Source organism: Pararge aegeria, chromosome 12 (assembly GCF_905163445.1).
Source record: "Pararge aegeria chromosome 12, ilParAegt1.1, whole genome shotgun sequence".
Lineage (NCBI taxonomy): Eukaryota > Metazoa > Arthropoda > Insecta > Lepidoptera > Nymphalidae > Pararge > Pararge aegeria.
The window spans coordinates 8860382-9148739 of record NC_053191.1 but is presented as its reverse complement, the minus strand read 5'-3'; the positions used below and the strand labels follow the sequence as shown (position 1 = coordinate 9148739).

The 288358-nt window shown below is 35.2% G+C and overlaps 12 protein-coding genes across 22 annotated transcripts; 6 read left to right on the top strand and 6 right to left on the bottom strand.

Moving 5' to 3' along the window:
• Nucleotides 1-17670: 17670 nt before the first annotated feature.
• On the top strand, nt 17671-23271 carry LOC120628151 (protein D1-like). 2 transcript variants are annotated; one of them, XM_039896382.1, is made up of 6 exons: nt 17671-17748; nt 19568-19714; nt 20279-20399; nt 20775-20979; nt 21390-21504; nt 22287-23271. In XM_039896382.1, the coding sequence occupies exons 2-6, from the start codon at nt 19574-19576 to the stop codon at nt 22329-22331; spliced, it is 627 nt and encodes a 208-aa protein (XP_039752316.1). In that variant the 5' UTR covers nt 17671-17748; nt 19568-19573; the 3' UTR covers nt 22332-23271. The 2 variants fall into 2 exon arrangements, with proteins under 2 accessions (XP_039752316.1, XP_039752315.1); XM_039896381.1 differs by lacking the exon at nt 17671-17748 and adding an exon at nt 18937-18993.
• A 495-nt stretch (nt 23272-23766) lies between these two features.
• LOC120628124 (protein D3-like) lies at nt 23767-30518 on the bottom strand. Its single transcript, XM_039896348.1, has 5 exons — nt 30435-30518; nt 29565-29647; nt 26825-26948; nt 25177-25390; nt 23767-23985 (listed from the first exon to the last, which is right to left on the bottom strand). Exons 1-5 carry the CDS (start codon nt 30508-30510, stop codon nt 23847-23849), a joined length of 636 nt encoding a protein of 211 aa, XP_039752282.1. The 5' UTR covers nt 30511-30518; the 3' UTR covers nt 23767-23846.
• Nucleotides 30519-36020: 5502 nt separating this feature from the next.
• LOC120628395 lies at nt 36021-118324 on the bottom strand. Its single transcript, XM_039896749.1, has 3 exons — nt 118030-118324; nt 47706-48658; nt 36021-37091 (listed from the first exon to the last, which is right to left on the bottom strand). Exons 2-3 carry the CDS (start codon nt 48649-48651, stop codon nt 36496-36498), a joined length of 1542 nt encoding a protein of 513 aa, XP_039752683.1. The 5' UTR covers nt 48652-48658; nt 118030-118324; the 3' UTR covers nt 36021-36495.
• Nucleotides 118325-122435: 4111 nt separating this feature from the next.
• Nucleotides 122436-124092, bottom strand: LOC120628043 (mediator of RNA polymerase II transcription subunit 21). The gene is made up of 3 exons (XM_039896229.1): nt 123896-124092; nt 123451-123729; nt 122436-122975 (listed from the first exon to the last, which is right to left on the bottom strand). Exons 1-3 carry the CDS (start codon nt 123935-123937, stop codon nt 122850-122852), a joined length of 447 nt encoding a protein of 148 aa, XP_039752163.1. The 5' UTR covers nt 123938-124092; the 3' UTR covers nt 122436-122849.
• Nucleotides 124093-126849: 2757 nt separating this feature from the next.
• Nucleotides 126850-128792, bottom strand: LOC120628042 (solute carrier family 35 member G1). The gene is made up of 2 exons (XM_039896228.1): nt 128626-128792; nt 126850-128530 (listed from the first exon to the last, which is right to left on the bottom strand). Exon 2 carries the CDS (start codon nt 128522-128524, stop codon nt 127487-127489), a length of 1038 nt encoding a protein of 345 aa, XP_039752162.1. The 5' UTR covers nt 128525-128530; nt 128626-128792; the 3' UTR covers nt 126850-127486.
• Nucleotides 128793-130090: 1298 nt separating this feature from the next.
• On the top strand, nt 130091-143341 carry LOC120628079 (zinc finger protein 852-like). Of its 2 annotated transcripts, none has more exons than XM_039896289.1 (14): nt 130091-130488; nt 132026-132178; nt 132797-132967; nt 133183-133434; nt 133835-134110; nt 135492-135681; nt 136108-136285; nt 137147-137340; nt 138046-138392; nt 139397-139621; nt 140457-140528; nt 140789-140851; nt 141821-141904; nt 142786-143341. In XM_039896289.1, exons 1-14 carry the CDS (start codon nt 130357-130359, stop codon nt 142912-142914), a joined length of 2466 nt encoding a protein of 821 aa, XP_039752223.1. In that variant the 5' UTR covers nt 130091-130356; the 3' UTR covers nt 142915-143341. The 2 variants fall into 2 exon arrangements, with proteins under 2 accessions (XP_039752223.1, XP_039752222.1); XM_039896288.1 differs by having other exon boundaries at nt 140786-140851.
• A 2280-nt stretch (nt 143342-145621) lies between these two features.
• LOC120628033 (cyclin-dependent kinase 1) lies at nt 145622-151892 on the bottom strand. Its single transcript, XM_039896221.1, has 7 exons — nt 151489-151892; nt 150271-150415; nt 149831-149965; nt 148985-149094; nt 148157-148270; nt 147659-147761; nt 145622-147172 (listed from the first exon to the last, which is right to left on the bottom strand). Exons 1-7 carry the CDS (start codon nt 151635-151637, stop codon nt 147020-147022), a joined length of 909 nt encoding a protein of 302 aa, XP_039752155.1. The 5' UTR covers nt 151638-151892; the 3' UTR covers nt 145622-147019.
• Nucleotides 151893-156335: 4443 nt separating this feature from the next.
• On the top strand, nt 156336-171511 carry LOC120627914. The gene is made up of 15 exons (XM_039896040.1): nt 156336-156453; nt 157631-157869; nt 158586-162173; nt 163233-163303; nt 163849-163976; nt 164803-164848; nt 165703-165841; nt 166003-166159; nt 167112-167272; nt 167439-167562; nt 168307-168420; nt 169288-169435; nt 170323-170402; nt 170858-171147; nt 171385-171511. Exons 1-15 carry the CDS (start codon nt 156406-156408, stop codon nt 171482-171484), a joined length of 5433 nt encoding a protein of 1810 aa, XP_039751974.1. The 5' UTR covers nt 156336-156405; the 3' UTR covers nt 171485-171511.
• Nucleotides 171512-171565: 54 nt separating this feature from the next.
• Nucleotides 171566-179847, top strand: LOC120628140 (CCR4-NOT transcription complex subunit 10). The gene is made up of 2 exons (XM_039896366.1): nt 171566-172466; nt 177994-179847. The coding sequence occupies exon 2, from the start codon at nt 178007-178009 to the stop codon at nt 179708-179710; it is 1704 nt and encodes a 567-aa protein (XP_039752300.1). The 5' UTR covers nt 171566-172466; nt 177994-178006; the 3' UTR covers nt 179711-179847.
• A 1021-nt stretch (nt 179848-180868) lies between these two features.
• On the top strand, nt 180869-187260 carry LOC120627912 (WSCD family member AAEL009094; the record flags this gene model as incomplete). Its single annotated transcript, XM_039896037.1, has 6 exons — nt 180869-181139; nt 181885-182060; nt 184395-184482; nt 184656-184825; nt 185171-185353; nt 186958-187260. Coding segments are annotated over 6 exons (957 nt in total), but the record flags the coding sequence as incomplete, so codon positions are not given.
• Nucleotides 187261-194625: 7365 nt separating this feature from the next.
• LOC120628378 (myotubularin-related protein 3) lies at nt 194626-271594 on the bottom strand. Of its 7 annotated transcripts, none has more exons than XM_039896718.1 (21): nt 249855-250054; nt 241060-241424; nt 230060-230233; nt 223396-223571; nt 218923-219118; nt 214430-214569; nt 213219-213396; nt 212243-212439; nt 211126-211318; nt 209938-210123; nt 208023-208193; nt 206544-206679; nt 205050-205152; nt 204160-204310; nt 203368-203634; nt 202313-202619; nt 201480-201650; nt 200842-201056; nt 200219-200317; nt 199631-199845; nt 194626-198852 (listed from the first exon to the last, which is right to left on the bottom strand). In XM_039896718.1, the coding sequence occupies exons 2-21, from the start codon at nt 241201-241203 to the stop codon at nt 198753-198755; spliced, it is 3519 nt and encodes a 1172-aa protein (XP_039752652.1). In that variant the 5' UTR covers nt 241204-241424; nt 249855-250054; the 3' UTR covers nt 194626-198752. The 7 variants fall into 7 exon arrangements, with proteins under 7 accessions (XP_039752652.1, XP_039752649.1, XP_039752655.1 ...); XM_039896715.1 differs by having other exon boundaries at nt 249874-250054; XM_039896721.1 differs by having other exon boundaries at nt 201480-201647; nt 249874-250054.
• Nucleotides 271595-272161: 567 nt separating this feature from the next.
• On the top strand, nt 272162-288119 carry LOC120628045 (phosphorylase b kinase gamma catalytic chain, liver/testis isoform). Of its 3 annotated transcripts, XM_039896233.1 has the most exons (12): nt 272162-272511; nt 273274-273449; nt 274016-274148; nt 275553-275704; nt 277056-277146; nt 277980-278009; nt 278717-278823; nt 279575-279672; nt 283215-283298; nt 285269-285430; nt 286341-286529; nt 287893-288119. In XM_039896233.1, exons 1-11 carry the CDS (start codon nt 272420-272422, stop codon nt 286473-286475), a joined length of 1260 nt encoding a protein of 419 aa, XP_039752167.1. In that variant the 5' UTR covers nt 272162-272419; the 3' UTR covers nt 286476-286529; nt 287893-288119. The 3 variants fall into 3 exon arrangements, with proteins under 3 accessions (XP_039752167.1, XP_039752168.1, XP_039752169.1); XM_039896234.1 differs by lacking the exon at nt 283215-283298; XM_039896235.1 differs by lacking the exon at nt 272162-272511 and having other exon boundaries at nt 273352-273453.
• Nucleotides 288120-288358: the final 239 nt, after the last annotated feature.

Genomic DNA, 288358 nt, shown 5'->3' with positions numbered 1-288358 from the left:
AGTAATAGAATTTGTGTCGCAAGCCAGAATAAAATGCACCATTTGGCTCCTCGGCTCCCTTATCTAAAATATCCAAAATATTGCGACGGGTATCAGGATCAGCATACCACACTAGTATCATAATGTACGATAGTGCAAATTTGGTGGATTTATAATAAGTATAAACATTCATGCTGAAACCCAATTAAACATAGAATAAAAAATAAAGTCGCGCCATAACTTTCACTACTATACCCACTTAATAACTTTATATTTCAGTTTTATTCTCAGTCGTCCAAACTTCTCTTTGGAAAAATTCGCTATGGAGCATCATTTAAATGGCCCGATAGCCGGCAACTTTATGGAACTATCGTACTTGGAGTTTGTTCCTCAGGTAAGTAATAGCTCAATTTAGTTTTCCCCTTAGTAGTCCCTGACCTTTAGCTCTGATGATCGATCGATTGCTATGCCTTGTTTGCAACGGGACGTGACGTCACACAGCTTGTGCAAGTAGAATGCCCCAGTCAGTAACTTGCTTGCTTGCTTGGTGTTTATGTTAAGGGTTGTTACTTACAACGTCGTAAGAGCCTCCCACCAAACCAGACCAGAGAAAAAGGAGCCACCTGCCGTGGTCAAAAATAGGACCTCGCATTTATAAGACCACTGCGTCACGAATGCTTCAAACCCACATTTTCTATAAGCCGACATTTCACAACAATAACCCTAAGAGCGACGTCTCGGAAAATGAGTATTATATTTACATGATAATAAACGACACCATGAGGTATCTTTGCATCGTTCGAGTCCATGTAGGACAGAATTGTGTAGAAAATGCACCCTTACTTATATCAAAATACCCACTAACGCAATGTCATGAACATGAATTTAATTATTTAACCACTTTATAAAATTACCGTAACAATGATTATTATATTTACTTTACATTTTTATTCAGAAGTATAGTAACACATTTTTTCCAAACTTCCTAACAACCTTCATTACATGTAAACCAATATTATGTGACAAAATGAAATATATGAGGCGACGCGTTGTACTATGACCAGAAATACTTTTGAAATCGACAGTATATTGGATAGAAGCAGGCGTTACTGTGGGAAATCCATAATATATTATGAAAATTAAGCTTAATTTTCATAATCGACAGTATTATGATTTCTCAAGTAAACTATTTGCCATTGCATTTAGTGAAAGGTTGTAAAATAATTGATTACACTACCACCCATTTTTGTTTTACTGCTATTAGTGTTGCCCAAATTCAGTCTTGGTCTTGCAGTCTTGGTCTTGTTCTTGCGTTTTTGCAAGACCAAGACCAAGAACAAGACCGCGTATTTTTAGCAAGACCAAGACCAAGACTGACCGTGCAAGACTTGAGCAAGAACAAGACATAGCCTGCAAGACTCTTGCGTCTTGCAGCTAGGACTTAGCGCTATTTCACGGAGTAGTTAGGTGTAACAGTTCGGTGTATAGGTAGGTAGGTACGCTTAGGAATTCTATGAGACGCAAAAAACTATATCAAAGAATATGAAAAACTGGACCTATGCGCATTACGACTAATACCATAAACATAGCGAATAAAAAAATATCTATTAAAATCAAACTGAGTGCATGCATAGTTATGTTTTAACCATCGGCACTTTGATAATGCGGCATCAAAGGTTTTGTACTTACTTCTCAAAGAAATTTGCCGCTTTTCGGAAGTACATGGTTATGATACACGCGCCGGCGGCTTCTTTTGAAATCTAAAACAATCGTTGCCGCCGCGCCGAAATCATAACATTTGACACTATTCATGCAAAATAATTTCGAATTTTAAGAGTACCTACAGGTGTTCCAAAGAATAAATAAGTTTCAGAGTGCTTAGAATGAAAATGAATACATTATACTGATCACGCAAGTAGTATTATGATTAGGATAAAATGGTGAGGATAGGTAGTAGATGTCATAATAATTCATTCTAGTAAGTAATTATAATATTGATTACTTATATGGTATTAAACTAATTACTTAGGTACTATTATTGTACATTTAGTCATTATATTTCTTAAGTTTTTACAAGTTGTTTTAGCAAATGTAAGCTTATAAATCATAAATGTTTATTAAGAAACAGTTACTTCCATGGAAAACGACATATAGGTCAGTTGATTTTTCGAATTTCTTATCAAATCTTCAGTTATTTATTAATCTGCTTGATCTTTACTATGGCTATGTTAATTCAAGCTCACAATGTTCCAATTCTAATACGTTTTTCTAAGATTTAAAGTAAACTTTAATAAATAGTAATAGACTAATAGGTAATTGCAAGACTTGCAAGACTCTTGCTGCAAGACCAAGACCAAGACCAAGACTGGGAGCGCAAGACCAAGACCAAGACCAAGACCAGGTGTATTGGCGCAAGACCAAGACCAAGACTGGCTAAGTCTCGTCTTGTTCTTGCATTTGGGCAACACTAACTGCTATAGTGTGAATAGCGATACTACCGAAAAAAAATTAGATACAGATGAACTTCGTTTTATGTTAGGCTTGATTTTGTTTATTCATTAATAATAATGAAATCATCCCATTACCGGCCCATTACTGAGCACAGGTCTCCTCCCACAATGAGAAGGGTTTAAGCCGTAGTTCACTACGCTGGCCCAGTGCGGTTTGGCGGGCTTAACACGCCTTTGAGAACATTATGGAGAACTCTAAGGTATGGAAGTTTCCTCACGATGTTTTTTTTCACCGTTGATTGATAACACTTTGAGTTTCGACTTTGACTTGAATCGTCAAAACCTTTATAGATTTACCTATGTTGAAGTTGTACTGAAATAACTATAAATTCTAAATTTCCTGCAATAACGGTAGTATTATTTCATTTACAGGTTGCTACGACAGCTTATTATCTCCTGAAAGCCGTCTTAGGTGCTCTAGGATAAGACTGAAACCGGTGTTGTTATATGGAATTTCAATAGGGAAATGGTCGTTGTAATTTTATAACGAAATGTGTATTAATACGAATAATTAACATACTATTTATCATAGTAATATATTAAGATGATTGTAATGCAAGTAGCATTCCGTAGAACTATTATATTTCGTGGTCGCGGTTTCGTGGTGGTGATGCCACCAATTTTTTCTGTCCCGGTGCCCAAAATGATCGCCGAATGTGGGCAAAATTATTTTGGGGTCCGCTTTGCCTCTCTTATTAAATTTAAGGAAATATTAAAAAATAAAACGCTATGAATTATATGTTCGAGTTTTATTAAAGTATTTGTGGAGCTCATTAAAAAAATAGCTAGAAGAGATGTAGGTTCCTTTTTGAGAACTTTAAGTTTTTATTTGGATTTACAAATGTCGATGAACTTTCTAAGTTCCCATTTTTTTAAATTAAGGCTTTTCTATACGACATCGGAACTTTAGATCGCTTGCGGCATGTCCTTTCCGTAAGAGTGGAAAAGGTCACGGCAAAAGTCTTCCACCAGACTAGACCCGAGAAAAATCAGAAATTACAAATTTCCAATTTGCCCCTGCTGGGAATAGAACCGCGCAGGGACCGCTGGCTGCACCAGGGAGGTCGTCAAAACAGATTGCAATCGATTGCTGCGTTTTTATGCGCTTAACGCATATCTACTGCAAATTTCAGTTGTAACATCGGTGTTAGGTGACAGACGACATTAAGCGCGTCGCAGGTAGGCGCTGGACCCAAGAGGCACAAAGCCGTGGAATTTAGAACTCCCTACAGAAGACCTATATCCAGCGGTGGACGTCTATCGGTTTAAATGATGAAAATGAGCAGTGTTAGACCTCTTGAGTGAATGTTTTCGCAAAATAAAAAGAGGATATTCAGATCTCGTGGACTGACAGCGTCGTCGCTGTCATCTGAATATCCTCTTTTTACGTTTTCGTTTCCTTGATAACCATAATCCGTATAGTGTACCGACGACGGTACACTATACGGATTATGGTTATCAAGGAAACGCTATATTATACTGTGTACTTATGTACACGCGTTAGAAGATATTCCTTTGGAGTAACGAGATAAAAATTTAATATCTTCATTTTTCGCCTTATTCTGTGTTTGGAGAAAAAGGTATTTCATACATTGAAAGTTTTATTATACTATCTAGTTAAATAAAGTTTATTTAAATATCACCAAAATATTTTTACATAATCACTGACGTAGGTCGGTGTACATAATTAAAGAAATGGACATAATAAACATAATTAAATTTGGAATACTTATAGACTCATTATAGGACAACCAAGTTTTCCTCGACGTTAAAATTTGAGATTTTTGCAAAATTGAATCAATTAAATCATGAAGAAGCCAACTGTCAAACTTTATAGCTTAAAGTTAGCTATAAAGTGGTCGACTTTTTCTGACGCTGAGCGGGCGCATCGTAAAAATTACCTCTCACAATTTTTCCCTAACGCGCAAAAAGAAGTATTAACTGTTTCTGTTCTCGTCCGTTAATTTAAAGGTCATAGAAACCTTTTACCCGGGCATAAATATTGTATGCTTCTATTGAGAAATTGCCTGAGCTGACCTTCCCAGCAGTGACAATGCAGTTCTCTTGTACCCCACGTCCCCGTCAACAGAGACACTGGAATTTGAATATAATTGATCAAAAAATAATCCGCGAATACATCTTCACAGCTCAGACTTTTATCAAAAACATAATCAAAACTACGAGATTTATGGATTCAGATTGAGAAAACAATACTAGAATACAGAATGACTGAAAGCTGAAGCCGCTGATATTGTATTTGATGCAAAAGATATAGGTGGTGGAAAAAAGAAAGGGGGGGGGGGGGGGGGTTTAAAAGAAAAAAAGAGTATAAGAGTATAAGTAAAACAAACATGTTTATTTTTTATTTATGTTGGCTTTTTATTAGTGATCCATGTTAGCACCTTTTATTTGCCTATCTATTCACTAGCTTGTGGTAAAACTGTAATTTGTGGTTATACTTTAATTGTCAATTCTGGTACATTAAAGATTTTTTGCAAATTTTCATTGGGGAAGCTTGAGAATAGATAGATAGAGAACTCAAAACTCATTTCTCTATTCCCTTATATTACACCGTAAAAGCCTTCGCGCCTTTTTCCGTGATTAATATTTTGTTAATATTTACGCTTTTGGTCTGTTGTACACAATTGAAATTTTCCAGTCTGTTCGAGCATTACGCGGAAATTACTGAATAAAAATAAAATACAAAAATCTTTATTAGTGAAATTCGGTACTAGAGTAAAACCTAAACTAGAAAAATAAATGCTGTTGAACAAAATATCATTACGTAAGTAAGTAAATATCAATGAAACTTGTAGTGACGTTATAGCTGTTATCGAAAAAGCCTGAAACTAAACTGAATTATTACATCACAATATATTTAATTACTCCTCCTAATTTTAAAATAATTTGAACAAGAAAAATAGTTAAACTAAAAAATCTACTTCTGTAATAAATGTTTCTGAAACTACTAAAAAGCTGTATAAATAAAGCTTAAATACTGAGCGCAACAAATTACAACTAGCTTCCAGTCGCAACTACTACCAACTTCGGTAGATAAAACATGGGTGTACCTACCCGTTATAGTGAATATATCTGCGTAACCCTTTCGAGAGTACTGGCGTGATGTTATGTTGTGTGATTGCATAAGCAATGCGTATTTTTGCGTTAGCAGCAATCGTGGTTGATTTGCTGTAATTTTTGGAAGAGTTTCATTGTCAGTCTCGAAAACTCTTCATAAGATCTATGTGAAATTAAAATGAGACGATTTTGAAATAAACCCCTTTCGAACAAAAAAGCATTTGTGAAATCGTCTATATATGCCAGAGATATCCGGATCATTTAAAAAATGAAAATTGCATCCGAATTGATAACCACCTCCTTTATGAAGGAAGTGGGTTAAAAACGTCACTTTTTATTAACCTCTGACGCCGAGGTTGCAAGTGCTTTTGAAAATTTTTTCCAGAGTGTTCCCATGTTGTTGACAGATCCTATAAATTCCTCACCCACAGCATCTCAGACCTCAATAATTGACAACGTTAAAGAGTGCAACATTTTTTTTGAATTCGTTTACATATATCTGCATCCGATATTATAAAAAATTTTAAGATGTTAAAATTGAAAAAAAACTGGTGATTTATGGGTTAATCATCGCTATTTATAGTTAACTTTAAGAACATGCGGGTGTCAAGTGATGTAATGTAATGTTAAGTAGGCATGACGTAAAATAGTTTCTATATTTGCTCAGATGATATTTGTCTCTTGACGGTTACAGCTAACATGAATTTTCTGTTCGGGCCCTGTCCTTGAATGAATTGGAAACGACATTGCAAAAACTTATTTTTTTTTGTTTTATAAATGAGCTTATTGTTGTAATTGCAATGATTTTATTTACCAATTATATAGGTTCATATATTTTTTTTAAACTTCTATTAACCGTACAAATAAAATTCACAAATGATTGTGAAATGAAGCCCGGTTGTTTCCCGTACATCTAGAAAGTTTAAGGCAATGCTATTGTACTAAATTCGAGTTAACTGACCTACAATTTTACATCATTTAAATCCGAAAATTGAAATCGTAGCGCGCAAAATGTACGAAGTTAAGTTCTATCGTTTCAAATAAAAAACCCAGGAAGTTTTGCAGCAATGTGGTTAAAACAATGTTCTTCTTTTTTAAGTCGAGCTTATCGTGTTATTTTTAAAATTGCTTTTTAAGAACATACAATTGCGTTCCATTTTTAAAGGAGCATCTCAAAACGAAAGTATTTAATCACCTTTATTAATAACATTCATAAATCAGCATTATAATATTGACATTATTTGTATGCAAACAACTTCATTTCATAAGACAATTGTACAAACAAGGAAGCAAATATATATAAGTGGGCTAGTATCTAACACAGTCCACAAGTTAATTCTATTTCCATCACTGAAAAAGAGGTAAGTAGAATAAAGTTTCATTAATTTGTGATTTAGTACCCAGTTAGCCTAATTCAACTATTAACAAGATATTTAGGGACTTCTGAGATAGAATTCCGGGTCGGACCAATATAATTGTAACGTAGCTCACATTTCTGGTAAGATCAGTATCAGGCAGTATTCTAAATGGGTGCTTCAAACAAACTTTTGGGAATTCACTTAATTCAAAGAAATTAGCAGCAGGTGACCATAGTTGCTTTTCTGATATGGGTTTGAAAAATCGTCAGGAATTTAGAGTTACTTTTATAATAAAGTAGCTTTCAGTGATACATTTCTTATAAATTCTCTCTACCTCTACCAATCTTAAAATATTATCTCTAGTGGATCGCTGAGAGTCTTGCGATGTGAGCATTTAAAGCGTAGGGTAGTCCAAGGAAGAGAAAGAGTGAAGGGGGATAAAAAAAGCCACACAGTAAGAAACATGAAAATCGGTCACATCGTTAAGCAGGCGAAGAATTACGAGCACATTACAACGGCCGACCAGAATACAGTTGTCGCCACCCCTCTTCTTCCTACGAGTTTCGTACGAGGTGACTAGGAAATATAACGGAAAACGGGCAGCAGCGGCCTCTGTGCCAACACCCTGTTGATCATGGGCAAACCCTCCCGTTGGGACAAGCCTTTAGTCCAGTAGTGGAGAATTACAGGATACATGTATAGCTATAAACATATTATCAAAACACATACTTGATGAAAAGGCTCCCTTGGCTCCCTACTTTGCCAACTTAAGCCAACTCTTTTGCTTTATGATATTACTTCGTGGCAAGTACCTATTTACTATATAGATACTCATGCCGTGTGGCTAAATTTCTGAACTACGAGTATAAGCTAACTACGAACGTTGTGCTTGTTACAGTTTAACATGTTTTTTTTAATTTGCTTGACGGTTCTGCAACTACTTAAGAGTTCCTATGCGGATACTCCAGACCAATCCAGGGTTGCCCAGTCTTTCAAGAATCATCCTATAGTGCCTAAAATTGTACTGAATCCTCCTTCAGCTTTTATTTCGGTGAGTGACATAAAACTTAAATTATGGGCGTAAAGTAGACGATTCCATAAATCCATCCACCTGATTCTATATAACACACTTACTTTAATATGTTATGTAAAAGATAGTTATATAATTTCAATATATTATCAATTTGTATTTATATATTATAACTTCTTAACTGCTTTATTTGTGTAACGATGTATTTTGATACTATTACCTAACGATGATATTATCGCTACTTGTAGTTTAACTTAACTATCTCGCTGCTTTCATTACAAAGTATAAGTTAGAAGTTTCCGGAGGATGATTTTTAACACTCAATAAATTAAAAGCGGTTTACGTTTCAACTTTGCAATATAAAATTTTAATATCTTAAGTTAAGTATTTACCACCATGTGACAGGTCGTGGCAATATGGAATGTAAGAATAAATTAAACTAATAACGTCCCAATAGTATGCAGTGTTTTTCACCTGACAGTGCCTTTTAAATTGACGTTTCAAAAGTGCTTATAAAGTAGGCCTACTTGAAATAAATGAATTTGAATTTGAATTTTTGGCCGGAGATATTTTTCTCCCCGAAGAAAAGGACAAAATGTTACCTCCTCCCACAGTTTTATCAACTCTCCGAGCATTAAAGCGAGGAATAAATAAATAAATAAATTGGCGCGCGTGTGGAAATAATATCCAAATAATACTCGTATAAACCGCACCGGTAATACAGCGTTGGTCGACCCCCATTGAGGTTTACTGACGACATCAAAAAATCGCTGGGGTCCGCTGGATCGTGGATTTTGAAACGCCCTACAAAAGACGTATGCCTATCGGTTGAAGTGATGATGAATAATAAAGGGGGGTAAACTTCTCTTATTCTGATGCCGAGCTTTGGCACGTGAACACGTAACCTTATCCCTTGGCAAGATACAATATGGGGGACACAGTTACACGTAATGTTCCAATGCAATGGAGTAACAGAATAACACAGCACCTCTCAGGCAGGGAGCGATGCTGAGGCTTCTCAGCATCGCTCCCTGGAGTATTCGGCGACCTGGGAGGCCAGCTAAGCTTCTGGAGTGAGCTTGGCTGGCTGGAATGTTGCAGCGGGGATCCGCACCAGCGCGGCGGCTACAGGTACAAAGAACGCTTACGACCAAGTTGCCAACCAAGTACGGAGAGATGCTCGGAAAGTAAATTTTTAAATTTTTATCTTCAGCTATGCTAGCCTTGCAGAAAAATTACCCAATCGAATTGAGAATCTCCTCCTTTCAAAAAAAATACTGCATAATTATTAAAACTTTATGCTACGTTTATTTGTAAGGCATGTCTTAAAACTACCTCAATGTGGGTTGGATCCAATTAACCCCTACGGAAAAACGACGGGGTCTTATAAGTTTTACGTGTCTGTGTGTGTGTGACTGTTTATGGCATCGTAGCTCCCGAACGGATGAACCGATTTTGATATTGCTTTTTTTTATTTGAAAGGTTAATTAGTCAGGAGTTTTCTTAGTTACGTCGTAGCTTATAAATTAAAAAAAAAAAAAAAAATGTTACATGAAAATCTAAAATGGTCGCGGCCACAAAATGGTGAATTACGTTTTTTTTACGACTCCTGCGAAAGATTGACTGGTACAGTAGTAACGTGTAAACTAGTTTTTTATAATTCTGCCTGTATGTATTTTTATGTGTTGGACAATAAAAGTGTATTCATCCATTCAAGTGTGTTCATTCATTAATTCATTGTAAGTTTAACTACTTACAATATGTGACAGTAATTTTACAAAAATGTGTGAGACTTCAACAAAGTGTAAGTTCAGTTTGAAGTTGTAAAACTGAATTTTATCAAATTCTTTCGCAGGTGGCTTACCTGGATGTAACAATCGATCTAGGAACTGTAGTTTTTCCAGTGCAGACACTGGGACAACCGCAAAATGTGTCTTATGAAGCAGACCCTGAAAAGCTTTACACATTTGTGTTTATCGGTAAATTGATTTCCATCAATAGTAACTAGATTAAGGCAGTCGTCAAAAAGTGTTCCTGAAACACACATAATATTATAATATTTTGTCTGCCGAACACTTTAGAATTTATATTGGACTGCACATTGTTTTTTTTACGTTTGTATTCTGCAATAAGTTAAGCCTTTGTCAATATAAACTGGTCGCAAGTTAATGATAGTAACGGGCTGTACTGTACGAAGATATGTTAAACACAAACCCCTAATCAGTGTCTACGCGACATCGTACCAGAACACTAAATCGCTTAGCGGCACATCTATGTCGGTAGGGTGGTAAACAGCACAGAGAAAATTCAAAAATTATTAATAAATTCCAAATTTCAAACCCCGCTTGGGATTGATCCCGGGAACCTCCACATATTATAAGACGCTCACCGCTGTGCCACAGAGGTCATAATCCAAAAAACCTACAATTAATTATTTAATTTCTTTTGACTAATTTTCGACAACACACTGGTCTTATATTCTTAAAGTCACATGGTTTACTAATACATATTAACCTTCTTTTTAACATATTTTATTCTAAATTGGCGGGGCTCTGACTGACTCTTCATATATTGAGTAGAAATTAGGTCACTCTCCACCATAATGACCTATTGCGGATTGGTAGACTTCACACTCCTTGAAAACTTTATGGAGTTCTCTTAGGCATGCATGTTTCCTCACGATGTTCAAAGCCAAAGCAAGCGATATTTAATTCTGAAAACGCACATAAGTTAGAAAAGTTAGAGGTGCGTATCCGACTCGGCTCGGCTATCAGTGATTCTTGGAATTCAACTTCATCAATAGGCTATAACAGTTGACTGCCGGACTGAACTTCTCCAACCAATGGAAGGATTTGCCCATAATATTGAATCAAGAACTTACAGAAACCTCATTCAGCCATTATTGTATGCAGCGCATCGTTTCCAAAAGCAGTCAAAACGACCCGCGCACGTCTCACTTTACACCCGCGGAATGGTGTTCAATGAACAATGAATCATTGTAAAGTCAGTCAGTCAGTTGAACAATGAATCAGTGTTGTTCATTGTAAAGTCAACATCTCCTGAGGATGCTCCGGTTTCGGAGCGAAACGTGCGTATAGGGTACATAACTAAAGATCTGTTTGGTGTGGAGAATAAGGATTGAAGAAATTATAAATTACACCATGCAGATTCTCCTGCTTTTCGCGGAGTATAGCAAATTAAGCTTAATTTTCATAATATGCCTTTGATTATCATGAATAAAAAAAACGTTTCTTACAGGACCAGACTTGCCACCCTCTGTTGTGGTACCTTTAACGCAGCTTGTCCATTGGCTTGTTGTGAATGTTCCGGGTAATGAAATTGCCAAGGGATGTGAGATGGCCCCTTATTTCCCACCCACACCCTACCCTGATGGTTTTCCTTACATTTTCCTTTTATACGAGCAAAACGAGGCGTTGAATACAACACAAATTCCAAATATGAGGTAAGTAATGATTTAACTCAAAGCTAAAGGAAATAAAATTATTGTTAGAAAATAAATATAAATTAAAAATGTAAAGAATATATAAAAATTTAATTCAATATCAATTTGAGAAGGGGTTAGGGCCGTAGTCCACCACGCTGGCCCATTTCGGATTGGAGTTCACCAAACCACACTGGGCCAGCGTGGTGGACTATGGCCTTAACGGTTTAACCCCTTCCCATTGTGGGAGGAGACCGTTGCCCCGTAGTAGACCGGTAATGGGTTGATACGACGATGATAATGATGAAACTTGATTATTGGCTTATAGTTAAGTATAGGGACGGAGAGTAACTAAGTATACTTTTTATCCCCTGAAATCAAACGGTTCCCAAGGTATATGTATGAAACCGAAATAAACGCGGACGAAGAACGCGTGCAATAGCTTGTTTTTAATAAATTCTCTATTAATACCTGCTTTTGAACATACAGAAACCACACGACTAAAATTGAAGTATCAGAAACCACTCCACTTTAGTAGTGTTTCACCAACAGGCGGTTAGTAATTTAATTCTATTCAGCAGTTAACAGCAATTATTTTACCTCTAATGTACTAAGCTTTTACCATTAAATGGGGAAATGGGAAAAAGTTGGTTAGCTAGCAACATTACGCATGTGTACAGTGAGCACAATGTTTTTGGACACAATGCACTGCAATTTTGTGTTAACAACAACCATAGTTTCGCCATAATTTTCTTAACCTTTTAAACTTTTATTTTAGTTCAATTCTCAGTCGTCCAAACTTCTCTGTCGACAAATTCGCTACAGAGCATAATCTAAAAGGCCCAATTGCCGGCAACTTCATGCACGAATCGTACTTGGAGGCTGTTTCACAGGTGAGAGTTCTCTTTATTTATCTGCTTAATACTCCTGACCTTTGCCTCGGTGAATCTCTAATCGGTGTGAGTACCTAAACCTAACTAAATCGCTTATTGGCACTTCTTTTCAAAAAAAAAAGTTACTAGCTACGGTCAAATTCTCCAACAATACCAGACCAAAGAAAATTCAGAGATTATAAATTTCCAATTGCCACTGCAAGTACGTTCTAATTTTCTTCTATTAACGGTTGTGTTATTTTATTTACAGGTAGCGAAGACTGTTTCTAATACCGTGGATTCTGTCCTAAATATTCTAGGATAACACAATATTGATTTTGTTATATTGAAGTACGGGATAGGAAGTGTACATAAATACTTAATATTGAAATATGTATTAATGATGATAATGAAACTATTATTATTGTAAATTGTAATGTATTCAGATTGTCTACATGTAGTTAGGGGAAGATGGGGTCAAATTATCCTCCTAGGGGCCCTAAGAGGAAACCATTTAAAACTGCGTGTACCTAACGTGCATTCCGTACCTACAATTTGTTTATTTCGTGGTCGTGGTTCTCTATTGCGCCACAATAAGTAAGCATTACATTTCCTGCAGTAATGTATTTTTCCTATCAAATATTTTTGTACAGGCCGCAAGGGTTCTGATGCGGATCGTTTTGTACACCTCGTTGACCAAATTGCTTCTGGGTGTTTGTTTTTCCTCCCTGATATTGAAAATTAAACAATATACATTATTTATGAGAGTTTTATTAAATTTCTAAGAAGTAAATTAAAAACCGCTAGAACAAAGAGTCTTCTAGGATTCGGGCTCCCAGCACACAGCTAGAATTAAAATCGAAGAATTATTAAACTCTTACAATTTGGTATTTTCGATTTCTTCGATCAATCGAAAATAATCATCCCGGGGACCTGCTAGGAACAGTTTCACCTTACCTAGTATATTTATCATCCCCTGTCATAAATGACAGCTAATAATTTAATATACAATATGATGTTAGGAAAAATTATGTTCAGAGTATACTAAGGAACTACTGAGCCCTACATCTGACCAATTTTTAATAATTATATTTGCTTTAAATAACAGTTTGATAATTATTATTTTTTTACATCGAATCCAGAATTGTCTAGTTTAGACGCGGCAAACTTTCAAACATCTCATCTAATTTTGTTTCACCACTTTATTGTCAATTTAGATGCGACGTTGACAAAAGACTGGCGATAGCAGGAAGATCTAAATCAAAGTAATCTTAATGACAAGACACTTATTAAATTTTTTATGTAATTGTAACTATCTTTCTTTAATTTCTAGAAAAATCTTACTCATCATCACCTCTAATCTCATTCGCAATAAAGCCAAATTTATCATTATAATTAATCGGTTAATTAATTTTGGTTCAAGACTTGCATAATTATGTACCTTAAAATAACATTTATCACTACTTAATTAGATCGGAATAACTACAAAAATTATCCAATTAGAAGTAAAAAAAAAAGAGTTCCAATCTAAACCATGTCTTTAATAGATGTCTCTCAGAGGCATATATTACGACCTTTTATATTCCTCGTTTACATTCATAAAATTCCTTACCTTATTATAATTTTATGGTCAAAATATATTCTAATTTTATGATGATTGTATTAGTTTTGATTGAATATGATACAATTTTAACGAATTCTGTTGTTCGTTTTCCCACTTTTTACAAAATTGCTAACACTCTGTAAATCTCGACCTGTTACAATAAATCCACTTTCTGTATTTAGTTTTATGGTGAATGTAAGTGGAGCTAGGAAACCTACATACCCATAATCTACATCTATTATGAAGTATGAACCACGAAGTTGCACTTGGCCAACGTGGTGGACAACGGCCTTAACCGGAGAAGATCTTTGCCTTGTAGTTGGCCGATACAAATGATGATGATCTTATATTCTTAAAAATGTATTTTTTTTTGGTTTTGTAAAAAGTTTTATATTTGTACCTTTGTGTTTTTATGACTAACTATTAAGTTTGTATCGTTATCATTACTTGATTAGACGAGAATGACTACATAAAGTACCCAATTAAAAGTAACAAATTCTTGCCTATTTCTTATCATGCGATAAACTTTTCTAGGCTAGCTAACGTCTGCATATCATCAAAATTGCCTAGTACGATGAAGCCCCGCGCACTGAGGGTTCTGTACTACCATATACATATAACGATTAAGGTATTCGGCGAATAACTTTTTATCTTGTGCGTGCAATTCTATAAATGACAAATATACTGAGGTGAACATTTTCTACGTCAAAATTAGCACTTTTGGCACGCTAAGCGATTAATTGTTCGTGTGCGATGTCGCGTATAAACCAATAGCACCAATAAACAGATTAGCCCGCTACCATCTAAGACTGCATCATCACTTGCCATCAGGTGAGATTACAGACAAGTGCTTAGTTAATGAGGAATAAAAAAAAATTTAAAAACCACCACGCTGATCTAATGCTGGTTGGCAGGCTGTAAACTATTTTTTTAAATTATTTATGATAAATGAAAATAGTTATTAACTTTAGTATGAAGAAATAAAGAACCTTCCACTTGCCATGGTAACATTTTTAATGATTTTCCGATTGCTTGTGGTCGTTTTGTGTCATTATCGTGTTTCTTGGTGAACAATTAAGTACACATTATTATTCTTTTCTTTTCTTCTTGACTTCAATATAACAAAATTTTAATTGGCGCGGTTGTCTTTCGGAAAAACGTTATGTAGGTTAAATACTTAATAAACTAGAGATACTTAAAGGTTACCTTCGGATTCAAGTGAGATAAAAACGAAGTAACTAAATCAGCCACGACCTACTCAAAGATCCATGGTGCGCAACGTAGAAAGATAAAGTATAGTATTAAATAAGTACGTTTTAGCTCTAGAACTGGTGGCAAAATAAATAAAACCACTAATTCAAAACCACTATCATCATTTAGAAACATACAATAACAATGACCCTCTGTCTTGTAGAGCACCTCAAGCCATCGGTCCTAGTTATAATGGCTTAAATGTGAGCCCGCCAGCTCGCATTGGAGCGGCGTGGTGAGTCTGTACTCTAAAACCCTCACGCGTTAAGAGAAGAATAAGACTTTAATAGGCAAGGGATACTGATGATAGACCTTATAAGCTTTACACTAAATTTCCCATCAATTCCATCACATCAGATTTTTTTTCGAGTACTAGTTGGCTCTTGAGTGCACTCTCACCTGGTGAGACATGATGCAGCCTAAAATGGTAACGGGCTAACCTGTTAAGAGGTACCTATGTCAGTTATAAAGTCAAAGTCAAAGTCAAATATTTCTTTATTCAAATAGGCACATAGATGGCACTTTTGATGCGTACATTACATGTAAAATATGACATAGGAGTGAGTTGATGGCGATAAATAAATTCGTCAACTTAAAACTAAAGCTGTGATGGTTCCAAACGCGCCCTGGTCTAAGAAGAAGCCCACAACAAACTTAGCCGGATGTTATTTTTTTTTGTTAGCACCATCTCACATTGTCCTTTAAAAACTATTAAAGAAGCAAGAAGAGATTAGAATTATATTAAATCTATACCTAATTGGTTTCTACGCGACATTATACCGGAACGCTAAATCGCTTAGCGACATTACTTTATCGATAGGGTTATAAGAAGCCACCTACCTATATAGGTATGTTTATATCATGGTATGTATACCTAAACATACGCTGACGTTGCCACCGTCTCTTTAGCTATTTATATCTTTGTTTTAAATTAAACAAATATTAACCTACCTAAAAATTTGTACTATTTCATAACAACCACAAACAAAGAATCTAATATATTATTGGGCTTGTACCGCTTATGAATGAATTGAGTTTTATCGGTGTTAAGGAGAACGTTCTTCTAAGGTAATTAAATATGTACCTAGTTATTATTCGCAACTATCAAAAGTCTATGTAATCCATCGAATAAATCTATATTCATTTAATTAAAAATAATTTAAAAAAAAATCTTTATTGCTCTTGATATTTATTGAGGACACTTATAGAGTATAGGTACTTACATAACGCATTAACTTTAATTGATTTACTTTTTAAGGACAACCAACATCCATACTCTAATTTTCGATATACTCGGTTACATATTTAATGGTTAACTTATTATATAGGTCATGCATTTTTTATACATTTCTGTCAATATAAATCAATTCAATTAACATGCCATTCAAATGACAAATAATATTTAGGTACATTATTCATTAAAATATTAATCAGTCATCTAAGTGTCCATAACACTACTTACGCTCACTTTGGGGCTAGATGGCGATGTGTGTATTGTCGTAGTATATTTATTTATTTATTATTAATAAAAAAAAAACGTTATTATTACTTACAAAAAAATCCCGGGAAAATTTCCTGCAGGATTTGTAAAAAACTGCAATTGACTCGGACGAAGTCGCGGCCAACAGCTAGTATTAAATACCATTATCTACACAATTTTTATAAAATTTGGAAAGATAAGAAATATTTATCTTCTTTAACAAACAAAATTATTAACTATCTTTTTATTAATTATCTTTTTTCGGTAACAAAAAACAACAGACATAAGAAATATTTATGTCTGTTGTTTTTTGTTGTTAGCAATCCTATATCACCTGCCCCTCCAATAACTACAGAACTACCTAATCACGATGCCTTTTATATTATGACGTTCAGTACTTAAATTATGAGTTTTTTATAGTGTTCAAAGCAATATTTTATTTATAACTATGGGTACGGTTGCGCTTGACTAATGACTTCGTCTACGCAAATAAAATAAAGGTATGCAATATTTTCTGGTTAGTAGATTCTGTTCACCCAAATTTTTCCTTACGTTTCTAGCAGTAACTCATACCGAATCCATATTAATAGCTAAATTCCAAAAATAAATGCTTAAATAGGCTCTCTATACATATTGGATGTCGTCCGGCCTTGCTACTTTAGGGACATACCCAATTTGCTTATTTAGGGATGGATATCTCGAATGTTTATAGTCCTCTCTCTACCTTCCGGCAAAGCATTTACTCCACACAGTCAGAAAAACAAATAGGCCGACGGACATGAAAACAGATATACAAATATTTAAAAAAATGTTGGGTTAAATAACCTTATGAGTTTAATTAGAGGCTAGTTATTCACAGACAGATTCTTATTTTTTTTTTTAATTAGTACCTAAATTGTGTTTAACTAATCAGAGCGTGCTCTCTATTAAAAAGTTCCGTTCAGTTATACGTTTTTAGTCACGATTGTTGATTACTAAGAATATAGATACGGGTTAGTGTTGTAGGCGAAAACTGAAACATCTGTTAACCTAAGTTCGCCTAGGCAATTTGTATTATAGAACTTAAGCTAAACACTGATTAGTTAAAGGCATTACTCATTATCGACTCAACAATCTCGACTCGACTCCAATTAAAGCATTGATATGTGAGTTTATAGTATTTTGTCATTGTGCCACATAAGGTTGGAGTGTATGAAGGATTAGCAAACAATTGACCATGTTATGATATTAAGTAGTGCCAATTCTGTATACAATTCCACAAAATAAACTATATTGACAGATCTTTAACTACTGCTTCGACTTTTTCAAGAGTGCTGCGAGAAACAAGACCATCCATTGTTAGTTAATTCATTGTTTTAAGGCTTCTAAGTTAACCTTACTAAAAACTAGCACTATTTTCATTTTTTCTTCGTTTAGATCTGACAAATTAGTTTTTAGTTTACTGATATACAAACCTGATACTGATACTGAGGTTTGTATATCAGTAAACTACTAAGTTTATGTATTAGAAATCTAGCTATTGATGGTCAAGTTAATTGTTTGGAGTACGTGACCCGCTTGCATTTATTCGTCTTCGAGTTTAGTCGCTAGATTTTGTTGCATACGCATCTGACATCTGCCGTTCCATAATTTACAATTTTAATGATTTCAAGTGCTTTACTATCGTTCTTTGAGTTCATCATATATCTAAACATCATCACAGATTCCCTTAAAATCATAATTGGGACCAATATGGCGTGATAAATTAAAGAAAAACATTAAAAGTTGCTTAGATTTGGCGTAATAGAGTTAGCAACAGCTGAAACCGAATGGCGAAACTTAAGTAGTAAATAACGGGCGAGGCATCTAGCATAGCCGATGGACGTTGGGATCCCAAGATGCTGGAGTGGCAACCCCGCACTGGAAAGTTCATTGTTCGTAGACCCTCCACTAAATACATAGACGTCATCAAGGAAGTCGCTGGAAGTCGCTAGCACCGTGGAGTGTGGAAGTGCTCACAAAAGATCAGAAAATAGCTGGACCGATTCGTTAGAAAATGTGGAAAATCAATTTAAAAAAATTATTTACTAAACTACTAGCCTCAGGTTATCCCGAATGACATTGTATGTGTTGCCCGTTTTTTAGATCTGAAAAATACTAGCGGGCTAACTTGTTAGGGAGTATGGTAGTCATAACCCCTAATAGGTTTCTACGCGACATCTCACCGGAACACTACATTAAGAAACACTACATTTAGAAACACCAAACAGAGTCATCTTTTCGGTTTTTTCCTACTACATTGGAAATAAGTGTAAATATAATAAAGTTTTACGATTTTTTTAAAACTTGACAGTGGCAACGCACGCGCAATTTTCTTAGAAATTAAAGCAGACTGTTGGGTGGAAAATTAGGTACGTAGGTTACTTACTAATACCTATTTGCATACTCTGCTAGGAGATTTAATTTTACAACTATTTATTTCTTAAAAAAAAATAACTATTGTAAATTACATAAGAATAACAATCACTACCAACTCTAACGTGCCGGGCCTTTGATTTTAGTGGGCGGTAATGGTTTAATGGAATAATGGAGAAATCCTTAAAACTAAATATAATAAATAAATAAATATACTACGCCGATAAACAAATCGCCGTCTAGCCCCAAAGTAAGCGTATCTTGTTTTATGGGTACTAAGATGACAGATGAACTGTATCTGACGTTCAAACCATCCGGCTAACTTAGGTTACCTTAACTTTCAAATGCCAAGTGTGAGATGTTCTACCTACGAGTACTTATTCGATCTCGTGAGTGTTCTAGTGACAGTACGGTTTCCCAGGACTGTAACTAGATGGCGCTCCTTCTATACCATATAAGTCGCAGATAACTTTCAAGTGATCGAATAGGTAAATGTAGTTATAAAATCTGACACAAGGCATTTGAAAGTTAAGTTAAATTAGTTCGTTCAATGAAATATACTTGTTACAGCGCAAAATGTTTGTTTTTATTTGCCTTACGATTCTGCAACTGATAACGGGTTACGTAGCGGCTCCTGAGTCCATGGTTGCCCAGGCATTCCAGAATGACAAAATAGTGTCTAAAGTTGTACTTAATCCACCGTCGGAACTTATTTCGGTGAGTAGGTATTTGTAATATAATCTTATTATTATATTTTCTGTCTCCTCTATTAAAGACGAGAGAGCTGAGAACAGATTCACGAGTAGGTATACCAATACAAAAGTTAGTGATTACACTCACTGGGCCGTAGACAAGCTCGGGGTTGATACAAGCCTAACTAAGCAATTTTAGGTCTTATTTTTGACTCCGTGATCATAAGTCGATCTTGAGAGTAAACGTGAGTGTGTGTGTGTGTGTGTGTGTGTGTGTGTGTGTGTGTGTGGGTGTGTGTGTGTGTGTGTCTGCGGCCTCGTAGGGCTCGAACGGATAAACCGATTTTGTTTTTGTTTTTTTGTATCAACGAAGATGTCGGGAGTGTTCTTAACTATGTTTAATGGAAATCGGTCAAGATGGCCTCCACCCACACAATTGCAGATTTTTTTTTTATAACTCTCTCGTTATTAATAACAAATGAAAGTGGTGAATACTATGACAAATTTCAGATCCAAGATGGCCGCCAACAGAAAATGGTGAATTATTCGCCATTTTCTGTTGGTGTTCTAATTTTAAATTTGATTGCAGGTGACCTACCCAGGCGTATCGATATATCTAGGAACGACAGTGCAACCATTGCAGACTCTGGCGCAACCGGTGGTTTCGTATGAAGGAGATGATAATGAGCTTTACACGCTTATGTTTTTCGGTAAATAAAAGTTTGTAAACGCTTGTAACTGAATTGCCAGCTCATCTATGTTTAAAGGAAGGGATGCATTCTAAAAATTAAAAGCGTACGATTTATGAACTTCAGACTAATGAAACTCATTTTATAACAGTTAAGTAGTTAAAAAACTGTTTTTAAATTCTTCCTGTTTATTAAGGTATATTTTGTTTGTTTGTTTGTCACTTAAGCTCAGCTTATAGCAGCTTAAATGATTAAAGACAAATCATCAAGAAAGCACATTAATTTAACGGGCAATTTTCCTACTTGTGATTTTTGTTTTTTATTTTTTACTTGTATTTTGTATAATATATATTAACTTATTTATTGGTCAATAAAACTGAGATTTGTCTTCAATAGGACCAGACCTGCCACCCTCCGTTAATGTTCCCTTAACACAGTTCCTCCATTGGCTTGTCGTAAATATTCCCGGTCGTGACATCAGCAAGGGAGATACGATTTCATCATATTTCCCTCCCACGCCCTACCCCGGCGGATTCCCATATATTTTTATTCTCTACAAGCAAGATGGGATGTTAAACACAACTGAAATTCCAGATATGAGGTTCGTAAAAACTATTTTTTACAATTAATCACTATTTACTTAGGCAATAAATTAACTAACAAATGTATGCCCTAACACAAGAACTCGTATTTTAAATTTTCTATTCGTTAATCTTGTACTTATTGTTGTTATTTGTTTTACTTATGTGTGTGTGCGAACGTGTCTATAATTATTTTAATAGCTGGCTAGGCTAATCTTCCTTTTGTTGCCTTTGAAATCCGTGACCCCGAATTTGACCTTTAATGGAACTACAGCCGAGCGTATTATTTATTTCTGGTTGTCACCGTACTTCTTTATATCCTTCTTAAGATTTTGTAAAAAGTAGTGCCAATAAGTTTTCATCTAGGATTATATAAGTGAGTCACTAGAACGTATTAAATAAATATTCATTTATGTATTTCCTATTGCAGTTTTATTCTCCGTCGTCCGAATTTCTCTCCCATGGAATTCGCTGAGAAGTATAACCTAAACGGTCCAATAGCCGGCAATTTTATGCACGAATCATATTTGTCGGTTATTCCTGAGGTAAGTTTAATACACTTTCCATAATATAAGCGGTTAGTATAACACCTTTTTGATGATGAAGAGCAACTGCTGAGTTTCTTGCCGGCTTCTCCTCGGTAGAATCTGCCCTCCAAACCGGTGGTAGAGTCCCTACAAACAGGCAGACTTGACGTTTCAAAACTGCTTATATTATGCCTACTTGAAATAAATGAATTTTGAATTTTGATGGGGAACATTCTGGTAAAGAGATCGAGTAATGTAAGAAAATTATTATTATACCCATTTGAAACTACCCGGACTACCTACCAACTAACATGCTTCAAAGCACATAAAAAAAATATAATAGTATAATAAAAATATAATAGGAAGTCCACGATATAAAATTAATTCGATGGTCTAGCCGTAACTAATTTGATGAAATACCTAATGTGGCGATTGGCGCAGTAGGCAGCGACTCTGCTTTCTGAGTAGGTAGGACCCTGACTAGGCTGTAGGGTTCGATTCCCACAACTGGAAAATTAATTTGTGTGATGAACATGTCCGTGTGTTCTTTGTATATTATAAGTATTTATGTGTATTGTTCATAAAAATATTCATCAGTCATCTTAGTACCCACAACACAAGCTACGCTTACTTCGGGGCTAGATGTGTGTATGTCGTAGTATTTGTATTTATTTATTTAATTTATTAAAAAAATATCATTTGGAAAAACTATGTGTTGAGCTGAGCATTTTAAAGCTTCATGCCTCTCCCATACATCATCTGCGTCCATCCAATTCATAATATTGCACATATTTTTACAGGTACTGCAGACGTTTTATAACATTCTGGGAAATGCCTTTGGCTAAGCGGCCGTTGCTGATGCCTGCCTACCGAATTACATTACCACAGAGTTAAGAACAATCAGAAACCGCACACGACTAATATTGAAGCATCAAAAACGACTCCACTTAAGTAGTTTTTCACGAACCGCCTGTTCGCCTGTTAATCACTCCGTTCCATTGAGCAGTTTACATTAATTATTTCAACAGTAATGTTCTAAACGTTTACCATAAAATGGGGAAAACGGGAAAAAATGTGAGCTAGCTACATTTCGCGGACGTGAAGTGGGACGTGCGCGCGGCATTTAGGTACATTGTTTCTGGCGCATTGCACTGCATGCAATAATGCCTGAACGAGGATTCTGTATTTTCTTAATTTAGTGTATCTATATATAACATAAATAAAGCATTTTTGTTTTCTTTTATCGAAATGCCACTTTGCAGATGCTGGTTTTCAATCACTCTTGCCTTTCCATGCCCTGCCTTCGTCATATGCTATGTGTTAGTAACTTAAACTTAGCAAAGTCATAAAAGCTACCTACGCTCTATACATACGAGTAGATCTCAGGCTTATTGTTCATTGATTGAATCATTGATTTTATGTGTACAAAGAACACAAACAAATAGCTAAAGATGTACAAACAAGTAGCTAACGATGCAGTGGATACCTTTATTTATAATAAAGGATATACGTTAAACTCATTTGCGGTGCATAAGTTTGCCGCACTTTATTCACTGGTTTTGCAGCCGTGCGAATACGTACGAACAAGTACAAAGATCTCAGAAACAGGTTGCGAATAGTCGTACGTAAACACGCGTAAAATCCCGACGCCGAAGTCGATTTTGTCTTGTTGGGGAATTTGTTAGGGCATACTGTAAATATATGTTGGAATATGAATTAATTTGGTTGGTGGAAAGTAGCAAGGAGCCGCTAGACCCAAGCGTGGACTTTATATTATGTTTTATATAGGCACGGTAGGTAGGTACCTAATTTAATTTATTTTATTTTTAATTACCTTAATATAGAAGTTTTGTGTTTAAAAATTGTTTTATTTCACTTGCCTTATTAACAGCCATACATCATCATGATATAAGAAGCAAAATAAGAAGAAGTTTATAGAAGCACATTTGCTCTAAAATTACCTTCAGGTATGGATTTCATTATTTTAAGTATGAAGAAAGATTTAAATTTTTTTTGTTCTTAATTCCCAGGACAAGGATTCTTTGAAAAACCAATGGAAAATTCCACTGATTTGCTATTTTTAACAAAAAAAAGTCTTATAATTGGACATGTGAGTTTTTTGGTTTGTGTCGCTTTAACTACTCAACCGATCGTTATGAAATTTTGTATAGGAAGCGGTACCGAAAAAACACAGCGTACTGAGAAATAGTACCTTCTTTTAGAAAAGGAAAATTAAAATTGATTGTTAACAATGCTAGTGAATAATGGATATAATTTATAAATACTTTATTATATTATCATATATACCTAATGGTATGAATACACATCGGAGAGCAAGAAAAAATATACAAAATACATATTTAAACTCCTAAACTCTTGTACAATTTAGGTACATAGTCGTCGAACTGTGCACGGTAGAAGTTTCCAGCAACTGGTGCTCCCAGATTGTACTTCTCAGCGAACTTCTTCGTAGAGAAGGCAGCACGACCATCAATAGACCTGATAACAGAAGAATACTTGCAAATATCTTAAGTGAGCTATGCTAGGAGTAGGTATCTACGTGATAAAATGGCAGATAGGAGGGGGGCGGGGTGCAAGTCCTGCCATCAGACAGAAGTCCGAAGGGATTTATTTTCCTTCGCGATAAAAAAAACAGAAATAAACAGCGCAGTAGACCTGTACCAGGGTTACCAATATACAAGGCTCAACGTGACGCAAAGCTAAAAATAATATAAAATTCATTTATTTCTAGTTTCCTAAGTACTATTAAATAATATAAGCAGCCAAGTCAGTCTTGCGACTAGTGACTCTACCATCGATTAGGAAGGCAGGTTCTACAGACAAGAAGCCGGCACGGAACTCAGTAGTTGATCTTTTTCAACATCAGAATTTTTACAATTATTATTCTATATCTTACGAGAGATGAAAGCGATCCGGCAGGGTTATTACGTATCTCGCAACAGGTTTGCGACAATCTTGCAATCACTGCTGTCAAACGTATCTTTTGTTTATTTATTGTATGGAAAAGTGACGTTTGACAGCAGTGATTGCAAGATTTACGCCTGTCGCAAACCTGTTGCGAGATACGTAATCACCCTGACGTATGCTTTGCAAGTGCTAGCAACCTTGTCATCATCAAACATCACAAGTGGTAAACTAATTTCCACGCACTTTGTTCATTTTGCATTCAGTGCGACACATGACATCAGTCTTTAAAATTACAGATGTATTATCTGCAAACACTACAATGTCACAAGTGCCATTGACATGGTGTAGCAGATCATTTAGAAACTAACACTTTGACTACCTAACTGGCTCAACGTAGAGCGCCGTTTTAAATTCGTGATCCCAGGTACGATTCCGGGTGGGGGCAATTTAGGGATTTATACTTACAGAATTTTCTCGCAGTTACCACTTTACAAAAACGTGCCGCTTAGTGATTTAGCGTTCCGGTACGTTGTTGCATGGAAACCGATAAAGCGTATAGCTGCAATACTCGCTAACAGATTAGCCCACTACCATCTTGGACTGCAACATCAATTGCCACGGATGGTGAGATGGCGATCAGGGGCTGACTAGTAATGAAATTAAAAAAAAATCTACATAAAACATCTATGTAAGCTCTTAGCGGATATATGTTTTAGTAGTTATGTTGAACTATTGGAGCTTGAAGACGCTCCTATAACTTACTTGTTATCCAGTTTCTTTTCATCGAAGACCAGTTTTTTCGGTTGCTTGAACAGTATATAAACGTAGCGGTGGATGCCAGTGCCTTCTGGGGGACCTGAGCCGATGTAACCGGAGAGGACATCGCCTTTTGTCACGTCATTGCCTGGGATGTTGACCACGAGCCAGTGGTGCCATTCACGGTATACTAGCTCGGGACCGTCATAGTTGTCTGGATCTTAAATAAAAATATTATTTTAAAGAAAATGGCACCTCAAATTTATAATAAACGGCCGCCATCCGACCGAAGTTTGGACATTTTAACTTTTAAATAAAATAAAGGAGCTATTGTTAAAAAAACGATAGGTACTAGAATATTATGGACTACTAGTTTCTGCCCGCGACTGACGCTCGTTAACAATTTTTTGAGGGGACACGGGAACTTTTTGAGAGATTGGTATAGAAAGTACATGGCCTTTTCCATAGCACAGGTGTCTGGCCGCGGCTTAGCTCGTAAACAATTTTCAATTTTCCCTCGGGAACTCCTTAAGGAATCGGAATGTAAGGTTTCATCCAAATCTGTCCAGCTATTTTCCGTGATTGAGTAACAAACATCCACACTTTCAAATTTATAATATCAGTAGGATTTATCATTTATCAGACAAGTTTAAGTAGTATGCATGAAGGTAGTCATATAATATTAAAAATTAGAAAATAATAGAAAATGGATTTTGGAACTTCTGTAATTGATTTAATTGTTAACATTGTTACTATTTCATTGATAGATATTATTATTGTATATGAATTAGATTCAGAATAACAATTAATTTTGCATGGAAGACTCCGTGGCAGATTGTTGTACTACTACTATTTATAACACCAATTTTAACCTTATCAATCTGTGCAAATAAATTATTTGAATTGAATATTTTTGAACTGCTTTAGATATCTTGAACACTTTTCGGGTGAACAAATCGTCGCCGAACGCTTTCCATGTGTATAGATATTTTTGGGTATAAAAAGCGTGAAACTCGTGGTATCGCATTGTTTTTTAACGAAGAAACCGACTTAACTAAACTTTTAATAGTCTTTTGTAATCAAGATTGAATACTATGTGCTAAAATTAGCTTTTAGTCGCGAAAAAGTATGCAAAAACTAATAACTTTGATAGAAAATGTGGGTGTATTGTGTACCCCGATATGTACACAATACACCCACAACTGTGTAACCCTTTACAGTGTACAGACGAGATGTTTTGTGATGGTGTAAACAATGCATATTTGTGCAATAGCAGCAACCGCGGTCGTTTTGAAGAGCCCTGTTATCTTTCTCCGAAACGCATCATAAGGTCTATACTTATAAAATTTAAATAGGACCGTTTCGGAATAAACCGTCTTCGACAGAGATATGCTTTAAAACCGAATTGATAACCTCCTCCTCTTTGGAGTCGACTAAAAACAGTAATTCTACTTATTATTTTTGTCATAACTCATAGCTAATATTAGGAACTGTACGCCTGAATGAATTTCAATAATAAGATCCCCATTGCCAAAGCGATCCTACAGCTAACATTTTTTCTCGCAGCCATGTTCGCAATTTTCCAAATCAGGTGTTTCTAGTGGGCCAAAAAAAAGCACATTGGATATCATAAATATATAACTGAACCACTTACCAGTGAAGATAAGCGTATAGAATGAATCGGGGTCAGCTGGATAAGATACCGTCGGTTGATCTTTGACTTGCGTCGGTGTTAGTTCGTTACCGAGTTCTGCTTTAGAACCACTCGGGTAGCTTAGCTGAAAAATATTATGAAAATACATTCATCATCATCATCATCATCATGTCAACCAATCGACGTCCACTGCTGGACATAGGTCTTTTGTAGGGAGTTCCAAATTACACGGCTCTGTGCCGCTTGGATCCAGCGGCTTCCAGCGACGCGCTTAATGTCGTCTGTCCACCTCGTTGGGGGCCGACCTACGCTGCGAAAATATATTATATGTACCTAATACTATCAATCATCAGCCACAGGCCTCTCATATGAGAGGCGGTTTTAGGGTATATATCCACCACGCTGCTTCATTGGGAATTGGTGGGCTTTAACGACTGCAGTCACAAGTTAGTGATAATAACCGATACCGACGGCTTAACGTGCTCCGGTACCGGCAGCTTAACGTGCTCTCCGAGGCACGAGGGTCGAGACTGCCAATTTCCTAACTCCGGGCTCGTAACGAAAATTCTTAAACAAAAAAAAACATAATATCTACCTATCAAATATTGCCCAGTTTCTCAGTATAATTGCGAAAATGGATGTGCGAAATGCTATAAGCTTACCCGCCAAAGCCTCGTGCAACGAAAGCTCCGGTGAGTAGACACCATCAATTAAACGAAATTACAATTAAATTGTGCCATAAAACCCGTGTATATTACAAAGTAGCCTATAAATGTCACTCTTCTAAATAACCTATAGTGTAGTTAAAATAGAGTTTAATAAGGGCCAGCCCATTATAAACTCCATGAAAAAAATAAGGTCAGTCTTTTGCTCTGTCGCTGCATGAAAGAAGGACAATAACAAACACCTATAGAAATCTTAGTAACAATACACTAGAAATGCCCTTTAGCACTTTAAATATGTACAACCATATTTTACAGGTTCCCAACAGTCGTAAAACTGCGCGTAGCGCACGCGCCGGATGTCATACATTTATATTTTTTACAGCGCCGTAAACTTGTTGTTTTAAAGCGTAGCGCAATATAGTTTAAAATTACAATAGATTCGGTAACTATAACAAATGTTTTAGTAAAATTCGAGTGCTCTCAGTCTCGTTCGCGGTCAGGCGTACACAACATTTCTAGTGTCTTATTACTAAGATTTTATGCAGACACCCTTTTAAACAAACCCTTTGTCATATTAGTACGGAATGAGCTAAATGATATAACTATTATGAATTTTCGAAGCTATACAAACTGTAATCTTATCGAAATTTTGCATCACAATCGGTAACAAAATGCTGTAAGTAGGTATTTAGATTTCATATTTCAGTTTCTACGGAAAATTATTGTTTTTCCGTAGTACTTACTTATCGATTGATCTCTATCTGTATCGTAGATCAAATTGTCAGCAGATCACGAAATGGGTTCGATTGCCGGGATGGCCATTGGGTGTTTCTAATGCGAAGTTCTAGTAACAACACATTTTTAAATTCGCATGCCTCGAAGACTAAGTTAAACTGTCATTCCCAATTATTATCACTCACATCGATCAATCATCACGGTAAAACCCGCTAATAACCCGAAAAAACTTGGGTATAAGCTGTTAGTAGCTCTTTCTTTTGAGAATAGCATGTGCGCAGCACTGCGACATCAATAATCTGAGGACGATGATAGTGATTTTAGCTACAGGAAAGTAAAAAAAACTAAAGCTATATAACAAAATTTACCCGATTTTGGTTTTTAGCGTAGTACGTAACAAATCGAAACTAACGACATACCATATAAGTCATATTTTGATAGTAGATATACTAAATATTTACCTTATGTTTAAACAGTAAATTTCGTCATAATAGTGCTAACTCTTTGCGACGCAAATATTCTATTTCTGATGTCTGTAAGATCAATATCATGTGCCAAATTTGCACCAATGTAAGTACCTACTGCACTCACCGCGTACCTACTATTTTTTTAAAGAAGGCGGAATTTTCGTCTACGTGATGGTGACCGGATCATTTATTATTTTAACCCTAATTACGCTTCGGATTTTTTAATTTTTATTATTGCTCTACAAGTTAGCTGTTGATTGCAATCTCACCTAGTTGTAATTGTGTAATTATGCAGTCTAAGATGGTATCGGTCTAACCAGGAAGGGTAAATCAGTTATATTAAATCCATAGATTTAATCAACTATAAATAAGAATAACAATACAGTTTGACGGCTCTCTCAAAAAAAGGTTTAACGCGCGTGAATAATTAAAATTAAATAAAAAAATGAATTACTAAATACTCAGTATTTTCTTTTCATAATATCATACACATACCTATATTGGTATTTTTTATTGTATCCCAAAATTGCAAAAAAAAACGAAGAAAAATATGTATCATTTTCATCGAGAAAATTTTACGAAATCCTGTAAAGCGGCACCTTCCGAATTATTTCAGAGTTTAGTCAGAAATATGGTCAGATATAAAAAACATATCTCTTGCTTTTATATAAAAGATTAAGTGCTGTATTTAAAATTATACCAAACCATTTCTTGCAATCGAGTATTAGTGAAGCTTTTTGGGTGGTACCCTGTAATCCGTAAAAACTAGCCTTAAACATGCATAAACGTGTAGTATTTTACTAACATGCCGGTGATACTTACCTAATACGAAAGCAAAGGCAATCAATCTTTAATCTTAGCATGTTACTTTACCTGTATGGTATCCTTAGGCGCAGTATCAACAACATCGGGTACAATTTTACTGGACTTGAAGGCACTTGTGGCGGACATGTTGGCTGTAACAATTTATTATTTATAACTATTGGATAAACGACGTTGTCCCAAGTAGATAAATTCAGATTTTAACTTCCCTTTTCTTTGGAGTTAGTTAACTAATCACACCCACTCACATTGAAGCAGTTTGGCAGCTTTAAGTTCTTTATATAGTCTGCCAAGTTGTGCACAGTGACGTATTTTAAAATTCAGTTCCTTTACCGGTAAGATTAGAAAAATTAAATTCATGGAAAATGTGAAAAATAATCCAACAGTTTCTCGATTTTAATGATGATGATGAAACAACGTTTTTCAATACAAGAAGTGCAGGCCAATTCGTCCGCTGTTCTATTCGCATTTACGCATCGCCATTTCTCCACTAAGTTTATGCGTAGAGAGGTTATAACATAATCATGCTTTAGCTCTATGCCCTAGGCATTTTCCTAGGATAAAAAGTACATTCACTCAGGTTCTGTTAGCGCCGCCGCGCCGCCCCGCATCCTACCGCCCAGAGCAATGGCTCTAGAGTAAACACACCCATGGTTGTAGGTGGTTTTGTATGTCAACTATTGGATAACCGATTGGAATATTTTAATAGTAGGTTTGAAACCTTAAAACCGACTTCGCGTAAATTTAATTTGAATAGCGTAAAGCTAACGTTAAGGCTCAAATAAATAAACGAAAGTTAATAACTTAACATTTAAATATGGAAATTATAGGTAAAAGGAACCTAACATAACGTACCTAAGTATTTTGTTTTTTTTTTTACTAAAATAAAATTAAATATCTTGAAACAAGATAAAACCTTACCTTGGCAATGAGACGTGTGTATACGAATGATTAACAACAACGTATGGCCGATAAGTAATATGTAGGTACTGACCATTCGCAAAACTGCAACAAAAAACAAAACGTCGTTTGTACCTACTACACCGATAAGGATAGGTAATCTTTTCATTGTTTTCTGCAGATAACCTGTTATATAACGTTGCGAACAATTTGTGATAAAATATCATGTTACCCATTCATTTATTTATGTTATGCGGTCAGGAATCAGTTTTAAATATTTGCATGCACGCAAACGTATAGTTCACTCGATGGTCTACAATGGAAACACTAACGTCATATTATATACGCATATTAACTACGTATACGTACGTATAATGCCCATATGTTTATTGCTTTGAAGAAACAATTCAAACTTCATTGATTTCATGAAAATCTACTTCATGGGCTCTTTTGTATAGTAAAATCTGTCCGTTCGTAGTGACTCTACCACCGTTTCAGAAGGCAACATTTAACAATTTTTATTACATATTTATCAATATTCTGAAATATAAAAGTGAAGCAGACTCCTTCCAAGCAACCCTGTCATTAAGAAGGTTACCATCAATACTAACCCGTTACCGGCCTACTACAGGGCACGGGTCTCCTCCCAAATTGAGAAGGGTCTAGGCCGTAGTCCACCTGGCTGACCAGGTACAGTAAACTTCACATACCTTTGCGAACATAATGGAGAACTCTCAGGCATGTCCGTGTTTTCCTTCGCCGGTTCAAGCAATTCGTATTGCACGCCTCATAAGCGAAGCGTAGAGGTGATTATAATTTGATAATATTTTTTTATTCCATCTGTCTTTGACTGACTAAATAATAAAAATTAAAAATTAAAAAAAAAAAATTAAAAATTTAAAAAAAAAAACAGATGAATTGGAGCCTTTGCCATTGGAGCGGAGGGAAAAGTTTAGGGTACTCTTTTTAGTGAAAGACGAGATTGTGAGGATTTTCCAATTTTTTTTAATTCCTTAAATTAAAAACGTACATAAATCCTAAAAGGTACGTTCGGGGGATTAGGCTCGGTCCCCCCATAAGCAAAACCGAAGCTCTAACCAAAACATTATGACTGCTACAAAAAGTCATGAATATAAAATTATCTTGCTAAAATAAATGAGTTAGGACACATTGATGAAGTTAATGTATAGGTAGGACTACATCGGCCAAAGGAATTAATTTCTAAAATCATTTAATTGATCTGGTGCCAGACCACTCCACCACTCCATCGATTTTCCGCGAATTAATATATATAGCGCTTTAATTCATGTGTGTCATGAAATAGAGAAAAAAAAGTGAATTATAATAAATAAAATAAGAAGAGACTTTCTCTTTGGTGTGTGTTTTATTTTATACTATTTTTAAAAGTCATTGGTGCCATTTCTGATGTGCACTAATCTCTAAGCTAAAGTAAAACTTGTTTAAAAGTAAAATCCTATTTATTATACATATCCTTTCACTGTGATTCCTATTTCCTTTCTTTTCGGGAAATTTACTTTAGTTAGGGAAAGGTTCTTTATGGTAATATATATATTTTTTAATATAGGTATGTAGTGTATGTAGTATTATTAACGCAAGAATTCCTTTCAAAATATTAACCTGGTTAATATATTAGTGTAGATTTGGGAATACTTAATTAAATATAAAAAAATATTTCAAGACAAACAATTTTATTAATTTTTAAAACAAGCATATTGAAAACAACAACAAAATTATATTATTACGTATTAAGTATATACACCTAAGCTACGAAATCTATTCTAGGTTTTACACAAAATATCAGTGTTTATTTTTATATTTAGAAGTCTCAGAAGTATGCTATGTATATATATAAAACTAAATTTATATACAAATTCAATTTCATTACGAATTAAATTTTTATTTTATTCGTTAATCTAAACTAACTATCTTTTGTCTGTTCTGTGTCCATGCCCGTTGCCTTCTGGGTTACTATAGTAAAGCCAGTGTCCCAAATATGGGGCTAAGGGTGCATTGGATTTTATAATATACAAACCAGTGCACATAAAATTAATCTTATAATGCATTGATGCCTAACGCTCGAAATTATTAATCAATCCAATCTAAAATCTTCAGATAACAGATTAAGTAGTGCTATCCTTTTCTTACTCTTCCCTGTGAATAAGGAAAGAAATACTAAATTCAATCTGTCATTTGAAGATTTTGGATTAGACAGATTAAATAACATCTGGCGTAAAAGATGTTTTAAGTACAAGTACAAAATATGGACATGTTCATCACACATCTTCTTTTTTATTTCATTTGACTCTAAGTTAGCCCTTAATTGCAACCTCATCTGACTTTTGATAAGTATTGATGGAGTCTAAGATTTTAACGGGCTAACAGGTAAGGCGTATGCAGTTATATTTACGCGCGGCATCGTACTGTCAAAAATGCCGCTTGATGGCATGTTTTTTGCGACAGTCTTCGATCAGAACAGAGCAGAGAAAATTCTGAAATTATAAATTCCCAAATGGCCTCTAATGGGGAACCTTCCCGTTTATTATACCAACGGCGCTCTCCGCTGTGGTGGTGAGGTCGACATAAATCTTCTTGGATAAGCGACTAGGTAGGTCTATTTGCAACCCCTGTGTCACTATGACATCTATTTTCGTACAATATCTTTAGGTGCCATCTTCAAATTGAAGTTCGGAGATTAGAAAATCGTACAATGATGTACCATCGTCTTGAGTTACGAATAGGTATGTCGTAGTACAATAACTGCAACTGTCTAATTTGTTGTACATTTCTCGACGAACGCAATTTGAGTAATACTTCGTTTAATTAGTAATCAACATACACAAATTTAGTAACACACACACACACATATACCTACACCTACATACACATTCCGACCATATTCCTGGCCTGGTGTAATTTTAGGTTCCATAAGAATTTTATAGTCTATTTATAGCCAGGTATATAAGAGGCCTCAGATACTTAAAGTGACATGTTATGTGTTGAACTGTATAAATTATGGGCCTATGTTCACATTGTATACTAATGTATCCAAAAACATTATAATAATATTAAACGACTAGGAACCTGGTCTTTAAAAATACACAATTATTACTTTTGAAATTCCTCACATTAACGACTATTTAAAACATATATGAGAATTTAAAAAATCAACTTGCAATCGAGTAATAATAATAGTTAGATCTTAGAAATTAAAACTCCCTGTGCTACAAAAAAACTTATTAAACAAAAATAGAAGAAGTTCGTATTGTGGAATTACGAATTTATTTAAATAATAATACGAAATTAATACATTTATTAATGTTAATCCAAATTATAAGAGAGGTTTCTAGATTAAGTATATGGATAACCTTTTATAAATAGGCGTTATTATTCTATGGTTACACATTTAGTGTCGATCTTTACATGAAAGACAGCTGTTTTTTCTTACGAACTCTGCCAAAATAAATATTCGAGTTTTACAATAATATGTGCATATTATAAAAGATCGGCCCTTAGGTAACTCTTAATATAAGTGGGGCAATGTATAAACAAATATAAAATAAAAATTAGCCAAATTGATATTAAATAATTTTTTTTTATTTCCTATGTAATAAAATAAATATTTATTATTCTATTCAAATCCACCTGAAACTGACCGACAGCAATCTACATATATAAGATTGGTGGCAGTTTAACTTGCAGTCCAATCTTTGGGGCGTTTATATTAATGAGAAATAAGTAGGTGTAATCATCAAAATAAAATCTTCTGAAGTTTTGACCGCGTAACCAGGGTCCTTGATGGCGCGTATTGTAATTTTTTACCCCATTTGATTTCTCGTAAAGAATATCTGACTGGGCAATGTCGTGCAGTGCAGTTCATCTTAAAACCGGATCCGGATATTTATAAATTTATCCGATCCGATATCCTTATGCGTATCATAATCACATACCTCTGTGAAAGGGTTATGATACGCAGGCATGATACGTGGTCTCGATAGACAGCGGCGCTCTAATACGATGCGCTGTACATCTTGAAGTCTAGCCGGTTTTTGGTAAATAATCAAAGGAGAGCCAATGGCACAAATCTGCAAAGAAAAGAAGAAGAAGAGAAAAGAGAAAAAAAGGTCTTTTTTTATTTCTCTACAATAGAAGTCCGCCAAGTGGCCGCGCAGCTACTCAGTTTTTAGGAATTTATTGCTAAAATTTTATATGCGTGAAGACTCTACGAGGCAACGTCAGTCAGGACAAAAGTAATGTCGTGCTCTAAATTGGAGTGGAACACTTATTGCACTGACTTGCGCAGTTCCGCTTTAGTAATGTTCCGTCACTACCTCAGAATGGCGAAAAATTACCTTAATATTTGTATTAACTCGTTCACACTTCGTATTGTTGGCTATTGCCAAACGATCCTCATTGTTTGCTATAACGTAGTTATATTATAAACATATGTTCGCAAGTTCTATCAGTCTTCCCAATATCGTTCGGTAGGTACCATGTTATACCGAAAACTCCGAACTAAAATCACTTCTTGATGGATATCCCGAATGTTCGAACACAGATAAAGCTGGTTATCTGTGTTCAAACATCCGGTATAAATACATTTATTTAGTGTTCAATCGAGATTATATTTTGTTTTTATGAAAAATATTAAAGTAATCTAAAATTACTTTAAGTATACAAAATATTTTAATATCTACTAATACCTGAATGAAATGCTTGCAAATCTTATCTATACTAAATTGGATCGTTTTTTTTAAATATACATTCCTCCGCTGATTAAAAGATAGCTAAACGTTATTAACAGCAAATTTAGATTTTCAGAAGAAAACTGTTCTTTCACAAAGATGTTTGTTTTTTTGTATGGAGCCTGGATTTTTGATATTTTCGCCAAATAGCGGCCATGCAATAAACCTGATTGAATCAATAGGGCACTAATGTGATATGAATTTACAGAATCACATATACAGGGTTGTAGCTCGTATCATTAAAACTAACAACTTTTATTCTACGATTTTTCTAAATTCAGTATTAATATATTTCATACAAAAAAATTAATAAAACATGTTATTACTGCAAAGTGACATTACACTGTAAAACCAAATAGTAGTAGTCGGGTCAGTGACCGCACAATAGAGTTGTGGTTAGCCAATGTTGCCGATTTTACATTACAGAGTAGTAACAAGTAGAGTATCTAAATAAATATTGAATATCTAATATTTCACAAACTATCGAGTAAAAAAAAATCGTAGAACAAAGTTTGTTAGTTTAAGTATATAGAACTACAGGCCAAAAGCTTTCTGGTATTTTTTTTAACCCTTTCTACAAAACACTTAATCTAATAATATTAAAGAATGCCGTATCTTTTGGCAATTTATACCCTCCGACTGTGATTAGAGAATAGTTAGAGAAATGCGAGTAAGAATCCCGCTGGTTCTGTACCTAATTTAAATATGTTATATATTTATCTATGCATTATTGAAATAATGTGTTAAGGTAATGTTAAAACTTAAAGAAAAACAAAAAAAAATTTACAAGATATTTTAAATAAACACTATATTGGCTAAAGGCACATAAATTAATTAAGAAAATATTATTTTTACTATCCTTAAATACCTTAAATAAACCTTTATAAGGCACGTATACAAATAAGAGAACAATTAATAACGAACAGACAGTAAGCAAACAAAAATATTATTTAAGAATTGTATTAGGATTTTCGGAGGAAGAATGCAAAAGTGTCAAAACACTGTTCCTTACATAGCATATGCACACCTCTCCAAAGCCATACCTTAGTTTCTTGAAAATACTTAAGTATGTATGTTATTAAATATTAACACAATCCCGGCCCAGTTTCCCAAAATCAAAGTTTTTTATTTAAATAATTTTAATGATTTTTAAATTTAATTCTACGTCTTATTTAACATCTTATTTGTTGAATATAAAATTGAAAAGGTGTAGTAGATAATATTATATGATGATTACATAAACATTCGATAGGTATAGTAATTATTTTGATATAATCATAGGTAAACTCATAATTTCAAAAAAACTACTGATTATGAATCTAAACCACTTGAACCGTGGCGAAGGCACTAAACGTAACTTTCTTTGGTGGTTCAGCACTGCATGTCCTCACAACAGATCTTTTTGATCCGTCGTGCACATTCACCTTCAATACTGGTTTTAAATTAGCTACGTCACCATGGGATTGTGCTTTGAACCTGCCAATAGTATTGCCATTACTTAAATCTCTTAATTTATTCGTCAAACCTGTTATTCTATTGGAGATATTTGTATAATTAGCTTTCTTGTCATGCTGCTTTTTGGGTTCACTAAGTTTCATGGGGATTTCTAAGTTTTGTAGCGAAGCATACTTTCTATGGTCTGTGCTTAGGTTTCTTTTGATGTCTGTATTGGGACGAGGTAATCTTGGTGGTCTTTGGAGGAAGTTGTTTGGTCTGAAGGGCAACGGTGTAAGTTTTGGCTTCGTTTCACTTGTCAGGCGGTAGTATTGCGGCGCTGGTTCGAGTCTTTGGGGTTTTTTCAGCGTAAGCGCCATCGCTATTTTAGTTGGACGCGCGAGGCTATCAAAGGCTCTGGTTGAGAACTGTGACCGACTGTTTCCCCATTCTTCTCTGTCCGATTCGTAGCCGCTGTTTACTGAAAATAAGAAAATAAAGATATTAAAGATTTGGAAAACCAAACATAAAGTTATGCTGTGGATAAGCCGCCGGGAAAAATATTGAAATAATATATATGTAACGATCTTTAAATAACTATTTGGAGTATTCTATTTTCGAACATGGATTCAACCACTGATTTTGAAATTTAGCGCTATCCCTGTATTAAATTTCAAATGGAAATTCGGCATTCAGGCATTAGCAATAAATAAATCAAAATAAACAACGTACACTCCGGAGATCAATGGAATTAGCTTTAACCAAAGTATTATAATTTAATCTTTTGTTTTTCCTTCCTACACTGTATACACTTTCATCTTGTTTGTGTAGTTGTAAGCTAGTTTAACGGTATTTATTGCATGCGGTGTTTACCTGTAAGTAGATTTACATTTTGTCTTCATAAAGTATAAGCTAGTTTAAATTGTTTTTTTTGAAATGTAAAGCTCTTGGTAAACCAAATAAAGAAAAAAAAAATACACTCTTTATTTTATTATTATTAATAATAATGTTTATTAAGTAAGCAAAACTAGTATGACTTTTACAGACAAAAATATGTAAACATAGACGAAATATACAGAGTGAATTCAAATCCTCTTCCTTTTTCGATTTGATTGATAAATAAAACAACTTTCATTTATTCAACCTTTAAGTATAAAATTTTACGAGTTTTATATCACTTTAAAATGCAACCGAAGCCCAATGCAAGTAAGTTACATCAGATGTCAAGCCATCTTGTTAAGTCGGTCCACGGAGTCTTCCGTGCTCCTGTGCATACAAATCGGCAATTTAGCAAATAAGTATTTATCTGACCTAGAAGTTCGTGCAAGGCTATTTTTGCAGGAAAATGTCAGAACCTTCAATACAGGTCAGAATTGTTTTGGCTATTTGTTAGGATATCTATCTATTCACATGTCTAGATGTTCTTATTTAAGCCTATATTAATAGTATGGTACCGCTGGACCCAGGCGGCACAGGACCGTGATATTTGGCTTCCTACAAAAGATCTATGTCACGCAAAGGAAGTTCATTGGTTGACGTAATTATGATGGCTTTAGCCCGCGAATTCGATTGCGTCGAATAACTACTCGTGTAAGGTTTTCTAGTTATCCGGGATAACTAGAAAACCTATGGGTTAAACTATGGGTTAGGTATGTTATTTATCTCATTGTAACGATAAAGGAATAACAAACATCCACACATAAAAAAAATCTCCAAATTTTATACTAAAAGGCATAATCCGCTAATGTCATTTGGAAAAGTTAAAAATGTTTATACGGAGGTTATCACGATGCTTAAATTGCTTAATATTTATGCAAGACACTTGGACCTTTCGGCGAAATGGCGAGGTTAAGTTCAAAATTTTGCCAGTCTTCGTTTAGCCGATGGCGCTATTTTCAGGGTCAACGTAGCATGTTTTTAGCGCAATATTCATTAAATACTTGTAACCACACTATCCTTGGCAGTTTCTACAGGATGAAGCGAACTTTCTGACTAAAATAATATTAACAAACAGAATTACTTTGTAATTTAAGTCTGAACTTGCGTTTGAAACCAGGCCCATGGTTATCAGAAATAAAAACGATTACATGTTTCTTGTGAACCAAAAGCATGAAAAGTTAATATTATATTAACTAAGGCTATACTATTCGGCTATATATATAAGGTCTTTATGTATTTTTAAGGTTGGTATTCAAGAAGATAAGAAAACCAAATAATTGGTATTTTTTATATTGTAAATGAGTGAGAAATGTCTAGGCCGTAGTGCACGACGCTGGCCCAGTGCGGATTGGTGGACTCCACACGCCTTTGAGAACACTATAGAGAATTTAGGCATGCGGGTTTCCTCACTATGTTTCCCTTGACCTTTGAAGCAAGTGGTATATATTTTTTAATTGCTTAAAACGCTAACTAATAGTTTGTGGCGTGGCCTGAGAATTAGGATTCAAACTAACTCGGCCCCCCAAAAGTGAAGCTGAAGGCATAATCACTATTATCATGCTTCACATTTCGTATTTAATTCGTATAAAAAAAAATTATATACGTAATAAATAATACACCTTACAATATTGTAACGTTCATTGACACAGATAATCATGATTGCTCACTATATTACTACAGGAAGCGTAGTAAGATAGCTGTAACTGCAAAGTGAACTGCGCGGGAATAGAACCCGCCCTTCATGCTTGGATTGTGTCACAGATATCTTGTTTCCCGCTGAGGTCATGAGGGTTTGTATTACAGTAATGATATGCGTGCAGTTGAACACCAGCTGGTTAATATAACATGCACTATAAACGATCGCTGGTGTGCTAATTTTTACCCGATACGAAATTTACGAAAATTCTCTCAACTCTCTCGCACCAACTACTTAAGTATATTTTAGTCAATGACGGTTGTTTCTATTTATATTTTTTTTTAATTTTCAATTGTAAAATTATAAAAGAATAACAAAAAACACTATTACAAATTTATAAAAAAAAAATCACCGCTTGCGTGGCTTTTGAGTACGCAAGCAACCGAATGACGAGAAAAATTAATGAAGGTTTATTATTATAATTATTATTGATAAAGACATAATATAAGCGGTGATAGTCCAGAGCCAGAGTTCGGGGGGCCGGGTTCGAACCCCGGGAAATTAAATTATTTTCTAAGTTTTCACTCGCTTCAACGCTACATGCTTGAGAGTTCTCCATAATGTTCTCGAAAGGCGAGTAAAGTCGCACTGGACCTTGGTAGACTACGGACTAAGCCCTTCTCATTCTGAGAAGACCGATTCTGAAAATAATGAAATGATTCTGAAAATGATGATAAGAGCGTTATTAAAAAAAACGAACTAATGTAATCAAAAATAATGATGCTACCCATATCAAGAGCTGTTAAAGGTGTTTAGATTCGTACAGCTTGCACAATTTATGACTGTCCTAGTTGCGGTACCTATTATTATATATATTCTGTGTTAGGTACGAGGATCATAAAGTTGGATAGTTATAGGCTTTTGTGTTCTACTCATAAACAGCACTATTTCATAGCACCGTTACCTCTATTGGAACATACATATAATGGAATAGCTGTTGCCCACGGGTCAGACCGCCTTTTTTTTTGGTTTAAGAAAAATGCCGCGAGGACCTTATGTTTTGCCCGGAAAAAGTGTAGCATATGTGTTAATCCAGGGTAAAATTTGTCCCCATTCCAAATTTCACTTGGTTTCTGCGCGAAAGAGTAACAAAGATTCATCCATCCATCCTTACAACTATCGCATATATAATATTGCTTTGGTTTGATGATGTATTCATTGATTTGATTTAATTGTCTCTGGAAATGATAATATGGTGTTTTTAGTAATTCAAATTTTAGCTTTACAGCTACAACATAAGGGCTCCTCTAGGGAACGATGCAGCCGGCATAAGACTAAAAGAATTAAACCTTTATTATTTTATACATCAAAGGAATTCCCTCCCCCTTTTTATATAAGAGATATAAGAGGCTGAATGCTGGCTGCTGATTGAGCGTTAGATTTTGGGGGATTATTCGGCTTTCATCTATGTATTCCAATGATACATTTTATTTGCATTTTTGTGTTAAATGTCGTCAATCAATAGGCAGGATAAATAATTTTAAAAACTGTCCGATCATGTTCAGAATTATCTACTATATCCAAACAATATCTTATTTTTACAGACTGCAACTGAAAGTTATTTTCAAAAACAATATTTCCCGTGAAAACATCTCCCGGTGTCATGGCCGCATGTTATAACAAAAAACAGCAAGCAACTGATAATTTGAAATTACAAAATACTTGATATACGCAGAGGTTTTCGAAGTTCAAGCAGTAAAATTATGTTTATAAAGACGTGTTAATTTGGAATTCGGCGTTTCATCTGTCATGGCTCTAGATTATGCAGTTTTATTTCATGTAAATAAATACCAATCTCACTTCGAATATAAATAAAAATACGTTTTTCATAATACACGAATCATATATCATTAGATAAATACCATATTTGAGAGATTCTTTGTTACTGCCATCATGACTATGGAGACAAAAAATTACCGACTTTGTGATACAACTAAAAAGCAATAAATAAATATTTTCTACATTTTTAAGTCGGTGCCAAGTAAAATATAGAAAGTTACTATGTATAGATCATATACTTCGTATTCCTTTTTATATAGTAGCCAGGAAAATACCACTAATTTAAACCTCTTCCTTTTTTTTAAGTTGGTTAACGAGGTGACAGCAGGCTTTCCCTAAGAACGATTAATACAGCCTTTGCAGTTGTAATAATAGCGGTCAGTGTTAATAATGGTATTCGTTGAAGGTTGTCCTGCGATGGAGCCATCAAATGAACACAGTATGCTAATTAGTCTGGCAAGCTCTCGAGACAAATTGATTTTAGATCGCATCTCAAACACATGTGACCCGGCGGAGTCAAACATTCTGTGTTTATTTAAATAATTTGTGTATGGATCGTGCGAGTATTACCCAACTAGAGGCCCTCCGAGGTTTCTAGGACGTACGTGATGATGAGATAAATAACAAAGGGGAAGGCCTAAACTTGCGAAAAAATTCGAGATGATTATAGAGGATTTATTAAATGCAAAATAAACCCACTTTAAAATAACTTTGTGTGCAATGTACACTTAAGAAATAAAATATTTTAGTTGTACTGTTAGTGCAAAAAAGGAGCGTAATACCTTTTTATTAAAACTTATAAGCCATGCGGGCATCTTACTCATAGGCGTAAACTCCCCTCCCGCAACGGCGCGATTACGCGATACTTTTATTTTACACTGTCTCGGAAATCACTTATCCAAAAATAAAAAGCGTGTAAAAACGAACTATAAAAGGCAAGGTAAATAGAAAGTTTTTTTTAAAGCAGGCAGCAGCTCCGTAGCATAAATTCCAATATTTCAGTATGAAATCTTATTTAAATGAAGAAAATAAAGTTACCAGATAAAAATGCTTCAGTATGAGTAAAAGAATTTTTAAAATCGGATATGTAATTTTGGAGATAATCTATTGCTTACAAACTAACAAAAATATAAATCTTTTGTCTTTATTACTATTATTATTAAAGAAGAGAAATTACAAAACAGCATTCATTGAACATCATTTTTTAAAGTCCTTATGTTTTAACCATTATTTACCTGTCCTCTGGAAATGTAGCACAGTTTATCAAACAGCTAAGTTAAATTGGTCGCGGTGCTCAAGTGAAGGTCGCGAATGCAATCACTTTCGCAAAGGTTGTTCACCGCTCCTGCACCAAAACAGTGACATCCTTCGCTACATCTGACGAAATACCTTTTTACGTTTTACATTCGGCGTAGTTAAATTTTAAAAATTACCCACACTGAGTCAAAGCTCGCGCAATTTTTTTTACAATTCCGATTTGCATTTTCAAATTTGCGCCTTAAAAAAAACTGGTTTGATATAAATTTCACGGGGTACTTTGCAGATGTGCAAACTGAAGCTTTATCCAAATTCTGTCATTAACTCTCGTTTGATTACGTTAAAATACTCCTAACACAGCCCCTCCATTGCAGGCTGAGTGAGCCTTCATATGCACCAGATAACCCATCAAATTCTAAGCAAGATGGAACTGTGTTGTTAGACCAAACTATAAATGTTGTTCTGCGACATTATTGTTGCAGTAGATTGATATTTTACCAATCTAAATTAATTTTATTGTTCTTAGCTATTTCTGATTGTACCGTTTTGATCCTCAAGGAATCTTTTTATTTTGCTTGAAGAAAGGGCTACCTATTTCGCTTATTACCTCTAATTATATTTGATACTGTTCCAATGCTCTTTAGCAGAAGGTAATATTATTGTTGGCTAAAATAAATATAAAATGAAAGTGAATCTTAACACATTCATATTATCTCTTTTAAATACTACTGGTGATTAACTGTCTATACTATTAATAAATATTTAATGAATCAATGTCACGTGGTAAAAAGTGATTTGAAACGTGAAATTTTATCAAAACAATTTCACAATCAACCTAGATAAATTACTGATAAAATATTGTTAGGACATCGATACTAAATATAAACAAAATATAAGTGCAAATATCAAACGATTTCACCAGTCGTACTTTGTATCAAACACTGCAATGATTACTAGGAGTTTTATTCTATTAAAGCTATTTGTATTGGCATTACCAGTAATCAGATGTGCGCGAATACTGGTATACGTTGCCACGCCATCAATAAGCCACCAAGTTGTATTTCGTCCCCTAACACAAGCTTTGGCTGCTCGAGGTCACGAAGTCTACGTTATTACTCCTAATCCCGTATTCTCAAAAGAAAAAACTCCAGCGAACCTGACAGAAATTGATGTCCATAACGTATCATACCAAAATTGGGAAGAATTATTTGTCTACCACAAAGGAGTCAAAGAAGATATCGTGCATGAAGTGATATTAATGTTTAAAATATTTGCATTAACCGTCGATGCACAGCTGTCAACACCTGGTGTTCAAGAGATTTTGAGTAAACACAAAAACTTTTTCGATATAATAATGCTTGAATCTTGTCATCGCCCACTCCTAGGCCTAGTTCATAAATTTGATGCACCAGTTATTTTGATTAGTTCTTGGGGAGCAGTTTCAGCTCAATACGACGCTTTAGGAGCACCAGTGCATCCACTGCTCTATCCAACAGCTGGAATGCAAAAATTATACAATCTTTCTCTACTTGAAAAGGGTTTAGAAGTTTTAAAGAGCATAATCTTAAATTATTTAGTTTCAAGTACAGAAGACTTTGATTTAGAAATAATTAGGAAACATTTTGGTGGCGATGTACCCGGTTTTGGGATATTAGCAAAAAGAATTGACATGATGTTTCTTAACGAACATACGATTTGGGCAGATAATCGTCCCGTTCCACCTAATATTATTTATATCGGGGGCATACATAAGACACAGCAAAAAGATCTATCTTGGGTAAGTGAAAATGTATTGAGTACATTTTTAATAACAAGTGTTTATATTTATATTTTCAATATAAAATTGTATTTTAAAACTCCTAATTAATAAAACTTATAAATAAGCCTGATTTTTTATAAACAGGATCTAGAAAAGATTTTAAATTCATCGCAGAATGGTGTTATATATGTGAGCTTCGGCACCAACGTTAAACTATCACAGCTTCCTACTGAAAAAATTAATCTTATGGCAAAAGTTTTCGCTCAACTTCCTTATGATATTTTATGGAAATATGATAAAGATGTTCTTCCAACCCAGACGAATAACATTAAACTATCTAATTGGTTTCCTCAAGCGGATCTTTTGAGTAAGTAATTATTTAAAATTTATTCTTTAGTAAAGACTCTTTGATAGTTTTGTTTTTAAACGGTTTTATTATATCATCGGCATCATTACGTGTTCTTTATTAATCGAATAAATAAGTATGTTGTGAAAATAACACGATTAACATGATGAAAACGATTATTCTGCTTATTTCAGAACATCCAAATATCAAACTATTTATAACTCAAGGGGGTTTACAATCCACTGATGAAGCTATTGATGCTGCGGTACCTTTAATTGGTATTCCATTGTCGGGTGACCAATGGTATAATGTACAAAAGTATGTCCGTCATGGGATAGGCTCGCAGCTGGATATGACGACTTTGACTGAGAAAGAATTTAAAGAAACCATTGAAAGAGTTATTCAAAACAAAAGGTAAGACATTTTATTCTACTTATTTTAAATACTATGTCCTACTAGTCAAAGTATGTTTTTATAAGAATGTTGTTATAACCTTTATATGCGTCGCTAGAATTCCAACTTTAAGTACCAAAATAATCAATATTTGTACAGTGGTTGATCTGAACATAGTAAACAAACTTAACGTTAATGTTATAGATTTTTTTTTTTTGTTAAAGTATGAAAATCAACGTTTTAAGACTTAAGGCACTCATGAGAGAAAATCCGATATCCCCTTTGGATCGTGCGATATGGTGGACGGAGCACATCATAAAGCATGGAGGAAGTCATCTCCGAACCCCCGCTACTAACATATCTTGGAGTGAATACTATGAAGTGAAATTAGTGCTTGCAGCATTCAGTCTTTCTATTATAATCTTAGGACTACTGGGTTTAATCGTGAAATCAGTTTTTAAATCTATATTCAACTTGTATAAAATTAACATAAAGTTAAAGGGACATTAGGACTCTATAATCAAGCTGTACTAGGCTATTGAAGTTAGGAAATTTGTTAAAGTGTGGTTATGCAAGAACTAAAATGATTGCATTCATTAATGCATTGCAATGCATACACCAATGTTTGCAAGGTTCATGAGCTGTGCAAGAGAGTTTTAAACACCGCTGTTAAATATAGGGTTCTTCTCTGAAAATTAAGTAAATTTAGTTTATTTAATACAAACTATACGAAGTATGGGGAAATGTACGTAACTTAAAATTATAGACCATGCATTTTATTAGATTATCTTGCGTTCAAATTCTTCTATTTTGTTGTTGGTTAGTAGATTATAATGTAATAATTTAAGTATGTGCGTGTATCTGCGATTGATAAATAAAAATCGAAATTAATTTAAATTCCAAACTTCATATAGGCCTAGGTACTTATGATATGTTCATACCATTTGACTATAATAAATAACCATAATATGTTTCCATTATTAAGAGGTGATAGTGTTCACTAATCGTTCGTTAACTTGAAACTAAAGGAGTGTTCAGAACGCTCCTCTTGCGAACAAGCATAGGAGGCAACGGATCGGTTGAGAACGACCCTTCATAGGATAATAGGGTGCAGGCGCCACGCTCAAGAACGCGGACTTCAGACGTATGGTGATGTATGCGGGGAATCTTCCATCCGTTGGAGATAAGTCGGGTCCGAAGGCGAACCCAGTGTTCCATTTTGATATGGGAGGCCAATGTCCCAGACGAGGGTCTGCTACGACGGGGGCCCCTAACTGGTACGCAGATGCGTGCCAAAAGTTCCCGTGGCCCAGCCACGAGCTGACTGGTTAAAACGCCGTGGGGTTCTAGTCGGTTCGAAATAACGATCGTGACTCCTTTGGACGTGTCCATGAGAAATTAAGAATTAAAAAAAAAAATAACATTTTCAAATATCGTGCCTGTTGAGACCATTATGGAGAATTTTCAGGCATGCAGAATTCTTAACAATGTTTTCCTTCGCCGTTTAAATCAAGTGATATTTAAATTGCTTAAATTAAAAACGCACAAAACTCAGAAAAGTCAGTGGTGTATGCCGAGGCTCGAACATAGTCTCTACGAAAGGAAAGCCGATGCCTTAACCACTAGGCTATCGCTTACTCTCATTCGCTTTAATCTCGTGTAATTAAACACTATTTGGACTTTCAAAACTCTTCATTAAAGTTATTGTAGGTTAATACATTGATACCTATGCATAATAAGTATCAATGTATTATATTATTTATTTGTGGTTTATTTAATGTTTTCTTCGTATGTGTTTATTATGTTTCCAAATGGATATTTTTCTTTTTTCTTTTTTGTTTTACATATCTCAAAATCTTAGGTCTCTTTCTTTTTGCCATCTCCACCTTCTGGTCTACGCACAATAATTGAAACCCTATATAGTTCGCCTATTTAGTTGCATATTACTTTTTAACTGTGCAATAAATTATTAAAACAAACAAACAAACTTTCTTTCTTTTTTATTTCTTGATCATCATTAATCTATACCTACTCGATTATTTATAATTAAATAGTCATTCTTAGTTAATTCAAGTATCTATGAAATAAGATTAAGGTGAAAGAATTAAATAATTTGGACTACTTATTTATCTAATAATTTTGCAACATCAATGGATCTCTTAGATCACAGTTACCCAATTTGCTTAAAAAAAATATTAAAATTATAAATGAAAACATTTAGTATATGAAAAGTTCCGCAATTATTAGAAAATAATAAAAAAATCTTTTTCCACGCTGTGCAGCTATATAGACTTATAATTTCAATAATTTTATGTTTTATAAGAATTAAGACTACAAGTCCTATTGTAAATTGTTTAAGTTGCCTAATAAAACAAATAAAAAATAAACTATTACAAGTTGTAGGTATTTATTACATTATTAAGTCTGTAAAACCCTATTGTGGTTGCGTTTACTTTTCTTCCGCCTAGTTGCGGCAAACTCCGTAACCCATGATTACATCAATTACCATCAATTATGCGATATTTATTTTAACTGCTCTCTTTGAAGGTAAAGAAACATTACTTTATTGTTTCCTGTCTAAGGTAAATCTATCCGTTCCATAATGAGTTCTTCCAGGAATTCGTACTTAAGGTATTGGACTTTATAATGCCTTCCTTTATTCCTGGATCCAGTTCTCGTATGCGTATATACTCGTTATTTATAAATCAAATTAATAAATTATCAAAGTTCAAGTTTATGAAGGTTTTATACCGGATGATGCTTTAACAAATTGCACGTTATTTAACGCCTTGTATAACTAACTTTGCAAATAAATTGTTTCCTTATTACCGACATCGCACCTTACAATATTACATAAGTTTTAATAAGGCCCAGGGTATCAAAATTCCCTTCTTTTACTATCTTAGAATAAAGTAAAATTCCTTACCTTTATTGCTGATCGTCCACAAGTTGCTGTTCGGACTTCCTTTTTTAGATTTACTGTCTTTAAACATGAGGATATCGGGTATTTTGTTCTGCTTATTTTCCTTTGGTATCACGTCTGGTGATCTCTCAACATTAACCCTCACAAACTCTCCTTTGAGAACTTTAGGAGTTTCTTTATTAATTGGTAATAAAGGTGGTGGAGGGGCTTTAGCTTTCTTGTGGAATAGTCGCTTCTTTTCAGGTTTACTCGGTATTTCTATATCTGTGTAAATAACACTATCTATTTCTCCTGCCTCTCGTTCATTTCTAAGCCCCATCAGACTCAACGGTTGATCGAAGCGCGATCCTTTTTGGTGTACAGATATATGAGTTATCCCATCGCTATCAATTGTTTGCATCAGATCAAAATCGGAACGCGTCTTATCGTAATGATTATAATCATCAACACTATTTATTCGGTACGAGTCAGTGTTTTTCTTTTTAGAAAACAGTGTATCGTTACTAGAGTAATTTGTCGCGTTTCTCGTTAATCTATTTCTCATTTTGAAATATTTATACGTGAAATATATTCTCTTAAAATCCTGCTCGTTTTTAAATCTCAGAGCAATCGCTTCTTTGTTTGGGCTCTTAGTAATGTAGAAGACTAGTATGTTTTCACAATTTGGATAGTTATCAATATTAGCACAGTCGACTATATCGTCTATTGAAATATTTTCGTGCCTGCCAATCTTCGTATCTTTAAGCTTTTGCGTATCATCTTCATTGCTTTCTTCTTTAGTTATTAACTGTAGTTGGTCTTTGTCGTTGAACCCAACGATGACGTTGAAATTGTAAATAGTAGTCTTGCTAACACTTCCTACGTCCACTTGCTGATTGGAGTTGTGGAGTTTCTGTCTTAAAACTATTGATGCTAAACCTCCACTTCGGCTTCCTTTTCTTACAGTCATTATAGACCTGTAAAAGAGAAAAATGATGTTTAATAATCAGTGTGTAAGCATTGACCAAACCGCACTGGGCCAGCGTGGCGGACTACGACCTTAACCCTTCCTCATTGTGGAAGGAGATAAGTGCCCTGTAGTGGGCCGGTAATGGGTCGATATGATGATGATAATGAAGCGCTGACCACATCAGGTCGATTGTAGACTCAAAAACGGATACAAGTAACAACTTTAATGGAATAAAATGGTATAGAACCCATGTTAATATACATTCTACTTAGTTCAAATTTTGTGTGGCAGAAGCCGAGAATAAAAGCTAGTAAATTAAATATCTAGTAATTTTATCTGTAAGAACGCAGAAACCGCAAAAAAGGCAGCCTTGTCGTTATATTATAAAAATGCGCCAGGGCTCGGATTTTACTGACGCTATTGAGGTCATTTAATTCTTACTTATTCTTAAAACCGATGATATCAAGCAGACGGCAGGCATACTATGGTCAAGGAAAGCTCGGAACCGGCACACATGGAAACACCTGCAGGGGGCCTATGCGTCAGGAGACGCGCTGATTACTATTTAGTTAATAGTGCGAGATATTAGTGTTAATAATTTAAATTTACATACTGTACATCAGCAATAAAGGCTTCATTTATTTTATTTATTTATTATGTATTTTTATTCTTAAAACTACAAAAGTCTCGTTTACAACAGTACTAATACGATGAATTTGGCTTTGCAAGAAAAACTTTGACCTTAGTTCAATACCAAAAAGAATCTTCAAGCCCACATAATTTAGGAACTGATAGCCTTTGGGGAACCGAGTTACAACCTCGGCACGCACATCTAACTATGCGTTATGTGCATTTTTAATTAAAAAAATGCGTTAAAGGTAAAGGAGGAAACCTGATATTTTTCAAGGGCGTTTGAAGTCTACCAATGGGCCAGAGTGGTGGACTACGGCCACTACAGGACACGGGTCTCCCCTCTAATTATGAGCGGAGACCCGTGCCCTATAGTGGGCCGGTATGGGTTGATGGTGATGAAGTGCTGCAATGACTGTAAATTATTTTCTAAGGCAGAGCATGGACTTATAAGGGGAAACTTAATTACACACGAAAAAGGGAATTTTCTGACAACGAAGTTTCAGGCAACCACAAAACTATACGAGTTTATACCAAAAGTCGGTATGCATTAAATTCGTATTTCATAGAATCAGTAAAAGCATGTACGTATCGGGATATCTATTAAAATTATTTAAATTACAGAGTTCGCTGTTCTCTTAACTTAATAAATTGCCATTTTATCGATTCTCAACGGTAACTTGTTAATAATTTATAATCGCCTGCATTCATGAGACTCACTTTCCCCCTATCTAATGCTTGCGACTATACTTCACCGCTTAATTTATACGTAGAATAGATCAAGAATATTAACATTTTCCACGTTTTAAAGCTAATATTATAGTCTTAGTTTAGACTAAGCTTCCATATTAAGTTCTCTTGAAAATTCAAGCTAGTTGGTAAATGTATCATATTTTGAGGATAGCTAAGGATAAAAATAAAAAAATGGCTGTTACCGCTACATGCAACAGAAAGAAACAGCATAATATGCTCCTAAATATTAATTAATCTGTTGTTTTTCACAGTGCAAAACAGATATCATGTTGTTGACCTTGACCATATTCTTGACTAAATGGTTGACTCATTAAACAATTCACTAAAATTTTACACAAAATTTTTTTTCGCTTCTTATTTATACTCCAGTTTACTCAAAATCGGTCGGTTAAAATACTCAAATAAAACCATAAAGTTTTATTTATGATGACCTCGATGATTGCAAGAATGCAACAAATTAGCAAAAAAATACTTAAAAATCGGGAAATCAAATCGGGTCATATCACGATATAAATGTAATGTTTGCGGTCATTGACTCCATTTGGCACCACCTCTACCTATAACATGACCTAAGAGAAATAGCACACCCCACAAAGACGTACCTACCTACCTACTATTTATTGATAACGTAGTCATTAAACTGATCGTTATAAAATTCGTTAGATTACTCGTTACAAGCAAAATTAATCAATTAAATAAAACTTTATTGAACACAACATATTCGTTCAGCTTTCTCTTCTACAGTATCTAACTGGCAACCTGGAGCCCACCGCCAGGGTTTTTTAATTTTCATTGCACTACAAGTTAGCCCTTGACGACAATCTCTACTGGTCAAGTAAAAAAACGTGACAGCAGAGTTACGTGAGTTTTTCAATTCACACCAACAGCCCTTTAACGTAAAGATTACGTAAAGATTTATCAGAAAAATTACGCTCTCTAACAGATTTTGATTGTTTAGCCTTAAGTAATTAGATTTAGTTTCAAAAATAAGCCTTAAAACGCGATTTCTAAGTAGATGCAGTAGAAAACATAAGCACATATAGATAGAAAGCATAAGTATTAATAGAAAACTAAATTGTGAGCCGTGAGACTGTAATGAAAAGAATATAAACTTCCCGGCAATGTTTTGTTTATCGTCAACTAAGTACTTTTTATTAGCGCTTGTTTCAAGTTAAAAGAGTCAGCAGTTAATACTGGTTAAAGAAAACGCGGGAAGAAATTTCAACAAAAATTAGTTTTTAGTAGGTAGATACGTAAATAATATAGCAGATGAATTGAGAGTATGAAAATTTACATGATGTCATCTCCCAAAAATATGATTGGTTTATTTCTACATGTCTCCAATCCTATATTTTTTACATCTGAGGAAAACAATGATATTCGGCTAGCGGGCTATATTCTATCAATATTTCTTACAGAGAGAGAGTCTTATTGGTTCTGTGAACTTTATTGAGCTTTCTAGCCAGAACTCATAAATTATTAAATACACAAAATATAGTTTCCCAGAAAGGCATAAAGCCAAATAATTTAATTAATTATTACGCTTCTATCTGTTTTCTTTGTAAAAAAATGGTTGTCTGTAAAGTCGGCTTACTGACGATACTTGAACGTGACAACATCGTAAGAAAATACTGATGGTTGCATTTTTCAAAAGAAAATTTTAATTTTATTAGTTTGATAGATATTATCGTTGCTATAAAGAATTGACACCACATTCACTTTTCACTGCACTTCATCCTTGCCGAAAACATGTAAATGTATTATTGTTTAGAAGCTGTCCACGCGGTGTCGCTTACTCAAGTAGGAGAGAGACAGATTCCGAACGCGGAGGCCGACTGTGCCTCTTTGTCGCTCGTTCCACGCTCTCGCTTGCACTTCAAGCCTTGGATGGGACGCCTCAGAGCGAGGTAACGCCGCATACGTCATGTTTTTTCGTGCGTGCAGCCGGCTCCATCGAATTAAAAGTCAAAAAGTTTCTATTCAAGGAACTAATAAAGTAACTAAACAAGGAACTAAGTAAGTATACAAGTTCGCTAAAAATTTTATTTAAAAAATAACTAACAAGAAAATCATGATTTATTCGATTTCCGCTCTGCGTATTTGATTTAGACCATTCCGGATGTAATTGTTCGATTAATAAAATAAAAACCATCAACATAATATCTAGTGCATTTCCGAGTGCGTAAACTGGGTGAGGTGAACATAGGGTGTCCATATGTGCCTTAAATTAGGAGACCGTCTGTTATAATCTTACTTATAATCATTTAAAAGTTTGTTTTTTTTGCTGATACTTTTTTAAGCCACACAAATTGAACCTTTAAATAAATGAAAATAAAGGTTTAATTTATACTAAAAAAAAAAAAACTTTTAAAACTATATAACCTACTTTTAGCAATTTATTTTAAAAGAATACTGATTAACAACTAAACTTCATCGCGTTGCCTTTACTTCAAAAGACGATTCTGAAGTCTACGCAGTTGAAGATGACTCGAACTACGAATCAAAAGAAACTCTTTCACGCCACACAAGATATAATAATGATTGTTAAATTATACAATGTAGAACTGCCTTCAGTTCTGGTCTCGGTAGAGTTAAAGTGGTTATAAAATAAGTACCTAAGTCATGAAAAAAGCAATTTTTAATTTTAAAAATAAGGTCCAATTCAATAATTGCGTTCAAATACAGTATCTGCTTTGTATTTCCGTGTCTAATAGTATGTATATCTAACTATCTGTTATTTATTAAATAAGTAAGCTTAGGGAAATAATCTCTCTCTACACAAATGGCTTATCCTTTCCTTAACCGAAGTTTATGCGAGAGCGGATTTCTTAATAGGTACACTAATTCGTCATAGGTTTTAGGAATTATTCATCAAGTGTTTGTTTGCCTTTATGATTTTAAAACTTTATTGCGGAATCTGTAAATAAAGAAAGGAATCCGGGAAAACCAGGACGTGTGGCAACTTACTCGGTATGACTATGAGTCACATTATTGAGCTCCAAGTAAATTAATATACTTTTTTCATTAATAGTGTAGGTATGTGCTAACAACTTTCGCTCTTGCATGAATCTTCAGTATGTAATAGCATCACACTATTATATAATTAAACAGCTACCATCTGCGTCAAAGAAAGTTTGAAAATGCTTAAATAGTTGGTTCCATACGAATGCATATACTGCTCATAATTATATAACCAAAGTTATATTAAAAGAGATACTTTTGTATAGAAGGTTCCTGATGTAAATAAGTAAAGTTATGACTGATCACACTAAAGGCCACGTTTTTTTATATAATATAGACTAACGCTTAGCAGTTATCTCATACGATGCAACTGATAATGCAGTCCAATAAGGAATGTCCTTGCTTTGAGTATGCTTATTCGCTCTTTGTTTGAAGGTATTCATAATATTCTACGTGTAACGGAATTACGAAATACTGTAAAAGGGTGCATAAGTATATTTCATAAGGAATATCCCTGTAAAAATATTAAATCAAAAAATGCATATTTATTTTTCCATACAAACGAATTCAAAGTATTCTAAGTGTTTACTTATGACAACCCTATTCAAGACAGAAGACCAACACGCGCATAGCACCTACGCTACGCGACGCGTACCTAATCAAGTGACTCCTTTGATTTTATTATTTATGTGATGTTAGGGCTGAATCTGAATTCTCTCCGTAAAATCTATGGCAGTGGTTTACACAAAAACTATTGGCGTTTCAGTTTCTCAGATAAGTCTCAGACAAAGTAAATAATCTACCTATAAAGCCTGTGAAGTATGATTTCGGTTTTCATTTACACGTTGTATATGAAGGGGTAAAAGGAAACCTAAAGGGCAAATTAGGTTCTCGAGACAGTGCTAGAAGTAAGTTTCGAGTTTAATAGCGTGATAGTCCTTACAATAACTCAGGGTTCTATAGGTCTTAGACGCTGGAAAAACTAGATCGAGTAATTTATTGAGCGATCTTTATAAGTGGAGGGATCACAGGTTCGATCCCCGGCGGGCAAAATTTAGGCATTTATAAGTTCTGACTCTGGGCTGCTATGGTGGGAGGCTCTGTAGTAATTTACCACCGTATCGAGAAAAACATGACACCCCACAATATCATTTTCCGGTACAATGCGTAAAAACAGTTTAGGGTTATGGGTTTAATTTATAACAGTTACGGTTGAGCCCGCTACGAACTTAGACTGCATCTTCACTTACCACCAGTAGAAATTGCAGTCAAGGTTTTTGTGTTCTAGTGGAAAAACAAAATCAAAATCAATTCATCGGTTCGCGACCTGCGATGCCACAGACACACACACACACACACACACACACACACACACACACACACACACACACACACAACCTTATAACAACTCGTTGTTTTTTAGGTTAAGTTATGACAACGTTCCAAATTTTAAATTCGCCAGTAATAATAATTTGACACTCGATTTTTATAATGTGTGGCATTTATAACCGAATTGCTTTGAACTTGCTTCAATCGACAGCTCCCGACAGAATAACCGGATCATGGGGTGAACGTTCTGTGCCTATTATTTATTCTGTGGTAAAATCTACAGCAGAACTAAGGAGAGAGAAATGGTATAATTGACTTTTGAGCTTTAAACACTGAGTACATTCGTACACACAAGTAAAAACAATTGTCTCAACGAGTTATCATCAGTACAATCACTGGTTCTCAAAGACATTCAGTCTACATCACAATAGTTTTTCACATAATTATACTCTAGTTTATGCACTCTTAAATCTTTAAATAGAAAGGGGACATCACGATAATTACATATGTGACATTTCTAAAAGATTTATACCTATTATGTCGTAACTTAGAGAGGTCTGTTTTATTTTGGTGCAAAGGTATGAAAAATTCAGACACCGAAAACTTTTGTTTCATTACTTGTGATCTGGATCATTAATATCATTATCGTTCTGTAACATAAGAGCGGCAGTTTAAGGTTAAGTTACCCTCCACGCAGTGACGTAACAATAAATTGGAAATGCGCGCAAAATGCATGGGGCTCCGAGACATGAATACCGCGAGCTAGAGGCTAGAGGGTGGATCTTAACATTTCGTTATTGTTATATGATGCGATAGCCCAGTTGGACTTTGACTTTACATTCGGGGGGCCGAGTTCGAATCCCAGCACGCACATCTTACTTTTTTTTAGTTATGTGCGTTAAAATGAATTCAAATATTACTTGCTTCAACGGTGAAGGAAAGCATCGTGAGCAAACCTGGATGCCTAAGTTCTCCATATTGTTCTCAAAGCTGTGTTTAGTCCACCAATCCGCACTGGGCCAGCGTTGTGGACTACGGCCTTAACCCCTTCTCAGTGTGGGGGAACACCCGTGCCCTGTAGTAGGCCGGAACTGGGTCGATGTGATGATGATATGGACTTGTGTAAGGCATCTACATGTATCCAAAAAGCTATGTTTTGTCCGACTAGTAGGTATGCTTCATCATCATCAAGACGTCAACCAATAGAAGCTACAGCTGTACATAGTAGGTACATAAATAGGTATTTTGCAAGGAGTTCCAAATACCACAGTCTAGTGCCGCTCATTAGATATAGTATTTCCACCTTATCGGAGGTCTACCAACGGTGCGTTCACCGGTGCAAGGTCGTCATTCCAGCACCTTGGGAAGTTGGGACCCCAACGTCCATCGGTTCTCTAAGCTATGTGCTCCGCCAATTGCCGCTTCAGCTTCGCAACACATAAGCTATGTAGGTTCTTTTACGGATCTCCACCTCGTGATTTGATTACATTTTTGTATGCTAAGTTCGGTATGATTTGGGCTTCTATTGAAATATTTTTAATTAATCGTAACAAGTAGGTATGTCAATAACTTCCTCTTAATAAGAAATTGCATCCGGCTAAATTAATAGAAATGTTTTTAATTAGTTTTATGTTACCTGAAATTCTTTTACCTATCTATACTGATAAAGCTGGAGGGTTCGTTTTTATGTTTGTTTGAGCGCGCTAATCTATGGAACTACAGGCCGATTAAAACTTTATGTCGTCGTGGAATTTAACTGCGAGAGTAGCTTCGCGCTTATTGTACCACCCCGTTGATTGGCTAATAACGAATATTGAATTCTGCGCATCGAAACGCACGAAATATAAGAATTCATAAAGTTTGAATCGTAATCTACCAGTCGGGAATTTTTTTTTTATTTGATAGCTCTAGGAAGGCAAGAGGCCGGGGCGAAGTAGTGGTCGGGTATATTGTGTTAGTTAGGAACAATATACCCCGACAAATTTGGAACAATATTTTAATATTTGGAAACCTATAAGAAATTAGACGTGAAATAAGTCGCATGGGACTGCTAGTTTCACTAATAAAACACTTGGGTAGCTTTAAAAATGTTTCTAATTTTTCAATTTTGAAAGGAAACGACTGCATAAAAACCAGTATTTACTGACATATAAATAGCTAGTAGGTCAATGGCGAAACGAAAGTGGAAGTTGGCTGTTTTGTTCTTGCAGATCACTTCCGAGTTTGTACATACACAGAAAGGCTACAAACATATAAGCCGAAACACCTTGGCATCCGTCACATATGTCTTTATATGGACTCTGTAGGTCTACCTTGGATTTATTATGTTTTATTTATAAACAGTGATATGATCTTGTTATGATCTAAGACCCGTGTCACATGAAAATATGTCTGATGACTAATAAGGCACGTATACCGAGATTCCATGTTAGTTGACAGACAGACATGGAGTAAGTACATGGAGCTGAGCTTTCATCTAAAATCTGCGTTTGCCTATTTTCAACCGAAACTTGTTACTTCTTTAGTATAAACTTATAGGTGGCTCTTAGCTGAGGGGGCCCGCCGAAAGCATTTCCCATATATATTAGGTACGAGATTCGTCTCAGAACGAAAAGGGTGTAGTCCACTTCACGCATGTATGAGAACATTACTTCAGGCATGCAGGTTTTAATTGCTTCAAATACTAAATCCTTAAAGCTAAAAGAATCCTTAACGTAAAAACATTTAAAGCTTGGCTATGAATGTTTTACTTTAAGTTTTTTTTTGAATTAGCCTTTTAAATTTTTCCTAAGAAAAAATGAGTTATAAAAATTCTTTTTTTATATTCTTTACTTGTTTATCGGTAATATTCGTATCTGTCCCAAAAGTGAGTGTGGTAGGTATTTATTGGAACCCGTTCAGATTTACCAATAAAACTATAAAATTTGTTTGTTGAAAGCCAATTTAGAAATTTTTACCGAACACGAACATAAACAAAATCCAAAGATTTACGTGTAAATAAATGCGACAAATATATGGTATCTCCTAAAGATAGTAATTTTATCTAAACATGCACGCATACGGCAATAAAAGTATGTCGTAGACATCGTGCTGTTCAGATCGCGCATTATTAAATAGACGCTAGACATATATATATTAACGAACGTCTAATTAACGGCTAGACTTTATCAGTTCTTTTTGTATTGCAAATTAATTGTTACTAGTATTCCCGCAATGGTCAAAATTCGACCATAATTGATAATGATTAAGGTTCTATTGGCAAAGACTATACTTCTATAATCGTAAATTTCGCCAAGGCTCTGACACACGATGTTAATTCGCCTATTTTTTTGAAACAAATTATAATCCAAGAAATTATTTAAAAAGAGTACGCAAACATCCGTGTGTGTGTGTCAAATACATGGTAGTGTGTGTAATGTTTATTTTATTGATTTTAATGTATTTATTATGCATAATTTAAATTTAAAAAAGCTATTAGCATTCTGTACTTCGTGTTAACTAAAAGTGTTAACTTAAAGGAAATTTCATACTCCTCCGTCACCGCAATTTTCGTAAAAAGGGTTACAAAGTTTTGGTTTCATTAATTAATCGAAGTCAAGAGATAAAGGAGAATGGGTATCAGAATCCGCCGAACGCAGCGTGGTGATTATGGGCAAACCGTTTGGAAAGGCCTTTAGTCTAGCATTGGAGTATTATAGGCTATACCTAATTCATGATTGATGCAGCTTTTTTACTCCTCTTGCACCCAAAGGGGCATTGCACGTTATTTTGACCATATTAATTTAATTGTTGCAAGGAAATGTGTGAGAAATTGGGTTATGGAAGATTAAAAACGACTCGATGGATAGAACTGAATTTAATATTATCCAAAAATATTATTATTATTTTATTATATTTAGCAAGGTAGGTAATACGTCTATCACCTAGCAAACTGTGAACAACAATGAATGAGATGGCGCTGGTACATTACTTTTATAACATGTAACATTCAAAGTACCTTCTCAAATATAATCATAAATGAAGATTAGTTTTTGTATTTATTTGTAACATAAACCAACAAAATGGACCCATATATTTTTGGAATTAATACGTTTTATTGAAAGCAGTTTAAAACGAATCAACTAAAGTAAGCGATTTCAATAGGACAGTGGGGATTAAGCAGCTTTTTGAAATTTTACAATCGTCAGGATTGTAAACTTTCCTCCCATAATACTAACTACTAACAAATAGTAACAAACCTGTCCACCAATCCGCACTGGACCGGCGTGGTGGATTACGGCCTAAACCCTTTATTGTGGTAGTAGATCCGTGCCGTGTTTAGAGTTGATATGATGACTAGTAAACCAATCAAAATTAACGTAGGAAAAAACGTTGAACACATAACTGATACACCATCATTATAAAAACTAAGAATGCACATCAAATCAAGATATAAAGTTTTGACCAAGACGATTGAAATACTCAAATATAACTTAACATAACGTTTCCAGTTGTATAGAACAATTTACTTTAGCCAACTCTTTATTTGCTTTTAAAGAAACTAATTGCTCTCAGATAATACAAAGTAATGGGCGAATCTTGAATCTTAACTTTCACGACTATCTCTGGGACTTTGGGTATAATATGTGAATATACACACAATACACATTGTGTAACTGCAAACTTACATTTGCTGCTAGGTGTAACCGTAATATACTCTATCTAGTATACATAAGAGAATAGTAGAAGTATTTTCTTTGATATAATGTCGTCGGGACACGATGGCTAGCAAGAGAAATTACGTGTTTTATTACAACAGATAAAGACGTATTCAGTTTGGATTTCAAAATTGTAAACTGGTATAATAACACACACGAAAATGTTTAAATTCTCGTTTTTATGTTTTTACTTTTATGTGTAGTAATAGAATCAGAGTATCGTTGCGGAACATATTATATGTTTTCGAAACTTGTATAGTCCATTATAAGTAATAAAATCAAGTGGTAATAAAATCACTTAAAGCATAGAATGGATTCGTAGGGTTTAATCTAAGAAGATAAATTTCAAAATGATAGAATTAATAAATCGAAGTTAGTACTTTGATATTTCGGTTTCGGAAACGGGAGGCAAACATATTATAATTAAAGACTACATTATGCAAAGCAAACTATAGTTCAGAGTTCACTGTTAAAATTTATAGGTACCTACGCAAATATCATAACACAAGAAAGGTTTTATGCCCTATTTAGTCCACCTCGCTGGTAAAGTGTGAATTGTTAGACCCACACACCTTTGATATCGTTATGGAAAACTCTCAGGCATGCACGTTTCTTCGCGTTGATTTCCTTTATCATTATTTTAATATATAAATTAAAAACGCACATAACTCCGAAAAGTTACAGGTGCGTCCCTCCCTCGGCCCTCTGGAAGTGAGGCCAACCTTCAGACTATATATTTTTTTGCAAATATAAATGCTCCAGGCAAATAAGCAAGCAGTAGACAAACGACAATACAGAAGACCTAGACATTAAATAATAAAATTAATGTGAGCATTTCACCTTTGCTCTGTCCGGCATAATTTTGTGATATCGTGATTAACAGATACAATAATTTACCGTTTATAAATACCTAGACTCCTTATGAATATTTATATAACAAGTGTTTGCCGTACATCCTGAAGATCAAGGTCAATGACATGCAATCATATGCGTATTTTAGTGACATTTGATTTCCAGTTGTTTGTCAAATATTGCGAAAATAATGCAGAGCACTATCTCACTATCCTCATGGCTGTGAACAGTTTAAGAACTTACTTGGTAGCTTAACAAACCTCTGATAAATCACTGACCTGTCCCAAGGTGAAAGAAATTTGGAGCGGGGAAAAACCTATGTAAAAGTAGCAGAAGATAAATATAAAACAGTGAGCGTTTACGAGTCAACAATGGAGACCAGAGTTTCAAACTGGATCTCTAAATGCCACACATGCGGACGTCAAAAACCACTTATGGTTGTCACGGCAACGGACGTTGGAGTTAGTTATTATTAGCAAGTAGCCCGCTACAGCCCACGGGTATGCTTCATATTTCATTAATGGTACATACTCGTAGCACGAAAAAACACTCCGAATATTTTTTTTCTTCTTTGATAAGTGATGAGACGCGACGTGCAAATTTAGAAACTGCCCACGATTTGTTTGTTTATTGTGTCGTTAACTTTATGTGACAATTCAGATATTCTATGGGATTTCTCATTTTAATGGTCTCTCAGTAGAGAGTAAGACTAGTCTAGTAAGACAATCATCATCATCGACATACCAGCCGTGGGTTATTTATGGTTAAGCCCAAATACGGGAAATAAGGCTTCAGCACACCAATGCTGCTTGCTTTGGGGCAGAAGAATTCTATGAAGCAAATACATTAAGTAGTTTTTTTTTTTAATTCTGATTACATAAGACTCAATCTAAAGGTCTCTACATTAGGATACTATTGTGCGGTGTCGTGAGACTCGAATAATCAGCCAATTCTATGGAACTTGTTGACATTTTATTTCAAGCAGATTTAAATACACTGCATGTAACATACGTATATTATACTGTTTATTCTGACGTGATTATGAAGATCACGAAGTTACCGTCGTGCATGTCCATACAGTTATCGACTACTATTACTTTCTAGAACAAGTAAAAGTATCCATATGTCGCTACAATGAGCAACGCTCAGTATATTAAACAGACGTGAGCAATTGAGCATATCTTAATTTAATAAACAAATTCAGTGGGAACTCTTATAAACTACTTCTATATAGATACTAAATAATAAAAATAATAATAATAATAATAATTGAGGTAACAAGCAAATGGTACCACCCGATAGTAGGTGGACAGCTCATCTATGAACAGGCCGAGCCATCTTTCTGTTCCATGTTTTTTCCTTTTACGCCTTTGATTGCCTGGAAGAAATCGCTATGTAGCGATAAGGCCACCAAATTGTACCTACTCTCTTGCTTTATATTTATATCTCTGTAACTACTTTTTATTTCTTGGATTTTTCTGTAAGGTAAAGTTTTATATAATTAAGTACTCATAGATAGGGAAACTATTATTTTATGAAAGAACTAGCGGTTGGCCGCTTTGTAACTACATTTTGTTTGGCTTCTAGAATTCGCGTGATGATAAATTGGGCTATACCTACCAACATTTTTTTTTACTTTTAAGCAAAACAACTCTTTGGCTTCATATTATTATTAATTATCGGCAATGATAACAACGAAACTATTAAATCTAGATGTGGATGAGCAACCAAAACTGCAAATTCCATATATGCAATTGCGCGCTGTTGATGTGTGTCCTACGTATAAGAAATAAATACGAAATACATCTAAAACATTTTCCATTCAGTACGGCGCAATTTATCTTCTTCTATTAATTCAGGCATAGGAAAACAATTAGAATGTGGTTAACGGGGGCATTGGCATAGAGGTTTTGCAGGACATTTGATGAACTTGACCGTTTAACATCGTTCTGACTGGAGCGATGCCAATCTTTAATGACTCGACGTCTTAGGACTTAGTCCTTTCACCTTGACTTCTACTTAAGTTTTTGCATTAGGGTCCTGTTTCATTAACTCCTAATAAACTTTCACTGGTGGCATCATATGACCAGTGGCGTGCATAGAGGGTATGCAAAGGGGACGCATTGTTATTTTAGGTATTGAAAATCTGTAAAGATCTAAACTTTATCCATATCGCTCGCGGACAGTTCAGAACGTAATAACAAAAAACTAATTTCAGAATAAATATTTTGTATGTAGTTTTTTCCAGCAATTCTCCAAAATAGCCGGAGCAATTTTGACGGGACTTTTACAGGTACGTAGAGAATTATACAAGGAAGGGTAGGAAATCTACGAAAAGAGGAAAGGACTCTCGCTCATCTTGTACTAATCGAATAAATCTACAAAAGCGATAAGGACGCCTTTTGTATTTTACTTCCGTCTTTGTATGTCTATTGTTCTATTATTTTCCTAACTTCATAGTGGTGTACAAATAGTTAAATAAAAATTAAAAATAAAAAGGGTTGTTAAAAGACAGTCACTGAGTCCCGTGTTGTTTAAAAATAACAAAACCTTCAGACTTAAAGAAGTAAAAATTAATAGGTTATAAAAATTATTATGGGTCAACCTAATACAAATTGCAAGCCGTTGGGCTCATTTACAATATAGGCTCACTTATATTACGATGAACACGCCTTGTGGACACTCAATATGTTTACCTAGGTACATCTAAAAACGTGTGATGAATTCTAAAGCTCTTTACATAGTTAAGAAAGGTCAACTAAAGCCTTATCCGTAATATCGTGTTACTTCCATGTTAGATCCTAGATAATCGAGAAAGTCTGAGAGGGGAGCAACGAGCTTCATTTATCAAGTTGTACTCCCACGCTGCTTAAATATTATTCTAGGTCGTACTTCAACTCCAAGCTTCGATTTTTTAGTACTTGACGGCTTGTTGGATTTTGTCCTTTTTTTACATTCAAGAGGCCTAGGTACTAGAAATAAATTTAGAAATTAGATTACTAACTAACATTAATATTTATAAAAAATATAACCACTTTATGTTTTACTTTCACTTATGGGCATGGTACCCAAAATGCTGGCGTATTGCCCCTTTTAATTGCTAGAGTTAGTCGTTGGGCTAAATGAACGCCAAATATTTTTTAGTTATCTGAGACTGTTAGGTTTCTATACTTTTTTAAATTATATTATTGGCCATTAACCCTTTACCAAGCTGGCATTCGTTTCCAAAGAGTTGATTAGTTATTACAACTTTATTACTTAAACTTTCTTTCTCTTTCTTTTTGTAGTCTTATCTGTTAAAAATATTACCGGTCAAGGTGATATAGGTAAGCCATTCTGCATATTTTTATAACAGAGCAAATAGCTTACCTACTGTAGGTACACCTATTTATTTTTCAAAGTAACGGCCATGTTTAAAAACGAATATCCTACATACTAAATATAAAGAAAAAAATATTTGTAGGATTTAGTATCCTACAAATATTTTTTTTCTTTATATATGTTTTTTACAGCTTACCTACCTTTGCTGTTAAAACTAAATATCTAATTCTGTTTGCAAAGAACAATAATTGGTCTGATTGGTAACGTAGGTTTTGCTTACTAAGAATACTTATTAGTGATTGTAGCCTTGTTCTAATACCAGTCTGGTACTAAAATCTAACTTAAATCAGTGCCAATTGCGAATGCCAATTTCGAATGAAAAATAAGAAAAAAGTATTATTGGGAATCTGAATATGAGGCTTGGTGGGATTGCAATTTAGTGCTACTAAAATGTTTATTTATTTTATTTATTTATACACTTTATTTGTAAACCACAAATAGTAAAAAAAAAAAAAACAATGGACACAACAAAAATAAACTTAAAAAGTAGGATACCAAAATGTGGGTTTATTAGGTTTTTTTTTTAATAAACTGTAATACAAATGATACAGTGAAAGAATTCCGGTTAACCAAAGGACGCTAAAATATAATCTCGTTCAATCTGCTTGAGCCAGTGGTGTTAAATTAACTATAAAACTGATAAGATCCATAAAAAAAAATATTTTTATTGCACTCTGAGAGAACTCAAAAATATAGCGATTTGGATGTTATCATATACACTATAGTTATATATATTATTAAAATTTACATAACATGCTGCATTGTCGTATTAGGATAACTTTTTCCTGTAATGACAAAAATGTAAGATGGGAATAAATAAATAAATAAATAATAAATGAAATAACGATGCGAAAGAACTCCAATAAGCGGCTGGCCTAAATAAGCGACAAGGAAATAGCAGCAGTGCTACTCGTATCTCCGTCTCATAATGGCATATTGTACACCGATATTACGGTCCACTGTCGGGTGAAGAAACGCCTTTTCCGCCTAAATCGTTTTCCAGGGACATCTAACGGAAAATCGGCGTTGAATGCGTGGAGAATACAGGAAATGTCAAAGCATACGCAAATTGATGCATGCATATCACCTGTGTGGTCCGTTCCCACCGGTACACGCAGAGTGGGGTTTTTGCTAGCTTTCGATGGCACATTACCTTATGTAATGCCTTGGTTAATATTTCACGCGTAATATCTACGAGGCGGAAAGACGTTGGTCGTTGACCTTTAATAGTTGGCGGAGTTAGGGTTAGTAAATAAATAAATAAATATACTACGACCATACACACGGTTGTTCTAAACTTCGATACTTCGATTGCCTATCTACATATAGGCAGGCCGTTTAACCAATTTTTAGTACCAGAATGAAAAAATAATAAATAAATACACTACGCATTGCACACATCGCCATCTAGCCTGTGTTATGGGAACTAAGGTGAATGTTGAATATTTTTATGAATAATTAACATAAATACTTATAATATACAGATAAACATCTAAACACTGAAAAACATTCATGTTCTTCACACAAACATTTTCCAGTTGTGGGAATCGAACCCACGGCCTTGGACTCAGAAAGCAGGGTCGCTGACCACTGCGCCACTCGGCCGGCAATTAATGAAAAATTAATATAATAACTTCTATTGCACACCACATAAATGATATAAAACAGAAAAGGAAAAATAAAACAACGTTATAAATTCGGCGGCCTTATCGTAGCGATCTCTTCCAGGCAACCAATAGCTTTAAAATACTAATAAATATTATTAATATTTTCAAAGTGTATGTTTACGACCCATATCAAGAACACAATTGGATTCGGGACTGCGACTTATCTGACCGGAAATAGAATTTGTCTGATCGTTATTAGTGGCTATATATGTAGGTAGCTACTTATTTAGTAATCGTTAATGGAATACACAAAACTAATATTCAACAATACTCGCGATAAAATACTATAATCTTAATTACAGTTTTGTATAAATATACCTTAATATACAAAACTGTAATTTAAATTTCTTTGTCGAAAGGCCTCTCGCAAGGGGTGTGTTTGCTTACAATCATCCCTCTAGGTAGACTTGTTTGTGATCGCAGTAAATGGAAGTGGTATCACAGAGAACACTGTATTCTCTGTTAGATATAGTCTCTGTATTGTCCTGTATAACACCCGTAAGAAGAGGAGAAATTGAAATTACAAACTTAGGACTACAACGTAAAAAATAGAATCAAAATTTTAAAACATTCTAAAAAACTGTGACATTTTCACTCATCTCAAAGTTAATTTTGACAATTTTAATGAATATATAGCTAATCTAATCTTTTGAAAGCTTCGATTACACCATTTATTATACGAGTCAAATTTCACCTTTCAATACTAACTAATTTTCTTTGTAGTGGGTTACAGAACAATGGCGATGATACGCAGCAAAAAAAACTTCATTGTTTAGGATTACCAGCATTTGAATAATTATTTATTGATAGCGTTCCGAGACCAGCAAGTTGGTCAAGGTATCCATTGATGCTATTCTTCATATTTAGGGTTCAGCAAGAATTCCTCGGCATGAAACCAAAAAAATAGATTGAATTATACTTGTAGTAAAGTATTTTAAAACAGGACTACACTGCGAAACTTTCCAATTCTTCAACATTTCAAATTTGTTATTTCGATGTCTGATATAGGTGCAGAAAATTTTAAGTCTGCTGTATATATAGTATCTATAGTATATAGTGTATACTATAGTAAATACTATAGTATAGAAATTAAACTCGCCAGGCTTAGTCGTGTGTTAAAATTCTTATTGTAAATCTATATATATATAAAAGAAAGTCGTGTTAGTTACACTACTTATAACTCAAGAACGGCTGTACCGATATGGCTGAAAATTTGTAGGTGGGTAGCTTAGAGCCAGGGGGCGGACATAGGATACTGTTTATCCCGTTCGACAGCGTTCCCGTCTGAGTTGACATAAAAAGTGAGTTACACCATTTATAACTCAAGAACGGCTGGACGAATTTTTATGATATTTGATTTTTTGGATTCCTCTTAGACCGGAATAGGATAATAAATATTAAAATAATAACATTCATCAAAAAAATATGATGCGCGGTACGAAGTTCGCCGGGACAGCTAGTTCTAAATAAAAAAAAGTTTTATTTTGTATATTTGTTACCCGATTACTCCGCCAGCTATACACCGATTTTGATGATTTTTTTTTTGTTTGGTATGTCATATCTCAGAGGCAGTCCAGCTACTTTAGTTTGGTGAAGATCCATTGGCGGATTAAAATATTATGGGGGTACGTGGGCCCCCACCCAAAAAAGAACGAAAAAAAAAACTTAAAAATGTTGCAGAAAATATTTATTTCTTGCTTTTTTGTAAATTCTTTATTTAAAAATAGATTGTAAGTGGAAACCCATCGCATATAAACAGAGCAAAACTTCTCAAGGCATGCAATGAATACGTCCTGCAACGTGCCGCCCCTTATCAATCACCCCGAGGCGTAGGTGTTCAGCCTCATGTGCCTATAAACCCTTCAAACACAAACCAACATTGCAACAATGCTACTTGGCGGCAGAAATAAGCAAGGTGGTAGTACCTACTTCCCCGGATGAGCTCTGACACTAAAAGCTATACTAATGATAATAATAAAGGCCAGTGCCTTTCCTGCCATATGACTCGCCATACATTGGTGGGTCAAAACCAAACTGGGAATGCGGTGAATAGGCATCTAAATCCCGAATCCTGCCTAGAGTTTCATCGAGGGGCACACAGGGTTTTTATATCCCAGCACCACAAAACCACTCCGTTTCCACTAACCGAATCGCGTCAAGCATTTTCTCTGTTTAAATAAATAAGACGTCAATGGCCCATGGTAATAAAACTTGGTATAGGTTACCTTCTCAAAACCATTGAACCTATTGGTGATGCACAATGCGTCAATTCTCAAGGTTAAAATGACAACGAACAATCATTTTGCCTTCGTGTATACATTATAATTCGTCACGAAGGTCACATAAAGGTGCAAAGTGTTGTGAACATAAGCGATATCACACCAATTGGAAAAAAAACATTTATAGTAGAAGAAACTTTTTTTCTAATAACAGGATTTTTATGTTTTGCAGGTATAATATTAACTACTTATTGCTTGAATTTTTGATAACTTTGAATTTTGAAATTCGATATCTTAAATATTGTGCTGACTGGACTGTGAATTTCCAGTGGCGTGCATATGGATATGAGGATATGTACAGGGTATGCACTAAGCGAGCAAATAATAAAAAACTAAAAAATCCAGTACAAGTTATAAAAAACTTAAGGATCGGCATTTTAAAAATTATAAAATGCATATATATAAGTTTTTAATAACTCGTACTCGAGATTTTCTTGATTTTATATTATCTGCATACGCCACTGGGAGTTTCAATATCTCGAAAATTCAAAAATCTTATTAAATAGAATTGGTACACTTAACTTTTTTTGTACCTAATCCTCTACAAGTAACGACTTGATTACAATCTTACCAGGGTAGCAGTCTAAGGTGGTAGTGGCATAATCTTTTAAGGGTATACCAGTGGCCTGAATAGAGCGTATGCACAGGGTATGCAGATGATCTAAAATAAAGAAAATCTCCAGTACGAGTTATAAATACTAACTTAAGAGTAGAATTTTAATAACTCTTGCAATGTCTATCTTTAAGTTTTTTTTATAACTCGTACTGGAGATTTTCTTCATTTTATATCATCTGCATACCTTGTCCCTTCTCTCTATGCACGCCACTGTATAATACTTATATACACCGATACACCGACGGTTTCTACACGGCATCGTACCGGAACACTAAAACTAATAAAACCACGAAAACGCTCTACGCCACGGCAAATTTTTTTCGGTAGCGTGGTAAAAAGCAACGACCGAAGCCTCCCATCAGGCAAACTTGCCTCGCTGTTTGGTGATTAGCATTTATGACTATGAAACGCGAGATTATTGGCTTTTCTGCCAATTCTTAGTTCCCAGCAACAGCTCGGAACTAAGAACTGATTTTTCCAACTGGCTCCCAGTGCCTCAGAGAGCACGTCCCGTTATCGGAACTCCTTACCTTTTTGAAAACTCTCTTATAATTAACATAAAAATAAATAAAAAACACGTTGATTTGATGACCTTTTTTTGTAAGTCGGTCAAATATCGCCTACGTTGTGTTATGTCACTAAAAGTGTAACAAAACCTGCTCAAATATTTTTAAAAAAGCATTTTAATTTGGTACAATAATGCAAAGCATACAAACGTGTGAATTTCCTATTGTTTCAAATAGGAATGCGCTAAGAGTTCAGTGAAGTTACATAAAGCAGGCTGCGATTTAATACTTATTTTAAGAAAGCACGAAATCGAACAGTCAAAACTATTGCTGAAATTACCGTTGTACTGGCGTTGTCAGATGCACACAAATCCCTAAACTAAATTGACAAGTCTGAAAGTAGTTCTACCTATCCCTTTCTACGGGAAGCTTTTAAAAAAGGACAGCTGTAATCTAAGACCTGTCAATTAAGTTTAGTATAGAAATTGGTATACCTACAAAGATTTCCCCTACTCTACCCGAGGATGTCATACCAGGCGACTATGAATATAACGGAGATGGAGCAGCAGTGTAGTCTGTGCTACTACTAACATCTACTGCGATCATCAAACCGTCTGCCATATTGGAAATATTCATTAAGCCATGCAAACTACGTTAGCCGTCGGTCCTGGTCATAGCCATTAACATCTTATATTCATGTATAGTATTTATACCCGGCTAAGTTTGATGTGGGCTCTTCTAAGACCAGGGCGCGTTTGGAACCCTCGTAGCTTTAGATTTAAGTTGGCGAACGAAGTTATCTAATTAATAAATATGTATAAATAAATAAATAAATAAATCTAATACGACAATACTCACATCGCCACCTAGCCCCAAAGTAAGCGTAGCTTGTGTTATGGGTACTAAGATAACTAATGAATATTTTTATGAATAATGTACATAAATACTTAAAATATACATATAAACACCCAGACACTGAAAAACATTCATGCTCATCACACAAACATTTTCCAGTTGTGGGAATCGAACCCACGGCCTTGGACTCAGAAAGCAGGGTCCCTGCAAACTGCGCCAATCGGCAATCGTATGAACGCTTCATAAGTGCTTGTGATAGGCCTACATGAATAAAGAAATTTTGAAATTTATTAATTTTATTGGACCTTAAAGCCGTCTATATCCTAGAGAGTCTAAGCTTTAAACACCTCCTTCCTATGAGAGTCTTCCAGAGTTGATGACATTTAATAGGATGAGGATAGTGTAAAATCCTAACATGAGACGTGCGTTGTAAAATCCCGAATCTAATTCATAATGTCACAACAAGCAAGAGACGTGACGATAGCCGATCGTTATATAAATCACGCACAACGATCGGTACTGTTGATAATCGACAGTATTATTTGAGATCTTTCATTTAATTGTATATAATTTAGATAATAGTGCATAATAGACAATATGTTACAGCGATTAGGTGGGTATATATGTCAAAGCAATGCCCAGAGGTTGTGTTGCTTAATTTTTTAACAGCCATTATTTCAAAACATCACTGCGCTCAAATGAAAACGACTTGGTTTTATTTCAAAAATCTATAATAAATAATAGATTATTAAAATACCTTGTGCTCAAGTTGTTATAGATGTAACACTTCTCTGCGGTACTCGTACTTAATTACTTATTTCAACATGAAATCGTGCAATTAGAATTGGTTCCTGAGTAGGTAAACTTCCGAAGGGCTCCTTACCGGAGATAACAAAACGCTACCGGTTAGCAACTGTAAGAAATTTTATCGCTTTTCCGACAGTAAGTATGTCACAATATCTTAATATATATAAATCTCCTGTCACGATGTTTGTCCGCGATGGACTCCTAAACTACTTAACCGATTTTAAATTAAATTGGCACACCGTGAGCAGTCTGCTCCAACTTAAGAGATAGGATAGCTTAGATCTTTAATTATAGTCGCAATTTTATTTTATTGCAAATTATTTGTCTTTAATTAATTGACAGTCACATGTTATACAAATATATACTACTATACTCATTTAAGGCTTAACGATACTGAATACTTTAAAAACAAAATCAAACGCAGACGAAGTCGCGGGCTAAAGCTAGTATATTTATAAAATAAACTCAAGAAATTATTACCTAATACCCGAAATCTTACTTACATAAGTATGACAAAGGCATTTTTCAACCTACATTGGATCACAATCATCTCATCTGTAGACTATTCTTTTAATTAAAATCTCTAATTATCGTTTTCCGTATATTTCACAGTCGTCCCATAAGTTTGAAATGAAAACAAATGGTCAGGTGGCTTGGTTTAATTCATTGTTATGTGCACAAAATAACTTTTGATTAAATAAAAGTAACATAATCTCAATTATCAGGCGGTAGCCTGCCTGCCTACCTGCCCGCCTGCCTGCCCACTCTAATGCCCTCCTGCCTGCCCGCCTGACGGCTCGCCTGGCTGGCCGCCTGCCTGACCACCTGCCAGCCCGCCTGTCTACCCGCCGGCCTGCCTGCCTACCTGCCCGCTTGCCTGCCCATCTTAATGCCCCCCTGCCTGCCCGCGTGACGGCCCGCCTGGCTGGCCCGCCTGTCTTCCCGCCCGCCGGGCCGCCTGAATATCCGCCTGTCTACCCGCCTGTCTGCCCGCCTGGCTAAGTTATGTGCGTTTTAAGTCGTCGTCGTCGTTTACGTCGCGTAGACGTAGTCGGGTCAGTGACAGCACGATAGAGTCGTGGTTCGCGAACTGTTGCCGATATTACATTACAGAGTAATAACAAGTAGAGATTCTATGTAAAATATTGAATTATTTCATTAACTATCGAGCTGAAAAATAGTCGTAGAACAGAACTTGTTAGTTTTAATGTAAACAACTACAGGCCAAGAGCTTTATGGTTTTTTTTTATTCAACCCTGTATAAACTGAACCGTCTTTCTCACTAAGCAAAAGGTTTTATAATGTCAATTTTCTAACATTTTTAATATTATAACGAGTAAACTTATTGGTTAGGTTGTCTTTCTTTCACGCAGCAACCGAGCAATTGATTGAGGTAATTTATGCAAGCGGGAGAGTGGCATTCTTATTTTCTTTTTTATAGCGGTAAGAAATCTAAGCCGCCTAAGCTAATAGGTCTAGGTAGGTAGTATGAGTAAATCTGCGCCAAATTTGCGGGCAAAACCTAGTAAAATAAATAGCAAAGTCAGCTTACTACCGTGTATTACTTTATTTGAAAGCACTAGTCACAACAATGAAAAATTAAAAAGAAAAATAATTTATTTGTTATCACAATTTCATTACAAAACAATAGGCTAAGACCCCCATTTAAGTTTGGAAAAAAACTGTATTTGGAGGTTTCGCTCTTTCCGATACAAAGACCGACTTAACCAATGATAACTACCACGAAAATTTAAACCAAATAGCTATTCGCCAATACTTCTTAGTGTACTCTGTACATATTAATACCAAATATCCTTCCGCACTCAGTCGGGGCGCTTACGTATAAGTAATACCCCATGGGTGATTGACCACTCGGGACCTTACATAACTTAATTAGTAAATAATCGATTACTTTCACATTGAAAGTTATTCCCACTTCCCAGGCAAGTCCGGTCTCGATTTGAAACACGTAGGGCTGCCTATTTATTTAACCTCTAACACAATAAGAGACGTTTTATAAGTTTGAATGCTTCTACTGACAGTATGTCTCTCATTAAAGTTATAAATAATTGACGGACTATTCCATTAGTCGCCTCGAACGTTAATACGACACAGCTTGTCTTATGTTAATTTAAATAATAAGAAATTGTATAATTGACAATAGAATATTAGTAAGACTAATGAAGTTTCGAAGACGATCCCACCCAAAAGGTTCAGCTATTGAGGTTTAAAGATTGACATTTAACCGAACGTAATCCATCAATAGTTACGTGAATAAATTGAACACACGTAACCACGATTCGCGTTGAATGACCGCCGTGTTTCGTGACATGCATAGGGCGTGCCACTAACAAAGAAAACAGCGATTTATCGACATCAACTTTATTCGAACAAGCAGACAGACATAACTAGTGATGTTCCTGGACAAAAAGTACATAATGGATGGATGGAATAGATGGATAGGTGGAAATGAGTTTTCATAGTGATTCATGACATGCATTGGGTGTGTCGCAAACAACCAAAAATGCGTGTTATCGACATCAAATTTATTCGAACAATCAGTCGGTCATATTATCTAGTGATGTTCAAGGACCGGAAAACATACTGGGAAGATGGATGGAATGACAGAGGGGTTGAAATTTACCATTATGAGTCATGCATATGGTATAACGAAAAGTTAAAAACGGCGTTATCGATGCCAACTTTACTCGGAAAATCAAACTGACATAATTATACCCGGTTTGCTTAGGTGCATAATGTATGGACTAGATGGAATAAATGGATGATAAGGCTTTGCAGCAAAAACAAAAAAAACACGTTATAGACATGGATTTATGAAAACAAGACGTAATCAGACATAGTGATGTTTTAGTATATAATGGATAGATAAACGTAATGGCATGCAATAACAAAAACAGCATATTATCGATATCGACTTTTTTCGAACCAGCAACCAGACGTATTGATGTTCCAGTACATTTAACCACATAATGGATTGATAGATTAATGGATGAATAGAGTGGATGGAATTTAATGAGTTGTGACAACAACGAAAACAGCGTGTTATCGACATAGTATTTATTCGTACGCGCAAACAGACATAGTGATGTACCAGTACGCTTAAGCATTTAGCTTACTTCAAAAAGTTAAAGTAATATTACATTTAACTACCCTCAGCCTGTCAGAGTCCTACTACTGGCACTAGCAACTGCATGAACCTACCAAGTTTTCCACTGGAGCAGTAGTATCAATTCATTAAAACGTCTTCATTATTTAATTAATTTATCCATTCATTCATTCATTTATTAATTCGCTTCATGAAAAACTATAGGGGATGCCATGTCTTGGGCTAGTTATTGAAATTTCATTTATTTTGGTGTTCCAAATACATATTTGTGACATTTTAGGTCTTTTTGTATCGAACATTACATCAAAACAAACACCAATCACTTACAAACATACCATCGGAGAGTGGCATTCCGCACAGTGGTGTGGTCGCAGTCGAGCGTAATAAATATTACGTTGACGCCCTAGAGGCTAACTTAAGTAGTCTTATCTGTGTTTTCTATACGAATGTTATAAAAGACTTTTTTGTCTGCTTGTTTGTTTGATTTATAAAAACTAGCTGTTGCTCGTAATCGAAATATAACAAGTGTCATGTTAGACGTAATAAAAATCTGCCATGTCAGAGCTCTGAGGCGTACTAATGTGTTTAGCATCATGTGAAAGCATGCCCTACATAATGAAACACAAATAATGCTGCTTGGCGACAACAATGCTGCTCTGCGGCAGAAATAAGCATGGTGATATTACTTCCCCAAGCCCAAACACTAAAATTCCGATGGGCCGGCCATGTAGCCCGATGTGTAAACAACAGGTGGACTATAAATGTCATAACATGGAACGGCCCTCCAGGCAAGCGCCCAATAGGAAGACCATACCCGAGATGGGAGGATGATATTAAGAAGACCGCAGGAACAAACTGGTTACAAACAGCAAAAAAAATACCAAAATAGATATTACTTTTTTAATACCTTGCAAATTAAATAATAAAACCAATAATAAATGAATTCTTAAATATTATATTAATAAAAGAAAAAAAAGTTAAAACGAAATTGTATTGAAAGCTTTATAGATACTATTTCTATTATTTTTTTACTATGTTTGTTATTTTTATTTTTTTATTTATTTTATATAGTACTTCCCCGGTCGTGAGCTCTCACGAAAAGCTCCGGTACAACTCAAAATTTCGTAATGAGAGTGCTGCTGATGACATAAAGCACAAAGCTCTTCCGTTTAAAGCAAGGAAGTGTAAGTTAGGTAGCGCGTGGTGCAACCGACCCGTGCCAGCTTTCATTTCGAAACGAACGAAGCCGCCGGCAAAAACTTGCGGAACTAGCTGGCAGGTCAGACATCGATTGCGGTTGTCTCCATTGGCAGGAACGACAAGATAATATATTATCTATGTATGTGCTGAATTATGAGCTGTGCTATAGCATATAGCTTAGATGTATGTAGGCTAACCGTCTACCGTTAGTAATTTTTTTTTTTTTTTACTAAGTATATAATACTTTTAAAATTGGTTCAGCGATTGAGCCAAACATACGTAAAATATACTACTAAACAAATGTAAAAGTTATTGCCGTAGAAACTTATAGTAGGTATTAAAAAAATTTCATCCTGGAATTATATGGGCTGTTTTTAGCTATTAATCTAACTGCAGATATGAAAGTCTTTAACCTTAAAAACATAGGTATTTCTTCATAGTCTTTTAGCTCTTAAAGTTACACTTTAAGCTACAAGTACGCAAGCATTTTATGCACTAGTAAACAAAAGTATATTGTTATATTTGACTTTCTGCTCTGGGTCTTTTTGATCATAAGGCGCAACCTTTAACAAACTTTTCGGGAGAAATTTGTGTTTGAAGCAAACAGAAAATAGACACTATTTCTGCAAAAATAAGAAATTTGTTGGATATTGTAGAAACTTCCGAATATCACAGGGCAGTTTTTCATAATAGTCATCATGCTTATAACACGGGCAATTTTTTTTACTAACATAATTTAATGTAATATAGTTTAGCCCCCCCTAATATAAATATAGTTTAGCCTTCTTGGATTAGGAATTTGTCATAAATCTTGGGCCGATTTTCATCAAACATAGCAAAGAACACTCCCGACTAATTCACCATAAAAACAAAAAAAAAATCGGTTCATCCGATTTGAAAATACGATGTCAACCACAGACACCCATACACACATGTACACACACACTGTTATAAGTTTGACATGGCTGTGAAAACTGTGTGACACATACACAGACACGTCCAACTTATAACACCCCTCCGTTTTGGCGTCGGGGTTAAAAAGAAATGCCGGTGGTTAACGGAACCGTAGCGCACGAAAGTGAAAGGGCGCGAATCTTCGGCTGCCTTTGATCGTTCGTATACGCGATACGAACCTAAACCTGTGCGTCGTAGTAACAAGTTACTTGTTCACAGAAGCTTTTTATTTATCGATGAGATAACATGTCGCTATAGTGTAGTAGCGATGATAGCCCAGTCGGTAGGACTTCGGCTACACTTTCGGTGGTTTTCGTCCCAGCACGCATCTCTAACTATTCTAAGTTACGTGCGTTTTAACCAATCAAAATATCACTTTCTTCAACGGTGAAGGAGGATTCGTGAGGAAACCTGCATGCCTAAGAGTTCTCCTTAACATTCTCAAAGGCGTGTTTAGTTTACAAATACGCATAGGGTCAGCGTGTCGTACTGAGGTCTTCACCCTATCTCATTGTAAGCGGAGACCCGTACCCTGTAGTAGGTCGGTAATGTGTTGACGTGATAACTATGATAGTGTTGTAGTACCCGACTGAGGAAATGCATATAAAGTTTGATTTTGTGTTTGAGGCATTTGCCTGTATAACTGCCACATTGTTTCAATAGTAAGCATGTCGCATACTAATCACTAAAATAAACCCGTAAACCGACTTAATAATTCACTTACTCACAAGAGCACACTTTTTGTTAGATAACAGTATTATATCATCATCATCATCATATCAATCCATTACCGACACATTACAGGACACGGGTTTCCTCTTACAATGGGATACAGATAGGGTGAAGACCATAGTACGACACGCTGACCCAGTGCGGATTTGCGAATGTTAAGTAGAACTCTCAGGCATGACGGCCGACTGGCGCAGTGGGCAGCGACCCTGCTTTCTGCGTCCTAGGCCGTGGGTTCGATTCCCACAACTGGAAAATGTTTGTGTGATGAACATTATTGTTTTTCAGTGTCTGGGTGTTTATCTGTATATTATAAATATTTATATGTATTATGTATTATATTCATCAAAATATTCAACAGCTATCTGTACCCATAACACAAGCTACGCTTTCTTTGGAGCTAGATGGCGATGTTTGAATTGTCGTAGTATATTTATTTATTTATTTTATATTTATTTATTTATTACCGACACACTACAGTCTCTTCCAACAATGGGAAGGGTTTTAGGCAGTAGTCTACCTCGCTGGTCCATGCGGATTGGCGGACCTTTGAGCACATTATTCAGAACTCTCAGGCGGTTTCCTCACGATGTTTACCTTCACCGTTGAAGCAAGTGATATTTTGATTACTTAAAACGCACATAACTTAGAATAGTTAGAGATGCGTGCTGGGATTCAAACTCGGCCCACCGAAAGTTAAGCCGAAATCTTAACCACTAGGCTAACATCGCTTCAGATAATATATGGTACTGCGTAATATCTAGGACATTGTATTGTATTGATCGAAGCTCCTATGAAAGGGCATGACGTGGGGTACACGAATAGGCTGAAGATTATGATTTTCATGAATCGGGTTAACGTTGGCATTACAATCGCGAGAAAACAAGAAAAAAATATACAAATAATCAAGTTTGGCTCCAAATAAAAGCTCTCATTGTGCATACTATAACCGTTATTATGTGATTTATTTTAATAGACGCAGTTGGGTCAGTAGATTTAATTAGGTGGCTCAAAAGTTTTCTTAAAATTTGGTCAGTAATGAAAGCAAGTCTTGCCAAAATGCGGGCGTCGGCTACTTCGAAGACGCATTGAATGTATATAAATAAAAAAATATCCGGAGTATATTGGTGCGCCAATTCGGAGGGCTAATTGTATTTATTATTTTTCGTTGTTTTATTATTGTATAAAGATTGAGGAAATAACTTTAAGCTTAATTTTACTTTACTAAAATTAAGCTTAATTTTCATAATAGTAACGAATAATCAAATGAATAAGGTAATTGATGAATAAAATATACTATACCCCCGTTTTTATCTATATAGTACTAATAGTGTACAAAATAGCCAGTTTACTGAAAACTATTTAGACAAATGAACTTTATAAAAAATTTAGTGTTATTAGTAACGACCAATGAACTAAGCCTTAGAATCTGCCTTCAAAACCGGTGGTAGAGTCACTACAAATTGACAGACTTGACGTTCCAATAGTGTCTGTGAATCAACTTAAAATATATATACTTTTAATTTGAATTCATACCCAAAAACCTTAAATGTCTGTCCAGTTATTTATTTCATTACCGCACTGCAGCACCTAAGTGTTTTACTAAAGTTATCTACTTACTTGTAATAAAACTTTGTGATTCAACACCACTGAACAGTTTTTTTTTTACATTTTAGTTAACAGGGGCAGGTATAAGTGGCTTCCTGTAAGTTATAATTTCGGCTGTAAATAATATTTTTTTCTCCATGCCTCAACTTAACTCTTACTTTAATCTCCAATCAAATCCTCAGACTATAAGTATTGAAATTAACTTTATTATAAACTGGCAACAAAGACAAGACATCTAATAATTTATCTCTTATTGTTTTTACACTAATAAGTGACATTGAAAAGCCGTTCTCTACTTTTTTTTAAATAGCCTAACAATCACATGTAAAGGAATAATTCAAACCAACCTGTTATTTATCTGCGAAAACCAGGCTAATCTGAACTACGTGTTTAAGTTAATATAAGCCTGCTACTATCCAAGATGTGAAAACTATTCTTTATCACAAAATTAATATTCATATAACACACAGAAGCTTAAAATTCGTGACCGAAACAATTCGACTAAATAAAAATCTCAGTCACGCGCTATAATGAATTTCGCGAAATCCAAAAGCTGTTTGTTGGTCTAACTCCAGGTAACGCCTGTAAAAATAGATTACTAAGAACTTATCCAAAGTTGTTATTTAGTTTATTCACGTCTAAAGTTATAAAACAGTGCAGTTTGAAATCGCGTGCGAAAGGGTGAAGTATGGGAAATTTCCACTTAAGGCGATGCACCAAAGCCTACATCAAAGCTGCGGTTTTTCTGAAAACCATAAAGTTTAATTACTGCTAAATTTCTATCAAAACACTTGCACTTTTGCTCGTCTGCTTTATTTAAAAAAATAGCGTTATGTGGGGATTGGGTTTAAAAAAAAAAAAACTTCTGCACCGCTAGTATGGGCAGGAGACAATTATCTCTCCGGGTAAAGAATGAATGAATGAGTGTATGAGAATGCCGGATTTAGTCTTCTTGGAATTTATCTCATTTTGAAGGGTTAATTAATTGCAATACATTACCAAAAACATTAAAACTCTAGTTCGCCGGAATTCAGAGTTACATGCAAATGAAGTTCGTGAATTAAGGTTATTTTTGACACATGCGATTATTGTACCTTATAGAACCAATATATTTGAAATAGAACCACTAATCTTTCATTAAAAGATTTTTTAACCTCCGAAGTTAAGGCTTGGGATTAGAGAGGTTTTTTTTAAAAAATAAAAACTTAATTTTTGATACCAATTTAAGTTAGGCACCAAACGAAACCGTGTTCCGGAATTCTCCAAAATCTTCTCCCACAGATTTATCAACTATCAGAGCCAGTGGTCTGAGCATTAATAAATGAATGCGTCAGTACGCTTGAGTGGAAATAATATCCAAATCATATATATGCGTAAAAAAAAGAGGGGTAAACTTCTCTTATTCCATGTTCCCGTGCTTTAGCAAATGGACACGTTAATTATACCTCTTGTCAGTGGATATAATCGGGGATATCATTTTTGTTTCCTGCCTGTGCTAGACCTGCTGAGCAGGTAGAATTATGCTATAAAATAACCACTCGATTACCAAAAAAACAAATACAACGACATAGTAACGAGATTTTGTAAACATTTGAATGGACGAATAAAAGGAGCGTTCTAAGTTCCATTTCAGTAAAGGTAGGGTTGACTTTGAATTTGGCTTTGGGCTTTGTATATCAATAATTGTTTAGTTTATTGCTCGTGCCTATCTTCTCGTATGTTCACTCGCAAAGAATAATAAGTTATTTTGTTTTCATTTATTTCTTAACTTTTCGCTATAAGTAGCACCTTAAAAGCTAATTCCAAAGCCGTCAACACTTTAAAGCCCACTTTCTGTTGTTTTAGCAATTAGATTGGAGTACAGATTAGATACACCTAGAGAATAGGGGTGTGGAAATTTTCTTCAAATCGATTCGAATATAGTAATAATATAGAGTTTAACAAGTTCAAAAAGTTTGTGTAAAGTTTCAAACTCAGTTTGTACAGTAAAAGCAAAAAAAAAATCCTATTACACAGTATTAGCTTATTGTAAGAAGAATGAATAAGGAGATATTATTAATTCTTCTTACGATGCCATAATGACTTAAATAAAGTACCATTTAGTATTCACAATTTATTGGCATACCTTAAAGTCCTAAACATAAGAATTAAAATTCTTTAAGAAAACGTCAGAGATATTAAAATTACACTGCTATAAGCGATGGTAGTAAGGCCCCCTGGTACTGAACATTACCAGACAGAGAATGTAAAACCTTATGATTGATTGGAATGGATGGACGAGCCTTTTTAAATTGTATAAGTGTACTTGAAGGCGAAAATCGTTAAGGGCTAATATCCAAGACTCTACGCTCAGACTTCGGCCACCCTTTCGGGACGGACCGTATGTAACACAACTCTACCTTTTCGGAGTTATGTGCGTTTTAAGCAATTAAACATCTTGGTTTAACGGTGAAGGAAAACATTGTGTAACCTGCATGCCTGAAAGTTCTCTATAAGATTTTCTTAAACCTGTCCATCCGTTCTCCGAGCAATATGTCCCACCCATTGTCACTTGAGGCGGCTTTGAGCTATGTATCTCTGTTTCATTTACGGATCTCCTCATTTCTGATTTGATCACGTAGAGATTATCCGAGCATAGCTCTCCCCATTGCCCGCAGAGTGACTCTGAGCCTTCTTACGAGGCCCATAGTGAGCGACCATGTTACGGATCCACAGGTGATTACTAGCAACCCGCAGGGATACAGTAAATACGAATATTACAGTGGACGAAGCGACCTGCATTTCTATTTTTTTTTTTTTGTTTTCTTTCCATTAATTTATGGTAGCGGGTAACCTTACCAGCCCAGGGCGTCGAATCAAAAAATACGCCACTGTCTAGATGTGATAACTTATAACAAAGTTGTAGAGGACTCTATTCCTATTAAACTTCCGTAAGCTTTCGAATAGCTACTAGTTGTCCATTTTGCTTACATCGAATTATATAACAATATTGCTGTATAACAAATAGCTTATAACGTTTATTGATCTATTAGTGCTCTAAGACTGGTTACGTAGGAACAAACCTAATTATGTTATGAAAGTAAAAAATCAAACAACGGCCAAAACAGCCTTTCACGATAACGGATACATTTATGATGTAAGCTTATACTTTTACATTTACTTGTCTTTCTAATTATTTTACTAATTTTCGGTTTTGTTCTATGATTTATTTCTTTAAAGGGTCGGAAGTTGATGACGACTCTCAATACAAACATAAAATTAGTCACATACAGACTGTATGTAGTTTAAGAATAAAATTACTGAATGGCTCATGCTTCGTTAGATTTATTCAGTAGATGAATATCTTAAATTGAAGGTTTAAATGATTGTGTTTCTAGGTTAATATTTTGGTTAACTATATATTATTTAATTTTAAGTTGACGTTGTTATTTAATTTCACAGTTTTGATACCTTTATTTTCTGACATTTGTATAAAATAGAAAAAATAATTTTATAATTAAGGTGTTATTATAATTTGCATACCCTATTATGACAGATTGTAGCACGGTACATGTTGTTTTATTATAAGATCAAATTTGTTAATCTGCGATCACGCAAATAAAGATTTGAATTTGTATATGTATACATTAGTAGGTAAACAAATAGTATCCATTATGCCGTGCATAAATATCAAGAAAACACACTCTCGCATTATAAGTACGGATAAAAACGTATTCGTCTACAATTTAAAGTAATTTGTTCGTCTACAATTTAAAGTAAAATAAATGATCTTTGATGATTATCTAAACGTATGTCAGTTCACATATTATACCTATACCTATATATTTTTGTATAGGAGTCGCTATGAACCTGTCATGAACAGGTTTCGTCTATACGAGAGAAAGCGAACGCTTTGACTTTTTATTTGTTTATTAGACGAGCCATGTGTTTCACGATCACTTCTATTATCTAGATTATTTTGTTTAAAGACTGCTAGGGTTTTACATAGTTTTTACTTACTTTGACGGCCGATTGGCGCAGTGGGCAGCGACCCTGCTTTCTGAGTCCACGGCCGTGGGTTCGATTCCTACAACTGGAAAATGTTTGTGTGGAGAACATGAATGTTGTTCAGTGTCTGGGTGTTTATATGTATATTATAAGTACTTATGTATATAATTCATAAAAATATTCATCAGTTATCTTAGTACCCATAACACAAGCTTCGCTTACTTTGGGACTAGATGGCGGTGTGTGTATTATCGTAGTATATTTATTTATTTATTTACTACCTTTTCTCTATTTACTCAGTAATTTTTTTAACTAAGATAAATTCTTGTCTATGCGTTCATATTAATTCTTATGAAGAATCAAGATAATATTTCTCAGATCTTTTTTTTATAGCAATAAATAATTGATGGACCAAGCAAATTGACCACCAACCATCGTCTATGAACAGGGTAACACTGAACAGGGCATACAAGGGACACAGGTTTTAGGCGTAGGTGTTAAGCCTCATGTCCCTGTAATTAAACCTGCAATCTTGTCTTTCAGAATGAAACACAGCATTAAAACAATATTGATAGGATTGCCAGAGGTCTTTCGCCGACGAGATCTGTCACAAAAAGCTACTGCTATTTACAATCCTTTAATTAAAAAAAATAATAATAAGTCCTATTAGATTTCACCACAGAATAGGTAATGTTATAGTACCTTAGCTAGCAAATTTATCGGAGATATTCTTTTTATTGTACCTCGTTATAATATCGCCAAAAAAGTTTATGATGCACTTAATTCACCTATATTATTGCATATAACTGTCAATTTATTATAACGATAAGGTTTGTTTAGGGGGATTATTCGTTTATCGTAGTTTATAAACGAATAATCCCCTCAATTAGGTATCTCTTTTAATTTTACCGTTTCTGACATTTTACGGTTACAAAAATAGATCCACCAATTGCATCATTAAATTGTGTTTATCAAAGAAACAGCTGTATCATCATCCAGTCAATAGGGATTGAATAGAAGCGTTTAACTTATTACTAACATATATAATATGGTTTACGATATTTGGAAACAATGGAAATTCTTGTTTTTTATAAAAAAAAATTGCGTTATTAAAATAATTTGATTCGAATCATCATCATCGACCCAAAGTTGGGTACAATTGGGCAAGTGTGGAAGGTGTAAGATGTAAAAAAGCTTTACCACTCCCTCCTATGATTGAGTGGCCACTCCCATCAATGGGAAATTAATAGTGAGACGATGAGGACAACAGCTTTCTCTGTCATTGAAAAGAAGGATATAGATCTAAGGACCACCACGCTGCCCAATATGGGCCCAACATACCCAATATGGCAATATGGACGGCTTAGGTAAACTAAAAGTCGTTTTTTTTTTTGCCTGCCTAACCTAACCTATCTTTGCCAATCCAAATAAGATCAGCTTGACACATCTACGCGCTAATTACATGTTTCTGTAATATGAGAGAAGAAGCTTGTGGATGTATTTTAGATTTTGACCTACCTATTTAAAGTATCTAAAATTTCTTCAATATCGCCCATGTGAAAACTGTCTCGTTTATTACCTGTAAACAAATTATAATATTATTGAAAAACCTTTTTTATTACCAAACATTTATAAAATAACATAAAATAAAAAAAAAAACCATCTACATCTAAAACACAGGAGTTTGAGACAAATACGTCAACTAAGTATACACCTAGATAGTCGAGCTTTGAAGGTTAATATTGTTTTAAGTTAAAATAGTTGGTATGTTATGAAAATAATCATCAAATAGAAGTTCCAGTCAGTATCCAGTTCCAGAAGTTGATGTGGTATACGGAAAACTATGCGCTAGCTAACTTGAAGGCAGCCAAAAAGTTATCGGGCTACTCAGTGCGGCCAAAAGGTTTTGAGACAACTTTATCTACAAATAAACACACATGTTCAAAATCTTTAAATTAGTTATCGTATAAGCGTAACCATCTCTGTTTCGTCAAAATTACGATCTGTAAGATTTGATACTTATTTTAAATGACTGTCTGATGAGGTAATGTTATTCAACTTTGCTATTTAAAAAAGTATATATTATTTTATGTAAATTCATTGTGTATGTTGCCTAGTTAGATAATAAATCAGTTTCGTTTTTTTATGTGTGCACTAACCACAAATTAAATTCCGTCTCCGTACCTATACATATATACACAACTAGCTGTTGCCCACGACTTCGTCTGCGTTTGATTTTGTTTTTTGATGTGGCATTCAATTTAGTTGTAGTCCTAAAAAAAATTAAAGTATTCTGTATCGCTAAGCCTTAAATGAGGGGTTTGCTGCTGTCCACTTAGGAGTTCTGTCCTCTATCTCCAATCACATTAATCAGATCTACATAAAGTTTGGTCAAAATTAAACACATATTATAACCTCTATAGTACAAAAAATATTATTTAAATCGGTTTAAATTTGTCGAAGTTAAATCGTCAAACACTCTCATCCCCTCTCCCAAAGGAAACGAACTTAAGTTTTATTACGTATATTTTTGTTATATAAAGAGTTTATTATTATCAAAGTATCTGCCTATCTGAATAACTGCCTCGAAAGTATCACTGGAAACTCTACATCGTTAGCCAAACAAACACACACATCTTCTGCCCACTGCTGTGCACAGGCCTCCTCTCTCATAGGGGGGAGTAGGGGAGAGGGTTTAAGAGCATAGACCCACCAAGCTATGTCTGCCGGTTAGTCTGGGCGAATCTTCGGTGTAATTTTATAGTTTTTGACGTGACTTTCATCAGGCAGATAGAATACATACGTTACTTTTATTTTAACTCGTCTAAAACAATTTTTTTTGCAGCGGGAAAGAACTCTCAAGTTACTGAATGACCTAAGTGAGAAGGACTTTAGTTAGAATTACTGACTGACTTATTTCTTAATGCCGCTAGAAACTGGTGAACATGATTTCTCTTAGCTGTTAGTTCCGAAATAGTTTTCTTATCTATTGATTATCCATTATCTAGTTTTATAACTCGATGAGAGGAATATGTTTCTACGAATCACCAATGCACCAGCTTTCTCCGCATGAGAACACAAGACAATGATGGAAACTGAAGCCGTGGAAATAAAACGTAATTAATTACGGGCGCGCAACAAATATCTCTGTTTATTACTTGCTCAGTTGAATAGGTACTTTATGAGTAGAGATAACAACGATCCCCCTTTTTTTATAGTCGTAAAAAAAGTCAAAAATATCTTTATTCAAGTAGGCCCACAGGTGGCACTTTTGATGCGTACATTACATGAGAATTACACGGTAATGAGATGATGGCGATAACCATATTCGTAAACTTAAAACCAAAGCTACGAGGGTTCCAAGCGCGTCTAGGTCTAAGAAGAAGCCCACAACAAACTTAGCCGGGTGTTTTTTTTGTTATCACCATCTCACATTGCCATTTAACATAATTGGAAGAGCAACCTGGTTAGAGCAATTATTTATACCCAAGCTTTTTTATCTTGTATAAATAATAGGACTTTTCTATAAGCTTACGTTTAATACAAACTTTGAACTTTTTGAGAGACATCTGCGAACAACGTGCGACGTTGTTCAAAACCTAAATACCCAAAACCAGGTTTCCTGTCTTTCGGTATTCTACAAGATATATTTCGGAGAGTGAGCTCTGGAACTATTTAATTTGGTTTCTTCTTCACCTTTCTACCATCGATAATCGTAAGGATCTGCTCCGTTACGTAGTTGATATCACTTGGACTCGTACAAAGCGTTATGCTTACTCGTTTCTAATTCGCACCGCAAAGATCTCGAACGGTCTTCCAGCTTCCGTCTTCCCCGATATCTATTAATTTGGGTTCCTTCTAATCAAGAGAGAATAAGCATCTTCTAGGTAAACACGCTCCATCTTAGGCCGCATCATCACTTATCGGGTGCTATTGCATTCAAGCGCTAGTCTATAGATTAAAATATATATATATTCGATACCTACTAAAATATATTCTAGTTTACTTTTATTTACTCGTATAATTCGAAGATTAATTTACTAATAGGTACGTGTGATAGTCAATTTAGTCGTATGTCAGGCGCAGGATAATGTGTATCTATCTGTACGGGTAGCTCGAAACACGTTTACACCAGCTGACCGCATTCCTGGCAAATGGTTGGTTGGGCCGTGGTTGCGCGCACTCCCTTTTACCTTGCTGAGGCCACACACCGACCACTTGTACAGGCTCCGCTGCACGCATGTGTTACCTATATTATTCGGACGTCAAAATATTTTGATTCTGAAGCCTTGAATTCGGATTTGACTTAGTGGACAAACGATTTGTAGAACAATCCCATTTTTTTTCTTTTAATACACACACCTCGCCATCTTGTCCCAAAGTAAGCGTAGCTTGTGTTATGGTTACTAAGATGACTGATGAAAATTTTTATGAATAAAAAACACCCAGACTGAAAAAAATCAAGTTCATCACACAAACATTTTCCAGTTGTGGGAAGTGAACCCACAGCCTTGAACTTCAGAAAGCAATGTCGCTGCTCACTGCGCCAATTGGCTGTCTAATTTTTAATCTCTACCAAACCGCAGATGAAGTCGCTAACAACTAAGTCCGCTAGGTACAAGAAAATCCTACGCGATTTCAGTACCTTATTTATAGGTACTTTAACGCTTCCACAATCAACTTGTTCATAAGAAGTCGAAACTATTACAACCATTTTTATCAGACCTATTCGAAAGCTACACCTATGTGTACACTCACCTACAATCACGTAAATCAGCCAAGAAAGTAAACCCAAACATAAACATTGATATAATATAAGAACTTCGGAGAATTCACTTAAAAAAATCAAACAAAACTTAAAGTCGAAGAGAAAATATCGCATGCAATATGTAAAGATGCCAATAAGCAATGTAATTAAACAAGCAATAGGTTGTACAACACGCAACTTGAATTACGCAAACACAGAGAAATACATAAAAAACACGGACGCTATTACCTATCAGAAATGATCTTTCACATATTTTCACAATAGGTATTGGAAGTGCCACGTAAAATGTGTGCTGACGGCTGACCTGCACTGTCAACCACTTTATATAGGCTTATAAGCACAAGGAGAGTTTTCTACGAGGGAAGACGTATTACAAACTCGCGCTTATAGTAGAGATGCATAAATCTGATTGCTGCATTTGCATCTAGTATATAGTTTATAATTAGTTTTCTAGGCAACTTTTTAAACCGCAGCAATAAAGAAAACCTGAGCAAAGTTCCTGGTAACTGTTGCCTAGTAATTGGCAAATAAATAAAAATGTGTGTAAAGGCTTCTGCCGGGGATCGTTACCACCCTATCAACGAAGGAGTGCCACTAAGCGATTTAACCGCCAACCAAAACCCTGTAAGGGTATGGGTTTAATATTACAGCTGGCATACCCCTAACTTCCTTACCATCCAACCTACGTCTTAGACTGCATCATCACTTGACTTCAATCTCAACAGCAGGTGAGATTGAAGTCAAGGGCTAACTTGTAGTGGAATTTAAAAAATTACAAACTTCAAAAAGTAATTCATTGTAAAATTCCCTAGGAGGTCCTGAGAATTAAAGAATTTTATTTATGCTCCTTTTACGTGACACGTATACCTAATAGCATGTATATATTGCAAGTATGTACTTACAAGTAGGTATTACATGAGCGGCATATAATATTAACGAGCACGGATTGTGCCGACGCGCTTTTCAACACATTGCAATACAAAGATCTTCCTGCTTTAAAACCTCTCGTATGAGCCAAAGCACACTAAACTGCAGATAGCTTATAACATTTTATAAAATGGTCCAGCGTAATATTTAGAAGAGCATAGCCGATGAATGCACAGCTGCCGGGCACAAATGTCTTAAAAAAGAAATATGAATACCCCACATCCCTTCACTCAACTCGGGTATGAAATAAAGGACCCTGTGATCCGAAAATGCTAAGACCAAAGGGGCAGTTGGCAGTGACGTGCATAGAGGGTATGCACAGGGTATGCAGATGATAAAAAATAAGGAAAATCTCCATTACAAGTTATAAATACTTATAAGCCTGTCCTTAGGTTTTTTTTAGCTCGTACTGGAGATTTCCTTCATTTTATATAATCTGCATACCCTGTGCATACCCTCTATGCAGTTGGCACCAATTAATGCCATAGATTGAAGAGTGTGTTATGACTTTGATGCAGGAGAGTCACAGAACCTGTTGTGGTAAACAACCTCCGATCGCGGGCATTTTACTTTAGTGAACTTGCGTATTTTTATTGTTAACTTAATAGTAACAATAACTGTAAATTAAGTACGCTATGACGTCTGTTTATTCAACTGTTAATTTCGTTGTCTAAAGATTTAACAACAATAGCAATGTTTAATATGCCAATACAGGTGTGAAATACGTCAATTATTCACTGGCATTTACATGCCTCCCACACAGCTATGAAATAAAACTATCGTATATGGATACCAAAGTCGTAACTTGATGAGAGACCGGATTGGTGTTAAACTATTGAATTCGCGAATTACGAACGATTACTTCCTGGTTTTAATTGAACAAACCTAATGTCAAACATAATATTGGACAAAAGCGTGTATTACTTTACGGAAAACCAAGTATATAAAATGAACATAAACATTTATGTTCTTCCACTGGCCTAATTATTATTGTCTAGGCACAACATAAAAATGTGTGAAGTGTAAGCCTTCCTTATATACTCATTTGTAACGTTAGATTTTTTTTTTATTTCTCTACCACCGGTTAGGGAGTAAGACTCTACCGAAATGAAGCCGGCAACAAATTTGGCAGTTAGCCTTTTTAAAATAACCTTTTTCCAATTCACTATCATCGTTATCGATAGCCTATAACAGTCTACAGCTAGACTAAGGGCCTCTCAACGGGAGACTTTGCTCACAATCACCTGAACGCTGGGCAGACACTGGTTGGAGATCGAAATTGATGGAAGTACTAGAGGACTACATTGAGGACGCTTCTATCTCGGATATATTCCCTTCGTCTATGGTACGCGGGAAGAGGAGGGGTGGTGACAGTAATTGCATTCGGATCCACAGTCACCACACGATATTTGTGTGATGAACAGATGATGTTTTTCAGTGTCTGGGTGTTTATCTATATATTATAAGTATTTATGTATATTATTCATAAAAAATATTCATCAGTTATCTTAGTACCCATAACACAAGCTACGCTTACTTTGGGACTAGATGGCGATGTGTGTTTTGTCGTAGTATATTTATTTATTTATTTTCCAACTACCAAGAAAGCGGAGGTGCTTTAGAACTCTGAAAAGTGGCTCTGAAGCAGAGAATCGATCCAACTCGGTTCCCTCGATAGGGAGATTAAAGTCATAACCACTAGGCCATCATCGCCTATACTTATTCCGTAAATGACTGTCGCACTCCTTATAAATGCGAAAAAACCTGCAAGCGGATGTACATCAGACATACAGAGCCGTGCCGTTTCTGTCAATGTATACCTCCTTCCTACCTCGTCTTAACACGTTAGAAAACTTTTAGCTTAATGAACTTCCTCTGAACCAACTGGTTCATAACCCACAATAGCGATTTCTTCTGAATAAAAAAAGGCCTCATATTTATTTCATTTAAATCGGGTGAAAACGTACTGAGTCGGTGTTTAATAACGTACTCATTAAAAGTTTTGAAGTTTTCCTACATATCGGTGACTATTATCCTACCTTATACTGATACTCAGTTTTTTTTTTAACTCAATTTGAAGTTCTATGTTTCTTTTATTTTCTTAACTTGCGGTGTGCTGCAGGAGTAATGAGTATAAAAAAAAGTTCGTCCCTTCAAAAAGGCGTTCCTAGCCAGTCGTGATCAAATGGACGATGTAACATTGAAGTAGTATTACGATAAAAATTGTTTTATTTTTAACTTACCCTACTAATTCATTGACAGTAACTTTTATGAATAATTTCATGTACAACTGTAACGTTTATGAATACTGTCATTAAGCACTGTACGTTTATGACAACATTTATTTAATTTTAAAATTGATCGTCATATTTGTCTGATGAGGTGACCGTTGTTCTGTCGCAAAATCTCTGATCGAATTTAAGGAAATTTCGAGTGCTAAATCATGATATTATCCACATTTAATGGAATTTACATAATAATCGGGACTGATTTCAGATTTGCGGATGATAAAGACGAGTAGCAACGCTACAAAACAACAATCAAATATATCTTCTTTTAGAAGTAGGTGCTTCAAAATGTAGGTGTTTAAAAACAGCTAAAACATATAAATAACATCATTACCCTCTGCCCCACTGGTAGGCCCAGACCTTCTCTCTAATTGATAAGAGCTTTGAGCATCCATGCTGCTTCAGTTCCAAAACATAATTGTTAATAATTAACAATTTATTTAAGTTTAGTTTACCTAATAGTTAATATAACATTTTCGTAAGTATTAACAAACCAAAAACAAACAGAGTGAACAAAGTTATGCAACTGTAGTCTGTACGTATGTATGAACAACTACATATCAGTAAGACAGTACTTAAATACTGCACCGTTACGGCGTACTAGACGCATTTGCCGGTAATCAAATTTCACCATTGTTATTCAGGGATATAGGTTATAAGTTATTCATATGGTTCCGTAGACTGACAGGTGATAAGCGATTACAAGAGATCCAAGAGAGGTCTACTTTCCTTAGCTGCGGAAAAAGAATGTCAAGTCGCAGGATTTCCTCGTATAGCATGAGCGCGCTTAAATACTATAGCGCTTAGACTCATAGCCTATAAGGCTTGCTGAGGCCTCACCTCAGACTTAAGAAACAGTTAAACGAGGTGAACTTGTACGTCTGAAAAATTGTGTCTAACTTTGACTGACTAATTTGACATGCTCAGTCTTATTTCTTACTGCAAACAATGAAATTGAAAGCACTTGTTTGTATTATGCAATCCAAGGTCATTCGTTAGATTATTTTGGCTCGCCATTAATAAATGGGTTCTTTTCTTCTTGCCCTTTTAGGAGGCAAATAATTTATTCGATCGGCAGTCTACCTGCAAACGTCAACCCTTCTTGGAAATGATTTCAAAACTCGGTAACAGTATGAAATAGTATGTACTTGTTCGTCGGATAAGGCCATCGTATCCCTAAACCGGGTTGCGCAAAATGAGTATAATCAATGGTACAATAACTAGGTATAATATTGTAACATTCGGTACCAGCCCAATCAGATGCTCTAACAAACGGGTCCGTACATATTATTATACAATACTTGTATGAAAACACTAAAACCTGTTGACCCGTCGTAAAATAATGTGAAACATCGTTTACCTACTTTTGAAACAACATAAAACTTATCTTTGAAGAAGCATAATAATAATTCAAAACCATTCAATGTAGTAGTCCACAGAAGTTACAATGGATTGAAATAACACAATCTGTAGGCATAAATAATCGTAGGTAAGTAGGTACGTGACATTTGGTTAATTTTAAGTTTGAAATTTATTACTAAGTTGTTAGAAATTACTAGGCCTTCTCGAAAGGATTTCTAGATTTCGCACTTAAACTATAACTCTTGCAAAAGGTTATTTATATAGCAAGAAACTTTTACGAAATGACCTTTTTTTTACGATGATGTGATTTTCTTCAGCTTTATTTTTAACCAGTGAAATTTCTATTCCGTAATAATTTTGGTTCTTTAATGTGGTAACTATTTAAGAACCACATTGATAACTTATAAAATTCAAATAAACAACAAATTCTATTAATCGCCACTTTCACTGCTTTAAAATACGTCCGTGCGCTCTTCTGAAAAACTATTGTCCATTTCAGGAAATAAAAAAAAAATCTGACTGAAAACATTCGATTACATCTCAGAAATACATAACAGGAAACTTGTAGGGGTGTAAAATTCAAGCTGTACATACAAGGTTTTCCGCTAGGCTTGGAACTATAACGTCATGTCATTTTATGATCACTAAACTCAACCACAGGGCGATTTTAATTAAATCGGGTTTTGAGATGACATCAAAGACTCAACCTTTTGACTTAACAATTGTGCATTGTACATTCAACATCTGAGAATGATCCGGAGCAGATCGTTCTTTTTTAAGATTGAAGAAATCATAAATAACGTGCAGATTTTCCCAGTTTTCGCGGAATAACTGTAAATTTAGTTTATATATTTACGGTTCGGAATATAGCAAATAAAGCTTCATATAAATTGTAGATCATGGACTTCCTGAAAGTTCCTTAGTTTATATCCAACCAATCACCCTTATTCAATCAAAATTACCACCAAAATCATAGACAACCTTCTATGGTACAAAAGTTGGTAACCCATAGCTTTACCACATATTATTACCACTTCCGGGTCAGTGCGTACAATTTAACTAACCACCGGGTGGTAGAGTGCAAGCAACTATTGTAGATTTCATTTTCATCGATGCGTGGTAAACACTATTAGCCTAGATAGCGTTTATTTGCTTATATACTCAACGTTTATTTTAAACTAATTGCTAAGAACGTCACGTACGCGGCTTGTTTATCCTTACCTAAAGGCTGCAATGACTTGACGACTGTGGACAGACGTGGTTTTATGACTACCGCAGTCCTATACATAATTAGACACGCATTTACGAATAAGCAGTTCCATCGGTTGAATATACTCGTAAAATTAACATGTAATTCATGTCGCAAAAGCTACAAGTGCTACCTTTATTTCGAAGTTTCCAGTTTTTTTAATGTTCTTTGAACCTATCAATACTGAATTAGAATAAAATATTATATTGGTACCTAGTATGTTTATATTCTTCCTGGGACCACGCTTAGTTGGACGGATTATAAAAATAACTAATTACGCCACTTTATATGAATAATATATTTTTAAAATTAAAGATTATTTTTAATACTTTGTACCTAAAAGTATTTTTTGTTAGAGCACTTATAGTTATTCAAAATTGGGTTTATAAGAATTAATTTAGGTTTTGCTTACGTTATCATTATGCTAAGAAGTAGGTATATTCTCTGTATTTTGTACTTTTCCTACTTTAATCATTGTGTTTCTCATACCTATTCCTTTATTTACTTTAATAGTTGTATTCACTCTGTATGAACAGTTTTATTAAAAGTGTGGGATAGACTACTTTGTTATTGTTGCTGTGCTATGTTAAAATCAGGCCAATTCAAACATTTCGCAAATGCTGATATATAATTGTGATTATGCAAATTCCATGTATGCGCACTCACTATTATTTAGTACATTGAATAGCAGTCCAATTTATTGCTGATGTTTGGTCAAGCGGATTTTATGGCGCAATTCGTCATGGGAATCGGAGGGCACTCCTTTGGCTTTTTTAAATGAATATAACTAACGTTTCTAACCGCGTATAAAATTTTGTGGACCTGTAAGTTAATCTTATGCCCGTTTTTATTAACGACGGTCAAGGCGCATAAGTAAGTTACGTCTAATTCAAGAAGATTCCTATGCATTCAATTCAATTCTTGTTTATGGCTTTAAGTGTGCCATTCCTAGGGATACGTTTACCTTTCACCAATCGATGTTCACTAAGCAACTAAGGTAACCTAACTTGTCTATGGTTCTCTCCACAAGGTGTGGAATTTTGTGTTATCTTATTTTTTCATATTTCGTATGGATTACAGATTATTAAAAAAAACCGAATATATATTTTTTTATCTGTCAAGTGTCAGTTTGCGAGTCCTCTAAAATTTACTATACGCCCAATTGGTGTCGTATCTTTAGACGGCACCTCACGTCATAAGAATTCGTGAAACATTTTTCACTCTTTCTTTTCTACAGGCATTAGTACGTTACTCGCCTAGTGCCAATATAAATAATTTGGCTTTAGATCTGTTAATCATGACTGGGATCGTTTTGTTTAATTGGACACCAGTCTGATTTGCGATTTAAAACGGTATCCGGGGACGACATCCATTAACCGGTTAATTAGACGCTGCCTTGTGTAAGCGTTGATTGGGTTGATTGACCACTCTAGATCGGTTTTCATTCAGCAGCGCGGTCACAGGCACAGGTGTGTGTGGTCTCTCTTTAACCATGTAGGAAACCAGTTTGATATATTATTTCGAAATCAATTTGATCGAAACAAAATATCGTTTCAATTTCCTACCCAGTAAAAAATATTTTAGATCTTTTAGATGCAGACCAAGCCGTTGTATTAAATCTGCCAAGATTCATATGTGAAGCCATTATGATTCAATGGGATAGTTGCGGCCACGCGTTCCGAGTCGCTTCACACAAACGCACAGGCTATTGCATAACAAGAATGGCGGTACAGAGACGGCGAAAGTCTTATTAAAACTATTTATTAAGAAGAAGCTAATATATTATTCGCACTCACATTCTCCTGTATTTGTAAAAAAAAGTATGCAAAAAATATTTCGAATATTATGTGTAGCAGATGGCGTGATCAGTGTTACCGTACACTGACAGTGTCGTTTAGTCTCCGATTACAGCAAATGGACAGATTCCGACTATCGTGGATTGCTACTACTGGAAACCACAACCAGGAGTGTAGACTTTTCTTGTACTACACTCTAAGGGCACTTCTTGCTAACTAATAACAGTCAAAGCCAGCTTTATAATACCTGTATTAAGTTATGGCTGTCGACTCATAGAAACCACTTCCTGAGCAATAAATAAATACGTTTTTTTAGAATCACCGCCACCGCCGCACCGCCGATGCCACACTTAGCTAATAACAGTTATTAAAACAACAAAAAAATGCGTGTTTATGTAAATTATAATCATCGTAATTGAATGTCTTGCGTGCACTAACGACAACATCAACTAAATACGCTTTTTAGCTTAACATTATAAGGACGTAGAGTCTAGTTTGGAGTGAAAATACTTGGTTGCGAAATCCAGTGTTAAGTGCACACTTAATTAGAAAAGCATGGGAATATCGAAGGAATTCCTTATTGAGATTCTCATCAGCCATTGTTCCTTCATGTATATTCGTGCCTAATTCATTGATAATGTCTATTTAAAATATAATTATTCTAGGCAATCAGACGTTTCGTGCGTAACGCTGTTTATAAAAATACCTCCTAGTAAAATGTAAATTCTTTGAAGATTGTCTACCTTCAAAGAATTTACCTTTGCCCGTGATTTATTTGAATAATTATGTGTATTTCCAATGACGTTAATAAGCTAGAATTCGTCTAAGCCTAGGATTTTTAATTTTTCTTATGCACTGAAAAAAGCTTCAGTAACCTACACGCTTCAAAGCCTGTTAATGTCCCACTGCCGGGCATAAGAGAGACGGTTGTAGAGCATAGACCCCGCACGATGCTCCAATGCGGGTTGGTGGGCTTTAACGACTATTGTCTCAAGTTAAACCGCCTATTTCCTAACTCCAGGTTGGTACGGAACATTCAAGAGAAAAAAACACAATACCTAACAATTTTTGGCCCGACCCGGGATGCGAACACAAGACCTCGTGATCCGTAGTTAAACGTGGTAACAGCTAAACTAACGGGGCAGTTTCTGAAGCGTCATTAAATTTGATATGTGTTTATAAATGTTCCTAAGGCACTTACAATACATTAACCTGTTAAGTCCGGTGTGTTTTGTTAAGAATTAGAACGTCTTGTTTAATAATTCATACGCTTGCAGTTGACCTTACATGCTGCAGTAAGACTTAGTGCCTTCGGAATGCGTCAATAAAATAATCTGAGTAGGTATCTATAACAAAACAAAAACAAAATTGACATCTATTTTGATACCATCTACTTAAATAATGAACGTTGACTACTGACAACTTTGCCTACCCATTATGTCGTCTATCTCTATAGAAAAAATACGAGTAAATTATCTCGTGGTGTGCATGCTAGCTCTAGTTCAGGAGATATTGACTTGCACTAGACTAATTTCTTTCCTTTTTTTCGAAGAATAATATTATGATGTGATAAATTTCAAATTTCACATGACGCGCGTCATTATTATTAAGAGCTAACGTTACATATATGTTACGTCAAAGAGTCTATCTCTATATTAATGCACAGAATTATGTCATAGACGTACCTACTCATTAGGGTTAATTATAATGATATAAAATAATTTATAAAACCGGAGCATAAGTTAACGATGACTCGCCTGTAAAAGAAGAAAACTATTTTCTTAATACGAGGTGACTTAAGAAATCGCTTCTTGCGCAGTATACGCCAAGCTATTCTTAAAGCAATATTATATTAACGACATACTTTTTTTCCAAAAAAATACAATTATAAACAAATCATACACATAAATAATATTTAAATAACACTGCTTAAAGCGATGGAAGTAAATCACTTTGGTATAATATAGTAGACGAAATATTTATGGGACCTATCTATATAGGTCGTCCACAATAGAATAAAAAGAACTTGAAAATCGGCCGATACAGGACGGCGCGGCGATGCCGATATGTAATTTCTTGAAAAAAGTTCTCTTTCAAGAAATTACAACAATAAGAGTCGATTTCCAAAACTTGAAAAACAATTTACTTCTCATAAAACAGAGTGATATACTTAGATTAGAACAAATTATATACGAAGAAGGTTTGAAATAAAAAATAGCAACAAAACAACTATTACCCATCGACTATAAAATAGGAGCAACCAATAAGACAAAGATTACCCATTGGCTATTAGTTCAGAGCCGTGACAAATCATAACAAGCAACGCTAATTCCCCCATTGTAGGGTAAATAACGGTGACCGAGCACGTTCAATGTGAAAAAAAAACTAGATTTTTGCCCTAAATTTCACGGCTATGAACGGGTGATGCATTTATGACATTACTTTATGTTGACCTTCATAGTCACGTGTGGATAATATTAAATTAAGTATATCACCACTAATATTACAAATGCGAAAGTTTGTTTGTTGGTTTGTTGTCTCCCATTCATATTATAAAAATAAGCTTAATTTTCTATAGTCCGCGAAAAGCAGGAGAATCTGTCCACACAGAACAGATCTTCGGCAATGATATTCATTGTAAAGTCGACATCTCCTGAGGATGCTCCGGTTTCGTTTCATTGCCGAAGATCTGTTTAGTGTGGAGTATAAGGATTGAAGAAATTATAAATTACACCATACAGTACAGATTCTCCTGCTTTTCGCGGACTATAGCAAATTAAGCTTAATTTTAAATCCAATACTGTCTCTCATTCACGCTGTTCCGAACAACGAATTAACGTACTTTTGTGCACAGATAGTTAATAGGCCTGATAGTGAGTACGGGTATTAGCGTGCACTTCATACATGCACACAAGCACTGCCTACCCTAAAATACACGAGTTAAGTTAAATTTTTCATAGAACTCGTTTATGAGGAGGATTTTACCATTTTATGCTACCGTCCGGCTTTATGCTTTAGTCAGAATCCCTCCACTGTGGATATGCTATGTTTTAAAGATTTTAAACTAAAATTTTCGTGGTTAATCAACATTTCTGAAATATATTATCGAAATATCGACAAATCCAAAATTATTATCGTGGTATACCCGTTGAACTGTATTAAAGAAATGCTATGTTTTATCCCGAATAAATGCGATTACCTATAAAATAAAGCTAAAGACCGTCAAATGAAATTAAGGTGTTATCCACCTTGAATGAAAACGGAGTGTCGGGCGCCGCTTAACTAGTTGGAGCGACGACCTCCGAAAAGTGGCAGGTATCGACTGGATGGAAAAAGACGAAGATAAAAAAAATGCCGCTGCTTGAAAGAGGCCTATGTCCAGCAGTGGACGCACATTGGCTGATGATGATTATGATGATGGAAGTTATTGAAATAGTGAGAGCGATGACAGTCTAGTGATAAGGATTTCGGCCTGAACTGTGGGAGGACCGATTCGATCCCCGTCACGCACACTAGCTTTCCGAATCTATGCGCGTTTTAAGCAATAATATATCACTTTAACACAAACGAAAACATCGATGAAACCTGGCTGCCTAAGAGTTCCCAATAATGTTCTCAAACGCATGTGTATTCCACCAAAACTCACTTGGCTGGCGTGGTGGACTACGAAACAATCTTTTCTCATTCTGAGAGGTAACCCACGTCCTGTAGTTGGCTTGGGTAAGAACTAATGACGATGACATGAGATAGGAAATTTATATCCAAAAAACAATCTGCATTTATAACAGTAGAGCCATTGCTCTACTGTTATATTATTATGTTATATGTAGAAGAAGATGGCATAAAAATGGAAAAAATCCATTGCATTTATGAGTTACACAAAAATTTAAGAGTAGGCAGTGCTTTTGTCCATGTATGAAATGCACGCCACTAGAGAATAAAAAATACAGTAAAAGCAGATTAGTACCTACTTACATGCAAGCGAAACCGCTGCTAGAGATAGTATGTATGTGCGTACCTAAGTACCTAGGTATAACTTTTATTTGCATCGTGGAACTCCGTCGTGATGTAGATAATATCAGTCATTTTATTGTCACTTTTACAGTCCATTAACTCGAATACGTACTCATATATACGATATAACTTGCGTACGTGGAATTTTTTGGCATTCCTTAAGCCTCCTGTTTATCGAGAACCGAAGTTTCTAACTACGATTTTATTATATTGGATAGAATCAGGCGTATATATCAGGCATAATATATATTAATATACTTAACAATTATTCATTGTAAAGTCAACATCTCCTGAGGATGCTCCGGTTTCGGAATGTTAAAACGAGCGTAAAAACGTGCGTAGAAGATCATTATGCACATTGCCGAAGATCTGTGGAGTCCACACGAAACAGATCTGTGGACTCCACAGATGTGGAGATCCAGATGAGGACTCCTGGATGACACACTCCACACTGTGGAGTATAAGGATTGAAGAAATTATAAATTATACCACACAGATTCTCCTGCTTTTTGCGGAGTATAGAAAATTAAGCCTAACTTTCACAATACGATTTTATTGTTCGTTGACTTCTAAACCATCAAAATAGATAAATATCATTGAATTAAGAACATACAGAATCCTAATTCAGCCATTATTGAATGCCGTGCAATGTGTCCAGAAACAGTGAAAACGCGCCGCGCATGTCTCACTTTACACCCGTGGAATATTGCGAAGTTTCCCCCATTTTCCCATTTTATGGTTAACGTTTAGAACATTAGGGGTAAAAAAAATATTCCAACTGCTAAATGGTGTGATGTGATAAACCGTTTGTTCGAAAAACCAATCTAAAATAGAGCGGTTTTGATGCTTAAATATTAGTCTTGTACACGGTTTCTATATGTTCTTAAATCTGTGGTAAATATGGTATAAAAGCATCGATGTATAAATAAAAAAGTTAAAGTATGTAGATACCTACTTGTCAATTGTAAAAATCACACGCAGTGTTGCTCCCTCTGTTGCCTTACCTATGAAACTAAATTGATAGTTTGAATAGTACCATCTTTTTTATTGTTCTCTGTCTAAAATAAGTGCTTTCTTTTATACTATGTTCTCTGTCGAAAAGGACAGCAACATTTTTAGACCTGTCAATGAAGTTTATTCTAGAGATTTCTATAGGTTATCGCCAATGTCAAAATTACGGATTGATACTTATTGATCTGGCTTATAGTAGATTTCTGACGTTAAATTAAAACTATATTTTACGTGTTACTTGAGGGACACCACGCTGGGCAGTCGGTTTGGTGATCGCAGAAAATGGTGGTATTCCACTATAGTACGCTACTGCCCGCTTTCCCTAATATTTCCTTAGAAAAACAATAATTCCCGCGAATGTAGAGTGCAAACGACACTCGCGGGAAGAGGGGTGGTGAAATCTGTATGTCGAACTGCCGTCACCACACGACAAATCTTACCTTTTTATTTGGGCGCAATTAATATCTATATGTTTAAATAATAAATAAAAATTCAAGATGTAAAAGAAGCGTAATAAAATAAGATTTAGGTAGTGGAAAATATTAGGTAAGTACCTACCTAGTAGGCAAGAACTACGTAAATTCTCAGCCCAACCGGAAAAGTGAAAGCTAAATATATAAAAAAAAATATCATCTATTCAGCAAATGATCTTAATTTCCGGATTTATTTACCGGAAAGATAATTAGATACATTTTGTCCGGTTTTAATGCGTAACGTAAAGAAGCGTGGAGTTACACAAGTAGGTAATAAAAACCTATCCTATTACACGAACTATGGATTCCAACTAAAATATCTGAAATTCTAATTTAGGATATGTTATTTTAAACTCATAAAGGGATTCTATAAGAGGAAACCTCCCTTTTTGACGAACTACGTGGAGCAAAAGTGAGCGCTGTGAATTTAAGCAGAAGGTCCCGGGTTCGATTCCCGGCAGGGGTAGTTTGGGAATTTATAATTTCTGAATTTTCTCTAGTCTGGTCTGGTGGGAGGCTTTGGCCGTGGCTAGTTACCACCCTACCGACAAAGAAGTGCCGTTAAGCAATTTAGAAACCGATAAAGTATGACTACCATACTCCCTAACAGGTTAGCCCGCTACTATCCTAGACTGCATCATCACTTGCCACCAGGTGAGATTGCAGTCAAGGGCTAACATGTAGTAAAATAAAAAAACAACCTGGTGGGCGTATCACTTATGGTGGGACTATAAGACAAATAAATGCCTTCGAGATCAAAGCAAAGTTGCAGATGTAGCCAGACAAGTAGCGCATCTTAAATTGAAGTGGGCTAGCTCGAAAAGAGACCTCTTGGGGCAAAAGTCTCCTCGAATGGAAGCCATGGGGAGAAAAGCGCCCTCCGCCACAAATGCCCTGGTAGGACTACGTAAAGAAGGTAGCAAAATGGAAGGAGGAGATCTACACCAATATAGTTAAAAAGGGCTGAGAGGAAGAGGTTTTAAACTATGGCTCGACCTTATCCATAGTTGTTTATAACGCTCCAATTCATCATAATATCATCATCATGATGATGATGATGTCCATATGACCCTATGGTTAGCCCTTCGGGAGGAGACCCGTGTACTGTAGTAACGGTCAATAGAAATGGTTAGAAATATGGCCGTAGTCCACAACGTCGGCCAAGTGCTGATTCGAGCACATTATGAAGGACTCTCAGGCATGTAGGCTTTTTTTCATAGATAATATTTCAACTAATAACTGTACAAGTCATTTAAGCGTAGGGTGGTACCAAGAATGATAGCTGCACTTCCGCGCTGAACAGCTAGGACGATGCGCCAAAAATGAGCCAGCTAGATCACCAGATGACGCATGTCATCAATAAAATAAATTAAATGACTCCTAATTAGTTACATATGAATTTCATTTTCTAAAGGTTCATCACCGAAGTTCTATAACCATGGGTGTGCCTTGGCTTGATCAAGCAACTTTCTCCAGTTGGTGGTTAGAAGCAGCCTCCTTCCAACTCCAAACTTTTAAAACCCTCATGTCTCTAGGGCTCTACTCCATCATTCCAAAGACCCCTTGGTCGTTCTCGGCTCCCACGCCCCTCCAATCGGTCCTCCTCCTTGAGGCTCTCGTACCGTCGTTGCGGAAAAAGGCTTTTTCATACATTCCTATTGAGAATTGAATTTAAATTAAATTAGACGTAGTTTCAACAAATTACATTACAACCAAATTAATATAGTTGGTACCCTATTTCGAAATTGCTCGAGAAATATTTGACATCGATTTTAAAATGTCAGTAAGTTGCTCAAACTGCTTACTTATTCGGCAAAGCATCGCGCCGATCTGTACATAGTTTAGCAATCGTTTAGAATTTAGACTTTTCCGTACAACGTGTTTACGCGGCCAATTAAATCTGTTGAAATAATTTAAATGACGAATTGTATTTAGTATTCAATGCATGGACCATATGCAATGCTTATTATGCATGCGCCATATTCAACGACACCTGTCTACAAATAGCCGTTTGCAATTACCTATATTTTACAGATTAAAAGTTTTCCAAAAAGAGTTCAAATTGTATAGATTCTAACTTTTTCCAGTTCTAGTAGCAATTTCAAAAGTTGGTATGGGATGTTCTGGTATGTAATATTGTTGCTGCTGCACTCGTATTATCAGCGAAATCTCAGCGTATACGAAATCCATTCTACTGAAGGAATTCTATTCCATTTATCTGCCCACATCATTTGTTTACATTTTATGATCTTGCATCTATACAGCAATGTCCGTTAGCGTCTTTGGTGGCCTGGATAAAAGTTAGCTAAGTAGCGATAAGGCCACCAAATTTTATTCATAGTCTATTTCTCATTTCTTTACATTTTTTGTTATGTTAACAATTAACTCATTACTTTGAAGTGTAAAGATAAATTGCTTTAACAGTCGAAAGGTACCAGAGTGAATGTGAGTTTGAGTACCTACAGCCGATGTTGCAATTTTAGAGATGTAACTTAAAATTTACAAGGTGCCGACGACCGCATCAGTTTACAACTTCTTGTGTGCGATTTTTTCAATACAACTTTCATCCGCTTATCTATACAATAAGTACCTGACCTACCGCGAAGCATCACCCGCCCGCGCTATTGCTAGCCCGCGTTAGCTTGGTAGTTCTACAAAAACACGTTTTCTTTCAAACGAATATTCATTTTGAAAAAGTTAAAAATAGTGATAACATGATTCTAAACTGAAACATTATAATTATGTTAGTTATTTAAGTGTATCTGCATTCTAATAATTCAAGGCAGCAATTTCTTCTTAAATTGCCTAATCGCAAAGCTAGTAGGCAGCGGCGTGCACTTCATACATGCCCTAAAGCATTGCATACCCAAATTATTGTATATAACTCCATTTTCCAGGGATTTTTTCCATTTTATATCATGTACCTGCTTTATGTATCTATACGCAGGTCAAAAACGTCTACGTCACTGCTAGTAGGTAAGAACTCCTATAGCATTAGTTTAACCTAAAATGTTCAATAATAAATCTGTGAGTTTATTGTTCTATTTGTTACATTATTTGTAAGATAACGTATTTGTTCAGTTTTATCTGAAAATCACAAAACCAGCTCTAATATAACTACTATTTAGGTACCAACATGCCTTCAGCTGTTCACTTACCATTCAAATAAAACGGATATTGGCCAATTTTTAAACATAGCGGCATGCACTATGCACCTACTTATTTCCCATTTGGATTCAAATATGTTATGTAAAAAGTTTAGCAGACTAAAACTAGTATTAATCAACTAGTTAAGTTAGTATGAGATCTTTATTTAGTAGGTACTACAAAGTTAATTTGAAATACATAAAAAATAAGGTAAAGGTATTGTATTAAATATTTATAAATATACTAGCGGACCCTCGCGACTTCGTCCGCGTCGTCGTTCGTTCGTCTTCGTCCATGGAGAAGCTAGAATAGATCTGATGCTAATATCATGCTCATCGTAGCTCAAGTACCTACCATTATTTTACGTGGTGAAGTGAGTTAGTCAGTTGTCATTATTTTAGTTGATACATACATACATACATACATACATACATACATACATACATACATACATACATACATACATACATACATACATACATCCATCCTCACAAACTTTCGCATTTATAATATTAGTAGGATGGTACGCGTGCAATTGATCGTTGTCCCATATGCCTTGCGACTTGCTGTTATTTGTGAAGAGTTATGTCCTTTATCTTTGACATTATTTATGATCTCATAAATAATGTCAAAGATAAAGGTAATTATTAAAATATGACAATAGATGCTTGATAATATACACTTTCAAATAAAAAAAGAGTTATTAAAATCGGTTCGAATTAAACGGAGCTATGAAGTAACATTGATAAAAAATTTCATCCCATTTCACAGAGGAAACTTATTGTTTATAGGGATAAAAAGTGTCCTATATGTTGATCCGAAATATCAGCTACCACTAAGGCAAATTTTATTGAAATCGGTCAGTAGTTTTCACGTGATGCCCGGACAGACAGACAGACAGACAGACAGACAGACAGACTGACAGACAGACAGACAAACAGACAGAGACCGAAAGGCGGACAAAAATTAAATAAAAATTTGTTTTGGACTCAGTATCGATCATAAAACCCTCCGGTCAACATTTTCAAAATATATTAAATTTACAGAAATCTTCCAGTTACAGTTTTATTATAAGTACATATAGATTATTGTATAAAATAAAATTAAAGCACTGCTCATAAAAAATATATTGATGGTAATTATTAAATAGGTATATATGTCACAATAACAATATAATATCATCGACATTATAAAACTGATGTCAATAATAGTGTATCTTGAAACAAAATCTGATTAACTATTTGAATATTATACTTATCATAACCATAAAATGAAATTGATGAAAAGTTGTGAATTTCATTTCAATTTGTTTATGATTGCCTATTTGGCACCGATTTCTTCGGCGATGCTAAGCAAAGTTTAAAGGCACGGATAACACTTTAGCAAACTACCTATCGTTTATAGCTCGAGCACGAAATAGTTTGCAGCACGCAAGAGCTTTTATTCTAACATTCTTTCGAGACATACGTTCAAGAATTTGCACGCTTTATAGGTTATTTTAAATTGAATATCTCCTTACTAAATATAAGGAATCACTTCATAGTAATTTACTGGCAAAAACTAGCAGTTCGAACTTAATGGGTAGGCTAATCAATGCATTTTGGGTACTATTCCTCGTTACAATCGTACCAAAGAAGTTTCAAATTGAACATTCGTTTAGCAATGAGAATTATTTATGAAAGACTTTTGAAAGTTAACATAAAAGTTCTTTTTGGATAAATAGTCATTTCACGTCTTCCTTACTGAGTTAGGTCTGAGATCATAAATAAAGACAACTGTCAAAATTTCAAGTTTCAGACTACAGCGGTCTGTAAATTTTCTAAATCTATAAATCTTTCACACCAGTGTTTTAAATTATTTCCTCGTTTTAACAACGTCATTTAATAAAAAATATTATTTTGAAGTGTTCTAATAGCGTGGGCCACTCCCACACTATTATACAAAAAATAACAACGAAATAAAACATGTTGCAAAATACTTTCAATACTTCAGTGGTAGCGAATAAGGTGTTGCCGAGAATGTAATTTTATTAAGTCGTAGGCTTGCCTACTGTTAGATCGATAACTAACCATTCGAAATTATATCATGTGTATTGAGAATAGCTACAGTTTCACACAAAGCAACCCTATCTGCAAAATTGAACATGTGATGGAAACGTTTGCGCGAATTATTATTTTTTATCGCCCCATTTGGTAAACGCACCTTGAACTTTCTTGTTTCAGTTGAATTCAATGTTACAAGAACTTTGTATGGTTTATAAGTTGTTTATTTGCTAGTTTTGTTTTATAGCTGAGACATAGACGCAGTACCTATATATATATATATATGATAAAGTTCAATACTATCAGTTGCCCGCAACTTTATATGCGACTAATTTGTAATCTTTGAAATTTTTCGCTGACAACTTTTATCCCCATTTTACTCCTTAAAGATTAAACGTTAGTGGAGGTATTATTTATTTATCTCTTTATTGTAAACCACAACATTTATACATACAAAAACATAACAGAAACATAGAGAAAGAAAAGTATAATACGATAGGCGACCTTATCGCTTAATAGCTATCTCTGCCAGGAAACCTTTGAATTAGGAAAAAAGGTAACTTATTTAAAACAATTGGTCTAACTGAAGATTTTGATGAACAGGACCCTTATAAAACCCTTTAGACCCCAGGACTCGAAACTTGAAACATATCGTGTGTGTGAGTGTGTGTGCTTGTGGTATGTAGTAAATTTAAATATGAAGGAAGTACGTTTGTTTTTAAATTGCAAGTAAATTTATTAAAGAAGATCCACGCCCATCTCGGACACGTTAAATGTCAAGGCAAAAAACAAGATCTTATTAATAAAAACGTATTATGAATTTAAAAATGACCGGTGTACTTTGCCAAGAAAGAAGCAATATGGAAAGGGTATTTCAATCTTATCATCCTTTTAATTTAACCAGTTTGACGCTTGTTTATAATTGCGTGTCTGTTTCGTAATTTGTGATTGTCAATAACAACAATGTGGACGGCAACGGAGATTTTTTTTAAATTCTATTGCTTAATTCAACTTAACAGAAGTGTCAAATATGGTATGTTTGTTTGTTTAAAAAACTATATAATTATTATTAGATATTATTTGTTTTGCCTAAAGGGCCGCAAATGTTCAAAAGCCTACTTACTGTCTATCTTAAATTTTTATTTTATTTGTTATTTTTTCGTTTTCTATCTCAAAATCTACTCGTATTTTTGGGGAGCCAATTATTTTTCAGCACATAAAAATCTTAAGCCTGAAGACTGAACTGGACTGAATGCTGAATACTGCCAACCAAAAAACGTGAAGTCACAGCCTCACGGGCGGATATCGATCGGAAGGCCAAAATTAGACTGGAGTAGACTGCATAAGCCATAGGCATGGCACGAGATAGAGATAGATGGAGAAATCGACTGGAGCAGCCCCTCGCCCACAAGGGACTGTTGAGGTAATAATGATGAGGTTTTATAACCCACTAGCTGTTACCGCGTGCTTCACCGGGTTTATTACGGTTTTTTACAAATCCCGGGTGAACTTTGTATTCCCTGGGATAATAAACTAGGCTTTGTAACTCTCCGTCCTTTCAACTTACTCTTTGCTAAAAATCAAGTTCATTTTTTTAGATAAATTTTCGCATTTATAATATTAGTTAGGATTGGGTAGCCCTTGAATTTTAATAAATAGGAGTTTGCGAAACAAAACGTAACCAAATCTCCTAACCTAACAGGTTAGCAGTCACAGGGTTAACTTGTAGTGGAATAAAAATTAGTTTATAAATAGCAGGTTTTGCTCATTGCGAAAATTAATGTTGTATGGCTTGCGCTAAGTTGGAAATTTTGAAACCTGCGACTATTAAATGTGGCTAGATTGACAAGTTATGCAAATACTGTAGAAAGAGCAGCAAATAAGAGAAAACTAATGGCAAATACCTACCAGAAATGTCACCTTATTAAAAAAAAAAAAAGTACAATACTCGCTTTTGATTTGCAAAGGTAGGTGGTACAAAAATATTTGTGTAAATGAATGTCCCTATCGTTAAAACTTTTAAGCATTCTTAAATATTCGTTAAGTATGTGGTGGAAACCGGAATGCGTACGCGTCGGTAAATAATACCTTTAGGTAGACTATTTTAAATCGACGATTTCGTTCGCGTGGGTTTTAGATAGGTAGTTAGAATAGACCGCATTTTTTATATTAAATAATATAATAATAACAAACGTAAAAGTTTTAAGGATCATATGTGAAACACCTATATGTAAGCGCATTAGATACAATTGACCTGTATGCCGTCATGGCAAATGGCATGACGCTGTCTTATGGAATCAGCCACCATTTATAAATTTTGTTGTTGTACATTGTTGTGTTTATTTATTTATTGTGTATTTATTACAATACTTAGTAATTACGTTTTTAAGAATAAACTCGGCTAAAACGGTGCGGAAAGATTATTTACAGTATCAGATAAATAAGAATTCAATTCAATAATTCTTCAATTCTTTTTTATGGCACCAACACAAAGTACTTCGCCAGTGTGTAGTTGGAGAAGGCACGAAGGAAATTGATCGGGGAAAAAAAAGAAAAGTTAATATTAAAAATTACCGAGAGAGAAATGGTTGTATGTAATTAGCTAAATTGTTACTTCTTAATCTAAAACAACACAGATATCACAAATAGATTAATAAGAAAAAACACATTTCAATCTGTTAAGCCTTTTATGCGTGATTGAGTAAGTACTTGAGTAACAAATATTCTCATATCTACCAAACATCTTCACAAACTTTCTCATTTATTAAATTAATAAGAAGTGAGATTTTGCGTCGTAATCGTAAAATCGCACAAACATCGTTACGGTACGTTAGTGCCTACGTGTGACTGAGACCGACGTAGGTTGGTTCCTAAATATTAATATGACATCATAATGGGGCTTTAAATAACAGCAAATATGATAAGTATGCTTAAAAATGTTGTTTTTAGTGCCTCTATATTATAGCGTGCTCTTGAACATACATTATAGAGTCTATAATGTATGTTCAAGAGCACGCAAATAACGAATAGTAAACCTGCTTACCAAATATACTGGTTGACTCTTTATAGCGTTAGAAGTAATGTATTGTTCAGAAATATTTAGCATAGTTAATTTATTTCTGCTAGTTTTTTTTACACTCGAAGATCTACAGCCCTTGAATTTATTAACATTATCTACAGTAACTCTATGCTCTATTCAAAATAATTATTGAAGTTGACTACACCAGTGATACTAAATTATAACATTAATAACTTCATTAAAAAAATTGGAAGCAAATCGACCAAAATTGTTTAAACGGATACCGCTGCTGCACCGCGCCACTTACACATGATATACCTAGGTTTCTTCTGTTTCACGAAACACTGAACCGATTTTCTCTCCGAATAAAGTAACCGTGTACTGTATCATCTTCATAATATCAATAAATACTACTTATTAAAAGTATTTTAGCAACGAAACGAGCAATTTTCTACGTTTTTTTTTTCATACATTGGGGAATTAATACCTATTTCGGAACGACTACAAAAAGTCACCCAGTAGGTACCTCTTTTATATTAGGTACATAAAATATAATGTTACAGTAAGGACAGATAAGCAATTAATAAATAAAGAATGGCATAAAACTGCTTTAAGAATAAGGTAGGGTTGGTACGTAAGCTTACATGGAAAAATTATTCGACTAGGTCGAGGTCCTGCAAGATATATTATTACAAAGTTCATTATTAACAGCTAGACCAAGCGTTACATGGTCAGATTACTTTTTATTGTAGTGATTTACGAAACAAGCAGATGGCCCACCTGATGGTAAGTGGCAAGCCATCTCCCACCGCAACACAGCGTTGATACAATGCTGCTTAGCGGCAGAAATAAGCAGCACTTCCCTGGACTAGCTCTGTCACAAAAAGCTCTGCTACTATTAGATATGTTCTGTGCAAAAGGGGGTGTTATCTATACTTATAATAATTCACTTACAAGTTTGACCGCTTTGACCATCTTTCTGTGTGTGTCTCAAACGAATGCACCGATTTAAACCCCCTTTTCTTTCATTCATCATTATCTTTAGCCTATAAATATCCTAATGGTGCAGAACTTAAAGAGGAGAACAACACATGTACCACCTCAGATTAAGTTTAAAGATATACCTATTTTAAATAAAATAGTTGGTTCTCATCGTGGATTTTTTGTCTAATTTATAACATTACATATGAATTACATATACAAGTTTTAATTTTTAGAGAATTGCGTTGTTTCCTCATGAATTTTTTGTTGAATAAAGTTTTTCAATAAAAATATTATTCCTAATTATGTATTACAATGAGCTTTTATCGTTTCCTTAAAGCCTAAAGGGGTCTATCAAGTTTCTTAAATATCTTCCTTGATTATACATAAACCGTGTAAAAATGTTTCTAAACTGTGCGGAACAGAGACAAAAATTGGAGACCACATTTTTTTCGGTAAGTAGGTACATCTCTTACGTTTAAAAAAAAACAATTTTTTCGGTTTTTGATTTTAATTTTAAATATTTTTTAATCTATAATTATTAATAACAAGCACATTAATAACTATAGATGAGTACACACACGTTCTATAACGATCACACAAATTAATGGACTTAAAAAAAACATAACGGCCTTTAAAATATGATAATTAAGGCAATATACAGAACACAAACCTCACGTCCACTTACTTTTAATGATCTTGCGTTTTATTAGGTGTACCATCGTTTAACAGTTTTCAGGATATAAACGTGGCATTTTTAAAGTTCAGTATTAGTTACAAATTACAACCGTAGTCACAAATATTACTATACAATCTAATATATTAGGTACTATGAATTCAGATTGGGAGATTCCTGAATCTGGATTAAGTGTAGGATTCACCAATCATGACCACAAGCTAAAATCCCGCTTAAGTGTCTCTACAAATGCTTAGAAAGTAAGACCTATTTATTGTTTCATCACCGGAAACCCCTTGTTAATACTAAGTTAATAAATGTGAAAGTGTAATATTTTGTTTTTTACCTATTTTCGACTGAACCTCGGTACCAATTTTGATGAAATTAAGCATATATATATACATATAACTTGCGTTCTGGAAACGCACCATCAATCCCAAAACACCAGGTTAATGTTCCCGTGGGATAAAAAAATATAACCTTTCCCAAAGTTTAAGACATGTTGATAAAAATCATGATTATCAGTATATTCTTCTGCTTCAGCACTAATTAAGTGTGCACTACAAATTTATTTTAGCTTCTTAGAACCATCATATTGTATATCTTATAAGAATACCTAAAAAGGTAAAGTTAAATAAACCAATTTATAATTCCTATCTCGAAGACATTTTGTATATTGTAGTGACATTTTGTGTTTCCACGGGATTTATAATAACTGAAAAAAACTCATACACAACATTTGGGCATTTTTTTATGGTAATCCTAGCCAACGCAGACGCACAGTACCTACCTAAAGTTGAGGACATTATTTCTTTAACATTTCAAAGAATTATAAAATCCTATTTAAAAACTAAATTCCCATAGATTAAAGGAAATATTCCAATTACTGCTCGTTAATACATTAAGAAGGAAAAGATATAACTAATTATTTAGATATCTATCTATCTATTTTAAACCAATTGAGCATCCAAATAAGGAAGAAATTTAAATAAAGGTATAAATAATAAAGTAAATGGAAAAATATTCTATTAGTAGTTTTAAAAAATTACAACATTTTCGTTATTCATTGAGGCCTAAAATAAATACACTATCTCGTGGTAACGGCACAGAATACAGTTGTCACCACCCTACCTGTCCCGAGGTGACTAATGGAATATAACGGAGGACGGACAACAGTGTCCTCTGGGCTACTAATCTACTGCGACCACAGAACAGTCTTCCTACCGTGGTGACTATGGGCAATCCAGTTCCACTGTTACAGGCTAAAGATGATAAACTAAAGATACAATGGTTCTGGAGACTATATTCGAAGATACCATCGATTAAGAAAGCGATTCAGCTTACCGTGAATAAAAACTATGCAGTTATCATTATTCAATCATTTCACAAACCACAGCCGTTTACTTCTCAAAATCTCTGTCGTTATGAAATCCATCAGTGGTAACCTAGACTTAATATAAAGAAATCTGTTATCGCAAAGGACAAGTGTAAGCTTTCATAGCTCGCATAACAAACGTTTTTTCATCAAGGTGAAGGTTGTTAGTTACCTATTTAATGTCAACCGCAAATAGGTCGTTAAGGTACAATATAAACATTATGATACCAAAACCGGCGGAATATTATATTCGCCCTGAACTGTTAAATGTGGTCAATATATGCATTATGCACCGTTGGTTGAGGCCAATCGCCATTTTCGCATCTATTTGTGGCGCATTACAGGTATTGTATTTAATTGTGAATTAATTGAGACGTAAATAGTTACCTATTAGACCTATTTGTTTTCTTTTTAGTTTTCCTAATCCTAAGGTTGCCTGGCAGAGATCGCTACTTAGCGATAAGGTCGCCTTTTGTATCCTGCTTCATTCTTCATGTGTTTGTTCTTTTTTTGTCTTGTTTTTTTGTTTGAGTGGTGTACAAATAAAGAGTATAAATAAATAATAAATGAAATAAATAGATCCGGTATTCATTGATTATTTGCGGGGATTCTTGTCTCTGCTGTTTAGACTTTATATACTACTCCGACAATACACATCGCCCTCTAGCCCCAAACTTAGCGTAGTATGTGTTACCAAAATAGCTAATGAATCTTTTAATGAATATAATAAAGTCTGGTGGAATGCTTCGTCTGGAGCTAGTTACCATCCTATCGACCAAATCATGCCACCAAGCGATTGAACGTTCCAGTACGATGCCGTGTAGAAACCAAACAGTTAAGCTCGCTATCATCTTAGACTGCATCATCACTTACCATCAGGTGACATTGCAGTCCAGGGATAACTTGCAGTTGAATAAAAAATAAATGGTCCTTCGTTTGAAAGATTTCGTACCCGAACTGATGAGACTTGTAAACAAAGGGGGAACACGACGAGCTAAGTATTTATTTTTTATGCACAATTCTATTAGGCTTACAATTTATCAATTAAGTAGTAAAAAATAAAAGTGACTGGCAGAAGAAGACTGGACAAAGAAGAACGACCACAATGGCTGCTTGCTCTTTGGACGTAAGTTATCCAAAGTATCAGGTGAATAAAGTATAAATAAAGCAATGTCACAGATGCGAAAGAAGCCAATTTCCAATGAATCGATCTGAAAAAAATTTGGTTATAAAGCTATAGAGGTTTGGAGGATTAATCTTTTAATATCACGCTAAGTAATGGATAGAAAAATGTAATATGGGTAGTTAAAGCTTATTGGTTACTAGCGGAACCTCGCGACTTCGACCGCGTCTGAGTCAATCGAGAAGCTAGAACAAATCTGATGCTAACATCGTAATTATCGTGGCTAGCTATGATCCTATTATTATTTTACGTAGTACTTATACTGAGTTAGTAAGTTGTCATTATTTTAGTTGATACAAACATACTTACATCGATCCATACATCCATCTTCACAAACTTTCGCATTTATAATATTAGCATTTAGCAAAGTACGCATTAGATCGTTGTCTCATATGCCTTACGACTTGCTGTTATTTGCGAAAAGTTATGTCTTTTATCTCCGACAATATTTATCAAATCTTCATTAAAATTAGACAGTACATGCTTGATAGTATACAATTTCAAAGAATAATTAAAATCGGTTCAAATTTAACGGACCTATGAAGTAAAATTCATAATTTTTTTTATCTCATTTCCTGGGAGAAGCTTATTGTTTATCGGGATAAAAAGTAACCTATATGTTGACCCGGAATAGCAGCAACCACTTTACCAAATTTTATTTAAATGCGTTCTGTAGTTTTCACGTGATGCACCGGACAGACAGACAGACAGACAGACCGACAAAAATTAAATAAAAATATGTTTTGGACTCAGTATCGATTATAAAGCTTCGCCCGGTCAAAATTTTCAAAATATATTAAATGCACAGAAATCTTCCAGATACAGTTTTATTATATATATAGATGGTAAGGTACCGTCGCAAGCAAGTGTAATATTATAATAATATTATCTATTAATGGTGCAACATAATGATTAATGAAGCAACTCAACTGAAACTAACGTAGTCATTGGAATGCTGGTAATTCCTTGTTTCATAATATAAAATAAGAAATGTTTTCATTGCAACCGCTATAATATTGTAATCGTCTCTTTTATGGAAGAGAGTGATGGAGGCATTGTTTTAGTATGTTACTATTTTGTAAGCTCAGTAGGGTTCAGAAATGCTGAAATCCTATTATATCTACCCATTGAAAGTTGTCCTTTTTCTACCTTAAAGCGGCTTCGGTCGTGGCTCGTTACCACCCTACCCACAAAGCCGTGCCGCCGAATAATTAAGGGTTTAGGTACGATGTCATACCCCTTAATGTTAGCTTGATGCGATCTTGCACTAAATCACTTATCTACCACCAGGTTACCAGTCAAGGGCTAATTTGTAGTGGATAAAAAATTTGTTCCTATCCAAAATATTTCAACATAGCTGTTGCGGATAATACTTTCGTATTTGTTTTGGTTTTCTAAACCCCATGGAAGTCGTTTCTATATAGAGTCGTAGAGCTTAGACATACCAAGCTGTTCCACTGCAGGTGAGACCAGTGACGTGCGTTTCATTTCATGAAGAGGAACTTTACCGGTAGTCTGTGCCCCAATAATTTCTAATAAACTCTTAAGCAAACCCCATTTTGTATAATTTATATACCTGCCTACCCTGATAAAAAACCTAACTCTATTATCAATATTGTAAAACAATTACTAGTACTTACTTAAAATGAAAACTTTGAGATTTTACTCTACGATTTGGATAAGAATCCTGATTTTCAATACCTTTGGTTGCTTGGAAAATATCGCTTTGTGACGATAAGGCCGCCAAATTATACCTCATATCTATAAATATTCACCTTTTTTTTTTCTGTGGTGTACAATATAACTAATATAATGTGTACACTTTGTATACTTTGTATTCATTCCGTCATACTTTGGCCACAGAAATGTATTAAAAACAAATATGTAATATTGAACTGTCAATTCACTGTCAAGTTATTTTTTATCACCGATAGCTGGAAAACTCAAAGGAGAGTCACCCAGATCCGGTTTTTATCGATCATCACTTTCTCGAAACGAATGACGGGTTTTTTTCTTAGTTTGCATATGCAAAACAACTGCAGAATCTATAGGTGAAGTTACAGAAATCTCTTTTGATTGTTGCATTTTTTGTTTGTAGACTTTTGTATCCAATCGTAAAAGTTGATTCCCAGTGATACTTAGGTTCCACATATATGGATATTATATAGGGATGATCAAAACCTTTAAATAATTAATTAATAAATATTTATTGTACATCACAGAAAAAAATTAAATATCAATACATAGAACAAATAGCGAAACTTGCGAAATTTAAAAGTCGTGTAAGGAGTCATTATTTGTCAATATTTAAAACATGTTAATATTATATATATGTGTATTTCTGTATATATATTAATATATATTATATTTTTATAAATATATATATGTATTATTACATTTGTAATTTTTTATTAGAATTGCGATTTCCCGTCTCTCATTGCCTTATTCCATTAGTTAAGGTAGCCTGGAAGAGATCACTTTTAGTGATAAGGCCGCCTTTTGCATATCATTTATGTTAATGAAAGTGTTCCTGTGTGTGTTTCCTTTATTATGCAATAAAGTTGTTTAAATAAAAAATAAATAAACAAATAAGATAGAGGGTAAGTACAATTTAGTCAAATAATACTTAATCACAAAGCCAGATTTTGATTTACGGGCGATGATAGCCTCGTGGTTAGCCGGCACACTACGATCTCAATTCCAGGAGAACTAAGTTTATTCTCCCGCACGTCTAAGTTAAGTTTAATTTAAGCAATATATCGCTGACATAAACTTTGAAGGAAGAAATCACACGCCCTCGAGAAACGCTATGGAAAACTCAGGCATGCAGGTTTCCTCGTGATATTTTCCTTTACCGTTTAAAGCAATTGTATATTGAAATTGCTTAACTTAAAAACGCACATAACTCCGAAAAGTCAGTGCGGGCTGGGCTCAAACTCGGTCTGCACGAAAGGAAAGCCGAAACCTTACCCACTACGCTATCACCGGTTCAAATTTACCGCTTTAAATATTTAGTTACGAGTACAAAATTATTTTTACTTTAGTGACTTTTGAATATAATTTTCTTTACTACGTATACTTAGTTTTAATCTATGTAAGTATATCTAGAAGGAATGTCGCATACATCTTGCAACCTGCTGACTTTATAGATAAATCAACTTTCTTCAAAGCCGATTTCTATAATCGACTTAATAGAAACTTAAACTTGATAAATATCTCAATAGATAGCATTCTATAGGTACACAGGTATAACGTAGTTTTTCTTTTAGGTATCAGGTACCTTTTTTTATAGGTTTGCAGATACTTATGTAATCTTCAACTCCCTTAAATCTTCATTATCAACCCTTTACTACACGGGTCGTCTCTCAGTATGAGACCATATTCCACCACGCTGGCCAAGTGCGGATAGGTGACTTCACACGCCTTTGAGAATATTATGGCGAGCTCTCAGGTGTACCGGTTTGCTTGCGATGTTTTTTCATCATTCTTAAAACTGTTAATATATTTATAATTTTTATTAGTGTTTTTACCTACACTTAAAGGAATTATCAATTTTATAAATTTACAGTCGCAATAAGACTCATGTGTGAAAGGCGTATACTAATTTCGGCAAGGACGGTAGGAGAGCCGTAGTTTAATTGGAGAAAGCGCTCAGGCCGCGATTGCCAGAGAGTCGCAGGTTCAAATCCTGTCGGTTCCGAAATTTTTTATATGCATTTAAAATTTATAATGTTGATATTTTATTGCAAATATTAAAAAAAACGCACAATAACTCAGCACCTAAAGTTAGTCAGGTTGTAGTAGAGCTTTTTATGACAGAGCTCGTCCGCGGCATTACTGCCGTCATGCTTATTTCTGCCGCTAAGCAGCATTGTTGCAATGCTGTCATCCGGTCTGAAGGGCGTGGTTGCCGGTGTAATAACAGGCACATGAGACTTGACACCTGTGCCTCAAATTGATGGACACAGGGCTGCATTTTATAGGACGTGTTTTTTGCATGCCCTGTGAAATTTTGCTGTGTTTATAGGCGATGGGTTTCCAGTTATCATCAGGTGGGCCATCTTCTGGGTCCGTCAATTATGACTATATAAAAAAAAGGTTCATACCGGGGCCGGACTCGGTTCCCCCGATAGGGAGACCGAAGCTATCACCGCTTAATCGTTTAAAAGAGGTGATTTTGCTCCTTAGGCAAAATCACCTCTTAATCCACGTAGTTTGGCTTACGGGTTGCTCCTAAGGCAAGTTATAGGACAACACTATTATACTTGCCATGGAAGAGTTTACACAGCTATCAACAAACATAAACCAATGTAGGTAATATGGATTCGTCATCCAAGTGTGCCATCAGGCAGTGGCGGCATAGAGGGTATGCACAGGGTATGCAGATGATATCAAATGGAGAAAATCTCCAGTACGAGTTATAAATAACTTAAGGATAGGCATTGTAAGAGTTATAAAAAGCCCACCCTTTAAGTCATAACGTCCGCGGCTGTTTTGGGAAAATTTTTTTAGAGGGCCCTCTATAATCGATACTGAAGCCAAAACAGTTTTTTTCTCATTTTTGTCTGTCTATCTGTTTGTATCTTGGAACCCTGCATTTTTTAAGAGAATTCATAATTTTTTTGCCCGTCTGTCCTTCGGCCTGTCAGCGGGCTGTAACATCATGAACCGTACTCGCTTATGGTAGTGAGTTACAATGTTAACAGAATATTCTATTTATATTTACAGCTTAACAATAAAAAAAACCAATTGAAAATTTAAGGTGGGTTCCCCAACGAGTTTTTTTTTGTTTTTCTGCTCTATCTATGTAATATTCCAAATAGCACCTTCGTACGGAACCTTTCGTCATTATTCCAACTCAGACTTACAAGGTAATTTTTATCACCTAGCGAGTATAGGCTCTATCTACTTGCGATAGATAGACACTATATTACTTACGTGGATATCGGATGATCTCCTGAGTTATTAGTGTAAAGTTTATAATTAAATAAGCACCTATAAGTTTTAATGTAACTAATATGATACGTACCCACCTACCTACTTGCTCTAAAATATGCAAATACAATATGATGCATAATTAATTAATTTTAATAACGAACTTCGTTATTCAAACATTGAATATAAGAACATTATTTCAATCTTTTACCTAATACACCTGCGTAACTACGTGGGTATGTACCACCTAATCTAATTTGAAATTCCGTACAGCACTGTATTTCCCATTAGTGCAAATAGTTCACATAACACTAAATTACTTAGAGGAAAATTTAATAGAGAGAAAAGTCTCACATTGTTTTACATAGTTACTGTATAAAGAGCATCAACTAAAACCCACTGCTTGGAACAATAAAAAAAGACATTTAAGACAATTTTCTTGATCGCTGGTGATCCTAGGTTCCATCCCCGGCAGGGGTGATTTTAAGATTAATAATTTCAGAATTTTCCCTAGTCGGGTTTTTGACTGTGACTTGTTGCCACACTACCTACAAGCATATGCCGACAAGGGCTTTAGCGTTTCAGTATTAATGCCTGCCAGGTAAGGCCGCTGTCCAAGATGACAGCATCATCACTCGCCATCAGGCGAGATCGTAGCCAAGAGCTAATTTGAAATGTGATAAACAAAACTTCAACAAATAGAGACTTGGATCAATGTTGCTTAGCAAGCTCAATTGACTGATTTGTGTTGTCAAAAGAAAGCATCAGTGACAAACCAAGGTAAGTACGTACCTAGAAAAGAAAGAAAGACAGACAGACCCAGAAAAGAAAGAAAGTTAGCTAAGAATACAATGTAAAAGTTTTAGTTAAGCTTAAGCAAAGTTCAAGTTTGAGTTAATTAACAAAATCATTGACGATCCACATTATACGATCTAGACAACCTTCTTTAAAATCCTACTACCTAGCACTGCAAATTTTATTAAATGGTAATTACGATTAAGCCAAAAAGTACCTTCCTATTAAAAAACAAAACCTTACCAAAAAGCTTTAAAAGTTATATAAACAATATACAACAACCGCGAGAAAATAAAATCATTTCAGAAAAAAATGCAGATTGGCAAATTTTTTAATATCTTTTGCAAACTAATGTATTTCAAATTACTATGTTATTAGTTTCTAAACGAGTCGGCATACCTGTTGCGGAAATATGAAGGGAGAGCCGACCCGTCCTTCCGGGCGTTTTCAACTTTTCACATTCACTTCTCCGCTTCAATCAAGAAAATCACACATAAATAGTTATGTGGTAGTAAAATAAAATGTTTTAAAACAATCACAAACACAATTCAACGTTTCCACTGTCCACTAAAGATATAATAAATGTTCAAAAAATTTTATACATTTGTAAACAAATTCAAATCTCCGACGCAAAAGAGTTCTGATCGATGCGGACGTCGGCTTCGCTTTCGGCGCCACAACGTGTTCGCGCTGAGGTTAGTTATCAACTACAGGTATGAGGTAGATACGAGGCGCAGTGAGCCGGCGAGAGGCTGGGACTGTTGCATAGATCTTAAACCACTAAAACATGGTTTGCGAAACTTCATTTTCGAGACTATTAAAGAAGATAAAAAATATCTATAGAACTAATATTACAAACAGGTAAAGTTTGAGAGTTTATAAGTGGGTATTCTTTTACCAATACAATATTTGTTAGTAACATAGGCTTAGAGTCGTCTGTGAGGGTATGCCGAGTCCTATTTCAGACTATTGGCTGTCTTTTCATCGAGACTGGAACAGAAAATAAACTAAGAATTTATGACATCTAAAATAAATTTATTAACTATTTCAGTTAGATCTAAGTTTTAATGTATACATTTAATTAATAAATAAATAAAAGCTGATATATGGGTTTATATGCCTCAAATAAAAAACTTTATTATTTTTATTATATACTAACCCGAAAAACGGAAAAACCTTTTCGTGGTAGGCGGATTTGCAAACTTAGTCTGAAAAAAACGGGCGAACAACATTTCTTACGGAGGCTGCTTTAACGATGAAAGATATATCGTTCAATTCTAGAGAAAGATTGTAGAGTACACAAAAGTCAGCGTCAGCACACGTCTAAGTTTATATTTGCGTCTACCCGTGCGAAGCCAAGCGGATCGCTAGTTTGAATAAAAAGTTACTTATGCACCAAGCAATTAAATGCGTTTGTTGTAGACTTAACAGTTTTTGAACTGCCTTGTTGGTCTATATCGACTCCAAGGATTCGCTATGGTCTTGCAAGAGGGCCGAATCACGTGACCCGCAGGCCTTGGTTCGATTCTTTGGTCGGGCTATTAATCTCGTATCTATCTATACGTACGTCGTAGGATTCTCAGTAACAGCTATGATTTAAGAAATTTGTGGTGTCCATCCCCGTGTCTCAGGAGAGCACGTAAAGCCGTCGGTCTTGGTTATTATTTTAAAACTCCAAACTCATCCAAAAAATCCTCACAATTTTTTGCAGAATCTCTGTAGGTACCTCGGGACCTAGTCCAACATGCTCACTATCTAGAACGTCGTTGCAGTTAATTTAATTACTTAAACCACCTTCATATCCAACAAAAAGTAAAACGTCTAATATTTTATCAGTGGTCATCCCTAAGCGAACTAAGCCAACTTCACAAAAATAATTAATTAAATACGTAACGCGCAAACAGTTCTACAACTTAGAAGGAACTTGTGAATGTAACTTCGACTAAAACTCTCTTGTATTGCAACCTTATAGTAATAGATTAAAGGTCTCAAATCGAATATCTCCGTAGTCGTTGCAAGTCGTTGCTAATGTCATCGTAGCCAGTTTTCCGGATGACCCGGAATTGCTGAATGCAGGTGTGTCGCATCTAAGGCGCTGCGCAAACCTAGACACTTTTTGTTGTGTCTTGGGCCTAACCGGTCACCACAGAGAGCGCTTTTAGTTCATAATCCAAGGATGAACTAGTTCTATTAGTTCATTCGTTCTTTTTTTGTTATGAATTCATATGATTTAATAAAATTTCAACCATGGGGATATCAAGTTGTTTAGTATCGATATCGAAATATCAAGACGCGCACAATTAAAGTAAATAACTCGGTTGGTCACATAGCGTCACTGTCTAGTAAAGTGGACGCAAAATAAATATAAAAAGAACTAAGAGCGGGATTTTCAATGATATATGTTCGCATAGTTCACCTTAAGGAGCGCTCTTCCCACCTAGGTCGTTCGCTAACTACCCAAGACTATGTGTACACAGCGTTGCACTATCACAATTCACAGCAAACTGCGGTTACTGTCTGCGATAATAGCAACTGCTGCCCGTATTAGTAGGTACTCGTAACTGTTGCAATGAAACTGACAGAAAGACTGACCAAAACAGATAATTTGGCAGCAACAGATGTACAGCGAATCTTTTAATTATTTTTAACTTGTCAAGTAAATCATCGTATCATATTTTTTTGTGTCATATATTTTAAAGATAGATAAGTAGGTGCGTTTAAAAAAAAAAGATTCTCCATTATAATGGATGATTTTTATTCGATACATAGGTACTTATATTAATTTTAAAACAATTAATTAACATTTTACAGTTTTCTTATTGAGACTAGTAAGAATATTTGAAGATCAAACTCATTGCAAACAACTGGAGATGAAAGGTAGCGTAAATTTGTACTATTGCATGGATTTGTTGTATTACGCTTATTGTGACTTCAACTGAGATTAAACTTCTAGATTCTTGCGTAGAACTCTTGGCAATCCGTGTTCGCATGTGAAAGCAACTGGACTACTGCAGTGTCTTACGTCAGCATAAGTGCTGGTTAAGTTCATTTGGCTGTATTAAATTAAAATAGATGGTAACTTGTAACAAACTCAAGACACAAGTGTCTTTGCATGCGCAGCGCCTAAATAAATAGATTTCCATGATAACTGAGCAGGACGTCGCGTCGCATTCATTATAGTAATTAAGGCATTGGGTCATTCAAGGAGGGTAACTTTCAACTATTTTCGTAAACTTTTTTAATCTTAACAAACCATTTCTACGGTATAGCTCCGTGCAAAAAGTTGGTCATCTCTTTTTTAGTGGTATTTTAATCTTATATATCTTGAACGCATTTATACTCTTTTCAACGTTAACGCATTAAAATTATTCTCAAAAATCACGTCGTGATTTTCATTTTCGTTTGAATAGTAAATAATTTGCAATTTAGTGGTTCGCTTTAAATGTGCACAGAGCGACCACAGAGGATTTTAGGTCACGTTTTAATTTGCAACGTTCTAAAATTGATGACCTTAATGTGTGACCTTGTCCTTAGATTTTTTTCGAATATGAGAGTTACACTCGTGTCAAATAAAAGTGATTCACTATGTAGTTCAACATCTGCACCTGTCAAATTATTTTTTCTGAAAATATTTTCGGACATGTAAAGAAATTTTGTAATGTAAAGAAAATTGCAATAATTTTAAGGGTCAATAAAATAGATAAAAATACAAAAATAATAAACAAATTTTTGGAAAACTTTAATATTACACTTACATTAACTTACATTTTCCATATTTAGTGTAATAAATGTAGAATATCTATGGTAATTAGGTACTGCGTTAGGTATTCGCTGAAGGGCCTTGTCGATGCCTTAATTTGTCTGAATGTGCTGTTATGAACATTTGTTCCTTGTTTCCATACTGCTTTAACCTCTATATTAACTGTGATTACAGGTTTCCACCAAGTTTGACTTTTCAGTGTAACTTAACAATGTTTTTATAACATAAAAGATTCAATCGTATTAAGCTCAATATAGATTACTTTTTCTCAAAGCTTTCTATATATTGCATCTATACAAGCTTCAAACATTCACATTCACATGTGTATTAACAAATTAATGGTCAACATTACTTTCTTAACAAAAAAAAAATTTACATTACAGAGAGAACTAAACTAAATTAATTGGGAAAATGGGAAAAATAATTCTGACCTAGCAACATTCTGCGGGTGTAAAGTCGAGACGTTTTCCCTATTTTCGGACACAATGCACTGCATACAATAATGGCTGAATGAGAATTCTGTATGTTCTTAATTCAATGTGTAAGGTAGTTTGCTGTACCAAGATATGTTTGATGTGTTCCCACTGATTTTATATATTACAATATTATAGGGAATTGGGGAAAATTGTGCCTCAGATGGTATCTTAAACCAGCAATTATCATTAATAAAAAAAAAAAAAAAAAATTATCACTAACATGCTTGTTAAGCCTTCAACCCACATTGGTGCAGGTGAGAGAGGTGTCCAGTAAGTAGGACATTAATGGGTTGCTAATGACCACAATAAAGAAATAACTCCTTTCTGCCTTAGCTTTAGGTTTCATCATCATCATCATCATATCAACCCATTACTGGCCCACTACAGGGCTCTCTCTCATGATGGTTGCTTGGAAGCTTCCGGCTCCGCTTTCAGCTCACACAAGATAGAAAAATGAATGTTAAAATGCAAAATGTAAATTGTTGATGTTGGAAAAGAGCAACTGCTGAGTTTCTTGCCGGCTTCTTCTCGGTAGAATCTGCCTTCCGAACCGGTGGTAGAATCACTACAAACAGACAGACTTGACGTTTCAAAAGTGCTTATATTAGGCCTACTTGAAATAAATAAATTTTGAATTTTGAATTTTGATGAGAAGGGGTTAAGGCTGTAGTCAAATATGCTAGCCTTTTGCGGATTGGGGGACTTCACACACCTATGAGAATGTTATGCTTATATACTCTCAGGCTTCCCCACAGTGTTTTCCTACACTGTTGAAGCAAGTGACATTTTTAATTCCATAAAACGCACATTAATTAGAAAAGTTAGAGGTACATGCTGGGATTCAAACTCAGCCCAAGAAAATAAGGTTGAAGTCCTGCCCGCTGGGCTATCAACGCTTCCAACTTTTGTTGAAATTATATAAATAAGTTGGCACATATAGTTGGCAATTTTTACCAACTATAAGTGCCAAGCTTTCTTAATTCCTATAACAGAGGTTTCACATCCTTATTTAAAATAAGAGCTGGATTTTGCATATCAAGCTGACTCTGAGCAATGTCACTCAGGGCACCTTGTATCTTCTCTAGCAGTATTTCACCTTGCCGGACCACCTGAAAATTACAAATGACTTCTCTCATCATTGAAGTTATTTTGTTTGCTTATCCTCCATTTTTTTGATAAAGCAAGATAGTTTACCCATTGGAAAGATCTCCCATTTGTCAAATCTGGCTACATTATATCAAGTATATGAAATACTATTGAGAATTATTGAAGTTGTTAAAAAGTTGCAATGTACACCAAGCTTAATAAGTGCTGCCTGGCAACCAGACAAATATGTACAGTGTAATTTATAGGACCACACAGACCTTCCTAAACACTACTGCTGCTGCTGATAAAGCAGTACCAGAACATTTTTTATTTTTTACTTCACTACAAGTTAGCCCTTGACTGCAATACCACCTGATAGTAAGTGATGATGCATTCTAAGGTGGTAGCGGGCTAACCTGTTGGGAGTATGTTAGACATACCCCTAATCGGTTCCTATAATAAAAACAGTTAAAAGTTATTTAAACAGAGGTTAATTACTTCTTCTAATTGTTCTGCCGCTTCTTTATTTTCAGCCTCCAAACGTCTTAAACTCTGGACTTGAAGTTCAGTAGAACTCTCCTCACTGGGCAATGACTCTATGAGAGTATCAATATCTTTGGCACATCGGGAAATTAATGTTGCAAACAACATGGCATAGTCTTCCTGATTTTGCTGTTGTTGGGGAGTCTGCGAGCCGCTTCTTTCGAAACCGGGAAACTTGCTAGGTATTGAGAATTGTTGTAAAATACCTATACTGTTGCAGAAATACTCAGCTTGCTGAAAAAAAAAAAGTGGTAAATCTGATCTGTGATTGAGTCAGTCACTTCTATTAATTGTAAAGAGAAGAAAATCAATAATTGGACTACGTATAATTTCGTAAATTAAACTCTAGGGGAGGTTTTTAAAAATCTTGCAATATACTTATTACCTGATATTATCTTACCTGATTGATTGTATCCTGCAATTGTGTTAGCCTATCTGCCATTTTTTTTATTGTTAATAGCAATGCGTCAGTCTTTAATAACTTGAAAATTGTAATAAATATTGAAGTAAAATATACCACTATACTTTCACACTTCGACTTGCTGTTGCCTGTCACCTATTCGACATTGACAGTTGACACTTTTTTTTGTTTTAAACTGGGTTGTCAGTTTTCGGTTCTAGCTTTTTGGGCCTTCAGAGATATTGACGCAACAATGGCGTAACTAGTTCAGGGTAAAACTGAAATGGGGGCCTTTTTAAAACTCAACTAGCTGTTTCCAACGTTATTCGCATTTAGTTTTTACAATTCCTGTAGGAACTGTTGGTTTTCCTGGGATAAAAAGTAGACATGATACTCCCCGTCCTTTCAATAAACTCTATGCCATAATTCTAGTTGGTTTTTGTAATGATCAGGGCGTGAAGGAAAGACAAACAAATTCACTTTTGCATTAATCATATTTTTTATATTATATAGATACCTATGCAGTTTTTATGTAAGTAATTTCAGGACCCCCGTATCTTCCCCCGTGCCTCGGAAAGTAAGTTAAAGGCCGCAGTCCCACAGCTGTGGAACTGATGCCAAATACGCTACTAATTATAATTTATTATAAATACTTTAGCGGTGCAAAACTACTTCAAATTAATCTATAATGGCGTAATTGCAATTAATAAAAGTGAATCCGATAAGAATAGAATCTTTATAGTAATATACAACATATGCAGTAAATCATAATCTTTAGGGATAAACTGCGCTGCTTTGAAATATGAAGTTGAGGTGGTTTTTTTTTTCCTACCAAAACAATATTGTTCTTTTTTTTTATAAACAAATATATTAAATCCGAATAGAATAAAATAAAAATAAGTACCTAGTATGTTTAAGCGTGTTTCTTTTGTAGTCAATTGGGGTCTAACCACCAGATGCAATATGTAAAAAGATTATATGACACGAATAAAAAAAAAATGCTAAAGATATCTTCACAACAAATCAATAGTTTTTTGTTTTTTATAAACATTCTTATTAATTTTAATAAATTATTTGTGCATAACATCGCCAAGTACACTATTTATAAACTTGATATGCCTACCTAACGTTCACCATTAAAACTTTGACACGATTGCGAGTGACTCGTTGGGAACTCATTAAAACAAATCAACAACAATCGCAATTACATGTGTATATGTGTTCGTATGAATATTTATTTTATTATTGTCTCGGAGGATTGACTTCTTGCTGTTGCCATAGTGATTCCGTGACCCCATTAAATCCTAATTTTAAAGTCAGTTGATGTTATGTTTTCGTCTTTTTATGACAACTTTTCATTTTACTGAAAATATTGGTCTCAAGAAAAAGTATTGTATTGTTATGAATATTGTTATACCCCACCGTCTTCGGACCCACTTTGCAATTAGCCTTATTACATTCAAACCCTAAGGCGCATACTCATAAATGTAATTGAAAATATAAATTAATTAATTAATAATATTGCCTGTATGCGGCTGAGAGAAGTATTTATAAAAAAAATATTGACTGTGAGCTCCTGCACAGCCTAGACGCTAGGCTCCATAGCGCACGTCGCGTCGGAGAAGAAACCAGAGATAACCAGCACCTACATAATAATTATTATTTTGATACATTAAGAAATCATCATTGAAAATCTTTGTATTTTTTTTAATCGGTAAATCCTGGTATCGATTCTCTCACATCAGTAGTAACTGCATTCAAATGGATTCCATAAGGCAGATTTTGACAAAATTCATACATTGTCAAGCTGTACGTTACAAATTACGGTTAAGAGAATGCTATTTTCGAATGTAATAGGGAATTCAGGCCAAGCAGTAAATAACCCCTATCATTTAACTACAAGTAACTTTTGTCGCCCAACTCTCTGCAGAGTGCGTCTGATGATGCACTAATACTAATCTACCCATTACCAGCTTAATATGCTAATAGGTAATCGGTCTCCGAGCATAATAAAGAGAAGGCTCTCGGCCTTTGCCCACCAAGTTGGCTAAGTGCGGACTGGTATACTTTATACGCCTTTGAAACCATTACGGAGAACTCTCAGGCATGCAGGTTTCCTTACGATATTTCTGTTATTGCTTTCATTTTAAAACGCACACAACTCCGAAAAGTTAAGAGGTATACCCGAAAGGTAGGCTGGAAGTGAAGTCCTGACCTCAAGGCTATATCGGCTTCAGATATTTCAAATTGCACTGCTATAAATTGCATAAATTACCAAAATTTAAATTTGGTCTATAGTTACGTTTCTCGCGATTTTGAACACTTTTGGCCTGATAGTGAACTAATTTGCTCATTACGTAACGCTAAGTAACTTGGGGAGACAAAAAAAGGTAATAAATCAAATTGTTATACATTTTTCTCTACAACTGTAGTCCTTACAATTTTCACTGTTCAAAATGGCGGCTAAGTGCGTACGCCTAACACGCGAACCCTGTCTGGCCTATCTACTCATTTATTAGATGAATAGGTCTACGGAAAATTCAACTACGAATATTGGGCGCCATAAGCCATCCTTAATGTATATAAAATTTATGTTTCCAAACATCCAGTTATATACTATTTCACTACAAACACACCTTTTACCTACATAGAATGTTATAAGAACTTATTAAAGACGCTACAAGTTAATTGCACTAAATAAGTACACAACTACCTGTTTAGTAATTTTTGTGATGAAATTATAGTCGTTTTTATTTAACTAGAATGATTATGAGCTCACTTTTATTTTTTTAACACTAAAAATACTTTTGACTAGAATAGTTTACAAGGATAATATGTGAATAACATCATAATTACCGTACAATAAATATAAAATAGAATTGCAAATTGTCAACAAAAATATAAAGTTAATGGGAACACAACACAAAATGTTCAGGCAAAGAAGCACAACACAATAGTTATTAACAGTAAATACAGCTGATTTATATTACAGTCTTTGAAGGTATGTACATACAGTGCTTAACATTTATATTTTTATATTAAAGGTAGCTTTTAATTCACAACTAAACATTCTTCAGTCAATACTTAAAATAGTACACTGAAATTATTGTATTTAACCATAATGTAACAAATAATGTAATGGTTTATTTAATCCTTATTTATATCTGGTAGCATATTTTAGTTAAATCAAATTGAACAGCTACTTGTAGTGTATGCAGCATACAGAAATCACAGCGGGGCACAAATATTATTCAAGATATGCCAAAACAGCATCTAATAACATGTAAGTTTAGCTATCCTAAGTAAGATTGTAAATACTCTTAACTTATTTACATTCTGTATTCTACAATAAATATTGAGAAACATATAACACCAGCCAGCAGGTTACTTAACATATTATTGCACTCTGTAAATACTAACTAAAGGTAAAATTGGATAAAAGGGATCAGGTTCTTCAGGAGCCAACATTGATAATTATTTTTTTGCAAAATATATAATGCAATGTGCTTTTTAGGTAGAAACAATGATCACAGATAACATTAGGTACATATTCAAAAATATGATACAATAGAAATAATGATATTATATTATTTACTGTGCCAACATTCCTAACTTCCTCCTTAACTGTGAATCTTCTGGCAAAGCTAATGCCCATTTTCGTAAACCTACAAGTAAAACAGAACTAAGTACTAATACTGCTCCACATACTGAAAACTTACTTGGTATTTCATCAAAAAACATGACTTGCCATAGAAAAGCAAAGACTATGTCAGCTGAACGAGCAATTGCTACAGGTCCTGCCTGTTCCATTTGTAGAGACATTGTTAGCAAAATCTGTCCTAAATAACTAAATATTGCTAAACATACAACTAAAAATCTCTCAGTCCCACAGTTAGGCATACACAGAACACCAAAAATAAAGGAATAAAATAATGTTTGCATTATGGCAATAGCACCAAAATTTGTCATGATCACAGAAAAATGTAAACCTTTGAGGACTCTGAGTAAAACATAAGCATTGGCTCCAAATATTGTTGAGACAAATGCAGCAATGGCACCCCTCAAACTGTTATAGTTAGGATTAGTTAAAGCTTCACTTTCACCAAATATAAAGGGTGGGTGGGTGATTAACACAACACCAACTAAAGTTAATACTATTGAAATTGTATTCCAAATTCCACAAGGCTCTTTCAGGAATACCCTGGCAAACAAAGCTACAAAAACTGGCACAGAAAATACAATCACTGAGGCATCAGCCAGTGGCATATTTCGAAAGGCATAAAAACTTAACATTAGCCCCACTGTCCCTACAATGGAGCGTAAAATAAGAAGGATTCGTTTTCCTCTAGGAAATACAGGCTGCTCTGTGTATATAACTATTGGTATAGTAGGAAGTAAAACGCCTATGAATCGAAACATCGCTAATTGCATTGGATCAATGTTTACCAGACTTTTAACAATAACAGAGCATAATGAGAAGAAAAGTGACGAAAGTGTAGCTAGTAATAACCCAAGGTAGGGGCATCTTTTGATAAGTGGCCTCTTGTTCTCCAACAGGTTAGGTATTGATTCATCACCACTTCCAACAGAGAGATCTACGAGATGTTGCAGTTCCAAGTGCTCGGGCATCGCTCACTGAAACGACAACCAATAAAAAATAATTTAATGTAAAACTATAATTCTACTAGAATAAATGAACGTAATGTTTAATTAAATCATCACATTTATACCGTGATTAATGTCTTGGAGTAAAGCTTATCTGAACAAAGTTTAAAAAGGTCAGAAATTGTTACATATGGGAGATCATGATATTGTTTATTCGATTCATAATGGTCCAAAAAATCCAAAAATAGATAAAATGTTAAAATTAATTTGTCGCACTTGACATAGTTGCCATTTGATGATCTGACTGCTGTCACCAACGATGTTTTTTTCTATTGTTGTTGTTTTTTAATTTTTCCTCTTCAGGACCGGCAAAGATCATTGACTATACAGCCTAATATATATATATTTTTTTTTTTATTCTATCCAATTGGGAAAAGGCAGAGAAGGTATATAACCGTACTCACCTACTATAAATCAATGCACAGATGCTCAGAACAGATTATAGAAATGCACGTCAGTGACATGTGACTGAAGCATATTAGCATATTTTACATGATTTGTACACAAATCATCGTCGACCTATTACCGGCCCACTATATGGCACGGGTCTCTTATCCGAATCAGAAGGATTTAGGCCGTAGTGTACCACGCTGGCAAACAGCGGGTTGATAGACTTCATACGCCCTTGAGAACGTTATGGAGAACTCTCAGGCATGCAGGTTTCCTTATGATGCTCTCGTTCACCGTTTAAAACATTTCTTCCGTAACTAACCGTTTACGTATTAAAGTATAGCTAATCGTTGCCCGTAAATCATCTGTCGGTATAATACAGAGTTGCCATAGCAGCTTTACAGCTCCATTTACAAATCAGAACCAAGACTTAATAATATTGCATTGCTATCTGCTGGCAATAGAAAATATGTTTCATGCAAATGCAAAATTTCAAGCTCAGTTAGAAACCGGGAAGTGGGCCATATTCGGCATGCAATATTTTATAACGGACGGACGGACATCGAGCTAAGTGAAAATAATTAAAGAGAATATTATTTTTCTACAAATAAAAAGAAACATCATAGGCAGGTTGGGTTTAAATGTCAAACAATCGACTATCTCTTTCATTATCATTCTTCAAAGTGCAGAAGAAAAGAGATGGTAGAAAAAGTGGATTATTGATTATTTCATCTTTTGGAACAAAAATATTCTAACTTTGCTATTTGTATTAAAAATAATAGTTTTTTATTTTATACTATTGGTAGATGAAAATAGATTTGATGTACAAATACCTTTTCCTTAGATATTTTATTTTCTCGTGGAAAAGAGATAAACATAATATTGTTCCTTTTCCGCAAGCAACAACATTGTGGTGGGATTTCCCTATAATTTAAACTTTACGAACATTAAATTAAAGTAAATACTTCATTCAGTTAATTTTCAATTCTACGGATATTGCAACATGGCATTATTGTTTAACTAATAATTGAAGATAGACAATATTGTATCAGATAGTTATTCAAAATTGTTGTGTAATAATTATATCTATCTCGCTCTTGCGTTGCGCTCTTATATTTTCCCTTTCCAAATACGCCCGTCGTGTCGCCACTATGAAATGACGAAGACGACTTCGTTACTAAAGCTATGTCTGTCTTTCTTGCGTACGTGTGTTTTGAGTTTTCGTGGTTGTACGGAAGAAAAAGTTAAATTGTTTCTTAATTGTGCAAAAACAATATGATTATTATAAGCCCTGCCTTTTCCATGTGGTTAATGTGTTTTCAATGTTTACCTTAAATAAGTAAAAGTACAAATTTAATGATTGATGTATAACAAGGACAAAAACAGCTCGATAGCTGCCCTTCACAATGGCTGCCATTAAAACACAGAAATATAATTTCGAAAAAATATGTCGAGCTTGTTTGCAAATAAAAAAGGACATGCGACCATTATTTGAGCAGCTTACTGCGACGATGTTAATGGGGATATCAAAAGTGCAGGTGAGATGACAAGTTGATAAAATTATTTTTGGATAGTGATATTGTCTCTTTCCCACTCATTAGTTTGTGTATATGGTAGAAGTGATGACAGTCGTCGACGCATCGAGTCATCTTTGCTTAGGAGTCATGGGATAGTCATTTTAAAGAATTTAGGGGCTGTGTATTCTAGGAATTTCATTGTGAAATATCTTGCTATCCCTTTCTGTAAAATAGTTGTCTATCTTATGAGTAAACGAGACGGTGTAAATACTTTAGAATGTTTGAAATTGGAACACTAAAAAAACTTTTGACTATTACGGGAAGGTGCTTCCTACTTACGGACTTTCAAATTGCTTGTTATTGATGTTTCACGTAAAACGTAAAGGCATCATGATTTGGAATTCGCAACCTCAATTTTATCCTTGACCTCATCAACCTTTGATTGTAAAATTCTTGAAAAGAAGTAATTATTCGGAAGAATACAATTATAGATAGACAAACACGTCAAGATTTGGAAATCAATGCCTTTTGAACTCAAATGAAGGAGCTACTAAAGTCCTTGAGTTTTTGTATAATAAAACATAAGGGTCGTAAATTTCGAAATCATCCATACTAATATAATAAATGCGAAAGTGTGTTTGTTTTTTTACCTATGTTCAGCCCAATCGTTGAAGTGATCTGGGTGAAACGGCATGGGGCTTGCATCCTGCAGGGCTAGCATAAGCAGGAGACAAAAATTATATCCCCTGATTATATTCCCTGAATTTACTTGTCCACCTGCTAAAGCATGGGAACATGGAATAGAAGTTTACCCCTATTATTATTTCACACAGTTATATTGATATTATTTCCACTTGTTTCACACATTTACAATGCTCTGAGCATTGATAAAGCTGTAGGAGAAGAAACATTTTTATCCTTCCCCTGATAATTGTCTCTTGCCGATGCTAGCCATGCTGGAGATGGACAGAATAATATTTATCCCAGAAAAGCCTACCCTTAGTTTTAAAAAATATAGCTAGCATTTACACTAGTTTGGGTATTATTGAAGTTGTTGAGTTTGGGTGCTTTAAATTATCTTGGTGAAATTTTGAATTAGATGGCATCCTGTAGATGGCTATTTTGCTGCAGTAAAGAACGGATTTTAAGCATTTTAAATATCAATTGCTTTAAACTGTGAAGGAAAACATCATATGGAGATCTGCATGCCTGAGAGTTCTCCATAACATTCTCAACAGCATGTGAAGTCTACCAATCCGCACTGGCTTTAGTCTACCATGCTGGTAGAGAACAATATGAACTCTTTTGGCGTGCAGGTTTCCGCACAATTATTTCCTTTGCAGCTATACCAAGTAATATTTGATTGCATTAATCAGAAATGCACATACCTAACTCATTAAAAGGCTGACAGTCCGAGAACTCCCTAATCAGTAGGCTGTCACCGCATCTAAAGGATGCAAGCAATATTAGGTATGTCAGAAACATGAAACATGTGTAGAGTGTAAATTAAAGCTCATTGAACTTAAAATATGATATCATTGTATTGTTTCTCTTTCAGGTAGCCGTGGGGGATGGTTTGCCACCGCAGTTGTGCTTGCAATGCGTACATCAGATCTCCCGCTGCCATGCTTTTAAGTCTTTGGTGGAGAGGAATGATATTACACTTCGCGAGCAAGCGAAGGCAATGGCTGAGGAAGCTTTGAACATAGAGGTTTGTGCTCTTGGAGTACTAATACCAGATGAACCCTTGAAATACAAAGCCTTGAAGGTTAATTTTCACCAACCATATAAACATAATCACATTTATCACCATGGTTCCTTGCATCATAACGCTGTGCTAACCACACTGTGCCTAGACTTCAACTGAATATTCATGCAGAATGCATTTGTAAAGCATAAAGTGTAAAAAAGCTTTCTACATTAAAATTTCAAGGTTAGTTTCAAGGGGGGATGGGGGCAAAAGGTAAAGTATTTTAAGCAAAATATTGATCACTTTAAGAGAAAAAAGTGTGAAATGCTGTATTACTTATATGCTGTTACACACTTTTTTTCTAAGTCCACCAATCTGCACTTGGCCAGCATGTTGGACTAAGGCCTTATTATTCTTATAGTGATAGTAAACCCTGTAGTGGCCCAGTAATGGGTTGATGATGATGAATCAATAATTTGCTTAGCCTACTTTAACTTTAGTGGAAAACTCGATTTAAAAAAATAATACCACAACATTTCACCAGTGATAAAATTACTAGGTAGGTATAACTGTTTTTATTCTTGAGGCTAATAGCTTATAACACTATGTACGTTAACTATATTTTTTCCTTATTTCCAGAAAGAGAAAAACCTGCATTCAGTCTACAGGAACATACAATTTATAGAGGTGCCCAGTTTGAGCAGTAATAGTACAAGTCAATTACTAGATGGATTCTTTGCGGACAACACATCCTCGGAGCAGCCTGTGACACAGGAAATACTGCAGAAGGAAGAATTCGACGTTGATAAGGTAAATTTGAGTTATATGTTAGTTTAAAATCGAAATTTTCAAAATGTAATAAAAGCCTTTTATAAATCTAATGTTTAAATGCGCGGGCTACCGCACCATTAAAGAATAATACATCTTACCTACACAAATGATAACTGATTTGTTCAGCCTGTTCTTATGCGAGGCCATAATGGACAAAATGTCTAAATCAACTATTTTGACAAATTCATTTTTAGCTGAGTCCTAATGCAGAAACTGCAAGGAAGACCGAAGAAGCAGGCACTAACTCAGATGATGAAAACTTACTTCAAATGGTGGTCTTTCAAGCCACATCTTCCGTGGCACCTGGACGCCATGTGTGCAACCTTTGCCACAAGGAGTTCAAACATGCCAGATGGCTAAAACTGCATATGCGGTCCCATACAAACTGGATAAAGGCTAACTGCAAGAAACCACCAAAATGTCCAATTTGCGAAAGAACTTTCAAGGTAAACTCTTTTGAAGTGAATTTTATATTCGTTTTGATCTAATTTATGTAATTTACGTAGGTATTTAACAATTTTGACTTCTTCAAAAATAATGTTATCATCACCATTATCATTATCATATCAACCCATTACTGGCCCACTACACTAGACTTAAGGCCATAGTCCACCACGCTGGTCCAGTGCGGATTGGTGGACCAAAATAAAATAATAATTGTATAGTGTAAGGTAAATGTTGTGAAGTAAACTTTTATTTAAAGGCTAACTGCATAAATGGTTCTGTTCGATCACACATTGTAGGTTACAAACTTCAAATTTTTCTAAGTTACGTAACTTTGCGACTAGAAGAACATTGAGATTTAATTATATGATTTCCGAAAGTTGATTTCGCGTTGTTTTTTAGGGACCAGGAATGCTAAAGATGCACATGCGAACGCACGAACAGCGCCCTCCAAAACAGCCTACGTGCTCAGTATGCCAACGCACGTTTCCAAGCAAAACGCTACTCTACCGACATAGGCAAACACATTTTGAACAAAAAACCCACCAATGTACAGTGTGCGAAAAGAGATTCTTCAGTGGATACGCGTTGCGCTCGCATATGGCACGGCATAGAGGCGAAAGGCCTTACATGTGCGCTATATGCTCCAAAAGCTTCTACAATCCTACTGATTTGAAGGTGAGTTAAGACAACCAAAAACAAGTGTCTACATTTAATAACATTTAATATTCTTCTAAACAATGAAATTAATAAAGCTACTATTTAATTAAAAATGGTATGAGTCGATAAAGTTCCACATGGTAATTTCTCAAACTTTTCGTCTTCTTCATCTTTAACCTTGAAGGCTGATTCGAAAGCTTTCTTACTGCGTTTCGATAGATATATTGGGAAGGTTACAGTGAATCTGATTATTAGGTTTCCTTTTGCCCGTTTCGGACATGCTGGTATCGGCAGGCCTTCATCATCTAGTACTTTTTCGTACGTTGGCGTTATTATATCAGTAATTTTAATTCGCAAAATTCTACCATCTATCGTTGTAACTTTGATTGTGATACCACATAGGGCTTCTTGCAGAGTAACCGATCGAATCATCACTAGATCGCTCAATCCGGACCTTACAAAGTCTTCGTGTGGTCTATCCTCAGTTATAAATATAACATCTGCCGGTATTCTCGTGGGACCTTGGTCGCCTTCCTCTTTGAACTTGATTTCTGTGTTCTGATATAATCCAGGTTTGATAGGAATGGACAGAACTTTCTCCCGTAGTTTTAGCTCTGAACATGTTTCATCGGTAAAAACTAAACGCTGGATTTTCATCTTCTTCAAGCATCCAGTGTAAACTTCTTCGAGTGTTAAGGCAAGAGGTCGAATAATTGTTTGATCCTTTTTCTTGTAGCCTTTTCCTAGAGGAGATTCAAACATTGGAGGTGGGTTCTCAAAGTAATCTAGTAAATCGGCGTATGGATTCATGCTTCCGAAGAACTCGTGGTACGTTCTCAACGGATCTCCATGATATGTATAAGGTTGAATGTATTCTTTCGGACCTGGAACGCCTCTTTTGAGTCCTTCTTCGCCATACTGGTCGTAAACTGCTCGGTTCTTGTGATCGACTAGAACTTCGTAGGCTTCAGCGATGAGTGCAAAAATTCGTCTCATGTTCTCATCATCGTTGTATCTTTCTGGGTTATATTTGAGCGCGAGTCGGCGGTACGCTTTTTTTATTTCTATTTGGGCACAAGAACGTTTAACACCCAATATACCATAATAATCAAAACCCATTTTTACCGTTTCTATAAAGGTTGATTGATGTTTATTAATGATAAGTGATTTAATTGACGTAACCAAGTGTTCAGTTAACACTATGGTGCTAGATATAGGTTTTATTTAACTAGCATGTAGTATAAAACTTTTTCCATACCATAGATAAATAGTTAACTTTTGAGGATAATCCTAGGAAGATTTTATTGGATATTTTTTGAATGTTATCATAAATAATAAATTTAAGGGCATAGACCTAGATTTCTATATTTATTATAGTAAATTTCACTGAATTTTGTAGGTTCATTTCCGTTTGCACACTGGAGAAAAACCACTAAAATGTTCTGAATGTAACAAAACTTTCCGCCGACATTCAACGCTTTGCCAACATATGAAGAAACACCGGGGAATCAAGAACCACGTCTGCAACATGTGCCATAAAGCATTCTATGAAGTTTCCAAGTTGAATGCTCACATGAGAGTTCATACAGGTATTTAAAGTAACTATACAATTTATTTTCTTCCATCATATTCCACTTAAAATAAAAATTACTAATAATATTCTTAAACTAAGATGGACGAGTGACATTTATTGCTTTTGCAGAATCGAAAATAGGCTCCCAATGTGTTGAAAATTCATGGACACTGAACACATTGAATTCAATCTCTGAAACATCAGTTCTTAAATACGTTAATACTTGTTTGAAGCTAAAGTATCGAGCCAATCTAAAGTGTTAACGTACCATTTTTCAATATTTGTGGTCCGACCAGGAAATCGAACTATGGTCCTCGTGTTCCGAATAAACTAGTCAATAACCTGAATAATTACATCTGAATAGTACTAAAATTTATTTAAAAATTTCAATATGAGGTACTAGGAGAACATGACAATATCAAAGTAAATCTTCCATTGGCAGGCGAGCGGCCTTTCGAGTGCCAGTTCTGCGAGCGCAAGTTCGCACAGCAGTCAGCGCTTATCTACCACCGGCGCACGCATACGGGCGAAAAGCCTTACGCGTGTAAGGCGTGTCCTGCACGCTTCACGACCTCCTCTGCTAGGAACAACCATATGCTCACACACACCGGCCACAAGAAGTGAGTATCTCACACACACACACAGAGTATAGTCATGGTTCGAAGAAGCTATTGACCGCTATTACAGCTAGACAGGGTTACTTTGTTTTTGTTTACATGCTCACACACACCGGCCGGCAGGATGATTACGTATCTCGCAACAGGCTTGCGACAGCGGCAGCAACATTCCACCGGTGTGTGCGGGGCTTTTTCGTTGTTTTTGGACACAATGCACTGCATTCTATAATGGCTGAATACCCTCATTCATTTCTGTATATTCTTAATTCTGTGATAAAAAATTCGAATGACTAATAATGTTTATTAGTTAGTTGTCTTCATAAATATTATATTATATAAATAAACAGCTTTGTAACGAAGCGTAAGCGTTTATGTTACTATTGACGTTATGGTTATATAATAGTACATTATGCAATAAGTGTCGTACTTTACATTTTACAGTCTCGAGCTGTAAGCGAGCGCGATATGGAAGCCGAGACACGTTTCACGAAGATTTTTATTACACTTGCTAGGAAAAAACGGTCTTAACTTTTAAATACGTTCTCAGAAAATAATATTTGCTGTTTTTCCACTGTATAAAAGTTTCGTAGGGTATTTACTCGCGATTCATGTCTCGATTATTAAAGTGTATGAAACTTTTTAATCTATAACGAAGAAGACGAATAAGAACTATAACACAGTAGTGAACATCGAAACTATTTAATATAACGATATTTTCATGATAAGTGAAGCATGATAACCCCAATAGGTTAGAGACAGGTAAATACGTCCTTTTTCCCCGGACCAGATCTGCCACTCATGCTCAACTCCTACTAAAATACTGCTACGGCGAAGTGTTAGTGCAACCGCACATTTTTCTCGCAGATTCGTGTGCCCAGTTTGCTTCAAAGGGTGCACGTCTCGAGCTGAGCTTCGTGTGCACTCCAGCAAGCACACAGGGGAAAAGCTGTTCGGTTGCGAGCTGTGCCCGCAGCGGTTTAGCTCCGCGTCTTACCTTGCGGTGCACAGGCGCTCTCACACAGGAGAGAAGAAATACATGTGCGAGGTGTGCGGGAAAGGTGAGTGATGGAGAACGTAACATCAACCTTATCATCTCCAACATGCTCTTACGTCTTCTTTTTGTCAAAGTCCACGGCGCAGTGGTGAGCGCTGTGGTCTTATACGTGAATGAGCGCATACTCTGTGGTGCATACAGAGTATCCACAGAGTATGAGCTGAGAGGGCAGAAAAAATGGAAAAAAACCTTTAGCACCAGTTATAAAAAACTTCTGTGTAGGTATTGTACGTTATAATAAAGCTTACCCTTATGTTTTCATAATACGTACTGACGATTTTCTCCGTTTTATATCATCTGCCCGCTTTGTACATAACCAATATATACGCCACTGTCGCCAGCGGCAAATTGAGAATTTATAATTTTTATTTTTCTTAACCCTATGGCCTGAAACGCGATTTATTAAAACTAATTTGTTTTAATAAATCCTGAGACATGCTTTCATCGATATACCTAACTTAAAAAATGACGGACATTCAAACAAACTTTTATCCCCTGTTTACTTACTTACCTACTTAGTAATTAAATTCGCTCGAATATTGTAAAAATCCTTAGAATTATTCGCAGTTTTTACGTCTTAGGTAAAAATACTAAAGGATAAACCAATAGGTAGTTGGTAGATAATCGCATGCATAACAATCGCGGGATTTTATTATCTCTTTTGGCTATACAAAGTCGGTTGACAAGTAAACATCGACTTCATTAACAGGTTTTATAGAAAGCAGCGCATACAAAAAACATCTAAAAACACACGCGTCAGATAAGAAAGAAAACGACGATTCAACCAACGGTAACACGGACACAAACTTCGAGGGCGAAACTACAATGTCACCGGAGAAGATGCAATCGAAACATGAAAAGATAGACGAGCACCAGGTAGCGGAAGAAGAAAAGGACAACAATATAGTTGCGCTAAATGGACAGCAGAAGAAGTTCAAGTGTGGGCTGTGTGTGAAGAGCTACACGTACTTGCACAGTCTAAAGAAACACATGTTGAGTCACGTGCAAATGTGTGTGTTCAGTCCGGATGGATCGGAGAAGCTGTATGCATTTAAGGTGAGTTTTATTTTTTGGTTAGTAACTAACTGTATCCTGCACTTTCAGCCGCGAATAATACGAATCCCAGCGTAATGCTAAGTCTAAACATTCTTCAACGAATAGGCTACCTAGTCAAAGATTTTTAATCGATTAGGTTCAGACATACAAAAAATTCTATTGTGCTTAAAATAATACGATCTTACGATCTTAATATCTTAAGATCTTAATTACGATATTATTTTTTTGTGCAATATATCTTCGCAAGTTTTGATGCATTCAAGGTGACTTATAGTTCACTAGCTGTTGCCCGCGACTTCGTCTGCGTTTGATTTTGTTTTTAAAGTATTCAGTATCACTAAGCCTTAAATGAGTATGATATATAACATATGAGTATGGTATATAACATGTGACTGTCAATTAATTATAGACAAATAATTTGCAATAAAATAAAATTGCGTCTATAATTAAAGATCTAAGCTATCCTATCTCTTAAGTTGGACCAGACTGCTCATGGTGTGCCAATTTAATTTAAAATCGGTTAAGTAGTTTAGGAGTCCATCGCGTACAAACATCGTGACAGGAGATTTATATATATAAAGAAGATTATAAGTTAAAAAGCGCTAGTTTACCTCAGTGGCGTGCACAGGGTTTTTGACCAGGGTATGCATAAAGAAGGTAGATGCCATAAAATTGAAAAATCCTTCGCATTTATGAGTTATATAAAAAATTTTGGGTAGGCAGTGCTTTTGTGCATGTATGAAGTGCACGCCACGGTTTTTACCTACACTTTGGTAATCTAAATAATTTTAAACTAAAACAATACTCAGTAATGACAAAATGTTAACTAAATAAACTTACCTGTTTAAATTCTCGTAAGAGGAAACTTGTTTTTTTCCATCGACATTTTTTTTCTTTTTACCTATGAATAGCAGACATTAGACAGACTAACCGGGCCACTGTTACCTAAACAACGAAACAAAAGGTCACCTTGTAGTCAAAGTTCGTTGTAAACGCATTTCCAGCAACAACAAGAGCTCCAACAGCAACAGCAACAGCAACAACAACAGCAGCAGCAGCAGCAACAGCAGCAACAACAACAACAGCAGCAACAGCAGCAGCAGCATCATCAGATGCAGGTGCAACCGCAGGTGCAACAGTTACAGCAGCAAATGCTGCAGGTCGGCAGCGTGCAACAGCTCACGATGCCAATACACGCGCAACACGGAATAACTGTTTCAGGAGTGCAGGTAACAACATATTATGATACATAAAGTTTACTTTGAAGTTGCTCGGTGAGTCCCTGCTCTAAACTCTCTCTCTCGCGAATAAGGAGGTCTGTTCGAAATTTCAGCAAGCCACGCATCAAAAATCTAACTTCACTTAGACTTAACTGAGAATCTCATCCCTTTTGTTAAGTCATGATAAATTGAACACGACACTCGTGTTCAATTTATCATGACTTAACAGTGTAGCAGTTGCATAAATAGCTTTTATGCATTACATGTGTCGATGCAAAGATGCAACAAAACCATTAGTCGGCCGTGGATTTTTCACTCGTCTAAAACGTAACGTTTTGCTGTTTTATTGCATTTTAATTTAATAGTTCTTCTCGCCAAATCCAATACCTTATTGTAAAACTTATAATACTTAAACACAGATAACATAACTGAATTTTCAGTATTATGAAAACAATTTAGGCACTTATTTTAAATGACTCTACTGCGTAGGTATCTACTGTAAAGTTTTCAAAAATTCTGATCCGCCATTCTTCTGCGATCACGAAAAATTTTGTATACCTATGTTATAATAACGATCCATGAGTAACCTACACTCCATTTTTTCCTATTATGTAAACAATCTTTCAATTTCATTTTAATGTAATAGTCTTACAGAAAATATTATTGGTATTTGATGCACACATTCATAAGGGATATTAAATATTTTAGGGATATTAAATATATGAAAAATAAATATTTTTCTTTTATTTTTAAATCATACTTGTCGCTAAAGTCAATGAAAAGACTGTTTACATGACAAGTTTTAAAATTACTTTAAGAATCTAATATTAAATTTATATTTTAGGGACAGCAATACCCGACAGTTTCTTCAATACAGTCGTTGCAGTTACAACAGACGCATCAGCACATAAATACCGTAAGTTATCTCACTATGGATTTGAACCATCATATCACTCCGGCAATCGTGACTTCAGTGCTTTGCCAAGTATGCCATAGTTCCCGTTCGACTGATGCCGTTATATAATATAATATATGACTTTTTATTAGTCTTATAGCCATAATAAATTATATGCGTTTTAAATTTATACACACAGTAATATTTTTATCTTCAAACATCGACGCGATCTACAGTAATAAAATGCCATTATGTCTGACATCGTGTTTTTTGATCAGCAGCAGCCGCAACTTCAGGTGCAGACGATACAGATACACCCGCAGCACCAGCCAATACAAATACATGTGAGTGACCTATCCCTCCTTCTCGACCAATGAGCTTACCGTTAATTGCAATGCTGACCAATGACGTTGCTCTCTAACTTTGGCGCTACACTCAATTTTTTCTCACTTTTCTTTTAACGTTACCAATCTTTTCATTAATTTTTAGAGAACCTAGTGAGCTTTAAGAATATAATAAAAACAATTGCGAAAAAACTACTAAAATATACAAAATAAAAAGAGATTTTGCATAGGTACATTAAGACTTTTGCGTGCTTTTATTATTTTTCTTCTATCCTGACATGTCTAATCTAGACAATGTAGCGCCCGGTTTTTTTGACCTCTTTTTTTATTCAACTACAAGTTAGCCCTTGACTGCAATCTCAACTGGTAAGTAATGATTCGGTCTAGGATGGTAACGGGCTAACTTGTTAGTGGGTATGGTAGTTATTTTTGAACTGATACCCGTAATCGATTTCTATTCGACATATTAACGTTACGTTAATCGCTTAGCAGCATGATTTTGTCGCTAGCTAAAATTAAATAATATTAAAATAACAAAGTTTCTTTACATTAGGCTGCCCTTTAGAATGTGTCCTATGTCGGTTTGAACCGTGATAACTGGCAATTCGCGAACTAAATAAATTGAATGTTTTATAACAAGAAGTTTCTTTACATCAGGCTGTCCTTTAGAACGTCTCCTATGTCGGTTCGAACCGTGATAACTGACAATTCGCATACTATAAAAATTGAATGTTTTAAATAAAGAAGATTCTTTACATCAGGCTGTTCTTTAGAACTTCTCCTATGTCGGTTCGAACCGTGATAACTGACAATTCGCGAACTATATAAATTGAATGTTTTATATAACGAAGTTTCTTTACATCAGGCTGTTCTTTAGAACATCTCCTATGTCGGTTCGAACCGTGATAACTGAAAATTAGCGAACTATAAAAATGGAATGTTTTATATAAAAAAGTGTCCCTTCACCAGACGGTAGGAGTACAGCAAGTCCAGCAGGAGCAACTACATGTTGCCACGTCATCGTGCCAGACCATGTTGCCGAACATACTGCAGGTACCTTTTGACACATTTGTTCATTTCAGCCTTTTTGCATACAAAACAGCAATAAACTCTCCACAATGCCTGACTAACCTTTTAGTCATGAAGATTGTAAAAGTTTTAGGTTTTTTCTTTAAATGACTCTGAATGTATATTTTTTTTGTTTTATTTATGCAACTGTTAAGTAGGGTAATTTTAAAACGAGTGCTACTTCGTATAGAAGTATAGAACGAAAGTTAAATGACTAATAACGTATATTTGCATACAGGCTTACAACTTAGGTTTAAGTCTACAACTTTTATGAAATGCCAAAAAAAAATCGCGTCTCATGAAAACGAAAAAAAATCATGGAATCTCCGTGGATATATTAAATAAATAAATGGAAGTTACCTATTTTAACGTAATGAAAAATATAATATTCTAACTGACAATCTAGTTTTTTATTCGCAAGTTGTGGCAGTCTCCAAGTGGGTTGCTAGTGGGTCACCAATATTACCTTAATATGTTTTTTCATTTTTGTTTAGTTTTATTGGAGTTATTGTAAACTGTTGATTTTCCATTAAATAAATAAATAAATATTTGTATAAAACACTGTTTAATTAGAAGAATCATATAATGTGATACATACAAATTTTTAAATTTCGGTATTGTGATGATACAGTAATATAAACTTTTTTGTTCTGGTAACCGGTTTTGAAAGACATGTAGTATACGCGTTACCTTGTCACCGCGTACAAGACTCAGCATTCAAATTTCAACAAACATTCGTAACAACAGTTAGTATAAGTGTTTTTTAATACTTAAAGTGCTAAAGGGCTATTTCTAGTGTCTTTTTTTAAAGTTTTCTATAGAATATTACAATACGAGAGTTGTTAAAGGATTTAATTGTTTTCCAGCTGCAACCAGGCGCCGTGGTGTCAGGTCTGGGGCAAGTGGGAACTGACATGAATGGCGTGCACCGCATCATCCTAACAGGGCAACCGCCCGCGCCCACACACCCCGCTCTCTACACCATACACCACTAGACCATAGTTGCTGAGTATGTCTCAGAGCAGTTCCGGAAGTCATCGGCAACCTGAGCGGCCTGCTAAGCGTTTTTTTCCTGGCGGGACCCTCCGGTTGTTTCTAGTTACAAGCCTACCCCCAAGTTGTGGCTAAACTACGACTATTAATTCACTGGAATAAACTGACATTTACGGTGGTATCAAATTTTAATGGAAAAAAAAATAGAATCACTTATAAATTACTTATTATTGCAAGTATACAAGAGATGCGTTTCTGAAAACACATTTAAAAAAATATATAAATCTGCATATATTGTTTTTAGTTATTAATATGTGGCCTTACTTTAATTCAAATTTAGAATTATTGTTATTAATTGCTAAATTTGTATGGTGCTGACAAATATGTTGCCACCGGTTAGAACTCCTACGCATCCATTGACGGCTGATTGGCGCAGTTTGCAGCGATCCTGCTTTCTAAGTCCAAGGCCGTGGGTTCGATTCCCACTACTGGAAAATGTTTGTATGATGAGCATGAATGTTTTTCAGTGTCTGGGTGTTTATATGTATATTATTCAGAAAAAATATTCACCAGTCATCTTAGTACCCATATGACAAGCTACGCTTACTTTGGGGCTAGATGGCGATGTGTGTATTGTCGTAGTATATTTATTTATTTATTGGATGCCTTAGCGGCCGAATGAACTCACTATAAACTCATTCTGTGACATCCACAGGGCTTTTGACCAGAGCAGGCAGAATAAAAAAGGCGTAGGCAATGCTTTTGTGCATAAATGAAGTGCTCGCCGATGTACTCTTTATTCATACGCACTTGCCGCCTTACAATGGCCTGTATTTCTGTAATAAGTCTAGTCCAAATTGATTCAACCGTTCCGAAAATTACCAGACAGGCGACACTTAAAACGTATGTTACAGTTGTGCTATCCATCAAATGATCATAATATAAGAAATATATATAATAAGAAGGAGTTGTTTCTAAATCACAAATGTATTTATTTCCATTTTATTTATTTGTGTTGATATAGACCATTTAAAGTAAGAATATTTCTTTGTATTAAAAAATTAGTTTGTATAAATAGCTTGTAGCTAGAACACGCGCACTGTTGTATTATCTAGTAGGCTTTGTTTCCTGTGATGTATAATTAATAATAAATATCTTTATATACTGGTTTGTTTCATTCATTTAAATAAAACTACATTTAGTTATGTAAAATATTTTCTTTATTTCGATATTATCAAGAAAATCAATGAATGAAATTAAAATATTTAGACAATTAAATGCAAATTCATGTTGAAATAAAAATCAAAAGAAATCAAGCAATGCAATTATAGCTTGCTACTATAATATTGGTAAAATGTGAGCTGAGTGTGGGCGATTGACACTAGGTTTGTGACACTACCTTTACTTTATAAGCAAGTTGTTTTAAATTTGCCCCTGTATGGACTGATATTGACTGGCGAGGCATATATATACCAATAAAGCCATAAATAAGAATTAGCTGCCCGATTCAGTAACTTATTGAATTGAGCAAACTGCAATACAAAATGCATTATTTGACATTGAGTATTTTAGGACATTGCAAATTTTGTATGGAGACAACTGTCACAAGGAACTAAACAGTGGTAATAGAATCTTAATCAACTGCTAACTTATCATTGAATTAAGAAATATCAAAAAAATCTTCTAGGCTCCTTTAGTTTACTAAATTTAAATTGCTATTCTTGTCAACAAGTGAGTTAATCTGTCCAGTCCCTGTGCAGTTTCACTTATATTTTGGACATTAATCTTCGGTCCCGGAAACTGAGAACTTGTACAATTTATACAATAAAATCAAATCCCGACAGAGAATGTCACAAATTAAGTCTGTAATGTCATAAATCACATTCGTATAAATGGTAAAACTATGCAAGAATTAAGTTTTTTGATACAGAAATGCGAGATTTAACTGCTTTTGGTTTATTTAACTTCAATCATCATTTCTGTCTAACCACTAAGATGTAAAACCCCCACCTAATGTGTTTTTTTTTCTTGATCAAAGATCTTGAAAGCAAGTGATTTTTCTTAACATGTGCTCATTAAGTAATGATATAATCAATAAGCATTTAAAAAAAATATCCTTGCATAACATACCAGTAAAACAAACGTCTAGTCATATTTTAATTAAATTACATACAGCTTTAAGCTAGATATGTCTACAATTAGTTAAAAACCTTACCAAGATATGCAAACTATCTTGAGCGCCGGCAAGATTGGAACGGGGTACACATCCGCAGTCATCAAATTAAATTGAAACAGAAAGCGAGCAAAAACTTAATTCGTAACATGGAATAAGTACTTATCTTTTATTGAACGAGAAACGTTTGCCAAATCTGGCTTTTCCGGGCAAGGGCAACCTCATTTTCCTTTCATTCATAACACTGAACATAATCAGTTACAATCTTATTGTCAATGAAGTTTGCACACAGAAGCCCTCTTGCAACTACCTGCCGGCGCCCATGTAATAATTGTCACGTCATACATGACTTATTGTCATAAAATGTATGTGTTTTTCAGGCACTATTTATTTTTTAAGTGACCAATTATCCTAAATGTTAAACTAAATTGAAAACATTGGCTTCATTCATTTAAGGACATTTTAAAAGTAAATTGACAAGACTTGGGAAAAGTTCAATAAAATGGTGCATAATATATTCAAACTGAACAGAATTAAAAAAAAACTTTTTTTTATTTAGTAAAATATGGAAGTATTTTATATCCTCTACCTTTCCTAATGTACATAAATTACATTTTCTTTGTATTGGCAGTATTTAGTTTTTACATGTAAAATTAGAGCACCATTGATACAAACCCTATATGGTTGGAGTCAAGTTACTTAATTATGTACTTGTATAAAACATAACAACAAAATTCACCAATTACCACAATCCTATGATCGCCAGACCCTACAATATAGTTAAAATTATCTTATAGAATAACACATTTTACTACACGACAACTTATCACACATTTCTGGCAGTTGGGTGTGTTTAATTTTATTATATCCTACTGACCCTATTAAAAAATCAGTCTTAAATACTAGGTATTTAATTATTTGGGTACCATTTTATCTACATTTTCTACATGACATCTACCAAATGCATTCAAGGGTCATTATTTCAACTTCCATACTAGCACTAACTTTTCTGGCGATTGTGGTATATGTTTTAAAAAAGGACGTCAAAAATTAAGTATTAAATCAGAGTCACAATAATTATAATTTGGAAGTATATGTTATTGTTTCGAGTATGAAAATAACAGCATACAGATAGAATACTGTTGCAAACTAACCTTTACGTTCACTATACTTCTGCAAATGTGAGTTCACTTTCCTTTCACACATTCATTAAATACAAACCATATTCGCAAAAACCGTCTTGCCGCTTTAGACCCTTTTAGACTACAGACTTTTGGTCGGCCAATAGTTGAGTTTGTTAAATAGACCTCAGTGAGTGCATAAATGCAACAATTCAGAGTTGGATTTGGAGGATGAAATGTCTAATAATTTAATTCTTTAAAGGTACATTCCAGCATAATGACAACTGAATGTGCTTTTGCTATTCAACTTTTTCACACACTGAAATCTCCTAACTAAAATGGAAAATTATCATGGAAGTTGAGCATATTATAAAACAATACATCTAGTGTTTGTGTCAATTGATAGCCAGTAGGCGATACATTAAACATTCAATTTGTATACAAAGCTCATTTTCCAAGAATAAGAAATAAATAGTTTTATGAAAAAAATACACAGTTTTAAAATATTCAGTTACAGTTCCTGTACCCTGGACCAGCACAGAATACACATTTATTCTGCAGACTATTATTTAGTATGAGCCAAATTAGAAAACCATTTGGCCCATCTCCGATTACTTTTCTATTAACAACAGCTTAGTGTGCGTTTACAATCCGATCAAACAAAACTATTGGGCGATTCTTTTATCTGTAGCCTGTGGGCGTCTTTATAACTCATACACACTGCAAACACTGCACTCCTGGGATATTATCACTCGCGATTTGTTTAAACGGGCACTGTGTGAGGTGAGACAGGGTTTTGTCTCCACATCGCAGTCATTGCGCGGCGCGCGAAGCATGAGGGCCTGTCGGTTTGAGATCGCTGAAGTAGGGGTGTTGTGGAATGTCCTTGGCGATGATGCGGCGCATTGGGTCATATACTAGCATCTTTTGGAGCAAGTCCATGCCCCTCTCATCCAGGTTTTGTACCTGTAACCGCGTTTATGTTTTTTTGAGTCTTAGTGGCAGATCCCATTTCTCCTTTTATAGAACAAATACTTTCAAATTGGTCAAAAGCCTGGTTGTGATTAAATGAACTATGTAACTCTAAAGTATGGTTGCTTTATGATTATAATATCTATATTGCTTTTTGCCCTACTATTAATTTTAAACGTTTCATAATTAACTGATTTTGATCCTATAATGTAGTATCCAAAAGTTAATCGTTTTTTAAATATTTGACTGATATTTAAAAATGTTTTGAAAAAAAAAATCATTTTTTTGTGATCTTGAACTTAAAAATAAGTACTGTAATTTTTCTTAGTATTATCAAAAGAACTTCACGTATTATGCCTTTTTGGACAGTCAAAAGAAACTTACTCAATTCAAATACGTAGCAGGACAGTGTCCCAGTTAATTTGATCAATGTACAACAGTGTTGTAAAACGAAGAAAAGGCACAGTGTAGGTAACTTACATGATTGTGCAAATTAAAAGTTGTCCAATTAGGGAAAGTGGGCTTGTAGTCTGGCAAAGAGGATACACCGGGCCAGATCTCTTCTGTGGGCGTTCTCAGCATTCTGTGAATGAAATTATGCAAGCTTTCAAAATATTTACATGAACAAACAGTAACTAGTATTTTTTTTGCTTTTTGCAAACTTTACTTTATGTATTCCTTGACAGCCTGTTAAATATTTATCTCCAATCGATTAAAGAGGTTAGAATCTCTTCTATAATTAGTTTCATTATACATTTTATTTACTGCAACCTAATCAAATACAGGTTTGATAATAACAGTCATAATAAATAATATATTTCTCACTGTTCATTTTAACGGCCTCGTAAGTCTATTGCTTTACATGTTTAACTACTAATCACAAGGCCTTGTAGTCGAATCCTAGTTCAGGCCAAGAACTTGAAGGCTTTGTAAAGGTTTTTCTGTTAAAGAAATTTTTGCGCCTTTGTGATTGAATACCTGAATATGCGAAACAGTTGATCAATTTCGGAATCTCCTTGGAAAAGTGGCTTCTTGGACGACATCTCGGCGAAAATGCACCCAATTGACCATATGTCTACCGGACAAGAGTACCTGTAATATTTTGACACTATTTATTTGTGTAAATATAAGCACAATAAAAAACCGGCTACGTGTGAGTCTGACTCGCGCACGAAGGGTTTCGTACTATTTTCTATAAAAACAGCAAATATCATGCCTGTTGTATGGAATCCCCTTAAATACTTATTTTATTAACTTTTTTAGTATTTGTTGTCATCAGAAATACATCTTCTGTGAAAATTTCAACCGTCTAGCTACAGTTCATGAGATACAGCTTGGTGACTGGCAGAAAGACGGCTAAGTCTAACTAACAGGCTGCCTTATTGCTTATAAATGTAAGGAAAACGGACTGCAGGTTGTATTTTACATACATTCTTTCAATTTTCAATAACAGAAGTTTTCAAGTCTGTAATTGAGATATTTCTGCATAAGCAGTAGTAAGTTTGTTTGGTAATTTTTCGTAAACAATTATTTTAATCACTCAGTTTAGCAATATGACTTAGAGTGAAAAAATAACAACTTATTTATTTTCATTTTTTTTATTTTACATTTTGTGTTTTCCAATTGAATTCAAAAATATAAAAAAAAAGTATAAATTATTCGAATGAAATACGAAAAACGTAAAATTAAAACAACCTGTTGGCATGGCTGTGTGTATATTATAATGCAATGCATATATTTTTCGTTCTCCAAACTCCGATCCTTTTACCAAAGTTTAACTATCATACACAATGTCTTATTACATACCGTTGGCTTCCCAGCAGAACTTCTGGGGCTCTGTACCAAAGTGTGACCACTTCATGAGTATACACTCTCACTGGAACACCAAAAGCACGACCAAGTCCAAAATCTGCCACCTAAGTAAAGCAATGAAAACATTTTAATTGGTTAATGAAATGCTGTGTTTGGCGTTTATACAAGTTTAGTACGTTTACTACGTGTCGTACGTCTTATATAAAGGTCGCAAGTGTCTTGTATGCATGTTTAGTACGCCTCTTTAAAAGGAAGCCCGTGTAGTTTATACAAGCTAAAGTTTACTTTGTCTCGTATACAGGTCGCCAGTGTATTTTATGCAAGTTTAGTACGTCTCGTATATAGGATGCAAGTGTCGTTTATGCCAGTTTAGTGAGTTTCGTATACAGATTGCAAGTGTATTTTACGCAAGTTAAGTTCGTCTCGTATAAAAGTCGCAAGTGTTTCTTATGCAAGTTTAGTATGTCTCATATACAGGTCGCAAATGAATTTATTCTATGCAAGTTTAGTAAGTCTTGTATATAGGATGCAATTATCGCTTATGCAAGTTTAGTACGTCTGGTTGCGACCTGCAAGTGTCTTTTATGCATTTTTAGTACGTCTCTTTTGTAGGATGCACGTGTTGTTTACGCAAGCTAAGTACGTCTCATGTACAGGTAGCAAGTATCTTTTATGCAAATTTAGTATTTGGCATATACAGTTTGCAAGTGTCTTTTATGCAAGTTTAGTATGTCTTATATCAAGGTTTATAAAGTAGTGTGCACAGGATTTTGGTTTCCTATTTTAAACGATGTTTCCTTATTCCTTCCAAACACATCAACAAAATATAAATGTACATACCTTAATAATTCCAGTCTTATCAATAAGTAAGTTCTGTGGTTTCAAATCACGGTGTAAAATGCGACGCTGGTGGCAGTACAGGATTGCACTATTTATTTGATACAGATAGCTCTTTACTGTATAAGGGTCCATGAACTGAAAAGTATCATAAAATTGGTCAATGAACCAAGCTAAGCACATCAAGACTAAATTCCCAGGGGTTGCGGTGGTTCATTATTACCCTACTAGACTTACCTATTTGATTTTTGCATTATAAGGTAGAAGAATGCTTTTTGTATATATAAACATCTTAGGTTATTTCACTTGCAGTATTTTTCTTATAAATTTTATATCTATCAAAAATACAGCAAGAAAACTATATTCATCAGCAGAGTCAGCCATATTTCAACCGAGGCAAGGTAAACCCAACTATTATGCATGTGATTAAAAGAAGATCATACTTTGCCTGAACCAAGTGAATCCATATGTTTTTTCAAATCCATAGAAAGGAACTCAAAGATTAGGTAAAGACGGGCTTCTTCCATCAGGACATCTTCTAGCTTCACAATATTTGGATGTTCTAATTCTTTCAGCAAAGAGATCTCTCTGTAAATATATAAAAGGTATTAAACAGTCAGCAGTAGTAGAGCTTTTTGTGACAGAGGACATTTTATTGCCATGCTTATTGTCAAGCAGTTTTCCTGTTACAAAAGGGTGTGATTCTGTGTAGACGGTTGCTTGGTTTATAGTTGATAGGCACCAGTAAAATTCCAGCCACCATCGTGTCGGCCATCCGCTTGATATTTCAATTATTACCATAAATAAGGTCAATAAACTTCTTCATGGCTCTTGAACATATCATGCTGCTTGCATCTATGAGCCTGTTACTATAGAGTTTGTTTAGTGTAGTTTACTGACACACAGCAGTGTTCAGTGTTAAACAGGTTATTACTTATTAAAAAATTAATTTATTGGACTAAATAAATAAATTAAAATAGACACTTCACCATGAAGCCCCAAAGTAAGCGTAGCTGGTGTTATGGGTACTATATGAATGAATATGTTTATGAATAATACACATAAATACTTATAATATACATATAATCAACCAGACACTGGAAAACATTCATATTCTTTATACAAACATTTTCCAGTTATGGGTCAACTGTAAAGATATCTACAAAACAAAATTTTAACACATAATTGCAAGTAAACAGATGCAAATGCTGTTTTCACAAGTTTTATAGAAAAATGAAAATAAATTCCTTTACCTTCAGTATAGTTAAACACTATAATAAAGATTTCAGTTCATAATATAATTAGATATTTGATTAAAATAAATGTTTAAGCCTACTTTGATCTTTATTTCTTATTTCTTGCAATTTTACATTGTGAAGAAAGACATCTCACAAGGATGCTCAGAGCGAAACACTTATCAAGAGAGTTTAAAAGATAGTATGTGTGATGGGGCATACCAATGTTAAAGAAGTTACATATAATACAATTCAGAAGTAAAGCTCTAAACATTTCATTTTGATGAATCAAATACTAAATATTCTGAATAAACTAAACAAGAGTGAGGTTATGTATTAAAAATCTAATAAGCTGATGAAATGTGTTCAAGTATGTTTACAAAAGGGTGATTGTATAATTTTTTTTTATGTAAGCATTTTACGTACCGTATAGCCGTTGATGGAATCCCTTCGTCTTCAGAATCCAACCTAATCTTCTTCATAGCAACAAACTGTCCAGTTATTTTGTTTTTACCTTTGTACACCACTCCATAAGTTCCTTCCCCAATTTTTTCTATTTTGAGGAAGTCGTCCATCGTGTATGGCGGAATTTTGTTTAATTTTGCAGACACGTTTACAACGGAAACCACTTATAAAGCAAACGCGTGCATTCGAGACTGCTGTTCCAAGACACTTTTATTACTTTTCAAGGTAAAAATATTGAATAAGCAATTAACGCTGCGAGATTTTCACACTCGTCCCTATTTTTTATTTTATAAAAATAATGTAACTGTAGAGTAACAGTTTTACAAGCAAGAAGCAACCGATTTTCAATTCAAACATTTCAAATTTCCGTCATATGTCAAATTAACGTCAAATATCACAGACAATAATTTAAAATGTAAAGCTATTACTACACTATGCAACCACATTACCCAACAACAATTTTATGCGTTTTTACATTAATAATTAGAAATAAAATGTATTTTAATAGTTTAAGTTCTAAACCTCCTTTACCAGCCTTTAAACAACGAGCATAATGTTTGACGGTTTGTCGACAACTGTGGTACCCGCTATTTACCCGAGCGTGTGGAGAGCCACTTCTCGCCTCGGTGTCAATTTTATTACCAGATGAAAAAGTATGACGATTAAGACGTATTAATACATGTTATGAAATAATAATAACCAAGGGCTTAGTGTTGTGTTTGCCGCACGGGTATAGACAGTACACAAACAGCTGTTCACTAACTTTTCTAAAAAGTTGCCAACTCTTCGTCCTCATACAAAACATATCATTTAATAACAGTTGTCCACTAATCAAATCAATTTTCAAAACTGATTTATTTCAAGTCGTATAACTTTTAATCTTTTTATGAGAATAATAGGTGGCCAGCGCTTAGCAACTGTTGGCAGCAGATCCTTAGTCGAGAATGATAACAAACACCTGACCAACTTTGCAGTTATAATAAACGAAATAGAATACATAATTGGGACCAGCGAGCGAAAAAAAAATTTCTTTAGCTGCTCGCTTGCTTAACCCCTACGCCTCAAATTAAGATTGCTACACAGAAAAGGCCTCTGTATTTATATGAAAAATTGGATTGGGTAAGAGACTCACAAGAGCGGAGTACACGAAGAAAAGAAGCCAATTGCATTCTCATTCCGACACATAGAACTTCTGGTTATAAAGGTTGTTTTAAGTATTTAGCATCAAAAATTTGGAATGACATCCCTCCTCCCCTACACAAACAAGTAACGTCTACTAATATAGAAATAAAAAAATCTTCAAATTATTGTACAAAAATCGCAATGACCACTAGTAAATAAAAAATAAATAAATGAATAAAAAATAACAAATTATTACTTTTCAGACCTTTTAGTACTTTTATATAATTTTTCCTTTATGCACACTAAAGACACTCACATTACATTTAATTTTTGATTTTAGATTTCAGTTTTTCATGTTTATTAATTTCATAATTTTTGATTTTGTTTATTATTTACCTCTTTGATGATTTTGTATTTCTCGATGTCTTTCAGGGGTACATAAGCTTGTGTTAATGTAAAAAATATCTTTTGTTTGTTTATGTTATGTTATGTTCTATGTTATTGTCCTATTTTATGATTATTTTGTTATTGTTTAGTCGCGAGGATTCAGTGACGACGAAGATAATGGGGGCTGGCTGAAAACCAGTGCTGCGCGTTTTAGTATGCAGCTATACTGAGCCAGCTCCTTTGTCACACGTTTTTTTTATTTTTATACTTTAACGATTATATGACACAAATGTAACATTTTACACAACAATACGATTTTTCTTTCAAAAAAAAAAAAGAATTAACCGACACAGGAAAGCATGTTGCAGGACGTGCTCCTTGCATGCCTTTTGATCTGTTTATATGCGATTGTTTTCCACTTACTATCAGGTGGGCCATCTGCTTGGTCCGTCGAAGCAGTTTTGAAGCGATGAATCAACGAGGTTTTCGTGCAATCGATTGCTGCGATGGTTGTTTTGGGAATCGAGACCTTCAGAAGTTTCTAGCTGATACCCAAAGCTTTATAGGCATATCTTATAATCCTGCATCGACATTCTTTTTCAATTGATTCATCATCTTACGTAAGGACATAAAAATCACAATAACTGTATAGGATATCCTCGACTGTTTTCTTGGTCTAATGAAAGCCACGTTGGCCTAGTGATTAACATGTTTAACTAAAGATCACGAAGATCCTGGGTTCGAATCCCGGGTCGGGCCAATATTGTGTTCTTTCTGTTAAAGAATTTTCAGTACCAGCCTGGAGTTAGGAAATTGGCGGTGTCAACACTCGGAGTGTTTCCTCGGAGTGCACGGTCCCGGTTGCTGTGTGGTGGGACCACCACCCACCCGCATTGGACCCGTGGTGGGTCTATGCTCTGAAACCGTCTCTCCTGGCCATAAGAGAGTAGGCCTGTGTCCAGCAGTCGTTAATAGGTTGCGTGATGATGACTATATAGAAAATGTTAAATAAAATTTAGGGTAGCATTTGACTCGCACTGTAGTATCTAGGCAAACGTGTGAGGCTGCGATCTAATTTCGTCTTATCGCCGCACCTTTGAGCAAATATATTAAACGTGCCCTTTGAAGAGTCTTTAGCTCTTTTGAATTTGTATCTATAATGTTGCTATCTTTAAACCCGAGCTCAGCGCGTGCTAAGCTGAGTTTATATACGTAATCGACGTCTGACGAAAACTTACACATAATGATGAACTTCCTGATAACATTCGACGCTCTAAATCCCTTGCGATTTTTAAAACGTCGTAAAAAGTCGTGTAAGGAGGCAATATTTGTCACTATAAACATGTTAATATTATATGTATATGTATGTGTATTTATGCATATATATTAATATATATTATATTAATATAAATATTTATATATATTATATTATTACATTTATTATTTTATTTAATTATTTATGTATATATATTTTTTATATAGAATTGCGATTTCCCGTCTCTCATTGCCTTATTCCAATAGTTAAGGTAGCCTGGAAGATATCACTTTTAGTGATAAGGCCGCCTTTTGCATATAATTTATGTTAATGTAAGTGTCCCTGTGTGTGTTTCCTTATTATGCAATAAAGTTGTTTAAAATAAAAAAATAATTAACATAGGGTCATCAAGGTAAGTAGGGTACATTTGGGCCGTATAAAAATTTTAGGATTGACCTGGGAATCTAATATAGTAACGCGTTATCATCTTTGCACATGCTAACAATCAGACAAACATGATCGACTTTTTTATAGTTATAATTGACTGACCAAGCAGATGACTCGCCTGATGGTACGTAACGTAAGGTTAAAAAACACTACTTCTGGGCACAAGCCTCCTTATTCAGAGGAGAGAGGGTGGGAGGTAGTTAGTGAGGTGTCAGCACCTGCTTAATGAGCTGTGCTGCTTAATGAGACAGAAAAAACAATTAATATTCTATGTAGTTTCTGCTGGGCTTTGGCCATAGCTAGTTACCCTACCGACAAAGACGTGCCGCTAAGCGATTTAGTCTTCCGGTGCGATGTCGCGTAGAAACCGATTAGGGGTATGACTACCGTACTCCCTAACAGGTAAGCCCGCTACCATCTTAGACATCATTATCATTTACCACCAGGTTAGATTGCAGTCAAGGGCTAGCTTGTAGTAAAGTAAAAGTTCTTCACATCGAAAGAAAGATGTGTTATTTATTCTTGAACATATTTCTGACTTAATGTTTGTCCTCTTTACACGATTCAGTATAATTTTTACGATATGAAAAATGCCAAACTTATTTCTAGCGAAAACTAAAAAATACTTTCAATAAAAATCCCATTATTGGAATTCAATTACAAATATTTACTATCAATTATTAATATCAATTGATGTAGTAAATTTTTAACTAGTAGTTTCTCGCCACTTCGTGTGCGTAAAACTTATTTTAAGAAATTTATTTCATAAAATAAGTTTTACTTAACAGTTGTTCATTGTAAAGTCAACTTCTCCTGAGGATGCTCCGGTTTTGGAGCGAAACGTGCGTAGAGGGTATATTGCCGAAGGTCTGTTTGGTGTTGAGTATAAAGATTGAAGAAATTATAAATTACACCACACAGATTCTCCTGCTTTTCGCGGAGTATAGCAAATTAAGCTTAATTTTGATGAAATTTATTTCAATAGCAGCAACCAACAAGGGTTGCTTCTTTAAATAAAGCGCTTATTGTGGTATTTTTAGGTTGGTAGATGACGCAGCCTAAATCGTTGTGGTTTTAAAGTTGAGGTCCCGGGTTCCCGGTGCAATCACCGTCAGAGCCAATTTTAGAATTTATAATTTTCTCTGGTCTGGTCTGTTAAGAGGCTTCGGCAATGGCTAGTTACCACCCTACTTAGTAAGCTTTTTGTCACAGGGCTGTTCGGGTAAGTACTATAGCCATGCTTATTTCTGTCACCAGGCAGCATTTATGTGTTCCGGGTTCAAGGGCGTGGTTGCTGATATAATTACAGGCACATGAGGCTACCTAAGCCCCAATCGTGTTCCTTGCATGCCCTACTAACAATTGGTTAATAATGGATTTTCCACATAAGGCGAGATTCCGTCAATTACCTACGATAAAAAATTAAGATTTGATTTTGGAATCACACACAGATAATTCAATTGTGTTTATTTGTATCGATACAAGCATCAGCACTTTCGGTCACGTACTTATTCTTTCGGCCGACAATGCGTGCTCGTGAACTGATCTAATGATCTCCAATATCAGTAGATAGATATGAAGAGATTATGTGCGTCTATATTATTGCCGTGTTTGGATGCTGCTGAGTTCATTTTGGTGAGCTTCCCCATGGAAGCGTGAGTTACATCATGTGGAAGCGGCTTCTTGTGTTGGCGTTATTAGTGCAACGGAAATTGGTAAGATTTTTTTTACCAATCCATTTATTTATGTCAGACTAATTCGAAATGCAAAAGTTAAAGAGAGAAATCCACCAACTTGCTTTAATTAATAATAATAATTAGGATTACACCCCGGCCGTCTGGTCTCCTCTGCCTTAAATTTAACTCTATGTTTCTACCTAAGTAAGTATATTAATGTTGTTTTGGCACACTATATAAATTTATTTTGTACACGGGCGGGAGAGTAAAACTCGATAATAATAACAAAGTTTATTTCGGATAAAATTCCTATAAAAAAAAACTGTAATCATAATTTTATACTGTTCCCCGTAAAACTTCTGACAAGTTTAGACAAAAGACAAAAGCGATGTTTCCTATATGATGCTCATATGGGAAACATCGCTTTTCAACACAATATACCCGATCCAAACACGTCGCGTCACCCGCTTGCTCTTTTTCTTCATTTACTTGGCTCCTAAGGGACTTGGTGGGCTGTAAAATAGCAGAAAGGTTTTTCGAATCCGACTTCTAGTTTCATAGACCAGCGCGTTGCAACAAATAAACTTTCAACGCCTTTCGGGGTGAAACTCTAATACTTATATCTACGAGTAAGTATACTTATTATACTTATCGAAGTATACGCATAGTAAGTTTTAGTTTACTTATCTAAAAAAGGGATTCAATATCTATTAAATCTTTTTTTTCGACGGCCGATTGGCGCAGTTTGCAGCGACCCTGCTTTCTGAGCCCAAGGCCGTGGGTTCGATTCCCACTACTGGAAAATTTTTGTGTGATGAGTACGAATGTTTTTCAGTGTCTGGCTGTTTATATTTATATTCTAAGTATTTATGTATGTTATTCATAAAAATATTCATCAGTACCTATAACACAAGCTAGGCTTACTTTGGGGCTAGATGGCGATGTGTGTATTGTCGTCGTAGGTATAGGAAGGTAGTAGGTATATTTTATGTTTTGTGTCGGTAACTTTAGTTCCTCTACGGATCTCCTAATTCCTGATTTGATAACGTAGAGATACTCAGAGCAAAGCTCTCTCCATCACCCGCTGATTTCCCTTCTTATGAGACCCATAGTTAGCGATCCCCTTTAGGGCCATAAGTCATCATTGGCAACACGCACTGCTCGAAGACTTTGGTCTTCAGACCATACCTTTTGTGACCTAATTTTTATTTTATAGATAGCATCAGAACAAGTAAATGGAGAAACGGAAAACAAAAGGACGTCAAGACAGTTGAACTTCGGCGATTGTTGCCCGTGTCCAGGGCAAGCTACATTTCATGATCTGGAATCAGCGACCACTCGTCTAGATGCAGCATCAGTTGGCGACGACAGTTGTCCATGCAGATCCACATCGGATTCTGAAGGCGCCTCATCTATGTTCAGGCCCGTCTTCAGAGCGATAGATCCATCTGTTAGGTAGGTCAATTCATGAGGAAGTCTCGAAGAGACGTTTGCTATTCTTTGAAAAATAAATATGCTTCTTTTGATTTATTATCTGTACACAGTGATTCGATATCTAATATACTTATGCACCCTTCAACAGTATTTAGTAATTCAGGTATACGTTGTTTAACAGTAACAGTCGGTAACAGCCGCAACGTCTCTTCGTTTGGAGCCACGGAACTTTAGAATGCTATTTTTCCTAACTCAGGGTTGATACTAATATTTAATGGACAGAAATCTCTACTATTTACCAAACAATTTGTGACCCGACCCGGGATCTCAGCCAGAACTTCATGATCTATTTGAAGTTTGAACATTAAACCGGTAATGTAGTCGGTCTCAGGATCAACCCAGCAGGGACAATTTGGGAATTTGAGGTTTCTGAATTTTCTTGTGTCTTCTTTAGAGTGAGGCATCAGGCGTGGCTAGTAAGTACCCGACGTCATACCAAGTGATTTAGCGTTGATGACAGGTTGTCGCGTAGAAAGCGATCAAACCCATACACGTGTATGGGATTTTATGTAAGCATAAAAGTTGGCCCACTTCCATCTTCAACTGCACCAACACTTACTTGACTGTACCACCAGGTGAGATTGCAGTCAAGGGTTTATTTGTAGTAAAATAAAAAAATAAAATATCTATCTTACTTTTTTTTATTGTCACACTTTAAAATTCGTTTTATCTTACAGCACATTACCTAAAAAAGAAGAGCGAAAACCACTACTAAATCCAGAAGTGGGCCTTGCGTCTTCAGTTTTGGAAACATTGCGAGAAGTTACTGACCAAGAATATCAAGAAGCATTGGAACGAGATGCAGCAAGAAGTGCATCAAAAATAATGGACCCAGAAATTTCGGAAATTGAACCAAGTAATGTAGTCAACATTATTTTAAGCCCTAAGGAAGAAAATAATGATGACATAATTTCTGAGGCCACAGAAAATAAAGGGACTAGCTGTATCCTCCCTCCTTTAAGTACAAATACCAATGAACATTTACGACTACAGCCCCCAATGAAATTGCTAAAGCAACTTTTAACTCCACCGAAAATTTCGAGTAATGGTATTTTGAATAGAAATCGTTTTGATATGGACGGCAGCGCCAGTAACACCCAAGAACGACTTTTGCAACCATTGAAAAATAATATTTTAGATAACATAATGACACGATCAAATTTGTTAAATTTAAGACCACTTTCAAACACGGATAATAGAGACTTCCTCACTTCGCCAAACATCCTTCAAAAGTATTATATGAAAAATAATATAAAAGATCGAATGCTTTTGCGGAATAGGCCATTGTTAGATGTCCAGCCCAAAGCTACAAACAAGCATAAGGGGCTTTTTACAAAGAATACTGTAGGCTATGAAGATTCAGTTAATGAACCAGATGAAACACCAGGTTTTAATAGCGTGAAAAAATTTGAAATGCCCGATGAAGACAACATTTTGCAAAGCACTGCTTGTATGGAAATGGTTAAGGAAGCAAATATGTCTCTTAAAGATAATTTGACAGATTTTGATGCAGTTCCAAGTTCCTCAAAAACTATTGAGGTTAAAAATCCGAATATCATAGAAACCCCAAATATTATGGAACAAGATACAGAGGCTGATACATTTAATGATAAAGTATTGGACAAAGATATAAATACTAGCAATTTAAATACTCTTCAAACTGTTACTGAAATAAATAGGTTCCCCGAGAATAGTGAAGTAACAACAGAAGTAATTGGTGAAGATGCCAAGTTTGTAGATAAACAAAATAATGATTCAGAAATTGAAATCACTACAGAACATTTAGACAATTTGCAAGATATGGATTCTGAACCGAGCATCACTAGAAATATAGTTAGAAACTTCCAAGATGCTGAAAATAGAGAATGTGCTTCTTCCACTAAAGGCAAAAGCAATAATGAAGAGAGTCCGGAAAATCTTATGTCTTCATCTGCAGAAAAAGACAAGAACAATTCGGAAATAAAACCATTGCCAAATATCAAAGCAAATATATATAGGACACTGGAAAATTTTAAAAAAGCTAATGAAAAAATTCAAGAAAAATTAAGATCGAATGTACAAAACGCGTTACAGTCACGTATTCCAAGTGATGAACCTCACAAAATATCGGTCAATACAGATACGCAGCCTCACAGTGAAATACACGCTTCTTCTGGGGAACAATCACGAGAACCTACAAATAGTATTACAACTACGAAAAAAAATATAACTACTCAAGATTTGCAAAAAATGTCAGATTCATTACTCAAAGTTGCTTTAAAAGATGACTCTGAATCTTCTACGATATCTTATAACAATGAAGAGTTAAAAGAAAATCAATCTGCAGAAATCGTTGAGGAAGTATCTGATAAAAATGATATGATCACTTCACCGACTACTTTAAATCTGAAAAATGATTCAATCAATTTAAAAAATATCGATGGGAAAATTAATAAAAATGTAGAAACAGTGGAAAATATATGTGATAACAAAATCATAGTATCAAAGAATTCTGATTTCAGTAAAATTAATAACGAACATAATGAAATGACTGCACAACCAAGTAATTCAGTTTTTAATAGTATATCTCGGTTAGATTTGGATCCTTCAAAATTAGGACTTTTGCACGGAGACTCTACAGTTCAACTTCAAGATAAAATAGAACCTATGGAAGGTATTAAAGATTTTTTTAATAATCTTAGATCTTCAAAAACAGACGCCGTAACAAATGACGCAGGTCGTTCAGTACTTCTTGCTAATCAACCACGACTTGGGTATAAGAAAGATATTAACGATGACTCTTCAAATGGTATTTCTGGAGATTATATGCCGAAATTTAACTATAATTCTAACTTAAGTTCATACAAAGCTAAGGTAGCAAGTCCAAAATCTCTCGATATTAAATCACTAGTTCCAACCCCTCCCTTAAATTCGGACAAAGACGCAGATATATTGGGTCTCGCATCACAAAGGATTCCTCAAACATCTAATTACAAAAATCTATTAAAAAATAATGTTGGAAGTGGTTTAAATCCTCTATTTAAACCATTACATAATCCTAAGATGCTTCAGGATACATTTTCCTCCATAGTGCCAAGTCTTCCAGAACGAGTTCAGTCTCACTCAAACAATATTTTTAAAAGTTTTCGTGATTCTGTAACTCTAGGTGAGAGAGAACCTTTAAGAATAAACCAGAATAATTTGCTGGGTGAATCCCTGATAAATCCCGATAATTTATTCGGAGCAATGTTGAAGACGCACGAGGATTTTAACGACAGATTACAAACTTTTCATTCAGATCTCAACAGGCGAATTAGTTCAATATCTCCAAAAACGCCATTTGATAGTTCTCGATTATTATGGCCTGAAAGCAGATTAAAGAATTCAAAAAATGAAGCTGTATTCTACGATGTATTAAATAAAAATATTAGAACATTGCCTGGTAAAACAAAATCATCTACTATGAAAAATACGATACTCTTAAAGAATACACCTATAATGGAATCTATTAAGAAGAAAACAGCTGATGCAGCACTCAGATCAAATAAAAATGCTATGCTTAGACACAACGCTAAACCAAAAGTCAGTATTTCACCTCAACAAACAAATGTTGGTCTTAAAAAAGGACCAATTGCCATAAACACTCCTAAAAGTTATCTAAATACAAAAAAAACACCAAAACATAATATAAAAATTAAACCTCTAAAAGAAAATAAAGTAACAATATCTTTTGCTACGACAACAATTCAACCCAACACCTTAAAATCCGGTTTTAAACCTTTACACCCAACAGATTCTCTTAGGTCCAGATCTACCGTTGGTTCGGTGAAGTTGCCCAAGTTTTCAAAAAGTTCAGATAAGAAACCAACACTGAAATCAAAATTAGAATTAAACGATCCGGAGATTTTAGCAAGTGACATAAAAGAATCTAAAGTAAAACTTCCTCGCATTTCTGTCGAGGAATCAGAAAGCGTACACAGTGGAAATCAAAACAATGAAAACAGACGTTTCGCTAGTAGACAAGAAGCAAATAGAAGAAAATCTTTGCTACTTTCGAAATTAAAAAATGCTTTTCCAACAGGAACGGCAACTAACGATATGAAAAGAAATAATAATCTTCTATTATCTACACATAACGAAAATGGATTAGATGCATCACAATCAGCTTCTAATACAGTTGATACAAGTATATCTGCTGTTAGTTTAGCAGGTGAAACACCGAAAGATAATCAACAGTTTAAATGCAAAATGGTCTGTATTAAAGATTTTTTAGAATCAAAAGATACGTAGAAGATGCGGAACACAACAAGAAAAACATGCTCGACGATTGAGAGACAGCGAATGAAGTTTAATTTGTACATACGTAAACTTAGTTTTATCTAGTTAAATTAATTAGCTTAGAATTGTAAATAATTGTATGAGACTGTGTTACTAGAATAATAATAAACACAAGAAATATTATTTTGTTTTAATTATTCACACAAGTTCTTCTACAGAATACACCCATTTTCAAGTCAACGTATGATAAAAACAGAATTGTTACCTATAGTTTAGACAGATTTCAAGTGTGAGAAGTGTGCCATTTCAGGATTTACAAATTACACAAATAGTTCCGCACGTGTATCATTCTCTACTTTTCAGTACATTTGCGGGAAATGAGAATAATAGAGCATTTTATTTGAGAAAATCCTGTATTATAATGCACTTTTAGCTTGCAGTTTGGCATAAAACTTTCATATTTAACTGGTCATTCGAAATAATCAATAAGCCAACTTGTACAAACAAGGACACTCTTCATTTTTTTTAGCTGTTGCTGATTCTGACACTGAAAAGACTAAGAGCACAAGAGACATTCTACGGGGAGCATTTTGATCTGTCAATTTAAATTTAGTTTCAACGTAATTGGAACCACCACTCATTTTAATAATCCCGTTTCCTTGGTAACTAAACACAATTACATCAGTGAAACAAGACACAAAATCCACAATTCTTTATAGAAAACGTAGTAGATATGGCTATATCTACTTTTATGATAGATATGCTTTTGTCAGAAGGGTATAATATATACAGGCTCAGCAAATATTGGCCAAACTATAATGATAATTGCCATTTCCAAGTCTAGGAATATCAGGCTACCAGTGTTTTCACTGGTTTGTAAAGAAGGCTAGATACCCACATAACCTCCATATATGTTTTTGAGCGGAACCCCAAAGTAAATAAACTGATAGAGACTTCTTAGAACGTCTCAATTAAATAATCAACACTGAATATTTATTCGCGGCTGTTATTGGTCAATGTTCATTGTTCAGTTGACGGGCTAAGCTCGTCTAGACAATACCTACATAACATGGCATAATCATGAAGTTTACTGTGTTTGTTTTATTTTTATTTACGCATACAAATACACTTTTTGCGGGTAAGTTATCACTTATTTATACATTACTTAACATTCGAATAAACTCTGCTTCCCTATACTGTCAATTGTCCTGGATAACAATTAAGTTAAATTAATTCAGATTTAAATATATTTATAAGCTTGTAGGTTAATTAGGATATTATGTCAATATTTTGTCTAAATGTAGACAAACGCAGTCAATAATAATAATGTTTAACGGTCAGGGTAGACAGCACAACGCCGATGCACGTCTAAAAAACAACGGTGAGGTTCGCCCTGCAGTCACTGCGTTATTTCCATTCTAACATTGGCTGACTTTTACGTAAAAAATATAAAAGTTCAATGGTGTCTAAATTTCATCAAAATCTATTTTCCCTTGAAGACATCGTCTTCTGACTATCAGTTACCTAAAGTGTTATTCCTAATATTTTGTAACAATTTGCTTAGTACTGATTTTAATGAAAATTTGAAAAAAAATGCTTCTTGTATTAAGCTATTGAAATATTTAGCTACACATCAAACACAAAACCTACCCATTGACAATCTTATTTACCGTTTCCTTGTAGATAAACCGTGTGCTATAAGGTCGATAGCAAATCAATCAGTAGTGTGTGTATGCAATTCAACATATTGTGATGAAGTGCTCAGAGACCAGCCTGCGCCTGGCACATTCGTTGTTTACACTTCATCTTCGGTAGGTATTAATTTTAATTAAACATCACTTACACGATTTAAGTCTTTAGCTTCAAAGATCTTATTAGCTAATTTAGCTAATTCTCCAGAGAAATCAAACATCTAAATTATAAAATTGAGTTCGAACACATTTAAGACGCATATTGTGTCTGATTTTTTAAGTTTTTTTTAGTAATAATTGACGGACCAAGCAGATTTCGCACCTGATGGTAAGTGGAAAACCGTCGCCTATAAACAGAGACACACTTCACAGGGCATGCAAAGAGCACGTCCTGCAATATGTCGCCCTGTGTCCATCAATTTGAGGCGTAGGTTGTTAAACTTCATGTGTTTACACCGCCAGCCACGCCCTTCAAACCGGAAAACAGCATTGCAACAATTCTGCTTAGCGGCAGAAATAAGCGTGGCGATAGTATTTCTCCGGACGAGCTCTGCTACAATAAGCTCTACTACTGCTGATGTGTACCACTATTGCTGATGAGTGATGTTGTATCTGAAATAACTTTATATCAAACAATTAATTGCTTAAAAAAACAACGAAAAACTTAAGTAAATTTTTTATAAGAATCATTGGATAAGAATAGGAAATAGTAGCTCATTTTGTTATACCCACTGCTTTATCATCCACTTGATGGATGAACATCTTCTGCTGGATAAGTTGTAAGGGATGTCGACAACTCCGCGGACATATAGTTCTGTAGACTTGCCTTGTCTCCAACGGCTCCCTGCGCCTCGGTTGATTTTTGGAACGGGTCATCAGCACTCCTGCACCTTGGGGCCTCTACTTACTCGCGGAATTTATTAAGAAGTTTTTCTACTTGTTTCAGGGTGGGCTACGTTTTAAAAAAAGTGTTGGCCAGTGGAGTTACGATCGTAAGTCTCGTAGACTAATTTATTTTCTGCAAGCGTTATCATTTTACTTTCATTTAAAATTAAAAAATTACTTAGCCAAGCGAGCTGTCTAAAGAATAATTTCATATGCATTTTGCGATGGCCATAAGAGATGGCGGAACTGATGATAACCCTTCTTCAAAATACGTGTAATTTTTACACGTACAGCGTATACGACACTAGCGGCTACGCTAAGCTCAGCTGCTTATGCTGTCAGAAAAATTAGGCAGTTTATAGATGTTGAAACTGCTAGGCTTGTTTATTTTGCATACAACCATAGTGTCATATCGTATGGGATCTTATTGTGCAGAGCTGCTGATATAGAAACTATATTAATTATACTACAGAAAAGAGCTGAGTAATCCATATATAAACTTAGATCATGGCTATACCTTCGTGCCAAATTTAAAGAAATACTTTTACCTACTTCTGAATATATTTATAATAATTCAGTAGTAGGTATAAGGCATCTTTATTCGACAAAAAGTCGATATAAACAATTGACTTACTAGAAACGGACATAAATAAGTGATATCTGCATATCGTCTGAGAAAAGTACAGAAATGATACATGATACCGAAGGTAATATTAGATCTACGATTACCTAAGTTGAAACAATTTATTAAAACACATTTAATCATGAAGCAGCTTGGAAGCAGGCCCATCTGCTATCATCCCTCGCACGATAAAAAAAATTCAAAGATAGTTAAACTATAAAATGGAAAAGAGCGATTTTCCATTTGATGAGTTCAGCAAATTTGCTGAGTTTCTTGACTTACATTTTTTCATATATATATATATTTTTTGGTTTTGTTATGCGATTTTTTTTTTTATAGAAACATGCTGTAAATTAACCCTAGAATTAGATCCATCCAAAAAGTACCAGCGTATTGAGGGATTCGGTGGTGCTGTAACAGACTCTGCCGCAATCAACTGGAAAAGTCTGCCGCCGGTGCTGCAGGATTATTTGGTCAAGTAAGATTCTTTGCGGCGTTGATGATGAATCCACTAGTGAGCACGTTTCCCACTAGCCAAGTGGGAACACGTAAAAGCTTCTACCAATATGCATTGGGTTACTAGTTATACATATGCTATTAAAACATAGAACTAACAAATAAATAAAACGTTTGTCGCAGTTCTTACTTCAGCGAGAATGGTCTGGAATACAATATGGTGCGGACACCTATCGGTGGTTGCGACTTCTCGACTCGCCCCTATGCCTACAATGAACTTCCTTTGGATGATGGAGGCCTTACTAATTACACACTCTCACCGGAGGACATATTTTACAAAGTAAGATAATTCGCTGCTCTTCTTGAAGATTAAGTTACGTAGCCATCATAATAAGGTGCATGTTTAGCTTTGCATAGTGAGCCTAAAAATATCTACTATTACAATAATAAAAACAATAGGCAAGATAAAAGGCAAGATGTTTAAAAAAAACAATTTGCAAGTAACAAGAAAATTGGTGGAAATATTAAATAAATACATACTATAAACTTAGAAAACTAGACTAAAATTAAATTGATATTATTTATACTTTACTTTCGCTTACTTTGAGCGAAAGTGTACACTTATTTTGTGTGGATACTGACATTGTGGTATCCGATATCAGAAGTGGGATATCTCGTTATCATCCATGATATAAGAGGAATCTGAGGGATAAATATACATCCATTGTTCCGAGGTCGAAACGGTTTGCAGAACTAACCCTGTAATCCCAGCAGTGGCATGCGTTCGTACATGCACAAAAGCAGTTGGCATTTTTTTGCTATCTACCTACTGTATGCATACCGTGGTAAGAATCCACGCCACCGAATCCCAGGCATACAATATACATCTTTACAAAATAATTATCAATAACGAAGATAAACTTTGCCCTTTACAGCAATGTTATTTGGACGCATAGTTTAGGAGATAATATAGAATTCAAATATGTTATAAATCTGTGGCCGGCTTAAATGAAACTCGATTTTGTTCCATTTCCATTTTATATTAATCAATAGCACATGCCAGCGACATTACATGCGTAGAATTTCTTTTTTCTTGTAAGAAGTGTTCTTTTTGCGTTCTAACTCCTACGCTGAAATCTTGTGCGCCACAGCCGTACTTTGTTACCGGCACGTTTTAACTTTCAAACTTTAGTTTTCCAAGCCTACACAACTTTATTAGGGTAGATTTGGAAATTATATACAATGAGGGAATATGATCTATTCCTTAATCATTTTTCATATCTATATTGCAGATACCTATGTTCAAATCGATCCTGAAAGTGGCAAAGACAACAGTTCACGTGATTGCTACCACCTGGTCGCCGCCAGTTTGGATGAAATCCAACCACAATTACAGCGGCTCCAGCCAGCTAAAACCTCAGTACTACCAAAGCTACGCTGATTACCATTTGAAGTAAGCCAATAATGCCTATTCCGTAGACTGTAGTATTTACTTACTTACATAAACTGCTAATCTAAACTAACCTGTCAATTTTTTTTGCTATATTAGTGGAAAGCATTTCTCGACAATATAGTTTAGACAAATCAATGAGACAATTATGGAAATAAATATTTTTCAGATTTATAGAAAAGTACACAGCGGCAGGTGTTCCCATTTGGGGGATCACAACGACCAATGAACCTATTAATGGATTGTTATCACTAGCAAAGTTCAATTCACTTGGATGGACTATGCAAGAAATGGTAACTCGCTGATTGCCATTACGTAATGACCCGCAAAAAACGAACTGCCTCAGGATCACTTTGCCGCTACCTACGCTGAAAGCAATCCATCTTGGGCTACTAAAGAGCTTCATTAAATAATATGTCTGCCTTAAACTGTGTTACTAATAATTAAGTTACTAAAAATTAACTAAATAATTACTAACCTCAAAATACGTTTAAAACAGCAAATGGTGGCACGATTCTGAACGTATTTTTCACCAACGATCGCAAATGTGTTGTTTGCTTAGCGTTCTCGTTACAGACTTGTGATCTGCCTCGTTGGTCTATTCGTAAGTATGTTCAACTGCATATAACTAGGTCCTCGGTTCGATTTGGCGGTAATTATGTCCCCGTGCCTCGAAGAGTCCTGCTCCTGCTCTCTTTCCTGTCGTGTCGGACTCGTGTTCCCATCGGAAATTCCCTATGAAATTGAGGAGACAAAGAGTGCACCTGTGTTTTCGCACACAACCAGAAATCGCTCAGGAAAACGGGTTTTTTTTTTTTAAATTGATACGTACGCTTTCTGTTTCGTCTTAGTAATGGTTGTTAATTTGCACCACCGCGGACGCGGGTTGGATTGCTGGTTTGACCTTAGCTCTGAAATTGTGAACTTATATACACCCGCGCCAAAAGAATATAGATTTACATATTAAGGCGTACGATGTCGCGCTTTCTTTCGCTCATTATACGGGTGTACGAACTGACATGAACTAATAATTCCAGGGAAAATGGATTGAGCATAATCTAGGTCCTACAATACGTAACTCGAAATTTAAGAATGTGAAAATAATAACTGGCGACGACCAGAGGATAACAATACCCTATTGGTTCAATGTAGTAAGTAGCAACTTCCATAATAATTAGTGTTGATTGGAATAATATGAAAAGGAGACTTTATGGCCGCCTTGTACTACGCGCACGCTCGCTTTAGGGGGGGCAAAGGTTTGGAGCCTTTGGAGGCTACATTCATATAGCCCGGAAAGCCTAGTAGTTAGGGCTTTAATGTCCTTTTCGTGGAGACCGATTTTAATCCCCTTGCATCTCTAAAATTTTGGGGTTATGCGCGTTTTAATTCAAGCAATGAAAGTATCAATTGCTTTATCATTGAAGGAAAACATCGTGAGGAATCTTGCATGCCTTAGAGTCCTCCATAACGTTCTTAAAATCTTGTTAAGCTTACAAAAGCGCACAATGGCCACGTGATAGACTACGGCCTTAACTAAATTTGTAGATTCAAAATATAATAACATTTTTCAATCAGCAAATCCTAACTCAGAACTAGATGCGTCTACCTATAATATAGAAGAGCCTACTTATTATGTTTAACCATCCATATGAATTATTAGAGTCGTTGTGTTCCTCATAACCAAACCATAATTAAAAATATAAATGGTCAGTAAACAAATTAACAATACGGAGCCCTTGAAAACTACAACCAAATACCTACTTAGCCTACCTAAACTACTTAGTTGTTATCACAGTCGAGTCTAAAGAAATGTTTTGTAAGTAATAAAAGATATAGCGCACAAATAGCAATAAAATTGACCTACATTTTTATCGTAATCATAAATACTAAGACTTTGTAACTGCTGTGGGAACATCACAAAATCCTCAGTTTTCACCATTTCCTCAAGTTTTAATCACTCATCCTCCTAACTTTTTTTGTCATAAATTTTTACTCTTTAAAACTGTTATCGGTTGCAGATGCTCATATATTCCCCTAAAGCGTTAGAATATATAGACGGTATAGGAGTGCATTATTATACAGACAAGTTCATTCCTCCCGCCATATTTGAATCAGTGACTCTTACACATCCAGACAAATTCATTCTTGCTACTGAAGCCTGCGAAGGTATGTAAAGAACAATCACCAGTAATTTAGAGTAAGAGGAGGCTTCATTTTTGGACAGTTATATATATTTGCTGAAGAATCTTTAGGAAACTTGCACGCCTAAAAGTTCATAATTTTCTCAAAGGGTGTGAAGTCCACCACCCATCGACCAACGTTGTGGATTACGGCCTGAACCCTTCTCATTGGAATACCCGAGCTCTGTATTGATAATGGAGATTATTATAGTTGGGGTACTCAGGCTGTATAATTCAAGTAATTATCGTACCTATCACCTAGATACAGTTCGATTCAAACTGTGGAAGTTAGCTGCGAGTGTATCTTGACTTTACTGATACCGAATAATGAATCTCGCGCATCGAAACGCAAGAAGTTCGAGAAGTCATAAAGGTTTAAAGGGGGGCAGTTTTTTTCAAAGAGTAAATGTGATATTACTTTATCATATATCAAACATGGCGTAACCCAGACATAAGCTTGCAAGACAGGATTGACCCTGCCCTGCGTCGGCATATGGATAGTAGTTCAGTGACCAAAAATTGCAAACCCGAGAACGTAGTGTGCCGTGTTCCAAGCACGTCTCTCTGAAGCATTCGGCAGCGACAAGTCTGCCAAACGATGGGACCCGTCGTACATAGTGATGGGTTTCATACGCTACTGTTACTGGTGCGGTCACGACACCCGTACCGTGGTGACAAGCAATGACACCACGGTACGGGTTAGCTAATGCTAAACAGAGTTAATTTAATTGAGTAGGTAATAAAAGCTTACTAACATTTAAATATAGTTCAACGGGTAAATACCACGATAATAATGTAAATGTTGATTAACGACGGAAATCTTAGTTTAAAATCTTTAAAGCTTACTAAATTACATTTCTCTATAATTTATAGGTAGTTTTCCCTGGGAAAAAAGTAAAGTCCTTTTAGGATCTTGGGCAAGAGCAAAAGCCTATATAATAGATATATTTCAGGTAAGTACTAGATCAAAAAAATCATTAATTATTTGCGGCTAATTACATATAATTCTTCTGCCTCCCTGGCTCAGTGGTGAGCGCAGTGGTCTTGTAAGTTGAAGTTCGATCCCCAGCAGAGGCAATTTGTTAATTCATTATTTCCGAATTGTCTATAGTCTAGTCTAGTGGGACGCTTCGGCCGTGGCTAGTCACCAGACTCCCTGCAAAGACGCGCCGCCAAGCGATTAAGCGTTCGATTATGATGCCGCATAGCTATTATGGGATTAATATAACTTATACTAACAATACTCCTAACAGGTTAGTCCGCTACCAACTCAGCTGCATAACTTATTATCAGATGACATTGCAGTCAAGGGCTAACTTGTAGTGGAATTTAAAAAACTTATCCAAAAAGTTTGTCTTGTTTTCCTGTTACGTTTGGTAAGCTTGTGCAATCTGTTTTTTTTTTTCAGGACCTTAATTATAATTTAGTGGGATGGATTGATTGGAACTTGTGTTTAGATATGGAAGGAGGTCCCAACTGGGCGGGTAACTTCGTCGATTCTCCTATAATTGTAGACAAAGAGCGTCAGGAGTTTCACAAACAGCCGATGTTCTACGCTATGGGTCATTTCTCAAAATTCATACCTCGTAACTCCGTTAGGATCAAAATTACAGAAAAGCACTCTATTCTCCCATCGAGCTTACATAAAATCGCTTTTCTTACTCCCAAGAATACTATTGTCGTTATTATTTACAACGAGTGAGTATAAAAACCGACAGGTTCATGATTTTTTTATTCCTTCATACTGCAGGGTCATTCTTATTATTTAATTTTCTTCTATCTTGGAGTACTACACCGCGGGAATTTTAAAAAACCCAAAAATTGGGGTTTAATCCGCGGACCTTTTACTTTTTATTATTTCATAGACCGGTTAGGAATAATATAATAAATAGGTAAAAAAACATACCTTTATTAATAATTTTCATCTATTTACAGCGGCAATGCCAAAAGTATCAACATACGAAATAAAAAGCACAAGGCGACATTACTTTTGGAAGCCCACTCTATTACGACTGTAGAATATCCTCACACATAATTAAATAAATAAAACTAATTATCAAGCTCCTGGTATTTTGAATATCTTTGTATTTAGCACTGTCCTATATTTTTGCATTAACACTTAGTAAGCGGACGTGACCTGCATGTACAATTGCTAAGCACTTGACTCGAAGTCCGCAGTTGTTCTGGATGGATTCTCTATGATGATGGATGATGTCTCACACTGCACACGGCACTCCTAAGGAACATAATAATCAAACGAGTTAGGGAGAGCCCACACAATTCGGATTGTATCGCTCTACACGATGCGTGAAACATAGACATGTAAAGAGGTTCATACACAGGGCAACCAATCGCAATAGAAATTGCAAGATTGACAGATTGTCCAGAAGATGTCCAGAAACCTATGGTCTAACCCGTATCCATGCAAGTACACTCACGTAAGTCTCGAGATTCTTGCTATGCCGTTGAATTATTGTCCATTAACCCATTCCAAATATCACGCGTGAAAGCTAATTGCAAAAAGCGTCAAGCCGAAACCAAAGATGTAATAATATGTCAGTAGTTACCCGGCATATACCTATTCGATGAGACGGGATATGAGGAGGGCTGGTTGATGCTCACCAAGATCATCATAAGCCCTCCTTTTCAGTAACGATTGTATTATCAGTGATTACATATCTTAATAATACTTAAACATAAAAACATAGTAACATATTAAATCAATGTATAAAGCGAGGATTAAACATCAGCTGTCGTTGATGTTGAAGAAGTTACTGAATCGGAAAGCAGAATATACAAAGCCATTACTTTAGACGTAATAAAATAAAAACAAATGAGTTGTGACTAGACTCGTCAAACGTACTATTTGTATTCTCATTGTCTCAAAAGTCAAAAGGAAACTAGAACCCAGAGCTGTAAAATCCTTAATCGGTATGTCAAAACTCAGAGGTATTTAAAAAAATAACAAACTGGGCAGGATTGTGGTTTCTGTCATTAAAAAAAGAAAATAATTGAAATAAACACCTAATGGTTCGGCGGGAAACTTCGTACATGGCGGACGCGGTTTTTTCAAATTTTTCTTTGATTTTATTGTAAACTCGTCTTGAAAAGGATTTGGTGTTGTTTATATTGAACTGTAACTTGGCCTGTCAATTTGTGCACACGTGTTAGTGAGATTCCGGTGTAATTTCGGTGTTTTATGTGAATTTACACAGCAGCAGAAATAGTTGTCATTGGTGATATTCGTATAAATCTAACCGTATTTAGTGTTGGTTAAATATTTATTATGTGTCTGTAGTTATAGTGTTTCCAGTAAAATGGATCTAGATACACCTCCTGAGCCGCCCGACCCGGGGGCATCAGCCTCGTCTCGCAAACGACAAGGAGAGGATACCAACGTATATACGGCCAAAAAAACTATAACTGATCCTACTCAGGTAAACCCATCCGTTCAAAGCCTTTACATACATCCTTCCTTCACCGAAGGCGCCAAGTCATACTCTGACGATGATAATGGGCCTTTTATCGTCCAAGTCTCACGGGAAGTGGAGGACCCATCCTCTGGAGCGTCATTACGGGCTATAAATTTCGGTCAATTCTTGCACAAACACAAAATTGGTTCAATTATCCACGACGGCGTCAAAAATATAGGCCGCAACAAAATTACTGTAGAGTTTACTTCTGCCCAAGCTGCCAACAACTTTCTTGTTAGTCCAGTTTTGAAGTTATGCAAATATAGAGCTATAATTCCCACATACAACATAACCAGAATGGGGCTGGTGAAAGGAGTCCCCGTGGACTGGTCGATGGACGAGCTTGTTGATTCGCTAGAGCTCCCGCCTGGCTGTGGTGAGGTTCTGAAATCAAGGCGACTGAACAGAAAATCTGTCACAGAGGGTGTCATCACTTGGGTGCCTACCCAATCTGTTGTCCTAACCTTCAGGGGGCAAATGCTTCCTGCTAAGGTATATTCATACCACACCTCACTGCCAGTTGAAACATATAAACTTCCAACAATACAGTGCCAGAACTGCTGCCGTTTTGGCCACATTAAAACAATCTGCAGATCTAAGCCCAGATGCTACAGATGTGCTCAGCCCCATACAGGTGACTCATGTTTGGTCATCAAGGAATTATCTACATGTTTACACTGCTCTGGTAGTCATTTTGCTACTGATAAAGACTGCCCAGAATTCTCCAGGCAGCAATCTATTAAAATGGTCATGTCTCAGAATAATAAATCTTACATTGAAGCATCATCTCAGTTTCCTCCTGTCCGCAGGTCCTATGCTGAGATAACAAAAGAAATGTTTACTCCTACTAATGTAACTTCCACCAAAACCTCCTACCGGCAAACAGTTTTCCGCTCTCCTCGTCCCCGAGCTCCTCTAGCAAAGGGCTACGATAAAAAAGCTGTTCAGACTATTGTCGGTGATTACTGCTCATCCCTTCCTAATGGATGCGCTCTCAACAACAATGTTGAGAACCCTCCCTCCCAAGGTAAAATGCTTGAGTTTATCTCCGAATTTCTACTTAGTATTGTCGCTCCATGTAGTGAAATCCCCTTACCGCCCAACGTTGCCAAAAACTTAAGCCAACTTTTTAAACTACTCCAAAATGGGCCCAATAACCCTGCTACAGTGGAACTGTAAAAGTTTACGTCCCAAGAAACATGAGTTAATCTCTCTGATTAACCTTCATAATCCCACCATTCTTGCCATCTCGGAGACATGGTTGAGGCCTGGTTCACGATTACGGGTGCCGGGCTTCTCCTGTTTGAGGGATGACAGGAGTGATGGGTATGCAGGCAGTGCTGTATTTCTACGGCACTCCCTCCCCTACACCCAAATCGCTCTTCCTTCCCACAGTCAACAGATCAATGCTGTTGCTGTCCGTACCCTAGACATATCTTTTGTATCTCTGTATATTCCTCATCCCTCATCTTCTATTATTCCCGAATTACAAGCAATCTTGTCGTCCCTTCCCAGCCCTATCATAGCCATGGGTGATTTTAACACCCACCACACGATGTGGGGGTGCCATGCTAGTGACGGGTTTTCTCCATTGCTGATTGATTTACTTGATGATGTCAGTCTTTGCATCCTCAATGACGGTTCTCCTACTCGAAGGGTATACCCCAATCAGAACCCTAAATCAGCGGTTGATCTCACCCTATGTTCGGCTAACCTAGCATCGCGCCTGACTTGGAACGTGCTACAGTCAACCTGTGGCAGTGATCATTTTCCTATAATTGTTACATTAAATAATAAATCCTTACCTACCCCTAACTATGATCCCCTTTTAAAGTATAAACTTAAAAAAGCAAATTGGGAAGATTATGCCCTATCAGTTGATTGCATTGTAGACACTCTGCCCGATTTGGAAAGTGATGGAAACATTCTGGTATGCTATGATCTCTTTTTAAAATCTCTTATATCTTCGGCCGATTCCCATATTCCAAAAAAACACCCTGTGAAAAATCCGCTGCTTTCCTCTCCTTGGTGGGATGATGAATGCAGCGATTTATTTGGTAAAAGATCTGCTGCAGAAGAATTATACTCAGCCTGCATGACTCAGGATAACTTTAATAGTTACCAAAAACTAGATGCTAAAATTAAAAGATTAGTCGTCAAAAAGAAAAGAGCAAGTTGGACGCAGTTCTGTGAATCGCTTAGCCCTCGTTCACCCTCCACCATTGTGTGGGAAAATATGAGGAGATTCCGTCGCTCCCTGAGCCACGTTGATCCTTCCTCAAATAATCCTTCTGACTGGCTTAACAACTTTGCAGACAAATTAGCTCCACCTTATGTTCCCTATGTGGACTCATTTCTAACTACTACGCCAGCTCCAGCTACGGATGAAATGGATGCCCCCTTTTCCTTTTCTGAGCTTCAAATTGCTCTCAATGGTCTAAAAGATACAGCTCCAGGGGAAGATGGCGTTCCATATTCATTCCTGGTTAACTTAAATGACAAAGCTAAAATTTATTACCTTAAAATAATCAATAAATGTTTGGAAACTGGTTCTATCCCAAACTCCTGGAAATCTCAAATTGTTATTCCTATCCTTAAACCTTATAAAAATCCCCTTAATTCAAATTCATATAGACCCATAGCTTTGTCATCTACTTTAGCTAAAGTTACAGAACATCTCCTTAAAAACCGACTGGAATGGTTAATGGAAAGTAGAAATATTCTCCCCTCCTCCCAATTTGGGTTTCGGAAGGGTATGAGTACAACAGACAGTCTCAGTGTATTAACAACAGATATAAGATTAGCCTTTACAAAAGGAGAGTACCTTGTGGGTGCTTTTCTTGATATTGCTTCTGCATATGATAATGTCCTACTTCCGGTGCTCAGGCAGAAACTACTTAAGCTGAGTGTTCCCTCGAGGATGGTTCATTTCATATGTAATCTGCTGTTTTGCAGATATGTTCTGGTAAAGCATCAGAATAATTCTCTTCCCCCCAGATTAATCTGGAAAGGCCTCCCTCAAGGCTCTGTTCTCAGTCCTCTTCTCTATAGCATATATACCCACGACCTCGAATTGTCTGTTTCTAGTTTTTGTACCATTTTACAATATGCTGATGATATTGTCCTCTATCACAGCTCAGGCAGTATAGAGGAAGTATCCTGTCGTATCAATTCTGCTTTGTATTATCTAGGCCAGTGGCTGTCTGACCATGGCTTGTCCCTATCAGTGGGCAAATGTCAGGCAGTGGTATATACAAGGAAGAGATACCTCCCGAACCTCAACATCTCATTTGAAGGTCAAGCAATCAATCTTGCAGTTAAAGCTAAATTTTTAGGTGTTTATTTAGACACACGACTGAATGGAATTGCTCATTCTGAATACATTATCAAAAAATGTGAAAAAGGCATCAATGTACTACGAGCAATAGCGGGAGTTTGGTGGGGTGCTCACCCCTATACTTTAAAATTATTATATAATGCCTTAGTACGTAGCCACATGGATTACTGTATGTTTGTTTTAGAGCCTTTTAATAAATCAGCTGCTGAAAAGTTTAATAAAATTCAGTATAGATGCCTTAGAATTATTCTAGGTGCAATGAAATCCTCCCCCACTAATGCTTTGCAGGTAGAATGCGTTGACCCTCCTCTATCCATCCGTCGACAATATCTATGTGACCGCTTTATCAGCAAGATGTTACAGCTGTCATCCCATCCTCTTTGGCACCGACTAAGTCAACTATCACACGCACCTTGCTCCCGTAACTCGTCTTCCTACTTGCTAGATAGTTTCCTAAAGTATACCAGCCTTCCTAATCCCCTGACATCTTTCACAATCAACCCACTATATTCAACCCCATTTAAAGCATTAATATACAACCCTTCCATCATCACAGATCTAGGTCTGAGTAAAGGATCCCCAGATACCAATATCAAACTAGAAAAGCATATTAGTCAAAATTGGTCAAATCATCTTATTATATATACTGATGCTTCAAAGCTGTCTCCAGAAGGTTGTGTTGGTGCTGCATGTTGGGTTCCTGTTTACAGAATTGTTTTAAAATTTAAATGCCCTCCCGAGTCTTCTGTGTTTACCGGAGAGGCCATTGCTCTTTTGGAAGCAATCCTGTTTGCACTGTCCCATAACGTACAACAGACGGTTATTCTGACTGACTCTTTAAGCTGTTTAATGTCTATTAAAGAAAACCCCTTTCGCAGCAAATCACGATTTCCCATTATCTTAAAAATCCGGAAGGCTCTGCTCTCTTGCAATCAAAAAGGACTATTCATCTTACTGGTTTGGATTCCAAGCCACTCAGGTATTCCAGGAAACGAGACTGCTGACTCATGTGCCAAAACAGCTGTTGAGTCAGGTTCTCTAGATCATTTTAAAAATTCATCGCAGGACCTATGTACTCTTGCCAAAACATATATGGAAACAGCCTGGAAAATTTTTTGGAATGATTCCAAATTGGTTAAGGGTAAGTTTTACGCTACCATCCAACAAAACATACCAAGACAACCCTGGTTTTGTCACTCTCGAAGTACAAATCGCTGGACTTCATCCACAATTTCCCGATTGCGTCTTGGTCATGCTAGCACACCTGTACATCTGGCCAAACTCCGGATAAGGGACAACTCCATCTGTGAGTGTGGCTTGGATGAGGGCACTATAACTCATATTATTTTTAACTGTCCCAAACTTACCTATCCCCTCTATGACGTTCTTCCTCCCAAAGTCCCCCGTCCTTTGAGTGTTAAATGTTTTTTAATGTTTGTTTTCAGTCCTTATTGTAGATTTTTATGTAAATATATAGTAAGTAATAAAATTAAAGTATAATGTACAAAAAATATCCGTGTTAGATATATATGCATGTGTTGTCTGTGCTGCCTTAGGTTAAAGAGCTAACTAGCTAATAACAACTATTTCTTGGTACAAATTCAAAATTAACTTTTCATTAGTTTCACCGATCAATCTCCTTCGTGCCTTCTTCACCTACAAGACATTGGCGAAGTACCTTGTGCCCAGTTGGCACAGACAAAAGCCATAAACAAGAATTGAATTGAATTGAATTAAACACCTAATAATGGCTAACTTTAAAGAAGAATTAGCAGTATTGGCCTACCAGAACTATTTGAAAAAAGACTTTACGTCGGCATTGCAGAATCTAAGTGACTTGGAGGGTATTGTAGCCAACAATAACACGTTACTAAAAAGGGTACAACACAACAAGGCTGTAGTAGAATTTGCGGCCAGTGATCTCAAAAATATCGACAAATTTAAAATGGCCATCGGTCATATAGCAAATCTCACCTTTACAGACATCGATATCAAAGATTTGAGTGTGCCGTGCATGTTATACAATTATGCAGTGTTATTGTACCATTCCAGGTATTACTATCAATGTGTAGTTATTTTAGAAAAACTATTAACGAGTAAGAATATAAAGGATGTAAAACTGCATAATCAAATTGTATTGCTGCTGCTTGAAGCTACATTATGTAGGCGTACATATGAAAAGACTCTAGAAATTGCAAAAACTTATGGTGACTCATTGAAATCTAACAACGATGTTAGTTCCTTGTATGAAAGACTTGTTTCAAGGGCTCAACTTTATCTGGGATACAAGATTAAGTTAAAACCGGACTCTATTGAAAATGTATTTATTGTAGCCCAACAGAAGTACCTTAATGGAGATATTATAGATGCAGCTAACACCCTTGGCCAATATAGGACAATAAAGTATAATTATGATCTTAAAACTCAAGGTGAAGACATATGGGCGGCTATAAATAATAATCTTGGTGTTATATATCTATCAATCAAAAAGCCATACTTGGCCTCCAAATATTTTCAGCATGCTGTAAAGGAACATTTTAAAGCTATGGACAATGATGATAGTGATATTTTAATAGTGTGTAAAGATAGACCACTTTATGTGTTTAATTTAGGACTGGCACTACTTGCTGCAAGTAATTCTGAAGGAGCATTTGAGTGTTTGGTAGAAGCTGCTCGGCATTATCCAAACAATCCTAGAATTTGGTTAAGGCTTGCTGAATGCTGTGTAAAAAAATGTTGCAGTGATGAAGCTCAACCTTTCACTGTAAAAAAATTAGGCAGTGGACCACATACAAAAATTTTACTAACAAAAGAGAATAAAGAAAAATATCCTGTATGTGGAGATTCATTTGCCATACCCTCACTATCTTTAGAGTTTGCAGCACTTTGTTTGAAGAATGCAATTTCATTGCTCCCTGATCAAGAAACGTCAGGAAGTTCATCTGCAGGTTTCATCCAAGCTCCACCTGGGCCACCTATTAATTGGAAACAGAGATGTGATTTGAAGAATTCAATCCTTGTTCTTCAAAGTTATATTTTCCTGCAATTACAAGATCCCTTATCAGCTCTCATGAGTGCTAATGAGCTGTTGACCCAATCAGATGCAACAAATGGTCAAAAAGCATGGGCCCATATTTATGCAGCAGAAGCGTTAATTAATCTTGATAAAACGAATGATGCTGCTGACCATTTGCATCCTCCTATGATTCATGACTTGGTCTCTGATGCCCCTAGTCATATACGAGATATGGTAGCTATTTCTGTTTGGGCAAAGGCAGCTGTATGCCAAATTTTGAGGGGAGATTTACTAACAGCGAGAAAGATTTTACTGCAAATCAATTCACCACAAGTTTTACCTCTCCAAATGTACTTAGAAATTTGTACAGGGAATATTGATAATTGCCATACAATTTTACGCAAAATACGTACATCAAATAGTTCAAATTTCTAAGGAAGAAATTGTATGAAATGTTAATTTATCCTGTTTAATGCTAGTCATTAATATAAAAACAATTTTCCAAGTTTTCAATATATTTAGCAAAACTTAATTTTATAGTATGATCATGATGTTGTAAATATTCAGCCAGATGACTTGCAGTCTTCACATAAGATAGACATAAAATAGACAGTACATGGATAAATTAATATTCTTAATATTTATTTGAGTTGTAAATCAGTAAAATAAAGAAACAATTAATTTCAAAGTTATTTTAATAAAACCTGGAATTATATACCAAACTGATAAGCTGTTATTTATCTATAATTTATTGTTGACATGAACTAGATTGTCCAACCCTATTTTATTAAATCACCTTATAGCTAACTACCCTTCCATCCATACGTCCACATTAAATTTGCTTACTATTTTTTCCTGATGTCTCAAACTTTGCCCTAAGTACTGAACAGATAATGATAACTTTTGATACAGCGGTAGATTGGAAATAACATCTATTACCAGGATATATCTATCTTGTAGTGAGGCCTGCTTCAGCGGATGCACTTCGACCCTACAGAATCTTTTGTGCTCATCCCCAGGATATAAGTATACAAAAAGTTCCCGGTGGATTAAATAATTAATACACATAATTGGGAAACAACAATAGTATAAAAAAGTATTATCGTTGTCCCGTTAGCACTGTGCCTTAGCTTAAGTAATGAACGAAGATTGAAGGGAATATCTACGACGACAATATTACCTATTACTTTGAAGATTAAACTTCGCGGTCATTCGTACCGCAGATAAGAATAATAAATTCATTGTTCCTAGATGTATCAAGCAGATTGTATACCTTCTCGGATGTTAGTGCTATATATTCCTGGCGTTTCGAGTTTTCAACTCAAAAAACAAGAAACCAACATACCCTGAGTCTTGAAAAGGCTCTACCCAGAGCCCAACCAGAACCTTAAAGCAATGAAAAAAAAGTTTAAGATGTTTTACGTCAAACATACGTCAAACTATCGTCAAACTCAAATCAAAATAGAAAAATACCTACAAAATCAAAAATGTAAATGTTGATATTAATATAGTGATTTTTAAACAACGAAAGAGATGCAACATATAAAATTAAGTGGAACCTGGCCTACTATGTATATTTAGTAAAATAAAATAATAATGAACAGACGATCAACATTTCTTATCGCTGTGATTGTAGTGTTGGTTTATTTTTCAATAATTGTTTTTATGTTACGGCCTTTACAAAGTGGCAGGAGTTATTATGGTAACAATATAGGCATCAGTCATCTGGGATTTCGTGAGATAAGAGTGAGCTGGTGTAAAGATTTAAGATTGCGGTCACCGCCCTCATCGCACGTAGTAGCCCTTGTGTCTTATCCAGGGAGTGGAAATACTTGGTTACGGTATCTCCTGCAACAGGTTACAGGTAGGCGGATTCAAATATTCTTATTCTTTCTTTATGTAGGTCTATTACCGGCACTTTTGAATCGTTCATATCTACATGTTTCCTTTATTATGAGGTGTGGGTGATGACTACATTAGTTAACTAAAACCCAGGTCTCAAAGGAGCCCTCGACAAATTTTGTCTGTCTCAAAAAAAAACAATAGGGTTGGGATATACAATAAAAGTTTTTGTCAATTTTACTTTAGAAATGGTGGAGTTATCTCCACCATTTCTTAACTGATTCGTCCTGTACTGGAGAGGTTGTATTATTATTTTAAATTTTGTAATTACTACCCTTTACTTGGCACCAACGTAAAAATGTTGTAGAAAATATATATTTTTCTTAAATAAATTATAGCTTGTGTTACTTTCTGGTTCTGTGTATTTTCCTAGCTTTCTCTTGGTATTTGGTACAAACAAACAAGAAACTCAAAGTCACGGGCAACCTGTTATATATATGTAATCCTGTAGATTTAATCCAGTAATTAGTTGTAAACAACAACTTCCTAGATTCATATTGATGGGTTATAAAATAATATTCAATTCCCTTGAAATCTGTTCATCCTGGTTCAGCCTGATGTTTCATCCATTGTGCTTTGCCATGCCATCTGCCAATCTGACCTGTCGCATTAGATTTTTCATTTTATGTACATGCATGGGCATTCAAGTCTAATTGAACAAATTTATATTTGATATCACTTAAAATGTACTCTTACTAAACTTTTAGGTATAGTTACTGGATCAATATATATGGATTATGGCCTCCGCATGCATGGTTTCCCAGCTGAAAATGTGACAGATGGCTCAGTGCTAGTTGTCAAAACTCATGAAGCTCCACCAGTGGAGCCCAACAAGTTTAAATCTGCAATTCTTCTTATTAGAAACCCTAGGGATGCTATTTTGGTAAGTAATAAATATCATTGTTTTCAATTATTTGATACTGTTATTAATTGTATCCTTTAGATATTTATAATTTACTTTGCATGAAATTTAATGTTTGTTATTGTAAAATTAACATGAATGGGTTTGCTTATTTTAGTAGCAGGCCATTCCTACCTACTGTCTGCCATTTTTATTTTTGACCAAAATAGAAGCTATACATAAAATCCACAACCGGCCCACTACAGGGCACGGGTCTCCTCCTACATTTAAGGCTGTAGTCCACCATGCTTGCCCAGTGCGGATTAGTGGACTTAACACACCTTTAAGAACATTATGCAGAACTCTCAGGCATGCATTACCTCACCATATTTTCCTGCACCGTTGAAGCAACTGATATTTTAATTGCTTGAAACAATACACATAACTTACTAAAAAAGTTAGAGGTGCATGCTAGGATCTGAACTCGGCCATCGGAAGTGAAGTTGAAGTCCTTCACTGCTTCCTTTTTTTTTTTTTTAATAATTTAATCAATAGCTCAACGTAAATCCACCCCAGTCTAATCCGGTGCCCCCTGTAATTCGACATGTCTATTATTATTGAATGAACAGGTTATAACACATATAATCTTATCATTGGATTATTATTTGTCGGAACATAAGGGACTTCTTTGTAAAAAATATTTGGACAAAAGGGTTTTAGGTACTACTCTATAATCCAACAATTTTGATGATTCGACAGTGCCCTGCAAAACGTTTGTCGCACTACGGGGCCCACTGTATAATACTTATTTGTATTATACTATCATTTAATTGCACTTCAGCAAGAAAACAACACATAAATTATCTTGTAAGAAAATAAATATTTTATTTCCACATTCATTTGATGACATCTGCAAACAAGTTAGAAAAATAAATAATACCTGTTCATAAATAAGTACCTAACTGGCACTACTTAGATCTTAAACTACTTAGATCTTAAATAATACTTATTTTTGATAACTACTTAGATCTTAAATAATACTTATTTTTGACATTTCAAAAGTGCTTATATTACGCCCACTTGAAATAAATGAATTTAGTTTTTTTAATTTTTGATTAATGTGCTATTATTTTAGAAAAACTTAAAATTGGAAGTCAAATGGGTAACCCACATATATTCAAACCCCTTTGAAATAACATTTAATTTGATGATTGCTTGAGCCTTTGTACTAAATGAAATCCAGAAAACTGGCTTTTATTCCAATATCTTAGAAAATTTCCAAAAATATTAATTTACAACATTTTTTTTATCTCATTATTTTCATTTCATTACAAATGACTTATCGTTTTTATGTTGAGATGTTTATAAGAAATTTTGTTTAATTCTAGATTTAATTCACTATTCTGCATTGGCACTTACAATGTAATAATGCTTCTGCACTCGCTGACTTCATGATGGTAATTATTATTGTTTTATTTTTTTATCATAAATTATTAAACAATGATTATGAACAAATTCCTGTTTTATTTTAAGAATATTTATTTTATTATTTATTCTTACAATTCAAGAGAGCTCGCCTGCTTTTTTCTTGTTCATCATTTATTCTGCACATGTTCTTCTTGATCAGCTGCCCAATGCAGTAATTTTTTCAGTTGCCAACTGACCATACTATTTCAAGCAAATTTTTTTAAACAGATCGTTTCCACCAGTTAGCATCTGACAAAATAATTACTGATTAGCGAGGCTTTCGTATTGTAGCTTACTAGTTACTAGCTGTTGTATAGTGTACATTATGAGACAAGTCTTCTTAGATGCTGCTTTCATACAATATTATAAGTGGCTGTTGCGAATTTGTTTCAAACTTTGTATGGAAAAGACACCTCTGCCAATTAGCAAATTTGCACAATAAAAACTTATTCTCAATTGAATAAATATCATTTTATAATTTTTATTAGTGTTTTTACCTACACTTGGAGGAGTTATCAATTTTATAAATTTAAAATGCATATAAAAACTCTGGCAATCGCGGCCTGAGCGCTTTTTCCAATTAAGCTACGGCTCTTCTAAAACGGTAGCTTAATTGGAAAAAGCGCTCAGGCCGCGATTAGCTACCGTTTTAGAAGAGCCGTAGCTTAATTGGAAAAAGCGCTCAGGCCGCGATTGCCAGAGTCGCAGGTTCAAATCCTGTCGGTTCCGAAATTTTTTGTATGCATTTGAAATTTATAAGAATGAATAAATATCAAAAAGTCTCTATCTCTCTCATCTATAAATATACAATGATACATGCAATTATAACTAAAGTTTAGGAATTATAAATTAAAGTTCATGTTGCATAATCAGTACATTAATTAAATTAAGCTCTTTTATGATTTTCAGGCTGACTTCAATAGATTACATAAAGGACATATAGGCACAGCGCCAAAATCGGCCTTTAAGAAGAAATCGCATGAACCCAATAAATCTGGCGAGTATTTTTTTTATCATAATTCTAAGACTTTCAGCTTAGATAAGAAAAACACCATTTTACTCTACACAGGCACTAAAGTATTTGATTTATAAACCCAATATGAAACATACAATTTTCAGCTAATTATTTATCAATTCAGTTAATTCTTTCTAAATTCAATGAATTTTCAGATTGGACCTCGTATGTATTCAACCAGCTGTCAGTGTGGGAGTCATTGCACCGGCAATGGATCACGAAGTTCCTTGGGCCCATACATGTGGTATTCTATGAACTGCTTGTGCGGGACACAAGAAATTCCTTGCTAGGAATTCTGAATTTTCTGAACCACACTGTCTCAGAGGTTTGTAAATATTTGATACAAAAATCCTTTTGTATTTTGTAGTGCAAAGATAATCTTAAACTAAGTCACAACTATGTAAATATTATCAAGTTTTTGGATAGGTATTTCTTATCAAGTTTAAGCCCTGTTCCCATATTCTCAACTTATGCACAGTGAGCAAAGATAGTCCTAAATTGAGTTACAACATTTAAAAAAAAACTTTCTTTGTCTGTGAGATTATTAAAAATAATGGATCTTAGTTCAGACTGCGATCGATAAACTGAGATCAATGTAAGCAATATAAATTATGTCATTGATTAAAATTTATTAGATATTTGAGCTAAATTATTTTTATAATTGTACTAGGAGGACATGAATTGTGCGGTGGCTAAGCGGGAAGGAATTTATAAACGTAAGAAGAAATATAAAGACTTCGAACCATTCTCACCTGAAATGTACTCTGCTATTTACACAGTCCGTCAGAGAGTACTGAAACTGGTTAAAGAATATAATGACAAACATAAAAACATTACCCTTGTTGTGGTGGAGGTGGGTAGTAATTACACTCTACACTACCGTAAAGCTTTAATTTAAACTGATTTGAATAGATTTGTATCAAAGATTATGCAAATTTAAGTTCCAGTTATCGTTCTGTTAAAACTTGCCATGTGCATCTCAGAGCATAGGAGTTTGTAGTCATCCCAAATAATAAATTTGATCATATTCCAAAACAACAAATTCAAAACAATTTCAAAACTGAATTGTCATTTTTCCACAATGGTGCTAATTCAAATTTTGTAGCTACTGACTAAAACTAATTTGACAGATCTTAAAATTGTGCAATCCTTTAACACTATAATCCCTGTGGAATAAAAACTATTTTTAGACATGTCTGTATCAGTGCCAATACTGTTGTACACATATCTCGTAACTAAAGTGAGAGGCGTAGAATTATTGCTGTCCCTTTTACAATGGAGTAGGAAAGGATAACAATATTTAGAGACTTGTCAGTTTAAAGTAGTTAAAAGATTTATGTACAATGTTTAATTCATACCATTGGTAAAAAAATATGGCAGTATTTTTAGACAGGTCAATTTAGTTTAGTTAAGAGATTTATTTACTACAGAATTAGCACCAACCGTGTGCACTAGACTAGTGTTTCAAACGATAACGATTAACCGCGATGCACTTGACAATTTATTTATTTGTGTAACGGTCTGTATCAAGATTTATTTTGTAGTTTTTGAAGTAAATCTTCTTAGGCGTATTGGGATGTCGCTTGTATAGATCCCCACTATTGCCCGTTTTCACTGAACCTAGGTACGGCCTTAATCGGATGCCTAGTGATTCGGTGGGTCCTAGAGAAATAACGTTTCACGAACTCTTATGTGACCCATTCGGCGAATCTGGCATTGAATGGGACTGAATGGGATGAAAAAAATTATAACTCTATTTTTTTAATAACTTATCATGATCATACAAATATTAAATAATATAACCAAAAGCACACACAAGTTATGGAGGTTAACGGAAGAGAGATAGATTAAATATTAAGATGTTGACATTTGTCACTAGAGTAGTTTTATGGTGTTTCGTCCGACGGCGATAAATACGGCGACTCGATAGTTTTTATTATTTTGACGACGGGTCACGTTTAGACTTATATCGTTACCTGAGAGAAGAAAGGTTTGATGTGGAGAGACATAAAAAGAGAGCTTTGTGAGTGAAGCCAATTTCGCGCGTTTTGCGGTTTATTCACTCGATAGAATAAGATGTGGGGATGCAGAATGTGGCAACAAGTATTGATATTTAAATTAAAAATTCAAATTCAAAATAATTTTTTTTAAGTAGGCCTAATATAAGCACTTTTGAAACGTGTCTGTTTATTGTGACTCTACCACCGGTTCGAAAGGCAGATTCTACTGCCGGCAAGAAACTCAGCAGTTGCTCTTTTCCATCATCAACAATTAAATTAATAAAGAAAATATTAAATGTAAAATCTGTGAAATTTGCCTGCAAGCCTATAAGGTGGTGGTGTGGTGACGCATGCGAGCATTGTTTAAGTAGTTTCACTTCAACTGTAAGCGTATTTTTTTTTCGTTGTATCATAAACTGAAGAAGCAAATATGTGGAAGGCTTGTTTACTTTTTCAGTGTGCTAGAGACGTAAACGTGCAAAATCCCGCACAAAGCTACAACGAAAAAACTAGTATAGAAAAATAAGTACTTAAAAAGATATAATGTACTTCAATAGGGTAAATAGTATATTAAAAAAAACTTCTTGGGCTTCATAAATGAGTATGTAAAACGCTTATGTAATAAAGGAATTCGCTCAAGTTTGTAAATTACCCAAGTGAAAATATTTAAAACCGAATTTACCTACTTGAAATTTAAACTATACATTTCTCTAGATTTTAGTCGTGATTGCTGCTTATTGAATAAGTACCCCTAGGATTTTATTTTTATTTATTTAAACTCTTTATTTGTATACCACAACATTTAAAATATAACAAAAACAGAAACATCGAAAGAAGTAGTAATACAAAAGGCGGCCTTATCGCTTAATAGCGATCTCTGCCAGGCAACCTTAGAATTAGGAAAAAAAAGAGGAAAATAGACTGCTGGTGGTACAAATATTAAAATACATACATGCAAATAACTACATGCTAATACATAAACTAGTGTGCACAAATAGATAAAAAGTAAATAATATAATAAATAAATAAATATAAAAATAAACTAATATATATAATAACAACACTTACATAATTAAATACTTTTAACATACAATAAATGAGTAAGTACATATATACATACTATTAAAAGTCGTTAACAATATAATGGGCCTTAACTGCTCTTTTAAATATCGCCAGTGATTTGGATCGTCGTATGCTCAATGGAAGCGCATTCCACAATTCCACAGCTCGTACGCTAAACGAACGCTTATAAAATTTTGTCCTATGATAAGGCATACACAGCGTCAGCGCACGGCACGATCTTACACCAGATTGCTCACCAAGAAAAGTGAACTTCTCTTTTAAATACAAGCACTGTAATCTCAGAGTAAAGTCACACTTTTGGTTTTTGTTACAAAAATGAAATTCGTTCACATAACCACAGCTAATTGAAAGTTTGGTAAAAAATTTGTTTTTAAAAATACCACCCTAATACCTCTCACAATCTAGGAGTCGTTTTCGCACATGAGACCCGTATCGTCTTAAGTTAAATGAAGTTATAACTTTTTTAGAGTTCAAATCCTTGTTATTTTTATATTTTATTTTAATTATATTTTACAATCGTTCTGTTGAAAGCCCGAGCTAAATAATTGTAGACAAATTTGAGCTTTAACTCCATGCGAATAAGATCTATTTTACTCCGATGTTCAAGTATTTCCCTACTCGTAAACGACTCCTCGATTGCGAGTGGTAAGTACTATAAGGTTACAGTAGTAAAGAATAACTCTAAAATAATTGTATATCACTTCTATTTTACTTAGATGTTACATTTTTCAATACTCTCCACAGTCCACAGTAATTGCGAGCGAAAATCTACTAGGGGTACAGATTATGGGCAACGGTACAAAAAAAAATGTCGATTTAGCAACACATTAATTTTAGAAAGAAACAGTATTATTTTTATTGCTTATAATAGCGCTTGTGCATAATGTTTTGAATCTAGGATGACATCTATATGATTAGAATATATCGAAACGAGGGCCTAAACACCTATAATTATAGGTGTGTATTTTGTTTAGATCGATTAATTTCAAATGAGCCTATTACATAATGTGATTGTTTGTAACATGATTAATATAATATAATTTCTTGACTACGCTGACGCAAGCTATGTTAACTTAACTGAAGATCAGTTAAATAAACTTGAGAGACTCCAGAATTCTAGCATTCGTTTCATATTTGGGTTGCGCAAATATGATCATATTTCTCAATTTCGGTCTCGTCTCAAGTGGTTACCTATCAGACTTCGCCGGAATTTGCACATTGTTTCTATTCTGTACTGTGTTTTATTTCATCCTTCTACTCCTCTTTACCTGAAAGAGAGGTTTCAATTTGTAGGACTCCCAGATGAACTTCGTTCTACGAGGAAGTTAATCTTGAAGGTGCCTGGTCACAAAACCTCCTTCTTCAACGGATCATTTACGGTTCAGGCTATTAAATTATGGAACGCCTTGCCGTTAGATATCCGTGAGGCACAATCGATTGGGACCTTCAAGAAACTAGTGAAGGATCATTATTTGTCTCTTTCAGCCGAACATCGCTGAAGCGAATCATTTTAAGTGTGTAATTTGAATTATTTATGTATTTCATACAAATTGAGGATGTTATATGTTATAAATTTATATAGATATTTATGTTATATATTTTATTTGTATTTATATGTAATATATTTGTATTTATATATTTGTATAATTTTTAAATCTTATTTATTGCACCACCTACCTCTTTTCTATGTTTTTTCCTTTTACGCCATTGGTTGCCTGGAAGAAATCGCTATGTAGCGATAAGGCCACCAAATTGTACTCTCTTGATATGTATTTATATCTTTGTAACTACTTTTTTTTCTTTGGTGTACAATAAAAGTGTATTCATTCATTCATAATAATAAGTTAATTTTATATTTTAGTTTAGTTAATCATTCCGTCTAAGATGAATCTCTTAATATTATCGACAAGTCTAAAATATATATCCGTTGAAAATAATTTCATTCTTAATATTCAATACGTAGAAAAATTTATTAAGTAAGTATTGATATCGAGCGGTATATTTTATGAACTTTTGGAGAATATTAAATAATTATTATAATTTCTACCGAAGGTAATTTTTTGCTGTACATATGTCTTGTAGGGATTTTCAAATGATGTAGCATTTGAAAATCTCTACAAAATTTTATCGCTTGTATGTATCCAGCGACTACCAGAGACTCGTTTCACATTTTGTGTACTAACTCTGCGTTTTTCGGGAAAGGACGCTGCTCTACTTTCTTTGGAGGCCAATGAATAATTTGTTTGTTATTAAAAAATTTAGAGCATCCGTTGAAGCGTAAATAATTGTATTAAACAAATTTAGTAAGTTTCACATCCGGTTTATTAGTTTTTTTTATTAAAAAAAGTAATTTGCTTGAATTATCAAATTGAGTTATTTTAAACGAGTTAATTTTAGAAATTTTTGTTTAACACAATTTTTACCATCACTAGTTTATAGTTTTTTCGAACTTTAGGCGATAGTAGAAACTTTAAATACTATTTACCCAAGCTGTTCTTATTTCAGGTTGATAAGGGAACGTTAAATTATATAAATATTTTAATAACATTAATGTAATCGTCATACAAAGAAAATTTACAAATGTTATAATAAATGTTACAAACGGCCGTATGCTTATTTGTAATGTAAATTAATTAAAACAGTATTAATAGTTTTATGTAAGAACAAATTATTGTTTATTTGTGATAACTATCTAATTGTTAACATTTATACAACATAAATATGTGTTTATTGCTATTTTATTTAGTTAACTAGTCAAATTTGTTAAATGTTTGCAACGACTGAATTTTTTTTATCATGCAATAAATGCAAGTCCGTTGTTAGTTAATGCAAAATTAAAGCAATTATTAAGTATAGATTGTTAATATTAAAAAAAACCTATTTATTACGAGTCGCGTCGATGATTTTTTAACACATTCTTGGTTTCTTTTTATCCCACTTAAGTATAGACAGTCGTATTAGGTGCTTATGTACTTATAACAAATTCTGTATGGTGATTACCATATGTTAATAACTGTCAGAAAAGGGTTGGAACTTGCATGAAATTTGTATGATTATATTATATATTTAAGAAATATATTGTACTTACTGAATGTTTTCAATAGTTGAAATATCGGATTTAGGTACTGATAGTTTATAAAGTAAAAACGATAAGTATCGTAATATTCATAGGAAAATTCAAAAAAGACTTAAGGTTACTTAACGTTTTAATATATATTATGTTTATCTACGACAATAGATACGCACAGTATTAAATATTCCTATTAATTCTTAAGTCGAATTGGTCTTCAACTACAGTTGACTTAATAAAATATTCATAAAACAAACTCCAGAACAGTTCTTATTAGTTAAGTACTTAACTTTTTAGTACATGTCTGCATTGAATGTTGTTATTGTGCAATATTGGAAATATTAAGTGTTTATTTTAGTCAATAGTTATAAAATGTTATGCATCAGTTTTTGGCCATCTTCGTTTCCTAAACTTTACTAGAATGAAAAAAAAGAACACCATACAGACATCAGAAATTATAACCAATTATTAATTATGTCGACAGCCATAATAACTAAGCTGGTATTTATTTCGCATTTAAACATTTTCGTTTTACTTAAAGTAGATTTTAAACTCAATTTCGCTCTTGGCCTAAAAATTAGGCCTTGCCCGAATTTTACGGATAGTTAGTTTTATTAGAAGAACTATAAAGTGAGAACCAAAGAATTAGCATTATATTTACGATACAATTAGTGGCTCGATCCTAAGTTGTTTGGACGTATTCGTATTTCGACGTGTGATTTTGTTAATACACGCTCATTGTTGTTTTTTAATATACAATAGTAGAATAGAATAAAATTGTACGTACTAAAGCGAAAAGGTTTCAACCCAAATTTAGATAATTTTATATTTTTTTTATTTTACTACAAGTTAGCCATTGACCGCAATCTCACCTACTGTTTGACTTGTGACTGTTGACTGTTGTCTGGTTCTAACCTGTTAGGTTAGGTTAGACCAAACTAGACCGGAGAAAATTTAGAAAGTTATAAATTCTCAAATTGCTCCTGCCGGCACTCGAATCCGGGACTTCCCAATTAAAACCAAAGAGATCACCGCTGCTCCAGGAAGGTCGTCAAATAAACAGATATTTAGGGCTTTAAAAATACTACGTTGAAATATCTATGCAGTGATTTGTTGCACTTTTTAAATGTAGAGGCGTTAAAAACACTGTAATTCCAATGTGTGTTGGAAGTTGGAACCTTTTCATTTAACTACGTCCTATTGATTGTTTGAATAATTTATAGAAGTACAGAACACACTCATAGTAGTAGAAGTAGCTTATTCGAAGCATAGACCTAAGCACTTGGATTTCAATGCCACAGACAATCACGAATCCCTTTGTGGTAATATATCAATGGAATTGTTTGTTTACTAAGCTGTTTAAACACTTATTTTGTTTAGTAAACTATTTTACTGGATACTATTTTGCTACAATCTAAGAAAATGAAAAATAAATGTTTATTAAAATATTAATTAAATTGTTTTTATTTCTTTATATCATAATTCAATCTAAAACTGTTATAGTGTAGTTTCGTTGGGGAAATATCTTGCTTGCATTATCATGCAGCTTTACGTGCCACGCTTGCCTGGAAGATGAGTATGTACTTTATTTTGATATTGTGAGGAGCTCGTAAATTAGCTCAACTTTGGCTATTAACATTTCGGGACCACAAATACCAATGATAATAATCGTGATAGGTAGTTATAATTTGAGGTGCATTAGGCCGATGTGATAGATTTTGTTTTCTTGGCATGCGCTGTGGTCTTACAAGTATGAGGTCTGAATCTGAATTTGGGAATTTATAATTTCTTAATTTCCTCTGTTCTGGTCTTGGGGTAAGCCGTGGTTCTCGCTGGTTACCATCCTAACTACAAAAACGTGACATCAAGTGACTTAGCGTTACGATGCCGCGTATGAGTTTAAAATAACTGCCACAGTATCGTCACTGGGATTAAAAATAAAAAATTTCTTGGATCAATAATGTACTAGTCTCATAAAAAAATCTACCAGAAAATGCGCCTTGGTTTTATTTTGACTCCCTACTAGTTTGATGTCGTTTGCCCATCCAATGGCAAGTTTCCCGAGGCCTTATTTATTGCCCCTTCATAACACACCGCAAATTGTTTATGATTTATTTCTGTATCTATTCCTATGTCACAGAATTAAGAACATACAGAACCCGCAGTCAGCCATTAATGCATGGTGTCCAAAAACAGTGAAAACACCCGCGCACATCTCACTTCACACCGGAATGATGCTAGCTGACTTTTCCCATTTTCCCCGCTTTTTGGAAAACGTCTAGATTATTAGAGGAAAAATAACTACTGTCTTCAACAGCTGCTGTTGCTGAAGTGAATAACCGCCTGTTCGAGAATAACTACTAAAGTGGTGCATCAAAAACTACTATTTGATGCACCAACATTAGTCGTGTACATGTCTTAATTCCGTTTATTATATATCTTCTGTATTGATCACGTAGAGATTCTGTAAAAGTCTCTAAACATAGAGACAATTTACAGATCTAAGAATGGTACTTAGGTTTAAATAAAAATTCTTAGCAAAACTAAATATGCTTTATTTCACATTATGCCATTCATTGGTCACAAACAAGTTTGCACTTCGACAATGAACCTAAAGTTACTCCGAGCTTCGTTCAGTATAAAATATATGCAAGTATAACAATTCCTGCTGATAAACAAAACACTCCATATCTTTCCTCTTTACACAAACAACCGTCTTGACATCGATCCATGATATACACCAACAAAAATAAACTTAAAATAATGAAGATATAGTATAAAATACATAAAATGAAAATAGTATTTTGTGCAAAAAGAAAGTAAATAAATTTAGATTTATGTCAAGACGATTAATAAATTCGACCCCTTAAATTACCGATATTAGGAAATCTTATTTCGTTAAGGACTGCAGCATGATTTCCGATCTATTTGAAGAACATCAATTTCAATCAAATGTTATCGATCGACGATACCGCATTTCGTTAAGTTAAAAGTTTATTTAGAGTTAAGACACAATAATTGTCGTCAAGTTTAGTGTTAACTTAGGTTTGCATTTTATTGCTATCATATTACAAAAGGCTATTACAAGTATCCCATGCTATTCGCATACAACTATTAAAATTATTGTTATTTACAATAATTTAATAAAATCAACGAGAACGCACCGCGACTGTTAAAATAACCATAAATTTTTTGTGTATCAACATGTTTTAAACTCTTATATTATTATCATATAAAAATTATCATCAATATCACAAATAAAATACAAAACTCGTAGTTACACTAATTCATTATATTCGTAGGTAAATCGGATATTCGGTTAAACATAGCATTTTTTACGACGTTTAGGGTGCGATTCGACCTATTAGATTGCTAAAAGATGACGTGACAATTGAGCACGTGATTTTTCAATGATCCGATTGGTCAGTAAGAACGCACCCTTAATTTCTACAATCTACAGCTCAAAAAACTTCAAGTCGTAAAATTTTCGTTAAGTCTTATTTTATATTAACAATACGGCATTGGCGTTTAAATATACAAAGCAAATAATATATAGAACACTAACTTCAATATACAAATAATATAGACTTATAAAGTCGAGCATTCGATAAACATCTAGCAGCGTATATTTAACTAGGAAATAGTCAACAGGCTTTAATCTACGGCGGCATAAATGTTTGCGACGGAACACTCGGAACGTTAATGATGGAAGAGAGAAATATCCAGCAACCTATCAGACTCGAGAGTCGACACGGCACACTGGACAACACCCGATGATACGATCTGTAATGTGTGGTGTGTAGAATCATTTCGGGTGTATAGATTTTTTCTTGGTATACAAAATACTTTGAATTGGATTTGTGACGTGACGTTGTGTGGCGTAACACCAATAAGATGTTATGAAAAATATAATTTCCTTTATTATTTGTTTGGTTCATTGATGTTTGTTCAGATGAATTTTGTTAGACACGGTAAAGCTTATAGTGTTTCGTAAATCATTTCCAAGAGAAAATATTGAATTATATCCACAAGTCAATTGGAATAAGTCACACGATTTATAAAACTATACCGTGAATAGTTAGTTTGGTCTGCCAGCCGAGTACCGTCGTTTTGTAAAGCCACGAATTATCTAACAGTTCAGTCTATGGTGGCTTCGACAGTTTGGCTGTCGTTCTAAAGATCAGTAACCAAGACGTTAGTACAAAATAAAAAACAGCCTTCACACTTGGACATACCCTAACAACCTTCTCTATAGCTCTATTCGCACTTTTTCGGATCACAACACTAGTGTCATTATAATTTATCATATTTTTGTTTAATATATAATCAAACTATTCGACTTAATAAATTGCAGCAAAAATACTATAAGTCTAGTTCACTATCTTCTATTCATTGCATCACATAGTTCTCAATATAAATATAACATATATAAATATTATTTCAAAAGAGCGGAGTAACCTGTCATGTTGTCAAGAGCCTAAAGAAACTGATCAATCATACGCATCCTTAAAAAAATAACAAAACAATATTAAAAGCCACATTTAACAAAGCAGGCCTGACTAGTATTATAGATGGATGTATTGTAAATGAGGATTCTTTTGTAGCTGTTGTATACTACCATCGCTTAAAGCAGTGTTATTTGACCTTATTGACGCTCTTTTTCCAGAATTATAATTCTTGTTTTAGGTACGACAAGGTATGCCATATAAAACACTGGTGTCCATTCTTTTGTACAGGTTTAAACTAATAACTCTAAAATATTTCTTTCTTTCCACAAAGAACAAATACAAAATAAAGGCCTTTATAATCTTATAAATGCGAAAGTGTGTCTATTTGTTTGTTTGTTATATATACGTTCAACTCAACCTATGCACCAATCTCGACCGAATTTAACACTGAGCTACTTTGCATCCTGATCCTGATCCTGAAAACTAGTATAGTTTTTTTCTGGATAAGCGCTCAGGAACCATTCCGATTTATGTTAAAAAAATAAACTTGGTTGCCTATTCGGTTGCCCGGCATAACAGCATAATCGATATTGACAGAATTTTGTACAGAAATAGGCTGTATAACAAAATAATTTCGCGGGTTCTTAAAACCCGGAATAAACGTGAAAGAAGTTGCAGGTAACAGTTAGTTTAAAATAACACTGCTTTAGAAGATAGTCGTCCAATGGTAGTCAGCCTCCAGTTCCCATGACCATATTTGGCCGGGCTATATTTGGCTCTCGAAGACTAATATTGAATTCATAAAAACTGTAACATGTTCAGTCCGGCCATGTGAACGGTAGAGTTATTTTCATCGACACAGCAACAAAAGAGACCTTTGTTGTTATTTTTTATATTGATTGATGTCATATGTATAAAAAATTTACGTCACTATTTTTTTCCGGTGCAAAAGCCAAGTGCGTTTTGCGAAAAAAATATCATAGCTTAATAGTTTATCTATGACATCGGCATCGCGTTTTAATAGTTACCTGATAGCTTTGATTAAAGTGTCATAGCATCAAGTAGTGTCATAGTGTCTTACAAGTTTCATAATCTCAGTCATAATTTTAAGAAGTACTCAGTAGTAGAAAGTATGTCTACTGTGACAATTGCCAGTATAAAGCTCATCCATCGATTGTGCAAGAACTAAAAGATCCATTATATTTTACATTAATGTTAGAGAAGAGAAGAAAATCAACGAGGAAAGATGTTCAACTAAAATAATTTATAAATAAAGCGAAAGATCACAGTACGCACTTGGCTTGATTAAATTCGACGTTTCCTTGAAAAATTTCAGTTGGAAGTAATCATGCATACAAGATCGAACATACAAACTGGTCAAATTGAGATCTCTATTATAGATTCTTTATTTATATTTAAAACAAGTTGTCAAGTTTTGTGTATTAGATTTTATTTGCATAACCGCATTCCAATTATTTGTGTTAGCGTTAAAATGAAACATTAGAACAGCTTGTCTAACAGTTCAAGCTGAAGACATTCTCGATAAAAAGCAACTTATACAAACAGTTCCTAAGTTGTAATCAAATAGTTAATGGGCTTTTCAATCAGATATAATCACTGTACGTTTGTTACAACCTTGTTCTAAAATTATATTTCCCAAAATATTTGTTAACGGGTTGGTTAAAATATTAAATAATCATAATCTCATTCCATTATTAAAATAGTAAGTAAATTACCCCATATTACGTGAATTATGAATTAAATAGAAGGGGCTTTACTCTGTGGAAGTCAATCGTATACAATTTTCTACATTAGGAGATTGGACAGTTTAATTTACAATTTCCCTTTATCAAGTCAACACCTCCAAGGTCATAAGGACAAGGCCACTAATAGACATGTGGTTTTTGGTTTCAAAATTCAAAAAATTCAAAATTCAAAATTCATTTATTTCAAGTAGGCCTAATATAAGCACGTTTGAAACGTCAAGTCTGTCTGTTTGTAGTGATTCTTCTTACCAGAAGTGCTTTAACCAACACATAATTTTACAGTCGTCTGCATTTCTTCTTGGACGTCCTGAACTACGCGCAAGCGGGGTGGCTTAAAGGTATGCAGAATGCCGTGAATGTAAGTTATTTTTTAAAAATTAATAAATAAATAAATAAATTTTGTTTGTTTGATTCAAATTATTGATATCGATACGATAAGATCGCAGTACGAATGTTTCGTGGGTTTTAATTAAAGATGTATGTTAAATAAAGCTATTTAAAGTGAACGATTGAGAAATAATTATAGTTTATATTCGAAATGTATGGTATAAGCCACTTCGCTTGTGCGTCACTTATCGGTATAAATTGGCAGTGTGGATCCCCCCCTTAAATTAAGCTTAAATTGCATTGTACATCCATTTAATTTGCTCTGTTAATAAATTAAGGATTATGGCCACGCTAAAAGTACGCTGGGAATAAGATCCGAGTGGTGTCGTATCTAATTTAAAATACTCGCAGCTTCGAGTTAAGTTTTTTTAGTATGTAGAGTGATGTTTCGTTCACCCAAATTGATAGATTTAAATCTTGGATGGAAGCAAGCGTTACTTTGCGGAAGTCCGGGATAAGCGATGAACATTAAGCTTAATTTGCACGAACACCGGACAGAGATTTTTAGGATTATTAATTTTTTTTCTAACACGTGACTCGATGCGTCATCTACGTAGGTTTCACTTGAATAAGTGTCCTCAGATGTTCACTTTACAATGAAACAAATGCAAGCATTTTTTTTCTCTCCCAAACGTATTTTGGACGTCGCTTTTACAGGGTTAAATAAAAAATAGCAAAAAGCTCTCGGCCTTGTAGTTCCTATCATTAAAACTAATAATTTTTGTTCTACGACTTTTTAAGAATCAGTAATAATTTATTTCATACAAAAGTTTATAAATCGTATTATGTGATGTCAGTGACCGCACGATGGAGTCGTGGTTCGTGCGCTGTTGCCGATGTTACATTACGAAGTAACAAAGTATTTATGTAAAATATTTAATTATAAATCGAGTCAAAAAAAAAATCGTACAAAAAGAACTTGTTACTTTTAAAGTAGACAACTACAGGCCGAGAGCTTTCTGGTAATTTTCATTCAACCCTGTACAGGAAATTAATGGCGTAACAGATCCAAGCAAATTCCAGTAACGCAATTTTACACTAAAAATCTCAAGGCTGAGAGCGTTCTAGACGCTTCACATTAACAGGGAAGTGATAAATTTAGAGCAAGGTCGGTTTTAGTAGTTGGTATAGCAAATTTTTTCCACCTAGATTATTATTAAATCTTTTCATTACTTTTTAGTGCGAAGTATGTTTTAAAAATAAAATATACAGAAAAATGGTTATTATTTATATGAATATTATTCCACCAAAATATAGTAATTAATGTTAAGTTGAAATATATTCAAATGCGTAAAAAAGAAATTTGTGATTAACACCAAAGTAGCATAACTTCTTAAGAGGGGTTTCTTTTTAATATTATTAAACATACTTTACACTAAAGAATAACGAAGAGTTCAAAATTATAAGACTGATAAGAAAAAATGTGCTAGTGGAGAGCTCGGCACTTTGGTCAATCGAAAGGGTAGGGTAGAGGGGGGGCCTAGTGCGCGAGGCGCGGTCACCGCAGCGTGCGACAGCGGCGACAAACGCGCACCGCACCCATGTCGCCCCACGGACTCATCTCCGAGCACGAGCCGCAGAATATACCGCCGCACCGCCTGCGATACAAGACATCGTATTAGTAGAAAATCATGTTTCATCGTGTTTTTCTGACAGCTGGTTCGGAGAAAGTACTACCGCCATGCTTATTTCTGCCAAGCAGGGCAAAAGGCGTGGTTGCCAGTGTAACCTTGTGCGGCACTTTGTCGGATGTGTAACCATCGCCTATAAACAGAGAAAGGATGCTCTGTTTATAGGCTATGGTTTTCCAATTAACATCAGGCGAGCCATGCGCTTTGTGCGTCAATTAACACTACAAAAATAAAGATTACACCCAAGATGTTTTTATTAATAGTGGTGTTTCAATCTCATAAGTAATTCAGGCCCTTGCATAAATGTGTTGACTAGAGAGTGCATATTGTATGAGTGAAACGTTAGCAGTATTTCCGGTTGATATTTGACGGCCGATGGCGCAGTTTGCAGGACCCAGCTTTCTGTGTCGAAGGTGCCCATAACACAAGCTACGCTTACTTTGGGGCCAGGTGGCGATTTGTGTATAATCGTAGTATCATCATCATCATATGAACCGATAGACGTCCCACTGCTGGACATAGGTCTTTTATAGGGAGTTCCAAATTACATTACGGTTCTGTGCCGCTTGGATCCAGCGGCTACCTGCGACACGCTTAATGTCTGACCTGGTTGGGGGTCGACCATCGCTTACCAGTTCGGGGCTGCCATCCCAGCACCTTGGGACCCCAACGTCCATCCTTTTTCCGAACTATATACTTGGTCGTAGTATATTTATTATTATTGAAATATTTATATTGACCTCACCTGCAGTGGTGTCGGCGTCGGGCCAACCAGAACTGATTGCGGCAGTGCTGGCAGCGCGGTGCGGCGCTGTCGGGCAGCCACAAAACGCCGCGCGCTTCCTCACCGACCTCAACTTCGGATGCACTGCCGCTGCTACTGCCGCTCGCCGCACCGCTGCTGCTGCCGCTGCGCAGGCTGCGGCTGGCGTTGCCGTTGCCGTTGCTGTTGCCTGCCATCTGCAAGACATTAACTTGTTATTGCTGCGTGGTAAAACCAAACATAACTCAAATTCACTGCATCTTATTGCTTCCACTTTAATATAATTTCAGGAGACAATACTTAATGTATTGTTACGCAATTTTTAATCTCTAGTTACATGTAAAACACTCGCGGATTTTAGTCGGGTGCTTCTGGTCGCTCGAGACGGCTACTAAACATAAGTAAAGTTCGGGTTTTCCAACTTTACTATCGAAATAAGGCACGGTCATTTAATAACTAAAAATGCGGAACTATTTTTGGTCCTTCGAGCCGGATCCATGCAAAATACTAAGGCATGATTCGATCCGCCATGCGTAGAACGGATTAGTGGATAACTTAAAGTGGTAATACCTGTGAATGGGGGGTTGGTAGCGTTGCGGGAGCAGGTGACGCGCGGCGAAGCGCCTCGCGAGCGTCTCGTAATTGTCCTCTTAAATCCTCCACTACTTTCTGCGGAAGAGTGCATGATTGTCTCAGACACTTAATAAACGTAGACACTTATTGTTACTACATATCTTGCAGTAGACATACCTTCAACGATTCGCAGTTTTATCACAAATGAAGACATTTTATGACTCTTAGTAAATTAGCTAGTACGCACGTAGACACTCGTGGATTTCTCACATATAATAATTTTGCTGTGATATTCAATACATTTATTTGTTTTCGCGTACCAAACTTCATAATATTAAGAAAAATAAATTGAAGAAATTTTTCATTTTTTAAACTGATATGAACTCTGTTCCACACAAATCTCTTTAACAAACTATCGGAAGGTCTCGAAGTACAACTTCTTAGTTTCAAACGTTTCAAACCTGGCCTTGGCCTGAACCTGAGGCGAGTTATCCAGCAACCACACCGTTTACCACAGCTGAACCCAGCAATGCTGCTTGGAGCCAAAAATAAACAGCGCGGTATTACTTCCCCGATAAAACAATTTGTACGCACGCCACTAAATTATTAGAAAAGCGTACCTTCTGATAGAGTATGATTTGGTGCAGCCTCGCTTGCAGAGGATCTGCAGCAGGCGGAAGGCCGTCAAGCGAATCGCAGTGCGTACGCGCACCCGCACCGCAAACACAGCGCACGCGTGACAATCCGCCCACCATACCCGCTCCTCCCTCTCCAGACTCGCCGCACACACCGCACCAGCAAGAACTACTCGACGATGATGGTTCCGGTGCGCGTCCTGAAAAACCACAATATTTTAGCAGGTCAGACTTTTAAATGTTAGAGCGTGTGAAAGCTACGCTACGTCTACACACGACGGGTGTTCGTCAAAAGCTCGTTTTTTTATACTCTTTATTTGTACACAACAATTTAAGATCATCATAAGTTCGATCAATGTAATCTTAGAATTAGGAAAACTAAAAAGAAAACAGCAAGGTACATAATTAAAAACATACATACTTAAACCGGTCTAATACAATAATGAGCCTTAACAGCATTTTTAAATATTTCTAGTGACTTTAACTGTCTTATGTTCACTGGGAGAACATTCCAGAAATGCTTGTAAGACTTCCTTTAGCGGAATGTCATGCTCAAGGTCAACGTAGGACACAATCATAGGTTATGGTTGTGCCTGTGTGTAGTTGTGTGTTGTTTTGCTCACCGTTCCCGTTCCCGTTAGCGCAGACGCAAGTGCAGTGCGGGCATGCTTGGCAAGGCGCTCGACGCGGCGAAGCGGGACACAAGGTAAGCTGACTCGCCACGCGGGTACTGCAACTCGCCGCGCCTTCACCCTCGCTTTCTGAACTCGTTCCGCTCGACGACGCACCATCTACCAGTGCAAACTTAAGTAAGAACAACCAAGTGTGGAAGATTGTGCGGGGTCACTTCGAAAAATTATCCTTACTAATTTCATAAATGCGAATGTGAGTTTCTTTGATGTAATTTTGCATAAATGTTATCAGGAAAACGGGTGAGGAGAAGGGAAGGTCTCATCCAGAGCAAAGCTTCTGTTCTCGAGGTATGGCAAAGTAACTTTTGAAAACAGTCAATTGATTGACCAAATCTCGATAAATTTTTGATCAATCAGTCAAAAATCGCGATTGACACTATTCTTCAACAATGCAAGATAGCTTTGAATTTCATAACATATATTATTAAGGATTCGTAAAACATGGCTTCTGGCAAAAAAAGATTAATAACTGCATTATGATAACTCCAACGCACCCAGATTAGCTAGAACTTGTACTCTATTGGCAGCAATACACAGCATAAGCTTCAGTAAAGCGAATTCAGCCAAAAACATTACACAATTACAATTAAAGTTCCAGTGCTTCATTTTGTTAGTTGAAGAATCTTACGATAATGGTCATATTGTATGCATATTGTAGTGATCCCAAGGGCATTCTTAATACAAGACGTGCAGACCGCCATGTTGCAACTTCAGGTTGGACAACTAATTTTAAGATTACTGTGTACCACGAAAAATTAACTCACCATTCAAATCAACTTCCAAAAACTTCGTACCAATATCTGCCAATCCGTTTACATCGCCATTGCTTGCCTGGTTAACTTCCCTATTGTGGTTTGTCAGTTCATTCAAAACATTATGGTTTACCACATCTCCTTCCGTGGAGTTGTGGTTATCTATAGGAATTTCCTGGAGGCGAAGAGTTGCTGATTCCAGACGGTTCTGGGGAGAGTTCTCGGGGATGTCGAAACCGGTTGAAGACTGGTTACTGGACTCTGATATGGAACGCCATGTAATACTTATGTTTCGTGTTCTAGCGGATTCTCTTGCAGCCTGTGGAAAGAATGAATGATTGAATTAATAAATTAATACACTTTTATTGTTCACCAAAAATAGAAGAAGTTACAGAGATGTGAAGAGGGTATTTGGTGGCCTTATCGCTACATAGCGATCTGTTCCAGGCAACCAAAGGTGTAAAAGGAAATAAGCATAGTTCTGAAGATGGAGGCCATCGAGAGCAGATAACATCATCGTGATCATTATTTAACATAGAGTACTAACATCATCACCAGAAATCTCAGCATATTAAATGTGCAGTACTGGGCGTAGACTTCCTTCCTCATTTAGACTATAGACTATAGACATAGGGGTAGGATAATGCCATTTTCTGGTCCTTTTTTAACTATGAGTAGCGCTTAGCGGCAATCACACCTGATGGTAAGTGATGATGCAGTCTAAGATGGAGCGTGTTTTCGTACTCATATTATAGGCAGTTGGGAAAATGGAAGCTGGAAGATCCAGATCTTTACAATGCGATCAGAAACGAAGATGCAAAGCGCTTCGTACGTCCAAGGTATATCAAGCCCGTAACGTGATCTACGAGCTAGTACAAAATATTTATTAATAGAAAAAAAATAGACAATTTTGTGGCCTGACCTGGGGAACGAACCCAGTAAGTACCTTGTGATGGTGGAAAACGATCGAACGCTCGCACAAACTAGACCAACAAAGAAGTTGAAAAAGCAACAGTATAAAAAAGTGATCAACTCACTCACTCACTCATTCTCACACATCAACTCACCTCCGCCATGCCGAGGACATCGGTGTATGTGTCGCAAACAAATACTGGAGGCTCTTCAGGCGAATCTACTTCAGCAACTCGCACACTGTCCGCAATGTCGGCCTCTCCGTTCACGATAACGTGATTCGCTATTGGACTCAATTCCGGTTTGTCTTGCTCTAAAGAGACTGTGGGCACGGCAACTATTTCACGTTCTAGGGAGGATGAGTTGCTTGTTATATCACGTATACGGTTGTTTTCGAAGTGGTCTGGATGTAGGCCGTCGACCTGGAAATATTGTTACAGTTATTATTTTGATTTTACAATATTATAAATGCAAAAGTGTGTCTGTTTGTTTATTGCCTATGTTCAAACCAACCGCTGCACCAAACTTTTGGCATAGGATACATTTTAGTACAAACAAACGGTATAATCAGGATATTTAAACACCCGATAAAACGTGGATAAAGTCTCGGGCGTAACAACAATGGTTACTTTTAAATCCCGCGATAATTGTGGCGGACTAAATCTAAACCATTCTCATTCTGATCCGTGCCCTGTAGTAGGCTGGTAATAGCTTGATAATAACGATGAGGATGAAAGAAGCACAGAATAAGGTCACTTACTAGGTCTGTGTCATCATCAGTATCCGCACCTGCATGCATTATAATGCTCTCAAAGGCGCGTGAAGTCTACCAATCTGAACTTGGCCAGCGCGGTTGGATTAAACTTTAACGCTTCTCATTCCGAGAGGAGACAGTGGGCCAGTAATGGGTAGATAATGGTAAAGGAAGCATAGAATAAGTTAGTTACCTGGTCAGTGTCAGTATCGGTGTCCGCACGCAGTTGGTCTACGCCGCTATCAGTGAGAGCGGCCCGCGCTAGAGGCTCCGCTTGTACGACAACCTCGCATTCACGCTCACTCTCCACACTACCCGTACCATTCACTGCTAGCGATAGTTTCCTGTATAGACGCAAACTAATATACACTCGATCGAAATGCAAAATGAAACGTATCTGCCTTATTTTAAAATTCAAATTCATTCACACTTCTACAGCATTTTTTTTTTGTTAATTAACTTATTAGGAGTAGGTTATATTAAAACCATAACCGGATTCAGAAATTATATCGAACACGGGACCCCATGTTAAAACCACAGCTCACTACTGCACCATTTAAGTAGCACGACAAAGCACTCTTATAACCTTAACAAAAAAAAATCTGAAATAATTAGTAAGAATAAGTGACTCTAATACTATCAGGATTAGGTCCATTTTACTTTGATGTTACAGTCTTTGGATATGTCTCGATTGGGAGACCATGCACATGGAAATACGAAAATAAAACGATAAGGGTGGAAACATATTTGAAATACGCTATTCACTTGGGAATTGGAAAATAAAATATTTTATGACCGTAAATTACAAACATCTGAGTTTCTAGTTATTCAACACACACATCTTGTTGCGACTAGTCGAAAGCCTAAAAGTAGCCTAAAAGCCTAAGTAAAAATAATTAGGGCCTTACAACTAAAAGTAGTATAACGCCGGGATAGCTATTCAGTGTTTTGTCACGCTCTGACATTTGAAAAGTGCTCTCAGTTGAAGAGTGACTAAACACTGCCTTAATATTCTTATGGTATACCAGGTTTATTTGTAAGACCTATATTATATTAACATATGTACATAGATATGCTTCTTACATAACATCGGGTGCCAGGCTGGGGTCGCTACATCTTCGTTGTGCTGTCCGTTTTTCTCCTTCGCTTAGCAGATTATCACAGGATCTAGTTTTTGTCATTAAACCTAGAAAAAATTAAACTCATTATAGTAATTAAGCTTTATTTTTAAATTGAAATGTAAAAAATACTCTTTGTTATACACCAATAAATACAAAGACAGGTAAACAACTTATATTATATAACTAACATGGGGATGGGCGGCTGTATCACTGATAGTGATCTCTTCCAGGCAACCGCTACGTATGGCGGTTACATTTGTAGTTTTTCTTGTATGTAGTATACAAGAAAAAATAAAAAAACGTATAAAATTAAAAAACATAAAAAAAAAACATTTAAATAATTGATTGATTATTATAGTATGCATGAAAATTATAAAATTAAGTAAAATTAATCAGTTTTCTTATGTAACCTTAGCGCGATTGACATACATGTCAGTCGTTTGAAAGTTCATTGTCGAATCGTACGGTGGAAATATTGTTTAATAGCTGTGTCGGTCGGAAAATATACATAAAATAATATAATTATTCTGTAAGATTGTTGGTCACCCAGCTCCTCCTAAACAGCTGGACCGATTTGGATGAAATTTCGTGTGTATATTTCAATGCTTTTCTATACAGCCTGTATACACAATTTGACCCCCGTCCGGCTCTTCTGTAACGGGCCAGCCTACGCCTGTCAGTTCTGCTGGTATGATATACAAACAATAAAGATACATAAAATTAAATATACTATGACGTACACCCCAGCTACATAAATAAGTTAGAGTACAAAGTTTTAAAGCAAGTATTTCTTTAAGACAAGACGGGCGACGGGAAAACGACGGGCGCTATTATACGTTTGACTTGTCTGTCTGTGCCATCGTAGGTCCCGAACGGATAAACCGATTTTGATTTTGTTATTTTGTTTGGAAGGTGAATTCGTCGCGCGTGTTCTTAGCTGGGTTTTATGAAAATCGGTCTAAGATGGTCACCGCTCCCTCAGCATGGGTATCAAATGACAGGAGTTGACTAGTAGAATAATATACACTATGATAAATTTCAAATAAAAGCTGCCCGCCACCACAATACAGCTCACTACATTTTTTCACTTAAATTTTTAATTTATATTAATATATTTAAGGAATTTAAATTTACATTTGCTTTAACGGTGGAACTGAAACATCGTGAGGACACCTTCATGCCCGAGAGTTCTTCATAATGTTTTCAAAGGTGTGTGAAGTCCACCGATCCGCACTTTGTCAGCGTTGTGGACTAGGGCCTAAACCCTTCTCATTCCAAGAGACCCGGGCCCAGGTGCGTGCACAGGAATTCGGACCAGGGTAGGCATAAAGCATTAAAATGGCGTTAAATGAGTAAATTCCCCTTCGTTGCCCAGCCCAGCGCTTTTGTGCATCTATGTAGTGCACTCCACTGATGATGATGCAAAAAGTTAGGTTTTACTATGTTCAAGAATTACCATTATGGTGAGGGGAAGGCGCGGGCGGTGCGGGTGCGGGTGCTTGCTCCCTGGCGGCGGGCTCGCGTTCTCGCTCTCCCCGCGTGAGGCCCCACCACACTTGCATCGCCCGCACACTGCACTCCGGCCATATGACCTGCAGACAAAGACGCTTTGCAGTCTCTTAAACGTGTGAGTATTCAGTGCCACAAAGGTGGCGATTGACTCGTACCGTTTGTTTGTCAAACTTTATTGCACACACAATTCAATAATACAGAAATCCGACGGAACGGGATGTACGTGGTGCAATGTATCGCCATTGCTGTTTTACCACTTTACCAGCAAATTCTAAGACAAAAGGAGGAAAGTCTGGTTGCTTTTCGAAAATCAAGGTCACTCTGCAATATTACCTACAACTACGTTACGTGTATCCACTGTGCACGCATATTTAGTGCTAAAATAGGGTTTATAAGTTACATTAGCGCACATGACCGCAACTCTTACATGGAAAAAAAAACCAGAACAATGAATAGACTGGCACATTATGTACCCAGAAAATGTAGACACTCAAGTTATATGAATATAGTGACTAATGGCCGTTCCTTAATATGAAGCGGTGATAGCCTAGCGGGTACAGTTTCAGCTTCGCGTTTGGGACACCGATTTCCACGGCACGCACTTCCAACTTTTCGTAGATAAGTTGGTTTTAAGCAACTAAGTATCCCATGCCAGGATAAAATTAACGTGTCCCCGGTGGACACGTTAATTTTATCCTGTTAGTCAGTAAATATTTGAAAATTTAATTTATGTTCATAAATTATAACAAAATATAAAAGAAAATGGACTGCAATAATATAAATATTAGAAGCAAATACAAACGTTGTGAAGATTACTAGGTTATAAAAAATGCTAATTCAATAAGAAAAATGTATATTATTTTATAATAAATTACCAAATGAAATTTTTTAGATGTCTCTCAATAAGTTCAAAGTTTATTTAAAACGTAAGCTTACAGAAAAATCCTATTATAATGTTAAGGATTACTAAAACGATAAAAAAGCTTGGGTGTGAATTGCTCCAACTTCATAGCTTAATATTAATTTACTGTGAGATGGTGATAACAAAAAAAATGTTCTTCGACCAGGGCGCGTTTGGAACCCTCGTAGCTTTAGATTTAAGTTGGCGAACAAAGTTATCACCATCCCCTTACAATTATGTAAGCATATATCTATCAACACTTATATAAGAGCCTGTGATAGGCCTACCTGAAAATTGATGAAAGTTTTTTCACTGAACAAGCAATAGGAGAAGTTTACTCCCATTTATTATTACACATATATTATTTGAATATTATTTTTATTGTAAAGGAGAAGATGCTAGCCGTGAGCTAGCTGAAAGGAGAACCGCGCCCTATATGTATTGGGCCGGTAAAGGATGTTGATAATGTACCTTAATATGCCTTATTCAACGGGTACCGAAAGTAGATGGAATAAGCATTACCTGGTCGTGCTGCAAGTGCGGCGAGTAGAGATGGTTCCGGTAGGCGGGCGCCTGCAGCAGGTGCCACACTTGTGCTGTGGTGTCGGCCGCGCGGCACTCGGCGCGCTCGCGGCTCGTGTTGCACAGGAAAGTTCCGAACATGCAAGAGTGCACGTGCGTCGCCAGCTTTATCTGATTGACGAGATTTTATTTTCATTTATTGAAGTTGTGCTTCTTTAATCGCGTTAGGGAAAAATTATGAGAGTAAATTTTTAATTTTATAAATTTAAAATGCATTTAAAAAAATTCGGAACCGACAGGATTTTATATAAAATATAATATATAATTTATAAAATTGATAATTACTCCAAATGTAGGTAAAAACACTAATAAAAATTATAAAAATTATAAAAAAAGCAATGTGTCATCACTTGTTTCAAACGTGTCTCATTGTAATATGGACCTTTGAAAAAGTAGATCGAAACTGCTACTAAATGACGCTACAGTCGGTATAAGAAAGGCATATACTAATTTCGGCATCGACGCTAGGAGAGCCGTAGCTTAATTGGAGAAAGCGCTCAGGCCGCGATTGCCAGAGAGTCGCAGGTTCAAATCCTGTCGGTTCCGAAAATTTTTAAATGCATTTCAAATTTATAAAATTGATAATTACTCCAAGTGTAAAAAAACACTAATAAAAATTGTAAAATATAAAATTTTAATATGCGCGCGCACCCGTCACAAAAAATCGACACCCTGAAGTTAGCTATAAGGTTTGACAGTGTACACTTTCAATTGCCAAAGCCTGCGGGCTCACTACGGTTATTTAATTGATTCAAATTTTAATGTTCAGTGAAACTTGGTTGTCCGATTATAAGTCTATTAATATTCCGAATTTAATTATATTTATTAAGTCAATTTCTTTAATTATGTAGAAATATATTTTTTTTGAATTGATTTTTATCTTGCTACGCCAAAGTATAAATTCTAACGCGTGTACGTATAAGTACACATAATTTTATTTTGTTGCAGTTATACTTCTTTAGCGGCGTTAGGGAAAAAACACGGGAGTGAAATTATACAATGTAACGAGAAGCGCGCGCACGTGGTTACACGATTTTAACAGGATGAAGGCAGTCGCGAAACCGAGTGAGAGGGGAAAACATAGTCAGCCAGCTCACTTTTAACAATGCGCGCGCACACCGTCACAAAAAACTGACACCCTGAAGTTAGCTATAGTCGACATTTTGGTAAGGTTTGACATTCCGGTGATTCAATTGATTCAATTGTACAAAAATATCAAATTTTAATGTTCACTAAAACTTGGTGATCCGATCACGAGATAACTAGATAATGTATTATATACCTTTTTTCTATCGTTACTCGTTTTCTCTACGTAGAAAAAGGAGGAGGAGGTAATATAAAATTTATGAAAAGATTTTTATCTTGTTACGCCAAAAAAAAATTACTTTAACAAGGGGTAAATTGAAACTTAAAAAACCCCAAACGAATTCGCAGGAAACGCAGTTAATTCTTATTAATATTACAAAGGCGAGGCTCCTCCACAATCGAGGCTCCTTTACATGAATGCGCAAGAAAGGCAACCGTTAGAGAAGAGTGGCGAAGTATTGTCAAGCGAGCCACAAAACCCAGATGACGACCACGACCAGTCTGTCAAGACTGAAACGACTAAGAAGAAGAAGATTATAAAGGCGAAAGTGTTTTTGTTTATTTGTCCTACCTTAATGCCGTAATTTAGCAACCAATCAACTTGATTTTTGCCATTAACTTATTAAAAAGGACGGAGAGTTACATACAACTACTTTACATCCCAGGAAAACCAGCTGTTACTACGGGATTTGTAAAAAAACGGTCATAAACGCGTACGAAGAACTCCGGCAACAACTAGTTCGCAATGTAAGATACCCTATTGCCTCACCAGGTAGGCCTCGTTGAACTCAAAGCTCCAGGGGTACTGCACCATCATCTGGTAGACCACGTGCAACCATTGCAGGAAGATTGGCGACCGCTCGTTTGGGTCTTCCGCGCCGAACTGGTGCCCGCACCGGTCGGCGAACTTGTGCCCGAAGTCAAGCCACTCCTTTTCGATCAGTATACGGAAACCCTGCAGCAAATATTTCGATATGAAACACTATTTCATTATTTTCACACTGGACTGCACTGGCCACAGATTAATAATTAATATTTTAAGAGTTCTTCTTCTGTTTTAATAATATAACACTAAATTCATGTCTTGCAGATGTCCTGAAAAAAAAATTTTGCCGGATGGAAGTGTTCACTCGCTGTCTCTGTTCATCGAAGTTTAGGTGAATATACTCTACTTATTCCGATCACTGCTAAATACGTATAACCTGCGCTGTTAAAGAATGTCGTGCTATTTCATTAACAAAATGCTCGCTCGCCTGTATACTGTGCAAACGAGATATGTGATATTTACCGCCTTTTGTAAATCTATTCTTTAATGGCGCGGGTTATACAGTTGCATACCATATTCTATCTACGACTGTGACATTAAATTAATATATTAGACAAATTCATTCATTAACTAAAAAAGATCCATTATTAATTGTTTATTTATGTACCACATGAAGTGACATAATCACAGACAAGAAAAGAAGTGTAAAAGAAAACGTATATCTCTGTAAGAGATCTCTACCAGTTACCCTGTGAGAATAGGCAACAGAAGAAGTAACTAGCACGCTTTAAGTAATTAAAGGTGACGGAAAACATTGTGAGGAAACCTGCATGCCTGAGAGTTCTCCATTATGTTCACAAAAGCGTGTAAAGTCCAAAAATCCTCACTGGGCCAGCGTGGTGGACTACGGCCTTAACCCTCTCATTGTGGGAGGATACTCGTGCCGGTAATGGGTTAATATGGTGGTGGTAGTGGTAGTGGTGATTTAAGAAACATATACATATATACATACTACATAATTTAATAAAAATTAACATGATATACAGGATCAATAATTAATGAATTTAAAAGTACTAACAGAGAGGTTATATTTAAAAATGCTTTTAGGTCATGATACTATTTGGCATAAATATGGTATCCCTCTACCGGAGGGATTATGTACGGTTACGTAAACAGCTATTATTCTTTTACCTGCAGCGTGCGATAGTAGGGGTCGAGAATGAGCTGTGCGGCGGCTACTAACTGCGGCGTGCGGTCCCAGCCGTCCGAGCAGTGCACAAGTACGGGCCGGCCCGCGTGCACTGCGCGTGCGACCGCACTGGCTGCGCGCGCCACGCCGCACACGTACTGAGGCCATAATGTGCGCTCCAAGTTGCTATGCCAGCTGGAATTAACACTTGTATTAAACACTAAAGTCTGACTTTCAATTCCGTGGAATTCTGACGTTTCTTGGTGACAACAGAATTAAAAATGTTCCCACAAAAAAAAAAGTCAAATTCCAATTAAATATAAAATAGATTATATTTATAAAAATAAGTTTGTATTTAATTGTTTACTTATAAAACATTATTTTAATATTAAATGCATCTAGGGTGCAAGCTATCCTCAAAGTTCTGACGGTTTACGCACAATTAAATATTTGCATAGATATATCTTGTTTCCTGGATATATATGTATTGCATAAATTTAAGCCGAGGCATATAAACTATTGCTACGGGATGCATAAATTTCATCGCGGACGAAGAAATGGGTTTCGTTTTATCCTTTTTTTAGCAAAATTATGAACGACTTACAATCATTTCTAAGTATTTAAATATTGCTCATAGAACATGATTATATATTTATTTCAGGTAATAGGTACATTTAATCAATTAACAAACTAATTTTCTTCAGCCCTGAGCGCTGTGTTTCAAGGTTGGAGGTCCCGGATTCCATTCCCAGCAGGGACAATGTGGGAATTTTGTAACTATTGAAATTTCTCTGGTCTGGTCTAGTGGGATTTACGGTAGTGGCTAGTTACTGACAAAAACGTGCCGCTAAGCGATTTATTACGACCCACAACAGGGCACTGGTCTTCTCCCAATAAGAGAGTACACCACGCCGGCCCAGCGCTGAATTACCAACAATCATATACCAAAATCAAATCGTAACCCTTGTAATACTTATTATTGTGTAGTCCATGTGGCCATACGCGGTCTTCTTCATTAGTTTAACATGGCCAAATCGTACTTCTAAAAACCAAAAGTAACTTGTACAAAGTTACTTTTAAAGAATACTCAAATCGCTAGACGTACGATGGTTAACTTACTTGGGCTGTTCCGCCGGCTCGGCAGACAGGTCCCGCATCTGCTGGAAGCTCTTCCGCACGTGGTGTATGTTGGGCAGGCTCATGAACTGGATGTCCGCGGCCGGGTAGTACTGCGCGCACTCGCAGCCGCCGCCGCGCGCGCGGTTCGTGACCGCAGATGCGTACGAGCGCGCGTCCACTATCAGCAGTTTTAATTGCTGTAATGAATACATCAGAAAGCATAATTAATTTTGAAGTTATACTTTTTTGGCGTTAGGGAAAATGACGAGTGTAAATCTGAAAGATGCGCATAAACTTTATTTAACTAGATAAAGCGTAATAATGAAACTATCAATGTATTAAATACCTTTTTTCTAGTATAGTTTTCTCTAAGAACGTAGAATAAGGCGAAAGATAAAACTTTAGAAAAGTTTTTTATTTTGTTACGCCAAAGAAGTATAACTTCTAACACGTGTACATAAATACACACACGTGTTTTTTTTTTTATAATGAATTTATCTGTAGCCTATAAGAAATTATTTTAATGCAGTTTCACAGTGCCCATTTATCCCCACCGGGGGACACGCATAAACTTATTGGCTAAACCATAGACTTAGAATGTAAAATAGACGATGTATGAACTGAATGGCCTTAGTTATTAATCGTACATCTTAAATCTAAATTTTCTTCTTTAATCTAGCTAAGCTTTAAGCTAGTTAGAACTAAAGCGAGTTCGATCTCTATAACTTTTTGGAATCTTGTGCATTTTTAATTCAAGAAATTTAGAATATAGCTTGCTTTAACGTTGAAGGAAACAAAGCGTGAGCAAAGTGCATGCATGAGAGTTCTACATAACGTTCTCAAAGGTATGTATGAAACTTGCGATTCCGCACTTGGCTAGTGTGGTGGACTACGGCCTAAACCCTTTTCATTCCGAGAGGTCAAAAGTACCCTGTAGAGGTTAATAATGGGTTGATAAACGGGATAAATGCCTTACTTTGTTGGGTGTGGGGCGGTCCTGATTGCAAGCGGACACAAAGGCAGCCAACAACCGCTCGTCTTCGCTTGACCTCCAGCCGAACCAGCCGACTTCGGGCTGCGAGGAGCGCGCGATGACAGCGCCCGTGCCGCGGTGCCGCCAAACCACAGCGGGTATGCGACGCATCGCACGGAACCTGGGAATTCATCATTGTTTTTTTCATCATCTAGTCATAAATACTTGACTTGACTTGAGTCGCCGAAGAGAACCAACAGCTGTAATCATCTTTCTGTTCACTTCGCAAATATGAGGGACCAAGGAAAGAAATTTATAAAAAAAAAAACTATGTTGTATAAAAAAAATATGTACATACAGGGTTAAATGAAAGCAAGGTGTTAGAATCACTACAAACAGACAGACTTGACGTTTCAAAAGTGCTTATATTAGGCCTACTTGAAATAAATGAATTTTGAATTATTTTTTTTTTTTTGCATCGGGAAGCTCTCGGCCTGTAGATGTTTGCGTTAAAACTAACGACTTTTGTTCAACGACTTTTTTTAACTCGATAGTTTATGAAATATTAAATATTCAATATATCGATACTCTACTTGTTACTACTCTGTAATGAAACATCGGCAACAGCGCGCGAACCTGGGCTCTATCGTGCGGTCTCTGCCCCGTCAGATTGATGACGAATCAAATATATTTGGTACGCAGACACAGTGCAATGCCACTTTACAGAAATAACATGATTTATTATTTTTTGTATGACATAGATTAATACTGAATTTTACAGATAAATAAATATACTATGACAATACACACATCGCCATCTAGTCCCAATTCTGATTCTATTTTAATCTAATGATAGGAATTAGAAGGCAGAGAGTGTGCTAGTAAATTAAATATATATCCTATTGGATATATATCTAATTATAGTGGTAAGGTCGCCTTTTGCACATAATATATTTAAGTAAGTTTCCCGCGTGATATAATGAACATTATGCAATAAAAAAAAATAAAAAATATGAAATTTTGTGGCGTGCACTTCATACATGCACAAAAGCACTGCATACCCAAATTATTTTTTGTTACTCGTATTGAAAGGGGAATTTTTCCATTTTATGTCATCTTCCTGCTTTATGCATACCCTAGTCGAAAACCCTGTGCACGCGACTGGATATGCATGATGGGTAATGTTGGATCAGCCTTGCTTATGAATATGCTACCTTGCAACGGAGTCAAGATCCTCGTCGCAAATAGAAGCAGGCACGATGAGCAGGGGTGGGTAAGAGGGACATAACTTGTACTCCGAATTGACGGCTGTCACCCGCCATGCCCCCTTCGTAGTGAAACCGAGTCGCTCTAACTGAAATAAGACCAAACATTTGTATTACGAACGTAAAACAAACTGCGGAAAATAAGATGAGCTTAATTTCTAAGTGCCCTATAATAACCGTGGCGTAACGTTGAAATAGTTAAGCGGTGTTTTCTCTCTCCAAATTGGGTGCTGTCGAGAGGTGTCTGATATTCCGACGTTATTAATAAGTGCTTAAGATCTAAGGACTTACAATTAAATGTGGAATAACGTCGCAATAGTTTTTCAGTATTTTATTCCACTCTGGCATAACGTTATCTAGGGCCTAAAACTCATTGGTACCGTGGATTTTTTTTTTTTTTTTTTTCGGGATAGTTAAGTAGTCACTTTCCGGCGTGGGAACTATCTCTATAGAATGAATAACTTCAATCAGGTGATCTGTTGCAAAAAAAAAAACAACAAACACAGTTTCGCATTTTCATAAAATTTAACGAAAGCTATTTATGCAACTATTATTTTTATAGCCCCGATTCAATACCGCTGTTCAAATGCATAACTGGAATAAAATAATATATAATTTATTTGTTGTAAATCATGTAAAGTGTGAGAAATTGAAAAATTACATTTTTCTTTTTATTATTTACATTTAATTGACCTTTAGTTTTTGGTTGTATTAGGTACAAAATAAACGGTACATTATCAATTGATTCTGAAAATAGATCTCGAGTGCTACTCGTGTTGCAATTAACATAAAATTATCATTCTCGATGCCAACTAACAAAGTCGCTCCATTTAGATGACAATAACAAAAAGTTTGTGTATTATGTCGTGGATAAACAAAAATGACCCAGCTTACATAAATGATCAAATGTTGTCATAATTAATAAATAAAGATTTACTTATATACATGTGTTAAATTACTTTTTATTCTATACGGGAATTGAAAAGATTAAGTTTTCGGATTTTAGGTTTAATTATTGTAGGTCAACGGTAAGTACCCGGAAATATTAATAAATGCTCACAACTAGACTGGATATGTGACAAGACGCGGAAACACTATGTGCTAGACAGGCACTATAAAGTAGCCGCTGAAGGAGGAAAAACAGACAAAGCTGACACCGTCGTAATAGAGGTCTACACCGACGGATCAAAGACAAACTCAGGCACTGGAGCAGGGATATACTGCCCGGAGCTTAACATAAACATTGCCCAGCCGCTTGGTAAGAACAACTCCGTCTTCCAAGCGGAGTGCGTGGGCATAACAACAGCAGTCATAGCCATGCTAAACAGAAAGGTAAAAGGCTTCAGCATCAACATAAACAGTGACAGTCAAGCTGTACTAAAAGCCTTAACCAAACACACAACAACATCAAAACTCATACTTGACTGTCACAAGGCCCTACAAGCCCTATCAAAATCCAACAGAGTAACCCTAAAATGGATACGAGGTCACAACGGAAACAGAGGAAACGACGCAGCCGACGAATTAGCGCGTCAGGCAGCATCACTAAGGATTGGGGATGTTATATGTAATATATTTATATAGATATTTATGTTATATATTTTATTTATATTTATATATTTGTATAATTTTTAAATCTTATTTATTGCACCACCTACCTCTTTTCTACGTTTTTTCCTTTTACGCCATTGGTTGCCTGGAAGAAATCGCTATGTAGCGATAAGGCCACCAAATTGTACTCTCTTGATTGTATTTATATCTTTGTAACTACTTTTTGTTTCTTTGGTGTACAATAAAAGTGTATTCATTCATTCATTCACTAAGGGTAGCTGGACCGGAACCCATCATACCCATACCCTTCACTGAATACAAAACATGGCTCCACAACCAGACGCAAACATCACACTCGGTACTATGGTCTAAAACAAAAGAGTGCAAACACACGAAGGAGGCCGTACCAGTTCTCAACCCACGACTAACAACAAAATTGCTACAACTGAATCGACCTAAACTAAGGACAGTTGTAGGTATGATAACAGGGCACTGCCCACTAAACAAACACCTTTCCATTTTAGGTATAACTGACAGCCCTCTCTGCAGAGCATGCATGGAGACGGAGGAAACACCGATACACGTAATGCTCCAATGCAACGGAGTAGCAGAAAAACGCGCAGCACACCTTGGCTCCTCAGCAACACTCCATGAAGCACTCGGCGACCTGGGCGGCCTGCTAAGCTTTTGGAGCGAGCTCGGCTGGCTGGAGTGATCCAGCGGGGAGCCGCATCAGTGGCCATACGTACAACGGACGGTCCCAGACCAACCAAGTGCGGAAAAGGCCCAGGAACAGAAGAAGAAGAAGTACCCGGAAATATGAGAACGGGCGATGGAGACAGTTATGTTCAGAAAATGATGAAATGACTTATAAGGAGACCCGTAGAAGAACCAACATAGCCCAATAAATCGCAACAATGGAGTCCACCGCTTGATATGATGATGATAATGATAATATATCCTAGTTTCCTATTGGTTTTGGTAAATAATCAGTCACAGAAAGGCTACATCGTTATGTTCAACTACAAACTTCAACTTTACAAGGAAGAAATAAAGCTGTTTCTTACTTTATTGTGCTGTTTATATTTAACTGCATTCAAAAAAAACCAAACATACACAGGAGTGGTCCTATATATGTTCCGTTTTGCATTATTAGTTCCAGAACCCTAAAAATAACTGGTAAAGTAAGTGCGTGTCATGACTATAAATGTAGCAATATTTAACCATATAAGGTACGGTCACATGAAAACAACTTCCTACCGTAAACAAATGTGGAAACTATGAAAATTAAGCTTAATTTGCTATATTCCGTATGGTGTAATTTATAATTTCTTCAATCCTTATACTCCACACCAAACAGATCTTCGGCAATGTACCCTTTACGCACGTTTCGCTCCGAAACCGGCGCATCTTCAGGAGATGTGGACTTTACAATAAATAATTGTTAAGTGGAAACATTAAATTCATAGTATTACATTTTTATCGTAAGTACTTTTTTATACTACGCCCTGGGGATTAAAATAATATTATTACCTAAGATTGGCTATAACTCTTTAGTTAGTGGTAGTGGACTCACAATAATCGTGATAAATGTTTAAAATTTTTTCCAACCGGAAAACCTGTTAAAGGATCCTCATAACGATTTTATTATAAGTAACTATACCTATTAAACGCCTCCTGCTGCCCGATTCACTAACTTTTCAACTAGTTGCCAACTCGTCGTTTTCATACAAAACGCATAATTTTATTGCGACAGTTATTCAACTCATCACATGTTTTAGGGGGATAACAGGTGGTACCGTACGGGCAAAACGGGCAACTCAGGTAAATAACATTTTTTTTGTTTTTCCAATAAATGTCTATGTATAAATAGTATAGTTAGGCTGAAGCTAAACTCTCGGAGGAGAACGTTCTTGTGAACTCCTACGTGCTGATACAGTAGGTACCGACCCGTGTAAGGACTTGTTCCTCGGCTACGACTTCTAGCCCGAGGTCAAAGTTTACTGTCCCTTCGGAGAAGCGATATAAAAAATACGTTCTTAAGTTATTTCGGATTTAAATGCTGGTTTACAGTTTTTCTAAGAAGGTTTTATTTATCTGTACATTACAATGTATCTTATTTTGTAAAGTATGTTGTGTGTAATAGTATAGCCCTTCTGCAACTATGGAACTTTAATAAATATTAGGGTAACTTCATTTTTAATTGGAGGAGCATGATTTTAAGTATTAGAATCTGGGTAGTGTTTGTGTGGATGCAACTTCGACCTTCTTATATTGTAATTATCTACTTTAATGATAAATACTTAATTACGTAAATTTTTTATTAATTAAAAAGTTTAACTATATAGGTAAAAGCTGACATTTACAAACAATATATTTTGCATGTAACAGAACATATGTAACATTTGTAACAAACATTTACGCCACTCAGGATCACAGTATAGTTGGTGGCTGCTAATGCGTATTTATTTGAATACCGTAGCAGCTGCCGTAATATTCATAAGAAGTAAAGTAGGAAATTGTCGCCATAGCTTAGTTGGATTTCCAAAATTGCTGTTATCCATGTAGCCTTATTACAAGATTTGTTCGCTCGCAATCGAGAGTCGTTTTCGAATGTGCAAATACTTTACATTGTGTTGTTAAAGCACACATTTGTCTACAATTCTTTAGATCGGGCTTTTGACAGAACGTTTGTTAAACAAAAAAAGAAGTACAGGATTTGCGACTTTAAAACGAGTGTCATAAAGTTCATTTTACTTTGACGAAGACGACTCCTCAATTGAAGGAAACGAAAGCGGCGAATAATCTTATGAGATTAATCTTGGGTATGCCCAAGAAAAGCTCAAACAGCTTAGCTAAGCTGTTTGTAGATATGAATCAAATATTCTTACCTCAGGTCCGAACCAACTTCGCTGCGGGGCGTGTGATGCCCGCATGAGAGCTCTATGGACGGACGTGGGGGACTGTTCCTTCGCCCAGGCCGCGTATGCCGCAGCAAAGGTTTCTTGTAGGGAACTGATAGGGACTAAGGCCATGTTCAGTCTTCTCCACCATTCTATGCATTGGTCGCCAGTGCTGAATGAACATCTGAAATAAAAATTACACAGTTAGGTTACATTGTAGACTGATTCAAGATTCCCTTTTATAAAGCTAAATAAACTTATAAGGGGTCGCCCATTAATTGTGTCATTTAGGGGTGGAAGAGATCTAGGCGAATCTCACTCAATCTCACGTGGGGTGTAGGATGGGAGCCTGTCGGCATACATCACGCAATTTCTTTTTTCCGCAAGAAATTGCGAAAGAAATAGGTTACATTGAGTAAAGTGTTTCTCGGTTTAACTATCCTACACATAAATAATATTATTGCATGTATGCTAACGGCTCAAAAAGCAACATAATCAAGCTCAGGTTTTTTTATTTATAGATGTTAAATACACGTTAAAATGAAAAATCTCACGTGTGATTAGAGGAAAAGATAAACTAAGATATCTCCAAGGAGCGCGGGGTCGAAATCACCTTACGTAATTAATGGATGTCCTCTTATATTTTATAGGCAATGAGATGGACTGGCCAATTTTTTCGAGACCATCTGCATAGTGAAAGTGTCTACCAACACGATCCGATGCAAACAATGCATTATAGATCTCAACAAAAACCACGTACGCCAAAGTCTAAAGAAGAAGAAGAGAGATATATAAAACAGCTGGCCGATCAAATAGGAGAGACAATCTATAAACAATTGCCGACAATATGCATTGAAACATGGTGACTGGCATATTGGGAACGACGCGACAGCAAGATACGTGGGTTTGAACCCACTGTCTATTTCTCATGTGTCTACATATATTTAACTAGCGGTTGCCAAGGATTCGGCCGATTTTTTTTACGTTGTTCTAAAATTTCATTAGATATGGTGCAGTGGTTAAACCCAAACATAGGTAATATATGGATATGGATTTTATAAATTTAATTAACTATGCAGTTTTTACTAAAAGAATATGTGTTTGGGTGCATGCATATGGGGTTTTGCCTTTATATGCCCGCTGGTCTGTTGGCCCTGTCAACTTTCAGATAAACGGTTAATATACTACATACTGAACGAGTTAAATTGAGCAGCATTTGCGATCATTTCTGCGATACTGCACATTTTGTATCGGCGAGGTCGTTACCGTATATTTCTATTTTGTCGTTCTGTGGACTCTTTGTGTCTGTATCAGACTGACCGATATTAAAACGAATTGCGAATCCCTGAGATATGAAATTTGTGTTTATCTCGGATACTGTTCTTATCGTTTTCACGACGGCCATCTCTTCAAGCACTTGCGCAAGTTCCAAGGTCATGTATATACGGACGGGAGATTTATCAAAAAACTTAGTTCATTCGTTAGACAATAATAACGAAATAATGTATTTACTTAACATTTGAACACTAAAATACTGAAATGTTAAGTAAATACATTATTTATTTAATACCATTAGTTTAGGCCCAAAAAATCTTCAGGTTAGTCGGAAAGTCTTTTAATCTTGTTAAATATAATAATAGCTTTGGAAGCAAACTAAAAAACTCCGGCTTCAGCTTAAGAACGGACTACTATTTTATGGAAATTTTAAACATACGCAATAGACCAATATGATTTACCGTATATGTATTTGGTTGTTTTGAGGACTCCAACGTAAGATTGTATCTTCAATAAAAAGAGTCATTTAGGCCAGTCCTTCAAATGGATTAGAATTAACAAAATGAATAGCCAAATATATTTTAAAATATGGCCTGGATTAAGACATTAATAATAGTGTTAGTATGTATTGTCACTGAGTTCGCAGACAAATAGTTTTTGAATGCACATTTCTCTCAACACACCACTTCGGTAAGTTAAACCTATCTTATATTCAAGAAAGCGAGACAGACGTTCACGATCATTATCGTTCCAAGCATTTTAATAGAGCCATTTTTCAGCGGGTTCAAATATATCAAAAGTAACATCTCATGTAAACAATTGCAATTGTTCAGTTATTAACAATACTTGTTATTGTAAATTTTATAATATTTGACGATGAGTAACAAACACATGTGAACATAAAGCAGAATTGAAAGTAAACATAAAGAGAGACTTGGAAACAATTCTTGCTTAAACAAGGCATTGCATGCCTGTTTAATGTTTACTTCATTATGTGTGCGGACTGTTTTCTTCTCTTGTGTAACAGCTTTGTAATCGCGTACTTTATAATCGTGTGTGTGTCAAACATTATTACTGTCAACAAATTAAATGTTATATATTATACTACGTGTCTAAAAAAATAAAGTTTTTAAAAGTAATGTGATAAAAATAACATTAGGTAATTTTATTGAAGTTATTATAGCGAAAAATAATCTTCAAAATGGCGTATCAGCTATAATTATGTTACTAGCTCGTCTACGCTTTGCTACTTGCTACTTGCCGTGTTCATCCTTTTAATATGGAAAGGAAAATATAGTTTGAGTTGCTTTTAAGTTTAACAAATGGCGCTGTAAATGTTAAATAAAACACTAATAAATAAAAATACAACGTTGTGCAAAAATTTCAAGTTAATCTATAAATATATAAAAGGTGAACTGACTGACTGACTGACTGATCTATCAACGGACATCTCTAACCACTTGACGGATCAAGCTGAAATTTTGCACAAAGATAGTTATTACAACGTAGGCACCCGCTAAGAAATGATTTTCAAATATTCCAACCGTAAGAGGGTAAAATCGGGGATGAAAATTTCGTGTACAACCCTTCATTTATCAATTTATGTTTCAAGTTTGAATCCATGAAACTGTTGACATGAAATTTTAAGTTTTAGATTAAAAATAAAGAAATACTTGTTTCACAAATGTTAAAAATTCCAACTCCAAAGGTTTTATGCCTTAGGGGATGTAAATTTATATGAATGTTTCTGATTTTTTAAGTAATTTACGTTCATATTGTTCTTTTAGCAGCAAGATATTTTATAAATCCTTTTTAGTTAAATTTACCAAATCATAAATTGAACTTAACGTGAGCGAAGCCGCGGGCAAAAGCTAGTGTAGGATAAAATTCGAATTGTAAATAACTTAACGATGCTTACAGATAATTTTGAGTGAACAAAAAAACATAATTAATACCTACCCACCTACTTTATATTGACGATAGCAACAAAAATATTGAAAGCAGTTCAAAGTCATGTTATCGCGTCCTCAAAGGAAAATTTTATTTATTATATATAGGTATTCCATACCTACTTTCTTTATTCTACGCCACCTTATCAGTCAGTAGACTCAATTTATTTAGATATACAGAATTACCAGCATGGTCGCATTGAATTATATATTATGTATCTAAACAAAATGTAGTTCATCGCGCGGGGGTTGCAAATTACCCGCCATTACGCGCGATTCACGTGTTTTGTATTTACTGTAGGTAAGTTCATAACATACTTTAGAATACTAAAGTACGAATATAATTTAAACATTTCTCGTTTCTTTAAAGAGCTCGTCCAAGGAAGTACTAACGCCAAGCAGCATTGCTGTTTTCCGATCTACAGATCGTGGTTGCCGTTGCATGAGGTTTTACGAGTACTTGCGGCTTAACGACTACGCCTCAGGTGGGTGGGACTAGGGCGTTACTTTTTGTAGGACGGGTTCCTTGAATGCCTTGCGAATAGATGCTATGTTTGTAGGCGACAGTTTTCCACTAATCACCAGATGGGAATATGTCCGTCAATTGTTACTGTATGTTTTCCCGGGCTTGAGATCCAGCGCTGCCAGTTGTGACCGGTGACTGAACACATTAGTGATGGGTGACGTTTTATGTAAGAATATAATATAATGCATGGCCATTATAACTTACAATTAAATAACTTCGTTAATGAAGAGTTCAATCATTCAAGTACAACGTGTAAATTAAAAACGAAATATTACTTAAAAGGCTTTAGAGGCACATTATTTACTATCTCTGAAACTTATTTGTAAATCCGACCGAACCGAAAAATACCGAAAAATATCAGCTGCAGCCCTAATCACATGCAATATTAAATTCAGGTGACTCCTAGGTACGCGTCGCGTAGCGTAGGTACTGAGCGCGTGTCGGTCTTTTATATTCAATAGGGTTGTCATAAGTAAACACTTAAAATGTTTTGAATTAGTTTTAATGGAAAAATTAATATGCTTCTTTTGATATAATATTTTTACAGGGTGATTTCTTATAAAACATACTTATGCACCCTTAAACAGTATTTCGCAATTCGGTTACACGTTGTATATCGTCTTTCGTTACTACGAAGAAGGTTAAGAAACCTTAATCCAATTTGGTAACAAGATGACTATTATATCGTGTCTTTTATCGATAGGTACTTACTTGAGTTGCCGGCCATGTTTACAGAATATGATAAGGCAGAGTAGGTCGCGGATCTCCAGAGCATCAATCAACCGCAGAGGTATGGATGCACCTGGACCGCTTCTCCGGCGGGGTTGCAAGTGAAGTCGGTAGTTGGACATCGCGATAGTGCCGCCGTCCGCCGTGCGTCCCACCCACTGTTGAGAGAGCGTCTCATTGTTATGATATCTTGGTAACTAGGTATGTGTGGGTGATTCTAGCAAACGCAACACATACAATTATAACTTCAAAACAATTTACCCACGTCGTAAACCAACTACCTCTGGGTTATATGTACTTACATATAACCGTTATGCTAAGTTTAACAATAAGGACTCTTATTATTAATTAACGTGACTTGACGTCCGAATAGTCATGCAGTGTTTTTCACGCTCTAACATTTGAAATGTGTTGTTAGTTGAAGTGTGAAAAACTCTGCATAACTGAACGAAATGTAAACTGTAAAATCATGTTTATTTATAAAGCATAAAAATGCATAATCCTTACTAAGAAGTGAATAGTGATAAAGACACGTAAAACTCGTTTCAACGTATTGTATCAACTTAGTCTTACTACAAAACTAAGGCACCCGTAATTTAAGTAATAATTGCTAGTCAAAGTTTTACATTATTATTAAAAGTATTACATTATTATTTAACATACCTTTAAATTTATATTCAATTTACCGTAAAAGTAATGTAAAATACGTATAAATATAGTAAAAAGTTCACACACACGCTCGTACCGCCACTTCTGGCGCATAGCCGTAAAACATAATATCTTAAGAACCTTCCCAGAAATGTAACGCAGAATACGTAATTGCAAAAACCGCATTCCATCCGTTTGAGTCCTACGACAACACACACACACATATACTCGTAGATACACAAAGCTTATAACACATTTTTTGCATCGGGGGTAAAGGATTGATCTTCTTAATTAAATAATTAATTATTAATGATGGCGAACACGTCTCCCAGACATAAAAAAAAAGGATTCAATTTAACGCCTTGTTGCGCAGGGCAAGGTTGAAGACACTGGAGCGTGTGGTAGATCTCCCATACGATGTACCTATTAATCAAATCTGCAGTGAGCGATACCTTGAGTGTACAAGACTGTCTGCAAATAGGGAGAAGTGGCGAAAGATCGTATGACAACTGCCACAAACAGTGTCCTAACGTGATCATCACGACCACTCGGGCAAGTTTTTTATGACAAAGAAATTTCAATATACGTATAATGCACTATAGGAGTCACGAGCGTTGAATAAGTGGGCGGCGCTAACAAAGTACGTACAAGCTGCACGAGACTAAAACGAAGGCCATCCCAAGGTGTCCAACCTTTAACCGCGGTTGCGTGTAAATTTTTGCTCCATTATCACAAGACTTTTGCTAAAAACGGAAGTATGCGCTTTTATTATGTACTTGGCTAATAACGTTAAAAACCAATTAAATATTTCATGTCTAGAAACAGGTTTACAACTTATTCTTGAATATAAAACCTAGAAGTTGTTTATTTTTTATTTTAATGTAATAATTATTAATGAGGTACCAGGTTTGCATCATTTTAGTGTTGAACTCACAGTGCTATTTGATACACTAAAATATCCATTTACAATTCGAACACATTATTTAACTCATCATTATCAGTGTTATCACGTTGCTATGCATGGGAACAATATAATTTGACTAAATCGCTGACCAATTAAGATACTCGTAGTACCACTGAAACAGCTAAACTATTTAAGATAAACTGGTTTATATTGTTACAATGGTGAAAATAACTGCATCTCAGTAAATAGTTACAAATAACAGGTACCTATTACTTTGTTACGGTCATTTGACGTAGTATGCTCAATTAGGTACCTACCTGCCTACCAGAATCTTTCAATAACAATACATTATATATTATAAAGCAAAATACCCGGCCGCGTTTGTCTGCCTGCCTGTGCGCAAAAAACTGAAACACAACCGAACGGATTTTCATACGGTTTTCACTTATAAACAGAATGTCTCTTGCGGAAGGTTTTAGTCTATATTTTATTATAGCTTTCTGGAAATTGGCCTAATTATAGCGATGTTTGTTAAAGATGTCATACCAACTTGGAGGTTTCCAGGCGAACGCTATGAAAATTATTGATGATACATAAAAATAATGTACTACATATTTAAAGTAATCATGATTATCTACAAAAAAGTCCGCGAGGCTATATGTCTAAAGGCTATATTTCAACACCTGTGAAAATTTCAACTGAGGAATATCACGGTTCATTCGATACAGCCTGGTGACAGACAGACAGACGGACGGTCGAACAGCAAAGTCTTAGTAATAGGGCCTCGTTTTACCTTATGGATAGGCAACCCTATAGTAGGGGAGCCCATGATGCTAAATGGGGATTTACTCGAGCGTCGTAGAGATCTATTGGGATGCAAAGCTTAGATGATAAGAAGAAAAAAATGTTATATGATATATACCTTTACATCGGTGGGGACAGCGGCTATAGATTTTTAAATATGTAAAAAAAACTGTTGCATGGACATCCTCGAGCGCGTCAGATATTGATAGCAACAATGCCCTACGTATTTTTAATAATGTACGTATGTTAATCTGATCGTTTGCATGATGCGGGTGGTAGTATTTAAGGGTTGAAAATGAAAAAAAAAAAAATTTAATCGAGCGCTTCAGATTTTCTAAGGGAGTGTTAAGTGCACCAAAAAAAAGCTCTCATTCACTAATCTGACGATTTCGATGGGACGCAAACTCGCGGCCATTTTCATAATGTGCAAAAAAAATTGCCATTTTGAAATACTCAAGCGCGTCAGATTAAGATATATATGGTTCATCTTTATATTCTAAACGTACTGTCTCATAATCTGACGATTATCTAGAGGGATTCGCCTGATCCGACAAAAAATAATTAGAAAAACGTTTCACCTTAAAGGCCATCCCTGCAACTTCCCGCTAATTCCATTCCTGGGCGCTTAAAATTGTACTTATGACATTTTTGAGCTCAAAATATAATTTATGTGATATTTTGAGCTCGCTGAGTTCAAAGATATAACATTTCTATGCATTTAAGCTCTCCCAGCACGAAAGTCTGATAGAAGTTTCATAGAACACTATTTTTGGAATTTTCAAACTGCAATAACTTTTGAATGGATCAAGCAATTTTCACGCGGTTGGCGGCATTCGACGCAGTTTTATCATCCTCATAAGTAATTTTGCAATTTTAATTGATCGAATCAAAAATTTCGGAGTAATCCCGAAAAAACACTTTTTCGTGTTTTTTTCGTTCACGATATCTCTCGAACGAATCGATAAAAACGAATTTTTTGTAAGGTAAAGTACCTTACAAAAAATTCGTACCACAAAATACACATATTATTTGTGTGAATTAAAGTTTATATATTTATAAACTTTAATTCACACAAATAATATTAAAATAGCAAAAAAAGCCAAAACGTTGGAAACACGTTGTAAACAGTATGCCACGAACGAGTCTTTATGATCAGCTGTGATGGCGTCATGGCAACAGAAACCAGAGTGGGGACGGAGTGAGAGAGAGGAATAGAAACGCGGAGAAGGAAATGTAGGCATCACGCAGCTGCACGCATTTAACTTTATCGACGAGTTTTTGTTATTTCGGCTTGCGGAAATCGTCAGATTATATATTTTTCATTATTCTTGAATTATTTCCTTCAAAATAAAAAAAAATTTAACTACGCTCGAGAATGTCGAGATGACCTTTTTTTTTTTTACAACTTTTTTGCCCTCCCCTTTTTTTACGTCATTCTCATACAGATTAGTGGAATATACACTTTTTAGGATGTAATTAACTCACCCTACCTTAATATGACGCGCTCGAGAATTTCTGATGGTTAATTTTTTTTTACTAATCTGATCCTATATCCTTCACGGGCGGCCTTATATATGGGCCTCATGTTTTGTGGAGGTACTTAACCGGGTACAAGGTATCCCCCTGTATATTAATCTGCCGCGCTTTAGTAAATCCCGGAATCCCCGCTTGGGCTCCCCTATCACTAAAAACGTTCGTCAATAGATTTCAAAGTAGTAAGTCAATAATTAATTACTCTTATCTGCATTTTTGGGCGTAAAATTCTTTATTCGGGCTTATAATATACAACGTGTAACATAATTACGAAATACTATTGAAGGGTGCATGAGTAGATTTCATAAGGAATCGCCCTGTAAAAATATTATATCGAAAGAAGCATATTTATTTTTTCATACAAACTAATTTAAAACATTCTAAATATTTACTTATGACAACCCTATTGAAAATAAAAGATCGACTCGTGCATAGTACCTACGCTACGCGACGCGTACGTAATCAAGTGACAGGAGTCACTCGATTTTACCTTTGCACATGCAAAGTACATGGTAAAATCGAGTGAAGCTGCATCTGTGATTTCTTTCAGAAAAAACTATGGCTATGGTTTACTCAAAAACTATTAGTATTTCGGTTTCACAGATAAGTCCCAGAGACAGTAAATAATGTACCTCTACAGTCTCTGAAGTATTATTTCTGTTTTCATTTACACGTTGAATATATTAAAACTATACAACAGCCACATACGGGCTATCTACGTTGATGATAAACGAGCCTTCCTATTTATTCTCTATGGTATTCATCATCATCATTTAAGAACTGTTTTATATCGCAATTCACCACTTTAGAAGCCTTTAAATATTTGACAATACAAAATGCCCATACGCTTTACCGAATTATACAATCGTCTTCATATAGGTACGTCTACGAGATGAGTATTATGGCTTTTGTCGTAGATCAACTTCCCAACAAATTAAGCTGAGCAAAGATATAGTTCGCGAACAATTGAGTCAAAGAAGGAAACGGTTTACGTATCCCCTCGATTAAGACCTCATTGAATGGATATTTTTCCTGGCTGGTCTTAATAGAGATAAAAGGTTGTGACGTATTCAATGAACTTGCAGTTTCAATAGCATCTCAACGTACAAACGATTAAAACCCTACGGTTCGTTCAACCTGCTACACTCGACCCGGAGACCTTTAGCATCAGCCGACACGACGTATGCACGATATTTGATAACTTATTGGTAATTGCGACTAATTATACCGCCTATTGGAATGCTCGTAGTCGTATGTTAGTTAGAATAAAGGTCTTCGGTTACCTAGTATGCTTAATGTAACAAGCTAATGAGTAGTATCCAAAAATTACAAAAAAGTCAACTCTTGTCAAAAGTATAGTACCTAACCTATGTTATATTTTTATTTGGTTGTTTAATTTTACTCTCACGGCTAAGACGAATCTTTTGACACCACTCACATTAAATACGACAAGCAGGCTCCAGGGCGTGGCAAATAAATATACATACAAACATCCAAACATAATATATACACTCGTAAAACATAACCCCTTCTTCTTTCGCATTTGAGTAAAAATACGACAGAAACAAACGGCAGGCTGGCCTGGCTTCCAATTTCTCAATTAAATTCTTATTATTTATTTATACATATCTTATTTTTAAAAGATTTGAATAAAGATGACTTTTATGCTCGGTTTTTAAAGTACCCATTTGTATAAGCAATAAGCATTAGGTGTTGCCCTAATGAACTTCCGTAGATGTAGTATAAAAGTCAAATGGGTGAACCTACTAATGTTTTGTGCACGACCTATGCAGAACATTATCTGAAGTCTTTCTAGTAGAAAGATTTAGCACTCCCGTTAATGGATCTAATCCAAAAAGACTCCTTACAGGCACACCGATTTTTGAGCGGTTAAATCTTCGGACCCGATACAAAGTTGCAAGCCTCTGTAGCCGGGGTAATCCATTGACAAAGGGCGGGTTTTTTCTTAGCGCATTGAATTTTGAAAGTCATTGTTATTTCTGGAGGATCGAATTGAATGACAAAAAATTATCCTTGTTTAGTTTTTTCCAGGTTATTTTATGCTAACGACGTTCAATACATGTGGAAAAAGTAGATCTAAATCAAAGTCCGCGAAGGCATATACATATAGTAACCTATCTATAATAATTAAGGCACAATAATGAAACTTGTAAAAAAAATATACTGCAAAATATATATTAATAAACTCTTTATTTGTATACCACAACATTAACATATATAAAATATTAAAAACAGGAACATATCGAAAGAAGTAGAATACAAAAGGCGGCCTTATCGCTTAATAGCGATCTCTGCCAGGCAACCTTTGAATTACAAAAATAAGAAGAGAAGAATAGACTGCTGGTGGTACAAATTTTAAAATACATACATGCGAATAACTACATACTAATACATAAACTAGTGTACACAAATAAATCAAAAGTACATAATAGATTCTATACTAATATTATAAAGAGGAAATATTTATAAAAATAAACTAATATAAAATAATAACAACACTTACATATTTCAATACTTAATACAATAAATGAGTAAGTATATACATGCTATTAATTTTAATTGCTTAGAACGGCCGAAAAATTAGAGGTGCGTGCTGGGATTCAGACTCAAGTCTTCCTAAATTAAAGCCGAAGTCCTAACCGCAAGGTTATTAGCGCCTATACATATATCACTTATATATTAAGGGTACCAGGAGTTCAGAAATGGGTGGAGATTGAAAGTGAAAGTCAAGCGTACCTGTATAAATTCCCCGCAGATAGGCGAAAAGCCAGCGTCGAGCCCGGGCTCATCGTAGTGCGTCCGCAGTCGTGGGTACAGGTCGGAGGCGCGCACGCGGTGCGGTGGGGGCTCGGGCTGCGGCGGCGTGCGATACCGCTCGCGCTCGCTCATCTCGCTTGACGTCGCTGCCACCTGTGGACAAACAACATATTTGAGTATTGCACAGCAGGCTTTGCTTTTCCGTGATATACGCTGAACATTCAGCATCATTTACAAAATAATGCACTTCAATATTGCAACTGACAAGCTGAAAAGAAAACCGCCATACCGAAAAAGTCCATTACTTAATGAAACCCTCAAGATTCTGAATGATCAGGTATGAGTCTTTTCTGGGTAGCCTATAATATTCTTTTTAATAATCTGGTTTTTATAACTTGCGATAAGTACTTCGTTACAATACACCATCATACAATATGAGATGTCTGATAACAAACAGATTACCTGGTTAAGTTTATTGGGGGCTTTTTCTTATACCATGACGCATTTAGAGCCTTCGTTGCTTTACGAAAACTTAACGAAAGTTATCACCATCATCTCTCAATAATAAAAAACATATATGGAAAACATATATGAATGTTTTATACTAAACTAAAACGCAAAAAATTACTCGTATGTACTACTATTTTAACAAAGTTTTTTTAAATCCACGCACTAAACACATTAATCCTATGCAGATGCTTACTTTCTATAAACGTTACCATCACTTAATCTACTCTTATATGAAAAAAACAAATATTCACAGTCAATCCGCAGACGGCGTCAAAGCAGGACAAAATTTTTAAAACTATTCTTGCACAGAACACGTTTGACCATCAACAAGGAAATGTACAACTAAAACTGACCATTTAACCGTAACCCTTATCTCACCGATAGGGCTCCAATATACAAATAGAAAGACAGAGATAGTGTCTTAATTAAACGCGACTATTAATACGTTCTGTCTCACTTACAAACACATCAAATATTTGACGAACCAATTTCTTTAACATATTTGGAGTTCTCCAGTTCTCATTGGATCATTGTGGAGGGTCCAAAGCTTTAACCTATCTCCCTTGAAGAGCCTGTGCCTAGCTGTACAGCTAATTTATGTCACACAGCTGGCTTTATTTGTAATGTTTAAAGTATTTTTTTATTCTTTATACAGGTAAGCCGAGGCGTGCAATCTCAGTGTTGATGCAGTCCAAGATAATAGCGGGCTATCTGTTAGTATCTGATGGTCTGTCTGGTATGGCAGTTTTACTAAACACAAAACCCCTTATTATTATTTCTACGCGGCATAATACTGGTATGTTTACTCGCTTGACACGTCTTCAAAGGTAAGTAGGGTGAATGCTAGCCACCGCCAAAGTTCCACCCCAGATCAGAGAAAGTTCAGAAATTATATATTCCCATAATACCCCTTAGGGAACTTGGGACCTTCCAAGTATAGGACCTCAGTCAGTAACCAGCCGCAAAAATAAGTTCTTTAAAAAAGACCCTTTAGAATATCAACGGTGGTCGCCAAACAAAAACGTTGTTGAGTCACAGACTTATACAGAGTACCTACAATCTTTGAGTTATCATAATTACTAATAACCATCCATAGGCAATTTTATCAATAACTAGAACTACTTAAAAATACTTTCATTAACGGAATATAAGATACTCGTTGTTAACATTTAATAAATTAAATGATACTTTAATTACCTACTTATAAAGTTGGTGTTGCGTGCTGGGATTCGAATTGAAGTTCTAAGTTTAGTTGAAGTCCTACCACATCACTTCGTGTTTACCACTTCACTTATGTGCAACCAAAATCAAACCAAAACTTTTTGGTTGCCCTGAAGTAAACACGACTTCGACCTGTCAAGACAAAATAAAAATTACATAGGTGTTTATTATAAACTGTCCCTATATAAGCTTTCTTTCATTATCGTTTTAAATTTAACCATTAGCTTTTACCATTAGTATGCCTAACGCCTGTAACTAAAGTTCAGAAGAGCAATGAACTCACGGCTACGCCCAATGCCCATAAATAAGCAAACCAAGACGTAAATTAGAAAAAAGTCCAGTCATTCTTTATAATAAAGACAGAACGCAGCATAAAGGGAAAATTTGATCGATAAAGAGATGATAAATGATAAAGGTCGCAGCAAGGTTTGCAAACAAACTATGTTTTAGAATAGAAACATTGTTAAATAATGTGTTTTGGTGTACAAACATCGTTTAAATTGTATGTTATTTATAGCAATACTGAATGTTATATATGCGAATTGATAAGTAAGGTCTTGTAGATCAAATTTACTAGGTTAGAACAGTAAACGATACGAGAGCGCTTGCAGTGCTTTCTGGAACCGTAACATCTTAACATTTAAAGAGTAGAAAATGTAAACCAATGTTTTAAGAAAATTAAGCTTAATATGCTATGCTCCGCGAATAGCAGGAAAATTTGTTAAAAATTTATAATTTCTTCAATTTATACTCCACACCAAACAGATATTCGGCAATGTACGCACGTTTCGCTCTGACACCGGAGGATCATCAGGAGATGATAACTTTACATTGAATAATTGCTACCCTCTGGTGGCTTATAGCTGTAATAATAAAAGAACATAGTCCATAGCCGAGTGTACGTAAATTGTACATTCTCGTAGTGCACGCGTATAAAATGCAAAAATAACACATAAAACCTAGTGATTGTGTTTATTTGCATCCATTTATCATCCTTAATAGCTCCATCTTAAATAGCTGACTTGAATTATAAATATTACCACCCTTTTCGACTTTTCCAATTTTACTTTGACTTTATCATCGGTCAGAACAGAATCAGACGTTCTAAAAAACAATGTTCTTTGTAACAGAACCAAAGATTCATCATAAGATTGTTACGGCTATTTTCTTTTGTCCTTAGACTATTTTTAACTGACGCGGGGGTATTATGAGCTTATTACTCTAACACACTTAACACGCAAAGTGATATTATACGTTTGTGAACCATCTACTGTCAAATTAAATTGTCTTTCTGTTCATTTATAAAACATACAAGATAGATATTAATCAATTTTCCTTCGACAATAACCTTATAACAAAACTAAGAACATGCTAGCCTGAAGTTAAAAAGTCGATTTGGGCCCCATATCTTCAGGAATGGCAATTTTGCAAATAAGTCGTATGTTAATGTAAATTAATTTATTTACACTCTTTATTGCAGCTGAGTCTGATATTCCAGTAACCTGGACACACCGATTGATCGACCCCTGAACCTATGTAACTAGTTTGATCAGGTAGAATCGCTTACAAGCTGCAAGCAGAATGACCGAGGGCAGAATAAAGGGAAGGCTACCGTCAACAACGCTAAAGCCCTGACACGACCTTGAGAAATAAAAAATTTATAGAAAGAAAGAGAAGAATGCGATAACGAAGATCTGATAATGAACTGATCCGACGTGATCGAGAGACCCGTGGATAGAGCAGAGGCCAAATAAGGACCATGAAAGTCCAGAGCGCTCATTACTACCATCGTTTAAAGCAATTGACATTTGCATTTTCAAAATTACAGTTTATTTTGAGGACATCAAACTGTTGTCTTTGACGTCCTCAATAATTCTGTATTATAATTCTGAAACATAAAGTCAACAATATTCAAATTAAACTCAATAGGATGGTAAAATCATACAATGTTAGTAAGGAGGCAGGTATACTTCCGGAATTGCATGACCAGCGAAGTAGACTAATTTTTGCCGATGCAGCTAAGCCACAACATCCTTGGATATTATTAAACCCAAATACTATTTATAAGATGTTTACTCACCGCCTCAGTCAAAGCTCAAATCTGCATATCATTGCCGGTGAGATAAAGGAAATGTGTACAACAAAGGGAAGGTTTATGATTTACGGAAGCGCACAGCGGAGCAAAACAAACTAACAAAACCCAAAACAAACTTGAAAGACACGTTATTTAAATTAATATTTAAACATTTGTTAATGATAATTCCGCAAAAAATCATAGCATACGAAAAATAAAATTACAATGCGCAAAACCGCAAAAAAACCTTGAATGGTGATCCTTATGTAGTCAGTTTTACTACACGTACATTTACCTGTTAGGTATTTCCCGACTAGCATGAAGAATTCACAATAAGATTTAAACATTATCATCATCCTGAGCTTATTAATACCCCAAAGCTGAGCAGAGCCTCCTCTCGTATAGGCTAGAGAAGGGTTTCCCAACCTGGGCACCGCGAGGCGCTCCTTCTGTACTTCAACAATACCTATTATAACTAAATATTACTATATATTACTAAATATTTTTGTGCGGGAGTGTCACGGCTTGTCCCGAACTTTGAAATATCTTAATAAGGTTGCGAACCCCAGAGCTAGAGGGACAGAGTGATTTTTCAAATCCAGGACCCAAATTCGTCGATATTATTGAGTTGCGACACACTCCAGGGTGCGGTTTGTGGTGTCAAGTGAAGATATCAAAATATACTACTGTAAGTATTACTCGCGGAGTGCACAGAGGTGTTTGAGGTGATTTCGATATTTGTAGAGAATAAATCATGGCTTTGTTTATCTACCATCATTCATATTTTATATTATTTTGGCACCTAAGCATTTGTTTGCGAGGAATAATAAATAACTTCTTTCTTTTTTAGTTGAGAGTCGTTTAATCTTCCTATATATTCACTGATTTTTACTTAACAAATAATGCGAATAGCGCTATGAAGCGCTGAAAATTCGATTTGTTGACCAACGGTAATTCAAATGATTCTGATGCGAAGAAGAACTTCTCCAACGGGGTCCGAAATTATTACAAGTGGACGCTCGGAGATACTGATTGCGATTTGCGAATAAAAAAAATAAAAGGAAATTACAAGCTAACTGCTTTGAACATAAAGGAGGCAGTTATAACACCAACGAAACATGCACAAGGAGTGTTGACGTAAGGCAGGAAAAAATATGACAAAACCTAAACCTTCTTTCCCCACGCTTAACATTGGATAAGAGCAAGAGAAGAGGAGATTAATTCATATTCTCTTTGCCTAATCAATATTAGTGACGACGAAATTAAGCTTTAAAACAATGAAAATAAGTGTAATTTTACTCTGACGTTAGTGTTTAGATACTACAATTACGTAGAGCTATTGGAAGTGTACAAATCTCACACTATTGCACTGATATGTATAAATAGACCATTAACAATACATTCACATGACACAATATGATACGACTATAGGTACATAAGCAGTCTTGTACTAATAAAGTAGTAAATATTTATAAGTATTGCAAGTAGAAAAATATAAGGGAAAAAGGAAGGAAATGACAAACAAGATAGGTATTTTGTAACTTCCTTTTTCCTAATGTAGCTCACTGTATGTATCAGGTATGCATTATATAAAGGTAGATTAGGTCATGACTGGGAGCGATCAGTTTAAGTCGCAGCTCGAATCAGAAGAGTTGGAATCGAAATAGTTTTTTAAGTCGATTTGTTTTTTAAGATTAGTAAATTTATATAACTTATTTAAACAATCAACATATAAACAAGGTATTACCTTTAAATCCTTTATTTGTGTTAAAAATACTTATTTAAAACAAAGATAGTGCTTATAAAGTACTATAGATTCTCTAGAACTCTTACTATAGATTCAATTGAACAGGCGAATCATTAAGGTACTGACACGCATGCCCAAAAGTAAGCAGGCTCATAATAGCACGCTGTACGAACAGCTTTTCACATTTGCAAGGAATAAGCATTATTAGTATGAAAAATTTTCGTATGACAGATTCTTTACAGGGGAGTGTATAGGAAACGGATAGCATTAATAAAGTGAATCTGCCATCTTAAGATTTTTATTACATTGACTATTATTAACTTGGTCATTAATTGATAGACAACCATAGCTCACAAGAACAACCCACGCGATTTATCTTGGCTGGGCTTAAATGAGTCAAAATAGGTTGTGGAGATATAATTTTTAGGAATTCGTTAGTTTTATTGTGCAGGGTGCATACGCGAACGTAACCCAGGATCTCGCACAGGTGAGGTTGCTTGTCGTATTATGCAGCTCATAAAAGCACATGATACCTTCCATCCGCCTCTCAGTTAGCATGCCCAAAAATAAAACGAACGTTTAATTTGAACCCATTTTCACTTACATGCTACTTAAAATCAATTGAAAAATAGCAGGCTTACCTGCTAATGAGCACGTGTGTCAGCACCATCATACTTATGAATAAATAAATAACACACGGCGCCAGCGACTGGTTGTACAATCGTTATTATAAGTAGGTACCAATAGTTACGTGGCGTTGAGTCATAATAGGCTCATGGCTATGGTGTTTTCGATAGAGTTATAGTAAATATTGTGCCACACAACTCTACCTACTTCTAGTATAGACGCAAAATTATTGTAAGTCTTTTAATAATGTTATTCAGGATTTGTATGTTTCTTTATTTATTTATTAGGAAGCTAACGAGCATACAACCTATCTTAATATTTGGAATGTACGCCAATTTATTTCAGCCGCCCATGTACTTTTCAAAACAGATAAGCCATAATGCGTATTTAAAATTTTAAGTAAAATTTTAATTTTTAATAAAAATGACTTAAGTACAATAATAGTAGGATTGATAGGAATGAGTTTCCATAGGGATTTAAGGTATTATTATATAAAAACCATGAGAAAACCATTTTAGACTTTTATCCTTTATTTTATATTCTGAAATCTGCCACCCGTAGGCCGCGGCCTATACACTTATTGACAAATACAGGACTGGTGTTAGGTCTTAAAATAACTCTCTGACATTGAATCTTATCTACACACAAAATGTACCTATCTAACTATTTTGTTTATTGCGGTTATGATACGAATTCAATGTCAGAGAAGGGCCTCCACGTGTGCCAGATGTTTGGATAGGTAGGTAGGTACTACACAAGTTTTACTTCGCTATAATATAAAACTTATGCCCGTTTTCATAATTCCTACCGCCTATTCCTAGGCATACATTAACCGTTCACCGATAGATATCACCTAAGAGCTGGTGAAACGTTTTTTTCAATAGACATCGTCTTAATCATTAGGCATTCTGTTTAGACGATGCCTAATGATGGTTTAAGGTAAGGAAGGTTTAGTGGAAAAGGGCATTAATCATTCAACAGTTAATTGAAACATTGCACTATTTTAGTGCATGGCACTTGGAATTTACCCTTGAGCAATAGTGTCGCGATCTTGAATATTTTACAAGTATGATTTTTTTTTCATACAGGATAATTAAGTATCTGCCCAAAGTAAAAAAAATTACTATTAAATATTTCAGTATTTCGGTTGTGATTTTTATTAGTAATGATAGTAATCGCATCGCTCCTAGTCAAATAAATATCGCCTTCCGACTTAACTAAGTGTAAATAAAATAAGCGTTCGCTAAGTTAGATAAAAATCATTATTACAAATAAATTCCTTCTATAATATTGATATATTTTTTTTATATCGTGAGCTAACGGTCGTAACTTGTTACGCCTACTCCTTACATTCACCAAGCACGACATAGTCTGCTCACCAAACAAGGAAAGCAGCAAAGGTTAGGCACCCATCCTTACATTGGTAAATCGTAAGAACAAAATAAGAAATCAGTCTGGAGACAGAAATAATTAATATCTCAATTTCTGAATTATACCAAGTGCTAACGTGATTTTTAAGATATTTTTATAGAATGCCCTATTGCTGGGATAATCTTTCAACATATTCCTGATCTTTCATATTGGAATGTGGTCTAGAGCATTTTGACCCTGCTCTATAATGTAACAATTATGTCATGGTATTTGTTAAATGTCAGTAATAATAACCGTGACCGACTTCTTAATGTGCTCTTCCAGTTACGTGATTGTACAAAACCAATTGGCTACCCAAGATATTCTTATTAGAAAAACCTGATTTGATAAAGTTTTCTGAGCTTGCCCAGTAGTAGTTATCGTTTTCGCATATCAAACTCTGAATCGTCAAAGTAAAGTGAACCTTATAAGCTAGTTTTAAAGTCGCAAATTCTGTAGTTCTGATTATTGTTTTACAAACGTTTTGCCCGAGTTATAGAATTATAGCCAAATTTGAGCTTCAATGCAAGGGAAATAAGAAACATGGCAAACTTATCGCTAATAAGCGATCTCTACTAAGCAACCTATGACGGAACAACAGAAAAGTTGTAAACAGTACATAAAAAAAAGCAAGGAAAAGAAATACGAAATGGACACACTAGATTTAACTGTTTGTGTGTAACGTTGTCACGCCTTAACCTCCGATCATCCTAAAATTTTATGGAAAATTACGTACGGGAAGACTTTTTGTTCACAGTAAGTACAAAAGTAACTTTTGGAAAATGACAACCAGAATTGATTGACATAATCTTCATAAACGCGAAGCAAAGGACAAAAGCTACTTGCTAACAATTATTTAACTGTAACACTAAGTCTATAATATATTGATCACTTACATACTATTTAAATTCCAACGGTTCATTCACCTCTTATTGGTAGCGTTAAAAAAGCCAGATAGCTAGTTACTAAAGGAACTTCAGAGGCGCTACATTAATAACAAATTGACTCTCACGCCATTGGATTTTGAAGTCCTTGACGCTGAATTAAAGTTCAAAGTTATGAATACATGCTCCGAATAATAAAATAAACGACCGATGCCATGTTTGTTTGACTTGATTGGTTGTAAGAATCTATCTTTATATTCAGATGAGTCAATGCGTTAAGTAGTTGGTACAAAGGTTCATATTTTATAAAATCTGCATGAGCTAATAAAATTCCTGACGATGACTGCATATGTAGCATGTGTTGAAATTATAAAAAAATACGAAATGGCGCCCATGTAGATACTGCTGCATCCATTTCATATTTAAAACATCATTTAGATACCAAAATAGGTAAAAAAAGAATTTTAATTTCAATTTCGTATAAGGAAATCTTTCCACCATCTTTGAAGTAACGATGCTCTAGCAAGGACGGTCACGGTGTTTAAGTAGGAGGTTGCCCAATCACGGAAATGATATTGCGAAGCTTCGCTGCTTTCATAACGTCGTAATGAAACCAGCTACATTAAACAATAAGACCGAATATTTTCTACGCCAAAGTCGCCACCGTAGTTCAATAGACAATGTTGTAATCTTCGTCTTCGAGCAGAGCGCGTTTGGAAACATAGTAGATTTACTTTAAGACAAAGAAAGTTGCCATGGCCTTCAGCATACTTCAAAATGTAAGAACGCATTAAAACTGCCTCTAAAAATTTATTTTAAAACGAAAATTGGGGTGGGGTTTGCAAAAGTTACACACTGAAAAATACGAGAAAGTACACTTTTCTAGTAATTGTGAGATTTTGTATTACTTGAATTTGAATGTTTTCTTTAAATTATTGATTTAAATTGGAAGCCCTTCAAATCTGTATTGCAATTGCCAAGTCAAACACAGAACAATATGTTGAATGTCTCACAAACGGCGTAATTGTACCCAGCAGGAATGACTCGGTCATGTCCTCGAGTTTACATTGAGCTGTCCTGTGCTGTAAACTAAGCTACCCCATTAGTCTCAATTGTCTGAAAATTAATAATCATGAATTGCAATAAATACGTCGAGTAAAAAATAATTTATAGCTCCTGTGTTGACGCAGGAATCAATCTGTTAGCTTTCTCTCATTGTTAACAGTGTTTAAAATTGTTATTAAGGTAGTAAAAATAAGCTAAAATAAAGCTACGATAGTGATATGAAGTTAACATGTTCGCTTTTTATTGCTCTCCCGTACATATATTTAGTATTGCCTTTTTCAAACTTAATTGTATATCACCATGGTGAATATATTAAAGCAGTATGGAATCTAAGAACAAACGTTCAAAACAGCACACTCACACATATGCACGTACCGACGAGGCCCCAAAGCTATTATCGCAGTCTTTAGTTGGGGGTAACTACACATTTATATCTACATATAACATATTTACTGTGATACGACGCTGTAATAAACCACATTTTAAAACTTTCAGGAATACTGATAAAAGTATAGTTATTCCCGATATATCGCGGTGCAGTTGTTTTCGCGTTTATGTTATGTTTAATTCAGTAGATATGTACGTAAATGGAATACAAGATGACTTTTTTGTCTTCTGTATACGTAAATACTTTTTGCTTTATATGCAAAACTTGTTAAACCACTTACACTGTGTCTGACACGATTTTTCCGTTGCAATTTCATATTAACCTAAGGGTTTTACGTTAAAGGCTTCAACCAAACATTTAGTTATAACCCACAATTAAACATATTTCAACATTAACCTTATGTAACTTTTAAACCAAACTTAATTGCTAATGTTACTAATATTGGCTTAATAGTTCAAAGCGACACTTTTAATTTAGTTTGTTCTTTATGGAAATGCTTGTGTACAAAGTATTATATAATCATTGTTTTTGGTAGTGTAGTCACATAGAAGAATATATCATTGTTAAATAATATGAACTATCTATGTACATCAACATTACAAAAGAAGCGAAAAACAAACTGGAAATAGCACAACGGAACAAAAGATTCAAAAATAACACGACAGCCAACGAGAAAAATGTAAAATTTTCGGAAAATAATTGGATGTGCGAAAATAGTTGAAATTTGATTTGACCAATGATAATGAGTATATTTTCAAAGTTTCTACTCTGTGATTGGTTAACATGGGAGAGCCATCTGGTATCGCTATTGGTACTTAATGTTGAACTCGACTATTTATAAGAATGCTGTAGTGGGTAGTTGCAAATCGACGGGACGAAGTCGTTTTTCGTGCGATAGCGAGACGACGTTCCTTATAAATTCATTGTAATGAAAAAAATAAATAAAAAAATCTTTACAATAATTACCTAACATCGGTTGGAAATAGACTGCACATACGCGCAGATCAAGGTTTAAAGACAACCAAATTAGGTATTTTTCTGTGGTAAACCAACCTGTTGAAAGTCAGGCGACGGTGGTCGCGGGTACTTAGAAGCAAGGCGTGCGCCTGCGCCGCATCCCTGCGCAGCCGGCGGCTCATCTTCTGGATAGTACAGGTGCACGAAGTCCTCCGTGTCCAAGTACGTATTGATCAGCATAATCCGTCAATAAAACTAGCGTCTAACCAAATCAGACTTATGCCACTATCACTAGTTCAACTCACTGAACAAGAAAGCACACAATCGAAACATGTCCGTTCTGTAACGTTCCATCTTTCATCGGATAACTGTATATATAATATAATTAGAATAAATAAGTTTTCACTACACTTGTATAATATCACATTTGCACTGCAATTATTCGATCACTCGGTTGTCCTCTATAAAGTAGGTAAGGATGTTCGTAATTAATACGCAGAGCTCTGACGTGTTCGGGGGGTTTGCAAACACTTTTTGTCTCTATGTTGTAAAAATTGTGGTGACAGAAACATCATACAATGAATCCTAATGAATACAATATTGTGACAATGTTAAACATTATAATAAACCTACAATATTGTAGAATAGAGAGTTATATTCTGCTGTTAAATTATGAACAAGTTTGAACTTAAAAACATACTAATTACACTCATTACAAATACTAATTTGCAGAATAGGTATGAGAAAGTCAATAACCTGATCCTTTTTTGTAAGTCGGTTAAAAGGCTGGATACAACATCAACAAATAAAACACAATCGAACAGATCTGCATCAACCCACCAAATAATCCAAACGAATTCGTTTTTTTGCTAGGTGGATTGTTAAAGAGGGGAAAAAATGTATGTACCTATTATATAATTAAAAAAATGCATAATTTGCAAGAATCCTAAAAAAAAGACAGACAGACAATTTTTTAACACCTCACTGTCTACAATTTAATTCATGATTGAACATAAAACAATATTTTTATGGAGTACATTATAAATCATAATGCAAATATTACATTATTGTTATCAAGAACATTATACATCCAACTGAACAGTTCGTTCACCTCCGGATGTCGGATCGAGCCCTCAATATAATGCAGGATTGGATGATCCGATACCTCTGACTTTACGAACTAATGGGATGTGAAAATATAAAAGAACCGAAACTGCTCCAAATTAAAAGTAGAGTGTGGTAAAGTGATATTTAAACTATCAAGCTAAAAGTAGAACTTTAAAGGCATTCAAGATTGAATTGTATCAATATAATTTTTCAGGTCTTATCTGATCAGATTATTCAGTTAAAAATATATTCATTATTTATTAATACGACATTTTTCGTAGAAGAGATTAATTTAATAGCCTCGCAAGTAAGTTCTTTCTATAATCCCTAAGCCCTACTTTGTCGTGCTATTCATATATATTATGTGGTGTTCCACAGTTTACTGTTTGGCACCAGTAATTTATTCTCTAAGTGTAATTAAATTACGTACAATTAAATTTTTTCAAAATTCATGATATGGAATGTTTGGACCGCTTACGGTGAGAAGAAAGAAATTGAAACCGCGTAATGGACCATGATATTCATTAAATGATATGCAGTATGACTTCAAAATATCACTACGTTACTGGCCCACTACAGGGCACGGGTCTCCTCCCATAATGAGAAGGCAATAAGGCCATAGTTCACCAAGCTGGCCAGGCAGCGGCAACGGCAGGCAAGCTTACAGCTTTCCCCAGCGATTGATTGGTGCAATTCTACCTACTGCACTGTTATGTCTGGCAAATTAATTTCAGTATAGTGTACTGAATCCATTGAGCGATCCAGTCCAGTAACTAGATTGCAAGTTGGCTTTATAATCCAACGTGTCCTAAATAGGTGCGACCAGAACTGTCTAGACATCCAATTGAGCGTCATCTCAGTGCAAAATGACAACATTTGCAGGCCAAAAATGACTGGACGGGATATGTAAAAACGGCACGTATTCCAGTCCAATCCTGGTCTGGAATTATCTTACTGATTAATGTTATCCAGCACTAAAACAGCAATGTGACGAGTACTAGTACTAGGACAGCCAAAGGCAGGAAGAGATATAATATCGCGATTCTAGTAGGTGTTCAACGGATACTCGCTCCACATTCAACGTCTGACGACAGCTAGGAATGCGGTCAACGACGCCAGATGCTTTGCAAAACAACGAAATATATCTTTGCACAGACAGAAAGAAGTACAAATGTTTCGGAACTTTTTGGGTACATTATAAAAATGCAGTTGTCTTTCAAAACTTTTGGTCCTAGGGCTAAAAGCCAATATTTTTGTGAATTTCCTGCCATTGCGTAGTTCTTGTGCAAAATCATCGACGTGTTTTGTAACAGCAAATCCATACGTCCTTAACGTGTACACGCAAACTTGTACCCAGAGTGTACAGTAATATTTTCTTTATGCAACCCTCATTTCATGATCTCAACTACTATTGTCACGTAGTTACGTCACATATTTAAATGGATTCAACTCTCCGAGTCATGTAATGCAGGAAATTTTAATAAACTGCTGCTTTATAATAAAAATAAGTGTAAATAACTCATTAACGATACCAACGAGACATTGTAAAAAATAATATGTAACTGAAGAACATTTACAGTCTTGCTACTTACTAAGTAGTAAGACTGTAAAGATTCTTCCGCTTATAGGCATTATACACTTACTACTCATAAAAAAATTATACATTTAAGATTTTCTGAATTTGAACATTTTAGATTACCAAAATTTGCATTGAAATACTATAAAAACAGGAAACAATATAAATATAAATAATCTTGATTAATATTATAAATGCGTAAGTGTATTTATTGTGTCTGTCTGTTTGTCCTTTCTAACTTAGCTTAGCAATCAACTAGATTTTTGACATAGAGTTAGTTGAAAGTATGGAGGGGCTACTTTTTATCCCAGAAAACCAACGTTACCCACGGGATTTGTAAAAAATCGTAATAAATTCAGATGAAGGACTTGGCCAACAGCTAGATTTGTTTGTTACGCTTTCACGCAAAAACTACTAAACCCATCATCACGAAACTTTGTACACATATTAGAAGTAATATAGGATGCTTTCTATCTCGAAATTAAGCTCAGAAGAGAGGTCGAAAGTGTTTGACGATTTTACAACAGGGTTAGCTATCCTAAATACATAAAGTGCTGCCACATTTATGAGTCACATGTCTTTCGAAAAACTAAAAAAAAAGCGGACGAAGTCGCGGGCAACAGCTAGTATAGAATAAAGATTTGGTACGTGAAATATTAAATGATTTCGTACGTTGAAAGTAGTTTAGTTTTTGTGGTCTATATAATTGTGAAACCTGTGTAATTATTTGTTTCCAATATTGTTTAGTACAAGGGACGATTCGATGCCAGGTAACGTCGTTAGCTATTTAAGTCAATTACAATTAGGGTTTCCTCATTCCTGTAATCTGAATTAGTTATTTGTGTAACAAATGGTTTTTGCGCATTATTCACCTAGGATATTATTTTTTTCTTTGTACAGATAAACACGTCAATATAATAATAAGGATTGAGAATGAAACAGAATAGATAGCGAAGGGCTCGCGTTTCACACGGACCGCAAGTTGAGAACGGTCCAGTCAACGCAACGCGATTCATCGCCATTCACTATTCTCATGTTACCTACTACCTACTGTCTACATTCCATCACACGTCAAACAAACGAATTAATTTTACACTCAAGCGCTACCAGAGCTATGCGAAGATGTTTTTATGAAACCTATCAAAAGACTGCTTTAAATCCTCGTTTTACCCTGTTAAGCTAAAGGGAATGCGGTAAAGGTATTTCAGCTCCGGATGTAAGATATGGATTTTTGTTTTTGCGTTAACTAACTTTGCCCATAGGTTATTTTCGATACTACTAAAAATAGCATTATTTGATACATTACACGAATCCTCACCTCGCTATTGTATCAGTCACATGTATGTTAAACAGCCGTTATCCATATATTATCAGATAAGCGATAAGGAACTCACACATCTCATCCAATATGCTCCGTGTAGCTTCTGTGTAAAAGGTCACAGTTACATAGTTTCACTATTTAGCATCGCATCCTCGCTCTGCCGAGCTAACTCAAACAGTACACGGGCCTCATACGCTTGGAAAACAATAAAGTGTGCTTTAGAAAATGTTATTCCAAATGCAGTGTCTAGTGCGGTTAGTTTTGTTAGTAAAACTGGTAAAACTATACTGCCACTCCAGTTTGCCATACAGTTTCCGGGTTGACATCTAATATCTTTCCCAAGTATAAAATTACACAGGTACAATGAGAGACTAAAATGTTAAATTCATTAAAGACACGTCAAAAAACTATCCAATCTAAAAGATAACCTAGAATTTTAATGCATTAAATTTCCTAGGAAGAGGGAAATACGAATATGTATTTATATCGTAGATGTCATCTACGCAAGGCCGCTTCGGGAAGTTTATCGTGCAAGCATTTGACCGAGAGTGGAGCTTACAAACAAGGATGATAGTTGGCCAAGGTTTATTTTTGGTGATATCACGAAACGTGTTGTAAAACACGACGCGCTGCAATTCAATGCCAATCAATCTAAGCATAGTGAAGTTAAAGACTGATGCAATGGATCGTTGCACGATTCCTTGCCAGACGACCTTCTGTTTGCTTCGCAAGTGAACAAATCGAATGGACCTTTGATCAATCTGTTACGGTTACCGTAACATATGTGTGAAACGCGCACTTTCAACAACAGATGAAAGATATCGACCATCACAAACTGAGGCAAATCAGAATATCACTCAAAAAATAAATATTGTTAAGTTTTTGGATGACGATGTAAATACGAACAAACAAGACGGATTCGTATCCTACAATTAAATAGTATCCAAGATATTTTTGGTTCTGATACCAAAATATACAACAGACAAAAATAAATTGCATAAATATAAATACAAACTTTCACTGAATTCACAAAGACTAAACAAGAGAAACAATAAAATATTTATAATGGAATGAGGCCGGATTTCCGCGTGGAAGGCGTACGACCTTGCTATCGATAACCGCTTGTTACGTGTGAGGCCCTTTTTGTTTTGATGTCGAAAACAGTGGATATCTATGCCAGACAAATATCCTTAGATATCTTTCTTGAAAGAATAAATCTTATACCAGTTTCTAAGGAACGATGACATAACCAGGAATAACATAAACTATGATCAAATTACATAAAAACAAAGGAAGCCAGTTATAACTAAACATTATTTTAGACTTTATTATTTACAGTATTTATATCTTAGTATGTAAACCGTTCCAGCATAATGTTATAATTACTAAAAAAAAACTAAGGAAAAAGGTTAGCTGATTATTCACCATTACTAGGCCAGCGTGGTGGACTGCAGTAGGCCAGTAATGGGTGATGATGATAATGGTGATGATGATAATGGTGATGATGATAATGATGATGATGATGATTATTATAGTAACATTAAATCATTTATTGATAAAAAAGGCTGGTGTAAAAGTTTAACCCTTATATTGAATCTAATATCGCCATAAATTAATAATAATTATTTTCTCAAAGTCAAGAAGACGATCGAAGACTAAATTTAGTAGTTATATCCTTTTCCTACTCAACTTTTTGATCTAAATATTTTTGATTAGATTATTCATAGGCGTGTGACATTCATAAAAAGTGTTCTTCTTTTAATAATGTGCAATATTATTATGGAAACCCACTTATTATCAGAATTATATGAATAGGTAGGTAGAATTAACATCAACAGAATGTGCCAGCACAGTGAAGCTGAAGTGCAATTTTCGCATTGTAATTCAACTATTACCAGCGACCAATAGCGATAAAATGCTTCGTCAGTGTTGATAAACAAGTTATGCGAGCTATTCCGCGAACAGGTGCCACGCTCATGAGTATAACCTTCAACCTTGGTAGGTTTTTTTTTTGTAAAGTATTGCTTGAACAATATGAAATTAAGAAATCATTGCAGGAACAAGACTGCAAGGAAAACTAACAGTACGACACACGAAATATTTTATCTTATTTTGGACTCCTTGAAAAATCAATTACCGTTGAACAGAAACATTGAAATATTTTACTCCGTCCGTCCGCCCTATGTTCGACTCAATAATCTATATGTATTTAAAGGTTTAATTCTAGCAAAGGAATAGGTAAATAAGTAAAAGAATTAGACAACATATTTAATACATGCAAATCAAGCTGCTAGTATCATTTCAGTCGGCCGTAATGCCAAAAATATTTAAAACATTTTCTTTAATTAGCTTATTTATAAGGATACAATACGCATTCGTCACAAGGTCGTCAAGGTATGATTTATCAAGACTTTAGCACAGATGTTAAGTACAGATGGACGGTAGGTGTTGTCTTAACTAGAAATGGATTAAACCATTTCTCTACGTGGGTATTTTATGCGGATGGCTTTATTGATGTCTTTAATTGAGAAACGTTATTATTAGTTGTCTCTAAACGTTATTTTATATTAAGTCCAAGGGCATTAGTTTAATCTTGCCTTAACCACTTAATGAAATACATTAGCAGTGAAAGTAGCCTTGGCACATATTCGCAATACACAAAGAAATACATTAATGGCCGATGTACCCGAAGGTCTTTATTACTAAACAAGAAAATAAAGGTTTTATGAAGTTTTAAATCAGTAAAATTTCGAAGTTCCCTCAAAAAATCTTCCTTGGTTCCTCTTTATTAAATCAGGACAAACTTGGGTGTTGTCTGATTTATATTTCATATTAAAGGAAAATAAACATTTTTCTTATCCATATCTCAACGAGGATCTCTAACTATGATTAGATAGTATAATTTATAAATGATTATCACCGATGTTTTGTTACCAATGTTTGTTTTCAATCATGTTTATTAACTGAAATAAGGAATCATAAACTGAACGCAGACAGGAGTAGTAAAATAAGTAGTGAAATTAAAAGCAGACTATGTGACGTTGGTAACGATTTTCCAAGATCACAGCTGTGACGCGTAGACATGCGCACAATTGAAGTTACACCACGTGGCAGTCCAGCCCTCTTATTACTGTAACTTCTTATTTGTGCCAAAAAAACTAAATTATTGAGTAAATAACTGAAATCAATAACTTACGACCTCGAAGTTTACTTGATACTCGAGTAATTACTACCTACTAATCCACGAAGAAATTAACTTCAAAAATGTTTATTTTGTATACATTTTTATTTTATAAACATTTTGAGGTAAAATAACTATATTATGTAATGTGTCATTTTATAATTTGCTAGAATTATTTAATATAGTTAAGGGTGGTATCGTATTCAAAATTAATCCGTCGCGCCAGACAGACATGCGCACAACCCCCAATTGCGCCACGTGGCTTTCTCCCGTTGCATAACCTTTCCCCAATGCGACATCAATAACTAGGATAATTTTTTACGCTAAGGTCTAGACTGTTTGAAATTTAGTGAAAATAATTTCGCCCTCATGTCCGAATTCCAATTTTATGTAGTATTTTTTGTAGATCGTTATGTATATCTTTTTATCAGGTCGAACCATTTGATCATGTCTAATAAGCCTGATCTATATAGGTACACCTTAAGTAAAGCGAAGATTCCATGACCACTTTCTGACGCCATCATCGGACACAGAAATTCAGTGCCAATGCAATAATATGGTATATTGTTGCATCGCTGCCATCATTCAGCTTACTGAGCCCGGTTAAAAAAAAGATTATCTGCTAATTTTAAATTGCAAATATAAAAAAATAAGTGATTTCTGGAATTAGTTTACAAACTACTTATTTAGATTTCCTCAAATTCAGATGTAAAACATTCAATAACAAAAGGAAAGTAGAACCGTATAGAACTCACTATGAGGATCAGTTAACAAATAGATCAAATTCAACAAATGTACAATTATAGCATTTATAATGTCTACGTGATTGACATTTAATTGAAGACTTGCAAATAGATCATAAACATTTGAATTATTCTATTTCCTCAATAGTATAAGAAACCTGATTTCTCTCAATGGTTAAGTTCTAGGAAGTAGACGCGGAGAGAATGTGTCTGGCCACGCCTACGGACCCTTTGGTAGTAAGTGCTATAGTATATATAGAATAATATAGTCACATTGGTGATTCAGCACACAATCAAACATTTCTTGCACACTGGCGCAAATACTGCAGAGTCGCCGGATTTGCCGGTATAGAGATAAGTTTAGTCTCTTCAAAGGAAGTTTAGATATTTAATTTCACTTGAACTGTCTTTAATGTAAAATTGCATGAAAACAAACAGCTGTTAAGAAAAAACGATTCATCGAGTGATTAGCCAACGTTTTGTGGAACCGGTGACCTCGAACCAAATTGTACTTTGAACAAAGCAATGTTCACGATTAAAAAACAACTAGAATAAAAGTAATTTACAGCTAAACTTATACATCGCTTAACTTATTAATTACATATTATAATATATTGTGTGGTTATTATTGTTTATAACCATTATCTATCATCCGTCTGTGTATTTGTTGGGTATTACGATCCCGCTTTACCTTTCGACTTAATTGTATAACATCGGTTAATAAACTACTTAGGTTTAGGCTTCTAAAATGAAAGCGCGCCATAATGTAACGTGGACGCCACGAGTACGCTATGCCGTAATTCAAATCATTTACTACACAAAATACGCCGCAGTAAAGAATTTTAAATTTGTAATCGTTTTATGAGTCAAATCACAACCAATTGCATTCGATTCCATTACTTCTGCCACCACAACCTTATGAAACCATGTGCCAAACACGTCGGAACGCTCGGCTAGTCGTACGATAAATTCCAATGCGGACCTTACAGATCTAAACGTTTCCTGCGGCACTTTACAATATAATCCATTTATACTTGTCGAACACTTCGCAAAACCACAAATATGAAAACTGGATATTGACAAGAGCGCGGATGTGATATCTATCCATATTATAACAGATAAAAAGCGGTGTCGCATAGATAATGCGACGATCGCGCGCAGCAGCTGCGAAGCAACTGGAAGCACGAATGCACGACGCGTGCGGGGCACGGGGGGGAAAGGGGCACGAAAGGCGCGCGCGGGGAGCTCGCGGCGTCTATACCTCGCTTCACTTACTATAGACTCTAGGAGTAGCCCATCGTGGATTTATGCAACGTAAGCGCGTGCTACTCATTGAATTCCCTGATGCATTTTAGTACAAAAAAACCTGGTATTATTAAAAATTTTTCGTTCAAACATTTTTATTTGTGTTTTAATCGCCACGTTTAATGCAAAGACACTCAGATTTTGTTTGTAGGAAAAAATACAGACTGCTTGTTTGTCTGACAGTTGAGAGGGCATTAGGGCTTCGTTTTCACTTTCAGTACGGCATGCTTTATTAAATATGGGGTTCCGTACAACACAACGATAATAAAAGATTAATGTCAAGATAAACACATTAGTAAACTAACCTTAATAGATAAAGAGATTACAAAATTAAAGAGACTTACATTAACAAAGTATTTTTTAAATTGATCAAGTGAAGCGAGGTCTCCCTTGTCCCTATAACACCTTAATGGAGAATCATAGTAACTTAACATTTGTAATATCATGAATCTAAATAAAAATCTATGGACAAAAGCCCAAAATAAAACCATAATTTGAACAGGCTCTTATGCAAACAATAATACCATTTTGAGTTATGGCATCATAGAAAGTATTCTTGAAATACATTTTCACGTCAAATTTTTTTTAGGAAGTAGGTTTTTTTAAAAGTTTTTTTCAGAGGTTTTTTATATAGAATTCTGCAGATTTTAATGTATCTAATGGAACCATACGAGTTTCATACACACCCCATTTCACCACCCTAAGGAGGAATTTCTATAATATAATGCCTATCGTGCACTTTTATTCAACCATTCCAAAGAAAAGCCCGGGAAAAAAAAGAACAGACAATCAGCAATTTTCAAAACGTAGACATATTTGAGTTATGCTGTCTTTAAAATAATAATCACAAGCATGAAAAGCTGTACTATTTCGATATCGTAAGTATGAATTTTGATTTGTAGAGTTTTGCTAATAACTAGAGACCGTATTATATATGCAACATAAAAAGGTAGGTAAGCATGAAAAACGCTTGATTTTTTTTTTAACTTTGTAAACTTAAAGTTTATTTTGTTTAAATTAAAGTCAGGTGTAATAATTCTATATCACTAATAACATTAAAGAATCATAGAATTAAAAGCATACTCATTAGCGATGGCACGGCAAAGTTTCGTGAAGTTGGTCACGTAGTAGGGCTATTCTTACTTCTTGTCATGGTTGTAGGTTAAGGGCACAGATATTTAAACCGACGGCGCGACGTTGCTAGCGATCTCAGTGATGACGTAGCATTTTTATTCACTTACGGATATCTCAGCGTTTCTATGGAACCATCCAAGTAATGCATGCGGGTGACATAACCTACTATCGTAAATACTACGTTACTCAGTAACTTCAACATAGAAAACGTTATTATGTAACTGCCACTTCGTTCACGATACTATTAACTAAATATTATTACGCACCTCTAACTTTTCAAAGTCATGTGCATTTTAAACAATTAAGGAAAACAACAGGAGGAAATTTGCATGCCTGAGAGTTCTCCATGAGAATCTCAAAGGCGTGTGATAGCGGCCTTAACCCCTTCTCATTGTGTGAGGCGACCCGTACCCTGTAGTGGGCCGATAATAGGTTAAAATGATGATATTGCCCTTTATGTAGCCAGTATATAAGATTTCCTTGCTGCTTTCAGGATGCAAACTATTTGTATGCAATATTTCACCAAGTTAAGTTAAGCGGTCAAGCTATGCCTGGGTAAAAAAAAAAATTTAACGCGTATAATTATGTTCCTACATCTATCTCCAGGATGCAAGCATGTCTTAATATAAATTTTATATAATAAATTACATCGAGATCGGTTTAACAGTTAATCTGAACATAGACAACTAGCAAACAAACGGACAAACAGACACACTTTCGCATTTATTATATTTAGACGTAAATATTTAGAATAAGTAAATAATAAAATAATAAATAAATATGCTACGGCAATACACACATATATTTAGCCCCAAAGTAAGCGTAGCTTGTGTTATGGGTACTAAGATGACTGATGAATATTTAATAATAATAAATTCTTTATTGCACACACAAAAACAAAATACAAAGAAACACATTTACAAAAATAATAAAATAAAAAAAAACAAAAACTAGTTTAGGTGTGCAAAGGCGGTCTTAACACTAAAGCGATCTCTCCCAGACAACCTTTGGCGATAGTAGTTTTTGTAAGGAACGGGTTGGTGCGGCAATAAAAATTTCTACCTACATAAAAATATTGCAAACTAAACTACATACATGGTATAAATTCTAATACTAAACATATAATTATTATATGTAATATATATTGTTCATACATATAAATATAATAAACTACATACTATAACGCTAAAAAATAGTTTGTCAAACGACTTTAAAAAAAGGCAATGATTAATATTTCTATGAATAATATACATTATACTTAGAATATACACAACTTAGAATATATGTATAAACACCCAGACATTGAAAAACATTCATGCTCATCGAACAAACGTTTTCCACTAGTGGGAATCGAACCCACGGCCTTAGACTCAGAAAGCAGGGTCGCTGCCAACTGCGTCAATCGGCCGTCTAAAGATTAGTTCTCAGTCGAATTATGAAAAGCTTCATTGCATTTCTTTAGAGTTTCGTAACTCATAATAAAAAACCCTGACAAACTTATTAATAAATCACTACTTCCCTACTAATATTATAAATGTCAATGTAAGTTTGTTTGTTACGCTTTCACGCAAAAATACTTAACTGATCCTCATGAAACTTTGTACACATATTCTTGGAAGTATTAGAAGTAACATAGGATACTTTTATCCCGACATTAAGCTCGGTTCCTTTGGGAGAGGGGATGAGTGTTTGACGATTTTACACCATAACTCCGACAAATCTTAACCGAATTATATAATTATTTATGTACTATAGAGGTATACGTGTTTAATTTTGCCCAAACTGTGGTTGGAGATAGTGGTCAGAACTCCTCAGCGGACAGCAGCAATCCCCTTATTTCAGGCTCATCGATACTGAATACTTAATTTTTTTTTAGAACTACAAATATATTTAATGTCACATCATAAAACAAACGCAGACGAAGTCGCGGGCAACAGCTAGTATGATATATATAACGTTGGGATAGTTACGCAGTGTTAAAAGGTGCTGACAGTGAAACTGTGGCCTTTAAAAGACTTTAGAAATTACATAAATATGTTGATTGCGTATTAAGGTACTTGTTTTCTGAAACGGTTTGAAATATAAAGTAGGAACCAACCTCGTATGACTCTGAATAAATAAGTATTCTATACTAGCGTGTTTGCCTTCGACTATATTTGACATAAACATCGAATTTTCCCATACAAATTTGTACCTGTAAAATTCATGCAAAATTTGCTTGGCATGCTGTCTTGTATTTGCTATATGTATAGCTCAATTCTGTAGAAAACGAATCGAGCAACAAAAAAGTCAAGAGATAATGAATGCCTAGCGAAATCAAATAGCAAAAATGGACGGGCAAGAAAAACGGATATAAGTTTATGTGGGAAAAATTATTTACTTATCAAGAAGTTGTACGCGGAGCCGCTAGTGCCTACTACGTTAAATAGCTCTGCTGCTGTAGAAATGTAAGAAAATACCTCAGCATTGTCGACGTCATACTAGTTAGGTATATAAAGTTTCAAAAGAAAAAATACAAAAATTTTTACAAAGGTTATACGTAAGGAGTATACGTAATATGACCGTAAATAATGGTATGACGATTTTAAGCTACAGAACCCTTGGTGTACAATTCCGATTTGCATATGATCGTTTTGATATACGATTATGTCTACCACAAAACACCTCTATGGTGCTATATTACCTATAATGTTCTAGCATACACTATGTAAATAAATTTTGGATCAACCTCTACTTAGATTTCATCATCATCATCATCAACCCAATACCGACCCACTTCAGGACATGGGTCTGCTCTCAGAATGAGTAGGATTTAGGCCTTAGTCTACCACGCTGGCCAAGTGCAGATGGGTAAACTTCACACGCCGTTGAGAACATTATGGAGAATTCTCAGGCATGCCGGTTTCCTCACGATGTTTTCCTTAACCGTTTAAAGCAAATGATATTTAAATTGCTTAAATTAAAGCAATACATTGATACTATGTTGCTAACTAATAAGATATTGTATACAGACTCGAACTATGATTTACAAGTATACAGTTCACTTTGTTTACGTGATCTTATTACGCAGCGTAGCACAAACACTACTGTTTCGTGCTGATTATCACCACATTGATCGTGTGTCCTGTAACGAGTATTTTACCATTTTAATTGTCAACCTGAATACCAATGTTAATCGATATAACTTGAAATATGACGGACTTCGTACCTTCCATCGTCTATTGGGGATGGAATTTTGTTGCTCCGGTATCGTTGCGACATATGCCTCTATAGTAAAACCACGGAGGAAAAACCGCGAACAAAACCTTGGTCTCTACCTCAGACAGCTTATCATATAAAAGGTCATCGACATGCCACTGTATCAATAGGTATTCGTGTAAGTTGTATATATTCATACTGCTTACTGTGAATAAAAATAGAATCACTATTCATAGAATTCAATATACTTAATTACTGCGGACCGTGGGAGCTGGTACTTAATATATTTTATCATCATCTTTTATTGTCCTCCCTGGCGCAGTAGTGTGCGCTGTGTTCTTGTAAGTGGGATGTCCCGGGTTCTATCTTCAGCAGGGGCAATTTGGGAATATATAATTTCTTACTTTTGCCTGGTCTGATCAAATGATGAACGCGCTCCAGTACGATGTAGCGTACACACCGATTAGAGAAATCCACACGATTTAACATAACTGCACTAACAGGTTAGCTCGCTACCATTTCAGACTGCTATCAGTTATAACTAACAGAGTTAGTAAGACTGCAGATAAGGATTAACTTGGGTGGAATAAAAAATTCTACCTCAGATTGCCCAGGAAAAAATGTAACGCGCTAATTTATCCACTGGCAAGGGATGAAATTTACTTATCCGCCGGCCAAAGCACGGTAGCTGGGAAAAGAAGACATTAACCCCTGTTTAAAATGAACGTATTATAGTATAATATTCGGATATTATGTCCACCTCTACGCTCATGCCCGTAGACGGCGTAAAACTGTGGGAGAAGATAAACATATTGTCCTTTTCCCGTGGAGAAAATGTTTCCTGCCCATGGTAGCCGCGCAGGGGGAATAATAACCTTTAAATGGATATATCTTATGAGTAAAGATTTCGTTTAACTAAAGGCTTGAAATCTTCTTCTTTACATTAAGTGACTTTATTATCGGGTATAAGTGTTAAATCGCACCTAAAGCCTTGTCTGGGAAAAGTGTGGTGGTGTGGTGGCAGACAGACAATAAGTCTTTAGAATCCATAAGTGGGGGCTAGCGTAGCACAAGAGCTGTCTCTACTCATTATCTCATCTATCTCTATAAAGAAAAATAAGTGTAGAGATATTTATCCCGTGGCGCGCCTGCTAGCCGTACAGGAATCTTACTACTAAAATTATAAATTCCATGTTCTAATTGTTGACTTTCCTACTATTTCTTTTTGTTTTCCTTAGAAATCCCTTATTGAACGGTGACAGCGGGTAGGACTTCGACCTCACTTTCGGGGGCCCGAATTCGAATCCCAGCACGTGCTTCTAACATTTCTAAGTGCGTTTTTTCGATAAAAATATCACTTCCTTCAACGGTGAAAGAAAACATCGTGAGAAAACCTGCATGCCTGAGAGTTCTCCGTTCTCAAAGGAGTGTAAAGTCCGCCAATCCGCACTGGGCCAGCGTGGAGAAGACCCGTGCCCTATAGTGGGCCAGTATGGTTGATATGATGATCCGTAACTGGGTGAATAATCGCGAATTTTTGCTGAACCAGGTGACCCCTATTTTTCCGTATATCAATTATTTATTTATTATTAGGCAAAGAACTACAAGTGCTCAGAACGTTAAAGTGGCGTCTAGGCGGCATTCCGTATCGAAGCCATACGATTCCGTTAGAATACAATCCTGAGTTGGTATTATATTGATTTTAATCTTAAACTTATACATATTACATAGGTATGAAGTTTTATTGATCTTGGATGTTTCAAGCTAAGACTACAACCTTATTCCGACTGTTCGTTATAACATTCAATTTTTTTCTACCGTTATCGCCATAATCGAAGTATTGAGGAAGAGAGAGCCAATTTTTAAGTTAGGTACCTATAGTTTTTCTCAGGACAATTCCTAAACTATCAAATGCAAAAATATATTTCAAATCAAACTAGAATCTGGCGTGTTCAAACAAAAACACAAAGGTAACGTTTCGTGTTGTAATTTTTTTTCCCTTTTTTCGATTGCAAATATTTTCTGATATTATGCCAAAGTGAAAAAGACCAATTTTGTGAATAAGCTATCCGATAATAACATATTAAATTATTAAAGTTATCCGACACTTATCAGAGGGTTATGAAACAGGCTAATTCTTCAGCTTATAACTTAACTCTCGGTTATATTGAAAATTAGGTTTATTCATAATTGTATAGCTTTATTGCAATAAAACACAAAGAAACAAAAAAAATATTAGAGTTTCGGTTCCATTGATTAGTTTCAAAGACAGTAAAAAATGTACCTCTGAGGCTCTGAAGTATCTAAAGTATTATTTCGGTTTTGATTTACAAGTTGTATATATGATAGGCTGGGAAAAAATATAGTTGCTGGCAACACCGAAGGTAAAAGACCTAGAGGCCGGTCCCAAACAAGATGGGCAGACCAGCTGAAAAAAACAAAGTCGTGCTGCTTCTATCAAATCGCCAAAATGGCCTCCAAGTTTACCAGCGAGAAGTTAAGATCTCATTAGGACCATGATCTTCAGGGATGAAGGAAAGGACCAGAAAGAGAGAGACATATATCTACGTAGGTAGATATATGTCTCTCTCTTTTCTAAGGCTTATTTTACGTAGGTAGGTATATTGTTCAGATCGATTGATGCCTGATGAGTGATTACAAAGAGATGTGAAGGTCATCTATTACAAACATTACAAGTGCATGAAAACATACTGATATCGGTTATCAGTTCAGTAATTAAGGTACCATACAGACGCCAGACTTTATTAACTAAAGCGACTAAAGCGTTAAGCAGTCCATTATTAAATATCCCATTTGTGTGATGCCATACTTTTAACTGTAATTATTGCGTTTCGTAGGCTTCTTCTTGGCGACCCAAGAATCCCAGGCTGTCATCATCATCATTCTAAGCTCGTTACCGGCCCCCTACATGGGTCTCCTCTCAGAATAAGCAGCTAATCTACCATGCTGGCGTTCTAAGTTGTAGACTGCACACGCCTTTGTAGAACTTTCAGGCATGCAGATTTTCTCCTGTTTTCTTTCCCCCTTGCAAAAGCAAGTGATATTTTAATTGCTTAAATTAAAGCAATGAAAAGGAATGAGGTGCGAGACGAGGATCGAACTCGGTTCCCCGAAAGGCAGGCCGAAGCACTTACCACTGAGCTATCACCACTTTCTATCACAAAATTTCGTAATTCGTTCGACACAATTTAGGTGGGCTCTTATTATTCTGAAAATTTCTAGAACTAGTTAAAAGCGTTAATAAGACAAAGTCATTTAAAGGGTATCTTCTTACTTATTTATTTTTGAATGCTTGAGTATTTATTATACAGGGCACATCCCGGTGACCTACATTGTTGAACCAAGTCATGAATGTAGGTCTTTTTATGTCGATTGCCATGTTGAATTTTAACGAAAACAAATTATCTTCTGAAAAAATCCGTGTATAAAGTTTTATGATGACCTTCTTTGTTCGTTCTACATTGACCGCAGAATTTATCAATTTCAGAATCATTTTTAATTAAATCATAAAAATATTTAAGTTTGTGAACCGATATTAATTAATATATCTTTATGTAAATACAAGCTGTTCTGTTCTGCGTTCTTCGCCCGTTTACGATTTCTTTATAAATCCTGTGGGAACCGTTCGTTTACCAGGGATAAAAAATAGCACTTTTGACTTATAACATTAGTAAGGTTTTCAAAATTAAGCTTAATTTGCTATACTCCGCGAAAAGCAGGAGAATCTGTGTGGTGTAATTTATAATTTCTTCAATCCTTATACTCCACACCAAACAGATCTTCGGCATATACCCTCTACGCACGTTTTGCTCCGAAACCGGGATCATTCTCAGGAGATGTTGACTTTACAATGAATAATTGTTAAAACACGTGAAAATGTAACAAGTTACGAAATATAAAACGATGTCACTATAAGTTCCTGAATAAGAGCCAAGAGGTGGGTCTGTCTCCGATATTAAAGAAGGTTTTTCCCCAGCAGTTAGGCATTTAAAAGATGAGGATGATAAGTTTGCATACAAAACTAGAAACTAGTAGTGTTGTCTAAAACAACACGTAGCCTTCTGTACCTACTACGGAACCCTTGTGCGCAAGTTTTACCCGCACCGGGTCATTTTTTATAGTATAATTAAAGTAGTGGTGGTTTTAGGTGTGCCACACCAATAGAAATTCAAGAGATTAATGACGACAGACCAATCATATTAATTTGTCCATCGTGTGAAATAGCTCTTATACTAGTAGCTTCAGTCACGCGAAGGCGCTCGTGGTTTGATTGTCAACATTGTCCTAAATACATTGCTTATTAGCCATTATTTCAAATAATTATAAAAGTTACGCTTCATAGTAATGAGCGCTCTTTTTATGATTCATTATTGTTTCTATTACTAGCGAATGCCAGATTTTTTGTTTGCAAAAAATTTCTGATATCCCGTAAGATTTAAAAATCCCACGATGTCCGCCTCCAGAAAGCGTGCTACAAGCAAAGTAAAAAGTAAAAAAATATATGTATAACTTGAAGAATATCTTGAGAAATGAAGGACTTTCTACAAACTATCATTACCTATTTGCGGGCAGTTTTTTACTTTAAACATGTAGTATAATATTTTAATATAATATTAATCAATTTCGCGGCGTACGCCAGTAAAGCTCCAAGTCGGAATGACATTTTTAACAAACATAGTTATATTCCAGCCAATTTACAGAAAACCATAATAAAAAACACTAAAACCTTCCGCATGAGTCACTCTGTTCGTTAGTGAAAACCGTGTGAAAATCCGTTCGGTAGTTTTTCAGTTTTTCGCTAAGACAGACAGACAGAAACGTAGCCTTTGTCACTTTTCAGGCCCTCAACTATGCCTATCGAAAAAAACACGTCAATCATCAACACGAATTGCGCGGATTTTGAATGCCAAATGAGGCAAAAATAGCGATGCTATCCTGTTAGAGCTGTTAGCTTTTCCGGTACAAAAAGAAGCCTATGAGCTATTCCACTATATTGTATTGTAAGACTCTGCCACATTCTCACAAACTTTCGCTTGTATAATATTAGAAGGATGGTACGCATGCATTCGATCGCTGTCCCAATCTGTGAAAAGTTATGTCGTTTATCTCCGACAATTTTTATAAGATCTTTATTAAAATTAGACAATACATGCTTGATAGTATGCACTTTCAAATAAAAAAAAGAATTATTAAAATCGGTTTAAATTTAACGGAGCTATGAACTAAAGTTGATAAAAAATTTCTTCCCATTTCCCGGAGGAACGTATTTGTTTCTCGGGATAAAAAGTATCCTTTATCAGCTAACACTATACCAAATTTTATTTAAATCCGTTAAGTAGTGTTCACGTGATGGCCGGTCAGACAGACAGACAAAAATAAAATAAAAATCTGTTTTGGACTCAGTATCGATTACTTATAAAGCATCCTCCGTTCAAAATTTTCATAATATATTAAATGTATAGAACTACTAAACTCGCGCAACGCCCGCCTATATGGGTTCGGTTTTTAAATTGGCGCTACGGCACTTATAAAAGGCTACCGTCTTTTATAATAGTGCCGTAGATTATTCAATACGGTTTTAACTGTTAACTCAGAAAACTGTTTGGTTAAACCTATCATATTATAAAGGTTTAAAATAATGATTTATATTTATATAAAAGAGAAGATGTTATGTATTTATTTTGTTATTATCTTCTATCTATATATCTCTGTTCTAGCTATGTTCGATTCAACTACTGCACTGATCTTAATGAAATGTAGCACAATTCTATACCTTCTACTTAGACATGAAAACAGAGAACTACTGTTAAATAAGGTAATAGAAATGGTTCCTGAGAAATGGGATAAAATATTAAATAAACATAAAAGCAGGTTGAAGAATCCGAAATTATTGCTGACGAATTCCCGAGAAACAGCTACTTTTACATATAAATGTAAATGATCAAAGATAACCTCCTGGCGCTACGGTGCGTGTTGACTTTAAGTAGGAGGTCCCGGTTTCGATTTCCGACAGGAGCAATTTGGGAATTTATACTTTCTGAATGTTCTCTGGTCTGGACTGGTATTAGGGATATGAACACCATACTCCCTAACAGGTTAGCCCGCTACAATATTAGACTGCACCATCACTTACCACCAGGTGAGATTGCAGTAAAGGGGTAACTTGAAGTGGAAAAAAAAAATTACTCAAGTAACAACCTGAAAGACAACACTGACGCGGACTAGGCATACAGGTTTCTAGCTTATGCTGCAGATTATACCTACAGATACTAGTAAAGTTGGCTCTAATAAATAATTTATGCTATCTTCCTGGACTGACTTGACCGCCTCGTTGGTTAACTTGTTAGTATATATACGATTAAAAAAAAATTCTCGTACGAATAAAAATTTAAATAGCCCCGACTATCAATGTTTGTACATTATTGTACTAGTCAAGCCTTTTTATTTGATACCCACACTGAGGCCTGAGGGAGTTGTGAAAAAAAATGAAATCCGCCATTTTATTGCGGCGGTCTTCTTGGAACGATTTTCATGAAATATAGCTTAGAACACTATGTCATTAACAATAAAGCATGCATGCATGCGTTTAGGAGAGAAAAGCCAAGAAATTCAAAGATTTGTACTGTGATGGCGTAACCAACATATTTTTTTATAAGAAAAAAATTAATAAACTACGTAATATTATTAATCATTTCATACAGCCCGACATTACTATTACACCCATGCGAAGCCGGGTTTGCTAGTTTGGAAAAAAAAAGATATGGAATTATTCTTGGTGATATGCATTTTTATGCGGCGACGCACTGGGTGTGGACAGAAATAGCTGTGCGCACGTCGTGCGTCGTACTGGTTACGTTCATGGTTCTGATAATGGCGACAAATTGTGCGGTGCAAGACACGAGATTGCGACTATTCTTCGACATTTTTTCGATGGTTTTTCTTGACCATCCCCCTGGCGCAGTGGTGAGTGTTGTGGTCTTAAGTGGGAGGTCCCGGGTTTGAACAAGGCAATATTAAAATATTCTATGATTGTTAATGCCGACTGGTACAGTGGGTAGCGATTCCCATTACTGGAAAATGTTTGTGTGATGAGCATGAATGTTTTCTGTGTCCGGGTGTTTATATGAATATATTCTAAGTATTTATGTATATTATTCATAAAAATATTCATCAGTTATCTTAGTAACCATAAAACAAGCTACGCTTACTTTGGGGCTAGATGGCGAAGTGTGTATTGTCGTAGTATAAAAAAAAAAATTGCGCTTGTAAGAAATATGGTGTGCGTTTATAAAGCAAAGTTTTTTTTTCTCTACAGCAGCAGTGTGATCCTTTATAGTCTATTACGATCTAGCCAATTTGGGTGATTTTAAATATATTTCAAGTTATTATGTTCTTAAAGTAACAGTGAGATGTATGGGGAGGTTATATATATAGATTAACAACGAAATATTTTTTATGGGAGTAGTAGAAGTGCTTTTCGTGATTGAACTCATAGGGGGTAAGGGCGCGGTTGCTGTCGTAATTCTGTAATTACGACTGCAACCACGCCCTTACCCTTACGACAGCAACCACGCCCTTACCCCTGCACATGATTACCCTTGTGCCAGTGCACATGATCGTAATACCTACGCCTCAAGTTGATGGGCACAGGGCGGCACTATGCACAAATAGCTTTCCACTTACCATAAGGTAGACATGTGCGTTCTGACAATTATAACTATATTCTTATCTTTCCTCTCCAACTATTTCTATGCCAAAATCAATTATGAGGTTCTTTCGTGTATAGATACGAACATTTTTTTGAGTACTTAAAGTAAGTAAAGACGAAGAGTAATGTAGGCTTATATTAACTCCTGGACCTTTGAAATATATCTATGAAATATAAAGGCGGCCGTGGATACCAGACGTGTCGATATCGCGCAGAAACCGATAAGGGGGGGAGGGGGGTTATGGTTTAATTTAAATATAGCTGACACACTTCCTAACAAGTTAGCCAGCTACCATCTTAAACTGCATCGTCACTTACCATCAGGTGAGGTTAAAAAAAAAATTATAATTATATAATATCTCACAACTTGCGCCCTCCACCCGACGCACTCACTAACAAGCGCCCACTCAAGGTCATTGCATTGCATTTGCGTGCACGCATCGTGCCAGCATCACAGTTTGCATATATTTAGGTAGGAATACAAAAATATTTTGTATTCAATTTTAAGCGGTACAATTTATGTTTTTAGGTAAGTACCATCAGGGTCTGTAAAGGTAGTTAATTCTGAATGCGGCTCCTCATTTATAGTTCATCCTCAAATAGTTTACAGAACATCCACAGGCTATTTTGGAAGTAATGTAAAAATAAATATTAAATGTACTTATTTTTTTGCATGAATAATAATCCATAATGAAACAACCAAAAATATAAATACATATTATTATTCATCTGAATACTCCAAATCTAGGTGCACTGTGAGTGTCCAGCATGTGCCGATTCTTTGAAATAGCCGACGACGCCTACCTTTCGGTATAAACCGGTCGAAGACATCTACAGATTGTCCTCCTCTTGTGTTGATCCTCCTTTTATAAGACTTCAAATTGTTTGAATAAATAAATTTAGCATTTTAGTAGAAATGAAGTGTTCATGGTAGTTTTTTACCTTAGCGGATGCCAAAACGTAGAAAGGAACTAACTACTTTTACTTTTTAATATCCCAAGCTTACTCACGTCGTGTAGAACAATCTACCAATTGTTTGGGGGGGGGGGGGGGGGGGGAACAGATCAACCATTATATTTTTGCGTTTTTTTTAAAATGGTGTACATCTCACAACTCTATCTACTACTATCTCTCTAACTCTTCTGATGTTGACTGTTCACCTAATAAAGTATTTAACAATAGTAGCGACGTCTGGTGATAATAATAACGTACTTAATTGCAAACTTTGCGTATTCGCCGTATGATTCTTTAAGACTCGCCAGAAGAAATAAAAACCTTCCTGTCTTCTATTCTTAAGTAAACTTATAGATGTACGTAGCGCATACCATCTTGTACTAATATATAATGCTCAAGAGTTCGTTTGTTTACTTCAACAAGATGATCTCAGAAACTCTTGGAAAAATTATTTAAAAGAAAACAAAATTGGATAGTCCATTTATTAAAGAAGGCTTTATATCATCACGCTAAGACTAATGGAGCATAGCACAAATGAAGAATGTTTTTAAATCGGGGTTTTTTTCCGTTTGAGAGCTTTCGCTGCGTAAACGGTAAAAGATTCGATAAAATCATGTATGACAAAGTTGTTCCCCTTTAAAAGTTCTAAAAAAAGTCCGCGACAGTTATGTCATGTCATGTTATGTTATGTCTATATTTTAAGGTTGATTTATACGCGGACGAAGTCGCGAGGGACCGCTAGTTATTTATAAAGTTGTACCTACCATAAGTAATTATAAGCGAGTTTATTTTAAGACAACCTTAGAGGCATGCATAACAAGGGTAACCACAGACGATTTGATATATTGGACTATCTACATAAATAAATAATTACCTAATGCGTGTCACAACCTTTTATATTGATTACATTTTAAAAATTGACTGGTCATAGGTCAATAATGTTAAATTTTTTGTGACACGGTTTCCAACCAGAAAATGACTCCATAGAACGCATTGTTTTGTAAGGCTATGTAGAAGACTCACAGATGGTCACGCATACAATAAAAAGATTAAATTAAAACTGCAGTAGTTCAAGAAAGTGTACTAGAGTACCTAGTGTGCGATAATATTCTACGTTTACTTAATCGGCCGCGTTAAAATTAACTACGATATATGAGTCATCACAATAGGTCGTAGCCGGTCGACGTGACACCAGGGACCAGGCGAACCTGAGCCTCAAGCAGAAGAAGAAGAAGATGAATCGTTAAAGTATAAATTTAAAAAGTTAAAATAATGACGGTGTAAAGGCAGTACATATTCGAAAATTAAATTTGTGTCCATAATAATATAACAAACTTTCAAAAGAAAATGGACTGTAACAATTTAACTATTAGAAGCAAGAATAAAGTCGTTGTGCAGTTTACAAGGTTACATAAAATTGCCAATTCATCAAAGGCAATTGTATATATTGTATATTATTTTATAAAAAATTACCGAATGAAATCTTTGAGATGTCTCCATCGATCACTTATAATAGCGATCGATGGATGTCTCTCAATAAGTTCAAAATTTATGTAAAACGTAAGCTTACAGAAAAGTCCATATTGGTAAGGATTACTTAAACGATAAAAAAGCTTGAATGTGAATTGCTCTAATTTTGTAGCTTAATATTAATTTACTGTGAGATGGTGATAACAAAAAAAAATATTTGGCTAAGTTTGTTGTGGGCTCTTCTAAGACCAGGGCGCGTTTTGAAATAGCTTTAGGTTTAAGTTAGCGAATATTATATATATTAAGCCAATATGAAGAATAAAGAATTTTTTGAATTTGAATTTTGATTTTTTTGTACCGAGGGAGCGCCATTTAGTTACAATAGGAATCTATTTTGTCACTAAAGGTTGTCACTCACTCTTTTGTTCTTCCCCGCAATTCAATAAGTAAACCTAGGTCGATTATCTCAAACATCTTATGTGTCTGCAAATAGGGAGAAGTAGCGATAATTCTAAGGCGAGTAACAACTACAACTGATAAAGTCCCAAAATGTCCACGAGTATTCTGGCAAGCACTACGACAAAGAAAGAAAGAATATTGCCCTTGACGTATGGTTACACTAATAGAAGCGGACGAGGATGCACAATGCACATGCGGTGAGGTTTATTTAGTCGCTACGTGTTTATACTATTAAATTAAGATCGTGACTTGAAACCGTGCCTTTGAAGAGAGTGTTAAACAAACTTAACAAATGAATTGATTTCTTCAATGGCTTTCCGGCTTAAAACGGTTGGATATCACGAATTTTTAAGCCAATTTTAATAAAATCCTTATAATACGTAGGTATTTAAGGTTAAAAACAAAGAGTATAAATAAATATACTACGACATTACACACATCGCCACCTAGCCCCAAAGTAAGCATAGCTTGTGTTATGGGTATTAAGATAGCTGATGAACATTTCTATGAATATAATACACAGAATTACTTATAATATACAGATAAACACCCAGACACTGAAAAACATTCATGTTCATCACACAAACATTTTCCAGTTGTGTGTTCCAAAATGCAGTAGATTCACTTTATGAGATCTCTCCTGCTTTCTAAAATTAAAAAGCTATTTCCAGCTAGAAATGTCAGTTCTAATCGCTATTAAGAGCAATTCCCTTATTACGGATTAGAACTGACAGTTAACAGAAAGCTACTTCCTTCTTTAATACGTTTTTAGCTGTATCACACTAAGATACTATTGCCCGTTTTTACTCAACCTAGGAATCGCCTTAATCGGATGCCTGGGGATTTAGGTAATTCCTAAGAAAGGAAACTTTTAACGAACTCTTATGTGATATCTAACGACGTTACGTCTTCGATCTTAAAATTTACACTGACAGATGAAAAATATATGTAGGTATATATATTTTTTTCTACGAATCTTCTTTGATTACTTACTTAGGCATTGCATTTTCCGTCGTACTGTATATGTATATAAAGCGTTGTAAATTTGCTCGGGTGACGATCATGCTTAAATAACGCGATTTTACATGGTAGTTGCACATAGATTCGTCAAGCGTTAAGTATGTACCTACTTAGGTTTGAATGACAATGTTAAATGATAAATAAGAGAATACAAACCTAACGGAGACGACCTAATAGGTACCTAACGGAGACGACTGAGTATATTGTGGTTCTTGGATAGTTGTTCAACGCGTTTAGCCTCAGCATTGCACGCTTAGCGCCAATGATCCCTGATGCAAAAGAAGGTTTTGCTATTTTTATTGAATACTAGCTTTTCCCCGCGTTAACTAGGGGTCGTATCATTATCTTATAAACTATATGCAATATTATAGTTTAAAAACTGCGTACTCATTGCCGTAAACTTACCCCATACAAATCTATTTTTATATAAAATACTAGCGGTCCCCATAAACTATATGCAATATTATAGTTTAAGAACTGCGTACTCATCTATTTTTATATAAAATGCTTTCGCGGGCTTTTATTTAGAACTTTTAAAGGAAAACAACTTTGTCATGTACATAATTTTATCGAAACTTTTACCATTTACATAACACAGATGACATATAGCCTATAGCATTCCTCGATAAATGGGTTATCCAACACTGAAAGATTTATTTAAATCGGACCAGTAAGTAGTTCCTCAGATCAAGTCAAATCTCTTCAGCTTTATATAAGTATCAGATATGAATTGCTGTGCAAAAAAATTGTAACAACTTTCTTTTCCTATCTCTATGAGATAACTCGATCGACTAGGTATACATACTAATTAGTACGTACTACGTAGTAGGTATTTAATATTTATTCCGAAGGTAATAATTCGAAAATGAAATGGATATAACAAAGGATATCATATTTTACGTAGTTATTAAGTCATTCACTTGTCAATTCCAATCCAAGAGGCATAACGTGGGTATCTAACTAATGACCGCTTCACATCATTCCAGTCTGTGGTCTCAGATTATTAAATTCCTATATTTGGTGTGTTTGTTTCACACACCCATATGAGAGATCCTCAAAACTACTCCAATTTGGCTCGCCGCTATAAACGATACGTACCCAATTGAATGAAAGCTTTGTTCACATGAGTCCAGTTGCAATACAGCGCTAGTATAAAGATCCATTAACTACCAACCTACTTAAATTATTATTAATTAAAAAGCAACAAAAGTCTGGTGTGAAAATATATTATGAATCATATTAACACTACATTCCGTTTTGAGATGGCTAATAATATTGAAATTAAGTATATTTTAATTTTAAAAATAAAATACACATGAATTGGAAATTTACACCTGTTCGTCACGCTTGATGCAATGACAATGATCGCAGCTGAAAAAATAAGTTACCTATTTGATTAACCTTATTAAATCCTTTTGTATAGGTACACTGGCTTTTAAAATTTATCATCATAACGTCTCATTACCAGCTCACTACAGGGCAGAGATCTCCTCTCACAATGAGAAGGGTTTCGGCCTTAGTCCAACACGCTGGCCCAGTGCGGATTGAAGGACTCCATACGCCTTATAGAATATTATGTGGAACTCTCAGGCATACAAGTGTCCTCACAATATGTTACTTAACCGTTGAAACAAGTGATATTTTTTATGTTGCACATAACTTAGAATAGTTAAAGAGTTGCGTGCTCCGATTCTAGTTTGACCCCGCGAAGCTGAAGCCAAACTCCTGACCACTAGGCTTACAATTTATACTATCTAAATATTGTATTCAAGATATATCTAACCTAGTTTGACATTTCCAAATAAATAAATACTTGACTCATATTATGAAATCATTATAATATAAATAAGCTTAACCAAACCTAGGACTTCGATGTTTCAAATTATATTTTAATTTAATTTTAACTGTATTTTATTGTTTAACATTAGAAGCTCATTAATCAGTTAGTAAAATATTTTTAGATATATATTTTATAATGCAGTCAAAAAAATGTTATTATACCCTAATTAATTTTGAAATTATTTGTAAACGTTGTGAAAATCTGTAATAATATATATGTAATAGCTGAACATTCACTTAGCCTAACAAAAACTTGAACAAGAATTTTTTTTATTAGCTGTTGGTTTTCCTAAATTAAATAAATACTTAAACGTCAGACGCGCTTGGGTCGCCTACTCGCGTCCCTGACAAGGACGAAGCTGGTAATGTGCAAAAAAGTTCTATCTTAAAGTTGTATGAACACAAAGTACCTATAAAAAACTCAAGCGTCTCTAAATATTGAATGAACAATTTTTTGTTCAAGGTCAAACGACTAAATTACAAAACAATTAGTTTGCAGTATTGTATAGTGTAATCGAAAAGTATACCGATAAGGCTAGCATGCACGCCACTAAAAAATTATATCTACACATTATCCTGCCTATGTCTATTAAAAATACAAGTGACAGGCAGAGATAATTATTTCGAGGCATGCATGCTAGCCCTACTGGAATGTTATCATCATCACAATTTAGTATTCAACTGCCATAGGCGTCTTTCAACAAGTACCAACGTTTCACAGGCTTGACAGGCACACTGCAATTTCATGTGCTAGCCTGGACTACCTCCCTACTTTGTGCCCCTTGGGACCAGTCAAATTATAGTCTCTGTATCTTCTTGCGCTAATGTAATTTTGGCTGATGGATCCTGAGGACCTCAAAAACTTATATTTGACTATTACACCAATGACAATTAATTTTGCACACTCCCACATCTATGTTTCTCTTCGCGCTGCTTGTAATTAGCTTGGTTTTTTATATTCTATCTAAAGAATTTTTCAAGTTTATGTCATTACAAAAGCAAAGGTCATCATTATTTTCTAATCTACTTTATAAATACCACTTCAAATGCACATATAAATAATTTGGTTGATAATAGGTATACCTATTTTAAATGGATTTTTCAATGTTAATAGTAGACCAGGAATTTGGATGTTTAATACTCAAGCTTTGACAATAAATATTCTATTTTTCAAATAATCTAATAGTAATTATAAAAAGGTATAATTAATGTAATTGGATTGTAATTTTGTAGATGTGATACATAAGTAATTCCTTAAATAAATTTCAAGCATTGGTCTTACAATAGCATCCTGATCAATATATTTCTGCCTATCTCTGTATGTAACACTGTCAGTATTGATATTGCAAAGACTGAATGGCTGTCAGTTTTCACACTGCAGATCAATACTAATATGTAACATACAGTATTGAAGACTTTTGACATAAACTCAATCACATTCTTGGATCTGCTTAAAATAGTTCTGATGACACAAAACAGATTACACAGCTGAGTGGCTGGCATCTATTTAACAACTTCAAATATTTTTCTTTGCAAGTTTAAAACTGAAAGGTAAAAGACCTTAATTTGATGGTACTTCAAAAAACTATTGACATATAGACAATTTTATATATGTCCGTTTGTTCCTGTTAAAATCTGCAGTTTTAAATAAAGTATAATTAGAATTGTTTATATTTTCCTCAAGGGTAGTAGATAGTTAATAAGAGTTTGTATGGAAAAGTAAATTTTCATATTATAAATTGTACATAGTCAAAGATGCCAGTGAAGACTGCAACCACTAATAAACTCAAAACTCTAAATTCATTTATTTCAAGTAGGCCCAATATAAGCACTTTTGAAACGTCAAGTCTGTCCGTTTGTCTCCCACCACCGGTTCTGAAGGCAGATTCTACCAAGAAGAAGCCGGCAAGAAACTCAGCAGTTGCTCTTTTCCAACATCAACAATTTACATTTTACATTTTAACATACATTTTTCTATCTTGTCCAAGCAACCTTGTCATAAAGAAATTCATCAATTTTATAGTAACCTCGCTGTAAAAAATGTGTTTAGCAGATTCCTTAAACTTATGCATTGGCAGGTCCAAAATCACCTTAGGAATCATATTATAAAAGCGTATACACAATCCCACAAATGACTTCTGTACCTTTCGCAGACGATATGCAGATGACACTAATTTATGACCATTTCTTGTAAGTTGACTGTTTATGTCCACTTTTTGTTTATAAAGACTAATAAGTTGTCTTACAAATACTATATTGTTATAAATATATTGTGAAGCTACAGGAAGTATGCCTATTTCTTTAAACTTCTCACAGAGGGATTTGCGTGATTTAAGTTTATATATTGACTGTACAGCTCTTTTTTGCAATATAAATATAGTTTCAATATCAGCTGCTTTACCCCATAACAAGATTCCATAGGACATAACACTACAATGAGGCAGGTCTAAGTAAAAATAAATCTTATCTACTTTTAAATATACATCAGTTTATCAAGTCAAGTTTATAGCTTCTACTCATTGTACAACAAAACAACTATTGAGTTGCCTGTTCATTTATTTCTAGGTAAATACTGTAAAATTGCACAGGTGTAAAATATTTTCATTATGTTTTTGTAGATCTTTAGAAATTATATTTGATGACTAGTCTCTGTATAAGTAGCTTCTTTATGAAATTTGATTTGAAATCTAAATAGTATACCATAGATAGATTTTGCATATTCATGGCCAGTTGAGGCTAATGTTTCTAACATGTAAAATTGGGAGTATTTTTGATTTTTTTATCTTTAGCTGCTCCATAGAATTGAAGTTATCTTTTTGGTTTGCTTTGCAAAGATCTCTTGCTTTCTTCTTCACTATTTGTGGGAAGCCAGCTTAGGCTGTACCAGCAACAATTAATCACAGTTTAATATTCAGGTCACTATCATATTAAATAAATAAAGAAAACTTGATGACTACTTTTTTCGTTTTTGTTCTAGGGAAGCCTAACATAAGTTATATCTATCAACATAATTCAAATTAATCTCTAAGATGGGGAAAGAAGATTCATTGGCTTGTTAAGAAAATTGATAGTAAAATACTTAATTTTCATAGAACATGGTAACTTACCTTATTATCTTTTGTACCCACTCAATAAATGTTAACAGCATAATAATGAATAGTATCTTTGGGTTGTTTTAGATTGTTTCTGAAGATATAACTCTTTGTTAGGTACTTAAACTTTAAATTTGAAAGGCCATGGAAAAACGTAAATTGAGAAAATCATTGGGCATGGATAGCAATAACTTTATTATTTTTTGGGAGATGTATATTTATGTTTGATTAAACAATAAATAATTTTATTTTATGTTGTTTTTCGTGGCTCAAGGTTGCTAACGATGTTTTTAAGGATCACTGCTGTCACAACGCAAGGTTTAGATAACATACGCAATAGGCACTTACCTGTTTTTAGTCGTCCGAAACGTGCACTAAACACCGAAATCCAGACACCTAAGTTAAGTTTAATGTGGAATAATCACAGAATCTTGACAAATATATTTTCTTATCACCATAAAAGCAACACAAACGGACGGAACAAGGAGAAAACATAGCACGAATTAATGAAACTTTAAAATTGAAAGAGGAGATATCGATTCTATAAGAATGAAAGAGACCGAAAATTTATGACAGCAGTGCATAGACAAAAACAGCTGATGTACAAAATTTCGATAGTGGATAAAATTTCATCTCCGGCTAGTGAATTATTGGAGAATTTGTCACACCGTATACTAAAAAACTAAATATTACGTCTGTATATTGATAGAAGAGCAACCATCAAAAAGTTTCGGGCAAGATTTTATGGATTGTTATAAAAATCGGTTTTTTGTTTAAACTGTATTAAATGACTAATGCATATTATTTGTGTTTATTTAGCCAGATCCGTGCAGTTGCAGTGACCTTTAGATTTGGTTTACTTTAGCCATTCCAATTTTAAATCTAAGGACAATGAAGTATACAAGCATTACAGCTTCACAACTTGCAGCGCCAAAACTGTGTCATAAAAAAAGTCAACTCTCTGTCCACAGATATCTGGATCTGAGTGTAGGTATCTGTAATAATATATTGTTTAACAAATCCGTATCTATATAGGTACTGTAGTGTTAATGTCACCTGTCAAACTCAAGTCTTTGGTGTCAACCTATTTGACCCCAATTCGTATTTCTTTTGTAAAACTTAAAAATAAAGTATAAAAATAGAAGTGAAAATTTTGTAATTTGGTTATCTAGTTCTGAACACTAAGTTGATTGTAGTGAATTGTTTCATTTCATTTTAGGAGAATTAAGTCTGACAGATGTGTAAAACGAATAACCTTTCGTCATTGTGAATAATCTATTGTTACTTCAGTAAGGATTAGAAATATAATAAACACCGACAAAATAAGTATGGCAAAGGAAGAGGAAGATGATAATTTGCCTGACAAAGATGCAGCTAAGGAATTCTACGCAAAGTATGAACCAAAAGAAATAATCGGACGGTATGTTTCAGCTAAATGTCTTCAAGAATTCGTTGTAGTAAATTAATTATACAGTGGATCGCGTATTTTGTGTTGCTGCCAAATTTGTTAGTTCTAAGTGAAGTAATTAGAGCATAATGTGGATTGATGTTATCATGTTTATTAGGAATTTTTAGTGACCTTGATTTAATCTATATTCATAAAAGTGATATACTATCAATACATAAGTTGAGTTTGAAACTTTGTGGCAAAGAAATAAAGTTCAATGATTTTGTTATGTGTGCAGCAAACTTACACACAGCTGTGTGGCACCAGTGGCTCATCTAGTATTTGTATAGTTTTTTACTTTTATTGGCATGTCATACTTTCATCTTGGCAGGTTAAGGACTTCACTAAGAGTTGGTCTATTTCTGCTGCAGGAAAATATTTTAGGTCTACTCAAAAATATAACAAAGCATTTCTACATCTACAGATTATTTTACAGCCGCATGCTATATTTAAATTGCTTAAATTAAAAGGCAGTAGTACTTGCCTGGGCTCGAACTCAGTCTCGACTAAAGGAAAGCCTAAGCCTTACCCACAAGGCTGGTTATATTAATAGGGTACTAAGCCAATGGGATGTTACAGTATTTAAAATAATAATAAACTTTTGAAAAAAAAAGCTGTGAAACCATAACATCATCTGTGTTTAAATTTAAAGTAATATGGCATCAGCAAAAAGATCAGATAATATAGGTATTTTTTGTCTAGGATAGAAACTGAGTAGTATTATTTCTATTTTAGTGGTATTAGTTCTACAGTCAGACGATGTGTAGAAAAAGAAACGGGAAAAGAATATGCTGCAAAGATTATTGATCTCAGCCAGGAGTCCCAAGATGGAGTGGACACTCACACAATGCGGGAGGCAACTAAACAAGAAATTAATATACTTAGAATGGTGGCTGGTCATCCATATATTAGTGAGTGAGTTGTTATAACATTCAAAATTTAATAAAATTTGACAAAAGATATTTTGAAAGTACATGTTATAGCGCTGCTGTTATCATCTATGTTGTCTGTTCATAAAATTAAAAAAAAAACCAAAATTCGTTTATTTCAAGTAGGCCTAATATAAGCACTTTTGAAACGTAAAGTATGTATATTTGTAGTGACTCTACCACCGGCTTGGAAGGCAGATTCTACTGAGAAGAAGCCGGCAAGAAACTCAGCAGTTGCTCTTTTCCAACATTGTTTTACAATTTAACAATCTTTGGTCTATCTTGTGTGAGATGAAAGCGGAATAGCTTGTTTCCAGGTAACCTTGCCATTAAGAAATTCATCAATAGTATAGTAACCTCGATGTATTAAATATATTTTTATACATTCTTTATACTTATGTAATGGTAAATCTAATTTTACTTTCAGTATCATGTTATTAAAGCATATACAATATGCTGATATCACTAATTTATGACCGTAAATATGCACAACTAAAATTGAATTGTATTTCTGTGTAATACTATTTTTTTTTTAATATTATTTCTAGTCGAACTACAAGATGTTTTTGAATCTGAGACATTCATATTCTTGGTGTTTGAGTTGTGCAAAAATGGTGAACTGTTTGACTACTTGACATCAGTTGTGACACTCTCAGAAAAAAAGACAAGATATATTATGAGGTATGAGAACATATTTTTAATATTGTCAAATTTTTACACTTTTAACCTATCAGTCTTCTTAAGCAAAGCTTTATTAGTTATTAGAATGGCAAGACGGCAGACTTTATTTCATTGTTTAGTATTAAAGGTTTTTAAATGATTAATTCAGAAACCATCATAGGTATATACTCTTTTATTATATAAGTTCTGGTATGATGTTGGTTTCCGGTATGGGTTGAATTTAACTGCTTGGTAGCGGGCTAACCTTTTAGGTAGTACCTAACAGGTAAGCCCTGTTATGAACGTTGTCGTATTTCAAATTGCGTATGCCTGTACCTATTGCCCGCGTTCTTCGTCTGCGCTTTTTTTACAAATCCCATTGAACCATTTGTTTCCTTGGGATTAAAAGTAGCCTATGTTACTCTCCGTCCTTCCAAAAATCAAGTTAATTGATTGCTCAGTTAGGTCGTGAAAGAAGGACAAACAAACATGCAATCACACTTTCGCATTTATTATATTACTAAGGAATTCAATCCTCGAATGTGTAAGTCGTCGTACGTTTTCGTACGTCTTCGAATATCAAATGCAACGTCAGAGTAAAAGGGACCTTATGTTCCTACTGCGAAGTGACATTCTGTAAAACTGATTTATGTTTTACAAATTTTTTGTGAGCAACTCTAACAATAGAAGTTGAACTACAAACCGAATGAAATTAAATTCATTTTTCGCTGACAGTATTTCGATAACAATGTAAAACGATTTAATTCTAAGGGTACAAGTTATGCAAAAATGCGAGTAAAATAACCTAATACAGGAAAAACCTCGATTTCTTTTAATTGTCTGTTATTTGCTATTAAACATTTGTTTAATAATGCAATAAAGGTCAATTGTTGTCAAACATATGCTGACACCCTAATCTTTCAACTCATTAATTTAATTGATAAAATTTGGTATTGTAATTGCTGTAAACTTGTTTCTATGTCGTCATGAGGAACTATACAATTCTTGACGTAGTTTCACGCCCTCTTAGGCCTATTATGTGAACACCATTGTATGGACCAGTTGCAGATTAACTCTTGCGCGGTTATGCTACCCTACTGTTCTAATTCTGTTCTGTTCCCAAGAATGGCTCTAATTGACTCTAAAGTGTGTGGTAAATCCAATGAAAAACAACAAGCACAACAACGTTTCGACACGGTAGAAATGAACTCATTTAAATTTTTGAAGTTAGTTTTAAATTTTATCATCATAATTATATTGCAAAAATTTAGAACTCTTCATTTCAATCGAATTAGGTGGTTGATTTACAAAAAAATCAAAAAGTAAATAAAAATTGTGCGGCTTAGTATCCGGAGTTAATGAACAAGTTATGATAAATTAAAAAGGTTAGCTATAAAATAGAAATATTGTGTTTGCAAATTGCAGGCAAGTTTTAGAGGGCATTCGGTACATACACCGTAAGAGCATAGTACATCGTGATTTGAAACCTGAAAATATTTTGCTTGACGATCAACTGAATGTGAAGATCACGGACTTCGGTTTCGCCAAGGTGCTCAAAGATGGGGAGAAGTTATTTGGTAAGAATATTTGTTATACATCAGTTATGTTCTCACGATACTGATACGTTAAAAGAACACATTTTGCAAGGTTTCTAATTTTCTACGAATGCTTTCATAATCCAGCTTTTTAGGGGTTTGAATATTTTAATATGGAGCAAGGTATTTAATTAATACAGGTTTTATGCGTGTCCGCCAATTTGAAAAATAAAAAAAAATGTTTAAACCACCTTTTAACTGATTTTTCGGCTACTCAGCCACGTCAACAACTGAGCTAAAATTTTGAAAGGTAGGGTTTGTAGGGTTTCAATGACAATTATTAAGCTGAAATGGTGACGGAGGTGGAAATAGGGCCCGCATTTCTGACTGTTGCCAGAACTACATACTTGTTATAGCATATTACTTTAAAATTTGTTACTTCCATTTAGGTGTACTTGAAATAACAATTTCTTTTAAGTGCACCTATCTGAATCCGAGTTTCAGGGTTGAATTTTTGTACATAAGTTTATTTTACGTAAATAAAATTTTAACGAATTTGTAATATATGGATAACATTTTTATTTGCTATACTGGCAGATATTAAATTTAAATTAAAAAATGTGAAATATTTTATGCTCTAATGCTTTCAAATGCGCGTTAATTTCAAACGTAACCTGTTTATACTTTATACCTTGTATTCTTGCTTTTAAATCTATTGTTTAGCTTTGCTTTGTGACTATTAAAGTCCATGTAGACATACAGTTACTTGTAAAAACTGCCAACTATTTAGTTTATACAATTTGACAAAACTTTTTTATTACTTACCAACTGTTGCCCGCGAATTCGTCTGCGTTTGATTTTGATTTTTGATGTGGCATTAAATTTAGTTGTAGTTCTAAAAAATGTAAAGTATACGTCTGCTGAGGAGTTCTGTCCTCTATCAGCAACCACATTCATATTATATCCTCTATAGTACAAAAATAATTATTTAAATCGGTTATAATTTGTCGGAGTTATGGTGTAAAATCGTCAAACACTTTCATCCCCTCTCCCAAAGGAACCGAGCTTAATTTGGGGATAAAAAGTATCCTACAACACAAATGAATAGGAATGAATAGAAAATGTTTGTGTGATGAACATAGACGTTTTTCAGTGTCTGGGTGTTTATCTGTATATTATAAGTATTTATGTATATTATTCATAAAAACGCATCAGTTATCTTAGTACCCATTACACAAGCTACGCATACTTTGGGGCTAGGTGGCGATGTGTATACTGTCGTAAAATATTTATATTTTTAAAATTGTCAACTTTCGCATACAATTTTGGAAATCATATTAGAGGCGCAGTGGAGAGTAGATACAATGTTAAGAACGTTCTCAAATTGTTTCAGAGTTGTGTGGTACTCCTGGGTATTTAGCGCCCGAAACGTTGAAAGCTAATATGTTTGAAGATGCTCCCGGCTACGGCAAGGAAGTCGATATGTGAGTCATTTATATGTTGCCCGCGTTCGATCTTCGTTCACAATTATTACGGTTTCTGACAAATCACGTGGGAGGCGTTACTCTCAGTCCTTTCAACTAACTCTATGCCAAAGATCAAGTCAATTGGTTGCTTGGTTAGAGCGTGAACGAAGGACAAACAAACACACACTTTCTTTATATTATAAGTATTTATACGTATTACTGATTGATATTTCATAAAAATATTCATTAGTTTTATCACTATATATTTATCTATATATATATATTTTATCTTCGAAACGTTCATCTTAGTACCCACACAATACACAAGCTACCCGTACTTTGAGGCTAGATGGCGATGTGTGTATTGCCGTAGTATATTTATTTATTATTATTGATTTATTTCACATTTATAATATTAATAAAGATTAAAAAATTGTACATTTTTGACTTTGTAATCTGATAATAATTATTTAACGTCATCAATTCGAGTAGCTCCGCTGGTTCTATGCTCGCCTAGTACCTTCTCATGTTTAGTTAAATGTCTTATGCCCCTTGTCCTCTAAACCTAGGAATCGCCTAAATCGAATGCCTTGACGATTTAGATGTCTATAGAAAATACACTTTTCACGAACTTTTAGATATTTGTCAAAGATGTGTGGATACGAATATTCTTAGATTAGGTGTTACTTATTTAAGCAGCTCGTTACTGAAAACTATTCGTTGGTTATAATTAATTGGACATAAAATTACCATACACATAACATTTATAACACGATTCGCTTTCTAATCCCAAAAAAAAACATCTAGAATTTGACATTTATATCGAATCACATAAATTTTGTTTTTTTCAGATGGGCATGTGGAGTTATCATGTTCACCTTGTAAGTATCAATAATTATTCAGTCTTAATTTGATATCAGTTTTGGCGTCATATTACTCAACAAACTTATCGTTTACGCTAATATTGTATTAGATAAACAAACGCGTTTTATATCAAAACCAAAACAATGGTAGCACAAAGACGTTAAAAATAACGGGCTTTATACGACGATGGGTCATGACAAAAGACAAACATAATGGAAGTTTTTCCAAATATTTCAGATACCATAATAGTTAACAAAGTATTTAAGTTTTCCTTTGCCTGATGTAAAAAAAAGCCCAGATTACTCCTCGCAGTCTGCATGTAACTGGCATCGCACCACCGTTAAGATCACGCTACCATAATCCAGTTTGACGATCACGCTGGCGCAGCGGTGAGCGGGGTGGTTCGAAGTGGAAGGTTCCGGGCCCGATATGGGAATTTATAATTTCTGAATTTTCTTGGTCTGGTGGGAGGCTTTGACCATGGCTAGTTACCACCCAACCGCCAAGACTTGCCGCTATGCGATCTAAGCGTTCCGGTACGATGTCGCGTCAAAACCGACTAGGGTTATGAGTAACTGCCATGCTCCTAACAGGTTAGCCCGTTACCATATAAGACTGCATCATTACCAACAGGAGAGATTGCAGTCAGTCAAGGGCGACTTGTAATGGAATAAACAAAATAAGTTTAAGAAGGCTTACTATATTCTGTAATTTTTTTTTACAGGCTAGTGGGTTGCCCGCCGTTCTGGCACCGAAAACAGATGGTAATGTTGCGCAACATAATGGAGGGAAAATACTCTTTCACCAGCCCCGAGTGGGTCGACATATCAGGTTATTTCACAATAACATTTTGATAACTTCTCTTTTAGAAAGCCACAACTTGCTTGACTGCGATCTTAGCTTGTGATAGGCAGCATCCTAAAACGTAGTTGTGCTATGAATCTATTACCTTTTATTGTCACACTATTCTAAACTTTCGATGCATTGAAGCCACCTCGTTCCTGATATATACTGCCTAAGATGGAACGGTAATTTACACCATTACCAACGATATAATTTTTATTACACCGTAATAGAAATATTAACATGTAATATAAGATTGTATATTTTCTTTAAATAAAATAAATAATAATAATAACAAGCAAAGTCAAAACAAATCTCTCTAGAAGTCTACTAGAATTCTGAACCGTAAAAAAGTATTAAGACCTTTTTTACAGCTCTGAATTCGAGGAGTTTTGAGCCACCGTTGAAACATAAGGACTAGGTACTATTTCACAAAACATCGTTAGGTAGAATTTAATAGTGCACGCGCGTGAGTGCGTGCGTGTGTTTGTGACGAAATGGCGAATAACATTTTTCACGACTCCCTCAATTGTAATTGTTTAAAAGAAAAGGAATAACGTGCACTATATGAAATGGCAATGAGGAATAAGGAATATTTGTGTCAGGGGTTTTTTTTTAATTTTAATTTAATAAACTTTAATTTAATATATTATATATATTTAAGTCAAATAAATAACATATTACCGTACCGATTCATTTTATCCTAAATTCCTTAACACATACCTTCTTTTAATTGCAGAAGATCCTAAGAACTTGATCAGACGGTTTCTTGTCGTCGATCCGAGTGAAAGGATCGAAATCGATGATGCATTGCTACACCCGTTCTTTAATACAGTGGTGAGTTATCCATTTATTTTTATGCTGTTCTGGTACATTTCTAAGCAATGAATAGAATTATTGCGCGTTTATAATTATAAAAAACCTTTCTCTCTAGTAGTTATTTTTAAGTACGCACGATTGCACTTTAAAGTTGATTACACATTACCGCAAGAATCTCTAGAACCGCACTCAACGCAACGCAACGCAATGGCAAGTGTGTTGACATAAGATCATAATAAACCTATTTCCATATTATGTAAGTCCATATCCGTATAGAAGCAGGTTTTTTTTAATAATACATGCGTTGCGAGCGGAAGTTAATAGTCCGATTTACAGGCCATTTTGCATATTAAATATTGATTTCGGCAACTTTAATAAAGCTGCGAGGATAAAATAGTCTTGCGGCTCTTGAACCTGTTACAGTTCTTATATGTGCCATCAACTCTCAAATCAGTAGAATTCTCTATCAAGCACTATTTTTCTTCTTATGTCTATTTAGGGATATAGTCTATGGCAATAGTATGATTCGCATCTTTAACAATTGTAGATGGAAAACTACCAGTAATATTTGTTGAGATGACTGAGATAGCAGTATTTTTCGCCTTATTCTGAGATTCCTTGGTTAACGCTTAAATAGTTATAATAAACTGGTTTTGCCATCCAGATTTTTAGATATACTAAATCTATTTATTTCTTCAATTAACATGTATTATTAGATCTACCACAAACATTTTTACGCTACAATTATCATTGATCGCGCTTCTTAATTACTATTTGTTTTTTTATTAATACTCTAAACCTTATTTGGGCTTTGTAAAATAAAGTGTTAGCTTTTTAGTTTTCTTTTTAATATTCTTCATCTTTAATAACATCGCTATTTCTACTTTTCAGCGAATCTCAATATTGCTTATAGTAAATAATTTAGTACATTATAAAATAGTGTATGTCACAGTACAGCTTTTTGCACTTGGCTTTAATGTTTATTTATGCGTTTTGGCATTACTTATTATAGTAGGGAGCCCAAGCGGGGATTTCGGGATTTACTAAAGCGCGGCAGATTAATATACAGGGGAATACCTTGTACCCGGTTAAGTACCTCCACAAAACATGAGGCCCATATATAAGGCCGCCCGTGAAGGATACAGGATCAGATTAGTAAAAAAAAATTGACCATCAGAAATTCTCGATTGCGTCAGATTAAGGTAGGGTGAGTTAATTACATCCTAAAAAGTGTATATTCCACTAATCTGACAATTTGAGAGTGACGTAAAAAAAGGGGAGGGCAACAAAGTTGTAAAAAAAAAAACGTCATCTCGACATTCTCGAGCGTAGCTAAATTTTTTTTTATTTTGAAGGAAATAATTCAAGAATGATGAAAAATATATAATCTGACGATTTCCGCAAGCCGAAATAACAAAAATTCGTCGATAAAGTTAAATGCGTGCAGCTGCGTGATGCCTACATTTCCTTCTCCGCGTTTCTATTCCTCTCTCACTCTTTCTCTATCTATTACTCTCTCACTCCGTCCCCACTCTGGTTTCTGTTGCCATGACGCCATCACAGCTGATCATAAAGACTCGTTCGTGGCATACTGTTTACAACGTGTTTCCAAAGTTTTGGCTTTTTTTGCTATTTTAATATTATTTGTGTGAGTTAAAGTTTATAAATATTTAATATGAGTGATATTAATTTGAAATGTGTATTTTGTGGTGAAAGTACCTTACAAAAAACAATTAAATTTACGGTAGAAACATTAAAAAAATGTGTAAATATTTTGGAATATCGTCGGAGCAAGCCGGTTATCCGAAAATCTCGAGGAACATATGATAACCTCGAATTGTCGATTGAATCATCAACTTAACTTCAAAAACTAATCCGCCTTTGAGCTTAAAAAACCACGTCGATCGCCACCAAGCTGGACAAAATCGGTTGATTCGTTCGAGAGATATCGTGAACGAAAGAAACCCGAAAAAGTGTTTTTTCGGGATTACTCCGAAATTTGTGGTTCGAACAATTAAAATTGCAAAATTACTTACGAGGATGATAAAACTGCGTCGAATGGTGCCAACCGCGTGAAAATTGGTTGATCCATTCAAAAGTTATTGCGGTTTGGAGATTCCAAAAATAGTGTTCTATGAAACTTATCAGACTTTCGAGCTGGGAGAGCTCAAATGCATAGAAATATTATTTCTTTGAACTCAGCGAACTCAAAATATCACATAAATTGTATTTTGAGCTCAAAAATGTCATAAGTACAATTTCAAGCGCCCAGGAATGGAATTAGCGGGAAGTTGCAGGGATGGCCTTTAAAGTGAACCGTTTTTTTAATTTTTTTTTGTCAGATCAGGCGAATCCCTCTAGATAATCGTCAGATTATGAGACAGTACGTTTAGAACATAAAGATGAACCATATATATCTTAATCTGACGCGCTTGAGTATTTCAAAATGGCGATTTTTTTTTGCACATTATGAAAATGGCCGCGAGTTTGCGTCCCATCGAAATCGTCAGATTAGTGAATGAGAGCTTTTTTTTGGTGTACTTAACACTCCCTTAGAAAATCTGACGCGCTCGATTAAATTTTTTTTTTTTTCATTTTCAACCCCTAAATACTACCACCCGCATCATGCAAATGATCAGATTAACATACGTACATTATTAAAAATACGTAGGGCATTGTTGCTATCAATATCTGATGCGCTCGAGGATGTCTATGCAACAGTTTTTTTTTACATATTTAAAAATCTATAGCCGCTTCCCCCACCGATGTAAAGGTATATATCATATAACATTTTTTTCTTCTTATCATCTAAGCTTTGCATCCCAATAGGTCTCTACGACGCTAGAGTAAATCCCCATTTAGCCTCGTGGGCTCCCCTACTATTATTTTACTAATAAGCATAAAATTGTACGTGTCAATATGTTTATATTTAGAAAAAGTAATGTTTAAAGCGCGTAAATAAATAATGAATTTTTAATGTTAAAGAACATTTTTTTCACGCATGTGACATCAAAGCGAATGATTCTCGCAAATCCGAATCCTTCTATTTTTATGGTAATAAATAAATCTCGTTGACGATATATAAAATAGAAGTATACATTCTAAGCTGCACGCGCATTGATTGTACGTACATAATCGATCAGTGTTAAGTTTGCAGCAAAATCAAGTTTTATTTTGATAGTTTAAGGTCTGAAAATAATATAAATCTTGATAAATAAAACACGTATGGTAACACATTGAAAATCTGTAATCAAAGATAATGAATTAAATATGACGATCTCCCTGGCTCAGCGGTGAGCGCTGTGGTTTTAAGGGGAGATCCCGGGTTCGATCGCTGGCAGGGGCAATTTGGGAATTTATGATTTCTGAACTTTCTCTGGTCTGGTCTTGTGGGAGGCTTCGGCCGTGGCTATTTACCACCGTAACGACAAAGACGTGCCGCAAAGTGTTTAGAAATTGAGGGTCTTCTATTTTATTTTTTATCGTCCACGACGATTCCAAACAAAAGCTGCGTATCGTTCGCTATGATGGCATGTTTCTACAATAATATTCCCTGGTAGCTATGGGACCAGGACATGACACCGCTGAAGAAGTCTTACTCCGGCGCCAGCCGCAAAATGTCCAGGATCGACGAGTTGGCCATGGTAATGAAGGAGTTTGTGTCTTCTGTACTAACACACTAAATAATCACAACTGCAACTTATTACAGCTAGCAATACGTCTACGTTTTTGCTAGCTGTAAGTACGCTGAGGATATAAATTAACACATACCCTCATGTTAGATATTTTCAAAAAACGGAAAACACATATGTATATATATTATTATAAATAACGCCACAATACAATACTCAGGAATAACTGTAAACTGAAGTCGTGTTTGGGTTTTCTGCCAAGAAATTCTTAGAAACGCCGATTTAGGAAATTGGCATTGTCCCATATCGGTGAACATGTTGAGCCGTCTCGCCCGGTAATCTGCAAATCCGCAATGGAGCAAGCGAAACTCTAAATCTTGAAATAATAAGAATGCTAAGACTGTGCTATTTTGATTACTAAGAAAGTACTTGGCTGAGACATAAATTCTTATATCATCGTAAAAGAACTTGTGTCTCTAAACATATTTGTCAACATCCTTACCTATCATTCAGTACAACTGAATACATTTACTATTAGAAAAACAAAGTTGAGGACAAAATACTTAACGTTATGAAATTTCCTCTACACTTTAGACTTTATTTTCTAGTAATGCAGGCTAACCACATCTTAAATATCCTAGGAAACCACATTTTACATTGACATGAAATTTCCACAATTTACTATTTCACTTACTACATAATATAGGGTTGCCAACTTTTTAAAAAAGAAATGAAAGTATATCTCGTTGCGAAGAGTGTAACTAAAAAAAAAATAGCAACTGGTAAAAAGTACCAACTTACAAAAAAATAGTAGGTATATTTATTTCATTGTTTGAAAAGCTATTGCAGCGCAATACAAACTAAATCAAAATTTTTACTTTTTACTTGTTGTTTTTGTATATGGATACCAACATATTAATTAAAATTTAGTTTTATTACAATGGGTATTCATGACTGTTTTTTGTATAAACCTTACTCTATTAATATTACCAACTATAACGTACACCTACATGAGAAAGAGTACACCACTCTGTTTAAGATTACGGTTGGCAACCCTACCTACATAACAAAGAGTCAACAGATATAAACATTTATACTATAGACTTAGTTTTTAATTTGAGTTGCATGTTTTATGCACGTGCATGTAATCACAAATTATTTTTAAGGAATAGTTTTTATTAATTTATTCCAAATGCTGTCTGCCAATTTGATTGGCAGTCAGTAGGATAATAATGGGCGATAATAAGTCAACATCCTTTTGAACTTGTATTATTTTGAGGCTGTGGGATACGCAGGTAATCTATATATATACTTATAAATTATTGGAAAAACCGGTACCCAGTTTAGAGGTGGGAATGTCAACTAAGAAGGCCGTACATTTTACGAACATTTTGCTATATACTTGGATCAACGTGACCTACTTCAATTTAGTCCACCGACTTTGTTTGATAAAGTTAAAATCGAAAAGTACTCAACGGACTTTCCTGAAGGTACGAGTATCACCAATAAATACAAGTCGTCTTGGAGAATGATTTCGAACTAGCATGCTATAGTAATTAAATTACGATCTTTATGGTCATTTTACATATAAGTAATTTAGATTATATACCCCACCTATTTAAGTATCTTGCATAAGCATTGATGGATGTAAATACTTTTATGAATATTTATGCCGAGAGGCCGCGAGGCCGACGTTTTACTCATTTATGTAGGTCATCCCGACCCTTTTAGGCTTCTGCAAGGCATAGTATTCATTGGAGATAAACTAAAATCGGGTCAAAACTTTATATATTAACTCTCTTTAACAAAACAAAGCGGATTAAACTAACTTTCTACTAGGTAGTGATTAGGAATTATTATTGATATTATTAGCTTTATCAACTTAAAATGGGTCCTTGGTTATTAAAATTAATCAGTTTCTGGGATGGACATCTTTACCAATCTATTATTATCTACTTTATTAAACAAAAATTTAATCACAGGCGATTAAGGCAAGCGGTTTCAATGCCCGCGCAAAGTTGAGGTTGGCTATGGTGACCGTTCGAGCGGCAGTACGCTTGCGACGTCTGCCTCACACCTCGGCGCGCGCAGTGCCACTGTGCGACGCACTGAGGGATCCATACACTATGCGAGCTCTGCGCAAGGTAAGGAACTCGTACCATATAAGAATATCGTTAATTTAACTAGCTGTGTAAATCTGTTTTCCTGTATTAAGGTAAAGAAAAACCATCTTCGTCACCGAATTGCAAACTGGGTTCCAAAATTTGAAAAGAATCAGTAACCTTTCCATAAATAATACACCTCCTATTAGGCCAAAACACAGGAATAGGACCTATTACCAAAGCGTATGCAAACACTCCCGTAACGTATATTCTTGGTATGAACATCTTCGAACCATTCCAGTTTTATCGAAAACCAACCTCTTTTTTATTCCAGACTGAATTATAATGCCTTATACCTATGTCATCAATTGAAATAATAGATATGCCAGAGGAAAAAGTTTATATCTCTTATATACTTTGATTTATTCCTTCCAATTGAATTGAAAAGCAGAGTATATTATTCGCTTATTATTGTACACATAAATATCTTCATGTTGGTTGGAAAATGTCTATAATAAGAACCTAAGGTTTATTAGTTAATTTTATTATTTCCAATTTCATATTTGTGTCTCCAATTATTGTAATATCTGTATATGGGTCTTATATGCCTTCGAACAAAAACCATTATGTATTATTATTCTGAAAATTAAGCTCCCTCTACGCTTCGTTTCGCTCCGAAACCGGACCATCATCAGGAGATAATGACTTTACAATGAATAATTGTGAAGAAATTATAAATTACACCATACCTTTAAAACATACCATAGATTCTCCTGCTTTTCGCGGAGTATAGCAAATTAAGATAAATTTTTAAAATATATCATGGATTTCCGCAAAATAACTCTTGCTTCTCCAATATTATTTATTATTGTATAAGTGATGTATTTTATGCAAATGTACAATCTTATTAAAATAAATCCCCTTAATATGCATAAATCCGATTATGTTTCAGGTGATCGACGGTTGTGCGTTCCGCGTGTACGGTCATTGGGTCAAGAAGGGCGAGGGACAAAATCGCGCAGCTCTCTTCGAAAACATGCCTAAGACGGAGCTGAAGAGCCTCTATGTTAGCAACCTGAGCCGATAGCTAGCGCCTGCGCTATTGGCAATCTGTTGCCGCTTCTGTGCTCCTGGTCACTCGGTAATTCATCTTTAAATAGTTACATTTAGTTTATATATTTTGGTTTTACCTATTTTTAGGAAGAAAATGACGCGAAATTCTTTTATTTATAATATTAGTGAGGAGAATCAAGCAAAAATGATCACTTTTAGAATGCTTAACGAAAATCGTAAATCTTGGTTGCATTCCCCCATAGTTTTGGGTGATATTATTTGACACCCAGTATTCCGCGGAATTGACAATAAGTTGCTTGTCGTCAACATTCGCGACTATATGGTGTCGACACTAGTTCTACATTATTTGTAAAGTTATCATACGTGTAGACTTTTGAATGTCATCATAACATAAAAAGCAAACGACGTCCACTGTTGGACAGTGCACGGCTGTCATTGGTAGGAGACAATTATCTCCCCTGGGAAGGATAAAAAATGATCTTTTCCCGCAACTTTATCAACTCTTATAGCAGTGTCACACAAGTGGAAATAATACTTGAGTACTAATAAACTGCGGTAAAGTTCTCCTTTTCCATGTTCCCGTGCAGTCGTCCCGTTTAGCCGGTCGGACACTCTAATGATAACCCCTGTCAGGGTATATAATCGGGGATATAATTTTCTCTCCTGCCTGTTTTAACCGTGTTAAATTTTCCAAAGTTTGCGTCAACTTGTTTAATGTCTTTCTCAATTAACCTCCCCTGTTTGCCATAGGTCTCTTAAAGATATTCCAAAGTTGATGTCTTCTCGTTTGTCGTTTTCCGGACATACATTACGCACGATCTAAGTTGACGAAAGTCTCGAATCGAAATGCTTATAGTCTGGGGAGACATTGGTATAACCCGCGCTATTAAAGAATAGATTTATAAAAGGCGGTCGTTGTCGTGCTTTCCCATGCACAGAATAAGAACGAGGAACATCCGCAGGTGTCTCTGAAAGACAACTTTAGCTAGGCCTCTTTGATTGTGCGAACTGTAATTGAACTCTGAATAACTTTTTATCTATATATTTAGTAGTAGAAGAGCTATTTGTGACAGAGCTCATCCGGGGACGTACCAACATCTTAATTCTGCCGCTAAGCACCATTGTTGCAATGCTGTGTTCCGGTCTGAAGGGGAAGTTAGCCGGTTTTATAACAGGCACAAAAAGCTTAACTCCTTCATCTCAGGTTGACGGACGTGTTACTATTGCACGTGAAAAATATATACACATATCCTTGGATGGTATATTAACCACTGCTTGGTGTGAAGAGTTAAACACCAACCGTAAAATGTCCATCAGATTTTTCTACTTTGAACTTAATTTACACTCTTGTGAATTGAAGGATTTACCGAGCATTTATTCATTTAAATATTTCGAAACTGGTTGGTTTTAAAGAAACTTGTTCTTTTTAGGTTGGTCTGGGTAGCAGCATCGTGATGACATGGACTAAGATATAAGATACAAGGTCCGAGCAAGCGTGTGTGATGTAGGTTAGTCTTAGCCTTGGCCAATTGTATAGTATCCATATTACAGTTAGATAAAGGACATCAATCTAAATTTGATTTGTCGGCCTGCGATTAAAACCCGTTATTAATTTTTGTTTTACTACTTCATGTTATGATATTCAAATGGAAGGTTCCAGGTTCATTCCCGGGCCGAGGCAATTCGGGAAATGCTAATTTGTGAATTTTCTGTCGTCTGGTCATGTAGGTTGGTTCGTCTTTGGTACCATTTTTTTAAGTTCTAAAACTGTTATTATATAGCAACGGCCTAATTCCCCCACCAGACAAAAACAACTCTACTTACTGAGACATGCTACTAAGCTATTTTGCGTTCGGGTGATATGGCGAGTACAAACGTATTTGGAGTATGGGCTTA

Coding starts and splice junctions, on each gene's coding strand:
- LOC120628151 (XM_039896382.1), top strand. CDS start 19,574: ATGTTTGTTTTTATTTGCCTTACGATTCTGCAACTGATAACGGGTTAC. Junction 19,715..20,278: donor CACCGTCGGAACTTATTTCG/GTGAGTAGGTAT, acceptor ATTTGATTGCAG/GTGACCTACCCAGGCGTATC. Junction 20,400..20,774: donor TTACACGCTTATGTTTTTCG/GTAAATAAAAGT, acceptor TGTCTTCAATAG/GACCAGACCTGCCACCCTCC.
- LOC120628124 (XM_039896348.1), bottom strand. CDS start 30,510: ATGGTCAGTACCTACATATTACTTATCGGCCATACGTTGTTGTTAATC. Junction 29,648..30,434: donor ACACACGTCTCATTGCCAAG/GTAAGGTTTTAT, acceptor AAATTGTTACAG/CCAACATGTCCGCCACAAGT. Junction 26,949..29,564: donor CGCCTAAGGATACCATACAG/GTAAAGTAACAT, acceptor AATATTTTTCAG/CTAAGCTACCCGAGTGGTTC.
- LOC120628395 (XM_039896749.1), bottom strand. CDS start 48,651: ATGACTGTAAGAAAAGGAAGCCGAAGTGGAGGTTTAGCATCAATAGTT. Junction 37,092..47,705: donor GTGGACGATCAGCAATAAAG/GTAAGGAATTTT, acceptor TCTTATTTTCAG/TAAACAGCGGCTACGAATCG.
- LOC120628043 (XM_039896229.1), bottom strand. CDS start 123,937: ATGGCAGATAGGCTAACACAATTGCAGGATACAATCAATCAG. Junction 123,730..123,895: donor TGCAGGATACAATCAATCAG/GTAAGATAATAT, acceptor TTTTTTTTTCAG/CAAGCTGAGTATTTCTGCAA. Junction 122,976..123,450: donor CGGCAGAACAATTAGAAGAA/GTAATTAACCTC, acceptor TGTAATTTTCAG/GTGGTCCGGCAAGGTGAAAT.
- LOC120628042 (XM_039896228.1), bottom strand. CDS start 128,524: ATGCCCGAGCACTTGGAACTGCAACATCTCGTAGATCTCTCTGTTGGA.
- LOC120628079 (XM_039896288.1), top strand. CDS start 130,357: ATGGCTGCCATTAAAACACAGAAATATAATTTCGAAAAAATATGTCGA. Junction 137,341..138,045: donor GTGCGAGGTGTGCGGGAAAG/GTGAGTGATGGA, acceptor CTTCATTAACAG/GTTTTATAGAAAGCAGCGCA. Junction 138,393..139,396: donor AGAAGCTGTATGCATTTAAG/GTGAGTTTTATT, acceptor ACGCATTTCCAG/CAACAACAAGAGCTCCAACA.
- LOC120628033 (XM_039896221.1), bottom strand. CDS start 151,637: ATGGACGACTTCCTCAAAATAGAAAAAATTGGGGAAGGAACTTATGGA. Junction 150,416..151,488: donor ATTCCATCAACGGCTATACG/GTACGTAAAATG, acceptor ATATATTTACAG/AGAGATCTCTTTGCTGAAAG. Junction 147,173..147,658: donor CTTTTAATTTGCACAATCAT/GTAAGTTACCTA, acceptor ACGCGGTTACAG/GTACAAAACCTGGATGAGAG.
- LOC120627914 (XM_039896040.1), top strand. CDS start 156,406: ATGTGGAAGCGGCTTCTTGTGTTGGCGTTATTAGTGCAACGGAAATTG. Junction 163,977..164,802: donor TTGTTTACACTTCATCTTCG/GTAGGTATTAAT, acceptor TACTTGTTTCAG/GGTGGGCTACGTTTTAAAAA. Junction 164,849..165,702: donor TGGCCAGTGGAGTTACGATC/GTAAGTCTCGTA, acceptor TTTTTTTTATAG/AAACATGCTGTAAATTAACC.
- LOC120628140 (XM_039896366.1), top strand. CDS start 178,007: ATGGCTAACTTTAAAGAAGAATTAGCAGTATTGGCCTACCAGAACTAT.
- LOC120628378 (XM_039896718.1), bottom strand. CDS start 241,203: ATGCTGATCAATACGTACTTGGACACGGAGGACTTCGTGCACCTGTAC. Junction 199,846..200,218: donor TACCAACCCCCCATTCACAG/GTATTACCACTT, acceptor AATGTCTTGCAG/ATGGCAGGCAACAGCAACGG. Junction 198,853..199,630: donor CGACGCCGACACCACTGCAG/GTGAGGTCAATA, acceptor CTTGTATCGCAG/GCGGTGCGGCGGTATATTCT.
- LOC120628045 (XM_039896233.1), top strand. CDS start 272,420: ATGGCAAAGGAAGAGGAAGATGATAATTTGCCTGACAAAGATGCAGCT. Junction 273,450..274,015: donor GGCTGGTCATCCATATATTA/GTGAGTGAGTTG, acceptor TATTATTTCTAG/TCGAACTACAAGATGTTTTT. Junction 274,149..275,552: donor AAGACAAGATATATTATGAG/GTATGAGAACAT, acceptor TGCAAATTGCAG/GCAAGTTTTAGAGGGCATTC.